Here is a 257,379-nt window from a genome sequence, read left to right on the forward strand (position 1 = left end):
TGAGTCTATCACTACAGGATGCTGGACAGATAAGCTGTAAAATTGGACAAATTAACTGTATAAGCCAGCAGGTTTGGCTTTTTCTACCATGTTCAACTAATGAAACTACAACTACTACAGCCTATAAGACTCAAAGGTAACCAAAAATAATGAATGATTCTGTATAACACTGTTTCATATTATCAATATTTTTTGGTACAGCAGCATGAGTTGCAAGAATTCACACTTCAGTGTCTGTTTTTCTGAAGGAGATGCATGTAGCCTGCTTAAGTCACGTAGTAAGAAAGTTGTGGTTTTAGTTCCTTCCTCTTTCTCAGGAAACCAAGCATTTGTTTGTATTTACATCACTTATGGTAAATCAAGATGTGAAACCCATAGTCACACCCACTTTTCACCACCACTCCTCTATCTCCTCTACTCGCTCTTCAAAAGGCTATTGACATCATACGGAGCAGCTCTTGGCTCTGCTGCCCGTGTTTGTGCTCTTAAACAACACAAGCACCCTGACACTTTGTTCATAACAGCCATGTCGATTGAACTTCAAAGTGGCCCTTCCTGGTGAGCACAAAGCTGATGGAGTCGATGACGGCCAGTTTATTTTCCGGGTAATATCATGCCGTGGTGGCTCATATTAGTGTTTTGATAGCAATACTTCTCAATTAATAATTTCTGTTCATCTGTTATTAATTAATACAAGGGTAATTAGCTGTTTCCTCCACGTTTTATTCTTGGTGAAATATTCAGACACCATGGGACACTAAAACACTCCTTTAAAATCCTCACTCATGTATTTCATTTATAATTAGCAGCTCCATTAATCATTATTGCTCACCCTCATTATTTAACCTCAGGGATACTTAAAAGGGGAAAATCCTGCTGTGAGGGCAATATACTATATCTAATTTGGTAAAATAAGGAATTCATTTTTTAAAGATTGTTTTGATGCTCCATCATTTGGTTTTTGATATTTGAGTCTGATACACTGGCACACCTATAAATCTTTCCACGTCTAGCTTGTATGATGTATGAGCCTATTTATTCTTTCTCAGTAACCACACAGATTGCTGCAACACTGTACATCTGAATCCTTGTTCTGTTTTGTGTGCTCTTCCACAAATATCGTCCTGTTGCATCAGCTTTGTCTGTCTTCATTCCCAGTGTCCCTCAGCTCTGAAAAACACCTCAGGGTTGAGGAGCTGCTGCCGCTGTTTAAGACTCGTTCTCACACCACTCAACTCGCCTGATGCTGCTGGGAAAATCCCACCTCTCAAAAAAAAAAATTTCAATGCACCTTTAACACGTGCCTGGAACCTCCATCTTTGTTTATTTTGTGCACTGAGAAGCACTCAAAACACACTGGGAATAATGAATCAGCCATGTTTATTGCCACAAGGTTCATCAGTGCCCCTTATTCCTTTCCTACTACAGCACTACTGCTGCTAATATACTGCAAATTCTCCTTCTACTAAAAAATATATTTTTTACTTTTCCTCAGGGCTGTGGTTATCATTGTCATATTCTCTGACTTTTATTTTCTCAGAGGGAGTTTATATCCTACATAAAACAAAAACAAACAAACAAAAAATGAACTACAAGAACAACTAACAAATGTTTTATAGGCTGGTTTCAGTATCTTAAATTTGCTTTTAGGCCAGCAAAAAATAAAGTATGTAGTATTTCCTCACCAAAATACTATTCCTGGCAGTGTGAATTTTAAAAAAGCACTTAGACCTTCATTTTGGGAAATATAATGAACAGGATATAACTGGACAGTTATATTTTCACAAAAGAGTAATTGAACAATATGAGACATTCAGATTTGGTCCGGGTTTGGTGGTGGTGGGACCTCCCTGCTTTATATCACACATTCAGCCCTATATATAAGATTTTCCTTTGGCGGTGGAGACAACCTTAATAGGCTCATGTGAAAAATCATATGCTGCCTCTGATATCATTTTAGAAGATGATAAAAAGTAAAATATGGAATGTGAAAATGTAAAATGGGACCCCATCTCTGTTTCTTTTTTGATTTGCTTCTCTTTTTCTTGCCAGGAGGGTGAATTGGCTCAGGCTAATTATTGAAGTGGGTTGTCCTTCAGAGATGAAATATTACCACACATTACAGTAGAAATTATACTCAAACAACATCTTAGAAAATCCCTTATGTCATACTGTAAAACCAGCTCTGACCAGCACTGAATTGCCTTGTCACTGAAATGTATGATATAAATAAACCTATCTTGCCTTTCTTTGGAATACACCAGCTTGCATAATACAATTTGATTGTCCAAATTTCTGTGTGGAATATGTGATGAACCGGTAGAAGGATTTCACACAGGAGCGTGGTTCCTGAAAAATGTTTGACTTCTTGTCACTAGTCTGGGGTGCAGAGTCATGTAGGAAGTTAAAAGAAGATCTTTAAAAAAGATTAATAGCAAAAGAGCAAAAGGAGACAGATATGGTAAAGGGGACATATATCTAATAAGGAGTTAGGTCAGGCGGTGACAAAATATACAAAACTCACAAATGGGAATCAAATGTTTAAAGACTAAGCTCAACTGAAAGTGCCTCAGAGTGATTTACATACATTAAGCAACATCAAAAGGACTCTTTGTACACCTCTGAGTCGTTATTACTTCAAAAGCTCCTTTCTCTCACTTTGTGAAATTAACCACGGCTACCTGCGCTTCATGCTTCACCTGTTCAAGAGAAAGTTGACCCCGCTGTTGTGATATTAGGCGGCAAATACAAAAAGGCCACTGACCTTTACGTCTCTAGGTGCAGCAGATTTGCTGTGGTGGGCTGTAGAATACAGAAATATCTCACCTCAGGAAGCCTCATCAGCCTCTTTTTTTTATTATTGTGTGCATGGCTATCTAAACAACAGGCCTCTGTTTGGATAACCATATAGCTGGCCCTGCTGCCCTCACCGTATGTTTGGAGGGAGGGATCGTTCTGACAACAGGTCATCTCTTTTGTCAAATGCCTTCCTTTTCCCTCCTTCTCATAATCAACAGGCGTCCATGTACAGTGGACACAGATAACTAAATATGATTTAATAACCTAGATCAGACAGGCTTGCACACACCATCCACGCCACTCATACTGCAAAAGAAGGCTAGTTGTTACCACGGAAACCGTGTTTGCATGGGAGATAGATTGCAGCAGTATCTCCCTCATTAACACTGGATGTTTAGATTATCATGTAAATAAGGGGACGTGCCAGTCGACAGCAGGTAGGAGCTGAGGGCTGGTGAACAGAGGAGATCAAATAAAACAGCTGAGCAATCACCACATGTGGGAGTGCCAAGAAACACACAGTGGAATAAGGTAAGCTGCAATTACTCCTTTTTTGAAGTAGTCTTCTACTATATTAGTCTTAAACTATATTAAACTTGGAAGCTTGTGGAGGTGGAGTGGAGGTGGAGTGCGCAATTGAGAAACCACTGCCTCAGAATAAGAGGAAGTCTTCAAGTTGCTTAAATATGTGTCACTTCTGTTTTTTCGTCACACTTAGGATCCGCGAAGAAATTCCTCTGTTGCTTTGTCACTGGACTATAAAAGTTGAGCCTATGTCAGACATTCTCACTTTTAATTGATGCAGCTTTTTACATAAAGGGTAAGGAACTTGCTTTTCTTATTACATTAAGGTCCTTTTAAAATTATTCTATCTTTGTATTTGTTTTATAGATTTTAATAATTTCCTTGCTTCATTATTTATTTTGTATTTTCTTTATAATAAAATGCAGGTATTAAATACAGACATTGTTTAGATTACAAGACCGTGTTGTGAAGTTGTGCCAGCTAAGGCTTTGAGACACTCATTTCCCTCTGTGTAGTCAAGTCATTATGGTTATGAGGGTCATCATTTTCACAACATGTCCAGTATTTGTGCATTTTGCAAGAACAGAGCCTGGGAGTTAATGATAAAGGCATCACTGTAATGTATTTACGACACAGAGGAAGCAATAACACAGTATTACAGTTTGTATAAAAATCCATGTCCCAGACTAAAACGCAGGCTCTTCATTAAGAGAAAATTCAGGCCTACGATAAACTATGAAAGAGGGATAAATAAAAAATAAAGCGAGAATGTAGAAAAGAAAAAAAAAAACAGATTACCTCTGGCTTCCTCCTGTGGTCTTTCAATTTGCAGGCTAACATTTAACTTATAAAAAAGTATAGCTGTGCATTCTTAAACCAAATGTCAAGAGGACAATAAGTTGAAATATACTAGACTGCGAAGTGTGGTAATCTCTTTCCGTTCTTGCCCATCAGCAGAGCTCACAGCCCTTGAGGAAACGATGAGTGTTGGTTTATCAGTGGGGACAGGAAAACCAGGCTGTCTCAACGGGTTTGTTCCAGGCTGCTGATCCAGTAAGAAACCTTCATCTCTTGTGGTTCGGACTGCCTGACAGATCAAAATTCCCTGCGCTGAAGTGTCTTCGGCCCCCCCACACCCCACACCGGAGTCAAGGACATAATGTGACACATCTTGATCCCTGGGTGACTGACTGACTTACATCCGAGGCCACGATGCAGGAGTGCCACACTGGTCTGTGTCTGTCTGTCTATATCTTTACCTTTGTGCTGGGATTCCCGGCCAATATCCTCGCCTTCTACACTTTTTGCATGAAAGTGAGGCAGAGACCCACACCGATCGACATCCTGCTCCTCAACCTGACCATCTCTGACCTCCTCTTTCTCCTCTTCCTGCCCTTCAAGATGCAAGAAGTGATGAACGGCATGGTCTGGGACATGCCCTATATCCTCTGCCCGCTGTCGGGCTTCATCTTCTACATGACCATCTACAACAGCACTTTCTTCCTCACCGCTGTCAGTGTGGAGCGCTACCTGGGTGTGGCTTTCCCCATCCAGCACAGCCTGAAGCGACGACCGGTATATGCTGTCGCTGCCAGCATCTTCTTCTGGATTTTCTCCATTATCCATCTGAGCATTGTGTTCATTGTGCCCTTTATTGGCTCTGAAAGGTCTCAAAACTCTCCAAATGACACATTAAGTCACAATGCCTCAGCTAGCCTTGCCTCAAATGTCGAACAAAGGCAGGTGTGTTATGAGAACTTCACAGAGGCTCAGCTGAGGGTCCTTTTGCCTGTGCGTCTGGAGCTCTGTGTGGTACTCTTCTGCATTCCTTTCCTGATTTGCAGTTTCTGCTACATCAACTTCATTAGGATTCTGTCCAAGCTGAATCATATTGACCGGCGCAGGCGCCTCCGGGCCATTGGCATGGCTCTAGGAACGCTACTGGTGTTTGCTTTATGTTTTGGCCCCTATAATGTCTCACACATTGTGGGTTATATTACATGGAAAAGCCCTGGCTGGAGAGACAAAGCCCTGCTGTGCAGTACCTTTAACGCTTGTCTAGACCCTCTTATTTTCTACTTCTCTTCCTCTGCTGTAAGAGGGAATGTGGGGAGGGTGATGGAAGGGGTTAAAAGTCGCCTACACAGGTGCATGTCCTGTCACATGCCCTGGGCCCTGTTGGGGGGAATTAACAAGACTACAAAAGATAAGGAGCACAAACAAGAGGAGATCAATGCTATCTGAGCTGACTGAAGTGGAGCTGTGGGCAACAGCCTTCACTAATTTGTTATTTCCTCATCCCTAGAAGCAGGAAATTAATGCCATGTTTATGTTTTTACACGTGAAAAAAAGGGCTTGGTCCACTGTATACAGCACAGCGTGTCTCTGTTTGACTTTCTCCTGGCGAACTTTCTGTTTGGAAATCAGATAAAGCCATAGAGACAGACTACTTTGAAGAGTCACATTCAAATGAACATTTCTTACACAACAGCAGGATTTCACAAGAGCTCCGTCAATGTAGTCAAGTGTTGTGGAACGTTTTTGGTAGAGAGAGACGCCAGCAAAAGCGAATATCTAAGTAACAGTGTTGGACGTCATATCTTAGCAATAAGAGATAAAGCTTTCCAACCAGCTTCAACAAGGAACAGGAAATGGTCTCTGTTTGTAACAACATGGTGTGTTGAATGATTAAAAAAAAACCAACTTGTAAAGTGTGAGATCTGAAAGAGGATGCAAGCATGTTGAAAATGGCAGTGCTTTTTACACCTTTAGAAACACATCTATATGGTTTGCTCTTTTGTCTGAACATATATTTGTATATATTTTGTATTTGTATATTTTGTATTATTGTATTCATGCTATAATTTGATATGTGTTTATTTATATATCTCATGTAATACAGAACACATGTCAATATTTAAACCATCTGATTTGCAAAAGTAGCATGTGTATGAATGCATTTTATATATGCGGGGGTTGTAATCACACATGACAAACCACAGAAACATTATTTTCATTTTATTTTCATAGATAATCAGCAGCTTCTTTTGAGTGTGCAGTAAATTTTATTATGTGTAGATAAGAGTTTATGCTGTGGAAAAGTGAGTGCCGAGAGAGAACGACAAAATAATGACTATGCTATTTTCATAAACAAATCATCTAATAATACATTCATGTAATATTTGACTAATGTATTATTTTGCATGGCAGCGGTCAGGTACTGCAAGTGTCACTCTGTGTGTTTGTTTGTGTGTGTGTCAGAGTGGAGAGAATGACAGATGCAATTTATACATTTTTAATATATATAACAACATTCATAAAAGCAGTATGAAATAAAAAAAAGGATAAAAAAGGATAAAGTGTGAATATTTTTCAAGTTTATTGAACACAAAAGGCCTCTTTTTGACATCAATTATGAGGTTATACTAGATACTGATGCTCTAAATTTAATGGTCATTACTACATGTATTATTTGGCACTCTTGGCAGCGTAAACAGGCCTAAATTAAAAATGAACTTCCTCCAACACGTGAATCAAGATCTCACCCCACACACAGCAAACATAAACAATGCTATCACACAAACAAGCGCTGGCATCAACTGTGATCCTGTTTTGTGAGGATTAGGCCCGTGCGGAGGTTGAGCTGATCACTGTATCTGTTTGACAGGTGGATCATGCATGAAGCATTCATTTTGACACACAGACCCGAGTGAATGCGCAGGCTACCAGCCACTGACACAATGAGCAAATCCAAAAACACGCTAGTCAGCATGCCGCAGTGATAAAGAGTTACAGAGATAAACAGCTTTGATGTGCGGGAAGGAATCGACGTTGCATCAGTGTTTGGAGGATAAAAAAAGACAAGCGGTGAGAGAATCTGAAAAGAACTTTCACAAATGTCAACTATGAGAGGAAGAGAGGAGAGAATGTACGTATACACGACATTTACTCATTCAGAACTATCTGGTAATTCAGGATTAATTCTCATTTTTCTGTGATGTATCTGGAGTTGAATTCATATGTTGTTTGTCAATGGTTGGCCTGGTGAGATGAGCCGCACTGAAGTCCCAGCAGTCCTTTTGTTGTTTTCTCTCCTATTTCATTTCGTGTTTCCTGGAAGACAATAATTGGTTGCTGCGTCAGTGTTGACTTTTTCCTAACAATGTGTGATAGGTCGCAGGGATAAGGCAATAAGAAAAACAGCCCTGTGTGAGTGTGTATACATGTGCATGTGTGTGTACATGATTTGTTTGCCAAAGGCAGAGGAGAATATTGTACTCACATGGCAGACATCATTTTCTCCGCATGCAGAAATGCGTGGTTGCTGTGAAGAGCAAGATCACATAAATTAAATATTGTGGGTTTTTTTTGTTTTTTTTTAATAACTTCCTGTAATTCTTGCTGAGAGGTTTACTCACTCACCTTCCAATAACAACAACATAGTCATTGCAGAGAGGAAACACATCTTGAGAATATTCAAGTATACAATCAGCTCGTTAGGGGAGGCATCTGGTGTGGAGAGAGAGAGAGAGAGAAAAAAGGCCAGGACTGATTAGCACTGACTTATCATGTTATTGAGCATGACAGAATTAAATCAGGAAGGTTGAACTGGCTTTGGTTTATGGACATTTGCCTCCTCCCTGGGAAGAGAGGTGTTTAAATATTGATTGGGAAAATCATTAATTTGTTCAAGTATGCAGTATTGCAGGCAATCTGTTGCCTTGGAATGATCGATGTCTGACCCACATTAACAGTCAAGTAGGGCAAACACTGAGCAAGCGTCTTGTGGTATGTGAGGCCCTGTTGTCCCTGAACTCTGTGTCAGTAGGAACTGAGTTATGTGGAAGGAAGTTGCCAATAGACTAGTAAAGTGGAAAAAGTGTTTTGGGTGTTTTCTTCCTGGCCTGTTCAATTTCTGCATAAACAGTGGTAGGTGAGTGGCAGTTGGAGACCTTGGATGGGGATTTTTTTTTTTTTTATTGCATTAATGAGGAGCAACAGCATCAGAAAATATTTGGTTGTGTGATAAAAATTCAAAAGTTACAAGTGTGTGTACATAAAAACCTTAAGCTGCTCAATCTTAATTTTCACAGTAACAATTGATCAAAAGACTTGGTGCATTACAAAGCATTTCAGTGTCTTTCAGCTCATTGTCTTGGTTTTCTGGCCCACAACTTTACTGTTCAGTCTCATTACTCTCACTGTCATTTCCAGATATGGCAGGCAGCTGTTTTCAGCAAAAAGCTCTGATAAACCAGCTCTACCTGCTCAGCACCAAATGGCAAAAAGACAAAATTAGCAACAAACTGGTGAACATACTGTAATGGAGCATTTGGCAGCTATCAAGAGCTAGATATCTCCCTCAGAAGCTGGTGGAGTCCAAAAGCAGGAGAGTAAATTTTTGGACTTACATTTTGGACAGAAACATGACGCCAAATGAATAGTAATGTTGCTCCGTATCTGCTGGATGTATAACTAGGGAACTGTTTCCTAACAAATTTGCCACAGCCACTTTATAAGGTGATAATATGTCAGTGTTACAGCTTGTTGAGTAGCCCCAAGCAGCCAAAAAGTCAGTTATTGCAGGTTTAAGAAGAAAATCAATTACAACTCCCAAAGAGTATTTTGGTAAGAAATGTTGAATCAAAGCGCTCAATTTTGTTGTATGAGCTGCAAAGGCCAGGCTGAAGATAAAGGTTATATTTTGTAAAAACCCGATAAGACACTCAGCAGTTTAAATCAGTTCACATTCAGATTCTGGGTCAATGTTAGATGATTTCAGCAGCTAGTGTTATTTTTTACATCAAATTGCAATGACAAGACCTCTAAATTTACTACAGCAGTGATTCAGACTTCTAACAGGCCTCCTCTGCATATCAAACGGTGGATATCATAATATTTAGAACCATCTGTCATACCAAACTGACAGAAAAAAAACCTCTCTGGTTTCTGCCATTTTTTTATGTTGAGGAACATTTAGAATATCATTTTGGGAGAACATAAAAATGGGATACAGTTCAACCAATGGGTCCTTCAAATGCACAACTCTATGTCTACATCAATGCATGCAATTTATTGTTCTCAGAAAAGGGCTTGAAAAAATTTAGTGATTCTCCTGATTTTTTGTTTTTTTACCCCAAGTGAAGGAGGCAGTCAGAGCCGTGGTCATGGCAGGATGGTCCTGCACCCCACAGGTGAAGGTGATCCCTGTGTCCAGGGACTGTTTCTGTGGGAGGACAAACACACTAAAGAGATACACTTCCCCGCTGTGGTTGTTCATCACCTGGAAACACTGTGGCTGGTGTAGAGGCATGGAGTTCACCAACCAACCTGAAGACAGCAGGACTCTGTCGGCTGGGCCGTCAGACAGGTTACCGTGAGGGTTGACGGCAGGAAGGGTGCAATTGGTGACTGACAGGTGATCAATGTTGGCTGCTGCGCTCTGGTAAGTCCAGGTGAGGGTGAGATTTCCAGGGTGGAATCCCCCAGTGAGACAGAGGAGAGCCCACCGATCAGTCTCCGGTTTCGGGGGAATCTGGAGGTATATTTTGGGAGCAGAAGGTGGTGCTTGCCGTGGAAGAGGGGGTAAAAAAACAAGTTAAAGGCATCAGATGAGATCATTCAGAGTGTAAAACTGGGTCATTGCAGCAGCACATAATCATATACAGCAAGGAAAAATAGGACAGACATATGATAAGAGCAAATGTGGTGGTGTTAGTCATCATGCAGCCATTTATTTAAAAACAAGGGCAAATTAAAGGGAAATGCTTTGATTTAAAAAAAAAATGTAAAAATACACAACTCAGTGTATGTATCCGAGACACGAAGAAAAATTATGTAAAATAGTAGATACACTATAAATTGAAGACATGCACTACATGACAAACAAAAATAAGTGTACTTAATTGCTACTCTGAATTATTCTGAAATCACTATCACTACTATTTCTCCTCCTGCTATTACTAATAAAAAAGCCATTACTATCAAATAAATGTTATAAAATATAATAGTAAAATAGATATATAATGGAATAAATGTGGAATAATACAATTAACCAAGGATAAAATGGGTAAAAACGTGCAATATCTGTTGTTATTTGGTGGAGGTAACATTGCATCCAGAGAAAATCAAAGGGAAGCTTTTCTTCTGCATGAAGGATTTCCACATAATAATTTGGCTATCCCTCCCTGCCTTGTTTTCTGGTGAGTTTCAATTCCCTGGGCAAGATCGATACAAGGCACTGCGCATGGTGCCGGGGTGATTATTTCTAGATCTGTCATGAAACTGCTCAAGCAAAAAGATGAACTCTGAGGGAATTTCACATGACTTGAATTTTTATAGATTGAGCCTGGCCGTTCCTTTTATGGTGATGCATGGTCCACACTGATGCTCGTATCGAACTGCCTCACACTAAACGCTGTGACTCTGGTGCACAAAAGATACAAATGAGACATAATTACCAGCATGGCAACATCACCCAAGCACAGCAACCCTAATGAATTGCGGGCATGTCCATTTCTGAAACGAGCAATTTGTTTCTCACCCAAGACGACCAGCTCGGTGCCGTTGCCCTGCTCTGGGTCTTTCTGCAGGACGTTGACCTCGCAGTAATACCGCCCAGAATCCTCCAGTGCTACCTCTGTGATCACCAGGGATGAGGTTTGATTCTTCTCCACAATGCTGTGCCTGGATGACTTTGGGATGAGCTGCTTTTCCGACTTCATTTTGAACCACTGAACCCCATACTTGAGGGATTCAACTTTGAAATGACAGGACAGAGTTGCCGTCTCACCCCGCATCACACTCAGAGCGGGAGGGTACTGTCTAACCCTCAGTCCCTCCAGGGTTGCTGTCAGGGCTAAAGACAGAGCCATTAATACAACGTGTCATACAACGAACTTTTAAAAAGTACATTCCAGACCTGCAGGTCAACTACAAATACTATAAATGTGTTCTTGCATGGGTAACAGCTGGGAGCGAGATTCGCCAGACAAAGACGATCACACAGAAAACTCAAACAACCAGAGGAACAAAACCGGCAGTCAATTTAGTATAATTTTACAACGCACTGAACACTTATTGAATGGCTCCCGATGTGATAAACTTCACAAATGCTATTTTTTAATATTTCAACAAAGACTAACACAGACATACTCTAATATGTCATAATATTTTCAACAGCCTTATAATAGTTGTTTGATTGCAGTGACTGCTTGTCCACTTAAGTGTGATGAAGTGATGATTCAGTGCGGTGATGAGATAAACAGATAAGATAAGCAAAACTCTTACCACTGGAGTGCAGACGACAATGACGACCCACCAATGTAAAAAATATGGCCCCAAAATAGACTTGCGACTTTCTATGTTCTGCTCTTATTTATCAAAAGGAGAGCAGCGGCGAGATTGTAGCTTTAATTCCTACATTTTCCCATAATGTACTGCTGTGATTGATTGCATCAACATTATATTATTATAACAACATATTGTACATTTTATAATGTTCTCTCCAAAGTGAGATAACAAGCATTTTAATATTTTGAAGAAAATACAAGCTAACCAGAGATCGTACAATACTGAAAAATGACCTGTGAGTAACAGTTTTTACAAAGCCAATTTGTGGCTTTGTAAAAACTGTTGCTTATTTTTTATTATTATGGCTGACTTGTATTCAGACTGACCTGGTACTTGGCATGTCAACAAAAGAAGCAAACACAGGTGGGGCAATTTTGCCATGCTGCTGTTGTTCTCCACTCCAAGCTTGAGTGGTGAAATAATTTCTCATGCACTCTTGAGTTTGAAACTTGCTGTGCGAAAAATGTGATGGTGTCAGCTTGTTTTTTTTTTTTTGTTTTGTTTGTACTCTATGGTTAGAGATGATGGTTGATTAATAGGTCATGCTTCAACAGAAACCTGAATCTCAGAGACTGTCAAGGTGAGAAAATTACATATGTCAGTGTCTTAGCAAACAATTAGGCCCTTGTTCTGCATGATGACGGAAACCACAGTTCAACGGGGAGAAACTGCTGCTGACATTGTTCCACAGGTCTTTCTACAGGTTTCTCTTTTACTGTACAGTATTACCGGAGCTCTTTGAATGATCATTCAGTTTTGAGAAATTACATATTACTGGTGAAATGAAACAAAGGTAATATTTTAGTAAAAAATTTCTTAACATTTCTGTTTACAGCCTTTTATCTGAGAAACAATTTTCAATAATTTAAAGGTTTAATAGAAATGTAACTTAAAACAAATCATAACTCTCTAGTAAAAACGAATAAACCTTTATACAATGAAATGCAAAGTAAACATGTTTATCGGATTAGCATATCACTGAAACTGTTGATATAGTACAAAGTTCTTGTTATGTAAATATGTATGTAATATTTTGCTGACTGGCCTAATGAGTTACAGTGTAATGAATTCCGATCTGTATCATATGAGGGGAAAACTTGTAGTGCTACAGTAGGTGTTATCATCATTATCACAGCAAGAAACAGAAGTTTAAAACCTTTGAAGAGTTTGTCTTGAAGGAAAAAAAAAAAAAGTCTCTGAACTGAACTGAATAATATCCACTCAGTGAAAACAGTGACTTAAAGGGACATGATGTAATGCATTACTTTGCCTTTTTTGGAGCCAAAGAACATAAAAAAACTAAGCTGACAGTGGCCTGAAGGAAACAATAAAGTCCCATTTTAAAACATTAATAAGAGAGCATACAAAAAATGAGTTTGACAGCCAAAAATTTGCAAACTTGGCGAAGTAATAATTACATAACTGGTATTTCTCAACAACCTTTTACTTTTCAGTCTCAAATTGTCCTTCAAAATGACAACACTTCCTCATTTTTGGTCATAATATAAGTTAAAGTCAGTGTTACCTTTTCAAATCATACATATCTCCTTTCTACTATGTACCAGCTTTATCTACTTATCAAATAGCATATTTAAAATATGTGTCTAGAGTTATTGAAGCCACCGGACACCTGAAGTGTCTTCAGTACATATGCATTCTTAAATATCTAATTGTCTTATTTCACATTGATCTCTTTTTTGGTGGGAAATCTACAAAACTTCCAATAAAGCTTTTGTCAAAACTACCATACAGAAACTATTGTTTAAATGTCATTTCACACAAATTTGAATAGAATACAACTTGATAGTTTTTCCTGTCATCCTTCCTGGACAGATTTAAACAAAGGGAACGCTGCTTAAATTATCTAATTACAATTGATTAAAGCAGATTAGCTCCGAAAAGCCATTATCGACTTGTTTGACAATTAACGTCTGAATATGTGGAACTGCGTTGAAGCTGAGGATAAGGAGACACAGATGTTTGTCATAGACAAGAGGAGCGCAAGTGGAGAGCTGCCTCCAGTGTGTATGGCCTCTAATTTCTAACTAGACCCCTGTAACTAGAAATGAACACTGACAACATAATGACAGCCAGTTTTAATCAAAACAGACCCTGACAAACTACTTAACAATTATTTCTTAATTAAATCAATTCTATCATGAATGATAACAATTGTAATAACATTTGTATCGTTTGTAACTCGTAAAGCAATTTGATATGAAATAGGTATTCTGACAGTGTCAAACTGAGCATGCAGATATTTAAAATAAAAATCTCTGAGACAAGTCCACAACCAGAGGCTGTTTACGCAGCAGGAAGGAAAAAGCAAGCTGAAGCAGCTCGCTTGACCTCGCCTCCTTTCTAACCACAGGGGCTAACAAAGAACCACGCTTTCAGCAACACAAACCACACACAATGAGTTCTGTTAAAAACAAAACTGATTTTTATTTTTTTTTATCTCCCTCCACTTGATATCATTTTTAACTTCACTTCATGGATTTTGAAAAAAAAAAAAAAAAAAAAAAAAAAAGACACACTCCAAAATAAAAGTCAAAGAAGACAAGTTCAGCAACTAAATGAATCAAAAAGAAGTACAATCATCGCTTCACAGCACTGAACATCTGTCAGGGTGGAAGACAAATGTTTTGTTCCTTTTGGTGATTTTTTTTTCTCTGTCTTGTGTGTTTACATTGATGAGATCTTGAAAAATGTAACAAATGCCTGTAATCCAGGTCGGCGTTATGAATGAACCAAACATCCCTGCCCTGTGCAGATCAGAGGATCACATGCACATGGATGCACATGTACTGTTAGATGCTGGAATGTAAGACCCCTTGAATTACTAATGTTCATTGTGGAGCTCAATACACACTTACACATAGACGCACACATACACACACAAGCACACCATTTATATCAGCGACATCAGAGTGGGCAAACGTGGAGTACTGAGGGGTGGGAGGGCAGAAATTTTACAGATAATCTCCACACACACACACACACACACACACACACACACACACACACACACACACATACTGACAATAAAAAAAGCAGTTGCAGGACAGGGAGAGGAAGGATGAAGGAAACTAAATGTGTGTGTGTGTGTGTGTGTGAGGAGAGAAAGAAAGAGGGAGAGAGCAAGAAGGAAAGAAGGCAAGAGAAATTGGTTCCACATTCGACACTAACCTAAGCCAACTCATTCCCTCAATTATACACGGTGAGTTCTCTTCTGGTAAAATTTGTTATTAGTTTCCAAATGAGACATTTTCCATTACTCTGCAATGTGGGATCCTGCAGTCAGTTCACTTTTATTGCCCTCTTGAGGCACACAGCACATGACCAGTCCCTATCATACATCCTGTCATGTATTCCAGCCTCAAGCGCACCTTACACGGTAATAAGACACTTGTAGCCTGCATTGGTGACTCCACCGCATCCCCAGCATCCCCTACCGTCTCATAACTGCAATATAAATCAGCACAAAAACACTAGTTGGTGCTGTCACTTGTGAAAGAAATCCGAGTTTCCCCTGTCAGCTCTCAGCACCACAACCAATATTTACCCCTTGGTTGATTGACAAGGAAAATGCCAGGCGTGGGCTGGTGATTCAGAGGGGCCAAGTAATGGGACTCTTTCTATGTTGGAGATGTGTGGTAGGCGTCTTAATGACTAGGGGAGATGTGGTGGGCGAAATGCTTCCATTGTGTTGCTTGGGCTGTGTGAGCATTGCTGTTGCTCAACTGGTGGAATGCAGCTCGCTGTTAATTAGCCAGACGCTCCTGTTCTTAGAGAGGTTAGTGATTGACAAGACACCATCTGTGGTCGCAGTGAGGAAGAGGGCGAGGCTGGCAGCTTTGTTGCCCAACATCTTTGCTGCAAGCTGCGGTTTTTAAATACATTATACATTACATTACATAATTAATGGAAGAACATAAAGTGTATCAGTAAGGTGTTGGGCCACCATGTGCTGCCAGAACAGCTTCAATGCACTTTGGCATTGACTCTACAAGTCTCTGGAACTCTTCTAAAGGGATGAAACACTATTCTTCCAAAAGATATTCCCTCATTTGGTGTTTTGATGATGGTGGTGGAGAGTGCTGTCTAACCTGTCTGTCCAAAATCTTCTAAAGGTTTTCAATTGGGTTGAGATCTGGTGACTGTGAAGGTCATAGCATATGATTCACATCATTTTCATACTCATCAAACCATTCAGTGACCCCTCGTGCCCTATGGAAGGGGGCATTGTCATCCAGGAAGAGACCACTCCCATCAGGATAGAAATGTTTCATCATAGGATAAAGGTGATCACTCAGAACAACTTTGTATTGATTTGCAGTGACCCTTCCCTCTAAGGGGACAAGTGGACCCAAACCATGCCAGCAAAATGCCCCCCACAGCATAAAAGAGGCACCCGATCCCCTCACTGTAGGGGTCAAGCATTCAGGCCTGTACTGTTCTCTTGGTGTACGCCACACATGCACTCACTCACTTGTCGAGAATATGGTGACTCATCTCACCATATCCCTTTTTTTTTATCTCTGTAGATCTGCGCCTATGTGTTTTGCACCACTGAACTCTCAAATGTGCTTTCATCTTTGTAATGATGGGTTTATGTACTGCAACCCTAGCATAACATCCCTCTCTATGTAATTGTCGACGGACTGTTCTTGCTGACTCAGTCTGATCACGTCATGCATTGACATTCTCAGTCACCTGGGGAAGAGTTGCTCTTCTGTTTTTCCTTAAATATCGCACTAACGCCCAAGCAACACGGTCATCAAATGTGCACTGTCGACCACGATTTCTGACCCTATTTACTGATGTCTTTCCCATAGATCTAAATGCAGATATCACTTTAGTTACTGTTCCTATTGAAACACCAGCCAGCTGAGCAGTCTTTGTGACTGAAGCTCCTGCCATCCGTACCCCAACAATGAACCCTCTTTCAAAGTCACTTAGATCTTTTCCTCTTGCCATCTTGATACAAAATTAGAATCAGCTGGGCCTGCTCAGCATTTTCATACATACCACAGAGCATGATTGGATGTTAATTGCTTAATTGTACCATGCAGTGCACCTGTGTGGAAGCATCTGCATTTGTTATGTTTCTTCACTCATTTATTCAGGTTTTTCCTTTAATTTGTCACCCATCTGTATATATAGAACACCTGAATGAATGATGCTTAAGGAAAATAAAAGTGTCTATCTATCTATCTATCTATCTATCTATCTATCTATCTATCTATCTATCTATCTATCTATCTATCTATCTATCTATCTATCTATCTATCTATCTATCTATCTATCTATCTATGTGATTAACAAAACTGATGTCATTCTGAACACCTGAAGCGTGCGTGTGAAGCATGTTTCGTCATCACCGTCCTGTCTAGCATGCTGTATAAGCTACTAATGCACTCATTAGCTGTGGTAATGGAAAAGTACTGGGCCTTAATAGACTTGCAACATTGACTTTACCCATGAGAACTGAATGAGCCTGTAGATAGTTGGTAAACAATGGATAATTAGGATAATATATGGGAATTAGACGTGCTTTGCTGTAAAGGATGCAAGCAGTGGATGTAGAACAATGATAATCATTCATATATAATCGTCACTCTGCGTGGCATATCCTTTTGGTATACTGACTCTGGTGCTGCAACATCTGCAGTTTCTAACATTGTTAAATTATAATCTTTAACATAATTTCTTACCATTGCACTGCGGTCTCATACCTTATCTTTGTGTATTTTACATACAAGCATAAGCCTCTAGATACACAGTATCAATAGCTGCTGACATCGGCAACTGCAAAATGATTCAGGTTACATCTCTGTCATCAATAGTAACATATAATGTAACGTTATGTAACAGCACCTTCCAAATTGCACATACAGTGTGAAAGCCCGGTGAGTTTATATGGTTAGCACTATATTATGTAGAGAAACAAGCAGCGAATACCAGCCTGAATTGAATTGAAAATAAAAGCAAATGATTAATTCTTCATTCCCTGGATCCGAACCATAGCTCTGAACACATAGTTTACTGAACTGATATTACAGCTTGCCCAAATAGTTTCAGAGAAGGGCTTAAAATCGATGCGCAATTAGGGGTGTCTTGTATCAGGCATGATGAATTATGCTCTCTGTTCTAAGGCTGGTCTATAGACACTTGATCAATTCAGCTTCTGGCGACCTGGTAAGGCAGGCTGGGGAGAAATTGCTCTATTCCAAAGCCATTCAGTCGAATGTATTGATTAACCATTGCATTCTGAATTGAAAGTCTGTCCAGGACCTGTTCTATGTAGCAAAGGTGTTGTAGGAAAGGCTCCAGCGAGAGCCTGCCATATATAAAACAAAGAAAGAACAGTAAGAAAGTACATTCAAACTGGGCTTACGCAGTCCTGGCTTTAAAGCACCTTAATAATTTCACTATTTCACTGCAACAGTTCAGAGACAATGTGCGGTATCTGTCCCTACACCCTAAAGAGCTTAATTACCTGACTCTTCTCAGCAAAGGCACAGTGCTCTGAAACTGTATTTCAGTATTTTACAAACCCTGTTCCTAAAATCCATTTCATACCACTGCGCTGATATGTTAACAATCAATAAAAAAATAAAAAAGTGCCATTCATTTACAACTATATCAATTCACCTCAATTTCCAGCTTTCACACATGCAAACCCATTAATTAAATCTCATCAGGAACAAGAAAACAAACAAAAATATAGCTATCAAAGTGCAAAAAGCAATGCACTGTAAACTGGCACAACGTGCTAGTTTTGTGAGATCCAAACAACTGTTTCATGACACCTTATTAACAAAGACTCTGTAAACAGATCATTGTAACCTTCAGCTGCATGAGCCAATCAACACTTTCTCATCAGGGTGCACCGGATGTAATTAGGGGCCGAGCAAATGTCTCGTTTATATCACTGTAAACTCACTGAACCCCGGCTGGGGTGTTATTTATACACTTGAAGTAGGCCAGACTGTGTTTGTGATCAAGGCTATGTTAATGCTATTCATATTACATAGTGCAACCATAAATAGTGTGTGTGGTACACCCTCCCCTGGGAAAGACCACAGTGCTCAAGTTTGGAAATGCAATATGAGTGCTTGTCTGTCTCCTTCCCCTAAATGGAGAGTTCACTGTCTGGTTAGTGTCATCCCATCTCCCTCTGGCCCTCAGCTTTTGGATTTGCATTGTCAGGGTATCCTCCCACAGGCCCACCGGACCAGTTGCTCTCTCAAAAGCATCCTCATCTACCCTCATGTATGTGCACTCAGGGGAACTGCTGCCTCCTTGCCCACACCCTCTTCAGTCCTCCTCTCTGGCACCAGAAGTGTGAGTCATTTACATACATCATGACCCGTGAAAACATGTTCTTTTGCTGCTTGTTTGTACAAATTCCCACATTCTGTTTATCACCACCCAACGATTTCAAGTCATATTGCCCGAGTTCCCCTTCATCTGGACCCTTTACCCATAAACCTGAACAAAACATACAATGTTAGCTGTTTTTTTTTTTTTTCAAAATCCACCCATACACGAACATTAACGTGCTTTTTTCAAACCCACATTGAGAAACATGACAGAATGTTTTTTGTCCGTGTTTTTTTTTGATCTTTTCTTCTGTTTTTTGTTCTTTTTCTTCATCAAGGACAGATTATGTACATACAGATGTTATATGCCACTGACAAATCCAGTGGGATGCTGACATGGAACAATGTACAGTATGTGAGTGTGAAACAGAGAAAAACAACATAAAAGACAGCGATACTGAGAGGATGAAAAAGTGAGACAGAAAAAAGAAGCACTGACCAAACGACCTGCTCTTGTGCTTGAAATGGAATCCGTCATTATTTTTGGAGCAACAAGATGCATGCACAAACAGTGTGTGTTCTGTAACACAGACAACCCGACTACATTGCAGAGGGCAAGACTTTTTGAGTACAACATGTAGTGTTTTAGATTAAGGGCCATTTAAACAGAGCTTCACAATCATTTCAGAGTACTGTACACAGTAAAAGTACAACAACAGACTTATTTGATATATCTTGTTAATGGCAATTTTTCAGATATTACACCACGGCTTTAACCATATCTGATACCTCTTGCACAGTAGAGTTAGGGGTTATTGCTGGTTTGAAACAAAATCAAACAAAACACATTCAGACAACTGATTCAATACTGAGTAACTCCCCTTTAAGGCTGCAGTAGTCAGGGTTCAGCTGGGATAAACTCATCTCTCCGTGCAGGCTTGTTGTGGCAAATTTGCATATAGTCGCTGCATGTGAGTGAAACAGTGTTTCAGCGGAGAAATGAGTGCCACTGTATTGAAATACGGGCTTACCTCCCACTGTTTGTGCTGTGTGGGGGAAGTGGCTGGATAATTGTGCCATGGGGGTTTTGTAGTGCCCATGCCTGCATGTCACAGGTACACATTGGAGGGAGTACTGGTGCACCGAGGCAAGGTTGTCCTTGAAGAGGATTCCTGTCAGTGGCAGGATTGAGCTTGATTTATGGGGGCCATCGCTGGCTGGCAGGAGGGACAGGTGGAGCCCGGGCTCCTTCACTTAGCCAGCCACAGGTAATGGCTAATTACATCTTTATCTGCCTGTGGCCCGGCCGGACAAGAACCGACTTATGCCCACGACCAGAGATTGACATGGTTCCAAATCATTTATCTAGCTGGTCGTAGAGAGACACTATGATAAGTGGACAAATATGCTGTATATGTGTGTGTAATGCAGTTCACAGCATGACAAAAAAGTCCAATACATAAACTGTTACAAATTATAAATTACATCATCATTCACTGCTTCTGGACTCGGATGACATAATCCCTCAGACTGTTTCAAATGTGTTTTTAAAAAGCTTGTCATGGCAAAATAGAGCACATCGAAAACTTTACATCTTTTTTTTGTTTGTTTTTTCGCTGTAGTTGTTCAATGTGTGTGACTTCTCAAGAGTTAAGTACAAAAATTATTTTCCCACGCACGGCTCATTACCATCAGATTTTGTTCACTTTTTTTTCTCACATGGAATTACTATTCATAGTTATTCAAATACTTATTAACATCATCATCATCGGTAGTATTATTAACACCAAAAAAGTAAAAGCAGGTAACCTTGCAGAGTAAAACAGACACAGTGCGGGGAGGGAGGGAGGGAAGGAGGGAGTGTAGGGAGTATGGACTCACAACAGGAACATCTCTAACCGGTACATGCTATCAACAAGCGACAAAGAGGATGGAGCTGCAGCTTTGAAACAGAAGATATTGTTGTCACTGGACAGTCTCTTGCTGCTTCAGAAGACTGGAGCATAGTTGAGGCAGGTGGGAGATGTCGTTCAGCGCCAGGCAACTTGAGGTCGCTGGCGTGGCCTCTGTACTGCATATATTTACACTGGGTAGGAAGAAGGGGGCTGGGGGGGGGTTGACACGGAGCAGAGAACACTATAGCGATGCGAACAGACAGAGCACGTTGAACAGAGGGGAGTGGGGGATAAAAAGGTTTGGGTAGTGAGGGGGTCTACATGCGCAACCTTGGTATAAATCCCCCCCAAATTACACAAGGGGGGAGTTAAGACGGATGCCGACACCACCCACCTTTTTTTTTTTATACATTTTGACATCATTCATAGCAGGTTCACTGCTACACGGTTAAAATTAAAAAGCCATACGTGTGTGTGTGAAGGTGTCTGTGTGTGTGTGTGATCAAAGGGTTCACATGGCCACCAGTTGGACAATTTTCAAAAGGTCACATGACCGCCAGTATCACATTATAACTATCATTTCATCCACCATAATACTGTGATTTATATGAATCATTTCCATAAGGCAAACATTGTAGGTCAGTCATTAGTCTATGTAGAATATTACATAAATGATCGTCCAGTTGTTAGCTATTCTCTCATTGTCTATTTTCTCATTGATCACTGACACAATAATCATTAATATACACTCTCTATCAACATCAGCCCAGTGGTAATAATGAGGGGGAAACAATGTGAGGGCGGAAGTACCAAGTCAGACAAATCTGCAAGGCATTCTGGGAGACTGAAAGAGAGAGACAGACTGTAAGTGTGTGTGTGAGAGAGAGGAGAAGAGATGATGATGATGATGATGATGATGAGTTGACCTCGAAATTGAATTGAGGGTGCTGGGGTTTTGGGGAGGGGATGGGGGTGATGTGGTCGTGTGTTTGATGCAATGATTCAATGGCTCCTGGAATAATGCATATTCTTTTTGTTCACAGTGATGGGTTCGTAATTAAAGAATTTCATTTCCTTCTTCCTTCCGCAGAGGGGGAGTGAGGGAGGGAGGGAGGGAGAGGGGGGGGCTTTCAGGGACGTTTAGGGACAATTCCAGTTGAAGCTCGATCTTTACACCTTCAGCAGAAGAATAGTGGAGAGGGAAACCCAAACACAGATGCCGACGCTCATCCCTGCTTGTAAACCGGTTCCTCGCCCCTGTATGGCCCCCGGTCCTGCACAAAGACAAAAGGACCAAAAAGAAGAGAGGAGGGAAAGAAAAGTTAAAAACACACAGAAAGCTACAAACACTGCCAGATGTAAATGGTCTCTGTTTGTGTAGCTTGTGTAATCATTTACAGATATCACAATTAATTACCTAAATGAATTCTTATACCTTGGTATAATTATTGCAAACAATTAAAAGTTAGCTTGTGTTTTGCGATAATGATAATGTTTCTTAAAGTTAGAACTACATTCTCCATAATCCAACAGCTCTATACCCAACCATCTGCAACTGTTCTCTATAGTGTTGTTTTTGGGGGTGGGCTTTCAATATCCACATTCATTTTTTATATGATGAAAATCATAATGACATATTTACTCTAGCTATCAAAATGTCCTTGTGTTGTTGTATTTGGGTTTATGTGGGTGTATTCTTTTTTTAAATTATTTTTTTTTAATTTAAATTGTGGTGTTTTTGGATTTCAGGATTTTATTGTTAGTTTTACGTTGAATGCATTGTGCTTCTTTATGTTTCTTTGTCCTTTAACAGCTGGGGATCATGTTGGAAATAAGTGTTTTCAGTTTAACATGTTATCCCTTGGATTTTATTTTTGTGTCTGTAATCCATAAATAAATCATATCGTATCTTATCACATCATATCAAAATGCATTTAGACCCCATTTAAGACAATTCTTTACTTAAAGATGACTATTATGTTTCTGTAGTTTTCTGTTATTTATACATTGTTATGATGTTGGATATCCATGTTTAACATGGTCAAAGTTCTATAACTTGAGGTTAACATATGTAGAAATGCTACCTGCCCTGAACGATTAATTTGCAACAGTTTTTTTCTATCTTGCCAACAAGCTGACGTCACCTCCTCACACATGCCCACAAACAGCCATCCATTCTGCAGCCTTTGTTGCCAAGGTTGTTGCTAAGGTTTTTCCATGTGATGTTTGCATCGTCCTCTCACATCTTTTGGAACGGTTTCTGGCTCTGATATTTTGACTTGTCACACTGTGAAACTAATAATGTTAATAATGGCTCTGTTCCATTTAAGTGTGCCAGAAAGCAAAGCCAGTGAGCCAGGATGCACAGTAACAGCATCCTGGCACTGAAACACCTAAATGGACTGCAGCCAATATTAATGTTATTAGTTACACTTGTGTTCAAAACATTAAAATATCCACCATGAGAAAGTTTTATTGAATTTCTTAATTCTGTAACAGGTTCATCTCAAGGTACAAAACCATGAAATGTGGGAGTTAACATATTATAGACCAAGGCTGACGTTTTTACTCGTCAAGCACAGGTGAAACTAATAACATTAATGATGGCTCTCTTCCCTTAAGGTGTGTCAGAAAGCCAAGCTCCAGAGCCCACATGCAAATACAGGCACCCTGGCACTGGAACACCTAAATGGAATACAGCCTGTTAATCAATTAATATTATTAGTTACACCTATGTTTGACACGTCAGGATTTTCCCTGTGTGCATGGTCTATTTAATTTCTTTATTAACGTGGTTGATCCCAAGTCACAAAGCCATTAAATGCTGGAGTGATGACCTGAGAATGGTTCTCCAGAAAGCAAAACAAAAATCAATATTATCTTATTCAATATTATCCAATATACCATCAAGAATATCTTATTTGGATATGGAAATTACATCATGCTCCAAAGGACAATTACAAGAAACCTTAATTAACCTTCTCTCTTCCTTTTTTTGTACCAGTGGGCCACTGGGCAGTTTTATGTATAATATAACAGTGTAGAGTAAAAGCTAATCCATGCTGCCAGTGGTCTCAGTAATGGGCTCATTGGTTGAGACAATAATGTGCCAATTTCGATGTGATTGTGGGTTGTTGATATTAAAGTGCTACATGTGGCAACTTTAAAATGGAGAACAGAGGGATACAAAAGCAGGGAAATGAAGTCAGGGGAGGCAATGACAGTGAGGGACAGTATATGAATAGAAATGCCACAAAAGTATCAGATTATGGTCCGATTTTCCGTGCCCGGTCCAGAACAGCAAGGGGGTTTGTTGTGTTCTAATGATGGCAGGAGGAGATTAGGAAGGAAAGAGGAGGCAGAAGGACAGATGATGGAGAGATAGGCTGACAGAAGTGGCAGCGGTGGTGGAAAATGAGAGCAGGAAGATGTATGGGTCTGACGGTAGAGTGAGTCATTGAAGGGAGACTGGCCGAGATAATGGGTAAAGGAATGAAAGAAGAAAGGGGATAGATGAAGGACTCACTTAAGATGGTAATGCCGAATGCACTAAAGGGGGGGGAGGGAGGGAGACGGGAAATGGAAGGGTAGGAAATCGCTCATTGGGGACGGTTAATGTGAATTGGGCTTGGAGAGAAATGACAACTTCTTGGGTAACGGGACAGAGCAGAGCAACCGTCTGTGTGTGCTTGCATGTGTGTGCATGCAGGAATGCGTACGGACGAGAGATGGAGGGTAAGAGCATGAACGAAAGAGAGAGAGAGATGGTAATATAGGCAAGCAAAGCTTTAATGGGGCGGAGAATAATGAAAATGGGGAGAAGGAGGGAGGAGAGGGCTGAGAAAATGCTGTGCTGTGGGCAGAGCAAAAATGAGAAGAGGGAAAAACAGTGTGTCATTGCGTCTGTATTGTTTTGTGTGTCTCGAATGTGCGTCTGTTCAAGCTCTTGCATGTTTGATTGATAGTTACACGAGACAAATGTCAGCGCATTTGTGTATTTTTGAAAGCCAGGGTTTGCATACATGCACACTGTGTCACTGTGTGCGTGCGGCTGCATGTTGTTCTGTGTGATAACTTACGAAAAAGCAGCATGCTGGCGTTGGAAGCCCCCAGACGGTTCGAGGCAAAGCAGGTGTAGTTGCCAAAGTGTTTCTCTGTCACATTGGTGAACAGCAACAGCGAGCGCGTCTTCTCGTTTTTGATCCTCAGGGTGTTGTCACTCTCTACCGGCCTGGGTGGTAGTGGTGGGGGAGCAGGAGTGAAGGAAGAAAGCGGGAAGAAAATGAGAAAAAGAGTGTGACAGAAAAAGAGATAACACAACATAACATCACACCTAGTGACTCAGCCCACATAAGAGGATTTTTCTCCGTCTCTCCAGAGACGACCACACAACATAGCTCCCCTGCACACATCGGCTGTGTCTCACCTTTTACTAATAGTGAAATCTAACAGTCCATAAATAACAGATACCTCCTGCTGGGGCCCATTACACTCTATTAACAGCTGTCTCTGGCTGGCAAAAGTTTGTCTAATTACTTCTGTGTCTTGATTTGCCTGATGCCAAATCAACTCTTCTACGCTCTCTGGGACCTTTTATAAACATGGAAGGACAGTTTACGTGTAGGTAGTAGAGAACAAATAGGTTTCCAACAAGCTAATATTTCACCATTCCAGAGATGGCAAAAACATGATTATCTCAAACCTATACTAATATCAGAGGCTAGGCGAATGGGTGGCTGCTGAGACTATGTCCATATAGCAAACTGGCTGAATCTGAAAATGCTGTGTATGTGTGAAAACTACAAGCTGTTTTGGATCATTTTTAGAAAGAGCTGTGTCCACATTGAAGTGCCAAAAGAATATGAAAAAATAGCTAAAACGTGTCTTAATTTTCTATTCATTTCTATTAAACATCCATAGCCAACATCTCCTGTAATAAGAAGAGGGACAGGTATAGCCTGGTTACTCTGCTGAGTCTCAGCTGGTTAAACCTCTGTCCTGTTCCCATCTTTCTGTTTCAGTTGTAAGACAACTGATGAGTATCAAACGGTGATTTGATTGCGGCTCATCAATGCTACCTGTTAATCTGGCAAACTGTTATTCCTGGGCTGCTGCACTGAGACATCGACCAATCAATACCAAGATCACAAAATAAAGACAAGTGCAGGTTAATGACAACACCTGTATTGTGTGATTGGCTATATTGACATTTAAAATGAGCACTCACAGAGTAGTTTAGAGGGAAAAGTCGTCCTCTTAAAGGGAACATATCATGCTTTTTGTGATTTACTGTCATTTATACACTATTATAATGTTGCATGTTAAACATGGTCAAGTCAAGTTCCAAAACTTGAGGTGAATGTATTAAAAATGCCACCTTTAAGTCAAAAGCCAGGGCTTCATCCTCCTCTGAACACTGTTTTTAAAGTTACCTCTACTTCCAATTCAAACTGATGAAGATTGTTCGTACGTGCCCACTGATGCCCTTTAGTCTTTATTCCTAAGGTTGTTTCATGGGCTTTTTGCATCATCCACTTGCATATTTCAGATCAGATTTGGTCTTGAACATGTATTTGAGGAGCTTATATTTCGAGTAAAGTACAAGAAAAAGAAGCAAAATCTGACTTCTATTGTTTGTCTATGTAGCCTCTGGAGCTAGCGTAAGTCTGCCAAAATGCAGCTTCTGGAAGCTAACCAATCAGAACAGAGTGGTCTCATCAAGACGGGGGCCTTAAAGAGACAGGAGCTAAAGAGACGGGAGCTAAAACGGCCTGTTTCAGACAGAGGCTGAACTGAGGAGCTGCATGTAGGACCAGTATAAGATAAATAAGGAGTCTTTTGAACTGTAAATCATGCAAACATCATGGATTCAAAAGCTCAGTTTTCAATGTCAACACTGTACACACTGATATGCAAGGCCAGTGTTTTTGGATTTATCCACTCTGTAGAGCATTTTCAAAATGCTCCATTTTGGGTGTAAAAAAACAGATGCTTAGTGTGGATCAAAGGCCACTGAGAGAAAAACACATCTAGCTGTTTTACTGTGGACATGGTCCAAGTATCCAATTAGCACTGAAGTCTTCAGTGGTCTCACCTGTGGTCATCCCTGTACCACTCGAAGGAGGCTGGTGGTACTGCCATGGCTTCGCAGCGCAAGATAGCTGTCTTACCCAAATGGGCTGGCATGTTCTTCATATCTGTGATCATGGGAGGGTCTGGCAAAAAAAAAAAAAACAAGGGGGGAAATGATGGCGAGAATTCAGCAATTAACTGCCTTCACTGAGAAGTGAATTCAAGTCAGCCCTGGTTTTGCTCCCAAGGTTGAAAAACCACCTGAGAGTACAAAATTAAGACGTATGAATTCATACATAATAATGTATCTACAGTATTTACATATATCATTAATACATCATTATACCATAACAAGGGAGGGTCAGCAGTGTGACTTGAATTATCACCACTGTTGCACAGAGAGGAGTACTTACAGTTGACTGTGACCTTGACCTTGCGCTGATCTGGTGGAGCTACTCCATTGTTGGTGATGCATTCATAGTCCTCGGCCTGCTGCCTCTTGATCTCCGTGATGTCCAGAAACTCCCCCTCACTCACCAACCCATCTAATGGCATAAGGTAGAGGTCAGAGGTCACTATATATCAAAACCAGGCAACTGATTTAAGGTTCACTACTTGAGATACTGGTGCAGGTGGACTGAAAAGACACAAATTCTTACAGATAACATGATTTAAGAGCATGAGGGACAGACTGATGCATATATCAGGTAACATGCATATTTTGGAATGGGTGAATGGGTGACAATCAATATCAGGGCTATTTTCTGAAATTGATGTATGCATATCAATACAAGATTACATATTAAATACACAAAATGATGTTTAATGCAATGAGCTGTGTTTCATATCAGACACAATTCAGAACATTTCTCATTGTGTTTATTTTAATCACAATTAGTTGCTTGGAGTCATTAATTTGGACAACAAAAATGATAAACTAAATTATTCTAAACTATAGCGAAGCCCTAATATAATATCTATAATCAATTAAAATTGATTCTATATGAATAATATTTGTTTCATGATCCAAATTAAGGGCCTCAGGCTGGTTTGTTTAGTAAAATAACGGGTCAATTGGTGAAGTTTTGTGTAGATGCAAAGTAAGTAAATATGATTCAACACCATTACTTTTTAAGTGTCTGGGGAAATACTAAGCTTTACTTCCAAGCAGTGGACACACCAGGAGGTGACAGCTTGTTCATCACATTACATTACATAGTGAGAAGAATATTTGATTGTTGCCTGATGTTGACAAACTCCCAGGTGCTCCCACAACTGAATTAGTCAGTCTCGCACTTTCCCTGCTTTTCCTCGGGCGACAAACAGCCACAGAATCTCTTCAGAGGGGAGAGTAGAAGGGACATTCTACAAGTTATTGCTCCTTCATGTGAGGGAATGGATGTTGAGGGTGTTATTGGATTGACAGCGGCGGAGAGAGAGAGAGAAAGAGAGCAGAGAGAGAAGAAGAATGAGAGTACACCCCCTCCTTCCTACAAGTCTTAGCAGCCAGCTGTCTCACAGCCTCCAAAACCATTAGGCTTTTTTTCCTCTCCTTTACCCCATTAAAGAAGTCAGACTGTGGAACACGACATAATATATAATCTCACCACTAACAAGGAAATCCAGCTCTTAAATTGCTGCTCACTTTTCCCTTTCTTCCCCCCCCCACCCCCCTCCCAAACACACACACAACCACTGTCAATCAGTGGACCTTTACTTCTCCTCACAAACACACAAATGGCTCCTTAGCACGTTTGTGAGCAACACACACACACACACACACGCACACACACAAAAAGACCCTAAACGCCACGATTATTCCTGTCAGAGATTAGCACGGCGGTTCTAATTGAAGATTATACTGGAGGATTATTAGTGCGGCTACTGAGCTGGAGACGATTATTTGCAGCTGCTGCAGCAGAGGCTGAGCAGCAAGCGACAGGCGCGGTGATGGCTGCTTTTGCCACCCTAGCGAGTGCAGGAAGGCGCTGGGTGATGGGTCGGGGTGGGTTGGGTGCAATGTTATTCACTCATTCCATTAGCCTAATAAATACAGCTCTCTTGTGACATCTCTGTCAAGCAGGCAGAGCACCCAACTTTGCCAAAGAGGAGAGGAGCTGTGGCGGCATAGAGGGGAAAAAGGGGAAAAAAGATAGAATCAGACAACTAGCACTGGAGGAATTACACACAAGGCTGTTACAGATGACTTCGAGGAAATAAAAAGGACAAAGAAAATAAAAAATGAGAACAATCGTGTGCTAGAGAACGCATTACAAACTCAGAGAGAAAGTGATAATTTATGAGAGATACTGTGCAAGAAACTGAAAGAGATACACAGATATAAAGATAGAGGGGAAAAGAGAGAAACAGCAACATAAAGAGGGAAACAGAGATGTTGAATTGGGTATTTGATGTGGTTGTTTTTTTTTTTATGGACTTTTCATCCATGGCACCTATGTGTGATGTAATATGACAGCGCAAAGAAGCAGCCCTCTCACCCTCCCTTTCTTTCCTTCCCTCTCCATCCCCTGAGATCTCTGGACCTGCATCGCACACCTCTCTCCACTTTGGTAGGAGATCATATCTGACTGCAGCCGGCCCCTGGCACTCCTACAATGGTCTGTAAAATACAGCTCCATCAACCACTTATGGCTTTTGAAGGAGCCTGACTCCTGACCACTAGAGATAGTTGGACTGCACCTGAGAAGAGAGGGGGGTGTGAATGAGAGGGGGAAAAGAAAGGATCAGGGGTTCTGACCTGCCCTACAGTGAAACTGTGCTCTATTTCCCCAGCAGCACTTTGAGCCTGACTAGATCATCAGGGCACTTGATTTCTTGGCTCCTCTTATCCATTTCCATTACACAAACTACCGTCAAGGCAGAGAGGTCTGACATCAGGTTAAAACAGAGAAGGATGGACAGGCTGAGACTGTGAAACATGTCATTTGGAAGAGTAAGGGACAGAAATGTGTTAGTTGAGCTAGTTGAGCTACAGCAGACTTTAAACCAAGTCCTGGTGCTCCTCACACATGCCTAAAATTACTCCACAGAAAAAAATAAAGCAGCCAACATTTGTTAAGGGATACGTTTGGTGATATTCAATATTTTTCTTATGTATAAATTTACATTACTCATTAGCACATCAAATCCACAGCTGGAAATACTCCCCAACAAATACTCCTGTTTGAGTAAAATCTGCTATAAACAACAGTGCCCAGCTGTTTTAGAAAACTGTTTAGCATTTTTTCAAAAATAAACTGTATGGGACTAATTTTTCAACATTTACTGTATGTCCTCAATGAACAAATGGGCTTGAGGCTGAGAGCCACAGGGTAAGGAAGTTGAAGAGAGGGACTAATGCACTGTTGGTTTCGGTCTTTTCATGGGATTTGTTGGCAATAACAAAAATACAGAATGTCGTCAGCCTTATCACTTAACATAAGTACATCACATAAACAAACGTTTTTGATTAGAACACCTCACATTTGTTTCTTAAAGAATTGTGAGCGATATATGAATGCTTTCACACTTGTTTTTTTAAATTTGAAAAATAAACTTTCCTTGGCAACACCTCCACCTGTTGACCGCATGCCTTCAGACTTTACCATCTTTCCCAATCACTGGATTTCCACACCCACCTGAACACCTGCTCCTCATTTACACATCAAACTACACCTGCCACTCAGTATATATACCTGCATACAAAGTCTAGTCCTCTGCCACGTCATCTATTGAGCTCTGTGGCTTCAAGCCTCTGTTCCTATCTACTGATTCATGATTCATAACTGTGTCTATTTTTTGCCTGCATGTCCCTTCTTTGGATTTGTTTGCATCTACTGACTACCTGTTACCAACCTCTGCCTTGAATCAAGACCAAGTGCACCTCATTTAACCTGCTACTCTACAACTCCCAAATCATTTAACCAATCTCAACCAAACCAACCATAAGCCTTTTCTTCTTTGGGTGCACTCCTCTTCCTCCCCACCACTTCATTCATTCATGCTAAGCCTGTGTGCCTTAACGGGTGTGTGTTTTAATGGATGGGATGTCAAATGATAAGGCTCTGATGCACTGGTGTATTTAACTGAATGAGACAGAATGCCTGTATGTCTCTGAGAGGGTCAACTGATGGATGCCACTGAGAGTGAATGGGTACGATAGATTGTATCTGTGCCTTGGTGAAGATGAAGCAGACAGCGCTTGCAAACAGTGCAGAGCAGCATGACTATCTGTATGTGAGCAGGGACTCTGTGGTACCAAGACTGTAGACAAGTTGCAAAGGTGTTTAAGACTGTTGGCAGGTCTCTGTCTTGCTGTCTTGCCGTCTGCAAGTTGCACCTCCTTCTATCTTGGTGTACACACACATTTTACACTGAACCTCCACATACACTCCTCATCTCCCCTCCCTGCAGTTTCTCTATGCACTCTCTGAGTAATGGGGACAGATGGCTGGCAGCTTCTTGCTGTTTCTTTGGGCTCGTCCACCCCCCTTTCTCCACCGCCCCTGGTCTCCTGCAACTGATGGCTTGGTTGCAGAGACTCCCACGGAATAGCAATGCGGCCCCTATCTCTTTCTCTGCAAGCTGAGGGGTTATGGGGAGAGAAGAGAGATGGGGTGGGGGGTGGGGGGTGGGGAGGGAGCGTTAGAGAGGGAGGATTACTGCTGACAGAGGAGAAATGCTGTGGGCTTGCAAGTGAGGACAACTGCACAGAGTTTGTGATGTGAGGTTATGTGTTTGTGTGCAAGACTGCAGGTGTGTGCGCATGCATGCTTTATGGTTACCTTTTCTCTATATTTTTGTGTATCTTTGGGTGTGTGTGATCATTAACAGGCTTGTCCCTGCCTGAGGTACTGTACTGTATAGGTTCACAAAAACTAACTGTGCTGGGAAGGACATTGCATTCACAGTAAGCTAAGTGGGGACATGCATAAGGGAGAGGAGGTGGAACAGGCCTTTGAGCAAGCCCAAAGCTGTCTGCAGGTACAGCAGTACAGTAGATTGTGCATTTATTGGCCTAACAGTATAATTACATTGTGTTCAGTAGTTGCTCACACTGACCTATTTATTATTGCTTGCCATGGTGCTGCATTTGATCTGTGTTGCTGTTGCTGCTGTTGTCAAGCTACAATTCAGCCAATAATGATGTGTAATAAAAGTGCTCACTCAAACGATATAAAACTTTGATGACACTGATGCAATGCCAACCTCACAAATAGATCATTATTTGACTGTCAAAACATTGGAAAAGTCTAAAAAAAAAATCATCCTCGCTCTGTCATATCTCCATATGAAACTTGCTGCGTGTCAGATTCTAAAGTTCAATCCAAGGTATTTTGAAATCTTCTGGCACACATGCCCCTGTTTCACACAACAAACTAAATTCACTGTAGTAATCAGACAGTCTTTTTCAATCAAGAAAGAGAACTACAGCGAGCGGATCACACCACATAAATAATATGCTAAGCTGTTTCTTAAAACCAGGACATTTTATATATCTAATTAGTGATCTTTTACTTGATGACTGGGTGTTACACACACAAAGAAATAAACTAACTAAAGTGACAGGAACAAAAAAACAATGCATTAGAAAACTACACAAGTCAAAAATGACAAGCATTTTTGACTTCAAAGCTAACAGTTACAGTAGTAAAATACACTTAGGAACATTAAGTCATGGCACAGTGGTTTACTAAGAGTACAGTGTTTTTCTTTATGTGCCAAAGAGATGACACAGCACCACCATTACAGTGCTAATAAACCCTAAAGCCATACAATCTCTAGAGGCTGTGTAATGGTTATTTGCCTGACTTTGGACATTAGTTGTGACAAAGATGGGAACAGATACACAATAAATGCTGTGCTGATGAAATCAAATGGATTTGACTTCATCTATCAAGTCATGCATCCTGACCACCCTGAACTAGTTCTGATTCAACACACTGGCGGAAGCTAAAAATAACTGATTTAACGCCAAAAGTGGCTGTTAGCATCAGTTGGCATCGTGATGCCGGTTGACAGGGTGGATGAAGACAGATGCTGATGATTACGGGTGGCGCGGTGGGGATAATTACGTATAATGGGTGGTTATTTGGGACAAAACATTGGGACATAGGGAAAATATGGGAGAATGAATTTAAGATGGGGACAGACTAAGCAGCTGGGTTTAAGGATGATGACACAGGAATGGGGGATAAAGACATAGACATGTGCTGAATGCTGATAAACCTTTAGGCTGAAAGGGAAAAAAGAAGACTTTAAGAGGCAGAACAGGGTTAGGGATGACTGTGAAGACAGGGAGATAAAGGTGAAGCTGTGAACAAGAAATCTCTGGATCTGAAGACAAGTAAACAAGAATGGGTAGCTTACATTTCTGGTCTTTCCAGGTGACGGTGGGCTCAGGCCGGCCCACTGCCAGACAATAGAGGTTTACATCTTCTCCCTCATTCACCGACACGTTTTTGGAGATGTTGACGATTCTGGCCGGCACTGAAAAACAAGATCATATTATTAAAATATGTCCTAAAAAATCCTCTTTTATGCAATTATTGATAAGGAATGGTCTTACAGCCTACTGAAGTGTTTGAAGGATGATGCAAATCCCCGCACCTAAGCCAGACAGGCAATCAGCTGATTAATGATCCGTGTCTGAGTGCTTACTGAACTGTGCAACAGTATGCTTGACCGTTTACTTAAAATGCACTGAATTCTAAATTGCTGTGAATGGGTATTAAAATCCCATTCTCCTGATATCAGTTCTAATTTGAACTTTAAAGAAAAGGACATTTGTAGAAGTAGGAGTCACAGAAATTTTTCCTTCTAGTTTTAAGTGAATGACCACCCCTGAATACTGTTTTGCCCCAAACTCGCAAAATGTTGGAGCACTATCTGTGTAGTTAATTTGATAACAAGATGGCCCTTGAATTTAAATGGCCCATTATCATTGTTTTTAATGAGCTTGGCCCTGAAATTGCTTTTTTGTGAGACATTTACCGAGGATCCTATTTTTCTCTATCTCGCTAAAGTTGAATACTCGCAACGATAAAGCACGGATTGGAGTGGCGGATGCATTGACTTGAGGGTGTAATTATTTTGTGTGATATCAAGCTATGGTTGAAATTGCAGATGACTTGGAATTAGGTATATACTGTATGGTCATCTGTGCCAAGCTTTGGACCCTGCAGACAGGAGTGTGAGCTGAGAGCTGTGAGCCAGGCGTTGTGTTCTCACTCCAGCAGAATGTTCCTAATATATCCTGTTAAAAGTTTTCAGTTTCATACTGCTGGTGATGTATATCTGCAATCTGCACTACACAGGCCAAAATATGCATGAAAACTGACAAATGCAGGGGGAATGGTCTGAGATCCATCCTCTGGGCAGTGTTGCACCAATACATCATGTCACTCAGGATCAGTCAAACTCTCATTCACTTAGCCGCTGACTTGATGACTGAGCCCCAGTAGTGGTCCTGCACTGTCAGTTATTTAGTCAGGCAGTTGGACAGCCCCTCTGTGTACCTCATCCTCTCAACACACCTCCTCATCCATCTACTCTGCCTAACTTCCTGTTTATAAAGACGAGTAACCCTCACAAACCGTGTGGAAATAACAAATGGGCCCAGACTCTGCCTTCTTATGGCACCGAGAGTTGCAACTCGACTTAATGGTTATCTGTCACCTGCGCTGCCTTAGCTTTACCTTTTCACTGCATGAATATGCCCACTAAGCTTTCAAGCAAGACATAATCAAGTAATTACATTTTGATGTAATCATAAATACCAACCTTTAAATACTAAAACATCATAAAAACATTAACTACAAAGTTGTATATCATAAATTTAAGCATACATTTAAGCGTAATTTACCAGAAAAGGAACACTGAAACGTAATCATAGAAAAGTTTAATTGCTTCCCCTGATGTCAAACCTCAATCACACCCAATAGACAGCACTACGCTCGGATGAATGACGAAATGCATAATTAAGCCATTTAGCGGATATTTTTATTCAAGGCAGCTTACAGTACCATGGGTGATTTTTTTTTTTTTTTGCAGAGGCAATCAAACTTACAGACTCTGGATATATCAGGGAAATGAGCCGAGGCTTAGAAGCAATAAACACTTTAAAGTCACTTATATTCTGTCTCAACTCTGTGGCTGACCTTGGACGATGAGGTAGACGTGGGCGATGCGGGGCTTGTTATTGGCTTGGAAGGTGCAGGTGTAGGGCCCCTCGTCGGTTACTTGCACCTTGTCGATGTGGATGGAGAAGTCGCTGTTGTTACTGTTGACCAGCGTCACACGCTTGTCCAGCGACCACTTGTCCGTCCCCGTGAACAAGATGTTAGAACGGTTCAGCCAGGCCTTGTGGGTCACCTCCTCATCGATCCGACATCTGTGAGAGGACAGGAAGTGATCAGCAGCTGAAAGTCTTGTTTCATCTTTATGTTTTGATTGTACTGAAGGTATCAATTCTAAGAGGTGCAACATTGTATAATGGCTCGGTCAAATAGTTCTGGTAAATATATATTTCATTGGAGTTGGTGGCAGCTGATACAGATATACTAATGGGTGATATATCAAAGGAAAAAAACATAAAGTGTGTTAGCACAGTGTTGGTGTGAGACACCATTCTGCCAAAAAACATTCCCTCTTTAGGTGTTTTGATGATGGTTGGGAGTGTTGTCTAACACGTCGGTCCAAAATCTGCAATAGGTGTACATTGACCATGAAGGTGATAGCATGATTCACAAGATTCTCTCTCCGTCCTGCCCTGTATGGAAGCGTCTGCATTTGGTGTTTCTCTACTCATTTATTCAGTTTTTTCCCTATAATTTGTCACCCATCTCTACTTCCTAAGGTGATACATACAATTCTACTCATTTGTACTGTATTATTCCTCAAGCATTGCGTGAGAAACAATCATAATTTGGCTACAAGATAACATCAAAAACTTTTAAGACAGTCCAAGATACTGTACATATAAAGCAAGCTTATATGTCTAGAAATGGCAACAATAAATGGCAACACGTGTGAAAATGAGGACAGATATTGAAAATAACATACAGTTGTGGTGATTAAAGCACAGTAAATCACTATTGCTATTCCAAAATGTGGTGACCTGCTCCAAAACGGGAAACCAAAAGTGTGACTTCAGTTCTTGGCTTGACCACTAGATGTCCTTACCCTGCTTCAACTTGGTGTGAGGACATGCCTCTGTAGTCCTCATGTTTAATTGATATGACCTGGATAAATATCACTGTTGAGGTAGATCTTAGATCACCTGCCAAGTCAGTGGCAATGACACCACAGTGCATATCAGCCACAGTACAGGTAAGCTTGGGAGTCTTTAACAAATAGTCAGGTTGATACATGATCTAAAGGATTCACAGTAGATCTTGAAAGGTAAGAGCAGTTTAGTGGACAAAAATAAAGAAAAAGAAAACCATTATTTTGATTAAGATCACATCTGTGGCTGGTGGGTTTAAATAAATCACACCATAAAAAATCATTATCTGTGTACAAATGCTCTATTAATCTATTTTTAAAATTAATCACTTCTGCGCTGATGTTGCTACAGGACTGCAAGCCCAGAGGAAATGAGCACCATAATAGCATCAAATGGGCCTCGTCTTAATGGCCCGCATCAAAGCCAACACAACAGTATTGTCTCATGCATAACACAAGTATTTGTGCCACTTGGGCAAAAGTGATTTTACATGAAAATGGAGTTTATTTATAAAGCTCTTCAGTATTTTGTTTATCAGCTATCGGCTGTCCAGTGCAGACTAAACTTAGACACACATCTGATTACAAAATGTGCCATTGTATCGCTACTAATGAAGTTATAAAGGCAGCACTGTGCCGTGAAATCCAACTCGGAGAATAATTTACAGAGTACTGCAGTTGTGGTTTAAAGCAGTGGTTTTCAATCAAGTCTCAATCAAACAAGACTGTGGGAATGTAAGATGGTTAACAAGCGAACAAAGCAGGAAAACATGATTGTGCTATACAAGATAACCACTATATTTTTATGTTTGACCTAATATGTGTTTTTTCTTGTGAATTACTGGATAATTTTACCTCTTCTGGAAAGTATTCTTGAAAGTATTTAAAAAATAATAATAACAATAACAATAATAAGAAAAAAATCAGCCTTTGGTTGAACTGGTCAAAACCAGTAGACTTAGGCAACTTGTGTGGAGGGGCCACAAGTAGACATAGTTTTGTTTTGAAGGGTTTTGTTCAGGGAGTTACCAAAAGTTTTTAATGTTCTGCCTGCTGGTAAACAAGAGGACATGGATCCACTGTTTAGAGAGATGCTTGTAATGTAACACTGCTATGCAGCTTTTCAGACAGAAAAAGGTGACACCAAAAACATAGATTTCACCACCCAATTGCTTTCAGATGAAGGTTTTAGGTGTTCAAAACACCCAAATGAAATCCATAGATTTGACTTTTCCAAGGCGTCAATAAAACAGCTTCAGGCTACACGTCTTGATGACATTATAGATCAGCATTCTGGTTCTTTGATTTCCAGCTTTGAGAGAGACTTGTTGATGTTAACAAATATTGACATAACTGTACTTGGCTTTGGAATAACATATTTGATTTTACTACAGGGCCCACTTTTCTTTCAAGTATTAAAAAGGGACTGAAAGAGATCTGGAGAGGTGTAGGCTTAAAAGTGATGAAAGTAATGTTGACTTGGATATATATTTTTTTTACACTGCAGAGTGTACTGCCAAGCCAGGTCACATCCACATGAGGGTAAAAAAGCAAGTTGGCTGTTTTTCTGCTTGGTTGTGAGCCGGGCAAAACCTGTGCATCATGTAATGTTACATCTAAGTTAAAAAAAAAAAAAGGTGGTTGCGGACAGACTGGATGGCTCCAGGGACATCTGACAGGTATTATTATTCAATTAGCTATAGGAAATATGCCACAATGTGGGATGCCTAATTGAAGTTATGTGACAGAAAATTGGCAATTAATCCGGCATGACAGGTGGAGGGGAAAAACAAACATGTTTTTCATGTAATTAGTAGGTGCAGGTGTAGGATCAAGAGTTACCTCAAAGTGACGCTTTCTCCTTCCAAAACTGTAATGTTGTCCGGCAGGTGTCCGAATTCTGCTCCGTGCACACTGGACCCTGCCAGGAAAAATGAGAGAAGAGACCGGTGAGCATCCAATAATGGAACCAGACGCTCCGCTGCTGTTCATCAATCTCAGGCCTGGTGCTTGAAGATCGAGCACCACACCAAATCGGGTTGGGCAGGGATGTACTCTGTATCCTGCTTACCTATTTCTGAAGGGAAAGTATTAAATATACTAAACAAAAGAGTCACAATGTCTGCACTGACCCCCATACTTGAATAATGATTTGGTTTTACCCTGCATTCTGGTGGGATGCGCGTTCATTGAACAGCACTGATAATGAGCCGAGGGAAGAGGATTCACGCGGAGCTGCCGGAGCGTGAAATGAAGGGACAGCAACGGTAACAGAAGGGATGCTCATCCTGCCTACCAATACATACACGCACACACCCACAGACACACACACCCACCCCACCCCTCCCACACACATGCATGCAGGTACACGCACACACACGGAACAGACGTACATGCTTACAAAAGCACAAACATATATTACAAACACACACGAGGCAGGCACACATCCTCAGGGCCATTAGCTGAAGAGGAAATACGGACTTGGCATCTGTGAGATGTGTGACACAGTCAGGTGAAAGAAAAAACTTCAAAACAGTTTGAAGTCATTTTTGTGAACTTGCCTGGACTGCAAACAAAGATAACCAAAGACCTTATATGCTGCCAGTGATATTGCCCACTGAGTCAGACTGCTCCCTGGTAAGACACCTGGCTCTGTCCATCTAAACTCTGCCAAATCACAGCATGACACCAGATACCTCAGCTTGTGCCCTCTCTCCATCTCCAACAATCTCGTTCTCCCTCTGCCTGTAAAATGACCTCAATATATCAATAGACTTTTGCTGCAGTCTAGCCTTGAGGTTTAATAAATGGTGACTTTATGAAACGAAGCCGCTGCAGTCAGGAGCTAAGAAGCACCTCAAGGTTTGTTAAATACGTGCACAGAGTCAGACACGTTAGGCATGCCGAATTGGAATCTGCTAAGAGATGAAACCCGAAATGACAGCAATGCAATGTGGATTTTAAATTAAATGAAGGTCTTGGTTTGATTACAAAGAATAATGAGAGAGGCTTGAAAATTATAATGCACATCATGGGCGCTAAAGGTTTCCAAACCTCATAGCAGAAAGTCCTGAGAAATGCCAACTACACTAAATAATAATTTATCATCTCTTAAATAACGGTGTGTTTGAGGATGATAGTTTGGTTTGGCAGATCTGTGTGGATATGCCATGGTAAATATAAGCTATATTCATGCTTGTGTATTCATATATTCATGTGTACATGATTATGTGTGCGCACCAGCGCGAAGACGTTGCTCATGGATGTGTACAAAAGAAATACAGTATCTGGTTGTCTGTTGCTCATGGGTGTGAATGTGTACGATTGTTTGCTGACATACCGGTGCAGAGCAAGAAAAGAGGACAATCTAATGACGTCTCAAAAGAAAACTGGCCCTGAAAATCTCCCGCTAAAAGCTGTAATCGCATTAATGGGTGCTGCTGCTGCCACTGCTTCTGTGCTATCTAGGCCGGCCAAGGATCCCAGAACTGGCTCCATCTCTCCCTCTCTAAAAGCCTTGGGGGAGGGGCGTAGCACATTAACCATTGTGTTCAATGTTCAAAAACTGTCAAGCTTTCGTTTATCTGCGGGTTTTTACTATGGAGTAATGTTGCATAGCGTGGCTGTGCTCATGCCTCCTGTCTTAGACTCAGACAGTCCTCAGCTCAAGCTCTCAGCTGTTCCCTTTCAAGTGCTCTGTTCTTTACACACTAGACTTTATTTAGGTTAATTCAATTCAATTCCAGGGCTTGGGGCTTGGAGACGGGTGTGACATGCTGTCATAAATACACACTACCCCACATACGCGTTTACAGACACACATGTTGAGAAAAGACTCTCTCTATCACATAATGTAACCATAGGGATACACACACAACACACACACGCACACACAGTTTGATTGAATGAATGATGTATGCATACGCTGAATGCTCCAAACAACATTGCGAAGGTTACAAACCAGTGGGGAGCTATTCCCATTTCCCTACTCAATTCCCATTTTCACAGCTCGATTGGCACCTCGCATTCTAAAACCTGTATCACCCTGCCTCGACTCCCATGCGTCACACAACATGATAACCAGGTCAACACATTCAGCCCACACTTCCTCTCACACACTGAACCACAGGGCCAATCACAGACGCGCTAGTCACACACTCATCAATGAGCCAATCCAGCAGGGATGAATAAAAGTTTGTCTGAGTTTATCACGACAACGAACACAACAAAGATTCACTTCACATTCCCAAAGGAAACACAAATGTAAGTGCATACAGACACACATAGGTAAACAATAGAAACAGGGGAAAACACGCATACACAAATATTGAGTGTTGTTTTGTTTGGTATAGGCTAAGGTGATCACCCAAAAATGATGTCGTGGAAATCAACAGCTTGTGAAAAACACAACACATCCTCATAATTAAATAACAGTACAGTAAAATTAGGCTAGCAAAAAACGACCTATAATTACATGTACGCCATCTAGCAGCCTTAGTAATGCACTCCAAAACGACTCACAGGCCTGTAATTGCCACTTTCCAAAACTGTTACAAATCACTGTTAAAAAGTAATTACGTTTTATGATTTGACAATGCTGTGGTTATGGTCTGGTTAGGTTTAGGCACAAAAAAACGCTTGGTTAGGGTTAGGGAAAGATCATAGTTTGGGTTTAAATGATGACTTGAAAAGTGGTTTATATTTTTTGCCATCAACTATCAAGCCATCCACCCAACCTGTCTCCTCCTAATAAGACAAAATCATCTCATCCAGTCACCTTATATTGACGTCATCTGAAATACGTCACTTCCGCTGGTCACAATTACTACTGCCACTGGATGGCGTAAACATAACTATGGGTTGTTTTTGTCGGCCTGAATTGTAGACCTATGCTGTCGTTTGTCTTGTGAGGATGGGCTGACAACAGATTTGGATCTGGATTTCCATCTGGATTTGAGAGGTGTTCTTAGGACATTGCGGGAGGTCACTCTGCCTTTTTTGCATGTAAGCAAAGCACTGCGAGAGAAGCAACTGGGTATCATTATTTGCTAGACAGCTGGATTGCTTTGTTTTGGCAACGAGATAATATTGCATTAATGCAGTCCAAGATGCATACAACCCAACCCCTCAGGAATGTCAAAGGAATGTTAAAGTTGATGACAATGAATGGAAACAATTGTGAAAACATGCACGGATATGGGAAAGGATTTTTTTTAATTTCAAAAACAAAAGACAAAACAAAACAAAATAAAATCCACTGTGTGTCTTGAATAAAGGCAGAAACTTTGAGGTAGATACAGACCAGAAAAAGTAAATTAATACAACTCACAATACAATCACAGTTTTCTTCTCATTGGTAATTTTTTTCTACTCTCTTGATGAGAATTGGATATTATTTGACAGCATCATCTGATATTGAGCACTATCTTTGGTTAAAATTCAATGAACGTATGCAATGTTGGATGCATTATGTATTGTGTAATCTCATTTTTCATGCTAGATGAGATTTTGATCCAAAATTACAGCATTCTACGTCAAGAGTATTGCACATTGACACATGAATTTCTGTTGTGCAAATGGAACTAAAGCAATCATAAAATACCATAATATATGGTGGTAAATGGTTATTGCTATTACAGATAAAGAGATGCATCTGCAGCATCTCATTTATGGGAGAGTGGGAGTGCTGGATGTAAAACAGCAAAATGTAAACATCATCTGGCTGAATGACAGCATGCGTCTCCCACCCTTTGATGTAATCCACATTATTTATCCTTTTCAGGCAATTAATTCAAATGTTACCAACCAAACACAACTGACATGATCAAACAGAACAATAATGAGTCCAGAGAGCAACCAGCGGTGTGCTGTTGCATGGCCAAAACAGAATCTTCAGATGTCACTTTCAATTTCTGGGCTACTTTTGGCTTTATTGATCTCTATCTGAAATTCTCCTTTTTCTCTGCTTCCTCCTGGGGCTTAGCATGCAGGCCGATGAACTGCACCCACCGGGAGGATTCAGGAGTCGTGCCCGCTGACACTCAAGAAGGGAGGGTGCTTGCCAATAAGGAAGCTTAAACCACCGGCTACCCCAGAGAGTCTAAATGTGGAAACACAAAAACAATAGGAATTCCAAAAAAACAGCCTTCTCGTTTTTACTGCTACAGTATTCTTCTTTAATAAAATAAAGGTGCATTTGTTTATGGGAGAGACATAACTGAGCTGCCTGTAAATACAAAAATGATAAATTACCATGCAGAACAGTGTTGGTGATGAACACTGCAATATATATCTGGACCCTGGTGCTGGTGTAGCCACCAGCATATTGTATTTCCCTGCTCACTGGTTTCACTTGTCTAGAGGAGATACAGTCTGTCCTGGCTACTGGTATCTCTTGTCCTTGCTATGACCTGCTCTTTTGGCACACAAACAGAACCCCCACCTCCCTACCATACATACATACACAGACACACACATACCTTCTCGTATGCTGTCCAAATCACTCCCCCCAGGTTTAGATTTGTCTGGAATTTTTAAGAGAATACAATTTTATGGATATGCCTGAGGGATTACACACAGGAAAGCACTGGCTACCATTCATTCGCCTATACTACTGGTCTTCCTTTGTTACTCAGTTCTGCTGTTATACACCCTGCTGCAAAAAAAAAAAAAAGAAATCTGTTTTACTCATCTGTGGATAACACTTTATCTATTGCTGGTCCATAGGTAGACAGTCACATAATTCTTTCCACTTGTGGCCCAGTGTTTTTGTCTCTATGCTCTCCTGCATTGTGTCTTTTGTCTGTAAAAGTGTTGCAAGCCTGCTTGCTCAGTACCCACGAGACATCTATTATGTGATTTGTATTCTCTTGACTTTTACATGCGCCTGTTTGTAATTGCACTTCCTACTGGCAGACACTTATGAGTAGAGCTCTATTGAGCTGTACAACTTTAGCCTGTGCAGACCTTGCAAGGCTGTCTTTGTACTGTTCATCTATTTTGCATTGCCCTTGACGATCAAATAAACACAGAGAGGAGGGAAAGCTACTTCTGAAAGCATGATTGGCGTCAAGACGGATAACGGCAGAGGCTATAATGAAACCCATAACAATAATCCGTTTTAACAGAGGCTGCCGTGGTTTTGAAATTGAAAGGAGAAGGAGAGAGGCATACCACAAGGTTGGAAGGAAGAGGTGAAAATAGATAGCCAGGGCGAGGTGAGATCCTGAAAAGAAAAGTCGTTGAGAATGAGGAAAAGCTGTAGTGGAATATGGAATTACAGCATGTAGTATAGCAGCAGTAGAAGCAGGAATACTGTAACAGTGGAGGTAGTTATACAGATGTAGTAGCACTAGACGGTGATAACAGCAACACTGGCATAAATAGTAGCAGTAAGAGAAGAAGTGATAGAGAACATCATTATGATTAGGACAGAGAAATGTGAAGATGCAGTCAGTAACGCTGGGGCAGAGTGCGAAGCAAAGGAAAGACACACCCGCATAATTAACACCGGCGTGCTGCAGCCAATTAAATATTTACAGAGGCACTTCCCTCTGACACCTTGATGATGAAGAGAGGCAGCCCAAGGATTATCAGATGCCGGGAGCCTCAGGCAGGAGACAAGGGGTTGGGGGTAGGGGATTAAACATTAACCGGCACAGATATCCCTTTCTTTTCCTCTTCTGATCCCATTAACTCTAGACAGCCCAAAACCAGCGCCATGTCCACCTCTCTGAATCTTGCCCCCCTCCTGCTTTTCTTCACTCCACTGCTAATTCAGCCTCTCTACTCCCTCTCGATAAGAAAATCTCGACTCCTCTCCTAACTCCTTCCACCCTCAGCACCACCTGTCAGGGACAGAGCAACGGGAGAGCAGGTAGAGAGTGATGGGCAGAGAGTGAGAAACCACCTGGATGCTTCGCTCAAACAACACAACAAGATGGATATGCAGGTCGCCTGCTTTTCACAATTGCAGGTGAGGCAAAATGGATGTCGGCAGGATTCCACTTGACAGGAAATCTAAGAAATGTCAGAGAAGTCACGGTGAATGAATTGTTTTGAATCTGTCTGGTAATGTCATTTTTTCCCCCTCTCAGACCAAAGATGTTTTTTCCCGTCAGAGGAATGTGGTGGAATGACTATAATGAGTGTTTATGTGACTATGGCTTATTTCGACATTTAACTGCTCTGGTGCACTCGTTCTGGGGTGTCAGGAGGAACGGTTGGACTTTCAGCTGCTTGTCATTCAAGATCACGTATTTTGCTGGTCTTACAGGGCCCCCATATTCAAACCATTCTGACACAAACAACATATAATGGCTGACACAGCTTGATCTCAGAAGCATGCCAAAATGATCAACACCAAAGATGTGACATCTGCCCCTTTTTTATTGTACACATGCTGCATCCACAATTTTGCCTCTGGTCACTCCATCCCTCCCTTCCGTCCAGCATCTCCTCCTCTCTCTCCCTCCGTCTTCCTTTGTCTCCCTCCCACCCACTAATCCCTCTTCACACATCAATCAATAGAGCACTGCAGAGTGCACAGAGCCATACAGTACTCAATGCAGCAGTTGTACAACTTCAATGGGCAGCCACAGATCTTTACCATTGAATCAAGCGTGGCCGGGGAGAAAAGCTGAACGCGCTAAAACCAGGGACGAGCCCCACTCTGGTTTCTTTTACCCCCCATTTTCCTTGGACTGACGCCTAAACCCCTTAGCACTCTTGAAATCAATACAGTAGTTAAACTGTTACTTCCTTTCCCAGTGAGTACACACACACACGCCCGCCTTACACAAGGCCCTGTAGACTTCCCTAAATACACCCTGTGCTCTGGTAATTTGACAGATTTGTGGGCAAGTGCAGTCACTGCTTTAAAAGAGTAGCTTAAAATACTGATTTACTTCAAGTAGCTAACACCTAACATCCTCTGGCAATAACATATTTTATAAGCAGCAAAAAGGAATAGATATGTGATATAACGGCAGGTTGATGTCTTCTATGGCACAGAACAAATCTGACTTGTAAATTCCCAGTTTAGTGTTATCATATAGTAAAAACATACAGTAAAGATACAATAGATGGATAGGCTGAAATATTATTGTCATTGTATTCATATCTATTTTACTGGACATTATGATAAAAATCTGTATTTTTTATTTTAATCTTTTGCTGGTACATTCCTTTGTTTCTTGATGCATTACTGCCACTGATGGTTGATTTGTGGATTTCCTCATTAGGAATTGGGAATGTGTATGAGGTCCTTGTGTCTGTAGAAGAAGATTGCAAAATAAAAACACAACAGACAACTACTCTTCAGCCGGTGGTCAAAAACCCTACATTACTTTTTCATAGGAACACAGTGCAATCCTGTCTGTAGGATATGGGGAATGAACAGCAGCCTCCTGTATTGATAATACATCTGTCACACTACTTCCTCCTTTCCTCCTGTTTGAGTTTTCCTTCTTCATAACTGCAGCACTTTTTACAGTGTTTCTCCAACACATTTTTCGGGTGTTCTCCAGGTGTATTAGTTTGTTTTCCAGGTTGGAAACCTTGTAAATGGTGATCTAAAAACTGGTTTGTACATGTTGGAAAAAAAAGTTTTGAAATGTTGAAACTTGAGTTTTGAAACTTTTGCAGGTGTACATTTGTACTTGTATTGCAGGCTGTTCTTTCAGAGCTGAGTTTACAACGCCAACTTTTCAGAGATCTGCCCACACAGTTGCCAGCTTGCGAGTCACGTTATTTCTGGCAGCGATGTCTCCCAGCTCTGGTCTGAAACTCTGAAACAGACAGTCTGAAAAAAAAAAAAAAAAAAAAAAAAGCCAGGATGCTGGAGGCAGCCCTGGCATTTTCTCTTAACCTATTGTTTGCTCTCTACTGAAGTACAGTCCAACCACCTGTCGTATTTACCGGATTAGGTGGGATTGGAGCACAAAAAAATGACATAAGCACAAACAAACAAATAAATAAATGGATTTTGGTAATGAGAAAGGACATAATTAAATTATGTCTTGGATTTCTTTTCTACATTTCCATAAATAGTCTTTTATTAAGACTATTTCTGTATTTATTTCTGTATTTATTTATGCATTTTTGCATTTATTCATTTATTTATTTGTGCATTTCTATAGTAATTTCTCTCTTGACTTAACTCTGCATCTCTTTGTTTATTTATTTCTGTATTTCTGTGTCACTATGTTAATTGAGTGAGTGGTCCTTACATCAGTCTAAAGCGAGATTGGTCAGCTGGGTGAACCAGACAGAAGCAAATGGTTCTTATCAACTCTGTATGACACAAGCTAGCTGTTCTAACCTTCTATTAACTACATGCACAGATTGTATATAAAGATGGACGATGCGTCTCCACTTCCTACTGCAGTGACACTGAAGCTGCCATAGTGCTTGTATGAAGGAATTTGCAACCAGAACTTGCAATAGAGTCGGGGAGCAGGATTCAGCAATATGATGACGATATTCATCCCATAGTTTTTGGACATTTCCTGACACGGGAGATTTTCTTGTCAGGACAGTTTTGCAAAATCACATAAAACATTTTGAAAAGTTAATGTTTAACACAACGAACTGTTCCACTGTTCAATAACCAATTTTGTTAGTTTGTAATCATGATTTGCTTGGAATCATTGATTTGGATGACAGAATTTTATAAAAGTGATAACACAACAATCTTATCACCAAGAGACAATGTGAAGTATACAAACCATGATACTGAATTATCACACAGCCTTATACTATAATGTTAAAAAAAAGAAAAGCAAAACCTTTTATAGTTAATAGTCAAAGTGTGAATATACTCTAGTGTTCCATATTTTCACAATTCATAGGAGCTCTGTCTGCTATGAAACTCTACAAATATTTCCAGCCACCCGGTTAAGCTTCCAACACAGTGGCGAGGCTTACCCTATAGTTTACACTTGAGCCACTAAGAGGCTACAATAAAAACAGCAATTACCAGGCGATAGTGACAGGAGACAAAGGAGTGTAATGGCATGGGAGCAGTTATTTTCGATAGGACTACTGGCTGTAAAGTGGAGTCAAAAAGAATGAGGCATCAAAAAGTCAGTTGAGTGTTTGGCAGTATGTGTGTGAAATGGATGACCAGGCAATAAAAGCTGCCAATGATGGTCATTTATGACACACTTGAAAAGTAGGACTAATGAGAAAAACAGTTTGACGAGAGATTGAGAATTACTGCCACTGTTGTTAATCTGGACATTAACTTACACTGAAAGAGCTGAAATCATGCAGTTTCTATCAAAGACAAAAGACGATGTGCTGAAAACGCATTCAGTGAATTTCGAACAAAGTCTCGATTCAATGTGGAGCCGAATAAAAGATCTCATTTAGGTTTTGATTAGATTTTTTTTTTGCATGCATAACGCTTTGCAGCACAACCACTGACTTAGCTTATTAATTTCCCCCCACCATTCATTTCATACTGATAATGACACATTTCTGTGGAAATTTGCAAAATATGTAATATACTCAAACAGAGTAATAAGACCAGTTAATTGTGATGACTGAATGGAGGGCAATTAGCCGCTGTCTGAAGCCGCCATGGTAATGAGCAATCTAAAATAAGTCATTCTTTGTCTGTGCCTTTTGCAAATAGCAAAACAAGTGGGAGCAACATTTTGGCTACAGGGGAGTAGCAACATTTTCACATCAACACACTTGAAGCTCAATGAATGCACAAATAAATTAGTGCACTACTGGAATGCGGTGGTTTCAAGTGCACCTGGGTTACATCTAAGCAAATGTGTTCATCCATGAATTCATGCATGTGTTTATTTCCTGGCATGTGTGAACGTTTTTGAGTGTGTATATCCATGTCAGTCTGCGTGCTTGTTTGTTGATATGTGTGGGCTGATGTGTTCAGGACCACTGGGCTGCTTGTCCAGGGTTCTCGCTACCTGCACCACAGGGGGTGGTAAGAGAGTGAGGATGAAAGGAGGAGATCCTGGCAGGGAGGGAAGGATGGAGGTGCAAGGTGCAAAGAGGAGGGAAAGAGTCAGGGGCAGGAAGGGAGAGAGGGTGTGGACCAGACCCCATGAGTAAGGTGCTGTCAGGATAATTCACAGCAGTGGTACTTGCTGCTATGAACAAAACAGAATTACCTGGGGGAACAGAAATCAGCTAACACCTGCTTAGGAGGGAGCTCCTGAGGGACGGAATAGGAAAAGAAGGAAAAAAGGAGGGAGGGGGGGCATGCTGCAGTGCACTAAGACACTGGCAAGTACAGATGAAGTAAGCATCAGTGTGTGTGTGTGTAAAAAAAGGGAGGGACAGTGAGAATGAATGTGCATATGTGTATTTGCAAGCTTGTGTAAATCTGTTTGCTGCGTGCGTGTTTGTGAATCTGTGTGTATGTGCGGGTGTTAAAGTGTGTGTTTTCGTGCATGTTTGCATACTTCCGTCTGTTTGTGTGCAGTTGGATTCCGCCTGGCTGTGCCCACAGCCATCCTTACAGCTGTGGATGGGGCTCATTTGCATTCTGAATCGGAGCAGCTCTTGCCATTGTTGCTCCACTGCTGTGACTCGGCACCGCTAGCTCCCGCACACATAGCCGCTGTGCCAGTTATGTTTGGCTACAGCTGTGCTGGAGAGCCTGTGGCAGACATTCAAACCACCACCACCAGCTCAGGCCTTGGTCTGCAAGTTGGAGTGAGTTTGCTTGACGTCATTTTCCTTTGTGAGCTACCTGGTTTGCTAGGCTAGTGTATTCTCCTTCACCAAATCTTGGAGCTTCCCTCTCTTCCTCTCTGCATCCGTGTCTCACACCAGATGGAAGCTGGATGACACCTCGGCTTGCTTTTGGCGCTGCCGGCGTGCTGCTGCTGCTCAATTGCAGAAAAGCCCCTACCCATTCCCTCGACAGCGTGATAGTCTTGCTCACATTCTCCCTGGTTGCTCTCTTCATCTTGTTGAGCAAAGAGGCCCTCTGAGTTAAAAATATACCCGACTTTGAAGACAAGTCTGCCTCCCTTTTTACCTTCCAACCCCTTCTTTCAGCCTGGGTGATGACATGCTTTTGGTATTTCTTTGGAGAGGCCAGTGCATTAGAAAGGAGCAATCGATAGAAAGCCCATTTAATCTTTGCGGCTGAGCACAACTGAGAGGGGTTCTGTGTATGACATGCACAAAAAATACTGAGAATCAAGAAAAGAGAGATGAGAGGAGAGGTAAAGGTGAATGAATGTGTCAGTCTGTTTGAGAAGGAAACAAGGATACCAGTTACTTGGGGCGAAGCTAAGCTGTGCGTTTATGTTGGCCCTGGTGGACTGTGCCACTGATGAATCTGCTGGCTCATGTTCCTGATGAAGCTGTTTTACTAAAGCCTCAGGCTATTGAGGAATATGAGGAAATCAGCGGCATAACTAAAGCTGTGACAGATGTAATGTGTAATTAAATACAATGCCAATGGCTAATTTGTCTTTCATTTATCGCTACACATCAGTTTCTTGTGCATTTTCTTATTGTGTTTTTTTTTTCAAAGAGGGTGTTGTGTGACTCCTTTTGTGGAGGTTATTAATCTTTCAGTGCACTGTTACAAACATAAACAAATTCCTAAGTCACCATAAGTTATTAGAGAGCCGTCTCCTTGGAGCTGTTTGAATTGGATTAATGCTCCTTCATGTGGAGCACTGAAAATGATCTCTGGCTTCCCTCTCCCTCATGTGTGAATGAGCTGCAAAAACAATTTTACTACTGTGCCACGAGCACACACAACCATGTGAGGACTGCAAACATTCCTTCTGCATATGCATATACCCACACACAAAAATAATAGTAGGTATTGCACACACATACAGCACATTATCACTTGCGATGTCACTTTGAAAACTGAAACTGCCCAGCAAAAAACCTGGAGAATCCTTTTTTTTTTTTTTTAAAAGTGCCTCACACTTTACAGCAAATAATACACTAAGGAACAAAGGGGCATCAAGACATAGCCATCTTCTTGGGACAAAAATTGAAATATTAATAATTAAACACACACAGCTGCCATGATATATTGTAAATACAGACTGAATAAATACTACAATACTAAAGACTAAATAAAAATGTGCTTGTATGGCAATGAATCGTGCTAAGGTGAAAGATGCACTCTATGGGATATTTCAGAAAAATACTAAAATATCATAAACTTTTTGAAATGTGAGTAAAGTGTACTCCTTTTAGTCTGCATACTAATGTAGCAAAGCTGTTTTCATACAGTCAGTTTAGAGTTAAACACACTAAAGACGATCAGGCAGCTTCTTTAATTTGCATGTCATTCATTATTACTATTCAGCAAGAGAGCGAGTGAATGTGTCATAGTGAGATTGCTTTTTAACATCATTTCTAACCTTTTTACAAGCTGTCTCATTATCTTTACTCACTCCATACTGCATAGGCACCGACTTCATCTGCAAATGACCCAACAAAACATTAGCCAGATGTTTATTCCCCACATTTGCACAAGAGTCTGGATTGAAGGATCAAAATCAACCCCCTGAGATGTAAGTTCACCTCCAGCAAGACATGATTGTGCCTGACTCGCTACATTCCAAGGCTCTTTAACAAAACCTTTTTGAACAAAGAGAGGATGATACTGAAAATCAGTTGAGGACAAGAACAAATAAACCCTTGGATTCTTTTACACTGTTATGTAAAGCAATTTATTATCAATCTGTGATGTTCAGTGTGTTCCAGAAGTTATTTTGTGGTGAAGAAGTTATTATTAATTATTAAAAGCTAGTGGGTTCATGTACTTCCTTGAACAGCACTTGCATTATGTTCTTCCAAGGCTATCCGTCAGCTGAGATATTGGTGTCTTAGTCTTGTCTAGACTGAATCGCTCCTTGTAAAATTGTTGAGTCTTGGTGCTAATTGGTAAGTCTAGAAGAGAGCTCCAGCCCTGTGTTTCTAATGAACTGACACCAAAATAGTTGATCTTGTACAGTATAGAGAGCTTAAATGCCCTGCTAACAAACTTCACTGAAATCCACTGGAAATATATTTGTGCAATGTCACATCATCGACATTTGACTGGTTATCTGAGTAAAAAACATCAAACCACACCATGGGCTGAGTGAATTTTAACGGCATTAAAATTTTATTTTCCTCAAGGAAGATTTAAGAAAAGGAGTCAGGAAGCTGAAGAAATAAAAAGAAAGAACAGTCGAAGCAACAGCTCATTTATGTTTTTCAACCTACTTTTCTGACCTCACAGCTGTAGTTGATGCTTTACCTCCTGCAGCAGTTGTCAGCCATATTTTTATGAGTAGAACTTTCTGAGTTTAAGTTCTTTATGCACTGAGCAGGACACGTCAGAGTGACTTCTGACACTTTAATAACTGTTTTTCCGTATGTCTCTCTATATAACTCTAAAATAATTTGCATGTTTTCTTTACTATGTGCCTATTAGTACGGCTGTCAATCTCCATGTTGGTTGCAGTAGTGTACACAGTTTATGTATGCATACATAGCAGAGCTTGCACATGTCTGTGATGTACTGAAATGTCACACATACAAACATAAAAATCAGAGGATTGACTGTTAAAACCTCCATAAATCTACATGCTGAAGGAGTGATTGTAGTTTGGGAAATACTCTGTATTTAGACTTTGAAAGATGGAGTCTTCTTTTTTTGCCTTTCCAAAACCAAAAATGCAAGCACAAAATTGTAAGGAATATATTAAACAATTGCAATTTTATCATGTCTGGCTAACTAGCTCCCTACCTGCAGTAACTGAGCATTACTCTCAAGGCCAAAGAGGATATCATTAACTAACTACATTAGTTTTTAGGTTAGAGTTTAAAGGTTACAGGCTACTTTTAAAGAGCCCTATTAATAACTAGCATATCCACTGTGTGGAAGTTGGTCCTGGTCCTGGATGATCTTAGACCCTTTTCACAAGATTCTGCTTTTTAAAACAAGTCAGCTGGAAACATTAAAAAGTCCTCCAGGACCTGATCTACTATGAATCCCCCATTCAAGGGAGAGTTGCACAATCCCCTATCCCAGGTTGTAGAGGTTGCAAAACAAGCCCATTCAATGAAGCGCATGATCTGCAGGCACTGTTATTCTCTCAATACACTACAATGTTTGTGCAAAGGGGAAACATGCCAGTTTGCAGAGATTTCACATATGAACCCATTCAATGCATTGCACTGATTCATAAAAAGGGTTTCTTTATGAGGTGATTTTGGCTTATTACAATCCAGTATTACGGCAGTTTTTGAAATAATCACGAAATGTAATCTATAGATTTTTTCGTTTCACTCAGCACAACTTTCAGACTAATGTATCTCCGCTGAAGTATCTTTCGTGTCAGTTGGGACTTGGGAGCACAGAAGCTGTATTGTTTTTTCTCAATTGTTATTCTTTTGTTCTTAACTGTTACATTACTCAACATTTAATCATGATATTTTTTATTTCATCATTTTACAGTACAGTCAATAGTACTGTACAGTCATTTAATGATATCCTCAACACAAAAACACAAATGTTATGGCCATCTGTTTTAATTGTTTCACCTTTGATTTTTTGTCGGTTTTTGATGGTGGTAGTGGCTATATTACCCATGAGCCTCATTAAAACATTACTATGGAGATGAAGATAGTCAAGATAAATAAGATTTTTGTGGGTAGCTGGTTCACTGAGTCCCCCCCCTTCACGGACATACACATACACACACACACACAGACTTCCTCAATTAATATTGAGCCACGTCATCCAATAAAGCACTCTGATGTCTGTGTGTGTGTGTGTGTCTGTGTGTGTGTGTGTGTGTGTGTGTGTGTGTGTGTATGTGTGTGTGTGAGTGAAGGGGGAGGATTAAATGAACCAGCTGAGCTGCACACAAAAAATCTTAATCAGTTAATATAAATTATAAAAAACTGAATAAATTATAAATAAATCAAGGGTACTAACCCTAACCTGCATTTGCACTAAACTGCATCAAATCTTGTACCATGGCCTGAACTTGTCACTTTCATATATTTCATCAAACTGGACTTTACATCGTGCATTGCTTCATAATTTAATAATTTATGCACATGTCACATTTAATTTTTGCTCTTGTGACCTTCACAGTGTTAATTTTGTTAATGAAAACTATGACTAAATATGTTCGTCAACGACCTTTTTTTCCATGACTAAGACGAGGTGGCACTGATGTCATTAAACACTGACTATGACTCTGTCAACATGCAATATTGTTGACAAAAGAGGACGAGACTAAAATGTAGTTTAAAAAATAAAAACTTCAAAAATCTCTCTTCATATATATTATATTTATTTATTTATTTATAATATTTATAATATTATAGGCTGTTTTTTTTTCTGAATATGAGCGGCAAATACAAGTGTTGGTTAAGTGGTCGGTTATGTATGTTGGGTGGGGATTTGCATAAATTAATAAGAAAATGCATAAATTAATAAGATGTTTAGAATGGTGTGTGGGTGTGAAACAATGACTAAATAAAAAATAGCCAACAAAATTAACACTGCCTTCATATATTTCATACACTTCATTTCTTTGTCTATAGCACAGTCCATATTCCCTTTGTACAGTCAATATTTCATTTCAAGTTTTATATCCCATTTCAAAACTATTACTATTCCATACTGTAAACGGATTTTAAAATTTCAATGTAATTTCAATATTACTTTATTTATTTCATTATTATTAATATTACCTTACTTTTGTCTATTTATATTCTTCTGCCAAGACACATTCTTTGTATGCATGCATCGGCTAATGAAACAGATTCTGATTGAATGGGCTACTGTATGTCATGCCTACATAAAATCCCAAAACCATGAACCATAAAGAAACAAAAAATCTCCAGCGTTGTGTAAATAGTAATAAATGCATGTGTCAGTATTTGATGACCTGGAAATGAGAATGGGTTGGTCTTTTCAGCCCTAACCGTATCCCTAACCCAAGCACTTCAGGCCTTACTCCAAGCCTGATGTAATGCTCTAGACTGTCAGCAGTATTGTAATTTCTGAAGGTTACTCATTTTAGTCACTGTTTCCAAAAAGACAAAACAAACTAAAAGCTTCAATTTATATACTGGGCGTTCCGAAACTAGGCCTGGGATGGCTTGCGTCCATGAAATGAGAAAATTAAAACTTTGTCATAGAGCTAAACCAAATACACTGTTGGAAAGGTCTCGGCCTGGAGAGTAACACATGTCAGTATGAAGATTCTACATGGCTCCTGCTTTGAAATACAGACCTTTGAACCTTGACTTTGGTGCATATTTGAAGGCTCACAATTCAGCAACAAAAGGGGCTGCAGACATGGGACTAACTGTTATAGAGAGCTCTTGACCTCAGCTGTCATGTCAGTATAGTCAACAACTGGGGGCGCTGTCAAGTATGGGTAAAATATGGTTAAAATCAATTTTCACCCATTTAACAATTACCATAGATATTCAAAATCAGAATACAGAAATGTGTTTACCGTCTACTTAAACTCCCCAGTGTACTCTACTCCCCAGTGTACTCTAAATTCAGCATTTACAACTTCCAACTCTAGAAAAAATACTTATTTTTAAAATATTTTTTAAAAACTACAATTCCGCACCATGCAGTTTGATACATATCAGCACCACAGACCAGTTTACAAAGTAGGGTTCTAAGTAGTGTCCTAAAAAGATATATCTACTGAATATATAAAATATCAAGTACAGCCAAAGTAGTAGTTACACTGCATCTAGATGACCCATTATTCACAAAAAGTAAAGATGTTGGTTTATTTCAGATATTTTATCTAGTATTCTAGATCTTGTGATTAAATGTTGAGTAATGTAGCGGTCCATTGAATGGGCCTCTACAACCTAGGTTATGGGATTGTACAAGTCAGTCCATAAGAATGTACAATTTTTATGCAATTCCTTTCCATTGAATGGAGGATTCATAGTAGATCGGGCGCGGTCAGAGTAGCTACCTAGCTGCAGCTAGTAATCTGCCAACACTAGTTCTCATTTCAGCCTTCAAAACTGAATGAGAAGCCTGATTTTGTGTAAAAAAAAAAAAAAAGAATTTTGAGTGGTAAACCAGCCACTGTTATCCCTGGAAACTGCATATAACTACCTCGCCACAACAGAAAGTCAGAAGAGTAGCAACAGCAGCTAAGGGAGGTAGGGTTTAATGAATGGCCAATTGCTTGATGATCCTCTCCCTTATTCTTCCTCCTTTTCAACTTCATTTCTATCCTCACGTCACCTCCTTTCTCCTTCCAAGGTCCAAACCTCTCATCGTATACTTTGCTCATCCTCTCCTCTCACATCCTAACCTCACCTGTCTCATCTTTTTCTATCCTTTTGCCATCTTCTTTCAACTCCCTTTCCCTCCTCTCCTCTTTCTCCCTCCCATTTTTCTTATCTTCTCACCCCCATGCTCATCTCCTTTTCCCCTGCAATGCCACAGCTGATCTTCTCCACCCTCTAATTCAGCAGCTTATCTGAGCATACAAGTTCCACAAAGCTCTATGATCCCTGTCACCTCGCAGCCCTCGTGGGAATCATGAGTCAGTGCGGCAGATAGATGACGGTGTAAGAACTGGTTGGGGGGGATGAAGGAAGGTGGGAGGTTGAGGAGGTGACAGAGAGAGATTGGGGGTGGGAGAAGTGCTGTCAGGGAATGCTAAGGATGTCAGACAATGAGGGGAGGAAAGGCAAATGGGATGAGTACAAAAATATTAGAAATCAAAAGGAAATGAAATAGAGACAAGAGCATCCTGTTAAATTGATTTATCCAGTCCATCTATCTGTGAGTTTTTGGGTTCAAATCGAGTTCAGGAACTTTACCACATTTAATAGGCTCTCCTATCCTTCCTGTCACCTCTTCAGATTGTGTCAAAGACAGCAGAGACAGTTTGAAATAATTGTTACAGAGGCAAGAAACAGAGCAGAGGTGGGTAATGGATATACATTTTAAAAATATGGGGAGAAAGAGCAGAAAGTGAGTGAGAGACACAACTCCCTAGATAAAGACAGAGACAGACAGATTGCCGTTGTTAGAGATTTAGTGCAGATGTGTCACACAAATCCTGATCTTTAGTCAGACTCTGACAGGCACAGAGAACATCTTGCTGCCACATGGAGCCCCCCTGTTAGTCCTCCTCCTCCTCTTCCTCATCATCTCCTCTTCTTTGGCTCCCCTCTCCCCCAGTCTCTCTCTGTTGTCACTTCCTCTCCGCCTCATTTCTCCATTTGCTTCACTCCATTCCTCCCGTTTTTAACTCTTTTGCTCTGCGTCATCTCTTCCTGCTCTCGTTTTCTCAGTGCACCTCAACCTTCTTGATTCTATTTTGACACTCTCAATCGTCTCTTTGCTTCTACATTCTTTTGAGGAGAGATGTTTCATTAAAAAGCTTCAAAAGTCAGTTTCTGCTGCCCTGTCCGCTCCTGCCCTCTTTGTCCCCTCTCTTACCTCCCTGTCTTTTTCTCTTCTTCTGCGTCACACTCCTGGTGGATTTTTGCTCCTCGTCTCCCTTGCCTCTCTCCACTAATGAATTTTGGGCACTTTGTAACCACAGATGGTGCAGCAGGCAGCCGCTGGCGGCAGGGCTCTGGCTTAACAAAGGGAGAGAGAAAAAAAGGCAGAGTGCTACAGCGATAGACCGTCTGCCATCACCCCTTTAAAAAGAAGATAGAATGCACCACATCGCAGAAAATGCCCTCACCTACACCTCACTTCCTTCCATGTTGCATGCACATACTGATGTGCACACTTCAGCCAGACAGCCAGGGTGAGCACACGTGTCACGAACTCTCTTTTAATGTATTTTTGCTCTTTTCAACACCGCTCTCTTACCACCCAACTTTTTTTTTTTTTTTTTTTCTCAGTGGCTCTCTGGTTAATTGCAAAGCCTTGTTTCATTCTGGCAGGCTTGAAACCTCCTTCCCTGCAAGGGAGCCTTGAGGCAAGGAAAATAACCCCAAAGTTATGTTTCTCTCCCCATCTTTTCAACCAGTACCACACCCTTATCTTTTTTCCCCATTTTTTATTCAACTCACACACCTTGCAGGATTCCATGCTTAATTCATTCTGCCCTTGGTCTTTGAGAGTCTAAAAAGGCATCAAAGTGCAGGTAGAGGCACCTGTAATGGAAGCATGCATAAGGTGATGGGGGAAGCAAGGTTTGGAACAATTATATGTTCAGTAAAACAACATCCAAGGTCTAACTGTAAACCTTTTATAAAGGACAATTCCAGTTTATTACAGCTTGAATATTATTTTTGTAATTTTTCATTCAATTCCACAGGAGAAGAAGCCCTTCAGAGAGGTTGTAAAAAAGCTAGCACCTTAGCAAGATTATCTAAACTAGGAGGTCATGATCTCTCCAAAGGGCCATGGGAATAAAAAAATGACATGATTTACTGGATAAAACAAGAAGACAAACATATGTTATGTTATGTTAAAACTGGATACTACACCTCTTCAAGCAAAGAAAACAAGTATTCATAATTTGGTGGGACTACTCACAACTTGTTGACAAGTGGTTTCATTTTTTGCTTCATTTTAGGGGGTCAGAATGTAAAAAAGTTGGGAACCACTGATCTAAACCATTTTGGAGGTAAAACCAAAAGTGAGCACACCTGAAATGTACAAATTTTGGTCTGCTAAAGTCCCCATTTCCACAATTCAAGATCTCAGTGATAAATGTTTGAATACATTGCTATAAGTAACAACTGATAAGACTCAATAAGCCAAAAATAATCCTTTATACATGAATTCCCTGCAGCCCGCTGACTGTGCTGAGCTCAGGTGCAATCTCGATTTGAGCATGTTTGGTTCCCTCTGCCCAACCCTTAGCTCCCACATCACTGTGTAAATGCAGAGAATACTGTAAATACAGGGACATCAGAGAGAAGATTGTGTACTCAGTGTATCTTGTGTGGAGGCGTTCCTATATGGTCAGCACAAACTGAGGTAACAGTGAATGATTTATGAATTCTGGGAGATTTAACATGCTCAAACGGCAGCAAACTATATCATTCTATGGTAACCTCTATAGAGTGCGATGTGTTGTACCAGTGGGCGTAAAGGTTGATTGTGCTAACTCAAGGGTGTCCCAGCTGTGGTGCCCTTGAGACTTTTACCTTTATACATTTTAAGGCCAAGAAATCCCTCCCCCCCGAAGCTTTATTCTCCCATTTTCTCTATCTCACCCTCCCTTTTCTCCTATCTCTCTTTCCTCTGTAAACAAACTGCCTCGTCATCATTATCATCTCCCTTGACAATGTTGGTTGCTTTCAGCGCCCCGGGTGAAAGCTCTTCTCCCAAGCAGAGATCAGAAGTTCAAGTCCTCTGTCTACTCCCAAATTTTTTTGGGCAACATCACCTTGCTGTGCTTTTGTGCTGTTGACATTTTAAACAAAGTACTTGTGATAAAAAGAGGGGGAAAAATTGCATAGATGCAGGGATTTTCTGGATATTCAGGGAAACAACGCAGAGATTTGATGTAGACTTGAAGTTATATCTTTATATAGGAGCTATTATATGCTGAAATGGCTGGATTGCATGCTGACACATGAACATATTATATAATAACTTATTTAATTTATTTTATAATTTTTATCTCACGTGTTCCTGCACTTTCACATCTTCATTTCTTCCAGGAATATAAGCATTTACTATTTTGCTTCTTTAAATTGTCATACCTCCAAACCTCAATAAACTAAACTAGTTGGCATCAAGGATAAATACTTCTCTCAGGCTATATGTGATTTTATATCCTGACAGTGTTATACATTATATTGTGATATATAGTAAAATTAAATTGAGAAAGCATTTACAGTTAAAGAAAGCGAGCAAGGAAGCCAAATTCATTTGTATGGCACTTTCCACAAAGTTATAAAGCGCTTTACATGAAGAAGACAGCAGGAAAGGGGAAGACAAAGAGAAGACAATATAGAAAATCAGGAGAAATAAGTATACGCAAAATAAAAGTTATAAAATCAAGAGAAAGCAAAAGGAGTCAAACGAGGTTTGAGATGTTTTTTAAACAATATGCACTGATTTGGCTTCTCTGAGATTTAAATAATGGAAATAACCAGGTGGGAATGCCTAATCCAGTGAATCAAATACCTGAAAAAAAAATTACTCACATGGATGCAACAGTTTTGTAAATCCAATATTTAAAAGATAGAGCTGCCTGGGTCTATAACTATTGTTTTCGTTATTGATTAACATGTCATTTTTTGATTGACAGATTAATCACTTAGGGGAAAATGGGTAATGGTAAAATGCCCATGACATCTTCCAGAGTATAGTCACTTTAAATTGATATAAAACAGAGAAAATCTGCAAATTCTCACATTTGAGAAGCTGAAACCAAAGAATGTTTGATATTGTTTTCTAGATAAATGATTAATTAAAATTAAATCAAAACTGCAATTACACAAAAAGCAGTGATGCTCATGGATTTGCAATATTGCACCAAAAGGCCAACAGGCTGTGATTTTAAGTGAATATCTACCTTCCAAGAAAGATTTTGGCAACATATCTTACTTGTTAACAAATATCCATCGTCTCAGGATATCTATGTTCATATCATCCAGTGCTAAACTGAACTTCGTCCACCATGAAAGCAGATGAGGACTGTACTGTGTCACACTCATCACTTGCTCATACAATCCTTGTCCCTCCTTCTATCTCTCTCCCAGAGGAATAAACAAACTGCTAAACAAGTTTGCTCCAACTTTTTTTTCTCCAATTTATCTCCCATCATTGCACTTCCCTTCTCTCTTTGTCCTTCTGTCGTTTTCTCATTCTCCATCATTCCCTGAGGTGGGCGGCGGTGCGGGGGAAACTGACAGCCATCATTGCATCGTTTGTCGACTTGGCTGCTAATCTGCATGGCGTTAATAATTGATTGAAGCCTGCAACCACAGATCTATGATGGACTCTCTCCCCCTCCATCTCTCTCTCTCTCATTCGTTCCATCTTTTCTCCTCCGCCTCTAAATATACTCCCACTTCACTTCCCCCATGCTATCAAAATGCATTTTTCTAGCATTTTTCTTCATTCTCCCTCTCTTGATGAATCTACTGAACCATCCTAATTCTTTTCTCACACTCTCAGTCACTCTCATACATACACAAACACGTTCTGTGCCTTCTTGTCCCTCACTGTGAAACCTTTACATCTCTGTTTCAGCTTTTCATCCACCTGTTCAGTTTTTTCAGATGAGCCTTTTCAAGTCTTTCAGCTGTTTCTGCTGTGTGAGGTGGCTTTATGTATCCCCTCTCCAACAAACAACAACTGAACAATGCTGTGTCAATGCCTTGCCACCTGTCCTACTGTAGGCAGCACTACATTAGACGCATACAGGGGTGCACACACACGCACACACACACACACGCACACACACATGCACACACACACACAAAAACACAATTTTTTACTTGACAACATAATCCTGCCATACTGCTGTCTGTGATTTATGAGACCCAGTTAAAAGGATGTGAGGGTTCTCTCTTGCCCCCACCTCTCTCTCTCTATCACACACACTCTCTCCTTTCTTTATATCTCCAAGGGGTGTGTGTATGTATGTGTGTGTGTGTATGTGTGTATGTTGTAAAGGAAGGGGTGCATCTATATGTAGCACAGGGCGAATCAAGTCACTCGGGTCTCCATGTGATTTCTAACCACAAGCTCTTGCACCAAAGCACTGCAGTGCTCATCACTCACCTGTCCAGTAAGCGTGTATACACACATACACAACACCACTGCAAATTGCATGTTCACTGAAAAAAACATAAGCACCCACCTACACACAAACAGAAACATGTAAAAATACACATATGCATGTACACACACCAGGCTACCTGCTGTCTCTTGTAAACAAAGGTTTTACTTATGGACTATAATCCTTAAAATTCTTAAGATTTTTATTATATCAATTTTAATAATATTTGTGGCAATAATCATGAAATGCATTTACACTCTGTAATTGCTTGTTTGGCGGAGTATGCCTCCCCTGCGCAGGGTTCGAATGGTGCACCAGGGACTCACAGGAAACTATGCATGCATGCATTGGATGAGATATAGGAGACAAAAAACAAAAAACAAACAAACAACAACAACAACAACAACAACAACAACAACGACAAAAAACGCCCCCCCCCAAAACAGCACATGCAGGTATTTCACAGAAAACTGTTGGAATCAGATGACATTGTTGACCACTGCCTTTCTGACATTAACTGCTCAAAGCATGGCTGCTTTTATTAAATTTTTTGATTTAAATGATTTTCTAGAAAAACAAGTACTGAGTGTTAGTGGAAATACTTGTTTGGTATTTCCACTAACTCTCAAGTATTGCACAGATGATGCTGTGCTTTCATGGTACCTATTCCTAAATATAATTATGTTTAAAAAATTACAAACTGACTAACACAAAGCAAACCTGGGGCAAAAACCCCCACTAAAGCATAGTATTGGTTAGTTTCTGAGGTTCTGGGTAAAATATAATTAAGCTGTCATGTGTCGTAACATAAACTGTATTTGATGAGATACTTAAAAGCAACAGGACATATACATAATTGGAGGAATTGGGGCTTGACAGGGGCCCCCAGTGCTTTTCTACCCTGGGGCCCACTAGCGGGTTAATCAGGCCCTGCTTACATACATGTTCTCTCAGGCTGCCGTCTTTCACAGCAGAAAAATCAGTCTCATCCCTCCATATAGATGCACTCAATGCATACATGTTTGGTCCACTCACACACACATCTCTACCCCGCAGACACATAAATTCATAATAACGTCTTAAGGCAGTCATCCATAGCAACGTAAACACATTTAGAGGAATCTTAGCAGCAGGAGACCCAGAGATGTGTGTTTGGATGTATGCGTGTGTTTTTGTGTGTATGTGTGTGTTGGAATGTACTGTGCATGGGGGCTTGGCTGTGGCCAGGGCTTTTGGCAGGCTGTTAGTCACGACGCTGTGACACCCCCAGCTCCCAGGCACTGCATGGGTCATTAAGGAGCAGCAGCACAGCCGGAGGATGACCACACACACACATGAGCTCACATAGACACACTGACACACATAAGCACACAAACATGCTCAAATGTGACATCATTGGTAAGAAGCAAACCCTCTCCTTTGCCACCAGGGTGGTTTAAAGGGACTGAATGATACGTAGATACATCACACAGGAGACACACACACACACCCATACTCCCACTACCTTCCACAGGGGGAGCCAGTGTGGTAGGAGCCAGCCAAATGGGAATCGTCAATTCAATTACTTAATTAAATCCCAAGCCCCAAAGGGCCCAGGAGACTCAGGAGGAGGTTAATTGAGTGGTTGGGATCCTCACTGCATCCCCAGCATTGCTCTGCATCCTAACCCTTGCCACTGCATGTTACTGAGGCCAAGCAGGACAGCATGGGGACATGGCCCAAGATATGATCTCCAGGCAAAGCAGAGTGGGAGAAGTGGATTAGAGTTGATTTCTGCTTCCATGGACTTAACTTTGAACCTGATGTCGGGTAGTAACAGGATAGATGTAGTTGTGAATAGATGGTGGCGCGATAGATCTCCATTTAGACCCCCAGAGAGTGGTTGTTTACCATGGCTAGGGGAAAAAGGCGTTTTTATGACCCTTTTTTGGACTTTAATTGTGCTGATCTATAGGTGTAATAAAAGACGTTGAGAAATAATCAGCATCCCAGGGAGTGTTGAATGGTTTCTCTGCCACCAAAGTGAGATGCTCTCCAGCCGGAGGGGAAAGTTGTTTCTGTTAAGGGCATTGAAGGAGGAAGGAAAAAGTTAAATGGCTTTTAATTAAATTTTAATCAAGAGATAATTTTCCCTTCCCCAAACCAGTTAGGAGGAAGAGATGGATAGAGCTGAGTAGATGGCGAACGAAGAAGTGCCATGGCGATGATGGATTGGATGTTTAAACCCTGCAGAGAACCCATCACTGGTGTCTTGTTAAAATTTAATCGATCAGTTGATTCTCAATGAAGCTGCCAGATCTTAAAAAAATGAAGCTGCTATAAAGGTGAAATTCCTCAATTTGGCTCGAGCTTACTCACTTGAGGATAGTCTTTATCCCTCTGTGAGAAGAACATCTCATGGGGAAATTTAGACCAGTTCATGAAACACCTGTAGTCAATACTGTTGCTTTAACATCAGGTCAAAGTGAAATAGGTCATTGTAGATATACTGTTTTGCTCTGAGACTGAATACAATTAATGTTGTAGTTCTTAAACGAACTCAGACATTAATGTTGATAATGCCACCACCTCCTGTACAGCAAACACCTTCGCTTTGCCACCAGAAATGACCCAACCTTTAAGCAAAGCCTGGTGCTCAATACAACTTTATTACTTTATTGACTTGACTGGCTTAGCAGTAGCAGTGCTGCACAGTAGACATTTCATCCTGAATGTCAGACTGCTGATGTCAAAGTTGCCCGGGAAGCTGGACCATCTTCATGAAAGCATAGAGCCATGTAATCATCTAAAACCCTGGACTCCTCATCACTTAGCTTGACTCTGCTCTTTATGAGATGCTTGGTGGGATGGGCAGACTGCATCATGGCCTGAAGCCTGACCACAACATTACATTCTCCTCACTGATGTGCTGCCATATAACAAAACACCACCGGTAATCACATTATCATATTCACGCAGCATCTGTATGACTTATAGAGGAGCAGTGACTAGCTGCAAGCTAGATGTTGCATTGGATTACATTTCAACTGAGTGTTTCCTGCCGTTACGGCTAGCTATTACTATTATCACTTTTCTTGCTAGGCAGGATAGGAGTGCAGTAGCACATAAAGTGAAAATGTCACGGGGGTTTTAGTGGATAGGAAGTGGTTTGGAGGGGGAGTGTGGTAAGAGGCTCCGGTGTGCAGAGTAGAGTGTGTTTCTGACATGGTGTGTGACGAGGGGCATCGCGCCGACCCCTGCTCATGAATAAGACATGGGCTGAGAGGGCCGCCGGGGCGCCCGTTGTCCATTTGCCATTTGCACGCTTGGCCAAAGCCATGGAGGACGACTGGTGAGGGAGTGCTGTATGGAGTCGCTCTAGGAATACGGCATAGAGATACAGAGTACACAGAGGAGACTGCTGCATGCAGCTGTGCCATTTGTGGATTGAGGTTTTGAGGTCTAATACACTACCATAATTAATGACTGGCTTGCTTGATTACATGGGCATGAACAGCATGTCAATTTGATTGTATATTTAAGGGAAAGCATCTGGGATTCTGATTTGTGTGGCTCTGGGTCTCCTCACTCTTCTGTATTGGCATCATATATGGAAACAATGCAAAATACTCTGTTGCTAGTCAGTATGTGTCAAGCATGTGACAACAGTCTGAGAGACACAATGAAAGTAGAGATACAGCTGCAGGAGGAAATATAGTAATGCAGTTGAATGCAGTGCTTACTTTGGATACAGATATTTGCCTTGATCATTTCCAAAGTTGGCCTTGAGCTCACAAATTGATGTCCTTTAAAGATTTCCAATAACAACCAGCATCTCACGGTCACAGCATTTGCAAGTTCAATATGAAGGAAGACTGCTGATAATTGCATGGAAATCTCTATGTTGAGTTAGCTTTTGAAATTAAAATAAAAACCAAATAATTATATTTCTTTCGCTCAGGCTGGCAAACATGAAATGGTTAATTGCTTTCATCCGAATCACATGCGACCCAACCCCCCATGGGAGGTCAAGCTAACATCGATCCACCACCCTCCCCCTGTCTTTCTTGTTTTTCTTTTTTTTCTCCTTTTCCACCCAACCAAGGCAGATGGGAATCAATAGAAAATCAAGGAAATGGCTGGAAAATAAGTTGGTCGTGAAATCTTCCAGACTGAACTTTTACTTCAAAAGGAAGCTCTGAAACAGGGGAAGATACGGACACACCAGTTACAATAACTTTTAAGCCTGGGCCTTAAGCTACATTTACACCAAATCCGGCAATGCATGAAAAGCGGCAGTCCTCTCATTCATTTGAACAGGGGCAGTGCATTTACACTGCGGGAGTGGAGACTGCATAGGGCTCAGCAAAAAACCGCAGGGACCTTCCGGCAAGAAGTTGAACCAGACTCAACTTTTGCCAAAACGTAACCTGATGTCATGTGGTGGCCATCACATACATGCAAGTACACATTCCTGGTGGACTATTTTGTAACGTGAATGCCTTATTTAACTGTTTACCTCATGATCATTGTGACAAAAGATAAAACAGTTGCCACTGTGAAACTTTCCAGAGTTGTACAATCTGGTCTGAGTTTTACAAACCTGCGCTGTGTTTTGGCTTCTGATATGTCCTTAAAGGGCACCTATTATACTCATTTCCAGCTCTATATTTTTATTTTTGGACTCCACTAGCGTAGCTTTGCATGATTCACAGTTCAAAAAAACCTTTATTTATCTTATACTGGCCCTTTATGCGGCCACTCAGTTCAGCCTCTGTCTCTTAACAGGCAGTCTTAGCTCCTGTCTCTTTAAGGCCCCCCTCCCATTCTGTTCTGATTGGCAAGCTTTCCAGAAGCCGTATCAGAGTTGTGTTGAGTTACTGCTGATACAAACCTAACATTTCCTGCTTTACTTCTTCAGCTTTTAAATGACTAAATAATGGGAGACTTTTATTGTGAAGAATTTAAAGGAAATGAAAGGTTCCTCACCAAATTAACAGAGCTTCATTAGCAGAGTTAAAAACCAGTCGACATAACAAGATATGGACATATTTGGGGCTATTTGTTTAACGGATCAGTTATAAAATAATGTAGGGATGAATAGTACAAGCAGGAACAACCACAGTGAGATATCTGATGAAGAGCTGTAGATGGCCAGCACACCTCCAACAGGTTAACAACTTATTTTACTTTGCTGTGCTGTGCAGTGGAAAAAAAACTCACAACGTGCCAGCTTGACTCAAGTCAAAGCTTAGCCTGACTTCCCCAAAACAATGGAAAAATGCCATATAGTTAGTGGAGAGGAGCAGTGAACTCACGAGTTGTGTGTGGAGCAGATGACCATATAAAGAAATCCATCACAAGCTGACGTCTGCTTGGGCTGAGAGTAGAAAAAAACATTGGAAACCTAGCATTCAGAGCAGTCAGAGGCCGGTGCTTTTTGCACACAGGGATTACTTCTACATATGTTTACCTCATTATTTGACACTTTGGCCACATTTAATATGAACATCTGACATTGTAATGTAAATGTAAATGTAAATGCATTAATCTGTAACTCCAACTGGACTTCCTTGATTGTATTTCATTGTCTCACTGGTACCTCAAACAGCATGCCCCCACCCTTAAAGCCCCCTATAATGTAGTGCCGGATTTGGTGTGAATGCAGCCTTATGGATGTAAAGCAGCAGATTTAGGTGAAGAGTCTGAATGAGGATGCTGGCTGCTCAGATAGAGGATAAGAGGTCAAAAATACTATGAATTGGACAAATAAGTGCTCTGCTGTTAATGCAACCTGACACCTGTACAGAAAGGCTAAGCCTTGCTCAACATGACTGTTTATGACAATGCTCAGGACAAAGGGGTATTAATGGGGTCTGAGGGTTTTCAACTGGCTGTTCAGACAGAAGGACAATGATGGAAACACACTGCTAGTTATGCTTTTTCTGTCTTTTTCTTGGATTGCTGATTGGAAAGTCTGTACAAACGTACTGTACAACAGTATGAAATCTGCCCGCTCTCCTTGAGGCTTGCTCAAATGTAAACACCTCTAACTGGTTGACACAGCCTTCAACCTCCAAGCCCATGGGTCTCCTCAAGCTTTTAATACACCTTTCAATTGAAAAATGTGTATTTCAGGAAGTAGCAGGATAGTTCATGGGAGCTGTTAACCACTGACCTTGTGGCTCACAGTGCCTGTTAGCAGAGTGACATGTCTAACCCAGCTACACTAGGCCAAACAAATTAGGCAATAAGCAAGACAAAGGACTGGTGGCACCTAGCTGAAGGCCCAAGCCACAACAGCTTCACTTGGCCATTCAATTTCCTATTGCTACCACGCCCACACTCCAGTGAAGAAGCTGGAGAAGCAGCTGGGGCCCCATACCAAAATATCTCTTATATAATGAAGTACTGAAGTGGAACAGAAGATTGTTTGTAGGAAAACCAAGGATTGATTGGGTCTGTCTAGACAAACTTACAGAAAAACAAACTCAGAAGTACCACAGTCCACACATCAGACAACCCAGAGTTCACCAAACCACCCAGCTTTTTAACCCATATGTACAAAAAAGAAAAACAAGTTTGTCTCAGTGTGCAAATAGTTGGCTAAAAAATGCAACTTAAGTCCTTCAGCTTATCTGGGACATATTGCTCCAGTGTAGTACAACATAAGAAGACATAAGACTAAATTACAGAGATACCCATTAGCAAGAGGTAGGCATTCATTATGTAACAGATACGTATTTAATGAGATCACACTAAATGGCTACTACACGCTTAAGGAAGAGGACTCAGAGTAGTAGAAACTGGGTGTTCATATCAGAGAGCCTTTAATTAGAGCTGCGTGGAAGACATCTAGGGGACCAGGGAGCTTGTTCAGCAGGGACTTGGCATGGACAGACTCGGGTGAGGCGGAAAGAGATGGAAAAATATCAAGAAACAATTGGGTAAAAATAGGAGGAAACTCGGGTGATAATTACAAGTTGGAGAAGGGTAAACTGCTGTTGGAGGATTGATGAAGTTGGTGGAGGTGTAAGACAATCAAAGTTCCTGCCCTGTACAAAGGAGAACTTTGGCACACTGTGTAATTAAAGGTGATAAAAGCAGACTCTTCTAAGTGCAGAATGTAATGGAAGATGGGAGTGGATGGGAATAGAGGCGGACAAAGGTGGGGGTGGGGACAGGTGGCAGGGTTGGTGATGTGGTGTGGTAATTGGTTGGCAGGAAGCTAAGCTGAGCCGATCTCTGTGCTCTGTGGCAGTTTGAGGTGTATGTGAGTGTGTGTGCGCTGCAAAGGGAGCGAGAATTGATCATCAGATTTGTTCATTCCCGTGGAAAGGCTGGAGGCAGGACAGGGTACCAAGGGTCAGAAGAATTGGGCTTGTCTAAGTCCGATCAAGGGAGAACAAAGGTAAACAAGGGAGACATGGAGCAGTAGAGAGAGAAAAAGTGGTAGAGGGAGTGTGGAGATGAAATGTAGGGAGGGAAACAAGCCAAAAGAACACAGGGAGAAAGAGAAACACTGACTCATGGGAGGATTAGGAGCCGAATGCAGTGGAGGAAAAATAAGAAAAACTCATTTACAGAGGCTGGTCAGAGACATCTTGAAAGTGTTGGAGTCGATCACAGAATTTCAAGTTAGCCAGCCAGATTCCAACTAACTCACTTCATACTGGTCCACTGAGAGTAAGACATCTATTTTGATTCAGGTGGCTCAGACAGCAGTAGCGCACTATGTAGTTGCCAAAATTGTATGTCCAAGTCTAACTCACTCCAGTCTTACCTGTCTAAATTATAACTCTAAATAGTGCAGTACCGCGTTGACATTTATTTTAACAGGAAAGGCAGGGAACTTGTCGAGATTCTTTAGTTTTTCTCAGAGGGGCCAAGGAATTGAAGTGCTGTAGCAAAGCTTTCTCTCTGATAAAGATTGAGGTGTAAGTCCATGATGAAAAATCCTTTTCTCTTTCTAAACCCTGGCTTTATGTCTCAGCAGTCCTTGTTCAATCCTCAATGCTTACATAAACTGTCAATGAGCAGAACTATCAAGTAATTCAAATGTTCTACCTTTGTTGCAAGTACAATGTTCATCAATCAATCAGTTTAATCTTCATAAATATCATCAGTTCACACCTACATAATCTACACTTTACCATAAGCCAGCTCACCTGTAAATCCATCAGGATCAAGTAGAGGGGAAATGCTGTGAATGAAATGTCTTTAAACATGTGTGTATGTCCTGCTTTAATGTGAAGACTTAATTTTCAAAAGTCATGTGGGCTGTAGGATTGTGCTTGGATATGCCAATCATAGTCATTTTGAAGTAGAGAAAGAGAGCTGGAGAGAGAACGACACCACAATAGAAAGAAGGGTAAGGAGACGACAAATGGAATTATTATAACTGAGGTTCAAGAACAAGACCACACCTGTCTCCCCAATTCAATCTGTCAACCTATATCAGTATGCCTAAACCCCTTCCTTTCAAATTTGTCTCAGTCTTCACAACCCTGCCTCCCCCACCCCTTTCGATGATGAAGCCGAAGCTCATCCAGCAGTGCCCCCATCCTCAGTTTTGATCCCAGATGCATCAAGACCCCCATTCATCCCCTCATACTCAACCCCTTTTATTCCTCCTCTGGACCCTCAATCATCCCACCACACATGACCCTCATCCAACCATCAAACCAAATTAACTATTTTGTGTATATTGTACAAATGGTGAGGTCTTGTTAGCGAATGAGAGGGAAAAGGAACAAAAATACAGGAAGGTGAAAGAAAGAGACACTGTCAGTGTATGCTGAGGCAACCAAGAGCAATGGAATGATAGAAAAGGAAAAGCTTAGATGTTTGTCGCAGTCACATTGCAAATCTCTCTAGAGAGGAAGTGAGGTGAAGGAGAGGAGAAAAAAAATTGAGGATGGCAATGAAGAGAGACATTAATATTGCACTAAGTCAAGCAAGACTTAGGTGTGAAAATGGCCTCCAGTTTGTTCGCCAGTGCTACTGCCAAGCTATCAGCCTGTCCCCTTCAGGCAAATTCTCCACAACACAAACAAACACTCATATTCAGGGAAAGAAAAAAAAAAAAACTTCTTGCGGCAGATAATCAAGCTGCAGTTGCATGGTGCTGCATTTGTAATGTGTTTTTCCATGCTTAGGGTTATAATTCAAGACTGAAGGATTCGCAAGCACTTACATAGCCTTGGTCACTCCGCTGTCAAGATTATAGGTGAGACATTGATAAATCTTCCATGAAACCTTCTCAAAAGTGAGCAGAATAATTCTATAAGCCTAGAGGGAGGAAGGAAAAGAATGAAAGAAAACAGACACACTGGAAGAAATGAGCCACAAGCTGTCTTGTTTCCAAGCCAAGCACCCTTGACCTACATGTCAGGCCAGAGCCACAAAGCCCCCCCCCCAAACAAACTGGGTTAGCTGAATAAGGAGTGCCAGCCAGGAAGAGGGGTAAACAGATAACACAAGAGAGATGGAATTTAAGGCTTGAAAGAAAGGAGGCGACAGAATAATTGGTCACTAAAGAGACCGGACACTGAATTTCCTAGCATCTCCCTTGCTGAAACCTGTTCCCATCCTGAAGCCACTCTCTTGAACCCCAACTCTTTAACACGCCCTCCGCCTCCCCCAGCCAACAAACCAGTCCTCCAACCATCCCCCTGCCCACCCCCTGGAGACTGCTCATACTTCCTGTAAGTTTCCACTTTTCAGTGCCAGAAACTGGAGCTAGTTGCCATAGAAACAGCCTTGTATAGGAGGGGAGGGGGAAAAAAATCTCTGCCGCATTGCTCGACTTGGATGAGTGTGTATGAGTGCATGTGTGCATGTGTGTGTGCATGCGTGTATGTGTGTGTTTTTCTGATACAGACCTTATGAATGACTGTGTAATCAGCCACTTGTAGAGATGGTATGCAATGTGTGTTTTGTATATGTGTGTTTTTGTGAAAGTCCAACAGAAAGACACAGGGGACAAAAATGTGTCCTTATTAATTATGTTACAATGTACACTGTCAAGTCAAACCTCTACAGTCCATCATGCTACTTTGTATGCTCTGTATGTCTGTGTGGTTATGCGCATCCATTGGCATGTGAATGTGTTTTACTGATCCAAATCCCTGCCCATTAATGTATAACATTAATGTAAATGAGACAGGATGTTGGATTGGTGACATCACTTAGACCTGCTGCACACATGGCAGGCCCATTACGCTCCACGGCATTTAAAGCCTCTCAACCAATCACAGGATTGTTATGGTGGAATTGAATCTGTTCAATTTGCTTCTGGATTCCAAAGACCTTAACAGTCTTTATTGTGGGCAGGCCCCTTCCCACCACTTCTTTGGCTCAGCCCCTCTGGTGACTGAGGTGACATTTTGTATTAGACCATCAGAGGAAGGTTACGGAGCCTTGGTCTGCGCCCCCCATTCTCATTCAGGCCCAGCCTCTGCCTCCCTCGCTTCTTCAGCCACTCAGCAGCCTGGCAGCCCCCGTCCTCTATTGATCCCACAATCTCATCAAGCACGTTTCCTTGAAGATGCAATTTCCACCACATCAACACACAGGGCCAGAGCACTTTGTTCTAGCCGCGCTCGCCATGTCATTGATCTAGTTCGCCGCTTGCTCACTGGCTCCCCATCCCCTCCTCCCCGTTCCGCCATCATTGCACTGCTGCCAGTATCACCTCCAGCTGCCAGCCGCCACCCCACACAAAACAGACACTCTCCACCCTCCGACGCCCCGTGAAATACACATCTCCACCCTCCCTCCACCTTGGCAAACGTCCACCTGCTGTTCACTTTCCTCCACTGCCTGCGCTTTTGACTGAATGAGGTTCAGAGGAGCAGTGAACCATAGTGCACCCACGGGCACGCACACACAATGCTTATAAACACACACAAAATGTACATGCAAACACACACCACACACAGAGACACACGCACACACACAAGGCATATGCCCCCCATCAAAACTGTGGCAGCAAAGGCCATAAGGGACTCAATGGGGAGGTTGATGGGTATCCTCACTCTCAAAAAAAACCTCAACTGAAAAACCGAGTCACATCCACTCAAACCTTTACACAAATAGCAGCTCTCATCCACTCTGGATACAAATTGTAGACAAAACCACCAACCTGAACATTCTGTATATATTTGCTTTATATTTCACCCTTATTCCCTCTTATCTGTCTTTGTTTCACACACATCAACACACTCTTTAGTATACCCACACAAATCTGCGCACAGAAATATCCACACATATACACAAATACACACACACCTCATCTGCTGGGCTTCAGCAGTGAGGTCATGGCGGTCTAAGTCCACACCTCGAGGCCTCCGAGACCTCATCCAATTCCTGCCTCCTCCTACTCCTTCTCCCATTTCTCCTCCTCCCCTCTTGCCCCTCTGTAATCCGCTTCTATTTTCCTTTATGTAATCTTGTCGCAAACGCGTTTCAGATATGACTAACACATCCTCCCGTCCATTCTCCTTTCCCTTTCTTCCACTCCTTTTTCGCCTTCTTTCTTTAATTACCGAGGCAATCATATTTACCAATTCCCCCGCTTGTTTATCCCTCCCCGCAACTGTTTGAATATTGAAATTGCAATATTTATTTGTGTTCTCGCTTCTCAATTCTTGGAGAAAACGGAAAATGTAAGACAGAATCGTGAGGGATTTAATTGAGTGGGTCAGTGGCTTTGGAATGAATTATTAAATAAGCAACAAACATCGCTGACACGCAGGCGGTGGCACTGGCAAAATTGTGATTAAAAACATCACACGCTTGTTCTGCCCCCTCACTCTACTCCTCGCTTTCCTTCCCTTCCACTTTGTCTCACCTCATCCCCTATATTGGATGTCAAAACGGTCTGTCACAGTTCTTTTTAGCAGGCAGACAAGACACAGACTTCGCTGCAAGTGGCCTTTGAGGCACTAATGTCAGCGTTTATTTTCTGGTGCCCACAATTATGTCGCTCGACATTTGATGACAGTGTCACCTTGATTGATGCCATGAAAACAGGGTGGGACAAACATGAAAGCAGGTGAGAACTCAAACAAATGCTGTATATTTTTAGGTATGCACCAGACATTTGGATGCACTCTATGTCTTTCTGATTTACCTGCTGCTGTTGGACGGCTCCTAACTGATGGCGCAAAACTCGGTACTAGACAACAGTGATCTAGCTTTTCTAACACACTGCATGTCTGCAGCTTTTATAGTCCCTGACAGAGTTTTTCCTGCAGAATAAAATACAGTGGGACCAATTATCACATCACTTTTCATACACTGGAAGAAAGGCAATATAGTGATAAATACCTGCTAAGGTTTGAAAGACATACAGTATACAGTAGTGGCTGCATAAACTGAGAGATGATCCCTTTAAAGGGTAAATAAGATGACTGTTGCTTTGATGAACTGAGTCTCAGAGAAGCAAGCTGCGTCCGGTCTCTAAATTGAGAATCATCGGCCATGATGCATGCGTAACCGGACCATCATCAAAGACTGTCACTGTTGACATATTTGACAATCAGCACAGAACCCCTCTGGAAGCCGGCCCTGATTACCCCATAGGGGGTAATGACATTTCTGAGTGTAATTAATCATGTGTTGAGCGCCACTTTCCCTGGTGGATGTAAATCATGTGAGACATACATACTAAGACGATTTCAAAAAAGACACAAGAAACGGCTGCTCTTCCCAGCTTGTGTTCCATTTACATCCAATTACCTGGTGGTGGGAGTGACACACACAAGTGGGCTCTGTTTCCAAGAATACATTGACCTTGTTTCTCCTTGCTTATGAAACAGAAATTAGAATGCCTCCACTGTCTGACCAATCCCTCCAAGTGTCTTGTTTCTGCGCTCCTCTTGGTTTTAATCAGTAAAAGGATGGGACTTGCTGGCCTGTCTGAGGTAATCAACATCAGGGGCCATAAAGCGATGCTAATTGAATGGTCTCCTCATTGTCATGCACAGGGGGTATCTCTCCTCACTCCCTTTCTCTCCCAATCCTTCTCTTTCCACTCTGACTCTCCCACCCCTTTTTCTCTTGTATGCCTCTCATACAAGTCCCTTGGAGACCCTCCATTGCTGGCGCTGGCTTTTCCCACCGACAGCTCTAAGAAAACAGGCCTTGTTTGAAGTGGATGGAGGAGATGCTGAGAGAGTTTAGCCCCTGTTTGGATCCCTATTTAGGGTGGGGTGAGGGGGGTGGGGGGGGGGGTGGGAGGGGGCCTGAGGAGAGGGAAGGAATTGGAGAAAATGGTGTAAACATTCTGAGAAGATCACCAGAGCAAGTGAGAACATGCACATGTGTGAGTGTTGGTTGGTATGTGTCAAACATACAACATTTGTCCGTGAAGTTTCCCATGATAGTGAGTGGGAAAAGACACCACTGCTATCACAAGAGTTCATATTGAATTTCACTTTTATTTCAAAGATTTATGAGTATGTCAACTGCGAAAATTGGTCATGTAAGGAATTTCACTTTAGTTCGACTGAAGCTGCTGAAACTATTGACTGTTTTAAGTGTTCTTCCCTCGCAATGGCCCCTCGCTCAGACCCACACTGTGAATATCCATAGAGACAAGCCAGGACCGTGACCGAGTACATTGACTAGAACAAAAGGCCACTGATTTCATATTCAGCTTTGCAGATGAAAGGAATTAGGGTTACATCACGTAGCAGGGTATGATGGCACATCAGTGACTCACATCGAAGCAAATATTGTGGGAGGATATGTTTTTGTTCCAGACATCATTCGACAAATTCATGTGGTTGCATAACGAGTCAGCTTAACCTGAACAAATGGCATTGCTCACACTTAGATCACTGCCTCTTCCACATATGGAGGCGATCCCCCATTGAGGCTCTTCCCTCCAGGCTACCATGGCAGAGGGATGTCATATGGGAAGGCATGCACGCCACTTCCAGAACCAGAGGCAGCATTCTCCAGCGACAAGTCTACAAAGCCGAACCATCGACACAGCACCTCCGGCGACAGAGCGGAAACCACACAGCAGAGAGGCTGCCTGCATGTGTGTCGCACAGCAGCTCAGCAGGCAGACCATAGCATGCTGCCGACAATTGATTTTCTTTTGTGTGTGCCCATTTTCACCTGGATATGCAACAAAACTGTAATCATCCCCACACTCTGCATCCTCCTCCCCGACAACTCCCCCTCATCACCACCCATCCTCCCACCCCCCAGGCAGCTGCTGCTCAGGCTGCCATCTGGAGAGAGGCTGACCACCGCTTATCAGCCCCTGGCTCATCACACAGCTGGCACAGTGGCACAAAGCGAGGGAGAGCGAGGAGAGAGACGGTGACGAAAGAGAGGAGGAGTTAATGAAAGATGGAGGGATGGTGAAAGAGCTGTGAGGCTGTGAAGAGATAAAGGAGGGACAGAGGAAGATGAAGAGTGACAGATGAAGAGAGAGGACAAAAAAACTATAGTGGAAGATGGAGGAGTAGTTAGACAATGTGACTGCCAAATCAGGAGATAAGCAAAGGGAATGCAAACCAAATGACAATAAAGGAAAATCAAAAGCGAACGTGTGTGAAAGGATAAAGAATACAATAAAAGAGAATCAGAGGAATCTCAGGGGCTGGGGTGGGCAGTTGGAGCTGAACCAATGTTCCTGTCCTTTATGCCTCATAAATTAGGGGCTATTGATCTGGAAAAGACAAACACACCTCCTCAGGTCTGGGGAGACAGCCGCTTGTTGCTTCCATTGATGACATGGTCGTTCAGTCACTCTTTCATTACAATCCATTCACCTCTCAAACGGAGAAGAGTGATCCACAACCTCCTCTGTTGGCCTCTTAGCATCCTGGCCAATGCCTCTAGAATACGGGAAGGGTGGGAGGCTCAAGGAATAGCCTCATGGGTCTCCTCTCCTCCCCTACCCGTAATGAGACTTTATGTTGCTGTGAGTCACTATGTCAGTCACCTCACCTAGTGGAGGCAGTGTGTCTGTCAGACAGCCAGTGTGAATCAGGGAGTGTGTCATGTGGGTTAAACGGTACACAGTCCACTGTATATCTCCCCATCAGCTGTCACAAAATGCCTGACACTGACGCAGATTAAATCAAAGCCCCTTGCTTTCCTTTTCTGCCTAAATACTCCGGCCTTGTTTATGAATCTGAGGGCTTCTCTTTGTCAGATAGCGGACGCTGCTTGGAGTTGTGATTTCCCTGGAGGCGGGGAAACCTGCCTCCTGGTTTGGCTCTGTTGTGTTCCTCCTCCTTGTTATCCAACACATATTTACATCAAGGCGCTGTTGGAGTGCTTGCATAGCACATCGAGACCCAGTTTCGCTCCTGCAGGATTTCTTGATGAGATCAGTGAGTAGGACTGGCGAGAAATGATGTGTTTCATATGCACAGCCAGTCTTATTTCCATGATTCAATGTCTAATTTGGCTCTAAATTGGTCCTCTAGTGCCGAGATCTCCTACTGGGCCTGCAGCTGTGGGAGCATGTTGAGCCTCCGTGGGCTAGAGCATCTCATAAGAGAAGGTTAGCCAGCACCAGGTGTGGTCCAACTGCCTCCTGAGACTCCAACTGGCTTGTTCATTTCCTCTCCACTCTCGGCCTTAATTATCAAATTCAACTGGTCATTTGGATAATAATTCACACAGGCTGGTTCATTCAGTTTTTACGTCTTGAAGACATGTCCAAATGAGCTGATAATTAAACAATACCTGAACTTGCATGCCCCCCAGAGGAGTGACATTATCTCTTCTCTTGGATATGATAGATCAGTGAGATGCTGGTTGTCGCTGCCGGAGCTGCCTCCTGTCTTGGAAGCGGGGAGTAAACCCACTTGGTGAGAGACAAGCATAGCAACCTGATTAAATCAGCAGATTTATTTTCTGTGTTGGTCCCCGTTGTCTCTTTGTTCCAGTTTGCTTCCTTTCCAGAGTGCTTCTGATGGGGAAGAGGGGAAACAAAAGGAGCAGCAGCAATAGCTTTCTTCTTCTTCCCTCTAAAGAGATTATAAGTGCTTGTGAAAAGACTTCAAGGAAAAGTGCATGGAATTGTCTTTTTTTACTTCATATCAGCCTGCAACCATAAGCTTGAGACGGCTTCCAGGGAGACAAAATGACTCCAGACATCTTGCCACACACAAAGTAGCAGTAGACAATGGACCAGCCTTGCTTTAAGCCTGTTCCCCCAGCCACCATAACCATCTGGATGGTCTAATAGCTTGTTAGAGTGTATCCAGTGGACCAGTCAGTGGGCTGGTGTAGTGAGTAGAGTTGGCTGGCAAAGGCTAAAGGTCAGAGTGTTGGACGGGGCTCGCCCGCTAGGCATCCACAGAGATGATTTACGGTGATCCCTTTAATTAGTCCGTTCAAGCGTGTTAATACTCCTGCCATCCAGACCAGAGCTGACTTATTACACATGCACTGGACAGGCAACACTGATGAACAGCAGGCTTGGATTTACGAGATGTGGGTGCTTCATTGTGATTCCTTCCTTATTCTTTCTGTATCCTAATTTTCTCCTCGCAGTTGAATATAACCAGAGACAGGCGACACCCCACTGCCAGGAATTAGCATTAGCGTGGGTCTAAAGCTCATCCATCAAAGCTGGTGTTTCGCGATGCTCCCTGCCTCTGATGGTACCTGTTTCCCAGATCAGTCTGCTAAACCTACACCGCTGTCCTAGCACTCTCCCTTGTGAATTACTTGTCCAATCCAAAGTGACTGCTCCAATTCCACATGTGATAAAAAAATTCTGGTTCTGTATCAATGTGTGAAATCTCTGAAAGTCAATTGTAGCATTTACTCCCCGTTCTCTCTGTCCCATGACACTCATTTCTGCTTGGTGAATGTTCTAATGAGTTTTTGGCACAGCTTGGGCTGATGCAGGAGGCGCTGGTATTGGAAGAGACTTTGATGCCAGGTGGTGAATTGCTCTGTGGAAAAAATACTTGGATATAGTTGTCCTCAAAAGAATCCTATCCAGCTGTATCAACAAATAAAATTTAATGACTTACTATTTTAGAGTTTTAATTAAATTTAGCTGTGAGACTACATTTAAAGAATAATCTTTGAGTGATACTGAGGTGGTTTACTTCTACCGAAAGCCAGGTGACAAGAAAAAGTATGTTTTTCTTTGAGTTTGGGAATCGAGATTTTGTCACTTGATATTCGGTGGGCATGATTTCCTGTCTTTGGATGATAAAACGTTTCAAAATTCTTAATTAAATCAAGCAAATTAGCAAAAACAGATTTTGCTTTTGAAACAGGGCAGGTCTCATGAAAAATCTTTTTTTTTTTGCAGTAGGAGCATACAATTACAGTATATACATGTGCTTCATGAGGTCAGTAATCATGAATCAATACTATGATGTAGGTAACTCTTACAGTGGATAATTACCACTTCTGTGTAATAATTAGCCATTTAAAAAAAAAGAGCGGGCACAGTGTTGGCCTGATAAGCACTGCCATAGTTATATGGATAATAGGGATTTCCCACACAGCAAAGAAATACATTTGCTTGGACATAAATCTTGACACAACAATCCTTTTTGTGTGCAGATGAACTCTTGTCAGAATGAGGGAAAAGGGGATATTGCTAATTATAGTTATTAAATGCATGCCTGTCAGTATCAGCTTGCGAGGAGTCAAACATGATGGGCTTACTGACTTATATAGAGAAACCACTTCATTTGCTAATTATCTGAACGGGCTTGGCCACTTATACAGCTTCCTGAAAGCATGAGTGTTGAAGCGAGAGGTTGTGTCCCTCACTGTCAAAAGAGGTCCTGAGCTGGCTTTTAGTGCTACCCTGCCGGGTCAAGTCACACTTGTGAACTTTTTAATGTCATTCAGAGAGGAATATCAATGCTCATCTCCATTTGATTGAGGCATAAAAATGCATGGTGGCCTGCCGCTCAGTGTGAGGATTTGAAAAAAAAAAAAACTGTCAACATGAGCGACAGCCAGCAAGCCAGAGCCGACGCATGATTGCACTCCACAAACCACCTTCTGGGGAAGGGGTCAAATGAGACTGAAATCCTGACAGGATTCTTAAAATTGGCAAGCTCATAACTCATAACTAAGTAAAATTTAAGGAAGACAACAAGGACTGTAGCTGAAAATAGCAGCTAATGACACAGGCCCTGGAGTTGTGTTGTGGAGGGAGTGACAGAATGATGTTAATGTGATGGGACATTTGATGGAATGAGAGTTAAAACAAAAAGCAAGTAGGAGGAAAAAGCCACTCAACCACCCCCCATCCCCCTTCCCCCCCGACCCCCACCCCATACCCTTCTCTATCTCTTTTTCTCTCTATTTCTCTCAGTGTCTTCTCATACACACAAACATACTGGCACACACACCATAAGCACATATTGGCCAAGTCAAGTAAAGCAGTCCCAGTTTTGCCCTGGGTGCTGCCCATCAGGGACAATTAAACCCAGTGATCTGTGACCCCCTTGCCACTCTGTGTCACTGGTTGCCTTTTCAGATATACAGAGAGACTCTTGGGTTCCCCCGACATTTACTGTGGGCTACAGTCAAATCAAGGAAATCGTAAATATCTGCAGTGACTCACACTGTTTTCTTTCCCTCACTTTCTCACTCATTGTCCTTTCACCTTCCATTAAGAGTCTTGCAAATTATTTTCAGTGTCACAAGTGTTCACCTCTTTTAATGCAAGAGCATAATTTAAAATGCAACAGAATAGAAAAGCATGTTTTTATTGAGCATATACAACTGCAATTAGTTGGCAGAAAGGAGCATGAGAGCTTTGAGAGGGTAAGAGGAGCGGAAACTCCCCACAATGCTGCTGGGTGACAGTGAAAAGGAAATTATGCCACAAATAGATCATCTCACAGTTGTAGTTGCTTTTATGTTGTTCCTTTTCTGTTGTCTATCAAGTCCATCAATCCACCATCACCCTAAACGCAGAACCCTGACATGCATGCGAATTGGCTAATTTGTTGCCTGCTCTTATTTCCCCCCAGACTCATTTGTGAGGCCTGGCGTCTGCCGAACATGAGCTGGATGCACACCAGCAGGTTCACAGTCAATTAAACAAAACACAATGCTACGGTGATGAATAGAAAGCAAATGGATTTGACAATAATTTGCGCCCTTGTAACACCATTTGTGAAACTTCGCCTCTGAAGCGATCTATGATGCTGTTATCACTACAGAGAGAAAGAGGCAGAAACAGAAAGAAAAGGAGAGATCCCATGGAGCCGCTAGCGTCAGCATTCAACTTGTATAACAGCCAGCTAGTTATGAAAAGCCTGGGCGCGTGTGGGTGTTCTGCTTTTAGTCAAGTGCAAACATTTTAGCCTTAAGAGGGAGATCTGCCAAAGTCCACTGCCAATATGAATGCACCATCAACACCCACGCCTTTTCTAGTAACTCAAGTACACACATCATACAGTACATACAAACAGAGAAAACACACACACCAAACAAGCTCTCCACATATATTTACTCATGCATAAATGCTTTCATGTACATTCTCACATGCCTCTACATTGTACGAACATGCGAACATCCAAATACACACACCAGGGTAATTAGTGTATTACATCACAGCTTACAGTACAGAGCCTAGAAGGCAACATAAAGCTCATCTAAGCTGAAATTTTTACCGCTGAGGCCCATTGCATCACCCCAAACCAGACAAACCCTGCATTAGATTATGTTACTTGAGAATCTAATGGTTGATTTCCTAATAAAAACTCCTGAACTTCATACTTTTTAATGAGTTCCTTCTTCATGTTCGACAAATTCTCATACTCACAACTAAATAAGTAATTTCTTGGTGCATTAAAAAACCCTATGACCTTTCCAAAAACTACTCATGATGTTTCTGATGTGCCACCCCTATTATTAAGCTATGCTTATGTTTAAGCAGTTAAAGCTACTTAGTTAGGAGGAGATCGACTTCATGGTTGAAAAAAAACTATCTTTGTTCACCAGACTATTCACCCAGTCCTCCCCCTAAGACTTTTTGTGGTGATATATCAATGTCATGCCACTCCTGTCTTTGTGACTGAACAGAAATATGTCATTTTAACAAATGTCATTTTTTTCTGGAGAGGATAGACAGTCTGCCATTTGAAAAACAAGCAATGCTTTTGTTTTTCGGATGAGGACAGTCTTAAAGGACAGGTCCATGAGCTGCACAGGCTTGGCGATCCTCAGGCTTTCATCACTCTATGTGAACTTCCTTGGATTGTAATGAAAAAATGAATGTTGGGGCTTAACCTGAAACATCACCTCTAAGATTTTTTAATAAAGTCTCCCGCTCTGAATGTCTCCTTGAGTCGTTCCAAGTCACAGCTCCAGGAGGCACCGTCAATCAACATAAATCTCTTTCAATCAGAAATGTCTGCAGCTCTCTTGCTCTCAGCTCGCCAGTTGTAGGAGGAAGACAGCAAGCACAGCAACAAGGAAAAATATTCTGCCTCTTGCCCCTAGACTTGTAAAATTATGTTTTTTTCTTCTGGGTACTCGGAGTGCCAGGAGTATGTTCACATTTTTGGGGAGCACCATGTGATAAACCTAATCCAGCAATTTGATGAGTCAGTTTAGATACACAAGGGCGCAGTGGAAATGTTCACATCATGCTCCGAGCCTTGTAGTTGACAACGCAATCATGCACAGGTCACTTGCAATATGTACGACAACGAAAGAAATTTCTACCATATTGCTCGGTAATGAGGGTGATGGTGATTCTGGGCTGTCATGTGTGCATTCTGCGGGTCCCCATCTGTAGCAGTGAAGGTCATTGCGACATGGCGACAGAACCAGCAAAACCTCTCACCCCGTCACAGTGATGAGCGGGCGATGCTGCTGGTTCCCATTACAGATCACCTCCTCACTGATTAATTAGGCTCATTCTGCTAATTGAAAGTCACCCCTCACCCACTGTTCCGCTGTGAGACTGAGGGCAGGCTGAGAGATTGCTTACCATCCCACTCTGGAATGGCGAGCCACTGAACTGCCACACTTTATTAAATCAACCAGCGACCACCATATTTTTCTCACAGCGTTTCCTCGTGTTCCCTCCCCTCCCTGTTTCTCATTGGTCCAGACGACGCCCCCTCTTTTAGTGTTTATGGAGGCCTCAGATGAATGACAGCCAACCCACACCGGCTGCCCTGGGAGCAATCGCCGTAATAAGCCAATTAACTAATTAAGACCTTGTTTGGAGGCCTAACGAGGAACACGGACACTCATTTGTGTAAATAAACAGGATTTTTTTGACTGCAGTTGGAGAGCTCAGATATGTGTGTTCTTCTGCAGAGGTCAATAAATGAAAAACAAAATAACGGAGAGTGTACACAGGTTTCTGCCAATAAACGCCTCTTCCTGTATGCATGAAGTGAAGAAGCAGAAACAGTGCAATATGGTGATTCATTTATTCTAATGATACTGCTGACATCAGCCAAGCAAAGGAGCGGATCAGATCTGTCTTATCACAGTAGGGAGAGGGGAAGCTCTTAGCCTTCTGACTGTCAACTCATTGGCAGCCGCCGTATCGTAATAGCATGGCTGAATACCAAACTGTAAACAGACGCGAGCTGAATTGTTACTGATTTTCCTGTCGTCCAGTATCAATCTACATCAGGAGACATGGCGCCCATTGATCTCGCAGCTTGGCACAGGCTTTGATGAAAATGCTCTATAAATTAGGACTGCATGATGGAAAACTGAATGTGTAATGTGCTCCCGCCTTGCTTATTGGACAGTGAATATGCAATGCATCAAATCAAAGGGTCTCTGTATTAATGCTCAAAGGCAAGAGCATCATCAGAGGATATAATGTTGAAGATCCGATTACAACTCTAAAAAAAATAAAAAGAAAAGAAAAAAATGGAACATATTGACTCACCTATCAGGGAAATGAGTTCTTTTAAACAGTCATACACGTTTCACACCTTTCTAATCGCAAAAAGATGAAATATTAGATATTCTAGGGCACATGTGCACAGTGCACACAGCAATTTGTTGGCTGTCCTTGTATCTTTCATGAAAAAGAAAATTTGCACTTTCTCTTTGAAATTTCTGATTGGTTAATATTTGAAGAGCTCTATCCCAATGTGTGTCCATTCTGAACATAAAAATAATTATCTGAAACTTCTGATTAAATATTTCTAAAATACCAAAGGTACCATGTATTACATTGTTATCTCCCACAAAACACCTTGATTTGTTCCCTTAATAAATCTGTGAGGGTAGGTGCTTTTTTTTTCCAATGACAGATATCTCTTTTTGTGGTGAGCTTATTCGCTGATTTTCTGAACTTTAATATTTTTGTAACTGGTACATACTGACTGGAATGATATGACACCTAGGGGTCACCAGGTAATTAAAGATGATGGGATCACATAATTGGCACATGACAGAACATATTCAGATTGAAATGTGTAACTGGTGGTGCAGAAATGATGTGCACTGTACAGGGCTCTCATTAAAATGTCTTCAGATAAGGGCAGACCCTTTTGAAGACAAGCATACAATGAGCAGTCCAGCCTGCCCCATAAAGCCAGAATACAGACATCAGGCTCAAGGCCTCAACATGTGTGTTATTAAGTGTCTTGTGTAAATCTTCATGCCACAGATTCAACCTTGGCAACCGCAGAGACTCTGATCAAGTCTGTGGCTAATCCCCTATGACTGAGCCTCCAATATGGGCTACAAACAGCAGGAGGGGAAGACAGAAAGAGATGGATGTGTGTGTGTGTCTGTGTTTGTGTACACAAAGCAATAGATGTGCAGAGGGAAGCAGAAAAGAGCAGATGCAAAGAGGAGAGTGTGAAAGATAGATGGGCAGGAGGTAGAAATATGAGAGATGGGGAGGGGAATTGGAAAATTGGATCTTAGGATAAAAAAAATGCTGAACAGCGGAGCAAACACAGAGAAAAGTCACATCTGATGTAGGGGAAGTGTTGTCAGGGGAGAAAGGGGTGAGACAGAAAATGGCAGGTATGATCACGAGGAAGGAAAGGGGACCAAAGAGTGCAGGAGTGACCTGTATTGTTGATAGCTGTGATAACGGAGAAGTGGGGAGGGAAGAAAAGAGCTGAGGGTTGACTTTTTTTTTTTTGTCTCCCTTTATTTTCTGCTGGGAGTCAGCAGGTTTGGGTGTGGACTGCGGGTGAGCGGATCGATGTGAGTTTCTACAGCCAGAATACTCTCCTCCATCTCTGACAACTGCCAGGATGGTGTGATAGACCAATGGGATGGAGGAGAAGGATGGAGGCAGCAAAAACAAGAAAATGAGAAAAAGGGAGGGGAAGAAGTTAGCGAAAGAATGATTGAGTACAAGGCCATTAAATTCCCTGCTACCAGTATTTATAAATACAGCATATTTTTTTATTTGTTAATATTTAAAAGGCAAGCTAACATTGGCTTTCTGCTCCACGTACTGCATCTGACAGGTTTATCTCACATGGGCTGCTTAATCCGCACACAGAGCTCTATAAGTAAAACATCACTCTTATGCAATACTGAATACTGAAAGTAAAGTAAGATCTGGCCTTGGACTGCTGCCCCATAAGTTAACAAGCTGTCTTAAGTGAGGAAGGGGAGGATCGTTGTACAAGGTTGAACATGCTCATCAGGGCTGAACATGCTCTTAAACACACACAAATAAAGGCACAGACACACACACACACACACACACACATAAACCCATACAATTCATTATCTCCATTCTGGCAGCTACTGTATGTGTGATGTTAATGTTAAGCCACAACTCTGTCATTCACAAGATAGCATTATGCTCTGGCTTAGGTGAGCCACTGAGAGATTTATGTTTGTCTTTATTTCCAGTACCACCTCACTCTAGGCCTTTCCTCACATGCAGTGTGATATACTGTCCAGTCAATAAAAGAGAAAAAAAAGTCATGAAAACAAAAGGCTGTGTTTTGGAGTAGAACCAGGTCATTCAAGCCTGCAAATGGGTTTTGAGCCACCTATTGAGGAGCCACAGTGTGAAGTAGCCCTTGCATCCACTCCACACTGGGGGACAGAGAGGAAGAGAAAGAAAAAAGGAAGTGTATAAGACAGCAAATAAGTCCCAAGATGAGGGAGTGTGTAACAGTGACAATGCCCTTCAGGAAGGTCCTTAACCTGGCCCACTCAGGCAGTACTAACTCGCTAATGTGCACTGTATGAAAAATGTAAGTGGCTTAAATTGCATTAGATTAAGGCAGCCATGAAGCGAATAAGTGACAGAATAAAACAATAAGTCTCAATGGGAGTAGCACCAGTGGAGAAAAAAAGCATGTGGCATGTCGCTTTAGTCCCCAGGCCCGCTGCTGCTGCCGGCTCCGTGCTGCCGACAGTCAATTGGACACGCGCCACAGCCAGGTGTAGGGGATTTTATGCTTGTTACCTTGTCCTCTGTGTGAATATTGAGTTAAATCACAATCCTATAACCTCAAATGTGGTCTAGCGACTTTGTTTTTTATTTATTTACTGTACCTCTACGGCAATTTATATCACAGTAGTGCCATGTGGCCACGACACACCTGAAAATGGATCAAAGTGCTGCATTGCATTTTTCTCCCCACCGCCTTTAGTTTTTCTGCAGCGCCAGTTAGAACTGTGCTTGGTATGTATATAACAGCAGCAAATCACAGCCAACATAGTTTTCTTTGTCCCCAGCTGTGTCCCTTGATCCCAAACTGCTATGCACCAAGTCCTAGAGTAAAGGAACCTTGAGTGTAAGTGTTGGTTTTGCTTTTCATCATGAGTATTTTATATGCCTCTTATCGACCCTGCACCCCTCACCTTAGTGTTACAGCTGCAGAAAGTAGTTCTGTTTCTAATTGGAAATAAAATAACTTTATTTAGTCATTTTCAAAGCAGTACTGGATTTTTTTTTGTTTTATTTTCTGGTGTACACACTTATAACTAACACTAGTACATTTTTTTATATGTCAGTGTTGTGTCTCTACACTACCTCTTTGTATCTGCACATGTTCTATAGAACAAGGACAACTGTGCAAGGGGGAACTACAGGACAAATTCACTATAGACAAATATTAGGGCTGTCAATCGATTAAAATATTTAATTGTGATTAATCGCATGACTATTCATAGTTAATCGTGATTAATTGCAAATTAATTCTTTTTTTATCTGTTCAAAATTTACCATAAAGGGACATTTTTCAAGTGTTATTACTCTTATCAACATGGGAGCGGGCAAGATAAGCTTGCTTCATGCAAATGTATGCATTTATTGTTGGAAATCAATTAACAACACAAAACAATGACAAAGATTGTAAGAAACCTCACAGGTAAAGCATTTAGCTTTTTAAAAATATGCTCAAATCATAACTTATGGCAAATTCAAACCCAACAGGAAACAGATGGGCACATTGGCCAACTAAATTTTCCATTACTTTAGTACTGATTAAAGATCACTCCCTGGATCTCTCACTTCAAAAGCAAATCACACAATGTAATCGGGTCTAACCTCACATGGGAAAAATGGCTCACAAAAACATCCACTTGTGTTATGGGATAAAAACAGGATAATAAAGAATAAAGCAAACACTAAATAAAGTGAGCAGGAAATAGTGGAAAGGGAGTATAAGAAAGAAAATTACTTTCACTCTTTGGTCACCATACAGGTTGTGTATCTTCCATAGGCTGGTGGCTCTCAATGGCAATTCAAATGCAATCGTTGGATGTAATCCGAATTATTTCATACAGACCTTCATCCTCCACAATGTTTACTGGCCTGCAAGCTGTAGTTACCCATTTAGCTATTGCTGTTGAAAGCCTGCTACTTGTAGGTTTGTCTATGGGTTTCCCTTGCACACTAACGAGGCTGCCTACATTAGCATTAGCTATGTGCCTCCCTAACAAATGGTATTTAAGACTAAGGGTGAACGCATGAGAATGGGGAGTTGGTAGGTGTGGCCTCCAGTACATTACATTCAGTGTCAACCAACAGTAAAACATGTGAAAGTAAAAATTCAATACTAAAAAATTATTTTTGTTCATGAAGTCAACTGTCTGTTATAAGGAGAAAAACATGACTGCGTTGTAATGCACAGTAATATGTAATATTATCATATTACATTAAATTCATTCTATTTTATTCATTTCATCAGTGCGGCGTCTCTCACATCTGTCTGCGTGATGCGCATGTCAGATCACTCCTTCTCCGTGACTGCCTGCAGCTAAACTTCCCCTGTCCTCATGACTGCAACTTCTGTTTCATTTTAAAAGCATTCAGGACTGTCACAGACATCTGGTCACCCTAGTAAGACTAGATGTACTCCAGTGGTAACTCAGTTCCCATCGACAGTAACTACAGATAACTTTGTCAGCAGACCCATCTGACAGGGCTTTGAGGCTAAACTTGCCATTCAAAATACCTTTTTCTTCATCCATCGTTCCTTGCTAGTTGCCATCTGACTTATAGCGCAGCCTTCTTTTTCTTCTTCTTGTTTTATGGCAGTTGGCATCCAGCTTATTGGTGCATAATCGCCACCTCCTGCTCCAGAGTGTGACTCAGACAATAGTCTTATAATCTAAATCCCCATAACAGAACCTCTGTTAATGGTATCAAAAAAATGAGTGGTGTTAAAATGAATTTGTGTTAACGTGTTATTATTGCGTTAACTTTGGCAGCCTTAATAACTATATGACATTTTAGTCTCAGCTGCTATTGTAATACAGTGAGAGTTCATCTGTGCAGTGGAGCATAAGGGCATTTTAAAAAAGATCAAACATATAAAATGTGCTGAGAGGGTTTTGGAGCATTCATGGGAATCCTGAGGATGCATGGGCCACACATGACATCATGTATGCACACAATTTCATAAAAGAATGATAACAGAATGACACTAAGCATTGAAATATACTTAACTGTGGTGTTTAATATGTAAACTGTATCATTCTTACTGACCTCTAACAGTGGTTAAGGAGATGTAAAAACATTTTAGAGGTCTGTAAATGACAAAAAATAATAAACTCAATTCTCAAAATAGACACTAGTAGGATAGTTAATTAGAGGACAGAACCAAAAGACAGGACAACCTTCCTTCTGGAGCAGTTGAAAACTGAAATATGATCAGCAGCTGAGTTAAGAAAATCCTAGCAAGTTGTAAATTCATTGTTTGTCTTTGTTGTTGGTCAATTATCTGACCACACCACTACAAGTTCTCATTTTGTGCTGTGGTGGGAAATTAAAAATCATTTTTTACCACATCTTAAAATACAAGAAATATTAGAATAAATTATGATGATATGATTTTAAGGGAAGAGAAATGTTGGCGAGATCAGCAGAGAACAAGGGAAATTCAGCTAAGTAGGCCAAGTATGGATACTCCTGCTCACCTTGGGGCTCTGTGTGTTTTGGTGGAAGCTAGTTAAACTGTGCAATGGAAGCCCCAGGCCTGCCAACGATCCCCTATCTACAGAAACAGAAACAAAGCTCTGCAATCATCATGCTTACTGTGGGTAACATGTAATTAGTGATGTAACAGGGTTATGAGTGATACCCTACAAATATATGGTGTATACAGTATATACTATGCAAAAAAAATCAATCGATGACTCTTAATTCTGAATAAACTGAATAATGTAACTAAAAATGAACAATGCAACCGTAATCATATTCCCATTGGGATGCCTGCTGCAGCGGTTGTTATTATCCTGTTTTATCTCAATATTTACTTTACTGATAACATTCTCTAAATATGTTATCACAGAGTGAAAATAATTGAACATAATGAGTCAATATGAAGAGAAGAATTGATTCATCAAATAGAATTTGGGTCGCATATCCTCCATTTGATCTACTACTAAAGTTTAAAGTCCTGGTCTATACTACAACAACACAATCAGCAAATTAGACAGAACACAATGAAACAGAATTGAGTATTGTCATTAATTTATTTCCAAGTGGAACAGCTTTGGCTTGGTTCATTGGCCAGTTCTCTTTGATGATCTGATGGTCTGAAATGATCCTTTCCTAATGATCCTCTCATAATGATACGGAAGGCAAAACTCATTACATATTGTCTCCTCCGGATGCAAAAATGTGATACATGCAGGGTTTATGTGTCAAGGATGCTGCTAGTTCAATGCTGAACTATGCTAATTTCAAAAAGTTTAGCATGATACCAACACTTCTCAGGAGAGGAAATTCACAATCTACTATCATGTGTTTCTGTGCCTCCCTTCATCTCTCACTTCTCATAGGCCCTTATAGTAATTATATTGTAATACTTTCCAGTCCTTTATTCTCCACCTGTCCACCAGAAGCCCTCGGACATTCCTAGTTACCTGATCTCCACACCCTGCACACCTGCTCCTCATGCTGCTTTCATGCCATATTGGAGTTATTGAAATTACACATGACTTGCAAATAGCATTCATGACAACTTCCAAGTCATAATTATGACTGGGAAACTTCCTGAAAATCTGGCAAATAGGGACGCCTCACGTCTGCCAAAGTCCGTTTCTCATTTTGATTAAACCCAAATGTAGTGGATATAGTGTTATGTTGTCAACGCACCATATTGTTAATTCTCACTCATGCCAACTCTGTATTCATACGAGCGTCTTGAGCTGTGTGTTGACAAGAAGTATCGCAAGTTGTAGACATGGGACTCTTTCCCATCCATCTCATCTGACATGAATTTGGCATCATCCCCACATCAACACACAACTGTCCCTCATCTATGCCCCTAAGTACACCCACAAACACTACTTCTCTATGGTCACAGTGTTCCTGCCCTTGTTCTACTGTTGCCAAAATGTTTTCTGAAACATTGTGCAAGTAAACATCATTATAATCTTAACACTGCACTCTGCACTGAACCCATCGAAATTGTTACACTCGACAAAAAGACTCATAAATGGTTGTTGCCTTCGGTGAAAAGGGCTGAGTATCGAGGCTCTAGACCTTTGAGTAAATGCCTGAAATATGTCTGTAGCATTGAGTTTTGAAAACACTAAAGTATTGAAAGTTTGCATCAACTTCTTAGCCAGATTCTTACTGTTATTTTACTTTACAGATTTATCTTGACCTGGCAATGTTGCACATTATAGAAGGTATTTTATTTATGCAAAACAATTGTAGCTGTCTGTCTTCACAGCCCACAAAGCACTATCTTCTGTGGCTTCAGTCTTCTGTCTACACAGGATGCCTTCAGGCACAGTATGGAGTATAGGTCAAGGCAGAGCTAAGAGCCCAATACATAATCACTGTAGTTACACTACAGAAGAAAACAGACTCTTAGAAGTCTTGGTGTTATATTTGATCAGGCTATGTACTTTGATCAACATACTAAATCGTTGACCTGTATATGTTTCTTCCATCGCCAAACTCATGTCTATTGTGTTGCAACCTGAGCTTGAGATGATTATTCACACTTTTATTTCATCCCAGTTGGACCACTGTAATTCCCTTTTCACCTGCCTCAGCAAGTCATCTTTGGACCATCTACAAATAGTAGAATGATGTTGCAAGACTCTTAACCAGGTCCAGCAGGACGACTCACATCAGGCACCTGTGTACATCTGTGACTTGCTCCATCCATATATCACCAGCAGGTCACTTAGGTCTTCTGACCAGGGCTTACTGGTTGTCCCTTGCTCTCGACTTAAAACAAAAAGTGATTGTGCCTTTGAAGTTGTGGCTTCTACACTGTGGAGACACTTCCACTAGTTTCTAATGTGTTTTGTTGCTTATGTTATGTTGTTTGTTTGCTTTTTACTGTTTAATAGTCTTATTTTTAACTATTTTACTCTCGGTTATGTGCGTATACAGTGAGAGAAACAGGGCTGATCCACGGCCTGTGTTAAGCTGACACAAGTACTGAAACTTTAAGTAGTTTGGCATTTGTTGATTAAATAAACAGAATGTTTAGATTCCTCAAACAAAATTATTCAAAAAGGTATTGTTCAGTTCTGGACCAAAACTCAGGTGTATTGCAGCAATACATAATAGAAAAAAAAAACAAAACATCAATCATTACCCCATGTTACCTCATGTCTAGACCGCAAGTGTAGCGTGAGCAGCAGCAGCAGCGAGTGCTCCCTCTGTGTGTCTACAATGGAGGCGTTCAGGTGCAATGTTAAACGTAGGTCATCTGCGTTTTGGAAGTTCCCAGAGCCCAACACACAATAATTGTAGTTATGCGCGTAAAAAACGGAGGAAAAAACACTTAAAGTGTAAATAAACACTTCAGGTCGCGGTAACACAGCTGAGACATGAGCCTGCACGACAGCTGCATAGATTAAAATGAGGGCGCACCAGTTGCGTGAGATGTGCGAGTAAAAAGTCAAATATTTCCTCTCAATAAAATATTCCTATGAGAGAACATCTGTGCTGATTAACTTCTAGTTACAATGTTACCTATCAGAATCACCCTGTATATTACAACATTTAAACCATGTATAAAAACACGCTACTCGCTTTCACTTCAGCAGTGCCACAAGCTGAGCATCTCTCAGCACTCATCTAATGATGGGGGTCAGTCAGCACTGCACAAAGAAGAGAAAAACTTGACAGATTGGCATTCATGTCATGAGTGGAGTTCAGATCATTTGCAAAGCCATCAACTGGATGTCCTTTCATATCCAAAGTCTCTGCTGTCCTATCACTCCTACACGCTGGGGATCTTAATGATGGCTCTCTTATTTGCAGTTATTTCAGGAAATTCAATGACTTACTTGCCAGGGTCATGAGCAAAATGAACAAGACAAGCATCTTTGAAGATTATGATAATGGAAACGGAGGGCAAAATTGGAATTGTTTTAAAATTCACCCGCACGTTCCACATCTTATTATCCTTCCACTTGGCAGCCACCCATTTTCAAAGGCGTGATAAAAATACACATTCGATACATTCACTGCCACTCTATGTAGCAGAGAATTTTATGGCCTGTAAAGTTTGGCATTTCAGAATGAGAAAAATAAACACTCTTCACAGCAAAAACTAAAAGATGGATGTCAGTCCATCCACAAAACAGTCATTAGGATTAACTCACTTATGCTCAACGCTACAGATGTCTATATTGAGATGAAAATTGAAACCTTCCATTCTTAGTGGGAGAATGACTATTCAGTGCTTGATACAGCACTAAACTAAAGACCAGATGGTACCAACTAAAACATTCTTTAAGAAGGAGGATGTTGTTTCAAAAGCCAAACTCATGCAAATCAGGTCCACAGTGAAGCTGTTGACTCATGCAATTTCACAGTGTTTACCAATAACAAATTGGAATGGAACATTAATAGTGCTTTCTGAGCAAAACCCTGGATAAGGCTAATTGTTCAGAGGAATGTGTTATTACAGCTGACCTCAGAACTGAAATGCTACATTAGCAAATTATGAAAGGCTTACTAGGTGCCCGGCATAAATTATGGCCATTGAAAAAAGGACGCATTGACCTCCGAAAATAGACACACATTAAGAAAACGTCCATTATGGCTTTTGATCTTTGAGAGCTAAACAAGTAGTGACTAAAATATATGCAATTACATTAGCTGGGCAGCCTCTGAGGCCACATGTTCAATAGTGTCACTGACAGTCTGCCTCACCACAAAATTATTCATCTTATTCTGCTCCTTTGGTTCATTCCTCCAGCCTCTAATTAGAATTACACAGACTTTTGACATTGTTTTTTTTAGAACACAAATATTTTCATGTAAGTGGAAATAGTTTAAACAACAAGGCACAGGGGTCTTTTGGGCTGTAGTGCTGAATCTGATTAAGTATTGCTGCATGTATCTGTATGACAACACTATATTTACAAAATGTTCCTTTTTCACAACCACCCACTGCTCCATCCTGTTTACCGTGGTGGACATCTGGAGTGCAGCAGTAGCTAAAGGAGTTTGGAAGGACACAGCAGGCTGCAGGGAAAGACAGGTAGTTGTGCGCTATGCAGGGGCGTGAGGCAACCAGGTGCTGTGAAGTGTGAGGCTTTGCCCTCCCAGCTGATGATCAAAGACAGGCATAACTGCCACTGATGACCGTGGCTGCTGGCCAGACCAAATGCACAATGTGGACTATGATGTCAGCAGAGCTATGCCGGCTAGAAAAATACTGTTATTGCTGGCATCAAACAACATAGTGGATCCACACAGAAACATAAACTGAATAATGTTTCATCAATTATCTATGAAATCCTTTTTCTGCTTTTACTAACCTTGAGTTCCCTCATTTAGTCGGGAATGACCAGACCACTATTTGGTATTTTAAAGAGAGTTTGGTGACTGGGGATTACTCAAGACGTTGCGGTGGAATTAGAAAGAATATGTCCCTCCAGTCAGCCAGCCAAGATAATGTTAATGATGTCTTGTGGGATCCTCCACTGGAAGGACTCTGGATCTAGATCCAGGGGGATCCACTGCAACTTCTGGCACCACTCTGGAGCTCACGATAACTCCTGCTATTAATTCTCTTCTAATAGAATTAAACTCTTGATAAAAGAACCTTTCTATAAGAAGATTATCTATCGTGTCAAGTTATGTGAGCATAGGTCTTCCTGGAGAACCTTTTCCCAGATGACAGTTACTGAGAGCACTTTGTCAGAGGAATCTTATAAAAGACGAAAAAAACAGTGCAACTGAATGGGAGATAGCTGTCAGTGTCCCAGTGCTCTGCTGTGAAAAAGTGGCCCTCATGGACCACAGACCATTCATTGAATCGATGGACTGAGCACTATCTGTAGTCCTAAATGACTTCACATAAAGAAACATTATATTACATCAGGCTATAACACAAAACAGACACTGCCTTGTAAGGCGAGGTCAGATTCAGTGCAATTCAAGTGCAAGAGCTTTACATAATGCATAAACCAAAATAAGGGAAAGTAAGCATAACAACTTAATACTGCATCTCTATGTATTGTTTTCGGCGCTGGGAACAGATCGTTGCCAGAAGAGGGTTCATATCCTTAAAGACTTTCAAATATTTATTTAGTGCCTAAAATCACAGCAAATCATAGACAATCAGTAGTAGTAGTATTTTAAGCTCAGGTTTTACTAGAAGCCAGTGTAGAGATTTGAGAAGTAGGTGAGAGTACTATATAATATCTTTGACCCTTACTTTCCATTATAGTAGTCAGCATTTCATGCACTTTTCATTTGACATACAGACATATTGACAGAAATGCCATATACTCTGTGCACAGCCTCCACTATGTGGTTACAATGCACCATGTCTTATAGCCATGCCTGGGTGTATTCCATTGTCATGGATGACATTCCCTATAGTAACAGCACTTAGAGATCAATGCATGCAGGGGCACCACCTGTGCTACCTGGAGCCCCACTAAAAGCCTCTGCGTCTCGTCTGAAGACAGAGCTGCCTTCCCTGGGGACTCACCTTACAGCAGAAAGCGGGAACCTCCCCCACTCCCACCGCCCCTCCCCCTGCATCATAGCTTCGGAAAGCTCCATCGTACAGTCATCCACTGCTGGGAAATCAACATGACTCCTCATAGCTACCCTGTCTTTTCTTTATTTTTTCACTTGTGTGGTTCGAGCAGGCCTAATTAACTTCCTGTAACAAAGGGCTCCACCGCTGTTGCTCCACAGCCTTATTGGCTAAGCTTGCGGCACAATAGTACGAGCTGAATGTCACGCTCTCCTTGGGCCGATCAATCCAGGCGATCAGATATCAGACACCTGAGGGATGGTTCTAGCCACAGATCACTCATGCGCAGTCTTATACAGGCACGCACGCAAACACAATAGAAACACACTGTCGGGCACATTGCAGGTACGCACACAATCGCACAGAATCAACACAAACACGAATTAAACTATGGTCAGGGCCAAGGACAAGAGCTCATCCACAGACACACATGCTGAGCCGAAAGCTTTTCTTCCCAAACATTTTGTCTTTCTCTTATTTCAGCCATATTATTATCTGCATGTCAGCTTGATGAGATGACTCCCACATTGATAAGACCCTCTGTTCAACGCAATTGCTGCTCTTGTCACATGCTCACCGACTGAAAATTGCATACCTTGCTCAAGGTCACAGACAGTGGTTTTCCCCCTCGGGGAGAGGGAGCCAGACGAGCAACTCCCTCTGTTCACATGTCTACGTCTTTCTAATTGCCTCTGTGAGAGGTTATGGCCTGTGGGGTAAAAGTGGTACAGACAACAACAACCATTTTGTATTTGCCTGTATTAGTCATTCAAAAAACAATCAGCGATGGTAAACATGCAGTTTGCCCTCCCTGGGAGTGTTGATGACAATCATTCTGTTAGTAGATCATCTGCCTCTAACCTAAAGGGATAACAACGACTCCCTTATGTAAACCTATGAAGGGATGTTGTTTACAAAGTGGGGATGAGCTACTGTATATACATTACTCACTAGGCTGTAGGATGTCGTTCACTGTGGAGAATGAATGCTTCATTCGTCTAAATAACACCATTGTCATCCTCCGTTCCATTGCTCCCATCCATCACTACTCAGTTTCAACCCAGTGGTTCTCTTTTTTCTGTTTTCCCAGCTCAATCAATACGGTCAGCAATAATACATGAGTCGAGTTTGCCGCCGTATCTGTATCTCACCTTTTTTTTTTGTCTCCCTCTCTGATTCTTTCTCATCCTCACTGTACAATGTACATCTGTCTTGCCAACCCTAGCCTCCTCATTATCCCACTCCGCCAATCCTTTCACCCTCCAAACTTTCATTTGCACTGCTCTCCACCAAGGCTGACAATACACTTCAGTGTTTCCGTCATCAACAAAGTCTTTCCCTTTGACACTACCGTGACTTCTCGCTTCCATTACAACAAATACTCCTATTATTCTCCCTATGTCTTTCTTTCTCCCCATTCTCCACTCTCTTTATTTTTCCTTTTCCACCAAGTCAGTTTTGTTCTCAATAAAATGTAGAGCGGTTGAATGGACCCCAGCCATTCTCTGTGGCATATTCATGACCCCTCTAAGCAGCAAAGGAAGGCAACAGTGGACAGGCTTCAATCTCCCACTGAGCTGCAGTGCTAATCCATCTGGGGAATCACATGAAACAGAACTGCCCTTATGTGTCATTTGTAAGGGAAAAAACAGAAGCATGACTAATACTCCTTGCAGATGTACTTCTTGTAGGAGACTCACTATCATTAAACGGTGTAGCTGACTGCAACTACAATTCCTCTGAGAGTTCCACCACAATCACAATGGATGACACATTTGTTGGACACTGCTGCACAAACACATTCAGGCTGGCTCTCAACACAGATATTAGGGTTAATTTGCTTGGGTTTTCAGGATAATTTGGCTGGTGAGTAACAAGCGCTCCAGTGACGCGGGCTGCTAAATCAATCCAATCTGAGCATGTACTCTCTTCTCACTGAACTGCCAACATATTGAGCCGCCTCCTTCCTTGATACTGGAGTAATCCAATCAAAATGCATCATGGGGATAGCATTATGTGCTCATTTGTGTAGCTGCAAAGCATTCCCTTTGAGGAAATATGCAGAAATCAATAACTCAAAACCCTGCCCTCACTCAGCTCGTCCCTTTAAAAAGTTCAAATTAGGTTTTCCGAGGAAATTAAATAAAAGTTTTGTTTTTGCTCTCACAGTTGAGAAAAAAGAATCCTTCTCGTCTTAAGTACAACAAAGTGAATAAAAAGGTCCTATCATTCAATCTGGGCTTGGTATTTTGTTACACAGTTAAATTGGGGAGAGAATGAAAAGAAAGAATATAGTCTTGGAGTGCCTGGGAGATGCATAATTTTTTGCTTTCTCTCGTTCCCTTTCTGAAGGGAAATGGGCTTAGGAATTCAATCAGCTTTAGAGAGCCAAAGCTGTATGTGATCCAGCTCCGCCTTGGTGTCTGTGTCCTGCGCACATGAGTGAAAAGAAAAGAAAACAACAACAAAAAAAAAAATCAAACAGAGAAAAAAAGAAGATATTCAACCAAACAGCAGCAGAGCGTAAACATAATGCAATGCCATTTCAAAAAAAGCCAGAGATGTTCTAGCCACATGCACCTAAATTACTCTTTCAGGGAATGGAAACAAAATTAAACCTACAAAACTTTTTTTTTTTTTTTTTTTACAAGACCATATCTTCTTGCCATCTGGCTCAAGCGCTTCAGTCTCTGTTACACCTTTATGCTGTTGGCTGAACACAAACGAGTGCTGTGGTATTGATCCAGTCGTATACCCCTTTTATTATCTCTTCTCCCATCCAAAGGCAGCTTTCCGCTTTGATAGCACCACTGTTGTAGAAAAGCATAAATTCTCAAGCCCATTTGATGTGAGGGGGCGGATAAATGGATGTGAAATCAGGCCATGAAAAGCCAACATGGCATGGTGGGGGAATTTTATCCTGAGCTCATTAGGAAAAGCATGTTTCTTTATTCCTGCTCTGTAATTGTGCACAATATGCTGATTGAATACTTTTTTCTCTCTGACTCCCACATTTTCATGAATGCTTTTTTAATTGAGAATTTTGTTTGGGCTTTAGTTCTGCAGATATTCTTTGGCACACTAGCCGTGGGAGAAATCAAGCCTGGCTTCAGCTTGTCAAACTAACAGTGGGCCATAGAGGAGGTGAGGAAGAGGGTCCTGAAGCCTCTCCGTGCTTTGTGACAATAGGGCAGCTGTGTGTCAGGGAGACCAGAGTAAATAGGGCTGTGTGGAGTCACAGAGCTGCCCTGATCAAAGGCGCCTCTCTCAGTTTGCTGTCACAGTTCCGAACGTCCTCTCTGTTGCTTCTCTGCCCAGCCTGCCTCACTGACTGACTGGCAGAGGCACTGGACTAATAGAAAAAAACATAAGACACAGCCTGCAACACGCTATTATATGTAGTCAGTTTGTGTGTAGGTCTGGAGGTGCAATGGGTTAGAATTCACAATCGCCGCTACCCCATGATGCCTTTAAGATCCACTGTAGTCTTTTAAGTTCAGAGAGAAAAAGCTGCACAGGTAAGATGGTCCTGCAGGGTAACAACACCTGCTGTTTCAGCCTGTCCTCACAAGAAAAATGAAACTATAGGTCTAAAATTCAGACCGACAAAAACCACTTTTGCTTACGTTTATGTCATCTTGTGTCCGTTGTAATCATGACCTGGGGAAGTAATGCTGTTCAGGTGACAACATAAGGTAACTTTCTTATCATGGGGAGGCAGGTAGGGGGGGTGGCTAGATAGTTAGCAAGATGGTAAAAAAGGCAAAAAGTGGCTGCTGTTCCACTGTTCACCTCCCGCTTCAAACCAAGTGTCCTCCCCTACGAAAATCGCTGCGACTCAGGCGTGTTTTTCCCTGCAGGAAGCAGCGTATTTCACCGATGTTTACATCTTAAGTGGCTGCGGCTCGGGTGTCCAAACCATGATCTTTCCCTAACCCTAACCAAGTGGTTTTTGTGCCTAAACCTAACCAGACCTTAACCACAGTGTTGTCACACCATAAAACATCATTATATTATAAAACGGTCCTGTGGGTCCTTCTTTTGTTCCCGATCCCTCCTCTAGAGGGCGCTGAAAACACTCATAGGTCGTTTTGGGAGTCATTGGAAATAGACCTATTCTGTCATTTTGGTATGAGGATGTGTTGGCTGTTTTCTTGTACCTCTACACATCCTCTATCTCTTCTCTCCTCCATGTCTGAGAAAACTGTACACGTGAAAGAAAGGCCTGAGGTGTGTTGTTCCAACAGGTATGCTAATAAGACTCACTAGAAGGAGGAATTTCTCTCTTAGCGTTCTTTCCTCATGGATGTGCCGAGCCTCAGGGGACTGCTGTGCATATATTACATTACTGCACATGGATTAGCATGAGTTTGTGGAAGGATATGTATGTTAGTGTGTGCCTTTGCATCCATATGTTTGCGCAGAAGCTCTTTGTTGCATACGCACAGAAACACATACCCAGAAAAGATGCTCTGAGGTCTTGATCTTCTACCTGCCCATGTTCTATCCCCTTCTTCTTCTCTGTGTATATTTTACCAGAGCTGCAGGCCATTTCCAATTAGGACAGCTACACTGCTCCCCCACTGCAGTTTGGGCCCAGTGTGCATATCTTGCCCGCTTTCCCACATGGTGGGATCGCAGTGAGGTGATGCGTGACTGCTCATGATTGAGCCCTCTTTAGCTAACAGGTGCTATCATCTTTGCAAACCTTTGCCGGCGCCTCACACTCATAGCCCCCACGAAAGGTGTAAAAGATGAACAAATGTATAAATTATCTGATCACAAAGAGAGGCGCAGCGTGAAATCCCAGACTGAATGAACATTGAAAGTGGGATTTTGGACTTCAGGATAAGAGCTAAAAAATGTGCTGAATTTCAGAGGCCGAGGTGGTTTCCTGGATTTGTGTAGGCAAACCCTGGTGATTTCCAGCTCTGTTGACCCAAACTGAATCAATCAAAAGACATAAAATCAACACAGAATTTTTGTGAATGAAGTATCCCAGCTTTTAAAAACAGCTGTCCTTGAATTAGGACCGGTGTTGGGAATGTTTGCTCTCAATACGCTCCTTAGAAACCCCCAGAAATAACCCAGAACCCTTCTCCATTTATCAGGATGACACGTCTATTGGTTTATAATTTGGAGAGAGGGGCTGCGTTCAATAAATCTTACAAGATGGCTGGCAAGAGCCTGGCTCTGTTACATGGACATGGTTTGAGCTCCCTCTCTCCATGTCCTCCTTCTTATCACTCTCTCCACTACTTGCTACAACATCCTCCTCCTCCAGGTTTTGCCTCCACTTCCCTCCCTCCAAATCACAGTCTTTGCACCTGTAACCCCTGGGTGAGAGATGATTACACCTTCTGAAGCAGAAATTGAACTGAGAGCTTGGCCCTGACCCCATTCGCACACCTCCACCTCCACCCACCTTGACTAACAAATGTGTAGAAACACCAGAACAACAACCACTTGATATACACCTGCAGAATTAAAAAGGACAGTAAATAGAAAGAATATTTTCTGTGTGAAAAAAAAACATCTAAATTAAACATCTTGTTGGTACATCTGAACAGACATGCACCTACCCTTTGTTCATTGATAAGCACAAGCAACACACCACTTCCCTCCTGCTCCCCAAACCCCATCACCCAAAGCTGTTTGGCACTAGCAGGACAGCAGACCAAAGGCTGCAATTTCTAATTCACTAAGCCTCGAGGCTAAATGACAGGTAGTCAATGGCCTGTTTCTCTGCATGCTATATCTCCTACGGAGTCGGCAACAAACTCATTTTCCCTACTAAAAAGAACCACAAAGACTTCCCAAGCCTCCCCATAGTTCTGCTGGCAAACTGAGAGAGAGGAGATGGAGAAAGAGAGAAGTAGGCATAAACAGCAAGGGGAGATTGAGGTTGAGGGCAAGAAGAAAAAAAATAGGGGAAAGATGTGATGGATTGAAAAGAAGGGGAATCATGGTTTGAAGTGAGATGAGATAGCGTCAAGGTTGGGGGAGGGGAGAGAGAATGGGTGGGGTGGGGTGGGGGTGCGAGGGGGGGGGCACTGAGAAAGCGACACACTTTCCGGGCTTATTTACACGTAGCTGCCAGTATGACAGGTAATTTGGGCAAATTCTCCACAGAGCCTGCAGCAGACGGCGGGGGGATAAAGACGAAAGGAGAGAGCAAAAGAGAGAAAAAAGGGAAGGGAGGAGAGCGGGAGGGGAACGAGGGAACAAGCACTGAGGGGGACGTGCGCAGACTACCTGACATGGCTTGAGTTGGGTCTGAGAGCAAGACGGCAAATGGGTTTCCAGATTCCAATCAGAGGAGAGGGCTGGGCTAGGAGGTGGGGGCAAAGAGATGGTTGGGAGGAGGAGGGTGAAACAGGGGCGGAAGTCCTCCTGTTGACAGAGTCTGATCATTTTATTTATCTGCAGCGAGGAAGAGATATCAAAAGCACTTTTTTTTAATTCAAATTCTCTTTTCCTGTTGAGACTGAAAGATCAAGCAGAAGGCAGGAACTGATGAGGCAAAAGAAAAGAGGGGAAAAAAATACATATCCAGATCTCCAAATTTATTCAAGCTCAGATTTATTCACTGGTTTGTCTATCTCGTACTTCGTGTGTGTTCACATGTGTGCCTGTGTGAAGGCAGGTGTGTGTGCAGGATTCAGCGTGCATGTGCGTGTTCCTCTCAGTACACTTCACATTGGGGCGAAGCAAGCCTGTTAGACTGTATTTATAGAAAGCTCTTGTTCAGCGCATAGCTGTCTATCAGTGCTGAGAGCCAATTAGAAAACACTTGTTAATGGTGCAAGTGCTACACATCCCACTACCGTGTGTGTGGGTGTGATGACTTTATTCTCCCTCGCAGTGACAGCAACGAAGGTGTGGACGACAGTAACAGAGATAACGATGAAGGAGATAACAAGGTGTTTGTCCCTGTGGGTGGAGGTCCCCTCAGGGGGCTGGGATGCACATTGCACTGGAGCCTCCGCTGGCTTCCACTTCCTGTGGTGACGCATGCTTTATGGGGAGTGGAGCCCTTACCCTGGGTTGACCTTTTCACCCAGCCTCCTTCTGTGATCAAAGCCTCGGGCATCACAGACGTGACCCATCCTTCTCGTCACACACATACAAGTGCTGATGCACCCATGAGTGCATGCTGCACACACATACATGAAAACTTGTGCACAACCACAGCTCTCCTGATATCAATCCTTCTTCCAGAATTTTGGATTCACTCAGATTCACACTGTGCACATGTACACGTGTGCATGACAGCGATGTACACACACTTGCACGATGTGCACGAACACATGCATGCACAAACACACTCTACACTGTCTATTCAAGCACCTGTTCAGTTCTTACACACCATCTGCACCCCAAACAGCTTCATACAGAGGAGTATGCTTGGTGTTATACACAGCAATCTCACAGTTTATGGCACAGTAAGAGGGGAAGAGCAACAGAGGTCCAGCATATAAGAATGAAGAGGGGCAAACTGAATGAAAAAGAAATGGGGAGCAGATGGGTTGAGAAAGGAACACCCAAAGGCATAGAAAGATGAGAAATTGAGGGAGAGAAAGATGGAAATGGGTTTAAGGAAGACATAAACTGACATACACAAAGCTACAACAAGAGGAACCTTGAGTCAAAAACAGAATAACAAAAAGGCATCAGGACAGATGGCCACATCTGGAGGTGGCTGCACAATCCAGACGAGGGTGGAAGGGCGGAGGAAGGGGTGAGAGTGAGATGGGGGGTGGTGGGTTGAAGAATGAGCACAATGAAATACAATCAAAGACAGCGAGAGAAAGGATTACCTCCTTTGCTTCAGTGGAGTATGTAATTGTGGTAAAAAACACTGTGACTTACTGCAACAACAAAACACAATTGTGCCGCAGAGAGCCGAGTCCGATGCTGGGAATTAGCAGTAGTGATAAAGATGGAGATAACAGTGAGAAGATGAGGAGGCTGATTATCAGTGTTGATGACAACAGTGTTGGTGGTTATCATAATGAAGGTAGTGAGGATCAAACGTGGTATAATGTCTTGATGATATGACAAAAAAAAGAGATGACTTGATTAAAATTGCTACTGATACCAGTGATGATAGTGGTTTTTTTGCTGGCACAATTTTAATCACAGAGACTCCAGATTCTACATTTTGTGCCATAATTCAGTATAACAGGAAGGCTGTTTTGCATCACATAATTCCCTTTTGGTTTTTTTTTTTTTTTTTTGCATTTTAAAACACAATCTCCCATATGACTTCATGAATATTCAACAACCAGTACTGCCCTGGGGTATCAACACTCGTGTCACTCACTTGCTTTTATTTTCAAATCTAGTATGACTGCTAACCCTCAAAATTAAATTAGGCCTACATGGCCATTTTATACGTACAGAAGCAAACTATTACTTTAAGCTTTTAAGCTTTTCCACCCTCTTTACCCTTAGTCGTTGAAGGTTCCACCCCAACTCTGGTCACCCATACTGATGAGCTGCCGACTATATATCCTGATGCTGAAGTAACCAGCATCCATAAAGCCAACCGCAGGTGTGAAAGAAGAGGAAGATGGAAATCGGTAATATAGATAAATATTTGCACATGTTTATTAATGAGTTCTGTCTGTGTGTGTCTAACCTAAGTGACAAAGAAGGGGTTGGATTTTTAAGGTAATGCCATCTAGTGGACAGGTTTAAATCAACTCCAGTGCTAAAGTGTATCAGAGGCTGATAAGAGGTAGTATCTCTCCTTTGGGATTACAGGAGGGTTATTACATTGTGTTGTCTGGATTGGGAATATCAAGTGTTGGGAGTGGACAGGAGAGGGTGGAACTGTATCTGTTATTGTTTGACAGTAGTTGTACAGTGTGTAGCAGCATGAATTATGATATATTTATTCTTTATTTGATCCCTATTCATGCTGCAAATCAAGTTGTATTGTATATAAACAAATTGGACAAATTGGAGGTGATATAGAGCGGGTACTGAAAACATTTAAAAGTGTTGTATTTGGTTCTGTTTGAGTAGAGATACATTTCCAAAGTCAACATGAGAAATAACTAGCCTACATTTTGAAACAAGATCTGGAGGTAATCACAGTTCAGGGTGTAACAAAAACAACTTCACTTTAATGGACCAAAAGAAATAAATTGATATTGTGTAAGACATCCAGTGCCTGATAAGTCATCTTCCCATCGGATTTAAGTTTCACCCTCTGTACTCCACATCAGCTCTCTGCTTACTCTGACTGTTTCCTTTCCAAAAAACGACACTGTAAACCCAATGTAGTCACTTCAAAATCACAAGTTATACTTATACTTGTGATCTAAGAAACGTTTACTATAGTTTACCTCACCCACAATTATTCCATCCATTTTTAAATATCTTTTGTCACTTTCTTTTTTGCTTTGTTTTTAATGTCTACTTTTTGCATCTGTCTTTTTCATTTTTGTGTAGCACATTCCATTGTCTCTTTTTTATGAAATGTGCTCCATAAATAAAGTGTTCTTGTTCTTGTTCTTGTTCTTGTTCTTATAATTATTATTATCATTATTGTATTGTATATTGCATATTGTAGGTTTAGGATACACATGTACCAATCTGATTATGTTATTTTGCCACTTTTAACTGGAAGCTCAGAATGGTGAGTAACGTACTTGAGTAAACAAAGCTTTGATTAACTGGTCTTTACTCTGACCCCGATCTTAGAAAAGCTCAGATATGCTTTACACAGGTAATGTGTGGCAAGGTCATTCGTCAACCTTGTGTAATTAACTGGGTGGCCTGAAAATGCACCTTTAGGATACCATTAACCCATGCTAGCCTAACAAGGCTGTGCAAACACAGGATAAATACACCGGCAAACACACATCTGTGGCTAGAGCGAGTGGGAGACCAGAGAGGAAAATCCATTTCATGAATATTGGATTTCATTATGAGGGTGAAAAAACAGCTTTGCTGTGGATCATTCTTTAATGACCTAAAGTCCACATGCATGAATCTTTTAGCAGTTGCTGTCTGTTTGATATGGGTGAGGGAATAAGAGAAAAAAGAGGGAGGAGAGCCATTTCCCCCAGTGGATTTTGAACGGACCAAGAGACGAGACTAGGGTTGAGCACCTGCATCATGGACTTAGACAATCTTTTTGGCAAACAGGTCATCCTGTTGCAGACATAAAAAGAGTCCAAGTGGGGTTTCATTTCTCAGACACATTTGATGCAGACTATCTTATTTATGGAAACCTGCAAAGGAGAAACAACAGATTCTGGCTCCAGACTTGAATGTTTTCTTTGTTTTCAATATGAGAGAAAAAGCTGAGAGCCTCTCCTCGCCTCCAAACTGATCCTCACTGATTGGCCAAGAGGTCAGACTGCTCACTTCAATCCTCTCCTCTCTCCAACCACTAGACTCCACCACTGTTCAGTTGGGTTTGTCTCTAACAATTTAGAAACAATTCACCTTTCTGGCTAGGGCTGAATTTACACAGACACAATTTTCTGAGCAAATGTGACACAACAGATGTGTGAATCTGATTTGTATGCAACTCAAATCTAACATCCTGATATTTTCTGTGTCTTATTTTAGAAATGGAAAGCTGTCATGTCAAATATATTTAGTCCTAAAATATTTTTACTTTTACTCCAACAATTCTCTTCCAATCAATGAGTGACTCAGAGATTATTGACATTCGAATGAGTAACTACAAGGAATGCTGTGGTGAGAAATGGCAATCAAGTTAACATGCCATGGAACATGATGCAAGTTAATATTAGTGAGCTCAGCACTGCCGAGTTGATCTGTCACCTTTAGTTATGTTGTTGCTCTGCTGCTCAAGTCTGGATTTTGTGGTTATATCAAAGTACATCTCTATTTAATGATACAACCCACACTATCTGAAAAAGGGATTACATGAGATCAAAAGGCTAGTATATGTGTAAGATCAAAAGCTCAAAGCTGATATTAATCACTTGTAATTAAAATAAATGCCACATTGGTATTACTTTATTAATTTTTTTTTCACAGTTTGCCAGAAAGCTAATGCTCCTCTGTTATGGAGCTACTTAAAATGAGCAGCTTCAACTGGAGATGCAGGTGGAGAAGCACAGGCATGAAACAAATGTGGCAACCAACCTGGCAGAGCTAATAAATAAAACAACCAACCACAGGCAGGCATAGCCCTCCATATGGTCTGCTTCTGTCTCAACCAACTCAATCTGGCTCATCCATCGTTTGTGAAAAGCACACTCCATCCCAGGAGGGGCCTTACCCTTTCCAGCCCAGCCAATTACTGCCTTTAATACAGCATTCTCCTCACCCTCCACTTCCTTACATGCAGGCGCCCTTACAGGTACCTTCTCCGCTTGACCATCTTAAAAACAGGATTCATCAAGACTTTATGAATGATGCATCCATTCAATATCACCCTAAAGTCACTGGTTTGCAATGTGGGCAAGGTGTAGGCAATATGCCACCTCCAATACAGGAGTCACTAGTGAAGCGATAAGGTTGTGATCCCTCACTGGCTTCCCATCAGTCAAAACTACAATCTGGTCAATGTCATATCCAGCCAAACTGGATTCACCGCAATCAAACCTCATCTTTGCAATGCTTGGCAAGTGATTTTCCTCTGTGCCATCCCGACATACCTATAGTGGAATAATAATGTTATAATATCAATAACTTAATGTCAAATATCAGTCACAAACTTTTGCATGAGAAAAGTATGGACTCGCAAACATTTTGCCAATTTTTAGCAAGTTTTATCAAAATCTGAGAAATTAGAAATATCATCTTTGCATTTAAAAATGTGGTGTTTATTGTGTGTGTTTATTGTGTAAGTGTCCGAATTAGGCCATTGATGTAATTTGTAAGGCTACCTCCTAATTCTATTAAGTGAAGTACCAAAAATTCAACTGTAAAAATGAATGCTTTCAAGTCAATTGTAGTTTTAGTATTAAATATTGTTGGGTGAACGGTTATGTGTGATGTAGCCTAATGCATTTGCCGTATTGTGACATATATTGATATCATAAAACTATTCATATTAATATTGTGATATTTATCACAGCCATATGAGTGACGTCAGCCTGTCACCATGGAGAGTATATACACAACATCTGCTGTTAAATACCTCTGACAGATTATTAGATAGTGTCTTCTTTTAACATGCATGGCATGAATTTAGTTGTTAATATCGGCGCACATTCCCATTAAACTTGCTGCAAGGGGAGTATGTTGCAGGGGGCATCACAGCAGGAGAGGCACAGCGTTTATTAGAAGTTGTGAAGATGTGGTGTTCCCCAGGTAATCAGGCCAACACAGATGGTTGACAACTGTGATGGTACATTTTTATCACATATGTCCATTTCCCTCTAGGCATTAAGTTGCCCCAGAAAAAAGCAAACAGATGGCCTTAGGTTGTGCGCTCATGTCTTTTAGTGTTTTAGGTGAGAGCAGGAAGTAGCAATGGGTGAGTGGGCACAGTCAGAAGGGCTGGTGCGTCCCTGGGTCTGAGCACTAAAGCATAACTTATAGAACACAAACTGGCTGGGTTTTACATTATAATAAATGCAGTCTTACTGTAATGCAATTCTATCCATTTCCGTGTTTGACTATGTAATTGCTGTCCTCTGAATTGAAATGTTGCAGTTTCAAAGACGCAGTATTTCAAAGCCGTTCAGTCTATATGGCTTGACAACTTATGTTGTGCCATCTTTGCTTTCACCCTGTACAGCACACTTGTATAAAAGAGAATCTCTGCTCATTTAGAAGTCCCTGCTTTAAGAAAAAAATCACTGTGCCACATCAAACTGTACTGTCAAAACCCTGACAACGAACGTCTATATATTTGAGAATAAAATCCTCGCTGTGATGTAGGGGAGCAAAAATGAGGAATTAAATGACAGGCAATGGCTAAAGTGCTTCTTAGTCAGTATATTATATGAAACATGTTTGCTCAAGTGCATCATATTCAGCTCTTCATACTTTCATTTAGTGACAATACCTGTTTTAATCAACTGCAATCCCTTACATGTACAGTATGATGTCATCTTTTTAATTGTCTGCAATAATTGAACCTTAAGGCAAGTCTATTCCCACCATCATAAGTCTTCACATTAATTCACCACACAAAACCAGTCTGGTAAAAAATCTAATTAAAGGAAAATCAATAGCACCAGCAGAATTCCTTCCAACATTTTTGGATTCATAAATGTTCTGTAGGGCTGAAGTAATATGCAATTTTTAGATGAAACTTTTCGCGCTGTAGTCGATCAGCTGCTATCTTTCTTTTCTCTCATCACAGAAAAAAGAAAATCTTAATAGAACCTCAATGTCAATAAGGCTTGATCGTGATGGATTTAAAAGAGGATCAATCACGCCAGTCTGATTGAGAAAACACCTGCATTGTCTGCCCCACATTTGTCATGTCTGATTTAGCTGCCTCCCTGTAGTATACAGATCAATTCTGATTACAGCTGTCAAACCTAAAATAACAAACAAAGGTAACTGTCGGTTTGATAAAGCAGATATTTACAATAAATAGGCCAACATGAAGCTTAATAACAAGTGTTGAATAGGGACATCAATCTTCTATGGTTCAGATATCATCCGATGTAAATCTTCAATATTGTGATTACTCTGACATCAGCCTGATAGAGATTTTGTTTTGTTGTTTTCTAAGACTACATTTTCTAACTTGAACATTCACATGTTTTAATTTGTATTGGTGGCCTCTCATCACATCATCATTCTGTGATTACATTTTAAATGCGCCATTTGAAAGCATCAGTTTTTTTTTTTAGTCTATCACAGCAGAAATGCATAATATCTTTGTTTTTGATGAATCAGTCAAACTCAGTGGAACCTAGATCAACAAATTCACTTCTATAATGTCAAGAATCCCAATAGCTCTGATAGTGACTCTAAATACAGCAGTTGCTGTCACGTATAGATATCAACTTGTCAGCAAAAATATGTTGTATTAGAGTACTGTTGCCCAACATTAAGCAGCTAATTGCCCTTTTCTGACACCTTCATTATTTCTTAATGGAATTGGAGGTCCGCTGGCCAGATAAAGGTCACATCGATACAGCCTGTACCCCCTTAATGGGGAGAGAGTGTGATGTTTTGCTGCTATGACAAAATGATTTCACATTTCTGGAGAGAGTGGTGCTAGAATACTTGTTTTTTATGTACTAAACTTATTTGAGGTTTACAGCCATGGGCAGTGCCAGGGTGGGTGTTTAAGCCCAGAATCTTTACTGTTAATCACGCATTGCATTTTTTTTTACTGAACCTAAATCATAGCTGCAGGAACCAGTGTGTTTTGAACAGAATGGTTGGAGTGTAGCACTGATAGAACAGTAAACAGAGCCCCTCACCTCGTGTAGTCTTGTTACACAGACCTTGTTGCTGTTTTTCGGAGTACCAGCAGGAGGAGTTCCCACTGACAAGGTTCATGAGCTGACAGTGAGCACATAAAATGAAGCAAGTAAAGCAAACGCAACACTGGACAGCTATATTCACTTAGAACTCTGTTGTAAAAGCTTTAGCAATTGTCCATCAAATTGTTGACTTTACCATAGTATTACAGTTGGCAGCACATTTTGTGTGTCTATATGCACTTGCAGACTGATCATAAGACATTAACACAATGTTAGAAAGCGAGTGCTAACGATGTAAGAGACGGTCCCTTGTTCCTGGTAATGATGATAATAAAGTGTTGTAGTCAGTGCGGGCAACAACACAGTTCCCTTGCCTGATCTGTGTTCAACCAGCCAACCACTTGACTTAACCCTCCCCTGGACCCCAGACAGCAATGAATGCTGAGAGGTTTGCAGGTGTACCTTGATAAATAAATAAATAGATAAATAATATGACAGCTGAACAGAACTGTTCGTTTATTAACTTCTGCACAGTGGCTTAAATATTTGTTTAAAGCTGGAAGGAGCATGTGCCTTATTTTATGGAAAGTTTGCCATTAAATCTGGCAGTTGGTAATTTTACAGACTATAATATGTGCCTTGGTGGGGGTTTTTATTGTTGAATTTATTGTTCCATAAGAAATGCCACATCAAATCAATAATGTAAAATGTCAGTCACATTATCAGGACAGGGCGAGTTTCTTGTACATTTTTTTTGGAATTATTGCATGTTTTCATTTGTTTCATATAAGGAAACGGCTGTTTTTTGACAGTTAATTGTGTGTTTGAAGTAATACTAATAATAATACTAATGATAATAATCATTTATTTATTAAGCACTTATTGATATTGCTTTATTTATTCACTGAAGAAAGATCACAGACTCATTCAAAGATTTCTGGGCTAAGAGGATCTCCACTGACCCAAGAACCTTCCCTGCTTTCAGCACTATATTTGATCAGTATATCAGCACACTTTCAATGACAGGAAATATCAGGTTCTGCCAATATTTTTACTGATATGTTTACATGTGTTCTAGTATTGCAATAACTGCTGCAACTTGGAGTATAAACAGGAGTTCAAGAAGGACGGGATGATGAGGAATTTTAATTGGAAATTTGACTTGCAGCTCTGGAATGGTATTACGCATTTGAATTAGTACAACTTGGACACATTCCTTCTTATTTAGTGCTGCTCTGCCAGAAGAATAAAGCAAAGAAGTAATTGACATATGTTTTTAACGTGCAGCATATCCTTGAAATGTCTAATGAAAAAGATTTTTGAGCAGATTTTGCAAATCACACTGGCACTCCAGGAATGATATTTGACAACAAATTAGATAGCACTATTCACCAACATCCCTCAATGAATAAAGGAACAAAATGCAATTGAAGCGCAATTTAAAAGCACAGCATATCCTTGAAATGTCTTAAATAATGCCCGCATTGAATATTGTGAACACAACCACCCCCATGCAGGTCCAAGCACTAATGGAATTTCACTCACTGCATTACAAAACTGGGAAGAGCTGCGCAGGCTTTTAGCGTTATCCAACCCCACATCTAATTAGTGAAATATCATAACACAATAACAAAGCAGTGTCTACTCCCAAACCCAATTATTGGTCTATTGCAGCACAATTGTTTGATGAAATCTCACCTAACATCCCAATTACCACAATATCAACATAATATCACAAATGTGATATTTTGTTCAAAAAATATCCCTATGATCTTTTGCTTCAAAATGTGTGCAGATATTTCCAACACCCAATACCCAGAGGAAATGGAGAAAGGAATCCAAATCTTTCAAGACACTGTGGAACATTTCCTGTAAGTCCCTTTTATGGGCTGTCACAGCCAAATCCTTGGTGAAATTCTGCCTAACTGAATCTTTACTGTCAGAATGTCGTGCTAATACGGACACTTTATTACAAGAAAATCCCATCGGCACCTTCACAGCTGGAGCTGGAGCCATGTGTCGGCCTCAAACGACAGGAGAATTGTGGCATATCTCTAAATCACAGCATAAGCTCTGAGTGGTGCGCCAAGTACTGCCTACCACTGGGCATCGGAATGGTTTGTTTTCCTAATTATGTGGCTTTCCAAATAGCAACACCGAAACTGGTATTTGATTGCTGTGTGTGCTGCCAATTTTAAGGAGTATCTAAATATAATATTTTATGTAACCTGTGGATTCCTGACAAGTTCCAAGCCACTTACCATGATGTGGGCACACTGCATGAGTGTCTTATTAGAGGTGTGCTGCCTCGCTGGAATGACTCCCTAACCAGTGGCATATCACATTAGCACCAGCTCCTTAATGCCGCAATATCACACAACAAGTGACCCTGAAACAATTTTACCACTCCCACTCACAGCAAAATCACCCAAACACAGTTTTCATTGGCAGGATAAACCTGCCATGTTTTTTATTCCACCTAATCATTTGCCTGCAAAATCAATCCATCTCGATCACTGCCTGTTGCGGGTCTTTGAATCCCTCCTCCCCTTCCTCCCTCACACCATCTGTCTCTCTCCCCTCGCTCCCTCCCAGCAGCCCTCCTTCAATCATTTTTTCATAACTCCTCCATCTCTCCGGCCTGTCCACCCTCATAAGCTTCCTCCCGTCTTTTCCCCCTGCTGCTTCTCGCTCTCTGCATAAAACATACATACTGCACACCACATACGCTGCGTGTAATGCATGTTTTGTGTGTGCAAATCCCATGTCAATGTGAGAACATATCAGCTGATGATTGGCGCATGGTGGCATTGAAGCTGACCACGCCTGATTCATGGCAACACGTTTCTCAGCTGCTGACTGGCTCATTATCATTTAGAACTACTCGCTGCACAAACTACACACCCACACGGTCTGTCGCTAACTCCTGACAGGAATTAGAATTATGTGAAAGTCAGGAAGAGAGAGATTCTTACAGTCACTATTATGTAGTGCCAAAGTCCGGGGGCCCAGCCTCTCATATGCCTTTTTTTGTTCCCATAGGAGACAATGTTGGTATGTGGTGCTCGTTAGCACACCCTGTGTCGCTTCTCCACCCCTCACTCATGCCTTCTCTCTCTGTCTATTAAAGCCTGGGACACAATTATCCCCATTCTCTGTCTCTCTCTTTCACCCTCCATCTCTTTCGCTCACTGTGAATGAAAGTCTGGAACACAATTACCCCTGTTCTCTCTCTCTCTCTCTCTCTTTCTTGCACTTTGTCCATCCCTCCCTCTCTTAATCTCTCCCTCCACCTCTTATGGCTTCAGGAGAAGTCTGTGAAGGGAGCAGCTGCTGAAATATTTATTGATCTGTTTTCCTCAGTTTTATTTATTTCCCTCTCTTCCCTCTTGCCCTCCCTTCCCCTCCACACAGACCCAGAAACACCTCCAGCACCACAAGATGTCAGAGGCGGCGGAGGGGCTGAAAATCCACAACACGAAACCATTATTTAGCATTTGTTGCACCCAGTAGTTTTACCTGTGTAAACAAAAAGAGAAGCACAAGGATGGGATGAAGGCAAATGTGTGAACAACAGCGGCATCAGCTACAGCGAGAACAGATGAGGCACAGATTGAGCCGTGAGACAGGTGGATTGTTTGGCATATTTTGACGCCGGCATCCGCTGCAGGGGGTTGTTGACAGGAAACACCAAGGTGCTGCTCTTTTTCTTTTTATGAGCGTAAAGGAAGTTGTACACAACTGCAGGCTATTGAAGTAGTAGTAGTCATGGCAACAATGCCTTAAGCAATTATAATTGCATTCAATGGTAACAGTGTTAGTACTGGACTAAATGGATTCACTGATGAATCTGACGTTATCTCTGCGTAATTAAAGGGCTTCCGTGCTATCGTATGTCCCGGGGTAAATATCAGCGCAGTTAAAGTGGAGTTTTGAGGTTACTCCAACGGCGAGCAATTCAGTAGTCATTTGAAGCTAATGTTTTTCTCCAGCCTTCTGTTGTTGCACAAATGATTAAACTTACACACACACACACACACGCGCGTGCGCACACACACACACACACACAAGGGAAGATCACACACATAAACACATGCACATGCTGAGACACAAAAAAACCACACACAAAAAGCTAAGTCCCATCGCTAGGCATGGCCTGCATTAGTGCCTAAGCCTTTTCCATTGATTTGCCGGCGAGTTCCTTGTCTTTTGGTAATGAGGACAGGGAGAGAAGCGGGACCCTCGTCCCTCCCGGCTCCCTTAGGACAAGCCGCCTGCACTAATCTGAATTGTGTTTCCAATGATGCTAACTCCCTGGCACAAAAAAAAGATTAGAAGGAAAAGGAATAGCGGGAGGAAAATCACACAGCGCTCTCTCTCCCCCTCGAACAGTATTCATTCCTCTTAAATGTGTAACATCTGCACATCACCCAACAAGAAAACATCTCTTTTTCTCCCTCCCTCTTTCTTTTCCCCTGCAGATAGCTCAATCTACAGTTTGGATTGAAGCCTTGAAAACCAAAGGGATGAAATTCGCACTCTGCTGAGGCTTGTTCAATTTTCTCCATATGAATGCTATTGAAAACAGATCAATGAGAGTTATTAATATCCACGCTGATGTATATATATGTAGGCTATATATATATATATATATATATATATATGTATATATATATATATATATATATATATATATATATATATATGTATGTATGTGTGTGTATGTATATATATGTGTATATATATATATATATATATATATATATATATATATGTCTCTTTGTGTCCCTGATGGCTCGGCTCCCTTGGCTTTCCATTGATTTACCGCTTGCACCTTTAGTGAAGTTCATCTTCCCAGTGGTCTAAGTAAAGGAGCTATTCCACAGTGTACATATGTATACATTTATTTCTATGTAAGAGTGCAGGCAGGTGTGTGTGTGTGTAGGTGTGAGCATGTGTGGGTAGTGGTTGATGTGAGTACATGAGCCGCCACTTATTCCTGCTTCTACAGCCACTCGGCTCCCTCTTGAATGATCCTTCCCCTGCACTAAATAAAACATAGCCTTTTCATTTGTTACATTGAGAACCCACAGCTTATATTCATATTCACACCTGGACCAACGCAGGTCTTTAAGCTGGGACTGGGACACAGGGAGGACGAGAGGAGGTTGTATCGAAGCGAATTACTACAGTAATTAAACACAGTATAACTACCTGTCCCGAGTTGAAAGCGGTCCCAGTTCCTTTCCATTACACTGAACTCCATATATTATAACTGTAATTATAATTGCAAACAAGTCTCGCTGTAATCATTATTTATGACACTGACACTATGTGTAATTGCCAACCCCGCGAACCAATATGAGAGGCCCAGTAAAGTGTTTATCAAAACCGACAGGAGAAATCTCAAAGGCGGCGAGATGGTGCTGCACCCGACTATCATCTGCAGCAACATTGAGGCTAACCTCAACCTAACCTCAAAGGATTTGAACCTGTGACCTCTGTCACCACTCTGGCCAGAGAGCTGCTAACACTACGCATTGTAGAGTTCAGCCTCAGCCTGCCAGGTCAAAGGGTCACCAGCTCAGGGGTTATTCATCTCTGTCTAGCTATTAATTGGAAATGCTGCAAAACCCACATAGTGAGGGCAGGATATTGAATACAACTTTATTCTCTGTTCTGGTCAATTGGTTATATTTTACTGTCTTTGATGTGGATCCTGAACACTTTGAAATCAGTCAAGTGGTTGCGGTGGTTGTGTGACACAATTCTTTTTTAAGGTTAAAGTCAGAGCTGTTTCACTTCTAAGTTAATCTGAAGAAGTCAGATAATTGAAGTGATTCTACAAAATCATAAGACTTGATGAGTCATCAGTGGGTAGTGTTTGACTCTTTCAGAATTTCTAGTATATTTTGAAATGTTTCTGCTGCTTAAAGCTTAAAATTGGAAAATCTGAGTGTGCTCACACTGTCAGCATTACCTAACATAGCTATGCCTACATGCACGTGTACTTATCCGTTCAAAATTGTTCATACAGCCAGCATGACAAATTGGGTTTCCATACTAAACCAAACTCAGCTACTGTCTTTTCCAGTCCTTGGTCAAAACACAGTTGTATTTTCATAAGGTAGTATCTTGGCTCCACTGTGTGTTAGGAATAGATTCTGTAGAAGATGTTGGATGAACTGCACCATAGGCCCCCAAAGGAGCAAAAGAAATTTTAAAAAGTGAGACCCTAGGGAAAATCATCCAGACCACAGACCCACTCGAGGGTAGTTAAACCTCCAACCCTTGTCCTTGAGGCTCTTGAGACAAAATCCAGGCCCTCTCACTCCAGTACTTCCAGATAAATTAAACTTGCCAAAATGGCAGCGCATTTCTAAGCCAAACATGGGAAACAACAGCACACAGAGACTGCAGATTTCAAAGGGAGGGAGAAAAAGCAGAAGCCCCTCCAGAATAGGAGCACAAGGCATCTGTTGATGCTGGCATCTCTCTTCTCTTCATCTCCAAGCCAAGACTGGTGATCCAGTCGAGGGTGTGTGTGTGTGTGTGTGTGTGTGTGCGTGTGTATGAGGGGGCAGGAAAGAAGAAGAGTTGGCTACATGCTAACATGTGCAATGTGCATTGACCCCACTTGGCCCCCATATGTTGCTGAAACAAGAAGGATTGCAGGTTTCAAAGCGACCCGCCTGTTTTCACCTGTGTTCCTGCCTTGTACACTTCCTCTTACCAGAACCTACATCTCAGCAGTGCATGCTGGTGATAAGACCCATCTGTTGGACTGTTTGAACACTAGTGACTAGTATACACTACAGCTTGCAAGTGTGATTTCCTACAGTAACTGCAATAATGGATATCTGTGAGGCAGAGGTCTGTTTCTCAAAGATCTGAATTTAGTATTCAAATTGTATTCTTTGATATGTAACCTTAAACGTCCTCTGCTGTGACCTATGTAGCACCGTAAGCAGAGGCAATTTCTCTTGTCATCTTCACTTTTCACTGAATCAATGATGGCATTATTCTCATTATCAGATCTTGCAGGTTTCTGTCATAACAGGAATCCTTTGAGCGCAGGGTAAATTGTTTAATTTCATGTGGAGGTGTGTGCGTGCGTGCGTGTGTGGGTCTGTGAATATATTCGCAGCCTTAATGTTTCATCACTGGTAAAACATTAAAACCTCACACTGTTTGGTCTTGTAGATGAAACAGGTTTTGATTAATTGCAGACAGCTTGTGTGCCAGAAATAAAGCATATAGATATTTTACTGTATGTATGAGTGGGTGCTTGGCCATCCTCCTTTCCAGAGTTACTGCTCTCAGAAATTTTAAGTAAAAAGGGTGAATAAATGAGGTAGAGAAAGGCATGATGGCATGCCAGGAGCTGGGCATCACACCTATGGAGTGGTTTGTGGATTCACACGCCAAACCAGTAGGAAACCTTTGAATAACCTAATGGTGTTTTGCAACACAGGAAAAGCTCCTTTTCAACCTGATTGGCATGCCATTGCACAGGTCTGAAACATGTTTTTGCTATCTGTTTCTGAGGGTGTGAAAGATAAAATGCCACTCTTCCATAATAAATATTTGTCATGCATAATGTGGAGTGGCTAAATGAGTGATAATAACTGTCAAGATGAAGAAATATCTTCAGATGAATTAAAATACTATAGAAGAAGTACAGTCATTCAAAGTAATTTCTCTCATAAATCTTTAACCAGGTAATAATAACTCACAGACAGTCTGCTTAACAGTGCAGGTGAAGTATTTTGGCAACCACACACCACATTGGTTGGACTCTCAGGAGCAGAGCTACAAAGGATTATTTCACTGCTGCATGATTTATCAAGCAGCGGACAGTGCCCTTTTAACAGTCATGTTCTTCCTTCATAATGCATGCTTTCACCTTAAAAGAGGGACATGTTGTGGACCTACAGCAACTCAGAGCAGAAGATGGGATGCTTCTCCAAGATGAATCTGATTCACATGTACTGCAATGTGCACAACTCACATCAATATCCAATTATTTTTCAACTGTGGCTCACATGATTGGTCACACCTTCATGCTGCAAAACCCACAGGTTACAAATTCAGAAGGCTGAAAGCTGCAATGAGAGTCAGAATGGTTGTAGGGTTGGTTTGTGTGGTGCCGAGACCATCGTGTTGGTGTGCTGTGTACGTCCTGCAGGGCTGTCCGTCTGCTCTCTGCCTGGTGTGGAGAAGGGACTTGCTGTGTCAAGCCAACCATGACCGGCTGGGCTCTCCTGCCCAAAAGGAGCTCAGAAGCAGGAGGATATAGCCCGTCTGCATCTGCAGGTTGTTAACCTCACATCTTATTGCACTGACACATCAATTATTGTTATTAAGGGCTGGAGTAATTTATTTATATACTGATTTCCCACAGGACAAAGGCAGGACTAATTGAGCCAGGTGTGTGTATTTGTGTGTGTGTGTGTGTGTGTGTGTGTGTCTGTGTTCATGCTAGATGGGCAGGGGGGAAATTAGAGTACATGGTGAGAATGCCGCACACAACTAATATATGTAGGAACATCCCATAGCATGGTGAGAATATTAGGGGATGTCATGAAAAATGCAAGAAGATTTTAAATATTCCCTGGTCAGCGTTCCCTGTGGACAACAACAACATAACAACACTGTCTGTTTATATTATTCATAATGGACGAGCAGATTAAAATGCCATCTGAATCTTCTGGTTGAGCAAGTTCTCTCGACACTTTAAAAGGGTTTTCAACTGGAGGAATTTTAGAGCAGATGAATTAAGTGTGTTTTTCCTCTTGGTTCAGTTGTGGAGAATATGTTTTAAGCTGGTGATAGGAAGAGGGAATTATGGTTTGACTAACCAGCCAGTGCAGGTTTGACCCCAACTGTCCATCCTTCACAATGTATCTGTCTTTGTCTCTCTCGACCTTGGTTTTGAAGAGAGAGAACAAAACACTGTCTTTCTCTCCAGGGTCTATCTGCATTGCTTCTACCCCTTACTTACATTAACCCCCACCACCACCCCACCCACAGATACCCCCCCCCTCCCGCCCCTCTGTGCAGTGGTGGTGCGTCGTGTGCGTGGGATACCGGGCCATTCATGTCACGTAAAGGAATGTTCACAGAAGACTGGGGGTGGGAGTCTATTTTATTTATTTATTTATTTATTTTTGCTCAGAGTAAACATGCATCACACGTTGCTTACACTGAACCACGAGGTTGGCTTGGAGATGAACCTGGCTCTGCACTCACACGCGCAAGCACACGCACACAGCCGCGCGCTCGTGCACGCACGCACGCACGCACGCACACAGACATACAGCATTTCTCCTTCTCTCTACATTTCTATCTATCTTGCAAATGGAAAGCCGGAGCGCAGAGGAACAGCAGACACGCGTGAATCACAGGCAGGTAGAACCCCCCCCCCCCCCCCCCCCTCCTCCTCCTCATCATTAGTATTCACCTCCACGATCCTTTTTTTAGAAAATGAAAGACAAAGATACATGCGTATAGGCGAAGCAGCACAGAACCACCAGGACATCGCTAAAGTAGCTCGTAAGAACTTACCTTTCGACAACAGAACCAGGATGAAAGCAGCCAACGCGTTCCGCAAGAGGGGGCAGCCCATGATGGAGTTCTGATTGATTTTCTGCTTGTTTTTGCAGCCAAAAGCCTGGTTAGCTATCCCTCCTTTATGATGTCGTTGCGGGGAATCTGTGTATAAAAAAACGAGCCAGCGTATTTCAACAGCAATAGTCCAACGCTTCTACATGTGACTGGACGAAAACATCAGTCTTATCCACTTGACTTTTCCTTTTAATGACCCCCGTCGGAGAGAGAGAGGCGGGGAGGGCTGTTTTTCTTCCCCTGTGTAGAATCTCTCAACCAGAAAAATGTCAGAGCAGGAAAAAAAAAGACAAATATCCCAGACACTTAGTTTGGCTCTCAGTGCCTTGAAGAAAAGAGATATGTTTTTGGAAAATGCATGGGAAGAGAAGATACAATTTTAACTGTCCAACGACTTGACATGAATATGTGTTTTGACAGAGAGCAGGATGGGGTCTGTGCGTCCTTTCCAGTCGCAAGTCGCCACTTCAGCCTTAATTAGCCTGCTCCCGTATGTCTCTGTTGGTATGCAGCGCGCCTCGTCGCTCCGCACTCAGCGCGTCGCAGGCAGCAGCAGCATCACTGAATGCGAGGCGCACAAGAAAGAGCATGATTGACAGTTCAAGGAGAGCCCCTTTCTCCCAATCACAAGCCCCAAGGAAGGAGGCGGGATTTACGATTGCACCCATATCCCACTCGGAGAGGCCGACCAAGGAGCATCAGCGGCCAATTGCAAGCGCGCAGTGGGCGGGCATAGCGCGAGGCGAAGCACGGCGCGGTGATAATGCAATGTGATTTATAGCCAGTTCGGTGTTGCTGCAGTACTCAGAGAAAACAGTCCACAGGGGGACAGGCAGGCATAATAACTACAGGGACAGAGGTGGGGGGTGAGTGAGGGGCAGGTGGAGCCATATGGGCTCTGGTGCGCGGCTGTTTTATACACTGAATGAAAACAAAACGAGGTCGAATGACAGGTTGCACGGCTGATGAGCAGATGTTATTCAATTGCTGAAAATGAATATTGTCAGACCAGAGGAGGTGAAACTTGTAAAGAGTGTGAAAAAAAACTGCCCACGTGTATAGGCTATAAGTTCTGGGTATACTGGGTGGACTGTCAGAGCAGATTGCAACAGCACTGCAGAAAAAAACACCATCTGATCACACTGCTGACTTAATGGCAGGCAACATAAACCCATTTAGGCAGACACTTTATATTAGTAGGCTACTAATGAGCCATTTATAAACGTGTTAGCCTCTTAGTCTCTGCGCAAAAGTGTGAGAAGCAGTTTCCTATAGTGAAGATCTAATTTTCTACAAAAGGCCATTCACATGTCGAGATAATCATTTTGCATGAAAGCTAGAAGCCGGAGACAGACACCAGACATGGCACAGGAAGTTGCAAGATGCCTTGAAAACTTGACTGCCAAATTTATGCACGCATGCATTCCTAACATTTGGCAGTTCATTACAGTCATATTGCATCATACATCAGTGGACCTTATAGTCAGAAACACACACAACATTCAGCTCCTGCAGTGCCCACTGGGTCCATTTTTTGCAATATTTACATTCTGTCTGTCTGAGATGTAATATGGGGCATTTATATATTAGCTGCTGTAGTGTTTCATTTTTGACTGATGCACTGGTTTCTTTATCCCCCTGAATAACCAATTAATGCTTTATTACTGCTGAGCTCATAAGTAATAAAGCATTGCTTGCTGATTTATGATATTCTGCCAAAGTTAGAATTAATACAGTGGGGGATAAACTGACTTCAAATCTTCCCCAGATGAAAGATAGAGGAAGATGATCGGGCAAGCACTAAGAAAACTCAGGACTGATTAATGAGTCAGCTAATCAAAGCCTAGCATTAGTTACTGACAGTGTGTGATTTGTTTGTAAATACTTATTATTCACTATTAATTAGATTTGACACAGTGGAGTGAATCAGAAACTAATCGTGTTTATGATGTTAACCACTGGCTCATTTGGCTGTTATTTTCAAATGTTACTTTTTGAATTTTAGCTTTCTGATGCGAAATTAATGATTTATGATTTATGGAACAGGAGATAGATAGAGCACAAAGCATCCTATAGCATTTGTATGAGGTGCTCCAGTCTTTCATCTTACTCCAATGTAAACCCTCCACATCATTAGTTAGCAGTTTGTGAAATTTCAATCATCACAAATAACTGTTAAAAAAATAATTATGTTTTATGGTGTGACAATGCTGTGTTTAAGGTCTAGTTAGGTTTAGGTACAAAAACTGCTTGGTTAAGGTTAGGGAAAGATCATAGTTTGGGTTAAAATGATCACTTTAGGCGTGGTTGGAGGCGGGAAAGTGAACAGTGGTCTCCTGCAGCAAGGTCCAGCTTCTTGCCATCTATTCATCCATTTATCACCTTATATAGACATCATCGGTCTCACGGCGTCTATTTCAGACATGGGAGTTCTATAGAAGTCTATCGGACTACGCTGCATGTTGAAAAATGATGCTAAGAGGTACCCAGTGCGTTAAAAAAGTGAGGCTGAGGGGCGTGACAAAGTATTTGACAAGTTGGGAGTGAGAATGGGCATGGGTATGCTGTTGCTCTAATCAGCATGTCCTCCTCCTCTTCTTTGTTTGGACATACAGTAGGCTATTGTCACTGAAATGCTGCAGGACAGTTATTGTACAGCTTCCGCATTAACATAGAAAGATTGCCTCTACATGACACTAAAAACTCTGATCTAAACAAGAGAAACAGAATATGCACTTGTGTAGCTTCATTAAGGGCCTTCATGATTGCAATCAGTTAGTCAGCTAGGTTTCCGTGTACTCAGGATATTATTTATAGACCTGTCACAAGTTTCCGTTTGTTTGTACACTATTGTTCCAAGTTATTTGATAAAAGTAGAAACACCTGAGAAAATGTTGACATAAATTTGCATTTTGACTCAGATTTTACAAAGCCAATTACCCTCATACCTCACCAGCTCCCATCATACTGTATGACATCCTGAGCACAGTGGAAGCAGGCATGCAGGAAGACTGAGACAGAAAAATATTTCTTAATTTTTGAAATACTGACATGCATAATTAAGGAAATCGTGTCGCACTTTGCATTGTAATTGAAAGTGAAGAACCTCTTCTCTTCTCTTCTCTTCTCTTCTCTTCTCTTCTCTTCTCTTCTCTTCTCTTCTCTTCTCTCTTCTCAGCTGTAGCAATATATCCTAGAAAGGCTTTTTTTCTAGGTGTATAAACAATGCTGCAGCGGGTACAAAGTGCTGTTTATTTATAAAGATGACAGGTCAGGAGCGGCTCTGTAGCTGAATGGTTACTGCACGTGCCACATAACTGCAACGTCTCTGGCTCGATTCCAGCCAGGGAATGTCATACCCATCCCTCTCCCCTTGTTTCCTGTCTGTCACTTCACTGTCAACTATACAATACAAGCAAGAAATGCCAAAAAAAATGATCTTAAAAAAAAAGAGGAAGATGACAGGTCACCATTTCCTTCCACTATGTGTGAAGCCAAAAATGAGCAGGCTTCAGACTCAGACTGTTGCCAGATAGTATTCTGTATGATTAAGTGCCAAGTCGAATAAATCAGAGCTTTCATAAAATCAGATTTTCTGAGTCATAAATGGGACTTGGATGTTGATGTGAACGCTATTTACAAGTTGGAAACTCGTAATTATGATAACTCCAATATGACATGAACACAGCATGAGCCCACTGAACCCAGCGCACTGTCAATCTCAGCCTACTCGGAGGAGCCAAACTTTTCATTTGGGGAAATTGCCCAAATGTTACAAAAAGTAGCCCAAATTATCATAACCCATCCAAAACAAATTTCCCCATACAATTAAATAAAAAGTAGCCCAATTGGACAGAAAAACACCCAATCTGGCAACACTGTTATCAGACTTCCAAGCTAGGGACCCCGAGCCTGTGAGCCAAAGGAATACATGTAGAGTTTCCAAGAGAGAGAAAATTACTTTGTTTGCTTCCACAAAAGTATAATAGAGGATATGATTCCTTTCACTGTGTTTTTAAGTCCTTTTCACTCAATATGTGAAGACAACACTATTATAATTTAGATGTGAAAAAGTAGGCTGTAAGTGAAATAAAACAATACAGTACAACTGGGCAAATATAAGTTTATCTTAAGGTTTTAGGAAAGATTTAGGAAGACAGTAGTGTCACACTAAAACAGCACAGGGGGATGAAAGGTTGCTGGAGGTCATTATGGTGAATATGCACATGTATATTTACCTTCAAACCCATTGAATCACACTTGACACATGAAAAGATTTATATTATGGGGAGTGTTTAATTGTGATCTTTTTTTTTTTTACCCATATCAAAATATTTGACTTGCCAAAGCATTACTAAACTTTTTCTTTACTAATCCATATATTCATTTTCCAATATTTGTCCACAGCACCAGGTGTTTTTTTGTATGTGCGTGTGTGTGTACACACAAAAGAAAAGCAGGAAAGGAAACAAGAAACATTGCCAGCTAGTGTCAATGCCATGTGAAAATAAAGCAGCACAAAATTCCCTGTTTAATATCTTTCAAAATCTCAAGATTCTGTTTTTTGAAATGTGTTACTTTGCTATCAGCTTTCCCCTAAAAATTTCCATAATTTGCCCAAATTTTGTGCTACAGATCATCTTTTCAGAGTGGGTGCCAGTTATTCCAACTGTTTCCATGTTGGAGCAACAAAGAGAAATTATTATGTACTGACAAGGTTTTCAATTGTCATCAGCATCAGAGCGCTGGAATAAACAGGAATGGACTAAGAGTCAGTGCACAATAGCCAGCTATTATCTCTTTATATCTTCTGATGGTTCAGTTTAGAGTCATCCTGGTTGTTAAGTTTGGTGCGATGTTTTTCAAATTTCCAGCAATTTATTTATTGATTTATTTTTTAATCTTAAAGCATTATTGTCTCAGTGTCTGGTTTGTCCCTGACGGCAACATTGCTGAGAGGAACATGAACAATCATATTAATCCTACATCAATGAGCATCAATGTGCAGGATTAGTATGAGCATTGATCTGGACTTGAGGGGTTCCTGGAGACTTGGAGGGCCCACAGAGGCTGAAAAGACAACCTACAGACTGATAGTGGACTTTTAATTTCCAACTATATGCTGGACAAAGGCACTTATTAGTGGCGTGGGCAAATAGAGAAAGAAGTACTTAAAAAAAATCATACTTAGAGATAGAGATAGTAAAGGTGAGTAGACAATAAGAGCAGAAAAGTACATGTTTAAGGTTAGAAATGAGACTGTGTGTGCTCGCTCAGCAATTTGAAATGTTGGCTGAAGGCGAAGCAATGCAAAAGACAAGTTGAGGCAAAAGGCTCTGTGGAGGGGAACGCGATGGTAATAGAAAGAAGTAATATATTGTAAGATGAGCCAGGGAAAACTCGGGCTTAGAGCTTTTGTTGAGAGCTTCTCCCAGGCCCTCTTACTCACAGAAGAGCAGCAGACTTTTTTATGTAGAGAAAGACCTCATCTTCTGTGAAGGCAATACTAATTAGAGTAGTCATCTTAAAGCTCTGACCTTTTGTAGATTTTCTGTTTTTAACTTCAGTCTTTAATTTCTTTTTAAGTGAAAGTTCTTATAGCTGCAGAAACCAGTTATTGTAACTCATTTGTGACTTAATAATCCCAGTCATTTGTGCAAAAATGTTACACTGTCACCCTCTCCGTGTTTCATGACTTAGGTGAGTGACCATTTTCTTGTAGTTCTTCTTGTACTGGGCTAACAAGCTTCACAGTGCTGCCATGGTGCAGTTAAAGCAAACTAGAATAAATCTTTAATTCCTTTTTTTGGCTTCCTCGAGTATGAGTTGAAATTTTAGAGTTGCTGCGTCTCAGGGTTTGTTCTTGTTGAGCAGAAAATGCATACTGGAGTGTGACTGACAGGCCACAATGCCAGTGAATGCATCAATACTCATCAGCGGGAGGAACAGTGAGGCTTGTTTGATGGCGTTTAACTGAGCCATATATTACAGTGAGCTATCTTGTTAGTTAGCTAATATATTTTATGTGTGCTTATGTATATGTAGGCTTTATGTATGCATACTTAAATGTGTAAGGGTATATGCCTGAGTCTATGCACCTATCGTTTTCAGTCAGAGTCACTGAGACACCTTGAGTGCCTGGGCTGAAATGACAGTAATTTCACACCCAATTAATAGAGTAGAGAGCAGACTCATATTATAATGTCTGATGTTGGCACCTTGACTGTAAGGACAAACACAGAAGGACACCTTGCTGAGCTTGTTTGGAGAGCGGGCCAGTTTATGCAAACATGTCTGACTTAGAGAGCGTCTGGATGGGGGAACCTGCCCCTGAAGTGTCTGCTGTAGAGCTACCAGTTGGGCTGAGATGCCCCACCAGCCTTTTTAGTATGATAATGTATGGAGATGCGGGCACGGGCACTTTTTCCCTCTTTCCCCTTGCTCCGTCTTTAAGCCCCCCGTATTAATTGGCATGGCAGAGGCGGCAGTCACTTCGTTGTAATCACTTTCCCTCGGAGAACCCCACTGAGAAAGATTGAAGGGGAGAGGGACGGAGGGAGAGCGAGCGAGAGCCTTTGGTCTCGAAAGGCTTGTCCTCTGAATTATGTTATCCCAAGAGGTGCAAGGAAGCAGACAGACGAGGGGGGGGGAAGCAAGAAAGGAAGATATGGAACAAGGAGAGAGAACTAGAGAGGAAATTGTGATGTGAGCTCCCTGTCTCCCAGAGAAATGAAGGACTATAGATGGAAGGAGAGAAGAACCGGATGGGAGATTCATGTAGGGGATTATGGATGGAGAAAGTTGTATTGGTGGGAAAAAGGTTAGGAGGATGGGTTAGGATGTTTGATCGACATGAGGAAGATGAGAAGGAAAAAGAAGGGAGTGGTAGGGCAAAGGAAGATGACTGGGGTTGTTTGACACTTAAAGTTCCACCTGGTGTAATCTAATTGGTTTTCATCCTCTGTAAACTTTCTCAACTGAGTGAAATAGTCAGGAGGAAACAGGCCTCACATTTCTAAATCTATTAACCATAACCTATTACAGTAATTTGGCTCATTTCCACTGCTATTAGGACCCTTGCTGTCAGCGCCTCCAAGTTGATGATTTTACATCCACTTTAAGCACACAATTGTTTTCACTGCTGATTGCTGCTGCTACAACATGCCACGCTTGTAAAGTACCTTGAAATTGAGGAACTGCATCTGAATCTGAAGAGGAGACTACAAAGAAAGCCTGCACAAGAGATGGAGGAAATGGAGAGATGTCAAAGAAAAAGGAGAGAGGAAAAAGTCCAAAGTAAAGAAAAAAAAACTGAAGGCTTCTTCCTATGGGGTTTAAAATCTAAATGTTGCACTCTATCTTGGTCAAGGCTACTAATTGCTTTAACCAAAGGATGAGTGTGTGGGTAAGTATATGTGGGCGCACACGGGCATATATATATAGATGTGTTTCCCCATAGGCGGAGAATGATGGATAGTAAATAAATGATGAAACACAGCAGAGGGAGAGTCACCTTTTAAGAAGCGAGTCCGAACGCGTCAGAGACTGCGGCCTTGAAGCCAGATCAAAGCCACAAGCCGAGCTGTAATAGATGATGGAATTTAATCATGTCTGCTGCCTAACTCTCTCTCTCTCTGTCTCTCTCTCTCTCTCTCTCTCTCTGTGTTTTATGGCTTTCAAAATGCAACTGCCATTTTCTGTTAATTTTAATCCACCACATCAAATTTTTTCCATCACTGCAACACTCTGACTTTCTAGATGCAAGTCACTGACATCGGGTATTGGAGTACAATGACACATAAAAACATCAGCATAATTACTTTATTAGCGCAGACTGATGTCGAGTTTGGCCGGTCATGTTTCATGTCACATCAGTGCCTTAGTTAGCGTCCGCTGGTTGCCTTCTGGCCATGAGGAGGCCTTTTGCTGCTGAGCTCTGTCGTTTTTCCTCCATTCCCGGCATAAGTGCTGTGTCTCACTCCACAAACCATCCCCTACTAATTAAAAAATTCTTAATGATAGTACTTCAAGAGTATTCCTTATGCCATTAATCATCCACATATCCCATAGATCTTGAAACAAATGGGCAGCAAAAAACAGAACTTTTCAATGGAGGCGGGGGGGGGAAATGGTTTGCTTCATTATCATCAAGAGTACTTTTGCATCCATTTGTATCCATAACTGTTGCACTTTAAGCAGCAACTCATTAATCGATGACGCGTTTGTAGGGATTATTGAACTCTGACTCAGCAAAAAGCCAGCGACAGAGGGGTCCACAAAAGCATTTTGGCTCAGATCAGTCCAGTCAGAATGTTTAGGAAAGACAGGAGACGCCATGAAACACTTTTGCTCTGAGCCTGAATTGGTAGTCTTGCATCCAGTGGAAATGTGGCATTGATGAATAACTGGTTTCTGGAGGTAGATATCTATCATGGATAACCATGCCAACTGCCATAGTTTTAAGCTTTGAGCATGTCTGCTTATGACTGGCTCACACATCATCTTAGCCACTTCCGAGTTCCCTAATGGATTCTCTGCCCCTGTCGTCCGTCTCTCTGCGTCTCTTTTGTCCTGTTTTTTATTTAACCACACTAAAGCGTATCGCTCCTTTTATCTGACTATCTTTGATTTTTTTTGTTTCCAGTTGTTGTCTCTGTCCTCCTTTTATTTCCCTCTCTGTCACCCATTACGACAGTCTTCCCTTCCCAGTCGCCTATTTGTCTGTTGCCTTCTTACTTTCTCTGCTTCCAACCTTCAGTTTCCGTCTCCCCAGCTTGATTCAGCAGTAATGAGTGAAGCTTAAGGTGGGGCTGGCCTGAGGTGAGCTGGAGAGAGGCAGGGAGGTTAATGAGGATAGCAACCTCGCTTTTTGCCTGAGGTGTAAAAAGAGAGTAAATGGATGAGTGAAGGAGGAAGAGAGCAAGGAACAGGGAGACAGACAGACAAACATACAGACGGTACAAACATTTGCAATAATAAATTTAGCTGATGCGTTCATGTCTAACAGCGTGACCATCAGGTCAAAAGTATGCACAAGAGTGAAGGTGGGCTTGTGCTAGAAGCAATGAATTGATTATTTTTTTTTAGAAATACATGTGAATATTTTTTTAAGATTTATAGCAATACATCAGCAGTTATAATCATTCATCATATATAATTCAAAAATGTGTTTATAATTTCAGTATGATAAACTATTTAGCCATCTGGGATCTTCAGAACGATTCCATCAATTTTTCCACCAAGGTTCCTATGGTTAAGAAAATTAAAAATCAAACAAGGACACACTGTCAAAGACATGAAGCAGCCACAGTTCAGCAGCTCTGCCAAGAGGACGTGATTGAATGATGCTGCCTCTTCTTCTGTGGATATTCTCACTCATTCAAACAACCCCTGGGGACAGATCATCTTTCTATGAGTCGGTAAATGAGAAAGGAAATGGACAGATGGATAAAAAAAGAATAAATAAATGACATTACATGAATTAATAAATGATGCAGAGCTTTGGATCTCAAAATACAGACTAAATCAACATCAAACTTAAATGAAAAAAATCACTAGAAGAATATAAACTTTTGAAAATTATACAGCTTGAATATGATATCTTTGAATGACATATTAAATGTCTGCACATGAGGTTTTCATGTCATTTTACAATTTTGACGGCCTGTCACTTCCTCCGGTGGAATCCAGTCACCTATGTGACATCTCTTTTTGTCATCTGTCCATCTTTCCCTCCTTCTCACTCCCTCCTTCCTCCCACGTCTGCCCTTGTCACTATTTCCTTTGTTTCACTCCCGAATCAATCTTTCTCATTTCGTCCAGAATTGATTTCGCCATCTCTTATCATTGACGCAATCCTGCAATCCGCTCTCCACTACCTCATCCAGTCCTATCCCGCTCCATCTTTTGCTCTTTTTCTCCTCCTCTATCTCATTCTCTATCTATCCTCCTCTGCGTTCCACTGCAACTCATTACAAATGTGGCTCCTTTGCTCTGTCCCCTTACTTGGTAACCTCCGCAGAGTTGTGGAACAATGTCTTTATTGGATGTGGCTGGCATTGCTAAGCGTTCTGTACTGCAGAATTGGTGCCATGCATAAGATATTATGTTGGCAGCTCACAGTGCTATACTGTACTGTGAAGATAGATTACCAGTCTCACAGGTTGTTTGTGTCAAAGTATACTGATGCACTGCATTTTTTTTACCTTCTTTCTTTTCAATTCACCATCACATCTATCATAAAAGTAAACATTTGAATACCTTGTATTTTAACAGCTGCAGTGCTATAATTAACATCTCTAAACGACATACAGTATGTTTGGATACGGAAGCAACAATATTTATTAATTCTCACTGCTTCATTAACATTCATGCAGATGTCTATATAATACAGATTGTAATTTTAGTTATACAAACACTTCCCAGAGACAGAGCTGCTCTGGCAGCAGGATAATCACATTTGTCGACTAGACAGAGCCAAACAGTGCCCCCAGGGACAGAGCTGAACTGTGGTGATTTTGGCAGAGTGGGCAAAGTTGCACGGTGTACATGCAAGTCATGTGATGCCCTGAGGTCTAAAGAGATTTCTTTCCATAAAACTGTTCCACAAAAAAGAACCAGCTATTAAACTATGACAACTATATCCTGGGCCACTTGTTCCAAAACAATTTTTAAAAGCCACCGAGAGCAATATGTGGATGATTTTGTTCTTTGTCAGATACCCAGGTACCTTACTGTAAAACAGGACATTTATTAAAGGATAATGTTGTGTAATTGATAAATGTTACTATATGTAACACTTCTGTAAAGTTCCACTGTGGAAATGAGTCAGTCTGGAAACAATTGCGATTGCATTAACATAACATAACTTAACATAGCATAACATCATCGAGTCAGCAAATGCTTAAAATTCAGTTTTCTACAGTTAAACCAACAAGCATATATGGATATACAGTATGTAGATGTTTGTATCTTGAGACTGAAATAATTTAAGATGTGAAAAGTAAAGTAAAGGAAATCTGTGACAAACAATTATGGGCCTAAAATAGAACCCTGAGGAACTAATACTAGAGTGGGAGACTCAATGGACAGGGACAACCTGCACGTTAAGGGTCACTTAACTGATGAAGACAGCGGAAAGTGTCGGTAGCATTTCTGTCCCCGTGCTACATTGTCTACTTGTGCTGAAGGCAATCAGTGAAGAAGCACAACACAACAGCCATTGAAAAATTAGTAAAACTTCTTTCACCTGTACATAATTTTGACAAATGATGAAAGATTTCTTAACATATGGGTCTGTCGCCTAGCAAAAGACTCCAACCAGCTCTGTTCAGGATGTCTGGCTGGAGAAATATCAATAATGAACAGAACACAAATCAGTGTCATTATGATAAATACACAACAAATGCAATTTTGATTAACCAGTCCCTACTGAAATGTGTCCATTATTAGATTTTCAAAAAACTTAATACTCATAAAACAGCATCACCAAACCTACAGCCAATGTTTATAACATTGTAATAACTTGTTTAGCAGAAAGTGGTTAGCCTTCAGTAAACACGCTAGCAGATTAGCTTGCTAGCAGTAGTGCTGACTCATCTACCATGGGCAGGCTGTAGTGGTCTGTCAAGAGTCTCCCATATAAAAGAAAACACTGTGCTATTACCAAAAACAAGATAAAGTTTGTAGTCCTGAAACTACCTGAAAATTGTACAATCATAACCAGTTAGGGAGAGTGTGTATGCAGAAATATCAACTCTTTCATCAGTCTTGGACAAAGCATAATTGGAAAATACTATTATAATGCTAAGCATTCAGTACCACAAAATTAAATATTTAACTCAAAGAGTTGAGTGAGCCATTACTATTAAAACTAGCCACACAAGCTCATTGTTATCTATGTAAAGAAAGCTAGAAAGCTGACCAGGCCTGAGAGATTAGTGTCTGTATCTGAAGGCCAAGCTCCCAAATGTGATCATGTCCCTGCAGCAGACATTTCAGATCAAATGTAATAAACAGGCAGAAGGTTGCAGAAAGACTGTATGATCCTTGAACATTGGAATAAAAGATGCATGAATGGAGAAAAAGAATGAATCTATTGTTCTGCCAAGAGCTCAGCAGGAACACATGGAGCAAGTTTCAAAGCAGAGGGACAACTTACTAAACATCTAAGTACCATATTGACTTATTTTCATGGCTTAATTTAAAATTCTCCTTTTAAAAATCTCTTTTGGAGTATGAATCTCATATAATATCTATAATATTCAGACAGTAGCTGTACATTACATGGCTATCTTTAAGTGGCCTGACAAAATTATATAAAAATATGTCTTGGCTCTGTTTAATCCAACCAAAGAGATGATTTGTGGTACTGGAAAATGTTAGTAGTCCTCAGACTCTAATCTACATACAACACAAAAGCATACATACTACACTTGTTTTGTACCATTAACTTCACTATTATATAACCAACAACCATACAAGTGTGGGAGAGGGCAGATATTGATTCCTCCAACTTAACCCTCCAACTATGTTAGAGAAGCAGTTAAATGGCCCTGCACACGAATGATTTGTGATTTCATTCTGTCTCTTTGATAGTTGTCTTTTAGTAAGCTGTTACAGCAGTTGCTTGGAAACATTTTCCCCCCCTGAAGGACTGCTGCATGGTAAAATGAAAGGGAATTTATGAGCAGTTTTTAGATTGACAAGCAGGGATGTATACGAAAATATATACGCTTATCATCACAGATCAACTTCTCGTCAGTTTGTATATAAAAAAAAAATTCTCACAAAACTGCTGCAGAAAAAGAGGCTACAGTCAGCTGTTTGTGCAGTGCAATTAGACAAGCATATACTGCTAGATTTATCCATTTCCTCTCAATGTTCCCCAACATCCGTACAATGTTTCGGTCTCTAATGTATTAGCAGAGACTTATAATCAATCTGTGCCATACTATGTTTTCTCAGAAGGTTTCTGCTGTGTTTGTAATGCTCAGAGAGAACGGAAGAGAGGAAAAAGAGAGATGGAATTGAGAGGTGAGGGGAGATACAGAGACGGAGTTTCAGAAATTCAATCATTTTTGTACACAGTTGAAGTATTAAGGGTTTCAAACATGATGGTGATAAGTCTACAGCACATTAAATTTATCCAAAAACAGATTCCGCACTCCTGAGACTTAACTCAGTGGCTTTTAAAATTGATTATTTTCAGCTATCCGAGTTGCTAAGTGGAAAGAAATGTACAATTAAATGTTTGATTGTTTATGGTGCTGCCATTCATTTCACTGTCTGTCTCTTAACCCATTTACCATGGTCCATCAATACACATTTAAACAGTCGTATACCGGAAATGCTATGCTGTTAATGTCACAGTTCTGGCATATTCACTTTGTGCTTGGACTGATTCCCAGTATAATCATTAATCAAAACAGGACTGTCATCAACATTTCTGTGTGATTATCACACACTACTGTAATTAACGTATTGATTGTAGACACTGCCAAGCTTCTACAATTTGTGTAAAAGAGTCAGAATATTGCCCACCCCACTGCTCTGCCCCTTCTTAATCCTCTAATACCCCTATAATATACCCCTTTTCTTATCCCCTAATTAAACACATCCTCCTATTTCCAAGCGCTGGGGAACATTCGTCAATACACTTTAAATCGAACGCTGTGGAACCTGTCCTGTCTGTATGAGAGTGCCAATCAATGACGCATCACCCAGCTTCTCTACTTGTCTGTCCCTATTGCTCTGCATCTCAATCACTCGGCCGATATCCATCTTTCTCTCAGCCCCTCCAGCCCTTTCTTCCATCTCTTTTGATGTCCCTCAATATCTCTCTGCTCGAAATATGCATTGATCATGTGTAATCAGATGCTGTGTCCCAAGTTTTAGGTTGTACTCTTAAAACTGTTATATCATCACTCAAATGATACAAAACAGTTGGAAAATGGATCCCCAGACTGGATGCTTTGTCTTGTTTGATAGAGTTGTCATGACAAGTCAGCAGCTGTTGTTACATAGTTCACTGACAATTCTGAAGAAAACAGATTTGCAACTCAGCGTGAATCTCATTATCATGCATTTGCAAACTTGCATCACCTTTAGGATAATCTATTATGGCATCATGACCATGGCAGTGTGCCACCTGTTTGGAGGAAGAGGCCACCGTGTCTGGAAACTGTGGCTTTAAAGGGTAAAGCTGGCATTTATTTTCATATGTTTAAGAAATCTCATGAAAAAACCTGAATCAACAATGAATTAGTCTGTCTCAATAGTTTTTGACTTATATTACCTGTCTGTGGCACTCAACCCCAATCCCATTCATTCCTACTGTATATGTAAATCTTTAAAAACAGATAATAATATATGTTTGCAGTTTTAGAAAAGGCAAAGTAATATCTGAAAACAGTTAGGCACAGTAGTTTTTAGCAAATGTTACTAAAAGAGTAAGCAGTGCATTTGATAGTGACTGTTCTCAACTGTGGATTAATACACATCTGGTGTGCAAGTGAATATTTACAGCAGTAGGATTGATTAAATCTCAATTTTAGTCACATTTTTACTAGTTTTTGGCCAACATATCTATGGTATACTGGAATGAGATTCAGCAGGCTTTATCTACACAAGCTATACTTACTTGTAAGATTAATTCTCTCATTTCATTAGATTTTTGTGACAAAAAGAAAAATATAGAATATTACCACACTCTACTTTTAATCTCTGGCACTGGGTTTCCCATGACAGGTTTACCAGGACAAATCCAACTTTGTTGTTAGTTACTCACCCCCTGATGTGCACAATCTTCATATTCATGAGGTTATGTTTGTGTTATGTATATATTCAGCTGACTGCAGTGCACATGAAAGTCTAATATCCAGTATCCTGGGAAAACAATCGAGAGTGCTCAAAAAATAAGACACATTGGTGCCTCATCAAGCAAAACAGAGGGTGAAACGTGATTGAGTCATTACTGTAGGCTAATTACGCACTTTACCCCAACTAAACATTGATATATTAATTAGACAAATAGCTCTACAACGTCGAAACACAGACTGACTGAGTACATGTCAAGTAGAATTTATCTTCCCTCTTTTTTTATTTATTTTGTCAGTGCTTTCAAGTGACCACTGGGATTCACAGCCTGATTCTTTGTGAAATGTGCTGTGCTTTGATCTACATCAAATGCGAACTAAACTTGGGGAGGGGAAAACCAAACGGTTTCTAACAGCACAAAGAGATACGACAGGAAAAAGCCTCTGCCGCAGCTATTCTTGCTACTGCAAAGATGAAAAAGGGGTTTTAGATTTTTCTTGATGTTGGATTCAGTCCGTGGTTGATTTATAGCAGGGTTTTGGGCAAAACTCCTGGTGCATAAACAACTCGTGAGAGTGCTGATCAATGTAAATTGGTGTGTAAATGGGCACTGTGACCTTTGGAAAACTCCTCCCTGGGAAAGTAGAGGCTGTTCACTGATCTTGTTCTGTGTCCTCTTTTTTTCCCCCCAGTGCTTTCAGAAAACTCCTGCCACAGCAGAAACGCTCCACAGCACTGTCTTCCAACTGACTGAATAATAGCGGAGAATCTGACTTCTCCAGGACTTCTGTGGGCCTTTGTCTTTGAAGCAACACGACACAGGGCCTTGACATTCTAAAAACGCTGCTTAGAATTTGACTGTACCCAAAAGAGGATGTGCTAAGCTCCACTGGTGAAAAGTGGCTCTGGCAGAAGGCGTCAGTGAATGATGGCCCTCATGTTCAGTCCCAAGCACTTAACGCTCGCTGTGAAAAGCCCCTCACGGTGAATGCAGGCAATGAATAAGCTGCCTTGAAATTTTTTTCTCTTAAGACTCTGCTGTTAGATATGTTCTTTTGAATGTATTGAGTTTATCACAGTAGTCTGCTGATTGCATTGTGACAGAAATCTCAAGACTGAAATGCTTAACTTCCAGGATATAATGATGCAAATTGCTCATCAAGCCCAAACAGAGGTGTATTGCATTTACAGTGCTGTTGAAAAAACATTGTTTTTTTCTATTTTAGTCTTGATTTCTCAATAAACACGACTGAGAAATATCTTTTAAAATATCTTGTATTTCTCAGTCCCAAGAACTTATCGTTTATCGTCTGTCTAATGCAATTCCTAACAACCATTAATCTCATGACATGTATCCGCCATTACCCAGAGTCCATCAGATAACTCCTGACATCCATTTTCTTCATTCCTGTCTCTCTTAGGCTTTACTTCTGGAAGATGGTTTGAGCTGCTAACTAATGCCCTGAAGGAACAACATGCACCTGTAACCCAAGACTGCAGCAGGTGTCGGATGCTGAGCCTGCTTAAGGAGGCCAAAAGTGCCCATTTCCCCGCAGTTAAGATTGACTCTGAGAGTGGAGTACTATAATTCTAGCTTCGGGCACCACTTCTGGGTGGCTGCTTCCAAAAGCTTAGCTTCAAGATGCACTGCTGGTCTTCCATCCAAGTGGGATGCATTTCTTTGCTAGGCCTAGTTCCCTGGTAATTCTGTCTTCTTTTCATGGAGAGCGTGTGTGCTCAGAGATGGCTGGTGAGTCATGCGGTGTTCAAGTTTTTGAATTTATTCGGTAGCAAATTATATGTTAAACCCATTTTAGCATCTATGGTGGGTTATTACTGAGAACTGAAAAATAAATAAAGACCAAGTGGACGGCGCATTCAAAGGATCTTCCATAAAATTCAACTTTTAAACATTTATAAATATTTCAGCAAAACCTAAATTTGAATTCTCCTCGCTTTTGTGCAATGGAAGGAACCTAAATTCATGGCCCTGAAAAACAGTAATATATGGGGTGCTAACCACAGCAGAAAAACAAACTTTTCTTTTTAATCATTTTAATTTTGACTAAAAAGTATATAAGCCAAAACAAACACCAACAATATACTGTATATACTGATATCTTAGCAATTTATTAAAAGCAATATAATATTAGCTCAACTTTAAGGCATCAAGAAAGTGGATTTATTATTAGTAATCAGCGCCACAAGTCTCATGCAAAAGCAATTTAATATTGCTTTATTGTCAGATTATCTCTGAAAGCAGCAAATCAAAATCCGGTGAGATCATTTAAAAGCACAACAGGAGAGCTCTGGGGAAGGTGGAAAGCAGAGCAAGTCATTTTGGAATAAGTGATCAGCTCATCAGGCTATTGGCAGACTGATTTATCTTAAGCTCAATAGGTTTGACTAAAGCTCAACAGTGACAACACAGGTGACACATATTAACACCTGTGCGAGAGTATTTCACCGTGATCTCGGCTTGATAATGAATAAAAGTGACCCGCGAGGCCATTGTGCATTCTCACCTAAACGTCACACCCTGTCAGCAATACCTGCTCTGCGTGATGACATATTGTGGCCTGCGGCGAAAGAGAAGAAAAGAAGTTAAATGAAAAAAGAAAAATAGGCAGACAAACATGAGTGGCAGAGGCCTCTGTAGTCGGAACAAAATGTCTCAGAGCGCAGTGATGGAGGTGAATAGAACTGAGAGGGAGACAGATTAAGCAGCATCTTTTATAGCCCAAACTCCCCAACACTTACATACTGTGGTTAAGAAGTGACTCATCAGACTGAACTCATTTTAAAACACACAGCTTTGTAGCACTTTTTGTTTTGATGCATGTGCATTATCTTGAAAATTAAGTTGATTAATCAAGTTATAATTTGTGTTATAATGGGAACTTGATATCCAAATTCACCTATAAAACACACAATTCAGATGGCACAATAAATGAATTAATGTATCTATGTATGCTGGACTCACACTGAGCTGGGATTGGTTTTAGTACCTTATTGCCGAGCCTCGTCCTCTTCACTGTGATTACAAAAGGAAGAAAGGTAGCATGGTAGGTTGTGAGTCCCTCAGCTACTATTCATTCTGCCAGTGGATAATAAATTGGTGCTCAAGAGGGGGTTATAAGGTGTTACATGCTGAAACAGAATATGTGTCATGTAAGTGCCCGGCTTTGCAGCTTGTCATCAAAAAGGCAAAAAAAAGGAAGGACAAATAAAATGGGAAATTGCTTGCATTACTTGAATGATAAAGCCTAGTACCTCTGTGCTCGAGTGCGTGTGATTTCTTGATGTTCTGCTCTGCTGAATGCACTTTTTCTTTTTATCAGCTAGCTTTTTTTCACCTCTTGAAAGGGAAGGTTTTGCTGATGACAGAATGATGCAGATTTAGTGACAATGGGCCTCATGCAAGAAGCACTCGTACGGACAGATTTTGTTCTTAAAGTACATGTACGAGTGATTTAAGAACATTTGTGGCATTCATCAATTTTCTCATAAGCCTATTCAGAGTTTTCTCTTAAGTATGAACAAAATTTACGAGTGGTCCAGACCTGTCGTACGTGTCATGAATAGATCATTTCTGCCTTTCTGCACTAAGGAGAAACACTTGCTTGACTTACAGTCATAATGTCCTAATCTGAAATAATTTTGAGTAAAAAAAATGTATATATAAGTAAAACAAACTTAATGCAAAATTTATATTCTGTTTATCATATTTTTCATCATCATGGCTGCCAATTTTTTTAAAAAGTTTTTTTGGATTTTATAATTTTTATGGATATATTTTGGTGCAGCAACTTCTACATTTCAGTAGTCGCTAGGAAACTTCTCACTCTGACAGCTTCCTCTGTGTCTCTGCAGGTCTCTGTCCAGTATTATCTTGTGTTGCAGCTCACAATGTAAGATCACCTGTAGAATACAATATTCTCCTCTAATATCTCAGCAACTGTCTCATCCCTTGACTGCCTCCCATCAAGGAGCACTTTGCTGTAGAAAGACACATCTAACTTAATGTCAAAACATTCCCTTTTATTTCTGTCACAGTCCAGAGCTGTTATGATGACATGTTAGCTGGATTCATATTTTCTGATTGTATTGGGTCTCCTACTGTCACTCCTAAATTTGTTAAGGGTTTCTTCCGGTGCACTGCTCCCCTGCTGTTCAAAACTAACGGGACAAAGCAATGAGGAAGGAGAAAGAAATAAGGAAGGAGAGTAGGCATTCGAAACTGCCAACAGCGGAGATTTGGTCGGCGACTCCTTCCATCTACGTTCTTAAAAACCTGCCCTCATTGAGCAACAAAGTGGATGTGGACATACACACTGTATTGTAGATCTGCGATCCAGTGTAGAAATTCTCAGCATGACGTTAAGACCTTTTCATTCGCCTGGAGAATTTTGGTGTATTCTGCTGTTTGGTGTATGCGCCTCCCGACAGTAAAGCATTACAAGCCTGTTTTGATTGGACAAATTGGGAAATCTTTCAGGAGGATTCACCAGATGAAATGACTGCAGTTACGAATAATTACATTAATTTTTGTGTAAAAATCTATCCAAACAGTAAATCATATGTGACAAGGAACAAAGAAAGTTATAAATACAAGGAAAGTTGCTTTCCAAAACAAAGTTTCTGGAGCATTCAAACAGACAGAAATAGAGCTGAAAATCAGATTGAGGAAAGCAAAATTGCCACACAGACAGATGCCTTTAAAGCCAATAACCCCAAAAAGGTATGGGATACCATGAAAACTATGACAGGAATGTCATCTCCAACTAAATCTATTGTGACGGACTATGAATTTTGTTTTGCCAATGACCTAAAGACTTTCTTTGCAATATTTGAATCACTAGATAATTCTGTGAAGTGCACCAAAACACTTAAAACTATTCTTCTAACTTCAGACAGAATTGTCATCACTTTCGAAGATGTCAGGAAAACATTTCAGTGTACAAATGGCAAGAAAGCTGCAGGGCAAGGTGAGTGCAGTGCTTTTCTTTCTGCAACTGAGCTGGCTCCGGTGTGGCAACCAATTTTTCAGGCTTCTATAGACACACACACTGCCTCTCTGTCATGGAAAACTTTGCACATACTGTAAAACCATTATCTAAAATTCCATGTCATGAAAAGAACATGAGGAATTAGACCAATAGCCTTTGCCTCAGTGATTATGAAAATCTATAAATACTGCTCCAATATCTCGTCAGTACAACAAAAAACAAACTTGATCCATATCAGTTTGCTTATAAGCAGGATTGTGGTACAGAAGAGGCTGTTGCCACTCTGGTTGATGTCATCTCTAAATATTTAGAAAAACCCAACACCTATGCTTTCAACACAATACAAGCAGACATTTTGGTGTCAAAAATGGTCCAGCGGGAACTGAATCCCTATTTGAATCATTGGTGTGCCTCTTTTCTTACTAACAGAGTCCAGATTGTAAAGGTGAACAAAACCCTTTTATCTGCCATCACAACCAATGTTGGGGCCCCCCAGGGTTGCATGAGTTCAGTCATGCTTGTCACTTTCTATACCAGTGATTGCCGTACAGATACACTAAATCAATATTTTCTAAAGTATTCTTTTGATACAGTTCTAATATCTCTGTTAAGTAACTCAAGCAGCCCTTGGCTGCACCAACATGGTGTGAACAAAGTGGTCGAGTGGAGTGATAATAATGCTCTTGAGATTAACACAAAGAAAACAGAAGAAATTGTATTTGGTTCACCATCTGACTCTCATAAAGTTCCTATTGTTATCCATAATTAAATAATCAAGCAGGTATTTTCATACAAATTCTTGGGTGTAATGATAGACCATCTGTTATCCTGGAAAGACCACATTGTATTTGTCTGCAAAAAGACAAAACAAAGAATTTATTTTCTCTGCTGCCTCTTTTGGGGCGAGTAGACAAATTCTTCTTTTGTTTTTTCATATCTTGGATTATGAGTGTTCTACAGTGTTGTAATACTACATGGTACAAATGTTTGTCCAATACTTTAAAGTAAAAACTGCTCCACCAAGTGAAAATCTGCTTAAAGATTGTAGAAATTCTATGAATCAGCCTATCATAATAACATATTAAGGCTGGCCAACAACATTGTCTCTGACCCCAACCATGTCGTACAGTGAATACAAATTTTTACCATCAAACCGGGGATACAGGGTTCCATGATTTAATAAGTTTAGACTGAAGCACTCTTTTGTACACCAGTCAATGCTAAAATTAAATAATGAGCTTAATCTCAGAGCAAATGTACATTGAATGGACTTGAATAGGCTTTTGTGATTGTAATGTTATGTTAAATCTATAAATCTTTGTTTCTTGTCTTAATTTTTGTCTTTTCTGTGATGTTTCAAATAGAGCTGCTGTGCTGCAAGAAAATTTTCAGACTTGATATGACAATAAAGTATTATCATCATCATCATTATTATCATCATCATCAGTTGCCTTCTGATTTCTGGAAAGCAGGACTTGAAGTTGTGCAGTGTTTTTACTCTTTGGGAACTTTCTGTGAAGGAAACTCACCCAAAAACCAAGTGGAACATGAAGCCATTCATGACAATTTTAGGGGTGTGAATTATGCTAATGATCACATCTCACAAATGCTCACCTCCTCATGAACAGATGACATTCATCAGGCTGAAACAAGCAATTTACAACAAGCTCAGGCAGTTAAGGGAGTTTGTTGAATCCCACATAGGAAATTTTCTTATTTTCTTATGGCTTTGTGCAGGAGCAAATAAAAGAGAAAAATAAGAACACATTCATGCATGAGGCCCAATGACTTTTGTACTGTAAGACTTGTAACCTACTGAACAGCTGTACACTGCCAAATGATGTGCTCCTGAGATTGCTTCGAGACCCTGATGACGTTTGCAGGATTTACATAGTTTTATTAATGCAAACTCCAAAAGTTTAATGCACCAATTTTTTCAAAGACCTTTAGCAGATAATGTTGAACATTTTTGATCCAAATGCAAATGTTGATATTCAAATACATATTCTAAGATAGATAGGTGTTATACAGTCTTACTTCCCTATACAAACTGCTGAAACCTATAACCAAAGCTGTAACCTGAGACCGTTCAAAAAGGAAAATTTCTTCCCACATGTTCCTCTGTAGGTAAATGTCTGTTATTTCCTTCAGTTTTTTTTCTGTCTCTTCTGCTTTCCCACACTGTCAAAATCCCTTCATTCACAATTCTGACATCACCATACCTGAACAATGATCTTTCTGCCCATTTTCCTGGAGCCAATCAGTCCTACATATTGCTGCAATTCTGCCGTTCTGTTTTTAAGACCTGCTATTGTGTAACCCACCTCCTCCCCATCACGACCATGACCTCCTTGATATCCAGGGATGGAGACTCGTCCACCAGCATCTAGATTCCAGAGGGATCCTGTCCTATCTCCTATCTTTATATGGGCTTATCAATATGAAGATACTATCACATCGATTGAGTGTAATCGCCAGAAATCTTTCTGACACAAATAAATATTGTTATAAACTTCAAATTGATCTCTCTCTTGAACTGATTTAGGTGCAGCAGAAACAAGTTGTACATACAACACACAATGGCGATATATCACATTATCACATTTTAAGTTGATACAATGAACTATTTACACATCAAGTGGACATGAAGCAACATTAGCATTTATTTTGCGTAAGTCCAATATACACTATTAGCTCTGTGCAGTCTCCACCAACTCCTACTGAAAATATCTGACTCTTTTCCTGCGAAATGCTCTGCTATGTTCATCAGTGGGTCAGTAACGTGGTCTGAAACTTGTTGATGGTCAGGTAGTGTAAAGTGGGTTCTTCGAGCTTTTTTTCTGATAACAGCTGCCTGCTGCACTAAAAACGATGCATTGAGAGTTTTTGGCCAAAACAACCACAACCAACCAAAACAACGAGCTGAGAGATGCTATAAAGCTCCGTCGAGCTGAGGGGAACTGTAGTGTTGGGTGATAATTCTCTGTGAGTTTGTCACTACAGACAACCCCTTTCATGTTGGGTCACATTACACCTAGTCATACATAAAAATATCGATCATAGCTGCTGTTCAAGTAATTAGATTTTATGTTCAGTCTGTCTCAGTAATTACTACGAATTTTGCAAAATGCTACTGAAGAGCGTGAAGAAGGTAGGGTTGGGGTGGAGAAGGTATATATATTCATATCAAATTGATATCCATGCCAGAGGGATGTCACTGTGTCACAGTGGGCAACAAAGTAGAAATTTCAAACAGGACTATTTTTTTTGCTGTGGGACATTGTTTCAGACATGATTAAATACTTGAATACTCATTTACAGCTAAAAAACAAAACCTCATCTAGTTACTCCTATAAAAGGAGTACACAGATTTCACATTATTTATTTTTATTTCACCTTCTCTATTACACTCACCTGTTTGGAAGCTCCAGTTTATCAGTTATGTCTACCTTCCTGAAAGCTGTAAGCCATTACAGCTCTGTGTCTCCCTGGTCAGTCCCTGCCAGTTTCCTGCCTCTAATCTGCCTTCTTCTTTCTTCCTCATCCTCTTTTCCCTCCTTATACCCTGCCGATCACCTACACACACACACACACACACACAAACACTAGCAAGCAAATACTTTCCTATCGTGACAGATGACACTGAAGGCAGGGGGTCTGCCGTGCCAGTCTCACTCCTCCAGCTTGGCATATGCCAGCCTCTGCACCACTGCAGCACTCACCTGCTTGACTCTCTGTTAATAGACCAGGCAGACAGAGCTCCAGCCCCTAACTACTTTGCACTAAACTGTTTGACTTTCACTCAGCGTCCCAGTGCTGTCCATTTCAGGGATTCAGTCGGCAGCCTCCGTCTTTGTCTCTGTCTGAGCGCATTTAGGGGAAGCAAGGAAGACACTTCCATTGATATGGCCTGCTAGTGCATCGCCAGACGTCAGGCAATTCTGTCACACCCCAGTGCTTCCTCTCAGTGCTGTATGGCATTAAAGTGCATGGGCACAGTCGTGCATATAGCCCAAGGCAGTATTGTGGACATCAACGGCAAAGGCTTGGACAAAAGTTAGATTTTCCTGGTATTGTAGTTCTATTGTAGAAACATGCAAAATGAGGAAGAATCTCAGTGACTATTAGTAGGAACTTCATTATCTAAAGAATTGCATCCTAATCTCTGCATTTTCTTGAAAATGTTTGCATGGGATAATGCAATTAAATCTGTAAAAAACATTTTTTAATCGCTAGTGGGTAGACAGTAGACACAAAAAAATCTCACAGCAACAAGTCTTAATAAACTATCAATTATTTATCACAGGGCTAATGTGTTAGCAAACAATTGCCAAACATTACTTACACACAGAAGAAACAGCGAAGCATGAGCATTCACTTGGAGTTCTCTTTCTCATCACCTGTTGAATGAAGTCCAATATTCACTGGCGCTTCCCCCCCCGGTTTAGTCCGCCAACTCCTGAGAAAAACATCTGGCTCTCTCTGGCTTCCTGGATGTGGCTGTGTTCACCAGCCACTCGGGTACTTTGGCTCTCCACCATTTAAAGCTGGGCAGGAAGCCGACAATCAGTTGTGAGTGTGCATGAGATCTCGGAGCGGTTGCCCACAGTTAAATATGTAGGGGATGGTGAGAGCTGGAGTGATTCAACATTATGAACCCACAAACGAAAACTGTGAGGTGAAAGTGGCTGAAAAAGCAAAGAGCTACATTGACAGAGTTTTTGTCTGTCAATAGAATATGCAACAGTTGCAACCCTCTCACATTAAATTGAGTAATTTAATTTCACGTTAAATATAAAAATTATAGCGTAACTGTAATACTTTGCGCTCTACAGCTTTTCGAGATTTTACTGTTTATCACAACTTGATTCAGCAAAGCAAAAATGCCTTCCTCCATTGATTCCAGCACTCGCTTTATGGCATGGGGAAGATTGAAACAGTAGACATGACAGATTCCCTATGGATTAAAACTACCATCGAGCACAACGATTACTATAAATCTTGATACGCCCCAGTAAAATTTGTCCCATGTGAATAGGACTTTCCCCCTCTTTCTATCCATCTTTGTTACATATTTCATTTTTCTCATTATGCATTCTGCATGACATTTATATCTCAGTTTGCAACATGCTCTTATTTTTTCTAGCAGTTTTTACACTACATGACTTCTCATTCTGTTTTTCGTCTAGTGCTAGAAACAGTAAAATCCAAGAATCAATTACTAAAAGTAAGAATCTATGTTTTTTCTAAAAAAAAAAAAAAAGAAAACGTATTGATCTCTTGCTGCAAATTCATTTTACTTAACATTCAACCTATAAATGCCTCTAGGTGATGTGTTTTGGCATCTGGTGAAGTCTTATGCTGGGGACATTTTCAAGTCATAGCTATTTAGAATAAATAGAGGAAGACAAGATGCAGAAGACAAAGAAAAGAGCACCCCATACAGAATCTTGAACTTAATTAACAGAAATCCCAGTTTATAAAAAATACATCATCACTGGCCGCAGTGATTGTATTGGAGCAATCTCTGATGTAAAAAAAAAGGGATACTCATGAGCACAATTGCAGCATTAGAACCTTTTATCAATCCCAAGTTGATTAACATACAAAAGCTAAAACTATACAACAACTAAATATAGATTCTAATGGTTTCTGATGCTGTTAAAAGTTGTGCTTATTTGTAAACACAACAGGCTTATATTTTCGAATATGAATATTTGAAAAACCCACAAAATGTTTACACATCTATAGGCCAAACTGCTACATGAATAAAGATACCTGCAGTTATACGCTCAAAAACTTAAGATTGTATATTGTCAAAAATGTACTCTGGGTCTTTGAAGTGATCTGTGTATTAAACAAGAAAAAACCACTCATCACCTAAGATGACCCCACATACATAGAAAAATGGGAATTTTGCAGATTAGCACTTATAACATCCTCCTTCCTCTCTCCCATCACTGCAGATCCAAACCACTGCCCCTCCCTGGGCGATCCTGGTTAGCTACTATCGCTGAGTTAATGGGCCTTGTCCGTCTCTTCTCTTTTCCTTTAGCTGGCTCTATAGACCCTGCTTGCATTCATTCCTGCTCCCACAACCCACTCCTCTCCCTGACCCAGCCGCACACATCCCCAGGACACACTCCAGTGGGCCCCCTGGCTCTGTTCATTTCATGCCCTTCACTCTGCAGGCCACAAATCTCTCTCTTTCATTCTTTTGCCATCCCTCCCTGTGTACACTATCTCGATCTGCTTGATGTACGCTGTACCATTTGCAGAACCTGTGATGTCAATTTCTGTCTGTTGGTGCTTTGTTTGTATCTCCTCCCTCCGCTCCTCCTTTCATATCAGTTCTTTTCTTCTTTCTTTCTTGTTCCGTCTGTTCCTCCCTCTCTCATCTCTCATTGCCTTCTCACTTCTTTCCTGTACAACCCCCTATCTGTTTACCCTTCCTCTTTCATTCCAAATTCCCCAAAGTGCTTTATTGGTGCAGTGTGCAATTCATTGCCAACACATTTTTCATGGTTGAGGTGTAGCACCACATTCGAATATAATATAGAATCTGTCAAGCAGAAACATTACAGGACATAAATATTTATTCTCTACTCTTCATTGCTGCTGCCTCCATCTTCATCTGTCCCTCCCTAAGATCCCCTCCCTCTCCCTCTCTCCCTCTCTCTTTATTTTCTCCATAATTTCTTTGACTGCTTTCGTTCCAAACTGCGCTGGGTAAGGTCCAAGCCTGTGCTTGCGTTCACCCGGTGAGGAAAAGGCCCTTGTTTATCAAAGAAAAACACTTCTGAAAAATTGATCCGCCATATCAAAGACCTCACCTCTTAATGAAAAAAAAATCCATTTCAGTGGTGCATGTCAGACCAAAAAACTATAAAGCTGATATGTTTTTGGCAGTCCCTGCGGGACTGGTAGAAACAGTACATTTAAAGAGATAAAAAAATAACGAAAAAAATAAGAAATGATGAAACACCAGGAGAATGCAATATCGCTCTAATTATCTCTTCTATTTCATCGTGGCCTTTGAGGGACGGCACCCCTTGCGGAGGATCTCAATGGAAATATAAATTATGTTCACAAACAATAAGACAGAATTGCTCTCCTTGATTACATTTTGCCCACTTGCTTCAATATTTTCCCAGGGAAAAATGAAAACACTTCATCGCAGACTAAACTAAAATTCAGTATTGAGATAATTTGCTCATTAAGGCAGAAACCCACAAACAAAGCGGCCTGAACAATTATAACAAAGTCCCACCAGCAAAAGGCTTTGTGTAGCTGGCGTAATTAGGATGCTCATACTTTATCTTGCTAGCTTTGTGTTAATGTTAAAGTAATTGACTTTTTATGATTTACCTGTTCTTTGATCCTATCTGTTGTACTTTGACAATCTCTCATTTTTCCCTCTCACTACTCGATGATTGCATTTACCCGTGTTGACAGCCATTCTACATTAATGTCTCGATCTTTAGAAGTCAAATAACTTTCTGTTGACTTTGCACCACCTATTAACCCTGACTGTCTATGCTAGTCTTATGCTGTAATTCTGACAAATCCAGGCGCACATCTGATCAGATGGTTGACACTTTGTGCAGTCAAGACTGGGCCCTGAGTGACAGGAAGGTACTACCTGGTAGGAATAAAAAACAATGAAGTAGAGAGTTGGTTCCCACAATGCCTAGAGCTCTGAATCAGCACTGGGACAAGCGAGACAGGGCATCAATCACAGTGCTAGTCTGTGTCAGCCTTTTCCTCTTCCCCATGTAGTTCTCTGCAGGATCAGTGCAGGTCCCACAAATGAATCAGTAGAGCGATAAAAGCCGAATGACAATAGGTTTTAGGTCATACAAGATGTTGCATTTTTGAGTGAAAGACTGGCTTATCACACTGGTTGGTTTGATAAGAAGAGGAAATATGATTTATGACGATGCATATGTGTTCACATATGCACGTTTTAGGTCATACAAGATGTTGCATTTTTGAGTGAAAGATTGGCTTATCATGCTGGTTGGTTTGATAAGAAGAGGAAATATGATTTATGATGATGTATATGTGTGCATATATGCACATGCTGTGTATAACTATTTACCTATGCTAATGCTTTAGTGGTGTTTGCACACAGAAGCATGAGTAACTGATTTCCTCCCCTATAAATATATGCGGCAGAGTTTCATTTTTTTCCACAGAGCATACACATTCGGGGCCCATCCATGTCAGCAGGATATATGAGGGTGAGAACGACAAGGTATTTATGATGTTGCTGGATGTATGTGTGTGAGCGTGAGAGAGAGTTCATCTGGATTAAGGAGGTTTTTGCTCTGATGCATCCGTGTTTGCCCGGGCGTTTCTCTTCTACCTGTCCTTGTTACATGACTGCTGCCTGTAGCTGGCACCACCTACAAGCCTGCGGTAATTAAAGTGTTTGATCTCCTTTCCCTCCCCGCCGAGACACACATTTCCAGACCGGCAAACACTTCGCTATTGCCACCGTGATCAATGACTGAAGGAGAAGCGAGAGCCACAAACTGACAGTGCAGAGATTGAACAAGGGGGTGTGGGGATGGCGAGGGAGGGTGGCAGGGTGGAGAGGGGAGGCAGAGGAAGCTAGCCAAGAGGAAGAGTGAGTAGGACAGGGGTGAAGTGAGGGCTGATGAAATAAGTTGAGGAATGTACAGGCTCTATGTTGTGCTGCACATTTGTAAAAACATCAGAATCTCATTATTGGTTGCTGCAATCCTTATATTACAAGAGGCTGCATTTTCCCAAGAGGACAGGTGGTTGAAACATAAATGATGTAGAGCAGAAAGAGCTGTGTACACATGCATTGCAATTTTTATTTCAACTGCATTAGTCAAAAAAAAGAAGCCATATGACTCGTAGGCCAAGCTTTAAGTATAGAGTTTAGCTAACACCTTTTGAAATAAAAAAAATGTTATGTGGTTTTATGTTACCCTTATGGGCCACAAAATTGAATCTTCTGAGCTATACTTGAGCTGCATCCACAAAGAGATGATCTAGTGACATTTATACAGTACACTCATGAGGCTCACATACGCACACTGACACTCAATACAAACACTCACAAGTACACACACACACAATTGTAAACACACACCCAGATATGATACGCACTCATGCTGTACATGTTCACACACCTAAACATGTGGGTGTAGAAAATAACAGCAATAGCCAAAAGCAAGTTTATTACAATGTAGAAAAAAAAAAAGATGTCAAGTATCATGAGGATAACAATGATGCCAGTAAACATCAGAAATTGCCTCTGTGCTGAAACATTGTATTCTGTTTTCTTGTAGCTACTGTTGGTGGCAAAATGGCTAAAAAGAAGTCCTTGGTCTTTGATTCTGGACAAAAACCTTGTAAGCCAGACACGTTGCTCACACCGCAAGTCACATTCTTCCTCCTCCTGCAGATAGAGACTGTAGGAATGAGGTGACTCTGACCACAAAGTGGAAAGTCCAATCATAGTTTTAGTGGATGATCTGAAGGGGGCGACTTAAGCCACAGGTGATGCAGAAGAGGGAATAACAATAGCAGTGACTAAGTAAGGCAGTGTTAGCTGGGCTGATTAAAATTGTCCCAAAAATGTCACATTAGCAGTAAATGTTTTTAACAGCTCCAGTGTGTTTAAAGCTTTGGGTTTTTCCTTTATCTCTAGATTTAGGTCCTAACCTTTAGCAGCCAGAGCCAAATCCTTTTCCTAAATATGATCAGCACTCATGCTGAGGTGAGGACCAGCTAAAATAACCTCAGCTTGGAGCAGCTTGATATCTTGAGGAATTACTTGGAACTTTTATGTAGCAAGGAGGGAAAGTAGGGGTGCACAGTGTTGATTTGGTGGATGGGTATATAACACTTCAGTTAGAGTCTTGTCACAGATCAACACTGAATGTTGTTTTTTGTAAATAAGACTCTTTTAAACCATGACAATAATCTTTCTCTAACCTTAACCATATCCTCACCGCACTGTGGCTGCTATGCTTGGATATTGTAGAAGTAAGTAATTTTAAAAAACAAAAAAACATTGTTACTGAACATTCAAAAATGCTGTCATCACTGTGCAACGTGCAATTTGAACATAAATACAACTGATTACAGTAGCTTTGTAAACATGATGGAAGCAGATGACAAGACATTGCTTGGCCCAGTGAATGGAAAATTTAATTTAAAAAACGTCCATGGAGCTATTGATAGGAGCACCGTTCTGTGCAATTTCTGCAGTAACAAATTTTCATACCATCGGAGTACTTCAAGCCTGAAATATGACCTTAACGCGAAGCACTTAGAAGTGAGCTGAGAGGTTAGACCTAGCACAGCCCCTGATGCTACCTTGAGCAACCTATCTTGTCAAGCCACACTTGAACAGGCGTTCAGATACAGACGGAGTAAGTCTTCCTGTGACAGATTAACCAACTCAGTCGCTAAATGGATTGCAATGGACTGCAATGGACTGCAGGCCAATTTCAGTGGTAGAGGACGGGGGTTAATGGAGGCTTTACAGATTGCGTCCTCTAACACAATTTATAAGCCGCCATAGAGAAATACAATTGTGTCTAAAATCCACCAGCTTTACGACACCAAAAAGAGAACAAAAGAGGATGTATTGGCGGAAGCCGAATATATTGCACTGACTGGGGATCATTGGACCTCGGCAAGCAATCACAATTACCTTGGTGTGACTGCCCACATCATTGGCAGTGAGTGGAAACTTCAGGCACTTGCATTAACCATGCTGAAGATGGTCACCAGGCACTTTGCTGATGTTTGTGCTGGACAGTTTCTGTCTGTGGTATCTATAGGCCTGGGGAGTTCAACATAAGGTCACTACAGTCAGAACAGACGGCGTTCAAAACATGGTAGCTTCAGTGAGAAAGCTTCCCTTCAAGTACATGCTTTGTATTGTTACAGAGAACCATCACTGTTTGCCTTGATGACAGCGTGTTTGGTGACGCATTGGCAAGGTGTCGCAAGATAGCGGGGCATTTTAAATACAACCCTGCCAATACGGAGGAAGCACACCAGCAGCAGACAGAACTTGGGCAACAGAGAGAGCACCTGATACACTATGTTTTAAACATGATCTCCATTATCTCTCATCTCCTAAAGAACCAGGAGGCTGTAAAGGCTAATCAAGGCTGACAGAAGCACAAGATAATTATGTTGACCATATCTGAGTGGGACACGCTGCAGAGACTCCCTCCTTGAACCATGCAGGTAAAAGCACCCATACACCCACATCAGGAACAGTTGTTTTATTAAAATGGGATTAACTTGTTACTGTCCTTTTTTCTTTTTTGCAAAGCTTTTTGAATTGACTGCGAATTGGTGCAATATAAATTAAATTGCTTTTCCTAAATTAAATGTACTGATGTACTGATATCACTCTAATATAATAAACTTACTGTATGCATCTCTTATCATCCACAGCAGATATGTCACTGAGCTCCTGGGGCTGAGACGTATGTCTCATGCTCTGTGGTGTTGCCTGCTCTCTGCCACCTGTAAAGAACCATGAAGGTCTTGGAGAGATGGAGAGGTTCAAGACTGCCTTTAAGAAGGACCTATCCAAACGGCAAGCTAACATCAATAATGGATAGCTCAAGATGGCTTCAGCACTCGACCCACGTTTCAAGGGCTTAAAGTATGTACCAAGAGGAGAGAGAGGGAAGAGGTGTGGACAAGCCTTGAGGCACTGCGGCAAGAAGAACCCAGCAGAGCTACTCCTCAGAGGAGCGAGCAAAGAAGAAGAGGGGCCTCCTGCTGATGGCTTCAGACTCAGATTCAGATAACAAAATGGGGCCTAACAGGGATCTGAGCCTCTTTAAAGCAGAGCCTAGCATCAGCATGGAAGAATGCCCACTGCAGTGGTGGTCAACTCATTCTGGGGCCCATCTACAGCTGTCTGCCCTGGCTCGCAAATATCTGGCCACACCTGCCGCTGATGTCCCTTGTGAGAGACTCTTCTCACTCCCAGGCAACATAGTTCAAAAGAAGAGGGCAACCTTGAGCTCTAATAATGTAAACAAGCTAGTTTGTCTTAGTGACTGGCTGAAGGAGAAGTAAGATGTATTATGAGGTCGATAGGTCCATTACTGTTAAGCTACACTACATGCTGATAAATGTATCTGTTATGGTCTGCTTTGCCACACAGATTTTTCCTTGGCTGGGTTTGTTTGCTATACAAGATATTGGAGAAATAAGAGGAGGTCACTGGGACTATTATTTGTAGATGGTCTATATGTTCAATGAAATTAAAAAATGTTGTGCCCTGGATTTGAAATTGCACTATATGTTAAACTGTTGGTCTGTGCTGCCTAAGTTTATTTTGGCACATAAGATATTGGAGAAATAGTATTAAGGTCAAAGGGACTGTTAGTCTATTGTTAGGTTATAATTGTGGCCTGAGATGTTCTGTATGTTCAGTGAAATTAAAATGTTATGGTTTGTGTCTTAAACTGCACCATATTTTACTGTTGGACAGTATGTTACCTAAGTAATTTTAGTTTAGTATTTTTTTTTCTTTTGGCATCTAAAATGTGACACATTGACAATCATTACAATGTCAAGGGTAATCATTGTTCATCATTGTTCTTGCTGAAACATTTCAGATTTTTCTTTTTATTTCCTCAAGTAAAACGCATGAGGTTGTATTTTTGATTGCTGTTGACCTTTGAAGTTTCTAATGTCTATTCATTGATTCACTCATCTACCAAAATCCATTTGAATTGAAATATTTTTAAATACTTCTCACAGCAAATATTGATATATGTGATTAATTTAGATTAATTAATCACAAAGCATGTAATTAACTAGATTAATTTTTAATCGCTTGACAGCTCGAGTTTTTATACTACTCATTTTTAGTAGGAAATGTGGTTAACAGAGAAGTAATTTTCCGTTTTTTTTTTTTTAATCATCATATTGAGAAAACATTTTATTAAACATGTTTGCCAAGTTGCACATGTTTATATAATGCTCAGTTTGTTTACCCCACAGTACCTGCCAGAAGCATTTTTTTATGGTTATATTTTTATTTTTAAGGTTATGGAAAGATCATAGTCTCAGGTTAACAGCAAAGAAACATATATGTATTCACAGATGCACACGCAATCATTATGAACCCTGTTATTCAACAAGGTTGGTAAGGATTTCTCTTATAAACACAGGAGGTTGGTCCTGGCTCTGTCTGTGGAAACCAAAGTGAGACCAATGCACTTAACTGTAGGTGGGCCAAGCAAACTGCATGTTGGCAGGCTCTGTCTCAGCAGTATGCTGATGGCGTTGATGTATTTCTCACATCTTTTATTGTTTGGCATGCACAAAAACACACACACACACACACAGAGAAAACACATAGGACACACAGAGGGCACAGGCAGACCTGCTCAGACCTAAGTCATGTACCTTGCTCCTAGACTCCCTGACATCTGTCTTCTCTCACCCACACACACACACATACATACTTTCCTCCCACCTCTGCCTCTGCCCTCATCCACCTCTTTCTCCCCTCTCCTCCGGCCAGCCAGCCAAGCAGCCCTCCCAAACCTACATTCCCATTCTCCACAACTCTGTGGCTGGCTGACCTTGGAGCAGTGAGGACGGATCACAGACAGACAGGCCGAGAGAAGGGGCCACTATTCATCTTATGTCGGCATGGCAGCCTGGCCAAACAAGCTTGGGGAAACAATCCCTAGCAAGGGAGAGCTGCAAGCATCACGGGCCTGAGTGGCACGATCCGTCAAATTACCTGAGCTTTCTGGACTGTGGCCCAGCCCCATATCGAGAGGCCGGCTGCAGGCTTATGGCTGAGCACACAAACATACACACACACACACACAGACTCCCCCACAGCAACATGGGATCACAGTATTTTCCATGACATTTATTTTTGGTAAATTTCTGGTCTCCTCTGTTGTTGATACCTTTATTCCTTTGACCTTGTCTCACCTAATGTACCTATGCTTCTTGTTTATGCTACTCATACAAAAATCTCAGCTGTATTCTTTTTTGGAAAGGTGCAGGGTTATAGCTCTACCCCATCCTCCTGCCCCCCACACCCCCCTCCACACACACACACACACACACACACACACACACACACCCTTTTTTAGCTAAAAGCAGCTAACCCCGTCTTCTGTCTCTGCCCATTTTCTCCCCATCTTGTGGCATGTACCATCCCAATCAGTACCATTGTAGCGTCCTTTTTTTCCCCTTTCCTTTGCTTCCTCACCCTCCTCTTCCCTTTCGTTTTGTTCTTTTCTCCTCTGCCGACTTCTGCCTCTTTCTGTGTTATTTGGTTCTTTTTTTAGAAAGAAGAACCCTGACACCTCTTCAGATCCACTGCTGTGTTTTTTTTCTTCTTACATGGTAATCAGTTTGCAAATCAGTGCAGTGTCAGGGAGAGTGTTGCCAAGTTGTTTGGATCACTCCGCCTTAATCTGCGAGACGGCGGAATCGTTGCGGACTGCGGAGCACGCTAGTCTAGAGTGGATTTATGTTTTAAGGGAGGCTCAGAAGGCGGAGAAGAAAGAGATATTACATTTGAGAAATGAAGTGCTCTATAAAAATACCCCAAGCACCCAGGATGCGACAGAATAAAGAGGCTCAGTCATAATGCTGTTCTTTATGATTCATTGATGAATTATATTTCACAAAGAACTAGTTGGATGGTTAGGAATCCATTTACTGCTGTCCCATGCTGGCTGATGATTCTCAATATTTAAAAATAGCAAAACTTTATAAATTTAAAAGAAAGGCTGAAATTAAAGTTTGATCAGTGACTGGTGGTATTCTCAGAATTCTAAGTAAAAATAATAATGTATGAAAACATATAGTAACAAATAGTCACTGGTAAATTGTCAGTAGCTTTGTTTTGTTCTGCTGTGATAAACAGCTAAAGGTCATAATGCTTCACTGAAACTCAGTTTTTCAGCTCCGGTAGAATAGAGGAAGTGGGTTTTATACAAGCTCCCCCCAGGGACCTATCTTACCACAAACTGTTTCAAGAGGAGATGAAAAAATGAAAAAGGCTCTGTGAGTGTGGTGGCTTTTCCTCATTGAGTTTGGTCAGTGTTCCAGTTTTGGCCTTGACAGCTTCAGTAATGCTTATCATTGACTGGAAGAGTGGTTGTTCAGGATGTGACGTGAGCTGCGGTGCATGGGCACACGGAGGATAGGTGTGATGGCAGTGGATTAACAAGGTACACTAACCAGAGCCAGGATTGGCACAATTCCTCAGACTGGGGGAACAGCTGGGTGTATCTCTGCTCCCTTTCCTAAAACTCTGTTCCTCTCCATTTAGCTCGTCATGCTGTGGCAAACACAGACAGAATGTTTTTCGAGGGGAAGTCACATTCAAGGACCGAAGGGACCCCCCCAGCTGTGCTGTACGGTGGCCGTTTGGCTCATGAAGTGCAATCATCTTTTCCCAGGCTTGGAAAAGCCTGGGTGTGGGTGGGGCATTTGGTTGCAACAGATGACAGGCACATACTGCACCACCTTGCAGGGCCAGGAGCAGGGATGGATGGATGGATGTTTGGGGAATGAGGTCTAGGTTTGCTGATTTATGCTCTGCCACTAGAGAGCTGAATCAGCAGGATAGGGAGATGCGTGTGTGTCTAATAAATAACTCCTCTTCAAGTCGGTGTTTTCGCCCAATGTCTTCCCAGAGGAGAGAAGAGGAACCTTTTGGAGGCCTCTGCCCCCTGTCTGGATCTTGTGTGATCATTTTTTGATGAGAACGTTCCCCTTAGGACTGAGAATGTCAAGGTAGCTGTTGTAACAAGTTTATTGATCCTTTAAATTGTCATGAAAGTGCTGAATCATCACATACACACACACACACACACACATATGCATAGAACAAAGCTTGGATTAAGTCACAGTAGCTGCTCAGGGAACAAACAGAAACACCCTCCTTGAAATCCCTCCGAGGTGACATGAAAAAACAAATAATGCTGTGTTGTTATCATTAACGTGTTGCTTTCAAGAGGTGCTTAGAAAATCCCTCTAAGGCCTTCTCTTAGGGAATCAGTTCTGAATTACATAAGAGGATGTAAGGAATTTGGGAGGTGTATGCATATGAGAGCACAGTGGAGCAAAGAAACCAGACAAGGGTTTTCTTAATTAGGGATGATTTTCCTCCAGCAGTAACTTCAAATGCACTTTCCTCCTCTCCTCTCCCCATAATGCTTCGGTCTGGAGCATCCTTGGAGAGCCTGCATCACAAGAGATGAGTTACGCAGATATTCAGCTGGCCACAAGTCAACACATGTACTATTTACCAAAATATATTCATGCGTCTTCATGTTGTTTACTGACCTATTTTCAGATAAAAGAATTTCCTTTTTTTCCCAGCTTCAGCTTCTTTTGAGAGAAACTCCCCATCATGTTTTGTTTTTCTTTCTTTCATACTCATCCAGACTTTTTTGGCGCTATCTGAACTGAACTGAAATGAAATTGCATTTTCGCCAGAAGAAAATAACATAGGGCAGTTTATGTAACAGGTAAGCAAGCCGAGGAATAAGGAGTGGGGTGCCTTGAGAGAGGACCTTGCCAACAGTGGGGAGGGGAGAGGGAGGCGGAACACTGGATCGATGGCAACCCACAGCTCATTTTTAAGTCCAGGAGGAAGTTATTTGTGCAAGAGCTGTGGCATTGGAGATGGGGGAGCAGTAGACACACACACACATTTGCCTACAGATGTGATGGTGTCAGCAGGAAACATAGCTCTCCGGGGACTCCAAATGGCCTGTTAATATCCGTCCCCACTGTACCACCACACGTGATCTTACAAATCACCAACCTCACAGCGCTCAACTCGCCATGCCTCTGTCGAGCATATACACAGAGGCTGCTAATCGGACCCATCCATTATATGAGGGCAGGCTTGTTTCAGGCCACCGGTCATTCATGGTGATGGATGTGAATGAAAGCTGAGGGAGAGACAGAGAAAGAGAGAGACCTGTACAGTGGGAGAGCAGATTAAGTAAGTCATCTACGGCATTAAAGTATTACATGAAAACGCACTGGAGCATGATCCCATAGCAATGTATATTCCATGTATTAGTTTGTTATATAAATCCTGGGCTAATTTGACCACTCAATTCTGGCCATGCCCTCACAGTTTAGGAATATGATTCTTTGCTACAGGTGTGATTCCATACAAGTCTTCACAATAGAGTATTAACATACACCAATTGACAATGCTTCTCTTTGGGGTGGGGCAGAAAAAGAACCTCATTATCTTTTTTTTTTAATCTTTCACAGTGATCTGAATTGGTTACATTTATGTAGTGACAAGAAACGTCATCCACTTTAGTGTCTCAGTGCACATCGGCTGGTAAGCAATGGAATATGTGTGAAAGCTGGAATGACAAATCTATGCTGTATGATTTTGTAGCACTGTTACATTGACTAGAGGCACACAGGGGAGCCTATACAGCTCCATAGTGGAGTGTGAGCCAGTAAAACAATGACAAGCCCTATCTATCCACCCCAGGGTGGCTCCTCCGAAGTCTGGCGTATTAAACTGAGCCCTGAGATAAAGCAGATTCTTGCACAGTTCAGCCATGGGGGGAGATGCGCCCACTCTCCTTATGCATTCCAGTCGTGTTCCATATTGTTTGATATAATCAGCGTGGACCAGGGGGTACTGCGCAGCACTCAAACACATAGCCCTCCCAAGGGTAATATAAGCCTGAGTAATACTGACATGATTTATGCAGATTTCAACACATGGCTATGTGCAATATTGCATGTGAAGGCACACAGTTTTTACATGTTTTGGGAAGCACTGAGATATTTAAAGGCAGTTGTGTGATGTGTGCATGTATAGTATGCACATACTTGTGTGTGTATACAGTGTGTATATGCTCACGATCCGAGAGAGGATATTGCTTGGGGGTATATTCGGCTTTGCCAAGACAAACTGCGTCAGCCCAAGCATGGCCATTGGACCACTTTGGCCCAATGGCCATGCTTCACCTCAGATGCATTACTTTACCCACACGAGTTGCTTCATTTCCCAATGCAGGCTGAAGTGAGAGCACACAATAGTTATGCAATGCACTGTATACATTTCCACAGTTTGGCTGGGACTCAAAAATCCTTGATATATTTAAAAAAAAAAAAAAAAAAAGTTCCATGTGTCTGAACCAAGATAGGACTTAACATACCAATGGGACTGCCAGAGTGTTTCAGTTTTCCAAAACACTGGACTTACTTTCAAAACCTCCGCAGACACCCCCCAACCCCCACAATTTGGCATACATGTATTGTGAGGATGAGGTAGAGCCTAAGCCATTGCAGTAGGCTGGAAGGCTGTGTTGAGTATTTGACAGCGAGGGACTGGAAGATTTGATAGGTAATGTAAATCATGGAATATGCCTCAGTGGAGAGGAGGGAGGGGGTTAGAGCGGAGTGATTCTATCAGGAACCAAATCCTCCAAATGCAGCTTTGAATAAGAATGAAACAGATAAAGCTTGGAGGAGCCATCATAGGAACTGTAATATTAGACAAACAGGAGATTTGCAATACTGTTTTCTGAAATATCACAAGACATTATCAGTGCCCACTGGCTAATGTATAGCTTTTGCCTGAATTTAGAGGATGGTGCACTTGCTTTTCCATCTACTTCAGCTAACAAGGTGTCTGTAGCAGTGTGTGGGTGGAGTATCAGGGCAGTGTAGGTGACTGTAGGTCTTATCAGTGTTGAGAGCAGGGTTAGAGAGGGGAGGCGATGTCTAAGGGTGCTGGAATCTACTGCTCAACTTTCTGCAACTGTCAGGAGGTTAATTCCATGAAATATCTGTGGAGAGCACTTGATAAACCATATGTCAATCTCTTTCAACTGATTTTTTTTCCCTCTTGAAACAGCCAAACAGATTTCCACAAAGTCTCTCACACTACATAGTGCTGCTGTATATTAGGGGAATATTAGGAGAATTGACAACCAAATAGGGAGAAACAACTATGCCTGTTTTAATTAACCAATCCAACTGTTGACCTGATCATTCATGTGTTCATCCAAACAAACAATCCATTTTGAATTTAATATAAGGTCATGTAATTGTTGTGGTAGAATGAGTCACTTTGGAGCTGTTTTTCTAAATTAAACACTAATAATAAAAGAAAAGAACAAATACGCAGCACTATGAGGGAGCATCAGTATTCTGCTGCTCTCCAACCAGAGGGGATGGGTGGGTGGGAGAGGAGAGGAGCTCCTATCACTCCCCTCCGCTAATTAAAACTAACGACTCCAGGTGCTGCACAGCGCCGGGCAGAGGAACGGCCGGGCGGCGTGTTTGTGTTGGTGGTTCGCCTTCATTACCACCTCCATCCATTCTCCTTAGGAGCCCACCGCAGTATCGACTCAGATCCCGACACACAATGTGCAATGCAAGAAAAAAGGGGTGATCTAAATGCAAATGCTATGGTGTGATGCATTATGCGAGGTGTGAGGAGAAGTGATATGGGCAGTAGGGAGAAGATCCTTTCTTTTAGTAAAGGTGGTGGAATCTCAATGATGGCCGCTGGTCAATAGCGGTATCAGCCTTCTAATGTTCTCCAAAAGCTTGGGAATAGGGGAGGTTGTTTCTCAGCAGCTAAGGAGTCGATTAACATGTTCTTTCCTCGGCCTTTGAGGAAGCCGGTGATCAATGGAAGACGGGAAGAGAGTGAGAGAGCAACTATGTCTGTTCCCATCCCTGTCTTTTTAAATCACACCAGGTCTCAATAGCCCTTGGGTCATCCCGGCATTCCTCTCACACACACACATACACATACACACACACACACACACACACACACACACACACACACACACACATACACACACACACACTGTGAAGTGTGGCTCTACCCGAAGGCTGCACTGCACAGATCCATAATTATGACAAATAGTTACCTTCTTGATACTGCCGGCAATATCACAAGTGTAAAATATGGCTAAATTTAATTCTGGAAAATGGATCTGAGTAAAAGGTAGTTTGAAGCAGATGATGGTTTTTCTGATGGGCACATTCAGCTGAAATATAAAAAAACGAGATTAGATTAAAAGATTTAAAATATGATTTTTGTGCACACTCACTGTACCATGATCTTATTGAAATTGTATCACTGTCTGTGTGACATAGAAAAAGAGAGGCTGTGTGTGTTTCCTGCCATCAAAGTATTGAGCTTTTTGCAACATCAAAGCGTTTCCCCTGTGTCAAAGATACTGTAGACACAGTGGCTACTGGCCAGTGATTAGTGTAAACAAACAGCTTTCTTGAGAATGATTATCCCTTTTTAAAGAACACATACAAACTTTTTAATTTCATAAAACTAATGGCATATCCAAGTGAATTTGTAAGGTTACATATGTCTAACTTTTACCAGAATGCTGCCCTAAAATCATCCCTGAGTTTGCTGAATGAGTTGTGATCTCTAAGATCAATACATGATGGATAATTGGCAACGCAGTGTACCAGATAATTAAATGATACACTGATATAACTTAATTACATCTGTAATGCAACAACATATCCATTCTGCTCAGAAGACAAAACACTGGAGTTAGTAGCTGGTTTCCATGACTGCAGTCAGTGGCTTTTTCATTGGTCCATGTCATTATATGTGTAAACATTATTTGTTTTTGAGAAGTAAAAAAAACGTCAAGCTCCGCTCTTACGTCTATCAGCAGGTCTCAACGAGGGGAATCACATCCACCTGCTACATGACGCACATTTCCTAATTTGGACATCACTCCCAGAGTTGGGGATGTTCCCCAGAGATAAAGCTGAGCTACTGACACACACAAAGTGCTCCCGAGTGACTCTCCATAACCTGTTGTTCCCCTTCTCCTTTCCACAAAGTTAGGTTGTAAAAAATAGGCAATATATGCTAAGTGCAAAGCCAGAATCACCTTTGAAGTTCTTCCTTATACGTTACACAGTGTGCTGTCTCTGTGTTATGGGTGTATAAATAGGTAGAGGTCTGTCTGCAATGAGGCGAAGAGAAATGTTTTAGCTCAGTAATCAGCTCAGTCATCTATGATCTGGGAGACTCTAGTTCGAGACCTGGTGTGTGGACTTCCTCCGTAAGGTAGTTTATTCATGAACACTTATTGTAACACTTTAATTTTCAAAAATTAAAAGTGTAATAAAAACAAAAACAGGATTTTTAAGCCTCTTTCCACTTTTATTTCCCTAAAAGTAATCACATAATATTTCTCAGCTTTACAAGTTGGTGAGGGCTGCCTGAGTGTGCCTTAAAACAACTGAGTGGTACACAATGGATTATGGGATATTGTGAAGGATACATTGGTTTTGTACTCTAAATTCAGTAAAACAAAGCTGCATTTCTTAGACACATTTTTTGCACCCTATCCTTTAGAATGGGATAAAATTGTTGAGAACCAAAGTGGAAGGCATACACAGTCCAAAAATTTCTACAGATGGTAGTAAATCAAAAACTCAGACTCACTAGACAAAAGATCTGCACATTGTTTTACTAGCTCTACTAATTTTACATAAAATTATCATGTTAAGGTCTGTCCAGTACACATCACAGGGCAGTGCATTACTTACGTGGTTGCAATCTGCGTAATTATAATAATTAATCTGTTTCCAGACTTAACCAGTTATGATGAGCGGTGCTAGACAACACATTGTAATAAATTCCTTGAGGAAAAAAATGTACCTTTATAAAGAGGCTATGATAAAAAAGTGACCCCTAAACCCCCCCTGTTAAAAATGCAGCATTGCCCTCTTTTTAAACTGCAATCAGACCAAAATCCACCTGGTGAAATCTATTTGTGTGGTGGGAGCAGGTAGGACAGGAAATAGCATGGGTAATGTTGTTTATAAATAAATAAATAAAAACTGCAGAAGCTTGCACATCTAGTGGGCTAACAACAACAGTCCACAAGCCAATCACAGCAGTCAACCTTCCTTCTCTTCTTTTATTATTTCGCTGTTGTGTTATAAAACAAGGATAAAAACACATAATATTCCCTGATTGAGAGGTCAATCCCACCTCCTCTCTCAAACTGGCTGAACATCGGAGAGCCTGGTGATTTTGTGTGTCAAAGTTCAATCAGATTGAACTATGTGAAGCTAAACAGGCAGGTCTGTTCGCAACAGGAAGTGCATTGCCTCTTCCACATGGACATGAATTGGACGTAAAATCTGGTCTGACTGCAGCATTAAGGGGGAGACATGATTCCAATGTGCTCTTTGTAAAGGATTCCACTTTCTTCATTTTTTCACACAGCTCTCCACAGTATGACTGTACTCACTGCTCAAGGCTGAAAAATGTTTTCTTAATTGTGGGTGGTTGTGGTGAAACAGTGCCAGAGAGATCTCGGAAAACAAAAAGTAAGTACTGTATCAGATCTCAGGAAAACATTTTGATGTCTTTTTGTGAAGTTTAATTGTCAGTGACAAGACAGTGTCTATACTGTTGCTGTACTGTGCAGTATACTATGACGATAAGTATATACTGCATAGTATTAGTATGTAGTATGGATTTGAGACACAGCTTGCGTGTATCCTCCTGTCATGTCATACCTGTTCAATTGAAGCCTTCAGTTAGTTTCCCTCCTCTGTAGGTCACCTGGCTGCCTTTGTGATCAACCACCTGCCTGCACAGCTGCTTCTCATTTGCTCATTAACTCCCCAGTATATAGTGAGGAATTGTTTTCCCCTGCGCTTTTGTCAGGTCATTTTGTGTAGTTGTCGTATGTGTTCTCTGAGCCATTCATGTCTGCCTGTTGATTTTTCAAATGTGTATGTGTGTTTGTTTGATTCTACCTGGCTCCTTGTTGCCCGATGTTTAACAAAGTCAACTGTCTCTGAACTCTTTGACCGTTGTCTGTACCCTGACTGGACCATTCACCATGTCTTCCTCCTGCACATAAAATGCCTCGAACACTCAATGAGGTAACTTTAATTTGAATGCAATCCAATAAACAAACTTGCCTGAAGTGGAATCACTAAGCTATCAAGGATGAGACAACACAGGGATCATTGCGCTTGTTATGCCTATAGCATTCATTCTGGTTGTGTCATTGAAAATTCTTATTGAAGTTGTATCTGCCCTCAAAAGTGTTGATTTTCTTTTGATGACTTTTTTTGTCCTACCTAGCATTAGATGGCCTTTGGCATATTAAAGGCTGAGGTCCTGGCTTTAACGCTCATAAATCAAAATGGACTTAAGCTATTGTAACCAAACTTAGTGCATGTGTTCAGATGCAAGGTCCAGGCTTCAATTTACAGTCCTGGGATATTCTGCCACTATGGGGCGCCACAGATACGAAAAGTTTATATCTCGTAATCGGCTGCACGGATTTGCACGAAATTCAGTTTGCATGATCTGGGCTCATGACTCAGTCAATGCATAAAATTTGGTAACGATTGCTTAAATTTCTAAACATTTCATATTCCAAACTTTAAAAAATTAAAATAAGTCACCTGTATGTCCTACAGAGCTGAAATTGTGTTCAGCACATCCACCCAATATATCTATATCTCCACAAGTCTTCATACAAATTCTACAAAAATTCAGACATTCTCTGGATACTAGATATCCAAAGATCAAATTGTGAGTCTGCAGCTGTATTCACTATGTTGCTGTAATTTACTGTATGCACAACATTTTCTTTTTTGCTCAGTGTTGGATTCAAAACCACCAAAATATTTGACAGTACACCCAAAACCAGCAGAAAGGTGTGTGATTTTTTTTTTTTTTTTTTTTTTGTCAGAATTTGTCCACCAACATTTTGACAGTTGTAAGCATTTAAAGTTTAAACAGACAAAAATACCCCAGTTTTGCACGTGTGATGTTGTTGCCTCAAATAGTGAGAAGGTGTGTGGAAACCATGTCTCTCCAGTGGTGCAGTCCGTAAGTCACCTGGGAATTCAAAGGTCCAGGGTTCAAATACCCAGGTGGCCAAGTCCCACTTGCCAACAATGTAGCAATTCATGCATGCAGTATGTTTCCAAGTGCTTATTGAGGTCATATTAAATTGAAGGTTACCTATTGTGACCCTGTGAAAATTTCTTTTTATTATTTTTCTCTGCTAAAAGTGTTTGTGCAGCAAAAACCATGAGACCTAGAAAGACCAAAATTGGCAGCTAGGTTGCAAATATTACCCACTACTCATGCACATATAATGACACTCATTGACCTCAAGGTGATGCTGTAACAAAGTCTACGTTTTCACAATTATCTTGAAAACGACTTTCATCATTTTAATCTTTCAAGTCTCTCAAGTGCTCTAAAAATGTTTCTCAATTTTCTCAAAATCCTATTTTTGGCAACTCGTCAGAAACTGCTGGTCCAATCATCCAACATAGACAGGATCATCTACAGACTTCAGTTGTTAAAGAAATTTTGATATATCAATCCATTTCAGTTATACAAGCCAATCCATTTTTATCAAAATAGCAACAAATGTAGTTGTGTGACACATGTCTTCACTGAAGGTCATAAGCTACATCAAATATTTCTGAAAGTAGAGTTATATATGCTCTGAACAGAGCATCAGCATATAGTATGGACCACAATGAATTACTTTAAAGATGAAGAGTTTTGCTTCTTGTCAGTCTGCTTGGACCCTGATCATTGGCACTTGCAGCTATATTTAGTATTATCATTTCACCATAGGCACTTAAATGAATTGGCATTTTAAAAGTTGTTTATTTCCAATGGAAATTGAAATTTGTCTGGCCATATAATAGGGTTCCTTATTTGATGTAATAGTAGGCAATATTTTAATGAGAACAATATATTTTTGGAAAAAATGTAATATCAATTCATGGAAGCTTTTAAACATTTCTTGGTAGAAAGAGCTTTTCTGCAGAAAAAATGCTCTGGCTTCAGGAAATGAGTATTTCACATTTATATCACAGTGATGACCATTTATCACCTACATTTTCAAAAGGATCTTACACATCAGAATATTTAACTGTTCCTATTTATACATATGCTCACAGACAGACCAAAAAATAAATAGTAAGGCCAAAAAATGTAAAGAAAATATTTAATATTCCCATGCGTCCACCATATTGAAAAGAGTGACAGCTGCATAGAAAATGCATAAGCAATGTCTGCTGTTGGATTATAATAAATGTTGAAGGATGTCAGCTGCAATCTTACTCTTGAATGTGTGTGACGGTGGTGATGACAAAACACGGACGACATGGCAATTTATAAAATGAGCATCCATCATTAGACATTGATTATCATGAAAATGATTGTCAAAACTGACTGATTGCACTGAATTCTCTCTGTATGCATTTATGTATCAGGCACGTGTGTGTGTGTGTGTGTGTGTGTGTGTGTGTGTTTGTGTGTGTGTTTGTGTGTGTGTGAATGAAAGCTTGCTGCCCACACTGGTCACAGCTTATCACAAATTATGAGCTTGTTTATTCTGGCGATGTCTTTGATGGTGTTGCTGTGAGCCCATCACTGCAGTGTTGCACAGTGCTCCCCAAAGATGGTTCTAAAAATTTGATTCTGTTTAAAGGTCTGGTAACATGGCATAAAAACAGGCATGTTTGTCAGCATGCCTGTTTTTATGCCATTTAATGTATAAATTCAGGTATGTCCATTTAAAACCTGCACTATACAATGGATGATGTTTATAATTTATCATTTTAAGTATGACAGAACTAAACTTAATATACTAAATGTATGGTGGTCAATGGCATTTATCTGTTAGTAAGCTTTAGTGGCATTTAGTTTTCAATAAATGTTAAAGGAGGTGAGTTGCAGGAAATCAAATTGCTGTATATACTTTATACAGATATCAAATTGAAAGAGAAACTTGAAATAAGGAGTGTAGAAACTGAATGGTTTGAGTATGCAAATGATGTGATTCATCATTTTGCAGACACCAGATCCCCACCCCCCAAGAGAGACAGAGAGATTTTGGACCGATGTGTTAAACATCATCATCAAAACAAGCACCAAATGAGGGAATATCTTTTGGAAGAACGGTGTTCATCCCTCCTGTACCAGTTCCACAGACTTTGAGAATCTGTGATAAGAGGGCTTGTGAGTGCAAAACACCTAACAAAGACACTTTAAGTTGACTTTTCCTCTAATTTGTCACTGTGATGACCCCTGGTGTTATCTTTGTTTTGCTGTGTGATTCACCTGCCTGTTTGCTCTTCTCTTGCAGGTGATCATTAGCGCAACTGGGAACACCCCCCAGGTGTTCCCAGGTTATTTAAGTCTGGGCTGCAGCACAGCTCATTCTCTGGCTGACTCTCTGGCACCCAGCCGCTGCTGCTCTAGTTCTTCCCCTCTTCCCCACAGACGCCTTTTTGATTTGGTTATGTTGCTTTAGTTCTTCATCTAGGCTTTTATGCACCATACAACAACCCCACACACACATCTTCCACTCACGCACATTACACTATTGATTATACTGACATCCATACCCCATATTTTAAATATTTAATTATTTGTATCTCTTGTTACTCCTGTATCATGGTGAGTCTCCTATTTTGTTAAAGCTAAAGAGACGGGTCCTAACAGTCACCCATTTTTATATATAGAAATAGATTAAAAACATTATGGAATGTGATTCTGCAAAGACATACAGTACATTTGAATGTCGTGGGCTTTTCGGAGCACTGTGGTGATTATGTGACTTCTCTATTTCGTTTTCACTTATTGTCTTTTGCAAAATGTTGTGCACTCCTTGTGAGGAATTGGTATTAGTCTAAAAGAAGAAAGTTGAAAACAGGTGTAATTTTTTTCCACAGTAAATATAGTCTGTAATGTTCTGCAAGGAAAAAAATATTTATTCACTGATGACATATTGAAAAGGAGGTTGCGTGTCAGTTATTCATGAGGGCAACCTTCAGTATAACCTTGCTGTTAAACCTGACAGTCCTTGAATGAAATAATTTTCAGTTGATAATACAGAGAGGGAATTCAGTGTCTGCTGCCCTTTTTTTTTTTTTTTTCGGTGAAAACACCACAGGAAATCTAAAACACAGTATGATTTCTTTTTCTCTGGCTTTTAACCTGATTCGCCAGGGTTTGATGGAAGATACCACGCTTACTGAGGTGGAGTAGAGAAGGCTACATCTTTGAGTAAACTGATTTTATTTTTTTCTCACCAGTGGTAGCTGCAATAACGGGCTAAGCAAGCACAAGGGCATATTGGTAATCTGAACATGCCAGTGCTTTCTTGAATTTTCCAATAACATGTTTCACACAAATACAAATACAAATACAGACAGGAAGTACACACACCAATGTAGCCAGACTTTTTATTTCTATTTTTACTTATTTTGCTACCAAATACTATTGAAAATAATAATCAAGTTGATCAGCTCAGAATATTGCCCTGCCCATCCTGTAAAATTGCTTCTGCTGACTACTCCAAAACATGAAATTAATAATTTCCTGGGCTCTAGATTTCTCCAGACAGAACTCTCATTGACCTTGTGAAGATCATCATACTCATTACACAATGCTGTGATTTAAAAATGAAAAATTAAAAAAAAAAAAAGCGCAAAACTTTAAATATGGAAAAAGGAGGAAAAGGATAAATAGCGACTTCATATAACTGAGAATGACATTTTAATATTTCGGGAGATGAATATCTGTTTAAGTTTGTCAGTGACAGAGAACAGGAAACAAAACAGATCTTATAAAAGTTACTCATACTGGTATTCATTTTGTGTTATGCATTGTGTTAACAATTTTAAGTGCCAATAAATTTTAATGTGATAATAAAGTGTAGGGTCTAAAAGTGCAGTTGCATCACCGACTGAGACCAAATCCAACAATATTTTCAGAATTGTGAAAGAATATTTACAATTCAAAGTGCCATAAATTGCCTTTTATTGCTTGATATCTTACTATAATTTATGTGACACATATTGCAAAGGTACAATATTTACCTTATTCCATAATGATCAAGACACTTGTGTTATTTGCCGTAAACCTACATCTATATCCAAATAGGGATAATTTAAGACTCATTGCTGTTCAATATTTCCTTTAGTAAAGAACACAAAACATTTTTGCATTTGCTTTAAATGTTCATTATTTATTCTAGAACAAATATTAATTCCATAGACTTAATTTAGATGAAGAAACCATCATGTCTGAATTATTTCTAGAAACAAATTTACATTCATTGAGCTTACAAAAAGACTTACAGGGTGAAAGTATGAAAAATAATAAATACAAAGAATAAAGAGTAGCCATTTTTTCATTATTTTCCAGTGCTGCTCAGTGAATCACACCTCCTTTAAAATATGTTACAAAAAAAAAGGTAAAGAATGTAGCTCAGGCAATGCATTGGAGAGAGAGGTCAAGAAGAGGTCATTCTTGGTGTGAGACAAAAAGCAAAGCAATAAATTAATATTTAGTGGTTGTTGTGCGAATCCTCAGAACCTGCAGCAGAAACCGCAGCCCCTGTTGCCCTTGCAGCAGTTGCAGCACCAGTGGCACAAGGAGAGGTGGCTCTGACGCTTCTGTCTGATGTGATTTGGCATCTGTGAGAGAGACAACAAGCATGAGCAAGGTGTTCATCACCAGCATTTCATCCTCTCCTTGTGTGGAGAGAGCACCAGGGTACTCCGTGGGGAAAACACATCCACTTACATTTTAATTTGCTCATGGTAATTGGCTTAATTCATTCAGTCAATTGAACATACCATCCACGATTCCATTGATATCTCTTGATGTGCCACAACTGGAGTGTCATTGCTCCCTGCCTCCTCCGGCTCTTGCACCTGTTAATGAATTATGCACATTTAAGAGCCACGTCTTAGCATCCTGACAAAACATTTATAGTTAATAAGCAAATGAAGTGAGTTTAAGTCAAATTCTTACCCCAGTGAATGGGAGTGCAGAGCTCTCCAGAATGCAAATAAAGGCAAGCACGAGTGTCACTGCAACTGCAATGCTGAATGCCTTCATTTTAGCGGGGGTTAAATGGTTTAGTTATTAAATCCTTTGAAGATTAGAGCTGATAGATCTTCTCTCTCATGGGTGTCAGGCCACCGAAGAGCACCACAATATCTTCAATTTATTCTTCAGCTCCAGTGATGGATGGCGATTGTTTGGGAAAGTGGATTTCTTCAGATCTTCCAGTGACCCCTGTCAGCTCTTTCTCAAGTCCTTCCGCTGTCTGATGGTTGAGCATACCGAGTGTGCTGGTATTTATACACACTTGGGCGAGTGTTGCTTCATCACTCTGGGAAGCCCTGCCCATTCCTGGCAGCAGTTACCTAACTCCACTGGGGAAGTTTTGACCTCCTCTTTTCACCCCTTCATAGTTCTGCAAAACTGAGGGAAATTCTCCGTTCTATTTTTGATTGTGGCCCCCACTGTCTGTTCAGCAATATCAAATCAACTATAAACTTTTAAATTAAATTACTTTCCGCAGACAGAACACATAATTCCACACATGAACAAGCTGCTGCTGCTGCTGCTGCTGCTGGAGACCATCAGTTTTACAATATACGAAGGCAATATGTTTTCTGAATATGTATTCCTTCATACTCGTAGAGATCCGTGGAAAAGAATATGACTTTTCCTGAAGAAAAAACGGGAGAGAGCTTTGGAGATTCCCACAGCAAAGGCCAAGGCTGCATTGGTCAATCTATTGCATGGCTGACTGAGCTGCACTTGTTTCGACCCACGAAATCCTTTACTAAGGAGAGGGAGCCACTTTGGAATATCCATTGCTGAGTCTAAAGGATGTAATTACAACCTCTCAAATGGAATAATTAGCCCCTCATTTTCAACACATTCAGTTTTTGCATAATACACAGGAACCTGCAGTTGAACCAAATTAAATCCTTTTGAGCAGCGGAAGAGTAGCCAGGATTAAAAACCCCTATTTGAGAGTCAAGGTGTCTCAATAAGCAGCAGTTATAGATGAATATAATGTAATCTGATGAGGTTTATTACTGTATGTGTGGATGGCAAAGAGTTGCATTGCTCCAGGAGATTTACCCTGCAACAAAACATATCATGACTTAATGTCCATGACAAGAAGAAGCACAGATTAGTTGTTGATAGATTCATAAATATTTTCAACAGTGTGAAAAGACAACAGTGTGGATTTAATGACGATGACATCATAATGAACCAAATTTTTAAAAACTGCCTGGAAAAATCACAACTCTAAAAATGTAGGATTATTTTTCACCTTATCACCAAAATAGTGACACCTTTAAGTTTAATTAACCTGTGTTTAAAAAAAAAACTACTCTAAAACATCAGGCTGTGAATGAATACAAAAATCAACAATGGTGGGAATGAAATAACAAAAAAAGCAAAATAGTACAAAAGGTATAAACTGATAAACTGGGCTGTGCACTCTGATAAAATCAGAGGCCATTTGAATTCTCATTACACCTTCAACGTCTTTCCAAATTGCCTGCGCTGACTCAATTAGTGAAACAACATGTCGCGGGACCCCTGCGTCAGTCTGTCTCGTTCACTGATAACCCTGCTGGCCCATGTGCTTGCTTTGGGTGACCACAACGTCAGTGTCAATAAATACAACCATGAATGGCACCACATCTGTTGGAATCTACCCATATTTTTCTAATACGAAGCAGGAACGTTATGTTATCTTTTATTTATGCATTTTTAAGTGTGTGCTTATCTGTGTGTATGACTAAGAGTATTGGAACCAGCACGCCATGTCCACTCATGATGAACACATGTCATTTTGTTTGCCATGTTTCACTGAGTATGACTCATCTCATGAGAAATCTGAATATGACACTGATTGACTCTGCAAAGACAAATATATTAGGCTATATACAGAATCTCTGTGAGTGTGTGAGGGTAAGAAATAAAGAAGATGACATAAAAAAAGAGTTAAAAAGAAAAAAGTAGAAAGCGTATAGATCTGGGTATTCCAATCATGCGTGTTTGGGTCTGTGTTTTCCTGAGTATACGTGTCTCTAAACAGCCACCGAGACTATCAGTAGGAATCTTCTGGCCAAACAAAGCTAGGCACCAGCACGGCGGGCAGACTCACTTCAGCAGGCGCCACTCTACCTTTTTCCCCTGGTCAAGGGCATTGTCCCTGTCTGTCACTGTTTCATCATCGTCCTCTTCTCTGGCCATTTCTCACCCCCTTTTCCCTCCTCCTCTCTGTCCCTACAACCTTTATATGGAGCTGCAAAACATTACTACACACATGAAACTTGACATCTATGTCAGCTTGTCTTCTACAGTCTTGTCTGGCAACACAGACTGTCGCCCGAGGTGTTTACATCTGTCCTGCAAACTGGGCTACAGAAGAACCAGTGTTGGTACATTCATGAACATGTCAATCTGTAAATAAATATGAGAATGTCTCATAGTCATGGTCTCTGACCATGTGCTGCTCCTGACAACTTTTGACAAAACCAATGTCACTCTTCAGACTGAGGGGGCAGTGTGGAGCTCAGGTTAATGGGTTGCTGCACTTTGTGAATGGTGACCGAGGAGAGGAATTCCCCAGCTTGTGAGGAATGACAGGCATGTTACAGTATGTCAGTGGAACTTCCAAAGTATAATTGATCAGTGTCAGCCTTTATTATATGCAAGAATAAGGCTAAAATAATATGAAGTAGATTAAATTATATTTATATAGCACCCTTTATAAGAAGAATGTAGCTGAAAGTGCTCTACAATAAAGACGGGCAAGAAAACAGAAACAAGACAATCAAATACAAATACAATACAAAATTATTACTAGGTAAAATATTAGTTGAAAGACAACTTAAATGTTTTTGGCTGTAACACTATGGGACACATGTCCCACAACAAAATTGGATTTCTTTGAAAAAAAAAAAAAAGACAAAAATTGGAAGAAAAAAAAGCCTCTTAGAGATTTTTATACAATTATTAACAAGATCTTAACTTTTTTGTAATAGGGTGGTGCACTAAATGTTGCAATCGCCTAAATCTGCTGACAGGCTTCACACATAAATGTCTTTTTATGATAAATGTAAATTTAGTTACTAAAATCAGAGTGTTTCACAATCTGAATCAGAGTGTTTCACAATCTGATTTTAGCTGCTTGAAAAAAGTGCTAAATCAGTTGTTTACTGTAAGCTGGTTGTTGTAAAAGGTTTCAACCATTTAATGTACTGAATAAGCCCCATTGAGTGAATTAAATGCATCCAAATCTGAACTGTCATATGTCTGACATTCCTTGTTGTGGTCAGAAAATCTTGAAAAACATACAATGATTGGAAATAGCGATATCAGGCACAGGACATTTTCATTGTTTATCCCCTGCAATATTATTCTTACTTGAGGATAAGTTTGATCAGTGCCTATGATACTGTAGAATCAGAGGCCAAGGCTCTCCTAGATCAGTGTTTTTTCATTTGATTTTAGATGCTTTGCATGATGCTTTTACTGCTTAAAAGGTAGTTAAATGATTGTGCTATATTGTCATAACCTGTTTTTGACTGTGGTGCAGTGTTAAACTGATAGTTGTACAGGGCATAAAGCATTCTGTGTACTACCAGGCTTTACTGAATGAATTACATGAGCTAAATGAATAAATTATATTCAAAAAACCATTTCAGAGAACATAACTGAACTGATTCTGAACTGTGAGTTGTCTGACGTTCCTTTTTGTTGTCAGGAAGCCTTTAAATAAATATACAATAATGATCGGAAACATTTTCAGTGTTTATCCCATGCAATATTATATTAAACATTCGTTTTAGACAGTACATTCCCGGCTGTTTCTTCTTATTTGTAGGTGCAATCCAATCTGTGAGCCCCAGAGCTTTAAGGTTGAGTCAAAGAGGTCTTTCAGCATTTGCAAAATAGATCTTCCTGTCAGTCTGATCAGTGCCTGATACTGCAGAGACCATTTTAGATCATTTCTATCCCCTTTTTCCTGACAGCAGCAGAATACATACCTTTGTGCTGATACTACTATTATAACCAAGACAGGTGCTGTGTAGTTATTAATGTAGGCCCAGGAAAGATGAGAGTCAGTGTGGTGCACAGGTATGAGAAGCATTATGTATGTCAGATGGAATAAGAATCTTTCTGTCAGACATTCTCAACAAATAACAACCTCTGAGAGAGAGAAGGACTGCGAAACAGGCTGAGGCAGTGGACAATATACGCTCCTGACAGGGCGCTCCTATAGCTCAGAAAGCACAAAGGTAAGACAAGCCTGCAGGACATGAAACTGTGGCTTTCCAGCAGAATTTGTTGGCCAGCATGAATTCAATGAAAATCAGTCAGCCGTGTGCTGCCTTTGGTGAACGTGCCTAAACACAAAAATTAAAACAGGACTTTTCCAATTCACATGAAGGATTTTACTGCAGGTGGCTTTGTCCACCCCCTCCAGGCAAATGTGGAAACAGACCAGTACTGACAAGACATAAACCAGAGTTTCAAACCCATTAAATATAATTTCAGCAATAACAATTTACTGCTCAAAGCGGAGACACGTTCCTCTTTCAATTAATTCATCAATTAATTGTAAGTGAATTATCTCCACTGAGAGGTGAAGTGGCATTCTCCAATACATGCTTCATATTACATTTGCTGGGAGAATATGCCTGTATGTCGTTTAGATTTCCTTTCCAAAGTGACTTCATTTAAAATCTGCATGGTTCTCTTCAGAGAGCTTTTACAGGTTTGAGGTGAAAGAGGCAGACAGACAGACAGAGAGTACATTTGTTCCAATCAGAGAGGAACTTAGGTTCAGAGATCAGCCACTTCAAACAAAGACAGGGACACACAGACGCCTGCCTGACTAGCTGTGTGTTAGAATGGCAGCTGACAAGCAGGTCACGAGACAAAACCGAGGCAAATTTAACACACAGTGTCAGTCTAATGAGTACTCATAGATAATGAGTCTTTAAGTTATAAATAGTCTTACTGTTTGGACGTGTACTGCATCCCATTCTGCAGTTTAAGATCATCCAAATCACGCCTGCACCTTCTTTAATAATCATGCTTAAATGCCTTAGACCTGTGATGTCAAACTCAATCTCACTGAGGGCTTAGATGCGCTTCTTATCCACCATTGATCTTTCTCACCCAAGGTGCCCTCCGTGTGTTTTAACTACTTACTGGTTTCAATTTTACTAGTCTGTTGATCAATCGATTTTTATGATCTAGAGAACACACAGGTACTTTTCCTAGGATGCACAATCCTTCAAATTTGTTATTTTAGTAACAGCAATGTATAAGAATAGTTTAGTCTGCATATGATTAGATTCTACACTAAAATACATAGTGATAAGCAACCATGCTGAGTGCCTGTGTTTGTTTAAGAATACCTAAACCCGAGATTTTTAGAGAATACTGACATACCTCTTCAGGAATATTACAAGAGTGAATAGTGCGAATTTTCAGTTGAATTAAACTAAGGACCACTGAAATGTGGCCATTTAGATTTATCATGTTGCTGTAGAGCCATCTACAGGTGACATCACCATAATTTTTTTTCAGAATCCCACTAAATGTGTGAACCTGCTCTGTAAATTTTTGGTCCCAATTACACAATGTTCGTACAAATTGTGGTAATCGATGTCAAATAGGCCAAACCTGTAAGAACTTTTGGGTGTTTTATTGGGAATTTCTAGACTCATTATCTTACGTAGAAAACTTGACAAAGACTAAATGAAGTGAGAGATTCCAAATGGGCGACAATAAATTTAGGCAGAAATGGGCGTGGCCTACTGAGATTTATCTAAAACCGTGGAATTCAGCAAAATAAAAATGTGTTTTTATATCCCACAGTACAGGAGTTGTGACCTAAAATGTAATGACAAAAAAATTCACTCAATATAACAGTTTTTCAGATATCCTGCTGACTAACAGACACTCATATACACATGCAGGACTGAAACATCACTTCCTCAGTAGAAGTAGTAAAACATTGATTTCTGTAGATGTCCAAGACCTGGGGAAGGACAATGAGCCACAACCAAGTCTATTAAGGCTATTAGCTAGTGAAATTTTATTTTCCACCATTTTCCTTAGAAAAGATGTCTTACAATCTAACCTGAGAACAGTGAGGCTGCTACAGAGAGAAAAAGGAGTCTTTTTTTTCTTCCTTTTGCCATTTCAAAAAAGAAATGCGACAAAAAAAAAAAAAGAATTAGCCACCAATGACCTTTCATTTGTGAACATCCATTTTCCAAAGCATTATTCATGTCTTCACATTCTCTGCTCTCCTCTTACTGAGTTGTAAAAAAAAAAAAAAAAAAAAAAAAAAAAAAAAAAAAATTTCTACAGCAAAACATCTATCACTCAACTTTGGCTAGGAGCCTCTTTTGATAGATCAGACACTTGCAGTATCCATATCAGGTTTGAATCTAGCAGTAGTAGCAGAAGAGCACTTCCAAAGCACAAGCTGTTAACTTACAGAGTCTCAGATATTAAAATGTGATAGTCTGCCTGATTTTGCCAGGGGTCTGAGTGTTGGTTTTGCTTTGCTGGATCCTGAGCTGTTGACACAGGGAGAAGCAATCGTGCTCGAATAAGTAGCTCCGAAGCTTGATGTCTTTCTTCCACTTGCACTCTCATCGCCCAGAGCAGAACAAAAATACTTCATGTATATTCATTCACAAAATCATCAACAATGTTAATATTGGCTTTTGCTGTTTGTACAACCAATTACTGTTTACTGTTTGTTCGCCTGAGTGGGTGGAGACATATGTGAGATCATTTCCAAGTTTCCCATTTTCCAACTATTCCGTCTTTTCATGGAGAACGAGTTGTGCTCGATTAAGAAGTGCAACACAGAATTACTGTGTACTCCTTTTTCCACAGTGAGCTGAGAGTCTTTGAGTGCCGCTCTCCAGGGTGCCTTCCCCCCCTTGTGCGTTGAGCTCCATTTGAAGTGTTGCAATACCAAAATAGAGCATACAGCTTGAAATGAAACGTGGGGATTATTCTTACACATAAGACACCGGTAAATCACATATGAACAAAAGATGAAAATAAAAACCCATAGTACCTATATATATGTATATATATATATATATATATAGTTTGGCAAAAGTTGGAATTTGCACCGCACTCCTCTCCAGTCCAGAATCATACGCACTGGGCTTGTCAATAGTCTACATGCTCCACATTTCATTTTGTTATTGAATAACTGAACAGTTAAAAGTGATTTTGTTGACTTTTTGAGTTATTTTCCTGGTTAAGCAAATGCCCAACAATTCAAGTATACCACTTTTTTTTTTTTTTTTTCCCAAATCAAGCTTAACTATTGCACACACTTCATAGTAATTATTATGACAAAGGGCCAGCGTAGAGTTAATGAGTTATTGATTGTTTACTCCTGGGATAAACTGCTCTAACAATCTGTAACATCTGAATTAAAACATGAGAAGTCATATTTACATAAATCATCCAGAACCAAAGGCCAGCACAGCTCCTTGTTTGTCTTTGGATCTAGGTAAGCTATGTGTGTCACATTATTTCTGCCTGTAGAATCATAATGTTTTTGCACACTTTGATGTTTTCTCACTTAAAATTCAATCTGCTTCTCTGGGGTATGTGAGATTCAATGTAACTGCTCTCCATCAAGGCTTCTGTCAGCAAGCAGACTAATAAATTAAAGCAGCTAAAAACAACATATTAATACCGAACTCAAAAACACAAACAGAATAAAGCATGAACTAAATCAAAATTAATAATCAAGGGGAAAACATACACTGACAGGGAACAAAATTAAATGACAAACATCATAGTCCATGAGTGAGGCTACATAAATACAAAACAAGGGAGGAGTTCAGCAGAGGTTCTCTCTCATGGCATATTTTCTTGGAGCACATTTCTACCAAGTTGTATCGGGTGGTTATCTCAATAGGATTGGAACAGTCAAGTACAGCCACAATTGGCCAGCGAAGGGTTCACGACCTGGGAATCCAGGGAATTCAGTAAAAAGAAAGTGATTCTTCACAAGTCCTTCATCTCGCCTTCTTTTCCACGGTGTCAGTTATGTGTCTGAGTGGTGTTGCTCCTCCCTGTTCTTTATGTCTCTTTCACTGCGGTGGTGTCTCTCCAACCATCTCAATGCCATGCTGCTGGAGTTGCGCTCGGAGCAAAGCATTCTCATTCTTCAGCTCCTCAATCTTAAGAACAAAGAACAGAAAAAAAAAAAATCTCATTATAAATCTCATTACCAACATCTTCATCCCCATGACAGCTAAATATAGATCCAGGTTTACAGACCAAACTTTTTCGTTTGAAGACCGGGAGTGCTGGCTGAATGTAATGTACACACAGGGCTATGCAATCCCTGGGATTAAAGAATACTGTATGCAGCCCTTTTCAAAAGACACCCCCTGTCCACAACCAACTGGATTATCAAATCTTGAGGTATGTCATCTCCGCTACATTTCCCTTGGGTGAATCCCGAATTCAATACCTCCCCACTGAGGGATTGAGGAAAGCATATTGAGCTTTGAGCATCAGAATAAGAATATATTGCTGAGTGCCTTGCAGGCCTGGGATTCAATGGAGCGACGTGGCAGCCTCAGAGCACCAAGATTTCACAATACTTTGAGTGCATTAGCATGCAGTTAGTTCTCACACAACCCCTGTGTATCTTATTCCCACAGTCTCTCAAAGCGATGATTTCAGGTAACACTTCTCGTTATATGAGTGCAAACTCTTTGATCCTCTTTGTCAGGCTGTGATGATCAGCTACACAGGCTGCAATCTCAAAGGGTTTGTTTTGGAGAAATGAAGATGCATATGGAGCTAGGTGGATTTCATGCTTCTGAGATTTAAGTGAAAGGATGTTGCAGTGCACTCTAAAGTGATCTATTGAATGCGGTGGCAATCTTCGCAGTCACATATGCAACCCACTATGGCTGCCTTATTATATGTGAGTTTATGTATCTCCTACACCCAACCACCTGAAAGGAAGACTCTGACATTAACATTCATATACCTTCTTTACCCATTATGCCAGCCCTGGAAACTTCACTTAGTGCCAATTGATAAAAATACCCAAAATATTTGCAGGCTAGAGCAAAGACCTAGCCTGCAAATATTCAAAAGCTTGCAGATATTCATACCTGCTGCCTGCACAACTCGTTGTCCACTTGTATCCTCTCCACTTCCTTCAGACTCTCCTGCAGTCGCTGGTTGCTTTGCCTGAGCTCACGGATGTAGTCGCAAGCTTTGGACAGGATGCCTCCTTTGCTCTAGAAGGAGACACACAGTTGGAAGGAGATGATTTAAAAAAAAACAGTAAAAAGATTATCAGCAGTGCAGAGTTGAGTAAGATTGCTTACTGCTCCAGTCTTGGTGCTGTCCATATTGCAGTCTGGGATGATCTTGGAGAGGGTCACAATCCAGTTGTTGATTTTGTCTCTTCGCCGCCTCTCAACTGATGGAATGTCATGAAATACCAACAGGTCAAAAAATATAATATATACAGTACATATATCAATGTGAGCATGCTAGCAACATGATTGGATGGGCATGAGGGGTGATTTTTAGTTTGAAAAACCAGATAAATTTTCTTCAACCTTATCAGCTCAGTGGCTGCAGCTACCAAACACTGCCAGACTTTGACAGCTCAACAACAACCTCTAGTGGCCAATTTGAAAACATACGTTATCTATTAACAGAGTATTTTGACAGGGCTTGGTGATTTTTCTTTCAACAAAAAAAATACTCTATTTAGGCACCGCGCTGCATTGTCACACTGTCTGATGAAATCAAAAGCCACAATCATAGCTAATTACCCACCTTCATTATGTTGCGCTCTTCTCCTTTCATCCCTCGGTGTTCGGGGTCCATCCATTTTCCTGCAGAAAGACAGAAAATAAAACACTTTTCATGCGCTATATCTCCCATCTCTGACTACCATACAATCGGGCACAAATCCAATCCAATCCCCTGAATTCACCTAATCCTGTGCCAATTAAAAGTCTTCTTCACTGTTATCTTTAAATTCATGCCTTTTTTTTTTATAATAACAGCCCATGCCTCCACCAAAGTGCTATAGAAAAAGGAGCCTCTCAAGCTGCGTAGTGCCTTTGGTAGAAATGATGAATGCACAGCCATATGAGGCCACATATGCAGTCCTGACACCTCTGATGGCCTGGAGCTGGCATGCTTTGACTGGAATACCAAGACCCATACAACCTTCTTATTCTTCCTGGCTGTCCTCTTCCCAGGTGTGGCCCAGAGGGAGCTCACTGTTTTATTATGCTGTAAAATTACAACACTGTAGAAAACCAGATGCTGTCTATTGGAGTCTGGGCGTACGGCTAATGACACAACTGTCTCTTGTCTCTTTGTCTTCCCTTAGGTATTCTGTTAATTAAGTCCCTCAGACGTGACAGGGAGACTTATCCAACCACCCACTACAGCAGGAACAGGCCAGTAACACACTCCCATCTAAATATTACATGGCCTATATCTCAACCATGTTTTCTAATGGTTCCTAAAGAAATAGACAATTAATCCTTCACTCACCCTATTTAAAAAGAATCAACATCCATGCAATAAATAGACACTGTTGAAAATAACGTCATTGCTAAACAAAATGTTGTTGTGAAACCTTTAGGTTTTAAATTAATTTAACAAATGTCCACTGGATCATTTTAGCTTATTCATGTCATGTAAAGTCATTCTCTTTCCTCGTCTGTCCCTCTGTGACACATCTTTATTCTACGGCGCTAAATTTGTGACCCATCAACATAACTCCACTGCTGATATCTTCGTTGGAGATAGTCAGCCAAGCCAAACTGCAGTCTCTCTTGTATCTCAACGCATCTTAATGGGATTTCAGCTGTATAATGGATTCAGCAGTACTCTTAGGCAGAGTGGGGAAAAAAAAATGTGGATGACTGTATGAATACGTAAATGTACAGTCCTAGAGGAATGTCTTTTAACACCCCCCCCCCACCCCTCTTTTCACAACTTATAGAGGCACATATCATCTAAAGGCCCCTGAGAGTTATTTTCCCATAGAAATCCAGAAAATTAGTGGAGCAAAACCCCAATGTCGAGGCGATTTATCTGTACAACTTGAAGCATAACTAAGTTTGTATGGTCCTGTATTGATCCTTGAAAGAGAAATGTGATTTTCACATCGTCTGCCCTCCCCTATCATTAGGCTTCAGTATTATACAGAGCCAAGGCCTGGACGATGAGTCAAATTCATCTATATTTAGAAAAAAAATAAATGTTCATTGAAATACAAGGAGCTGCAGCTTCTGTCAATGGGTGTTATGAACAATGTTGAGTTTTAGTGATCATTAAACACTTATGTACAAGAGATACTGTCAAACTAACATCGCATGGTTTTCATTAATTTGACTTGCCCCAATATCCCTGTCATAAACAAATTATGAAACTTTTACAAGATCATCAAATAATGTCCAAATAGCTTTACCACTAACTTATTAAAAAATAGACTAAAAGGAAACATAAAAACAAATAAACACACTTTGAATATGATAAAATAAAAGTGTGGAGAGAGCCATTTGTTTCCAGATGGAGAACAATGACCTAATTTCTAAGTCCTAATGGAAAAATATGGTTGCCACAAGCACAACTAACAACAATGGATCGGGGTCAGCACTGAAGAAACGCTACATCTGTGTCTCACACATCAAGAGCAAGGAGAATCACCGGGGACTTGTGGGAAGGGAGGGGTGGAGAGGAGAGGAGGGCAGAGGTTTGTGTGCTTCTTCTCCCTTCTTGTGATCTAATTTGATTAGTTCATTTGCTGCAAAAGGAGTGTAGGAGAAATGTGGAAGCTGTCCTCACCAGTTTAAACCTTCATGTTGCAGCACCTCGTTTTCATCTCTGCGAACGGCAGATAGGGTTGGAAGTTTTCATTCATTTTACTCACACGTCAACCATAATGTCACTGTTCATTACACTTAAATATAACTATGAGGTTTATGTCACAAATCATACATAATTCATGCAAGAAGAGATAAAGAGAAACAAACATATTGCAGACAGGCATTCTGAAAGATGAAAAAACATTTCACTCCACATTTCAAGACGCAGAAATGCAGACATACACAGCAACAAAGCTTATTCTTTACTTTTGACTGGAAAGCAGTCTGTTATAGGCTGTGAACATCAAGCAACACTGAAAAAACAGCAGCAGAGCTGCTGCCAAATTTAGGGCAGATCTAGAGCTCCCCATAATGCTGCCCACAACAAAGGAGCTTAAAGGGAAACTAAAGTATTTTTCAACCTAGGCCCTATTTTCCCATCATTTTGGGTCTAAGTGTCTAATGGGGACAACAATTTTTGAAATTGGTCCACTATTGAGCGAGACCACTTCAGCCAGCAGCCGCGAAACAGGATGCAATGTAATTTGTGCTTTTTGGTTAAACGGAGGTAAACGGGAAGTTATGTGCTCTCTACAACAACTGGCATCAATGTATTGTGTCTTTGTGTAAAACAACAACTGGTAGTCACTGAGGGTGAGTAAGTGTTCATCCTGAACCATCATGGTATGGACGTTACGGTTTGGTGCATGCAGTTGTACGAAGAATACGCTTCATAACCCGAACAATTACTGTCAAAATAGTTTGATAATCCACTTGGTCCGACGTGCAGAATAATAATTCTAGGGTGCGAGTTCCACCTGTAACATTTCGGCAGCGCACCACTTAGCTGTAGCATGCTCATGTACTGTATGTAGCCTATGCTAGCCAGTTTAGCCAAGATAGCCTAGTTACCCTATAGCATCACTGCTGTCAGAATGACAAACAAGAGACCCATAACACTGACCAAGTGCAACACTACTATTAACGTACACTTCGTTATCTCTGCAGTGAAACGATACCACTTCTCCCCGTCCCCCTCCCCTCTCTGTGGCGGTCGGCTTTTCATGCTGCCTTTGAGTGAAGTCATTCAGAACAACAATAAACACATTTGATTTCTGACGTGGTCAGACAGCACCAGTTCTGAGAGAGAAAAATGTAGTTAAAACGTATTAAAGTAAAAGTAGTGGTTTGGTCCCTCTGACTGATATTTTTTTATTTAACCTTTATTTAACCTTTATTTAACCAGGAAGTCCCTTGAGATTGAAATCTCTTTTCCAAGGGAGACCTGGCCAAGACAGCACAACAGTTAGGAAATATATACATCAAACACAAAAGGAAGATACTAAATCCAGCTCAATTAAGGTAGTTTCAGTTCTCAGTTACATGGACTTTTAACATAGCTTTAAAATTTTCCATATATTATATATATATATATATATATATATATATATATATATATATATATATATATATATATATATATATATATATATATATGACATCATTAGATTATTAATACTGAGACATCAGTGTGTAAGCAGCATGTTACTGTTGAAGCTGCAGGAGGTGGAGCTTGTTTGAACCACTTTATATACAGTTAGACCATAAATCAGCACAAAACAGCTGTCAGCAGGTGTCCTCCTCCTAGCAGGAAACACAAGGGTTGTTTTCCTTTTCCACTGCAGCAAAACTAAACTGTTTCTGTAATAGTTTTGGCCAATGAGCCATTGTTGGATGTTTACATTTTTCAAAATGAAAAAGCAAAATGTTATTTTCTACTATTCTTTTTTTTCTGTTGTGCCGAAATCGTACTGACCCCAAAACCAAGGTAACATACCAAACTGTGAATTTTGTGTACTGTTACACCCCAAGTAGTCACTGCATATTGAAGCAGTAGTTAAATGACTTTGATGCAGTCAGTTTCACGAGTTAAAGGTTAAGTGTAAGCCTGCTGGAAAATGGAGGAATATTCACTTAGGTCAGTGCTAACTCAATTTGACAATGGGTCATGTGCTCATTTTGGGTGACCACACAAGCAAATGGCTGTGCTTTGGCTTTTTCCCTAACATGAAGAAATCTTAGCTGCTTGACATTAAAAAACCTTGCATCCAACAGCAATATGGCTCATTTGTTAATGTGTTTCTGGCAGAAAAAGTGTAGGCTGAATCGAAAATAAAACATGTCGGAATTCCTTCTCTGAATAAATATCCTTAGTGAGCCAGAACCAGGCTGGTATCATGCAATTAAAACCATAAGTCAGTTTGTCTTTGCTCAGGTGAGCCTGCTGATTATCTTAATAACAGCAATCACCAGCATGTGGCTAACAGTTGGAGAGAGTCTGAGATAGATCCCTTTTGATGCATGATTATAATGATGCATGTGGTGAGTTTTAGAGATAAACAACATAAGAAGATTTTGGAGAAGGAGAAAACAGGCCAAACAGGATGTGATGGAGATCGTTGATATAAAAATCAACCTTCACAGCAAATTCAGAAGATTAATGAGGAAGACTCCCTAGCCAGAAACACAGTCTGCAGTAAAAGTTAAAGAGAACAACAACTACAGCAGCATTTCATGTTGCATGAATTGAGCCTCGTGGTAGTCGAGGTGATCAATATTAACAGATTACATTACATCCAATCTTGCTTGGATGTAAATTCACATCCTCCATGTCTCCCATGTCTCTGGCCTCCACCTGCATTAGCATTTAGACTTATGTGAATTCACCACGTTTTATTCACTTATTATAAGCTGATGTTCACTGAGATGTCGTGTATCTCGGGCTCTGACAGTTGGGGTTTCTTGACCTCAAAAGAAGTCAAGCTTCGTGCAGATTTGTTGGGGAGCGTCATAGGAGCAGAGCCACACTGCCAAACTCAAATGCGTGTTATTGTTGCTCTAAATAGTTAAAACCTCGATGAAAATGTACAACTGGAAGAACTCCAAATTTAATTAATAACTGTGAATGGTTCTGAACGCTGAACATTAAAAAGCAATCTGTTCCACTTTTACACAACAACCGAAATTCACTTTCAAACTTCAACTGAGCAATTCACAAACCTGTCTGCTACAATCACCAAACGGCCTATTTCAAGAGGCATTTACATGGAGAATAACAAGTGTTCTACAAGAACTGATCAGCAGTTAGTTTGTTTTCAGAAAAAGCTGTGCCTCAGACTGCAAAAATCAAATGTCTCCTTCCAAATAACAACTGATTGAGTTGATACTCACGCAGGATAGGACTGTGTGCGTGGGGCGATGGTTCGTGGCGTGCCTGTCTGAATGACATCAGGGGGGGTCATCATCACATAAAACTGACCTGTGGAAGGCATGGGAGACATCAGTCAGAAGGACAACGCGGCATGAAAAATACACCACATTAAGATATTTAGTGTAAAAACTCGTGACCGAATCCATTTGATCCAACATTAGACCACTGGAAGCCCTCACAGTCAAGACTCTCTTTCTCCCAGTCCTCATGACATTCACAAATAACTAAAATATAATTTCTGACAGAAAGATGCACATGCTCCACTGTAAGGCATGCAGGCACTGTTCTCTTTGGCACTGCAACAAAGTCTGTAGGATATAAACACCTCATCCTGTTCCTGCAGGTCAGCCAGATGGCTAACTTTGCCTGGCCAGACAAATAAAATAAAAATTAAAAAAAAAAAGAAAAAAAAAAAAAGTCAGCAACACCATTTACTGCCATTTTAAAGACAGAGACTATGTGTTAAGGTCCCTTCATATAAAAACCATCCAGAGTAACAACAGTAACAGGACGTGTAACTGACACAGCCAAAACACATGAAGGGGCTCTAGTATTTAACAAAAAAAGAATCAAATTTTATTATAAAAATACAATTTTCATTCCAAATAGCTTGTAGTTTTTTCCTATTTTAAAAAAAAAACCTATGCTCAGGGAGACTGCACTGTGAAAATTAGTTTTAATTGAATTAGTCATTTTAAAAAAGGGGGTGGGGGTGGGGGGCATTATTTGGTTAAAAAAATACAGTTTAAAAGTATAAAAACTAAAGTGATGAGGCTTCCTGATAACCCACGGAAAGGTCTAGCACGTCTCACCTCTGGAGTCTTGCCAGGATGTGGTTCATTGCCAGAGCCCCGTGCACTACTACCCCTCGCCTCACAGGTGATAGCAGCTTGTAAAGCACTCTCCACCTACACCCTGCAGTGCACTCCTTGGCCAGTGTGTCACGTCTACCCCAGGCTCACAGAGCTGATATACAGCAGCCAACTTCCTCCTGCAAGCCCCTGGTTTGAGCTCCATGTCCAAAATTAACTTTTTTTTTTTTTTTTACTCGCCTGCCAAGGGGACTGGTAAATGAAAACATCCACCAGCAAAGCCTATTTTTTAACCGTCCAAAATAATAAAATGCCTTTTTGTGTCACATATACATTCGTTTCAGTACATTTCATTAAAATATGGTATTAATAGCTATTTAATTAACGGTAACTAGCAGCAGTGACTGTTCAGCAGAGAGCTGTGATGTCAAGTGCGGTGGAGAGTCTTCTGAGATTTACTCGCCAAACAAAACAGTGCTTGGAGGGTGTTAATTTCGGATCCTGTTTGAGCTGTTACCCACAATAAAAGAAACCACATGGTCTTCTTCCCCTTCTGTGGCATCACTAGGCAGCCAGTCACAACACCCACCAAGAAAAAACAAAACAATACTTCTCTAATAAAATCAGCAGGGTCAGTCTGGTCTGTTGGCCAAGGATTTGGAGTTTTTTGACCACCTGCTACAGGAGATGATGTTGCGCAATACCCCTTTCTCAATGTTTTAGGATGCTCAACACACATCAGAAGCACTTCTCCCCACATCAATCTATCTTAACACATTTACACCAAACCAAAGGAGCTGAGGACCCAACACTGCAGAATTTTGTGGTTTTCTTCTACTGCGAGTCACATAATTTGACACCTGCAGTGCGTCATAGAAGTGATAACTGAAGTGTGTCAATTCGCATGGCTCGATGTCATTAAGCACATCTGACTTCCTTGGATGTGTGTCATGTGACGCAAGTACAGCACGAAATGCTGAGAGAGAGGCAGACAGTGTGTAGACGTGGTGCATTAGCCGGACAAGCTATGGGTCAGTAATGGATGAAATAAAGCAAAACCTCGCAAAAGCAGAGCTTTTCAAAAACCCCAGAGATTCAGGGAAGACTTCTTCATTTCGACCTTGCGTGACCCATGTTCGTGCCTGTACATTGTTATTAGAGTATGACTAAACTGAAACATTCTGCTGGGAGAGATGTTCCGGGTTTACCAGCCTCGTTCATCGTGCAAAAAGCGAATATGAGCTTAATATTGTGTAACAGGTAAGGCAGGTGGTTTATAACCAGGGTTTCCCCATACATTCATTTATTTGTGGCAGCCCGTCACAATATCAACATTGCCTGCCACATATTGATTTTCTATGTTTGGAGCTGCACACCCCTCAATCATGCACCTTTTAACATTGGTTTGTAGTCTGTCAGTAAAACCAAAGAAGAAGAAGAGGAGGGGTATATATATGTGCTTTTCATTTAGCTAACGTGTCTCCTCACTTCCCTCACTCGCGTCTCTTCCTTGTGTCTCAGCTGCTCCCAGCGAGGACAGGAAGACGGAGAAATTTTATTCAGCAAATGGGCCATCCTTGCTCAGTCCAGCATCATTTTGTAACAGTTTAAACTCAAAAGTTTTAACTTAAAGTTATTAAATGTACAATTAAGTAACACTTTAAACTGTTACTTAATTTTCTAGGCTAGAATGTACGCGAGAATCCATCTTGTCAGGCTTCAAGTTATGCGCTTGTGGCTGAACCACCAGTAGTTCGGACCAATAATCGTCCTAGAACTACTGGCAGCTATGGGCGTGGTTTAGGTGTGATGATAGCAAGAAGTTTGCTTATTTAGTTTGTCAAAGTCTGATGTCCTTTTCAGGCTGAGGATGATATTAAAGGAGACACGCAGCTGTGCAGTGTCATATTTTCCTGAAGGAGCTGAGATGTACTTGAAATGGAAAAGAAGAAAGGAGAAGCCTTTGTCTTATGAAGACGAATAATAAAGTTACACGAGTTAGTGTAACTTAGTATCAGTGGGATACACTGATAACTATGAGATGCTACAGTGCCATGTTGTGTGAAATATGTGCCGTGTTCTTGCCACTGAAGAAGTGAGAGAAATGCTTTATTGGGTCTTGTAAACTACATTTGTTTTGTGGCCACCACTGCTTTATTCTGTGTAGATAAATGTATTATATCATAGCAGAGAAAGCCTTGATGAATGTCCGAAGCAAGCATATATCTTTCTTTTATAGGGATTAAGTAAAATATAACATCAGATCGGATTGAGTTTCAAATTTGGCAGAACTATTGGTTCAGTAAGCCTGGGTCTTAAGTTGCTGGTACATGTTGCATTTGGATTTCAGTTTTTATGCCTGTGCAAAGAGAGCACAGACACCAACAGAAACACTAGGTGATGAAATACAACTTCTGCCTATAAGCACTGTCCAGACTAGAGCTGCCACGGTTACCGCTGTAATGCAATCATGTCACGCCCACCGCAAAGTCAAGCCTATCACCGCTTCACCGCTGAGTGAGCAGGTCAAGTGATGGGACAGAAGTTATTCTCTCAGGCTTGTTTTAAAGAATGATGTGCCTGCCGAATGCCAACCAATATTCCTGCTGCAAAGTCAGCCTCTTAATAACACTGCAATAAAGATAGACATTTAGACTATAGAGGCTATGAAGAATAGACCACTACAGGAGTAAATGCATATGAAAAGTTTACCGTATTGGTCCAATTATAAGATTTTTTTTTTTTCCCTGGAAATACATCTGAATAAGTGGGGTCCTTTTACATTCAGAGTCTTGACAATTACGTGTTCACAACATCAGATATTCTCTTTGAATGGAGAAAGTAACTTACTGGCATAAAATGGTGGTTGTTTGTAGCCTTAATGTTGCTAGGCTGGCAAGTGTCTTAAAGTCTATTTATAGTGAGCGTGTTAGAGTCAGTCAGCCCTAAAAGTGTTTCATTAGTCCAGTTTAACCTGCAGGAATTTCTGAAGGCTTGTGTAACGTGTTTTTCTGCCACAGAGGAAATATTCATGACGAGTGAAAACGAGTCCAAAACGTCTTCCAACGTCTCTGCTGCAGACACGGAATATGTCTGTCACAGATGATAAAAAGCTCAAAAAGACAAACAGGCAGTCGTATTAATGCTAACTGCTAGAGAAAATAATTTTTGACCGTTTCCACGAGTCTGGTAGGAAAGTCTGTGAGTATGTAGCTAAAGTGTAACTAAATTATTTTTTATGGCAGTTACCACAAAGGTTTGAATAGCTTTGCTAATTTGTGAAAAAAATCAATACCGCAGCAGCTCCAGTCCAGACACTTTCTCTCAAAAAACCCTCAGAGACCTGGGTTTCTGCTCCTCTAAAATCATCAGGCAACACTGACAATCTACCCCTTTAACTGCCAACCATCTGCAACAGTGTGTCTGCTAGATCAATCTAGATCTGGCTCTGTAATACAGACCAAGCAGAGGCTGGTTGTGTACAACAGAGCCAGAAGCCTACATCATTACTCTCCAGGTCAACCAAACCTTGACCACCCTCACTGAAAGCAGAAGACAGCAAACCTTCAGCCAATCATTTCCTGACGGACCTCTTCTGGATCGCTACCATAAAAACGACAAGGACAGCCAGACGACAACATATGGCGGTTCAGAGGAAGACAAGTCGAGTGGGAGGACATGTGACATGAAGTAAATAGTAAATATGATCAGCGTAGCTAATTTCATTTAGGCTTCTGATAATATTTGCCTTGTATAATTTACACACTGTAATAGGAAGCATAGTCTAACATTAGTGAAAATGTTTCAGGCGTATTACTGAGTGAGGCGTTTTGATATTGAGAAAAATATGTTGTTGAGTATATGACACAAAATCTTTCATTATTCAGAAGTGAGCAAAATCTTAATATAAAGCATCTACATCATCTCTTAAAAAAACCTCTGAGGCACCGCTGGATTTATGGAAATTTCTAGGGAAAGTCTGAACTTCAATGTCTACTTTCTTTCACATCAGCGAATGTTGTGATCACAGTTCAGTTGCAACTACTGAAAAAAAAAAAAGAGGGTTGTTGTTCTCTCAGTGCAGTATTCCTCAATACACTCCTGTTTGTCACAGAAAATAATGGCTGAATTTGCCCTGTAGCACTGTGGTAAGCTTCAACCAAAATTAAGTGTGAGAACTGACTCACCCCCTGCCTGTGTGAGTGTGGGGTCTGTGGCGGCCTGCAGAGACACAGTCCCGTCGCTCACTGCGGTCGCGGGGAAGTAAGCGAAGCGCGTCTCCCCTCCCACCGCCTCTCCTGCTGGGCTTCCTCCATTATTGAAAGGGTTTTGGATCACAGCCTGTGACAGATAAGAGACAGACAGGGGAAAGCTTCAGCAAGTAGCAATGGAGCAGTCACAGCAGGTAAAAGCACACCTGAGTCTCTGTCAGACTAAATACTGGTATCCCCTCTAGACCCCCAAGCAAGGATAAAGGATGACAGCTGGGATAAAGAGAGGGGAAAAGCAGCAGCAGTGATCTTGTTAGCAGAAATAACAGCAAGGTCAGTAAAGCCATCAGTATAATACGAATGAAAACCTATTTGCTGTGCTCTTGCCAGGAAATTGCATGTTTTTTGACCAAAAGGACAGTTTGAATTTGGCTGTGATTATTATGCACATTGCTACTGTACCTTACTCTAAAACAACTCTGCATTTTCAATCTATGAAAGCAGCTAAGTGCTAGGCAGACGTCATGTTCAGGCAGATGCTTCACTGTTTATACTGCTTTGCTAGTTTGACAAGCTGAAAGGAATTAACTACCCACGCAGCTTTACTCACAATCAAGGAATATGTCACTAAGTACAATGGTGTGTCTGTTTCACATGTTTATAATAATGTTTGGACAATATTAGAGCTTTATGGCATGAGCAACATCAGCCTGTGTCTGGAAATACTGTTGGAAATACTAAAATATTTCAAGACATGGCTGAAGCATCAGTTACCCTTTAAAAACAGTGAGTCCATACTACCAGTTGGTTCTCATTAATAAAAAGGGGGAGATTATGGTACCTGAGCCACAGCTTGAGGAGCCCCAGTGAAGGCGGCTGTAGAGACGACGCTCACTGCTCCTCCCCCATCATCTCTTCCCTCGAGGTGCTGGTCAGTCACCTGAACAACACGGTACGTCACCTGCATGGTGGAGAGAGACACACACACACAAGTAAAAAAGAGAGAATGAGTGAAAAACAACAACAACCGACCGACTTTTATGTAAGTTTCTACAATCCCGGTTGTACCACACACACACAAATCAAAACCTTACCTGACTTGTAGATTTGTTTATCATATCTAATGTTTCAGTTCAGCCAAGCCTTGTATCTGACACTCTAGTCCTAATTTCAGCAGTGCACCGATTTAACCATTCCACACAATATGCTTATGCTTCAGAATGTCCCTGATTCGATTTTAAAAACAAGTCAAGAAAATGAGCTTGTTTGTTCCAAGAATCAGTATTTGTATCCCCACATCATGTGACTCTCCTCCTGACTGACATGTGACAGCGGCCCCGTGCCAATCCTAGACCAGACTGAAATCACATGATCGCTCACACTAGCCCTGTTTACCCCAAATGAGCCACATGGATCACTGACTTAATTCCCTCCAGTGTAAATCATCCAAATAAGGATAAACCAACTTGAATGTCACACTACTTTTCACCAAATCACCATCTCATTGTCCGTCGCTGACCACAGCTGGAGTGAATACTGCATTAATGGAAAGCAAAGGAGACAATCTTGACAAAAATCACCAGTCAATCATTGAACCAGAAAAAAGATGAACGCACAATCATACCTTCAGGCAATTTAGAGCCTGTTATCCTCCTGACTTGTCTTTGGAAAAGGGGAGGGAGCCAAAGCATCCAGAGAAAACACATGGTAACATAACACGACCTTACACCTTACACAGAAAGGACTGTTTGTGAGAAGAATTCTGTTTTTTTCTCACTGTGAGGTGACAGCACCAACGCAAAACAGAATATGACAAAGCCCAAATCTCGATTAGCACTCCAAATAATGAACACACACACATGTGGTGAGAAATGTTGTTTACTGATTATCTCCCAATGTCACGTTGCACTATGCATGTGACCAAATCCTACCTACCACATTTATCAATATGTAATGTGGAGCTCTGTCAGTTAGCTAATTATATCTCTGCACAAACACCCCTTGGACATTTATTCAACCCCACATCCAAAGTAATTCTGGAGTGTAGGGTTTTCTGTTGTAAGTGCTGAATAGATGTAATCTTACCCTAAACCTCTAGGCCCATATGCCATTAGGGGCACTTAAAGGTGCAGTATGTGGAATTTAGTAGCATCTAGCGGAGGGGATTTGGCAGAAATGGAATATTCATAAATGTGTTTTAATTAGTGTATTATCACCTGAAAATAAGAACTGTGTTTTTGTTACCTTGGAAAGAGCCTTTTGTATCTAAGTGGGTAGTGGGTCCTCATCTACAGAGCCCGCCATGTTTCTACAGTAGCCCAGAATGGACAAACCAAACTCTAAAGAGGGCCTTTCACGTTTTTCGTGAGTTTCGCAGCCACTGCTAGATGCCACTAAATCCTACACACTGGTCCTTTAAGAATCTTTCTGAAACTGGTAGTAAAAAAACAATAATCATATATAGTGTGTCACAAATCCGTCCATGAATTCCTTACCTGCCCACCCTCAGTGCGGAACTGGTATTGTATGTTATGGTCACCAAATGCTGCAGCCTGCTGAACACTGGCGATTGTAACAGCTGTCTGCTCTTCTCCTGTTCCGTCTCAGGGGCAAAAGAAGAAAGAAAAGCCAGTTATGAGAAAAGGAAAACTCATAGAAGACAGCCACCAAGCCCTGACTTTAATATAAGCCGCTTCATGTACATGCTGCATTTTGTTAAACCTGTTATTTGCCAGCTAAAGCAATTTACATTTTCTATGACAGCCACCAGACATCAGCTGTTGGCTGTCATACAAAATATAAACACCACTGAAGTTCAAGTGCCAGATGTTGTCAGTGGAAGGTAGATTTTATTAACTCTTACCTTCAGATGCCTGGACGACCTCTTCTTCTTGCTTTTCTTGGCTGCAGACCAGAAGCACAAATAACTCAGTTAGTTAGTATTCTGGATAAAAAAGTCAAGGTGATTAATGACCCGTAACTTTTATTTTAGCAAACTTGTGCAAGAAGGCAATCGACCTACCCTTCACAACGTAAAACACACAGTGCTACTGTCCTCGGGTTACCTACAGAGGCTGACAGCTCAGTTGTTTGTGTTTTAATAGCTAGCTTAAGCTAACCTAGCTGGCATACTCTTATTAGCTAATTATGGTGATGTTTTTCACAGCTGGACGTGTCGCATAAGATACAAATAGGCAGCTATGCGGCTAAGCAAAGTCGTCCACTTCTCTTGCTAACTTATCTACTTTCTTTATATTGAATTCGTATTGACAAAAGTCTTTTTAGATCAGGCCTTTCGTTAGCGTTGTAAACTAGCTATCCGAATAGCATGTCGTAGCTAGCTTGTGTCAGCTAGCCATTTTGACAGACTCGGTTACCTTGCGCTGTCCAGACTCTGTTCAAGCATATCCATCAGGGTTAAAATAAAAAGTGATATTCGGTGTCACAGACGGAGATGGAAGTGCTGATCACGGGAACAAACACTCGGGTCATGTGAGAGAGACAGCCCAGGACACGTGAGGTACAGCTCGGTGTTGAAGTTAAAATGGAGGCCGCTGCCGCCGCTGGGTGATCCGAGGTGACTCTACTCGATCAGCTGTCGAGCTGGAGGATTTACAACACACCGGCGCGGCGACATAACAGTCAACACTTTCAACTGTTCCCCCCACCAATGACCAAAACACTGTGAATAATAACTGGCTGAATTCATATCAGCGATGCTGAACACCATATGAGGATGTTGGAAGGACAAAAACGGTCATAAACAGACCAATTAACATCAAAAACAAAAACAGTCTCATCTGTTTGTATCTTAACAGTAAAATAAATGCTGTAAAATGCATCTTTAATGTGACCCAGATGCATAGAAGTAAAATGTGGCTTAAAGGATAGCCTCACAATGTTTCAAGACTGACTTAAAATAATAGTCAGGTGCCCAAATGAACACTGAAACATGTTTTTCTTGCTGTATTTACTCCTGTTCATACCATTAAGAGATCCCTAAGGCGCTTTCAGTGTAACTGATTAACAAAATCCACAGACCTCCTTCCAAAAAATATGCAAAAATGCTCGTATGAGGCTTCAGCCCTCCAAATAAGTCAAATCAAGTAGGTATCTTTCAAAGTTACTGTCATTCTAGTGCTAAATTCCTTCTTATTGTTACTATCCTTCCACTGTTGAACAGGAAAACACTTTTGAGACACAAAGAGGGAAAAGACTTGAAGATATCCTCTTAATTCGACTAATTTGGACAGCAGAAGCCTCATATTATCTTCCACTGTCACATTGTAAGCGCATTTGGAGGGGATCTTATGAAGCCAGTATGAACAGAGGAATAATTACAATGAGGGAAACCTGTTTAATGTTCATATGGGACCTGAGTTTTGTTTTAAGACAGACTTAAAAAATTGTCACCCTGTTCTTTAAGAGAATGTGAAAAATGGTCACACAAGACCAATTAAAATTAAAAACAAAAACTGTTTACTTCATTAGTATCCTAAAAGTAATATAAATGTTGCAAAATGCATCTATAATGTAACAAAGGGATAATGATCTGGCTCAGAAATGAACAAGCATTATAGGCTATGAAACATTTGTAGTCTGTGATACATGTTTATTATTGATCCCCAGAGAATGAAGGGCTTACAAAATGCAATGTCTCCTATAAATTTCACATCATTTATGGTTATTTAATTATCATTTTATGAATGTCATTTGAGTTGTTTGTCAAACCCAGCAGCAAAACCCTCTTCTTATAGTTTAAAACTACTTATCAAAGCAAACAATGATCAAGTGAGATTTTTATTTTATCTGTTATGGAAAGGAGAGGAAAAGGTGTAATCACTTGCCCAGAATACACACAAAGGAACATTTGCAATGATATTTTGGTCTAGTTTGACAATCTTAAGTGAATGTTGTCATACTGTAGGTGGTTTAAAAAGCAGCTGACACAGGTCCACAGAAGATAAAGAAATCAGGCACAAGATATGAGCAAGAACAAGATGAACAGGATCAAGGAAAATTTTCCCTTAAATCATGGATCCATAGTTATTTATGCTTATGCTTGCACATTACTTACAAAACAATCTGAACATATCCTAATCCACATCTATACTTTTTGGATGCAGAGCCAGACAGCTATCCACAGTTAAAGCTGTCATTGAAGTGTGTCCCATCGGATCCCAACAACCATCTCTCTTGGTTTCAGCACATTTATAATGTATAAAAATGGGGAAAGGAATAAGCATCTGCAGGAGGTGGTTTTCTACCTACATCCCTCCAGATGTTATGAATATGGTTATATCATCGCTGGTTCTTCTAACCCACCTAGAGTATTGCTCTGGTGTTTGGTCCACAGCCTAAAAAGATGGACATAAAAAAGTTTCAGTTAGTTCAAAACAGAACTGCTAGACTAGCTCTGCACTGTTCATATCACACAAGTATTGACAAAATGCCCCCCATATTGTCCTGACTGCCTGTCATAACCAGACCTCAGCTAAGTAGTCAGTTGTTTATTTGGAAAACCATCTTCTCAGGTAAACCTTTTTGGCTCAGTGTAAATACACTAGCCAAAAACAATTACTAGTTGGGATCCTCTTTATACAATAGTAAACATAAATAAGCAATAAACAATTATACAAGAGACAATTAGATTGAAGATATTTATCAATATACAGCGTTTTTTTATTTTTTTCTATTTCTCTCTGATGTTAGAAGAAACTTTATCCTAAGAATAGCGGGACTTGATTCAAAGGTAAATCATTAAATCATAAAGGTGACCAAGTAATGGTTTTGTGTAAATTGACATGTATTATTTGAAGCTAAAGTGACATGACCCTCATTATGTCATTCTACTGTTTACTGTGAACTTTGCCCCACATAAGCGGAACGTTTCTTCTGTTGGTTTTGTTTTCGACACAGATCAGAGGAGCACCACAATAATTCACAGGTGATTTGTCGTAATTGATAGATTTTAAGCTGTTTAAACGATAAGGTAATCGACGATTAGGGATTTAAGGTTTATTTCCCAAAATTCTACATAAATTTTAGTCACTATTCATTCAAAGAGCCCGAAGCGCAGATGACTTCGTGTTGAAATTAACAACGACTCTAACCGCATCTCAGCCAATCAGCGTAGAGAGCGTTCATTTATCTTGCTTCTCATTGGCTTGAATGGTAGGCGGTCCCCTCAACATCCGCCACTGGAATCACCCTAAAATAATTCCGTCCTCTCCTCCTTTGCTGAAGGTTCATTGCGGTGACTGTGTCAAGTTAGCTGTGTGCAATAGTTCAACGCCTCTGCTATAATGTCTGGCCGTGTTCTCGTTGGAGTTAAGCGTGTCATTGACTACGCAGTTAAGGTAATATCCTTCGACTGTTTCAGCTGGGTCGCTTTCGTCTTGAAAGAAAATCCCCTCTGCTCACTCTCTTGACTTTCTGTGTTCTGCTAGCTAACGTTAGCCTGCTGCGGCCAGCTGGCTGTAGCACAGGACCACATATTGGACAGATAACCTGTCAGGTTGCAGCTAGTCACATTACAGAAGGCAGGATGATGAAAAGTTAAAGTGGTCCGTAAGCAACGCTGCAGACTATGACTACTTTCTAGTTACCTGAACAGCTGTCTGGTCGATGATTTCAAATTGTGTAACCTAACGTCTGGCAGCCCCTTTTGCATGTTCTTCTCTTAACCCAGGATCATTTTCACATTTTAAACGAGCCTGTAAGACCATGGCGTATGTTGCTGTCACACAATAATTGTAATCTCAAGGTGTCGCTTTCACTTCTAGCAGGGATACTGTTTCTCAACGATGAAGCACAACACCATAGTCAATATGTGTTTGCAGCTGTTTTTTGTGGCAGCAAGATCACTCCTGCCTCAGCTGCTCTCAGCAGGATCCGTACAGTATCAGTGCTCTATCCTGACTAGAGCTGCAACGATTTGTCGATTAATCAGTCAGCTGATTGAAAGAAAGTTAATCTGCAACTATTTTGTTAATGGAGTCCTTTGGTTCAAGCTTCTCAAATGTGACAATTTGCTGTTTTTCTTTGTCATATATAACAGAAAAGTTGGTTTGAACTGTTAGACAAAACAAGCAAACTGAAGAATAACCGTAGGCTCTTAGATATTGTGAATGCCACTTTTTACTGTACGATTACTTGATTCATCAAGAAGATAATCAGCAGATTAATAGATATTTTAAATAATTGTTAATTGCAGCTCTACTACTGACATATTCTGTTCCCAACATTATCAGACAGACTATCAAAATCTAATGTGTCAAGAGAAGCAACTTTTGTTTAACTTGTGGTTTGGAAAGTACATATTTTTGCTTATTATGTTTGTTTTTATGTCCAAGCTAATTGAATCTGGCTCGATTATTGCAAGAACAATTATTTTAAGGAATTTTCAAGAGGAATGCTGTATGTGTAGCATTATATGATGCAGATATTGTAGGCAATAGTTGTGCTTCCTCCTTTATAGCTCTTTACCGTTTCAGCTTGACGATGCCTCCGAGCACAAAGCCAGGTCCATAAAGAAATTGTTTTCCCATTTTGGTGTGGAAGAACACGACTGGCTCGCACAGAGCTCTGACCTCAACCCCCTCCAACACCTTTGTTATGAATTTGGACTGCGTGCCAGGCTTTATCATTCAACATTGGTGCCAGAGCTCACTAATGCACTTGTAGCTGAATGAGAGCAACTACTTCAGCCAGCAGTCTTCAAAATCCTGTGGAAAGCTTTTCAAGAGGAGTGGAGGCTGTTATAGAAACATATTGATACCCACATATACCTTTTGTTTAATCATGCATCATTAGACGTCTTTCCTTTTCACCTTAAGACACACTGCTGGCTCACTGCCTATGTCTCTGTCATCTTGTCTGACAGTTTGCCGTAGAATCTAGGCTGTCTGGATTGTTCATCATCCTGCACCTCCACGATGACTCTGTTTTGCCATCTTCTTTCTCCTCAGATTCGTGTGAAGCCTGATAACAGCGGTGTGGTGACGGATGGTGTTAAGCACTCAATGAACCCCTTCTGTGAGATCGCTGTGGAGGAGGCGGTCAAGCTGAAGGAGAAGAAGCTTATTAAGGAGGTTGTGGCTGTCAGCTGCGGGCCACAGCAAGCACAGGTGGGTAGATGGGACCAGTCTGTGCACACCTGCCTTGTTAACCAGTGCCCTGGAGAAGTACAGTGTATTGTGGCACGTTGCCTACTTCTTGAAGTGTTCTTTCTGGTGGTTCCAATCTTTTATAGTTAATTCTTGGTTTCAGCTTTATCTGCAATATTTTTTTAAGTGAAATTATGTTGCTATAAGTTACTATAATGTAGCAAATACCAATGTAAACCTCCATGGGATCTAATTTATTTAAATGTGTCGTTTTGCTTGTGTTGCAGATATCATTATTAAAATAAGGATAATTGGATTATTTTTCATTTCTACAATAATACATATATAACTTTAACTTTATATCACACATTTCATTTTAAATAAATAGCTGGAATTCCATGTGTATAAACTGAGGATATTTACAACATTCAGTCACATTTAACCAGCATTTCAGGTCCAGAATGTTTAATTAGTCATACTGTAATTGATCAGGGTGAACTTAAGAGGCATTAGAAAGTATTGTGCACCGATGTATTTAAAAGTAGTCATTGTTAGAGTCATCGATATTGAGATAAATGTGATATAAATGTTAGTTCATATAGCCCTACCATATTGTGTTGTAAACCTTTTGGGCTTGGTCACAAAGTATAATTGGAGAGCTGCGTTACCTAATGATTCCAGTTTCCCCCTAATACCAGTTCCTTTGGCCTGCATTTCTCTCTGACACAGGAGACCATCCGTACTGCCCTTGCCATGGGGGCAGACCGTGGCATCCATGTCGAAGTAACTGGGAAAGACTATGACACCCTCGGACCCCTGCAGGTCTCCAAGATCATGGCTGCTTTGGCCAAGAAGGAGGACGCTCAACTTGTCATCTTGGGCAAACAGGTGAAACATCAGGATTAATTTCTCTTAATATACTCATTTCAAATCAGATCACACTTTCTGATCTCATACTCTGATGAACAGTCAGGTCTTGCACTGCTGTGACCTCCATTTAATGTCTCTTCTGTTGCTTTCATAGGCCATCGATGATGACTGCAATCAGACTGGCCAGATGACCGCAGCCTTACTGGACTGGCCTCAGGTGAGCTCTACCATTAAATAGTCACCTGTCCCAAAAAAATATTCATTACTAGTATTAAGTAATTACTTTAAGTTAACATGACCACAGTTTATCCTTAACCAGCGTCAAATGTGTGACACAGCAGTGCTGATATCAGGCTATGTTCCTGTGTGCCTTATCAAGGTTAGCAGAGACTAGTTTGTGTCAGTAAGAACTACAGTGATCCTGCACATATCAGCAGAGCAGGTCAAAGGTGCTTGGGTAGTTGGGGTGAAGTTCCACTGGCTGGCCAATAGATGGAGCACTTTGACATGTTATCTTGCAGTCTGAGGCTCAGATTATCATGTAAATCCAGACATCTAACCATCTCATGTCCAATGTCACTACCATTTTCATATCTGTTCTATCATTTTCATGCCATTTTTACTCACATATTATTACTTCTGTTACTACTGTCCTTTTTTATAAACGATAGTTCATTCCTGTATTTACAGTTAAAGTGTTGTTAGATAAGCCAGCCAGCAGATGGTGCACACCGACTACCTCATGACCTGAAGTGACCGCACACTGTTTTTGTCTCCTCTTAACATTGCAGGTTCAGAAATGATGACGTGAGAAAATTAGCTCACAATTTCAGAGGAACTTCTTTGAAAAGAGTTACTTTTGTTCCTGTATTTAATTTTTTTTCAATTTGTGCTGTATCTTCTTGCTGCAGGGAACCTTTGCGTCAGAGGTATCACTGGAAGGAGACAAAATTAAAGTGGTGAGAGAAATTGATGGTGGCCTGGAGACTATTAAGATCAAGACACCAGCAGTGGTGACCGCAGACCTTCGACTTAACACACCCAGATATGCCACTCTCCCTAATATCATGGTAAGAAGCAGGAAATTGTGCTTGGAAACACAAGAGGCAAGAAAATCATATTGTCCCTTTCAGAAATTTTTTTGGAGTTGTATTCTGAAACAAACAAAAAAAAGGCATACAGCCAAGTTCAATAAATCTCGACAAGTGTTTGGTTCTATACAGGTCTTTTCATAATTGATTGGTACTTTTTAAAAACAAAGTCTCTCGAGTAAAACATGAAGTAGCATAGATGTTACTCATCTCCTGTGTTTCCCTTCTTTCAGAAAGCCAAGAAGAAGAAGATAGCTAACATGAAACCTGCAGACTTAGGGGTGGACCTGACTTCACGGTTGGAGGTGGTGAGAGTGGATGAGCCCCCACAGAGGCAGGCAGGAGTGAAGGTGGAGACAGTGGACGACCTGGTGGGCAAACTGAAGGAGTCAGGGAGGATATAAAGCCTGTAAGGGCATAAGCCAGGGAGCACAGGACTTAATAGAAGGGTAAGCATCAATGTACCTGCTTGGAACCATTAGACTTGGTCATCAACCAATTTACAATGATTTGTAAAGATTTTTATTATGATACTGGAGTTCTCCTTTACAGTCTTTGAATTCCAGTTCTCGGAAAAGGTTGGCGGCATGCCTATAAAAGCACACACGGGGGCGTTGTTATGCTGGCTTTATTTGACTCAGTGTAAAAAAGCAAAGGCGGCTTAGTGATGGATCTTCTTTACAGCTTTAATGCAAGATCTCTGTATAAAAGAGCCTAATGTCTTCCTGGAATTTTAGGGTCCTCCCTCGTATGTTTATAGGTAGGCAACAGGCTAAGATTTATTTTAACGAAAGGTTTATAGGAAACCTATAAATCAAAATGACATTATTCTGAACAAAGCTACACTTACACACTTGATACGCTCCAAGCTTCTGCATGCATGCGACAAAGTTGTCTCATGTGATGAATGATATGATTGTTTGCTTGGAATATTAATGTTATATCCTCTTTATCACCAACTTTTCATTGTTTTTTTTAAAAAAAACTAATTAATTGCTTTGACCAAGAGGATCATGTTTCTTGCGATGACAGAAGCAAAACTAATTTAAGATTTTAATTGGAACTCTTGTCTGTTATTGCATATCTTCATTCTCCTTTCTCATTGTAGGACTCTAATGAATAAATGGACTACATTACATAAGCATATCCAGAGGACCAGCTTATGTATCCGTCTAATCCCTCTGTTTGAGACTGTGACTCCTGAGGATATGCAGGGAGGTACTGACAGGAGAGGAGTACTGAGAAACACTGTCCTGCAGCAGACCCAGACAGCCCCAAAAGGATCATCTTGTCTTTTATGTGCATTTTAACTTACATAGAAGGTTCATCTGTATCATAGGCTACTAATCTACCATTAGATGACTTGATATGGATTACCCTACAGTCTTTATGCAATAATTAAACCCAGAAACCTCCAATCATTCATGCTGCTGTTTGTATTGCACTGTACATTAACGCCACCAGTACGATGCATTTCACCAACAGTCACTTGATTCAGCTGTTCTCATCTTGAAAATCTGTGGTCACACATGTTCAGGTGTGCAGTTTCTGTAAATGATATTTGTAAATATGGACCCAAACATGTTGAGATGACTATGTCCTTCAAGATTAATGCCATGTCTGCTGATGTAATTTGTATAGTTTGTGTGATTTCAAACTGGGTCTCAGGACTGCCTAGATTGTGTCTCTCAGTATGAGTAGGGGAAGATGATCTGAATTTTACCATAAGCGCCTCAATTCTCTGATTGTACAGAACATTACCATAACAATAAAACAGCCAGTCTTTTTCATATCCAAATCAACCTGTGACTGTTCTTTTGGCATTTTTTTTTATTGTTTGAATGCAGTGCTTGTCTCACAAAAACAGTTCCCCACAGATAGAGTTGAAGTTGGAAGTTAACAATTATGTCATTAAAACTCATTTTTTAACCACTCCACAGATTTCATGTTAACAAACTATAGTTTTGGCAAGTTGGTGAGGACATTAACTTTGTGCATGACATAAGCTATTTTTTACAACAATTGTTTACAGACAGATTATTTCATTTATATTACAATCTTTGTTTATTTCATTTCACTATATCACAATTCCAGTGATTCAGAAGTTTACGTACACTAAGTTGACTTTAAACAGCTTGGAAAATTCCAGAAAATGATGTCAATCATGACTTTAGAAGCTTCTGATAGGCTAATTGACATCATGTGAGTCAATTGGAGGTGTGCCTGTGGATGTATTTAAAGGCCTACCTTCAAACTCAGTGCCTCTTTGCTTTACATCATGGGAAGATCAAAAGAAATCAGCCAAGACCTCAGAAAAAAATTGTGGACCTCCAAAAGTCTGGTTCATCCCTGGGAGCAATTTCCGAACACCTGAAAGTACCACATTCATCTGCACAACTAATAGTACACAAGTATAAACACCATGGGACCATGCAGCTGTCATACCGCCCGGGAAGGAGATGTGTTCTGTCTCCTAGGGATGAACGTAGTTTGGCACGAAAAGTGCAAATCAATCCCAGAACAACAGCAAAGGACCTTGTGAAGATGCTGGAGGAAACAGGTACAAAAGTATCTATATCCACAGTAAAATGAGTCCTTTATCAACATAACCTGACCAGACCACTCGGCAAGGAAGAAGCCACTGCTCCAAAACTGCCATAAAAAAGCCAGACTACAGTTTGCAACTATAAATGGGGACAAATATCTTACTTTGAGAAATGTCCTCTGATCTGATGAAATAAAAATTGAAGTTTGGCCATAATGACCATTGTTATGTTTGGAGGAAAGAGGGAGGCTTGCCTGCTGAAGAGCACCATCCCAATCATGAAGCACTGGGGGGGAGGGCAGTATCATGTTGTGGGGATGCTTTGCTGCAGAAGGGACTGATGTACTTCACAAAATAGATGGGAATATGAGGAAGAACAATTATAAGGATACATTGAAGCAACGTCTGAAGAAATCAGCCAGGAAGTTAAAGCTTGGTTGCAAATGGGTCTTCCAAATGGGCAATGATCCCAAGCATTCTTCCAGAGTTGTGGCAAAATGGCTTTAGGACAACAAAATCAAGGTATTGGAATGGCCATCACAAAACCCTGACCTCAATCCAATAATCCAATGGGCAGAACTGAAACTGTGTGTGAGCAAGGAGGCATACAAACCTGACTCAGTTACACTAGTTCTGTTAGGAGGAATGGGCCAAATTTCCAGCAACGTATTGTGAGAAGCTTGTGAAATCTACTCGAAACCTTTGACCCAAGTTAAACAATTTAAAAGCAATGCTACCAAATACTAAGTGTATGTAAACTCTTGACTCACTGAGAATGTGATGAAAGAAATAAAAGCTGAAATAAATCATTCTCTCTACTATTATTCTGACATTTCACATTCTTAAAATAAAGTAGTGATTCTAACTGACCCATAGGGAATGTTTACCATAGTTAAATGTCAGGAATTGTGAAATACTGAGTTGCAATTTCAACTGTAATAGAGTCTGCAAAAAACAGTCTGCATTATAGTGCATATTATGGATTTTTGCCCATTTCAACATAACACAGTGCAATAAATATATTTGAACAGAAACCAGTTTCTGCACCATTATGTCATGTTGAGTCAATCAGCAAATACTCAAAATATAGCTTATGTGTCAGAAGACATATGCGGGTCATCTCACGGCATCAGGTTTTCCTCACTTTCCCACATCATTGTTTGTCATGTTGACTGGTTTGGTGAGGGTATCAGCAAGATAGAGCCTAGCACAGAGACACCATTATTAGATACCTAAATTTAAAAATGAAATCTTAATGGGCACTCATCACGTGCCCTATTCAAAGGAGATACATTATAAATCAAAGTAACATTGGATTCCTAACAAAACACAAGCACAGTAGATACTGTTATGTGTTATTAGATAAGAGGCGTGGCCTCACTTGCACAATCAAGGCTTTGACTCAGCACAGGTGAGCTACTCACTCGCCCTGCTGACAGCTCCCTCTGCACTGCACAGAGAGGTATACACAGGCAGCTCACACAGTCACTGCTGTCCAAGGACATTTCTTCATCAAAGTCTTCTAGTTCGTTAATGGTTCTCAGAGGTGGATACGCTTGAGTTTGTGCTTGGCTGTTTGTGGTGTTTTTATTTTCATGAAAATGAAGAGGCTAGATCAATCTGAGCGATTAAGTGCATTATTTCTGATGATTATTCTTATCTTTACTTCTCAAGGTAAGATTTGTATTCTTCACAGAGGGGGAAATGGGCATTGAAAAATACCCTTGCTTGTTCTCTTGAATCCCACTGAACTATATTCATAATATATTTGTTTAGATTTTTTAATAGGGGCAGGCATGCATAGGATATTCATTCCAATGTATGGCTTTATCCCTACACAAGCTCACCAAGCATTTAGAAAATAGAGAAATACATATTTCCTCTTTAAACTAATTACTTGGCTTTACACTTACAGGTGCTCACTGTGAATTGGTTGTTTCTCCGGCTGGTCCTGCATTGGTGAATGCTGTAGCTGGCACCAATGTGACTCTGACTGTGTCCTTCAGTGGTGCCCCTGACCCAGCAGTTACCTGGTTTATGGGTAATTTACCTGTCGTCACCTGGACTATTGGCTCCGATAGTCTCCCAGACATAGACAACACAAAAGTGCTGAGGATTGAGCAAGATGGATCTCTTACCTTTGTAAATGTGCCACTTAACTATACCAATGACTACACCATTGAAATGACAAAGTCCGGACTGGGTACAGCCACCACAAATTTCACTCTGAAAGTATTTGGTAAGTACCTGACTAGAGCTGTTGTTTTGACATGTGCTGCTGAAGTGGAATTGGGATTTACTTGCTGCATAAACTTGTTCATAATATTAACCAACATTTTCACTACATATTTTGTATATTCTTGTTCCACAATTTATATGACTGCATGCCATTTTTTTAAGGTTGCACTATTACAGCAAATGGAGAAGGAAAAAGAAAGAAAAACAAAGTCATGTAACACATGCAGCATTTTTGTGTCTAGTTGATTACCTTCTGTATTGAATACAGTCTGAGAACAAGATTATTGGATCTCTGCCAGCTCCAAGGGTGCTGTTGTGTTGTTGCCTCTGCATAGTAAATGTGGTTAAGTAAGCAATAATGTACTGCAGTAATCCTGCTGGTTTTAAGAAAGTTTACGACTGATTATTTAATCTAGATTCACCAGTATAATAACATTACAACAGTGCATTTGTACAGTATGCCATCCACCTGTTCCACCATTCACCTTTTCTTTCACAGAAAACATCCAGAATGTGACTCTGAGCACACAGCCTGCGTTTGCCAAAGAAGGAACTGACCGCTTCATTCTGCAATACAGCATGCTGCAAGGAGTGGTTGAGCAACAGATGTGGTTCTTCGATGGCAGAGAGATTAAAACCAACTCACACTACTCAGTGGAGCAAAGGAGCCTTGTCATCCTCAGGCCGAACCGAAGTGACTCAGGACGGTACACGCTGTCACTGACGAACCCTTTCAGCAATGTGACAACTCACATGAATGTCAATGTGCTGTGTAAGATTAATAACTGACTGAAATTCTTCTTTATCAAATCCATCTATCTAAAACATCTGTTTCTGATGGTGTCCCCTCATTTTCTCATAACTCTCCCCTCCATTCTTTGTGGTGTGTCATAGATGGACCAGATGAGCCCATACTTATAGCCAGTCCAGCTAAGCAGTTTTATGTATCAAATGATTCACTTAGCCTCTCCTGCCACGCTGATGGATTCCCCCGGCCGACTGCTGAGTGGGTCTTTGGTGGTCAGACCCTTTCTGATTCCCAAGGAGTTCTCAATCTGACCAATGTACGGACCAGTCAAGGAGGTGTTTATACCTGCACGCTGCTCAATGAGGAGACTGAAGAAAAGCGCCAAAAGAACATTATTTTAAACATTTATGGTACGTGAACATGAATATCATGTTTAAAGCATGTTTGCATGTGAAAGGATTTGACATTTTTGCAAATTTCTGAATTACCATGTATTGAGGAATTTTAGAAGAATAAGTACTAGGAATAGTACTAGGTTAACACGTAGACAAAAGCTAAAAGTAAGACTGCTTTCCCTAACCCTTAAAAAGTTGATATTTTGTGATTTGTAAATACAGGACTCTCACTCAACATTGTTCATGATTTGAAAATGCTGCTTGCTTCATAAACATTTTATGATGCATGATCAATTTTCATTGGACAGAAAAGCCACCAGGAAACCCAGTGTGCTCTGTGCAGTCGGTGAATAACAGCAACTTGCAGTACCACTGTCGGTGGTCAGGGGGAACCCCACAGGCCCAACTTTCTTTCCCAGCCTTAAGTAACACCAGCAATGATGCAGGAAGCTTCAACCTGACTGTCACCGCTTCGGACAACCTGAATGGGAAAACTGTCACCTGCATAGCAGACCACCCAGTCGAACAGAATAAGTGCCACATTACTGCAAGTAAGTTTCACTTTTTTTTTTTTTATGGATCATCTCTCCTGATGGATTGTAAATCCTATCCTTCAAAAAATTATGTTCTGCATCCGTGACTTTAAAGATGGCATCTAAAAATCACTAAATAGAACCTGATACCCTCTAGGTAGTCCAATGGAGTTCCTTCCAGCTGTGAGAACCACAGTTGACTCTGAGGGCAAAATAGTGGTCAGTATCCATTGTGTCAGTGAGGCCTCGCCTAAGGCTGTGGTGTCATGGTCCAAAGGCAGCGAAGATGTCATCAATGGGACGACAAACCAGATCAGCAACAACACCACTCAGCTCATGATTCGTCATTATAATGTCAGCATCTTTCTCCTCAGAAACTACACCTGCACCTGCCACAACCCACTGGGCAGCCAGAGAAGGGAAATACAATTACGAGGTATAGTATTACCTTTGGAAATACACACCTCCTGCCTGCTGCTATAGGTTTGTGGACTGCCTGTCACTATCCAGCAGGGAAGAAAAGTATGTTACTCAAGTTATGTGCAATTTCTAGGTACTTGTACTTCACTTGAATCTAATCATGTTGTGCAACTTCCACTCCACCACATTCTAGAGGAAATGATTTTACTTTTTTACATCACTACAATCATCTGACGGCTGAAGTTACTTGTTATTGTACAGCTTTACATAAAAAAACATATCAGTTCATTTAAAGGATACATGCTAGATCACATCACAAAATATTGAAAGACTTATTGTAACAATTGATTGTATTACTTTTTCCACCACTGCAATTCATTACGTAGTGTAGTGATTATTTGTGCTGTCTTTTAAATACTAAGGATTCAGTTGTTTCTAATTTGGACTACTAGCATTACCAGAGTGAAAGGAAACAATGGAGCCTCAGACAGAGAGCTAAGTAATACCTGAGGTTGCTCTTTCCCTTTAAACAAAGCTCTCCAGTCTTGTTATACATATCCCTCCCCCCTGGCCCCTCTTGATCTCCCCCTCGCTCACAATCCCTCTCTCTCCAGGACCGTCGATCTCAGATTCCAGTTTGTTCCTTAATCAAGATGGAACTGTTGTCACATTGACCTGGGAGGTCCCGCCTACCTCTGTTGTTACAGGTAAAGCAGTGATTAACTCTAGGAAGGCAGCTCCAGAGCAAACCCAATCTTCTTGTTTTGAATTTGCACATCTCAGTGAAACCACTCAGGAAGAATGCCAACACAGTGTTGAAAACAAAAACTCAACATAGAAGATAGGGGTGTAAATATTGTCTAATGTGTGAAGCCACTAGCAGGGCAATGCTGTGTTTTGGAAAAAAATGTTTTAAGGACAAATGTACAATGAAAAGCAAATGCCAGTTTTTGTTTTTACGTACAGTACATCAAATATCAACAAGAGTTTTCCATATCAAATAGCACATAAAAGTTGAGATTCTGGCATCTAGTTGGCTGATTGGTCATCAAACTGGCTTTAATTCAAGGGGACAGTAAACATTACTCACATGTGCCTTTACACAGGGTTTGACATCCAAATGAAAGGACCAGACCTCCTGAGTGGAAATCGTAATGGCAACCAAACTAAAGGCAACTCAAACAGATACCGCACCATCCAGAAGAAACCTGGCTCTGCCCGGAGTGCGGACATCTTTGTCCTTAATCCTAAATCAACATACTGGTTTCGGGTCATCCCCAGAGCACGTATGACTGAAGGAGAGCCATCAGAGGTCCAAAGAATTGGCCCAGGTATGGTAAAGTGTTTGTGATTGTGTGTGTATTAGAGTGGCACATTTCATATCACGAGTTCGATGATGATACTTCAGTAATAAAAATGATTGGTTACTGTGTGTTCTGGTGATAGGTGAGGGGCTAAGCGGCCCGGCCATCGCTGGCATTGCAGCTGGAATTCCCTGTAGCCTTCTCTTCCTGCTCCTGCTGTGCGGCTTAATCTACCTCTGCGTCTACTGCACCAAAAACAAAAGTAGGTGAAATATGCTTGTTTTGCACCAAAATCTGATTCAAAGATTTCAACATGGTGGCATGTAGTATTTTCTTTCTCGCTCTGCGATCAGATATTTTTTACTTTTTTTTCTGTGTTTTGCAGATCGGCAGACAAGATATCCAATGTCCAGAGCAGTGGAGAAGGTTAGAATCACTTCACTGGTCAACAGCATAAATGTAGCTTCAATGGCAACAGATTAGTAAATAGTTTTGGAGTGTAGAATATACACCATATTCTACATCAGATAGAGTATGTATTCATTAATTTGTGTGTTGCACAATGAATTCTGCATCTGTTATTTTGGTTGGTTTTTTCAGCTTCTCTTCTTCTCACTCCCAGTCAATAGCAACACAACCAGATGTAACTCCTCATAACCTGTTGACAGGAGGGCTGAAGTCTCCCCCTGATTACAATAGATTGCAGCAGGTAGTCTTTCTAATAAAATATCCAAGTCGAAAATTGTTTCTTTTGTCAGGTTACAGCAAATGATCTGGCTTGTTTCTGTTTTCTTTCAGACTCCATCTGAAAGGTCAGTGGCTCTCCCCACATTTGTCCCTCCACCGCCTGTCAGAGTTGCTACAACTGTCTAAATTCCCACGTTTGTCTTGAGATGTATTTTGATTTTGTATAGTGTGCTTTATTTTTTATGTGTTGTGTTTTAATGTATGAGATATTCTATATTTGTATTGTTATTCTAACTAAAATAAGGATCAGTGTTATTAACTATTTTCCGTGGAAATTGAGCTTTGTACCACTATTCTGTATAATCTGAAATTTTCAAAGTTTTAAATATCAAGGAAAAAATAATAATAAAAAATAATTTAAAACTATACTAATGTAATGTCCCCACATCACAGTATGTTATTGGAACATAATGTGCACTTGCACAAAAACTCCCTCTCTACGTTATGATCAACATATTGATCAGTGTAATTCATTTTCTATATTTCTATATTTTTAGGCATGCAATTAACCATTTAAACATTTATTTTATGAAATGTATTTAAAAAAATGTTGATGTTACTTACAAAAAAAAGTAAAATTGGAATCTCTTCATAAGTGATTAAATGAATTGGCAGATTAAGTGTCCTCATTTCCATTTGCTATTTTTTGCATGTTTTGTTAAATTGTAGTTTTGCCATGTTTTATTTGTCATCACTGATAGTGATTAAAAATACTACTTTTTTATACCAGTGGACATGGAGCATGACTTGAAAGAGATGTTTTGTTCCTTTACCTTTTCAGAAGATTATTATTTAGTTCAATCTCTGACACTAGCACATTTAGGACTACATACGAAATTGTTTGTTGTATAAGACAAAGTCACACCACTGGCCTGGCCTCACATGGAAAAAACAGAAGTGACAGTGCAGAAAACACCGGATCCAGTATCAACCAAAGGTTCAAAAAACCTCCAAGGTAATTTAGTTTCTTGATGTCATGACTGAATGTGAAGAATGTGGAAAACATGTTTATGCTTTAAATACATAACAATATCAGGCTTATAGTAGAGTAAGTACTAGCATACACTGTCAACATATTTTTATCTGTTTGCTTATGTTTATGCTTCCCCCATAGAACAGACTTTCCCAGAGGACCTCACTTCTCTGTCATCCAAGGTATTCTCTTCATTTTTAAGCTTTTCATGTGTTCAAACCACTTTGTGACAGTGATCTGCTGCTGTATGTGGATTCAGTAGTGGCTGTGAGTGGTTGGATAACAATATAAAGCATTTGTTATGATGCTGGATCTGTTTTGTTTTCCTCCAGAGACATATGCTGCTGTGCTAATCCTCATACTGTGTTTCTTATCATTACATCTCATCGTTCTATCGTATTTGCTTGAGCATGATTAGATGTTAATTGCTTAATTGTACCATGCAGTGCACCTGTGTGGAAGCATCTGCATGCAATATGTTTCTCCACTCATTTGTTCAGGTTTTTCCTTTAATTTGTCACCTGTCTTTATGCTACACTGTGGCCCTGGAGGAATGATATTTCACTCCTCTGTATGCCCTGCGCATATTGTGGATTGACAATAAAACTTGCCTTCCTGGATTGGCTTCCAAAGTATTTGTAATGTCACAAGTCATGCTTGTAGTCCCACCACTTAAAATTGGATTTTCAATGAGCACAGAGAAACTTTCCACTTTCAGCAGACAAACATGAAAACAGCCTTCTAGTGTCAAACTCTGCACATTCTCAAACATTCAACTGTAGGAACAAGAAGAAAAACATATTTTTGAGTGGAGGGGAACTGTAAGTACACAATTAAAGGACAGGTTCACAATTTTTCAAGTCTGTCTTAAAACAGTAGTCAGGTGCCCATATGAATATTGAAACAGGTTTTGTTCACTGTAATCATTCCTCCTGTTCATACTGACCATGAGAAGGTGCTTTCAGTGTAAGTGATGGGGGACAAAATTCATTTTGAGAAAAAATATATTTAAAAGTTTCAAAGATAATATGAGACTTCAGCTGTCTGAATTAGTCAAATAAAGTGCCAATAATGTGCCACAGCTACAATCCGTTTAGTAAAAAAATTCCCTCTTTGTGTCTCAACGGGGTTTTCCTGTTTAGCTGCAGTGGAAGGACAGTAACAAAAAGAGGGAATTTGGCACTAAAAAGACAGTAACTTTGAGAAATATCGACTTCAGTTGACTAACTTGGATGTCTGAATCTTCATATTAGTTTCAAACAAACTTTGAATACATTTTTGCACAGAAAGAAGAAGGAAGGTGATTTTGTTCCCCATCACTTACACTGAAATTGTGTCATGAAGGGATCTCGTAATAGCCAGTATGAACAGGAGGAATTATTACAGCAAGAAAAACATGATGACAATGTTAATTTGGTCACCTGACTGTTGTTTTAAGACAGACTTGAAAAACTATGAATCTATCCTTTAAGACCTTTTCAGGACAATAGAGGTTGAAAATCATTGGACAAATTTCAATGGTGATAATAAGAGCTGACTATACTATAGTCACGTTCTTTGTCTGCTTGCCTTTTCACCCCCTTGAATTTGATCTTCCTTTAGTTAACCACAAATTCTAAATGAACAGAAGTTATAAGGGTGTGTGCTGTAAAACATCTTTCAACATTTACAGCCACATCATCCAAATGTGGATGATGAAATGTGGATGCAACTAAAAATTCAGAACATTCGACTGAAACCTATTATCACTCACAAACTGACTGCTAGGTAATCTAATTACCACAGACATTGCACATTGACTAACCACAGACAACAACTAAATGTTAAAAAATGTTTTCTGATGATGTTCAAGTCATTTTTTTTACATTATTTGTAAAAATTGCCGCATTGCCGCAAAAAAAATTGTGATCACTTGAACAACACAAAATTTTGATGACTATGGCTTAAAATCTTTGAAACTGTATGTATGCTGAAATATGTTTAGTCAAAAATATGTATTAGGCCTTTAAGGCATTTCAGCTGCTTATACTTTAAAGAAGTAAACCTCATAAAATGAGGAAGGGCTAATCAAAAAAAGTGTGACATTGCAGACACAGTGTCTGTCTAGCCTGCACAGAAATGTTGATTTTGTGTGCAACATAATTTACCGCAGTTAAATTTATGTTACTCTACTTGTCTTTTTTTCTTTTATCTCAGGACTCACCAATGTCTGTCTGTATCCTACAGACAAGACAATAGTTCCATTTTTTGCAAATGTATGTGCCTGTGATGGCAAACCTCCAGTGAGATACTTCCTGTGTAATGACATGAAGGGTGGACCTCTCACAGCTCTGACTCAGAATGCACATAGCATCATGCAGACATTTTACACTGCAATCAACACCCCCACAGGCAGGGCCAACAGTTCAGAGTGTGAGTATACTCCCTAAATCAGTTTAATTTTAGATTTCATGTAATACTCACTGCCTGTCTCCACATTCAACCACTGACCCAAGAGACTGAAATTCACATGACAATTCAGTGTCTTAACTCAGATGTCCAGCTGCCTCTACCATGTGAGGTGCCATTGGGCACAACCAACACGCTGTGCAGGTGTTGCTGTCAGGATTTGTCCTTTGGCACAATTGTACTAAAATCCCTATAACCCTATATATCTCTCTTCCATTGAATAAAATCACATGATGTGTAATTCATTCAATGCATTGTGGTCCCAAATCATAATGAGCTTTGAATACTTTAGACTGAGTAACACTCTTTTCCAAACTCCTGACTGTGCTATAGTTTCCAGGGTTAATGCTGAGAGAGTGTGATTGCTAATTTGCGATTGTTCACACACTTACCATTCATGGAACAACCAATATAATTACCCAGTAACCAGCTCACATCATGGGAAGAGAGATCACCATCCACAGTCCTTTCAAGGTTGTTGCACTTCCATCTGGTAGCTGAGGGAACTACCAGATTTGGAATTTCTAACAGGGGTCTTACAATCTGGAATTCAATTCTCAGTAATTTTGTAAACTTTTCTTGAGATGTTTTTTTTTTTTTTTTTTTGTAATGTTAAGAAATTCCTCATCGTTAACTTTTAGAACCTTTCTATTTTTAACAATTTGTTGATCCTGGTTTACACAAATGAATGTGTGAATGTTGACTGTGGATATTTTGCTCCCGAAATAAAAAAAAAAAAGATACTTTTGGCTTTTGGCTTTGCCTGCACATCTTTTGTGATTGTATGAATATTCCTTTGTGTTTTAACCTCTTATAATAATAGTTTTTCTCTGACTTTTTATATTTTATCTTCTATTTCAACATTGTGCATATATACAAACAAGCAAAGAAACAAAGGAATAACCAGATGGTAAATGTAATAAATTACCTAATGCCTCTTTTCAAGGAATTTTGGATTTATGATCCATTAACCCCAATGTCCATCTCTTTCTCTTTGTGTTAGATGCCCAATGATCTTACCACACTTACCATGTTTGGTGGTAAATGAGGTCATCAGGTGTGAGGCTGTTGTCATCTGGACACCACTGGACACTCACAATGTAACTTTTGAATTAACCTGGAGGATCATGACATTAGTTCTAATTGAATCAAAGAGCAAAAATCAAAAGTGCTGTCTGCAACAATGTATTTGCACACTTTGACCTAAACAAGCTGCTTTTTAAAATAGTATTCATTTTGGCATTTTTAAATCTATGTCAGGTGATTTGTCTGTGACATCAGCATTCTATGAAAGAGTTGGATTTGCCTCAATACTAGTACTACACCCCATTTGTATTTCGGGAGGTTTTCACAATGAACAGTCATGTGTAGACATTAGCTGTACCTGAACAGACAGTATAGAGAATACACATCTACCATAATTGATTGTCCCTCAGCTGTGATGTAAAATTCATCATTTCCTTCTTATGAACACAGTGGTTACACAAATTAGGCGAGACTTCCCCAGAAGCTGTGTGGAAAGACAGTGCTCATTTTTTTTCTTAGTCATACAATATTTTGAAAGAATACTGAAACCCATTTTATGCCTGCAACTGCAGTGGAGATACACCTTTTAGCTGCACTGTGTTTTCTTAAATAATCTCTGTGTTCAAGGCAGTTTGTATATATGTTGGGATTGTCAAATAAACCTGATCACTCATGAGAAGCCCTTATGCAGATTTAATTAGGTTGCTAAACACAAATGACATCATTACTTACTTTGTGTTTTAACCTCTTACAATAATAGTTTTTCTCTGACTTTTTATATTTTATCTTCTATTTCAACATTGTGCATATATACAAACAAGCAAAGAAACAAAGGAATAACCAGATGGTAAATGTAATAAATTACCTAATGCCTCTTTTCGAGGAATTTTGGATTTATGATCCATTAACCCCAATGTCCATCTCTTTCTCTTTGTGTTAGATGCCCAATGATCTTACCACACTTACCATGTTTGGTGGTAAATGAGGTCATCAGGTGTGAGGCTGTTGTCATCTGGACACCACTGGACACTCACAATGTAACTTTTGAATTAACCTGGAGGATCATGACATTAGTTCTAATTGAATCAAAGAGCAAAAATCAAAAGTGCTGTCTGCAACAATGTATCTGCACACTTTGACCTAAACAAGCTGCTTTTTAAAATAGTATTCATTTTGGCATTTTTAAATCTATGTCAGGTGATTTGTCTGTGACATCAGCATTCTATGAAAGAGTTGGATTTGCCTCGATACTAGTACTACACCCCATTTGTATTTCGGGAGGTTTTCACAATGAACAGTCATGTGTAGACATTAGCTGTACCTGAACAGACAGTATTGAGAATACACAGCTACCATAATTGATTGTCCCTCAGCTGTGATGTAAAATTCATCATTTCCTTCTTATGAACACAGTGGTTACACAAATTAGGCGAGACTTCCCCAGAAGCTGTGTGGAAAGACAGTGCTCATTTTTTTTCTTAGTCATACAATATTTTGAAAGAATACTGAAACCCATTTTATGCCTGCAACTGCAGTGGAGATACACCTTTTAGTTGCACTGTGTTTTCTTAAATAATCTCTGTGTTCAAGGCAGTTTGTATATATGTTGGGATTGTCAAATAAACCTGATCACTCATGAGAAGCCCTTATGCAGATTTAATTAGGTTGCTAAACACAAATGACATCATTACTTACTTTGTGTTTTAACCTCTTACAATAATAGTTTTTCTCTGACTTTTTATATTTTATCTTCTATTTCAACATTGTGCATATATATAAACAAGCAAAGAAACAAAGGAATAACCAGATGGTAAATGTAATAAATTACCTAATGCCTCTTTTCAAGGAATTTTGGATTTATGATCCATTAACCCCAATGTCCATCTCTTTCTCTTTGTGTTAGATGCCCAATGATCTTACCACACTTACCATGTTTGGTGGTAAATGAGGTCATCAGGTGTGAGGCTGTTGTCATCTGGACACCACTGGACACTCACAATGTAACTTTTGAATTAACCTGGAGGATCATGACATTAGTTCTAATTGAATCAAAGAGCAAAAATCAAAAGTGCTGTCTGCAACAATGTATCTGCACACTTTGACCTAAACAAGCTGCTTTTTAAAATAGTATTCATTTTGGCATTTTTAAATCTATGTCAGGTGATTTGTCTGTGACATCAGCATTCTATGAAAGAGTTGGATTTGCCTCGATACTAGTACTACACCCCATTTGTATTTCGGGAGGTTTTCACAATGAACAGTCATGTGTAGACATTAGCTGTACCTGAACAGACAGTATAGAGAATACACATCTACCATAATTGATTGTCCCTCAGCTGTGATGTAAAATTCATCATTCCCTTCTTATGAACACAGTGGTTACACAAATTAGGCGAGACTTCCCCAGAAGCTGTGTGGAAAGACAGTGCTCATTTTTTTTCTTAGTCATACAATATTTTGAAAGAATACTGAAACCCATTTTATGCCTGCAACTGCAGTGGAGATACACCTTTTAGCTGCACTGTGTTTTCTTAAATAATCTCTGTGTTCAAGGCAGTTTGTATATATGTTGGGATTGTCAAATAAACCTGATCACTCATGAGAAGCCCTTATGCAGATTTAATTAGGTTGCTAAACACAAATGACATCATTACTTACTTACTGGACATTACAGTAACAAAGATCATCTGAGATGTAATCATGTGTGCACATATTTGATTTTTCTCTTTTTAGATAACCCACTGATATGGCAAATGTATCAGCAGCTGTGACTGTTCACAAGCCATGTGAATTAGGTTGATGCATGTCCTGTGGCTTGCAGTGTTAATACTGATATCATTTAGTGACATTGGGCAGCCTTTTACTGTCAGTGCAATGTTACCACAATGTCATTACATATTCAGGGTGAATATGTATAGTGCACGCTGCATGCAGTGTGTCATTTTATTAAGCAACTCTTTGGTCATGTGTCTGTTCTAAGCGTGTATCTGTCCCCATGACCACACCCCAGCCACACTGAAAGAAAATGTGCGCTTCAGCATGTTCCATTGACCACAGCAGTACTGCAAGCCTTTGCACATCCACAGTTCCAGAATGCCTAATAGAACAACAGACAAGGACTGCGGTGCACCGGCCTCGTATCCCAGACCCTCCCCCATCCCCAAACACCATCACCCCTCCCTACTCCCCTGACCCCCCAAATACACCCATGTAGTTCACTGTGAAAGAGTCACGTGGGTTTTGGCCCACCAGCTCAAGTGCGTTTGTTCTGTGCTGATTGTTTTAAAGGATTTTGCCTCCATCGACAGAAAAGTGGAGGGGATAACTTTTTGGAATTCAGCCTAGGGCTTCCTCTTTGACGTTTTGCTCACTCCTGGCTTGCACTCCCTCTCACTCTTTCCCTGAGGAAAGGCTGATACTTAAGAGGGTTGGTTTATCCTGAGGAATTCAGGTAAGATATCTTTTGTTAATGGCTGATGACACTTAGATGCTAGGAACGAGTAGGAGAAAAATAAAATAGAAAGCATATCATGGCATGCTAACCAATGACTGTATATCTCACAGGTGGGCCAAGAGGGCCTTCACCAAGTGATGGTGACAAGCTTTCAGGGGTTTAACTCTCACTGTTTAGACAACATGTGCTACATTTAAGTAACATGCATTGCTTTTACTTAATACATGATATATTTCTTGAGATTTCTTAATCCTGAGATTCAAGATTTCTCTGGTTTACTTCATATATACAGATACATTTATTGTGTTCAGACCTTCTTTACCCAAGAGTGTGGGTGGTGTATGCTGTCTCTGATAGCTTGGAGCAAAACTGACACAGCAGTTGACACAGCTGTGTCACTTGCCCTGCTGATTGTGTTGACCAGTTCATATCAATTTGTTGTGATACTTACTTAAAACAGATTATGCCTACAGCCGTTCATAGGAATAGTGTTTAACCTGTTGGGTTGTCTTGAAGGAGTCAGACTAATTCACAGAAAAATGATCACGTGCTTTAATCTGCTGTCATTGTTCTCATTTTAAAACTTTTGTTCAATATTCCTTACACCTCACACCTGTGCAATGCCCAGAAATTATTTATTATTCAGTTTTTTATACATATTTATTTATAGAGCTCTCGTTTTATATACTGCTTTTCTTTTTATTTATCTGTGTTTTTAACGGTACCATGCTCGTAATTTCATTCTGCTTTGCATCACTGATGTTTTGCTGAATGACAATAAAAGGATCTCTCAAAGCATTATGAGTTGTGTAGGAGTTGACTGTGGTGTTCTTAGGCTATTTTCTTATTTGGGTTTTGTGTGGTTGTACTAAAGATGTAGATTTGCAGTAGTGAGTATAAAAAATGTGTTCAAACAGAGAGAGCACATGTTGCTATGTGCTGGTTGTACTGTGGTTGGTATGAGTACTCTGTCCAGGTGAGCAGTGCTCATGAAGACTTCTGTGCTTTGTTGTTGCAGCTAACTGTGTAGTCAAGACAAAATATGCATACATGGATTGACTAACTCTAACATCCTCATGTATATAGGCAGCTTCTCACTGAATGAACAACTGATTATGTTGCTGCTATTAGAATAGTGTAGGCCCAATGTTTATATAACAAAAATAACTGTTCCTGGGGAATGGAGTGGTATAAATTTAACATGGTTAAGTAATGGTTAGCAAAGATGGTACATGCCAGAGAGCATGTTGGTTTTAGCCCCCTGTCCTCTTAAGTAAATCTGAAAGGGAAATATGAACTAATGTCTTCATGATGTCCTCACCATAGCTCTTAAATAAACCTCCATTTCTACCTGTTGTGTTGCCGGCTAATACCGCAGCACACTGACAAATTTTGGCAGCTCCTATATTTTTCCCTGGCCCTGCATCTACTCCTTCAGGCCATATCTGTTTCCTTAACCCATTTCCTACTGAATAAACACTAAAACTAAATTTACAAACCCTGTTATAGAAAATGACTACTTCATTACTACAAGCTCACTTGCACCACTGACTCCCATCTTCTTTTCTCTTTGCCCAGTGCATAAAGCCTTAACTGCTGTCATAGTGTCACTCATGATGTACAGCTTCATGGGAGGGGGCCTGTTTTGTGCCATTGTGGGGAACATCCTGTTGGTGGTCTCCACAGCTACAGACTACTGGATGCAGTATCGTCTGTCAGGCAGCTTTGCCCATCAGGGCCTGTGGAGGTACTGCATGTCTGGCAAGTGCTACATGCAGACTGACAGCATTGGTAAGTGGGACAATATCTTCTTGCACCCTTAAAAAGTTGTCTTGGGTCTCCCTGAGGTACAGCAATGCTAACCAGAGTCCAAGTCTACTTATCTGGTTGATTAACACTGATGATTATATGACTGTCCTTACTTTTGAGGTAGAGAAACAGGAACTTCTTGAGGAGACTTTGGATGAGTAGTGCATACTGGCACACTGGTGTGACAGAACTAATGGAAGAAAAAATACGAAACAGTAAAAGTACTGAAGAGTCAAAAAACAACAAAATTTTATTTCTTTTACTAGTTTAAGTAAAAGAATGTTGTGATTGATTATCAAAAGTCCTGATTCTGATCTGTCTCTCACAGAGTTTCAGTGTTTTAACCTGTAGGTATAGTATCTTCTTCCTCAATCCAACAGGGCCTAGCTGGTCTATAATTACAATAACTGTGTGGACAAGGGCTGTTCAGACTCACAGAACATTATTTTAAATTCTTGTCATGATTCAAAAGTTTCCAAAGTTGAACTATAGTACTGCATGCCATCCTGAATGATGGGTAAATGTGCATAAAATGATACACTTCCTAAAGCATTTGCCTTTGACATAATGCACAACCAAACCAAAAGTCAAACAAAAAAATGTTTGACTTTTTCACTTAGAGAATAAATATTATCAAGTGTTGGAACAAATAAACAATATACAGTAAATACACTGCTGTAATACAACCTGGAAAAATAAAAAAAAACAACCTTTTTATTGCTAAGGCATCTAATTTGGCAACTGGTCTAGTTTGCAATAGGCCTACCCACTCAATATAGGGATTGGTAGTTACTGCACTGCTTCATGTTTTGCATAAAAAATCTTGTTTGGCACAGTTGCTTTTGTTGTCAGATAAACAGTTGTGGTGTTAAATTTAGAGAAGTTCCTCTGAAATTAAGTGGGCAAAATGTTTTTAACATCATACAAAATGTAAATCAAAGCACCAGTATCTTAAAATTGTGCTTAAATACTGTAAATGCACATAATATCTATCTGTGCAACCCAACCAATTGATGACAGTTGGCTGTAGTCCAGCAGTGCACTGGAACAATATACATGAACAAGGACAAAGGTTATGTTGAATAAAATACCAGAGATCATTTTTAAAGGCTCAAATAAGATTTATTCATTTCTAGTGAGCTTGTCAAATGGCTAAGTTCATTTTGTATTGAAACCCTTCATATCAAATAAAGGTTTTATCATTTTTCATTCATCATCATGCACATATCTTCATAGCATGCTTTCCTTCTCTTGTTTTACTCCTTGTCAGCCTACTGGAATGCCACTCGTGCTTTCATGATCCTCTCTGCCATGTCGTGCTTTGCTGGCATCATCGCAGGAATCCTCTCCTTTGCCCACTTCTCGGCCTTTGAGAGGTTCAACCGCTCATTTGCTGCTGGGATCATGTTCTTTGTTTCAAGTGAGTCAAACAAGATTTGAATAAACCACATGGATACATTATTTTGTTTTGTTTTCTATGTCACACATGCTATGAATGATGTATTATTATTCAGTGAATTTGCATATCATGTAAATCTCAGAGGAAGTCTACTAGGCCTGCTAAAGAAACTCTATAACCTTTGCCTGAGGTGACCTTCACTATTACACATATTCATTTAAATATGTGTGTCTCTCTGTCTGCCATGCCAGCTCTCTTTGTTTTGCTTGCAATGGCCATTTACACTGGGGTGACAGTGAACTTCCTGGGCAAGCGCTTTGGTGACTGGCGCTTCTCTTGGTCCTACATACTAGGCTGGGTGGCACTGCTCATGACCTTCTTTGCAGGTTAGTTCATGAACATTAGTTTGGTAGATTTCAGTGTAACTATTGTATATTGCTGATGGTAGTTCTTAAATACAGTTTAATTTTTTTTTTAAACTTTATTTACAGTAATTCTTGAAGTTGGTGCCATTTGCTGTTTCACAAGATTTGAACTCATTAATATATATATATATATATATATATATATATATATATATATATATATATATATATATATATATATATATATATATATGGGTTTTTTTTTCAAACTCACACATCAGTAAGAATTATTTACACTGGAGAACTAAAAACAAAGAAAATAATTCAGTACAGTTGTTTATTATTGTGTTATTATCTTGTACTTTACATATTATATGTAGAGATCAGCTTTGAAGTAAACGCTATACCACTCTACAGTTTACCTATGCTTTGTTTTGCAGGTATATTCTACATGTGTGCCTACAGAATGCATGAGTGCAGAAGAGTGGCTGGCCCACGTTAAAATTAACAGGAAATAACATGTCAAGGATGCAAATTTCCATCCAAAAATAGAGGACATATATACAATAATAAAATTTGGAATTGCATATGCACCTAATGTGTCTTGTGGTTTTGTCGTAAGATGGTCTACAGTGGTTTGGGGGAGAAAGCAGCACAGTCCCTTTGAGCAAGTTTTAATCACCCTTAAAAGCATCTTTTGTTACCAATAACCAACAAACCTAGATGTGAAACATTGCTGTATAATTTAACTGTTGAATATGGCCATATACGGTCTTTAATACAGTATACAATACAATAAAAACATTGAAGCTGGGTATACTGTATAGTCTTGAAAACATGTTTTACTCTTAGCTAGAGCTTGTGCCTTGCTTATGTGATCCTGAATCAGGTAATCTACTGTTCCTGAAAACTGACTTTTCACCAGTGCAGCGGAAGGCAGAGGTGGAAAAGTAGAAGATTATGGGATCAATACAGGTGTTGAAGGTGCAAAGCAGCAGGGTGTAGTACCTCCATTTTGGGCTGTCACCCTGGAAGAATCCCAGTACATGTGAGATGTTATATGGCAACACACAAATGAGAAACACAGCTAGAGTCCCCAAGGCCATGCCGATGGCCTTCTGCTTCTGCATCCGGGATATCATAGGGCGGCTGTACAGGATCCAGATGCAGCTCAAGTAGCAGTAAATACAAATTAGGAGAGGTATAAGGCAGAGTACAAAGAAAAACTCCAAACGTGCTGGGAGGAGGATCTTCAACTGCTTCTCTGTAAAGTTCTCATAACACACACCGGTGTTGTTGCTGGACAGGGAAGGGTGGTGTTGGACGATGAAAGTGATGCTGCTGTGTGCTGCTGAGATAATCCAAATAATAGCGCTGATCACTATCGCATACACAGGTTTCTGCAGCTGATGATAGGTAACTGGAAAAGCTACAGCTATGTATCGAACTACACTCACTGCCATCAGCAACAAAGAGCTGGTGTAGATTGTGGAAAAGAAGATGAAGGAGGTGATGGAGCACAGGAAGTTGGGTAGATTCCACATCATGCCCGACGCCGCCTCATGCATCTTGAAAGGAAGGATGATCAAGAAGAGCAGATCAGAGACGACCAGATTGAGTAGCAGGATGTTTGTTGAATGTGGCTTGGAGTGGATCTTTACAGTGAAGGCATAGAGAGCCAGGAGGTTGGCTGGCAGGCCTATCAGGAAGGAAACTATGTAAACTGAGAGAATGACTTCGCTCTGCACCACCAGCTCCATTCTGACCCTAAACCAAAGCAAGTAAACAGACAACAAACAGAATTTAGGGACACAGGTGGTAGACCACTGCTCAAAAACATTGATTCTCTTAGTGAGAATGACATTTGACTTGATTAGTCATTGATGTCTATATGCATCATGTGGAAAATACCCTAATGAGAAACATTTACTTTGTTTCTGATGCTAAACAAACAGAGGTTATAAGAGAATATAATTTTTTTAAACATTTCAAACCACTTGATAGATCCAGAAATTAACACATGAATAACATAAATTACAGCCCTACCATCAAAAACATAAAAACAGAATTGCAAAAGGATACAAAAAAAGTACATCATTTATAACTATTAGGGAAAAAAGAGCAGTTGAGAAAAAGCTGATCTTCCATATATAAATAAAATTATGTGATAAAAATAGATGAAAATAGTTCAGTAATAGTAATGTTCTTTCAAGTCCATGATCAGAATCCCAAAAGAGATGAACCATTGTCACCTCTCAAAACAAGACACCATCTACAGCTTTAAAAATGAAAATAAAAGCATCATTCCAGATGTAGAATTTCAATAGCAAAATAGATGTGCAATATTAAGTTTGATTAATGTAAGGTAAATATATTAACTTACGTAGCTGAAGAAATTTTCAAAAATGTCAGAAAACCAACTCTGTGTTTGCCTGACTGTCCCTTTTACCAAAGACAACCTTTTTATAACTTGGGGGTTTAAATATGAACTGATAAAAAATGTTGCAACCCGGAAATAGTATTTCATATACACGGGTTCCTGTGACACAACAGTGCTCCTCCTTTTGTATAAGCAGCCAACAAACTATGGGCATTTTAGTGAAGGACCTCCTCCCACTAGATCTCTGCTGAAATAAACTATGAACATGATCAGATTTAGAATTTTAATCAGGCCATGAGCCTGCATTTATTTAAAGTAACACCTACACCACAAGCTTAGAGAATAAGTCATCATCCACACAGACATGCTAATTCCAAGTCCAATATGGCACTGCTACTAAAAAGTGACAAAAAGTCTGTCAAGTCTGACAAAACTGTTCCATTATATAAATAATGCACCAATACATTTGATGTAAGCCATGCAGTTAATTGGGGACTACTGTAAGGAGCCTACTACTGTGAGAGCAGCAGCAGCAGATGTCGTCTGATCAGCAGTTTAGATTCGTGTTGCAAGGCTTATCCTGTATGAAGTCATAAGTATAATTTCAATATTTTGAAATGACTGAGGAACAAAAGCAATAGTAAGAAAAAAAAACTTTGTGTGTGGCTTGAAAATGTTTGATGTGAACAGTATGAAGCACTGCAGAATTTCTTCTTCAGTCACTACTGCAGTCAGTACCTTATCCAGTGACTGTATTTTGCCTTCTCTTTGGAGGGTTGTGTTATTCTGGTGCTGTTAAGTTGGTCTATGCATTTCTTCCACAAAATCATTGTCATAAACACAGGAAAGGCTGTCCTCCTCTGCATTTCTCTCAGGTCTGCACAGGCTTGATTGGGTGTTGTCTTCTTGTGATCTAATATCAAAAGAGAGAGTGGAAAATTAGCCAATTAGGCGCCTTGTGTATTTCCCTGCAAATTAAATGGCTTTACACGGCCCATGTTGTTAATAACTATATTTAAGGTCTTAGAAGAGAGACAAAATTTAAAAAGGCTACTCATGTCATAATATTTTTTTTCCACTAATACTGAATATCATTTCAATACATAAGGCCAAGAACTTGTGCTGAGAATGAGATAGTAAATAGTTTTCTAGTGTTCCACATAAAGCTTGGTGGTTTTCAGTGAGTAAAAATGATAACAATAAAAGGATTAACCATCACTACACAACCGTGATTTGTGACAAGGTATGATGTGTACTAACCTGTTTCTGAAATAATTTCTGTAAATGAACATTGCACATCCAAGCAACAAAGCAATTCCCAGTAGCATTAAGTCATTGTTAAAGTCAACAACCACAGCAAAAAAGCTGAAAAAGGAAAATAGCTTTATTAGGAAAGATGATACACAAAAATACCGTCATTCTGCTCTTTGATGTGATCTAAAAACATCATCATACAGATTGTAGAGTAACTTACATGTTTTTGAGAAGTTGTCTAAGGACAGTTGTTTTGTGTCACTGCCCAGTGAGTTTGTGACTATGCAAGATACACTAGTCTGGCTTTGAGCTGGATCCGTTATTTTCCCAGAGACTATATTTTTCATATTTGTGGAGACGGCGGTGAAGAAGGAAGGGAGATTGTAATTACCATTAACAGTCAAGTATGTATTGGTATTAGGGGATTGACATTATCGTGTTTTGTGTGTGTGTGTGTGTGTGTGTGTGTGTGTGTGTGTGTGTGTGTGTGTGCACAGCTAAAGAGATGTAATTTATATGGGCTGCAGTTCAAATGACTCCTTTCTCCCTCTCTCCCTCTCAGACACTCACATACACACACTTGTGAGGTGTGTGTGCTTGGAGTGACAGAACAAGTGCCTATCTGTCACTCTGTCTATGTGTGTGTGAAAGAAGAGGACAAATGATTACCATGGCATTTTTGTCATTTGCTATGATTTCTGTGTCTTTTAAATACTGATTCATATGCCTTTGAAATACAGAGATAATAGTAAGTTTAAAGCCCCCTGATTAAATAGATGCCCATAAACACCCATACATGCACTTCTTCAAGCCATAACAACCTGCAGTGCTGCAAAGACACAGTGGGGCAAAAACCAAACACGGCACCCTAAACCATCAGTTTGTTTATGTAGCTGTAGTCATAGCTAAACTTATAAATACAGCCAGCTCTGGAGCTATGCATTACTTACCTGTGTCACACACAGACACACACACACAAACCTCTTAAGGCCACTTGGACCAGAGAAAAACAACTTCCACCTTACATGGAACACAGACTCTTTTATCTTGCCAAAGCCATAAATTCTAACCCACATTCCTGAGGACTTTGTGAAGCCTCCCTGCGAATCTGAGCCAAACTGGAATTTCATGTAAATGAAATGTCTAATCATTATGTAAGTTTTGTAATGTTAATTGTCATGTAAATACAAGAAGAGTGGTATAAGTTTCATAGTTGTGCAACTATCTACTAAGGAGATATTAAGCCTTGATTGTATTAACTATTATTAACTTTATACTACATGTAACAATACTACCCTCTAGTGACAAGAGTTAAATTCCCTTATGTTAAGAGTTAATGAATGTTTGGTAACTATGAATTTGTTTTGTAAAATCACCTAAGTGTTTAACTTTTGATCTATTAACCTCATAGACAATCATATTTAAGTAGTTAAATTAGATAAGTAGTTGAATAGAAAGAGTGAATTTTCTGAAGTAATAGGAATGTAAAGATATATTTTTCCACTTACAATTCATGAGAGAAAACTTGTTATTTAAGCAGCATGAAAAATATAATTAATGTGTATTAGATACTAGGGATGTACAGAGGGCCCAGTATTTGTATTTGTATCTGTATTTTTTGAGGCAGCAATATTATTTGTATTTGTATTCGTATTTGAATAAAAGTGGAAAGAGGCTTAAAAATCCTGTTTTTGTTTTTATTGCGCTTTTAATTTTAGAAAATGTCACTCATTAAAATCCATATTATATATTTTCAAACTCACACATCAGTAAGAATTATTTACACTAGAGAACTAAAAAAAAGACAATAACTCCATAAATTCCGTACAATCAATTGTAATTGTGCTATTATCTTGTACTTAACATAGTATATATAGAGATATAAATATATAAATTATGTTTCCACAAAGACATTTAATTCAGGACATCCTTTTCTGAGTTAAAGTCCAATTTGTTTTTGTGGGGAAGTGTCATTTCCATCAACAGCCCAGTATATAGAGGCATTAAGGGATGTATTTATGTGCTCACTATCTAACGTAATTTATTGCATACAATCTGTCTGTCATCCTCAGTTTGTTTCCTGTTTCTTTTGCAGGAAGCTACAGTAATTTCTTCATGCTTTCATTACAATTTCATCCTCTATAAAATGATCTGGAGAGATAATGACTTTATTTCAATATTAATAGGATACATCATCCCAGAAAACCCACAGGTTCACTGTATTTCTTGCTAGATCAGTTTTATCTAAACTGTTGTCTCTTGTAACATGGGAGCTGTAACCTATAGTGTGCATCCACAGCTACAGTTTGTTTTCCCTTGACTGAAGAATTTCCCTGTTTATAATCCAAACATGGATTATAAACAGAAGTTATATGGTAAATGGTTTCAAGTGAGAATTACCAGCTAGACATCAGTCCCAGTGAAGCTAACGTCTAAGCGACTGATAATGATTGGACAGCCAACCCCTGCTCCACCATTTCCAAAAGACCACTATTTACTTATTTTGGGACAAAACTAAACAAAGTAAGTTCACAGTGTTACCATGTTCATTTATACAAGAGTAGGTGCAAAGACTGGCCTGTACCGCGGCATACACTTGACGGATAATATGACGTCATATTACCCGTCATATTAGTTATGAGGCTAGAATTCAAGCTCATTGTTATGAGTTTAATTTGTCATATCTAAAGAACACCTTTACTTATTATTTATCTTTGCTAGTTGCGCCTAAAGTGAAAGAAACACATTATATAACTTTAACATCTGCATCATTTGAATGTGAACTGTGCTGTTTTTGCACCTTGGAAAAAGAATCATTAGAGCATTTTTTTTTTCATGTTCTGTGAGGAAACTATTTTGGAATGACATCCATGTCTGGTTATCTGTGAAGACTGATAGTGTCCCAGTGTTTGAGTTTCCCACATCACATTCTTTTTAGACAATCTGCCATCTAATCTGATTTGGTTAATATCATTATAATTTTGGGCAAATACCATATTCATACTTCAAAATGTAAAGGCATCAAACCCTCATTTACTTTGTTAAGGATTTATTTTGTATTATTTTAAATCACTTGAATGTGCAACACACAAGAACAAAATAACATCTAAACATATTAAGGCTATGTCTCAGTATTTATTATTTTAAAGGAGAGAATAAGGCTGATGGTAATAATTTGGCTGATTATCTATAAATTTTTAAATGGTTGGCAATACTATGCTAATGTATTACCCCTGTATTTGTATAAGGTTTTATTTTGTTTGTATTTTCTCGATTGTCTATCTTAGATTTGCATGTGCTGCGTGTGCTCACGGTGGTGTAATGTAATGTATTTGCATGTGTTCTTTGACCCCAACTTGAAACACATATGTTAACTGTTGTTTATTAAGTATTAAAAAACAAGTAAAATTAAAAAAATACCTGGGCATCACCATGGCTACCCCCAAACTTCAACAGACTAATGACAGGTGGAATAATGACTTGACGGTTATTAACATTTTCCTGAGACAGTTCACCATCACTTGGCACCCAGTTTTTATTTAAATGGGAAGTAAAGCATCTTTATTTTTTTACTACGGTATTATTTTGCTTCAAATCTGTGTCTATCTGCTCTCCACGTTTTGCAAATATTATGAATATTTGTGATTGGGTACACACGGCAACAGGTCTCTTGCTGTGTGTGCTTAATTTCAGTGTATTTATTTAGCTAGCTTTGTTATGTTAGCTGTGGTTTGGTGTCAGTGCTGTTGATTGCAGTCATGTCTATGGTAATCACAGATCACGAAAGATCTTGCGAGAGTGATTGTTTTAACCTAAACTACTGCTACGTTCTGAATTACATATGTCTACTTTTTTCTTTTAGTACATTCTGCCCTTACAAAGTATGTAGTGTTGCATACAGTATGCATACAATTGGGACATACTACCTCCATCTGTCATTACGGCTTCTGTTGTTGTACTGGCAATGTGCTGTCATTGGTCTGTGTACTCTTGGTGGCTCAGTTGATGTGCATATCTTCAGCTGCACAGAGGACTGTGGGTCAGAATATCCAGAAAAGCATGCATGCTGCATTTGACATACTATGTACTGGGACATACTAAATCTTTTTTTGGCATACTAAATAATATGGCAGTATGGGTATTGGAATAAACCCCATGACCTTTTCCTAACCCATAACCAAGTGTTAACCTGAGCAGAGCGTGTGCTTCGCTGAACTCCTGTGGCTTGCACGCATGTGGTGTCTGCAACAGTGTTGCTGCTGTGGCGCTGTTGCTGCCAGCCCTATCTTTCTGCATAGAGTTTAACTTTAATAATGGCCATCAATAATAAGGAAAGGAACTGGCTGGGCATTTTGTTTTTATGAGCACCCCACCCCACCACTTAATTATTGCCCTGTCCAAACTGCACAAACATCAGCCATGCTTAATTTGCATAAAATAATGCATTAACAATCACTCATGACTGCAGTTTAATTTTATGACTGTTACAGCACCAAATACATGTGCACTGTCCACACAGACAGCATTGCTGCTGTGGCACTGCTACCGCCAGCCCTATCTTTCTACATAGAATTTGACTTTGATAATGGCCATCAATAATGATTGAAGATAAATGTTTCATATCATTTTATTATAAATTTATTATAAATTTCATTTTTCTGTAGTTTAGACAGAAAAAGGTTAAGATGCGTATCTTAAGGTGTGAAAAATAAATAATTATATGTGAGGTGAAAGTGGCTTTCTTTCTGACAGGCATGGTGGGGTCTGGTTGGGGCTACTTCTGTGTCAGCCACATACATTCGTCACACAGGATGTTTTTCTTCAAAACTTGATAATATTGATTATTCTGCCAGTTAGACACTCGCTGTCACTGCTCCAAGAAAGTCCATCCAGATGACACCAATGTCCCCAAATGAGCCAAACACACTAACAAACTGACAAACTAACTGTCAGGAGGGAAACTTACCACAAATAAGGAAATAACAACACCAAATCTCCATCTGGAAGCAAGTAAAACAACAGGCAGACATCCTGATTTGAACTAATATGACAAAAAGTTGGCTGGTTCTGTGATGCACACGTGCCGCTCATGCAGGTTGTGTGTCCCAGGTGTTAGGCTACCATGAGAACATGTTTGTTGTGTGAGACATGCGACTAAAAACCAAGTCTGATACACTTGTGGTCTAGACATAGGGTAAAAACCTAACCAGACCTTAACCACAGCATTATCACATCATGAAACATAATTATTTTGTACAACATGCACAATGAAGAAACAAGATGTACAAATATTGTGAGTTAGACAAATAGATAAGACCATTGATTGCCTAGCTACTTTGTTATTTCTGTTCCTAAACTGTAGCTGTTCTCCAGATTTCAACTGAAGGACATGATCTTCCTCTGTCATTTTAACGTCCATTTTTTGGAAAGTTTAAGGACTTGTCAAAGTTGGCTTAAAAGTGAGATTGAAAGTCTAGTTTTGACCTTTGAAAGAGTACTTTACAAAACAATCTAACCATTTTAACCAAACTGTGTGAACTGTTGTACTGCTTCATCCCCAAACTTAGTTTTCCTTTAAAGTTGTTAGAATGATCTTTTTTTCCCTTTGTTTGACAGTATCATATAGGGCTGAATGATTTTGAAAAAATATCTAATTGTAATTATTTTGACTGATATTGCAATTGCGATATGATTTGCGATATTAGAGGGAATGGTAATTTTTACATCATTATTGTCATTTATGAATGTCCTTACTTCTGAAGTACAGAAACAGGAACTTCTTGAGGAGACTGTCATAGGATGAGTAGTGCATACTGGCACACTGGTATGATAAAAATAATAATGCTAAAATTTCACTTTTGTGCTGACAGAACCTATGTAACAAAAAAATAAAAGTTGAGAACAGACATACTACAAAGTAAAATTACTTAATAGTTAAAAAAAACAACATTCACTTCAATATAAATAAAAGAATATTATGTGTCTCAGTGTGTTAACCTATATGTACTGTATAGTATCTTCTTGAATCCAGCAGGGCCTAGTTGGTCGGTCCATAATTACAAACACTGTGTGGACAAAGGCTGTTCTGACTCACAGAACATTATTTTAAATTCTTGTCACGATTCAAAAGTTTCACAAATTAACCTATAGTACTGGATGTCATGCTGAATGATGGGTAAATGTACATAAAATTATACACTTCCTAAATTATTTGCCTTTGACATCATGCAAGGCATCTTGTGTTTGACCATTTCACTCAGAGAATAAATGTCATGAAGTCTTGGAACAAATACAAAATGTACAGTACATACAGCACACTGCTGTAATACAGCCTGAAATTTTTTTTTTATTGCTAAGGCAACTAATTTGGCAGTTGGTCCAGTTGGCAATAGGCCAAGCCACTCAGTATAGTGGTTGGTAGTTACTGCACTGCTTCATGTTTTGCATAGAAACTCTTGTTTGGCACAGTTGCTGTTGTTATCAGATAAGCAGAAGTGGTGTCAAATTTAGAGAAGTTCCTCTGAAATTAAGTGGACAAAATGTTTTTAACATCATACAAAATGTAAATCAAAGTACCAGTACCTTAAAATTGTGGTTAAATACTGTAAATGCACATAATATCTATCTGTGCAACCCGACCAGTTGATGACAATTGTCCAGCAGTGCACTGGAACAATATATATGTACGGGACAAAGGTTATGTTGAATAAAATACCAGAGGTCATTTTTAAAGGCTTAAATTAGATTGATTAATTTCTAGTGAGTTTGTAAAATGGGTAAGTTCATTTTGAATTGAAACTATTCAGATCAAATAAAGGTTTATCATTTTTCATTTATCATCATACAGGTGTTGAAGGTGCTAAGCAGCAGGGTGTAGTACCTCCATTTTGGGCTCTCACCCTGAAAGAAGCCCAGTACATGTGAGATGTTATATGGCAACACACAAATGAGAAACACAGCTAGAGTCCCCAAGGCCATGCCGATGGCTTTCTGCTTCTGCATCTGGTATATCCTGGGGCGACTGTACAGGATCAAGATGCAGCACAAGTAGCAGTAACTTGAAATTAGAAGTAGTATAAAGCAGAGCACAAAGAAAAACTCCAAACGTACTGGGAGGAGGACCTTCAACTGCTTCTCTGAAAAGTTCTCATAACACACACTGGTGTTGTTACTGGACAGGGAAGGGTGGTGTTGGGTAATGAAAGTGATGCTGCGATGTGCTGCTGAGATAATCCAAATAATAGCGCTGATCACTATCATGTACACAGGTTTCTGCAGCTGATGATAGGTGACTGGAAAAGCTACAGCTATGTATCGAACCACACTCACTGCCATCAGCAACAAAGAGCTGGTGTAGATTGTGGAAAAGAAGGTGAAGGAGGTGATGGAGCACAGGAAGTTGGGTAGATTCCACATCATGTCTGATGCCGCCTCATACATCTTGAGGGTAAGGATATCAAGAGGAGCAGATCAGAGATGATCAGATTGAGTAGCAGGATGTTTGTTGGATGTGGCTTGGAGTGGATCTCGATACTGAAGGTATAGAGAGCCAGGAGGTTGGCTGGCAGGCCTATCAAGAAATTATGTAAACTGAAAGAATGACCTCGATCCTCACCACTAACTCCATTATGACCCTAAACCAAAGCAAGTAACAACAAACAGAATTTAGGAAGTAAGAGACAGGTGGTAGACAAATGCTAAAAAAACATTGATTCTTTTCTATATTTACAACAGTGACAACAATCTGTGAGTTTTAGTGATAAGGTCATGGAAATAAGACAATAAATCCCACCCCGAGCCCATGTTTTACATACCAGCAGGGACATTAATTGCCATTTTAGTCAATTTAATGCTATATCACTGTCATTTTTATCTGATATCATAGCCCACCACGTGCAGTCTTGATGCTATCCCCACAAAATTTCTCAAAGAAGCTATCGACACAGTTGGCCCCAGTATTTTATCGATTATCAACAGTTCCCTCAAAAATTTATTTTTTCCTTCTATTTTTAAACATGCTGATTGGTTTTATTCTTACCTTTTAGAAAGAACCGTCTCAGTCACCACTGGTTATTTCACTTCTTCCACAGCCCACATTACCAGTGGTGTACCGCAAGGTTCGATTTTAGGTCCAATTTTATTTTCCATCTACATGCTTCCACTTGGCCAAATCATTCAACAATACAACGTTTCTTTTCATTGCTACGCAGACGACACACAGATATACCTTCCCCTGAGACCCAGTGACCCAAGAAAAAATGAAAAAATCATCCACACTTTCATTTTCTCTAGACTAGATTACTGCAACTCCCTCCTTTCCGGTATAACACAAAAATCCCTGTTCCACCTCCAACTAGTTCAGAACGCAGCAGCTAGGCTTCTTACTGGTTTTAACAGACAACATCACATCACCCCGATTCTGGCTTCTCTCCATTGGTTCCCTGTTCATTTTAGAATTGATTTTAAGATTTTACTGATCACTTTTAAAGCATGTCTGGGTCTGGCTCCAAGCTACATAACAGATATGCTGACCCCGTACGAGCCAGCCCGCAGCCTTAGATCCTCAGGTGGGGCCCTTCTGGCTGTTCCAAAGTCAAGGCTTAAATCTAAAGGTGACCGTGCTTTTTCCATCAGGGCCCCTCGACTTTGGAACAGCCTGCCTGAGGAGATAAGTCTCACAGAATCAGTAACTTCTTTTACATCACTTCTTAAAACCCATTTTTACAGACTTGCTTTTATGTAATGTTGTCTTTAGATCATCTTTCTTTTAAACTTCTTTTTCTAACTTTTGATCTTTCTTTTAAACTTTTTATCATCTCTTTATTGTCTTTCTTTGCCTTTGGCTGCCATCTTTTTAAGGTCAGATCTGTTATTGTCTTCTGGCTCATGTCTTTGCTTTGCATTGCACTGCTTTTGCTTTGTCTGTCAAAGCACTTTGTAAACTTTGTTTTTAAAAGGTGCTATATAAATAAAGTTATTATTATTATTATTAATATTCAATATTTAAATGTGTTTCTGAAAGTAATCTAATCACATAAGTGTTGCCTAACTTTATTTCCCTTTCACTATAGCATTAAACTTTATTTCAATGTAGATGGTTGATCCCAGGGCCATAAGAGCATAAAGTCATGCATTCTATTTTATAAGGCTTTCAAACTGAAGCCCTGGCGTCAAAGTTCTATTTTCCATCTGACTGATTAATTTTCTTCTGTTTGCCCTGAAGAACAGATACATATTACCAAGGGCATTTCATGCATTATCGGATATTGATATTGAAAAGGATATTGTAGCAGATTTATTCATCTGAAAATGGTGTGTCTGTATTGATACGGATGTCCAAGGGTGTTGTTTGTGTGTGTATGGAGAAACTAGTGCGTGTGTGTTTACAGCTAAAGAGATGTAATTTATATGGGCTGCAGGTCACATTACTCTTTTCTCCCCCCCCCCCCTCTCTCTCTCTCACACACACACACACACCTTGAAGGTGTGTCTACATGTGTGTGTGTGTGTGTGTGTCTATGTGTGTGTGAAAGAAGAGGGCGAATGATTCTCATGGCATTTTTTTATTTGCTCCGATTTATATGTCTTTTCAATACTGATTCATATGATTTGACATACAGAGATAAAAGTAAGTTCAAAGCCCCTTGATTACATAGATGCTCATACACACCCATACTCCTTACAGACATAAAATCTGCAGACAAATACCAAACAAGGCATCCTAAACCATAAATACAGCCATCTCTGGAGCTATGCATTTCTTACCTGTGACACACACACACACACACACACACACACACACACACACTCACCCACTTGCTCATTAATTTCTGTAAATAGATAAATGTTGTATTTATGCCTTATTGCTAGAGCAAAATAAGGTAATATGCTATTAGAAGGTAAAAAATTTGAAGGGTAATAGGACACTTTACATAGACTGCAAGTTAACAGGGCAGCATCTTTACTTTAATCTTATACTGCATAAAAAAATAATAATTCATAAATATCATTGTTGTTGCTGATCACTGACATATCCCAGACTGTGATACTAAAAAAAGAAAAGAAAACAAAATTCCACTTGTCTTTAGTATAATGAAAGTATTTGAATTTTTGTGTTTTTCATTTGTAAAAGATTAGTGGTATAATTACAAAAACTGGCATTTAACGGGTTGAAATTCTGAAAATTAATGAATATTTGGTAGTTATGATAAGGACTGAAGTTGGTTAAAAAATTAACTCAATGAAAGTGGAAAAATATGAATATATAATATTTTTATGGCAGTTTTGATGGGGACCTTTAAGGTCCCTAATATGCTGTAGTGATAGTATTTTAAAGTGAGGCACAATGGTTAATTTATTTCATACTTGATAGGAATTGTGTCCTCACGTTTATTTACCCTCTTGGCTTTGAGCATATGTATTCCGTTTTGAATTTGGATCCCTCAGCACATTTTGGCTGTAATATTTAAAAACAACAATTTTGATTTGTGTTCTTGTTGTCGTCCCACCATTACCCAGTTTGGTTCCTTATAATAATTGAAGACATGTCTCTATTGATGGGTCACCTTATCTAGACATGGTTATGAAAAAATACTCACCATGCCCTGAAAAGATTTTTTTTCACTCAATTAATGAGAGAAAACTTGTTATTTAAGCAGCATAAAAAATAATAATATAAAATAATAATTAATGCATATTAGACACATTAACAACAAGGGGTAAAAATAGTAATGCTAAAATTTCACGCTGACATAACCTATGTGACAAAAAAACAATAAGTTGAGAATGGACATACTACAAAGTAAAAGCACTCAAGAGTTAAAAAAAACGTCATTTTATGTAAGTATAAATCAAAAGAACATTATGTGATTGATTATTAAATGTCCTGATTCTGATCTGTACCTCAGAGAGTCTCAGTGTGTTAACCTGTACATACTGTATAGTATCTTCTCCAATTGAGCAAGGCCTAGTTGGTCCATAATTCCAGCCATATGTCATGCTGAATGACGGGTAAATGTACATAAAATTATGCACTTCTTAAAGTATTTGCCTTTGACATAATGCGCAACCAAATAGGCATCTTGCGTTTGACTATTTCGCTCAAAGAATAAATGTCATGAGATGTTGGAACAAATACAAAATACACAGTAAATACATGCTGTAATACACCCTGGAAAAACCTTTTTATTGGTAAGGCAAATAATTTGGTAGCTGGTCTAGTTGGCAATAGGCCTACTCACTCAATATAGTGGATGGTAGTTACTGCACTGCTTCGTGTTTTGCATGGAAAATCTTATTTGGCACAGTTGCTGTTCCTGTGAGATAAACAGAAGTGTCAAATTTAGAGAAGTTCCTCTGAAATTAAGTGGACAAAATGTTTTTAACATCATATAAAATGTAAATCAAAGCACCGGTACATTCAAATTGTGCTTAAATACTGTAAATGCACATAATTTCTAATTTCTAGTGACTTTGTTAAATGGCTAAGTACATTTTGAACTGAAACCCTTTAGATCAAATAAAGGTTTATCATTTTTCATTTATCAGCATGCACATATCTTCATAGCATGCTCTCTTTCTTTTGTTTTACTCCTTCTCAGCCTACTGGAATGCCACTCTTTAATGATCCTCTCTGCCATGTTGTGCTTTACTGGCATCATCACAGGAATCCTCTCCTTTGCCTACTTCTCGGCCTTTGAGAGGTTCAGCCGCTCATTTGCTGATAGGATCATGTTCTTTGTTCCAAGTGGGTCAAATAGGATTTGAATAAACCACGTGGATACATTATCCAAATTATGTTACAGTTTTGTGTTTAACATCACACATGCTATGAATGCAGTGAATTTGCATATCATGTAAATCTCAGAGAAAGTCCACTAGGTGTGACAAAAAAACTCGAAAGAAACTTTCTCTCTGTCTGCCATGCCAGCTCTCTTTGTTTTGCTTGCAATGACTTTTTACACTGGGGTGACAGTGAACTTCCTGGGCAAGCACTTTGGTGACTGGTGCTTCTCTTGGTCCTACACACTAGGCTGGGTGGCATTGTTCATAACCTTTGCAGATTAGTTCATTTTGGTTTGGTAGATTTCAGTGTAATTATTGTATGTTGCTGATGGTAGTTCTCATATGCATATTATACAATTATCGCAAACTGAGAAAAACTTTAAAATTGTTTAAAATTGTTGCAGCAGCTCTGTCTATTATTTATATACAAATCAATACAATGTTGTCTTGAAATTTTATTTACAGTAATTCTTCAAGTTGGTGCCGTTTGCTGTTTCACAAGATTTGAACTCACTAAAATCCCCAGTATATATTTTCAAATTCACACATCAATAAGAATTATGTAAACTAGAGAACTAATAAAAAGAAAACCATTCTGTACAATCATTTGTTATTGTGCTATTATCTTGTACTTTTCGTACCTGCTTTTTTTGCAAGTATATTTTACATGTTTGCCTACAGAATGCATAAGTGCAGAAGAGTGGCTGGTTAAAATAAACAGGAAATAATGTGTCAGGGGTTCAAATTCCCATTCCAAAATAGAGGATCTATATACAATAATACAATTTGGAATTGCATATGCACCTAATGTGTCTTGTGGTTTTGTCATAAGATGGTTTACAGTGGTTTGGGGTAGAAAGCAGCACAGTCCCTTTGACCAGGATTGAATCACCCTTAAGAGCATCTTTTTTTACACAATAGCCAGCAAACCTAGATGTGAAACATTGTTGTATAAATTAACTGTTAAATATGGCCATATACGGTCTTTAATACAGTATACAATACAATAAAAACATTGAAGCTGGGTATACTGTATAGTCTTGAAATCATGTTTTACTCTTTGCTAGAGCTTGTGCCTTGCTTATGTGATCTTTAAACAGTTACTCTACAATTCCTGAAAACTGACTTTTCACCAGTGCAGCGGAAGGCAGAGGTGGAAAAGTAGAAGATTATGGGATCAATACAGGTGTTGAAGGTGCAAAGCAGCAGGGTGTAGTACCTCCATTTTGGGCTCTCACCCTGAAAGAAGCCCAGTACATGTGAGATGTTATATGGCAACACACAAATGAGAAACACAGCTAGAGTCCCCAAGGCCATGCCGATGGCCTTCTGCTTCTGCATCTGGGATATCCTGGGCTGACTGTACAGGATCAAGATGCAGTTCAAGTAGCAGTAAATACAAATTAGGAGAGGTATAAGGCAGAGCACAAAGAACAACTCCAAACGTAATGGGAGGAGGACCTTCAACTGCTTCTCTGTAAAGTTCTCATAACACACACTGGTGCTGTTGCTGGACAGGGAAGGGTGGTGTTGGGTGATGAAAGTGATGCTGCAGTGTGCTGCTGAGATAATCCAAATAATAGCGCTGATCACTATCGCATACACAGGTTTTTTACGCTGATGATAGGTGATAGGAAAAGCTACTCCTATATAGCGAACTACACTTATTGCCATCAGCAGCAAGGAGCTGGTGTAGATTGTGGAAAAGAAGGTGAAGGAGGTGATGGAGCACAGGAAGTTGGGTAGTTTCCACATCATACCTGACGCTGCCTCATATATCTTTAAGGGAAGGATGATCAAGAAGAGCAGATCAGAGACGGTCAGATTGAGTAGCAGGATGTTTGTTGGATGTGGCTTGGAGTGGATCTTTACACTGAAGGCATAGAGAGCCAGGAGGTTGGCTGGCAGGCCTATCAGGAAGGAAATTACATAAACTGAGAGAATGACTTCACTCCTCACCACTGGCTCCATTATGACCCTAAGCCAAAGCAGGTAAACAAACAACAAACAGAATTTAGGAATAAGAGACACAGGTGGTAGACAACTGCTAAAAAAACATTGATTCTTTTCTATATTTACAACAGTGACAACAACCTTTGACCTGATTAGTCATTGATGTCTATATGCATCATGTGGAAACTACCCAAAGGAGAAACATTTACTTTGTTTCTGATACTAAACAAACAGAGGTTATAAGGGAATATAAAAAATTCCAAACATTTTAACATTTAAAACCACATAAGATAGTTCCAGAAATTAACATGTGAATAACATAAATTACAGCCCTACCACCAAAAACATAAAAACAGAATTGTAAAGGGAGAAGTATTAATTGACAAGTAATACAGTAGATAACTACACTGTTTATACCATTTATAACTACAAAAACAGCAAGAGAAAATAGAGCACTTGAGAAAAAGAAAATTTTCTGTGTTTTTGCACAGTTAATTACTCTGAATATTTTTTACAGTATAGTACTGTATATTAAGCCTAAAAACACAGTAATCATGATGATACTGTAGAAATAACAGTAGTGAACACACTACTGTAGAGAATCACAGTAACCATATGATACTGTAAAAAAAATCACAGTAACTATTTTAGTGCTGTAGAAAATCACAGTAACCATTATGTTACTGTAGAAAATCACAGTAACTATTTTAGTATTGTAGAAAATCACAGTAACCATATGTTACTGTAGAAAATCACAGTCTCAATCTCAGCCGCAACCCTCAAATTCATGGTGCAGATTAAATAATTTAAACTTTAGTTTGAAATAATTATTCTTTTCATATGAATTCAAATACTTCAAGATGACCTTGTTTGTTCATGCTTCTGCGGGCTGTTACTTTCAGGTTTTAAATTTGTCTCAACGTTTATCAGGTCATAACCTTTTATACAGTCTATGTCATGACAGGCTGTCAGTGAAGTTGTGAGCTGATTGGTTGAGCCAAAGAAAAACATCACATGATCTCAAATTTGAACAGCGTCACTGAGTCAGTCTGGGCGCTAAAGTAAATTACTTCACTGCAGCTGGTTTGGGATTTAACAGCTCTTCGGTTCACTACATTATCTTTTTTTTTTACTTTAAAGGATTTTCTTTTAAAGAGTACTCATGTTCTTGTCTGTTTTTGCTCGGTGTAAATTTGTCAGACGGTATCATAGATGGGCTTATATATATATATATATATATATATATATATATATATATATAGTTCAGTGATTTGTTTCTTGTTTTTTTAACTTGTAGTGGGCTTATTAAATGACATCAGTATTTTTTTTTCGCGAGGATTTGTTTAACTGTGGTTACAGATTTAAACAAGCTTTTTACATATTGTATTTTTAACGTTGTCATTGTAATATTTGCCAATGTTTGTAATATGTACATTTGAAAACTTTGTTATAGAATGATATTTAGAGGACAGAAAGTTGCATATGGTCCCTGCTTCTTTTATGGCAAACACTGAAAAGAAAACATTTATTTACTTCATTCTTATTTACTATATGCTTAGTTACTGTGTTAAGTTGATGTCCGAATATTTCCTGCTGTTGCTACTTCACATTAAAAGCTTCTCACTGATGTACCACTGTGTGGCTTTTATTATGAAGCATGTACAGGAAATGTACAAGAAACAGACTGCAGTATTGGTCAGTAGACATTGGTCTATGCAAAATGTTTTGTGCTGTTTGGTCAGCAGATCAGTTTTACATATTGCAAAGGAGAATTGGTAAAAGAGGAAACAGCTGAAGTGAACTCGCAGACGTAGAACTGCAGGCAACAGGCTCTTTTACTACAGTTTATGTCATTAAGGGTAAACAACTTCTTTTGTTCTGCTGTCCTGTTTGAGGGAAGACTTTTTGCACTGTGCATCACAGATATAATTGCAGCAGTGCACTATTCAGTGTGGGTATTTCTGCCATATGGAAGAAGGCCATTAGATTTCTGTAAACATGGTGCACAATCCCTGTGCACCACAGTTACGTACAGCTACTGTAAAGGTAGATAAAGTGCCATTAAATTACTGTTTCATTTTGCAATTGCTACTGTAAATAAAAACACAGTACACTTACTGTAATTTATTTTACAGTAAGTTTACTGTGTTTATAAACTTACTGTAAAATAAATTACAGTAAGTTCACTGTGTTTTTATTTACAGTAATTAACTGGCAGAAATTGACAAGTAACTTACTGTGAAATAAATTACAGTAAATAACTGGCAGCAACTGACAAATAACTTACTGTAAAATGAATTACAGTAAGTTACTTGCCAATTGCTGCCAGTTAATTACTGTAAAAATCACAGTAAGTTTTTACAGTGCATGTCTAAATAAAATTATGTGAATATATCTTCAATTTAACAAACAGTTCAATGGTCCACTTCTCAAAGACTGCACACAAAGAAGGTACTGGAGCACACGATTCACTTAAGCAATGTATTAAGGTGAAAACGATATTTTGACGCGCACTGTGTCTTCATCAGAGTCAAACAGTAATGGCATAGATTGAAAAAGTTACATACCCTCCTCCATACACAGAACAGTCTCTCATTGATCAATAAGGATGGGAGGTAATCAATCAATAAACCAATACATTGACAGCACTCATTCAAAATGTATTGGTTTATTGATTGATTACCTCCCATCCTTATTAACCTTCATAAATTGCTAAACGAATTGTGTGCTCCAGTATCTTCTTTGGGTGCAGTTTTTGAAGACATCAAATCAGTATCTTCATAGGTCTATCTAAACAATCTTGTCGATACCGATAACACCTCAGTTTGTAGCCCCCTTCTATTTTGTTTGAGTATGGATAAAAATAGTTAGGAATATGTTTTTTCATGTCCATGATAAGAATCCCAAGAGAAAAGAATCATTGTCAGCTCTCAAAACAAGACACCATCCTATGGCTTTAAAAATGAAAATGAAAATATCACTCCAGATGTAGAATTCAATAGCAAAATGGATCTGCAATGTTAAGTTGGCAAATGTAAGGTACACATATTTACTTACCTAGCTGAAGAAATTTTCAAAAATGTAAGAAAACCAACTCTGTTTGCGTGGCTGTGCCTTTTACCAAAGACAACCTTTTTATAACTTGTGAGTTTAAAGATGAGCTGTTGTAAGTCGGAAACAGAGAGTCATATTCAAGCTCTGTGTGACACAATAGTGCTCCACCCATTCAATAAGCAGAGAGCAAACACTAGTTTGTTAATATTAACTACTATATTAACTACTATATTAAACATTTTTTTCCACTCATTATTTGAGTTATTTCACTCAGACAATAAATGTCATGAAGTGTTCAGTACATGCACAGCTGTAATACAGCCTGGAAAAATAATTGTATTGCTAAGGCAAATAATTTGGCAGCTGGTCTAGTTTAGTTGGTCTAGTCTACAGCCTACTATAATAACCCATCGTAAAACACAAGAATAGACACATTATTCACGAATTGACCTGATATGATCATTAAGTGCATTTTTTTCTCTCAAGGAAGCTTACAAAGCAACATTTTTCAGATTCATTTAAAACTATATCCTACACAATCAAAAAGAGTCAACAGCAAAACCTTGAGGCAGCTCTAAAAGAGCTTGACTGGGGTGAAGTCCCCTCAAGTGGGAACATAGAGAGTCGCTGTGTGTTTCTTGCAACAATTTATGAAGTGATGGCATCCTTCACTAGAAGGGGAGCCAAAATAAAAGAAAGGGGAACACTCTGCCCTTGCTGAATGTTGAATGTAGAAAACTGATGAAAGATAGAGACCAACTGCTTAAAAAATCTTTGAAGTACGGTCTGATTACAGACTGACAAAAATTCACATCAATGAGAAACAAAGTAATACAGACTATAAGGCCAAAGCAAATTCTTTATGGAGTATACTGAAGGCACAAAAGGGAATATAAAAAAAGGCAAAATATCAATAAAGAATGATCCTAGCTACCAATCTCAATACTTTTTTTTCATGATGCCTATTTTTAAAATAGAAGAAATAACAGAACCAGAAGTGGCCCAGATTATCAGTGCACTGAAAAGCTCTAAAGCGAGGGATGCCTACAGGCTTGACACTAACTTTCTGAAATTACACAAAGATTCTCTGGTATGCCCAATTATTTGGTTAACAGTTATTCCTTCAGCATGGAAGGTGGCCACGGTTATCCCAATCTTTAAATCTGGGGAAAAAACAGACAGAGCTAACTATCGGTCAATCAGCATCCTCCCGGTTATATCTGAGGTCACTGAGAAGTGGGTGGAAAAGCTATTGACTGAACATCTCTCTAAAGGCTACACCCCATGCAATTTGGGTTCCGTGCCCATCATTCCACAGAATCAGCAAACTGTGTCTTTTTAGAAAAAAAAAATATTGGATAAGAGTTCCTATGTATGTGCTGTCTTTCTTGATTTAAAGAGGGCATTTATTACTCTTGACCACCAGATTCTTTTATGTAAATTAACACATTTTAATTTTTCTGAAGAAGCTATCCTGTAGGAAGCAATGTGTTTGTGTTGATGGCACCAAATCTCCTTACCTTGACTGTCCTGTAGGGGTCCCATGAGGCTCTATTCTTAGACCAATGCATGTCAAAATGTCAATATTCCAATGTATGCAGATGATGCAGTAATTTTTGCATGTGCAAAAGATATCTAGGAAGCCTAATTAATTCTTACAGTGACCCATGTCCAAGACTGGCTTACTAAATCATGTCTCAATTTCAACACCAAAAAATACTGTGTGTACGATGTTTACAAAACAACCAGTAAAAGTGACACATTCTAATGTGTTCTTGAGAGGAGAGGAACTTGACATTATAAATGAGTTCAAGTATCTTGGGGTCACATTGGACTCCACATTAATCTTTAAAAGTCATGTGAAAAAGGTGTCAAACACAGTAAAAATTTAATTTACAAAACTTTAAGGAAATCAGGCCATTTCTTTTTCCACTCAATTATTTTTTCACACAGAGTACTGTTTTACTAACTGGTCACTTACAGGTGTAACAACACTTAAACCAGTAGAATTACCCTTCAAGAAAGCTATAAAAAAACACTCTCATTCCATCATTGTAACATCCTGGAAAAAATATCATTTATTGAGTTTTGAGAACTTATGCTTGTTTTATGTGTAAGGCTTTGCATGGGCTTGCCCCACCTCCTTTAAATGACATCATTACATAGAGGGCTGACAGTGGCAATAACACCAAGGCCACCACTAGACAGGACTGTGTGGTGCCATTTTGACACACCACATTTGGATAAACTGAAATCAGTAAAGGGAAGTAAATGTTGGAATGGCCTACTACTTACAATAAGGGAGTGACCCACATATCCTACCTTTAAGTCTCATCTCAAACAGTGGCTCAAGGCAAAACAGAACTGTGATCATTTTTAACGGGACATGTGTACAATGTATTTTGCCTTTTTATGTTCTGTATGTGTATATTTGTGTTTGAGTGTTGTTACTTAAACTGTTTCTGTTTTTGTTACCTGCCTAGGGACTACGGATGTAAATTACCATTTTTTGCTAACTCTGGTATATTTACATCCTTTATCGTATACTGATGTTCATTAATGTGCTCCGTCCCTATCAAATAAACAAACAAATAAATAAATGTCTATATGCATCATGTAGAAACTACCCAAAGGAGAAACATTTACTTTGATTTTGATACTAAACGAACAAAGGTTATAAGGGAATATAAAGAAAAAAACATCTTAACATTTAATACCAGATAAATTAACATTTAAATAACGTAAATTACAGCCCTACCACCAAAAACATAAGAACAGAATTTCAAGAGAATTGGGAGAGGCATTAATGAAAATAAAAACATCACTCCAGATGTAGAATTTTAATAGTAAAACTGATCTGCAATATTAAGTTTGATAAATGTAAGGTAAACATATTTACTTACGTAACTGAAGAAATTTTCAAAAATGTAAGAAAAACAGCCTGGCGGTACCTTTTACCAAATACAACCTTTTTATAACGTATGAGTTCAAAGATGAGCGCAAACACTTTATTTTACAGGTCCGCAAATTTCATGGGAATTAGGCAAGTAATTTGGCAAGTAAATTAGCAAGTAATTTCCAACTAGTTTCTGTCTAACTTCTGCTAAGCAGACCACTAAACTGAAGTAGGCTGTTGCAACTTTATTTCCAAATTGTTTCTGCCTAACCTCTGCAGGCCAGTTAACTGAAGTAAAAGTACTTATGAGTTAAAAAAAACAACTGTCAGGATGGTGAGTGGAGCAGGTGTACCCAAACGCAAGAGACAGCAGGCAGGCAACAATGCAGAATATTTAATGAATTAATTCAAAAACCACAGGAACATAGGAAACTGACCATAACCACAAGAACAAATGCAGAACAAACACAGACGGCTCGACAGAGACTGAACTCAAAACCAGACCTTAAATACAAACCAAACTAACGAGGAGATTAGGTGCAGGTGGGAAGGATGGGTGGAGAACTCAGGAGAGGGGAGTGAACAGACAGGGAGCTGATTGGCTGGGGAAACACAAGGAGCAGGGCAGGGCTGATGAGGCTGATACAGGGCAGGTGCGGGGAAGACACAGAATAGGGCAGGACCAACGAGGGCAATGCAGGACAGGTGAGAGGAGGAGTACATGAACACATGGAGAAAACACAGGGAAACCAGAAAACCAAAAACGAAATACCCTACGATACAGGGAACCCAAAAAAACACAAAAAGTCCAAAAAACAAACAAAGTCAAGGCAGGATGTGACAACAACAACATTTTACTTAAGTATAAGTAAAAGAATATTACGTGATTGATTATCAAAAGTCCTGATTCTGATCTGTCTCACATAGTTTCAGAGTTAACCTGCATGTACTGTATAATATCTTCTTCAATCCAGCAGGGCCTAGTTGGTCCATAATTACAAACACTGTGTAGACAAGGGCTGTTCAGACTCACAGAATATTATTTTAAATTCTTGTCATGATTCAAAAGTTTCCTGATTTAAGTTTACAGATTAAATTATAGTACTGTATGTCATGCTGAATGATGGGTAATGTACATAAAATGGTACACTTCCTAAAGTATTGACATAATGCACAACCAAAAAGGCATCTTGTGTTTGACTATTTCACTCAGAGAATAAATGTCATGAAGTGTTGAAACAAACAAAAAATATACAGTACATACATACTAATTGGGCAGCTGATGTAGTTGGCAATAGGCCTACCCACTCACTATAGTGGTTGGTAGTTACTGCACTGTATCATGTTTTGCATAGAAAATCTTTTGGCATGCCTCTGTTTGGCATAGTTGCTGTTGTTGTCAGATGAAAAATTGTGGTGTCAAATTTAGAGAATTTGCTCCGAAATTAAGTGGACAAAATGTTTTTAACATCATCAAAAATGTAAATAAAAGTACCAATACCTTAAAATTGTGCTTAAATACTGTAATTGCACATAATTTCTGTCTGTGCAACCAGACCAGTTGATGACAGTTGGCTGTAGTCCAGCAGTGCACTGGAACAATGTACATGTACAAGGACAAAGGTTATGTTGAATAAAATGCCAGAGGTCGTTTTTAAAGGCTCAGTAGAATTAGATTTATTCATTTCTAGTGAGTTTGTTAAATGGCTGAATTCATTTTGAATTGAAACCATTTAGATCATATAAAGGTTTTATCATTTCTCAATTATCATCATGCACATATCTTCATAGCATGCTTTCTTTCTCTTGTTTTACTCCTTGTCAGCCCACTAGAATACCACTCATGCTTTCATGATCCTCTCTGCCATGTTGTGCTTTGCTGGCATCATCGCAGGAATCCTCTCCTTGGCCCACTTCTCAGCCTTTGAGAGGTTCAACCACTCATTTGCTGCTGGGATCATGTTCTTTGTTCCAAGTGGGTCAAATAGGATTTGAATAAACCACACTGATACGTTATCCACACTATGTAACAGTTTTGTTTTCTATGTCACACATGCTATGAATGATGTATTATTATTCAGTGAATTTGCATATCATGTAAATCTCAGAGGAAGTCCACTAGGCCTGCTAAAGAAACTCTGTAACCTTTGCCTGAGGTGATCTTCACTATTACACATATTCATTTAAATATGTGTGTCTCTCTGTCTGCCATGCCAGCTCTCTTTGTTTTGCTTGCAATGGGCATTTACACTGGGGTGACAGTGAACTTCCCGGGCAAGAACTTTGGTGACTGGTGCTTCTCTTGGTCCTACATACTAGGCTGAATGACACTGCTCATGACCTTCTTAGCGAGTTAGTTCATAAAAATTTGTTTGGTAGATTTCAGTGTAATTATTGTATCTTGCTGATGGTTGTTCTCACACACAATTATTGCAAACTGAGAATAAATTTAAAATTGTTTAAAATTGTTACAGCAGCTCTGTCTAATCTTTCTAAACAAATCAATAAACTGTTGTCAGATGAACAGTTTAATTTTTCATGAAATTCTATTCACAGAAATTCTTCAAGTTGTCAAAGGTGTCGTTTGATGTTTCACAAGAATTGAACTCATTAAAATCCCCATTATATATTTTCAAACTCACACATCAGTAAGAATTGTGTACACTAGAGACCTAAAAACAAATACACTTAATTGTACATAACATAGTATATGTACAGATGAGCTTTTACGTGAACACCATACTACTTTACAGCTTACCTATGCTTTGTTTTGCAGGTATATTTTACATGTTTGCCCACAGGATACATGAGTGCAGAACAGTGGCTGGCCCACGTTAAAATAAACAGGAAATAATTTGCCAAGGGTGCCAATTCCCATTCAAGAATAGAGGACACATATACATATTGCATATGCACTTAATGCATCTTGTGGTTTTATCATAAGATGTTCTACAGTGGTTTGGGGTAGAAAGCATTTAATTAACCGTTAAATATGGCTATATTGTATTGTATCTGTAATACAATGGCACACATCAGTAAGAATAATTTACACTGGAGAACTAAAAACAAAGAAAATAATTCAGTACAGTTGTTTATTATTGTGTTATTATCTTGTACTTTACATATTATATGTAGAGATCAGCTTTGAAGTAAACGCTATACCACTCTACAGTTTACCTATGCTTTGTTTTGCAGGTATATTCTACATGTGTGCCTACAGAATGCATGAGTGCAGAAGAGTGGCTGGCCCACGTTAAAATTAACAGAAAATAACATGTCAAGGATGCAAATTTCCATCCAAAAATAGAGGACATATATACAATAATAAAATTTGGAATTGCATATGCACCTAATGTGTCTTGTGGTTTTGTCGTAAGATGGTCTACAGTGGTTTGGGGGAGAAAGCAGCACAGTCCCTTTGAGCAAGTTTTAATCACCCTTAAAAGCATCTTTTGTTACCAATAACCAACAAACCTAGATGTGAAACATTGCTGTATAATTTAACTGTTGAATATGGCCATATACGGTCTTTAATACAGTATACAATACAATAAAAACATTGAAGCTGGGTATACTGTATAGTATTGATATCATGTTTTACTCTTAGCTAGAGATTGTGCCTTGCGTATGTGATCCTGAAACAAGTAATCTACAATTTCTGAAAACGGACTTTTTACCAGTGCAGCGGAAGGCAGAGGAGGAAAAGTAGAAGATTATGGGATCAATACAGGTGTTGAAGGTGCTAAGCAGCAGGGTGTAGTACCTCCATTTTGGGCTCTCACCCTGAAAGAAGCCCATTACATGTGAGATGTTATATGGCAACACACAAATGAGAAACACAGCTAGAGTCCCCAAGGCCATGCCGATGGCCTTCTGCTTCTGCATCTGGGATATTCTGGGTCGACTGTACAGGATGAAGATGCAGCTCAAGTAGCAGTAAATACAAATTAGGAGAGGTATAAGGCAGAGCACAAAGAAAAACTCCAAACGTACTGAGAGGAGGACCTTCAACTGCTTCTCTGTAAAGTTCTCATAACACACACTGGTGTTGTTGCTGGACAGGGAAGGGTGGTGTTGGGTGATGAAAGTGATGCTGCAGTGTGCTGCTGAGATAATCCAAATAATAGCGCTGATCACTATTGTATACACAGGTTTCTGCAGCTGACGATAGGTGATAGGAAAAGCTACAGCTATGTATCGAACCACACTCACTGCCATCAGCAACAAAGAGCTGGTGTAGATTGTGGAAAAGAAGATGAAGGAGGTGATGGAGCACAGGGAATTGGGTAGTTTCCACATCATGCCCGATGCCGCCTCATACATCTTGAGGGGAAGGATGATCAAGAAGAGCAGATCAGAGATGGTCAGATTGAGTAGCAGGATGTTTGTTGGATGTGGCTTGGAGTGGATCTTTACAGTGAAGGCATAGAGAGCCAGGAGGTTGGCTGGCAGGCCTATCAGGAAAGCAATTATGTAAACTGAGAGAATGACTTCACTCCTCACCACCAGCTCCATTCTGACCCTAAACCAAAGCAAGTAAACAAACAACAAACAGAATTTAGGAATTAAGAGACACAGGTTGTAGATAACTGCTAAAAGAACATTGATTATTTTATATTTTTACAACAGTGTCAGCGATCTTTGATCTGATTAGTCATTGATGTCTGTATACATCATGTGGAAACTACTTTGTTTCTGATACTAAATGAACATAGGTTACAAGGGAATATGTACAAAAAAAACAGTTTAACATCTAAAACCACCTAACATAATTCCAGAAATTAACATGTAAATAACATAAATTACAGCCCTACCACCAAAAACATAAAAACAGAATTGCAAGAGGATTGGGAGAAGTATTAATTGGCAAGTAATACAGTAGATAATAAGGACTAGACACTATACAGACTACACAACAACTCAGTTATTATTTTCCTTGGGTGCTGTATCAGTACCGTCTATAACTACAAGACAAAAAAGAGCAGTTGAGAAAAAGAAAATGCTGATTTTCCATCTATAAATAAAATTATATGAATATACCTTCAGTGTAGTCAAAGACATTTCTGATTTTAAAGAAGTCGAATCAGTATCTTCATAGGTTTATCTCAGCAATATTGTCCATACTGATAACATTTCAGTTTGTAATCCGCTTCTATTTTGTTTTGATAAAAATAGTTAGGAAAATGTTTTTTCATGTCTATGATCAGAATCCCAAAAGAAATGAACCACTGTCACCTCTCAAAGCAAGACACCATCTATGGCTTTAAAAATGAAAATAAAAAAATCACTCCAGATGTAGAATTTCAATAGTTTGATAAATGTAAGGTATACATATTTACTTACCTAACTGAAGTTACTGAAGTGAACTTACGTAGCTGAAGAAATTTTCAAAAATGTAAGAAAACCAACTCTGTGTTTGCCTGACTGTCCCTTTTACCAAAGACAACCTCTTTATAACCTGAGTTCAAAGATGAGATGATATAAAATATTGTAAGCCGGAAACGGGTCATATTCAAGCTCTGCAGCCAGCTAACAACAGTTTGTTAATATTAACTAAAATGCAAAACTGTGGCTCATATTGACTTCAGAGAATTTTCACCTAAATGTTGACTTTAATATTGGACATGTTAGTGAAGGACCTCCTCCCATTAGATCTCTGCTGGGAAAATCTATGAACATGATAAGTAGACTTGGAGTTTTAATCAGGCCATGAGCCTGCATTTACTTAAAGTAACACCTACGCCTCAAGCTTAAAGAAAAAGTCATCATTTCAAATAAACAAATTATGTTTCCACACAGGCATTCAATTTTTAGGACATCCTTTTCTGAGTTCAAGTCCAATATGGCACTGCTACTAAAAAGTGAGCAACATCACTTTGAACAGAAAATAGCAATACATAGCTCATAGCTTACATCTGCTTTGTGTTGCTTGGGGACAGCTTGAGTATTGGTTTCCTTCCTGTCATCACTTCTCATATAAGAATCAGTTAACAAGAAAAAATGTTTAAAACTGTCACTGGTGCTACTTTGTATGTTTTTTAGTACTGAACTAGCTATGTGCAAGTCTGACAGAACGGTTCCATTATAAAAATAATGCGCCAATACATTTGATGTAAGCCATGCACTTAATTGGGGACTACTGTAAGGAGCCTACCTTGTGAGAGCAGCAGCAGCAGATTTTGTCTGATCAGCAGTTTAGATAAACATCTGTTTTGCAAGGCATATCCTGTGGGAGGTCATATTTCTAAATAACCGAGGAACAAAAGCAACAACAGGAAAAACAAACTTCATGTGTGTGGCTGGAAAATTTCTCTTGTGAACAGTGTGAACCATTTCATATTTTTTTCTTCAGCCACTTTTACTGCAGTCAGCACCTTATCCAGTGACTGTATTTTGCCATCTCTTTGGAGGTTTGTGTTATTCTAGTACTGCTGAGTTGGTCTATGCATTTCTTCCACAGAATCATTGTCATAAACACAGGAAAGGCTGTCCTCCTCTGCATTTCTCTCAGGTCTGTGCAGGCTTGATTGAGTGTTGTCCTCTTGTGATCTAATATCAAAAGAGAGAGTTGAAAATTAGCAGAGAGCTAATTAGACGCCTTGTGTATCTCCTTGAATGTAGGCAAATTAAATCACTTCAGCGCATCAATATATGGCCCATGTTGTCAAAAACTATATTTAAGTTCTAAGAAGAGAGACAAAAATGAAAAGAGGCTACTTACATGTCGTAATCTTTATTTTTCACTACATACTGAATATCATTTCAACACATAATGCCAAGAATTTGTGCTGAGAATGAGAGATAAAATAATTGTCTTTATCTGTGTGGACTTTCATATCTTTGCTCTTGTTGTGCATAGTCCAATAAACTTTGTGGCCTTAAAAAAATATACAAACATGTTTTGAATTCAGCAAATTTGAATTGAATTATCGTCAACTATAAACACACAATTACAGCTTCAATGCCTTAAAAGGATACAAGTGTTCCACATAAATCTCAAATTTTGAAAAAGTTTTGTATCATAATTTGATGACACCCGTTCCTTCACTATTACAGCAGGGAGCACTAGGTCCTAGTCAAGGGTGTGAAGCCCCAAATCAGCAGGTGGGCCTGTCTTTAGACCCCAACCACAGACCACAAGTAGGGCTCTCTTTCCCCCATGGGTTGGGTTTTCCAGAGCTCTAGAACCCTGGAACCCAGACAGTCCACGAGGACAACCAGAGGAGTGCCTTCCCAGCGATACCATGATCTTTATTGCCAGTGTGTCATCATACTGTGGTCATTGAGACAATGACCATTTCAGCAGGGAGGGGTGTAACAGGGTAGACCTGTATTGGCCTGATTTTGATTATTGATTTATTTATTAGAAGCTATCCAATAAAACATTGTGATTTTTTTTAAACTACATGGTCTTTTGCCTTTTGCCCATTTCTTTATAAAATGGTTGGTCAATTCTGAACTGGGTGTTTTATACATTGCTTATGACCTTCTTTGCAGGTTAGTTCATAAAAATTAGTTTGGTAGGCGTAATTATTGTATCTTGCTGAAGGTAGTTCTCATATGCATATTACACAATTATTGCAAACTGAGAAAAACTTTGAAATTGTTTAAAATTGTTACAGCAGCTCTGTCTATTCCTTATAAATAAATACACTGTTGTCAGATGAACAGTTTAATTTTTCATGAAATTTTATTGACAGTAATTCTTCAAGTCGATGTCATTTGCTGTTCCACAAGATTTTAACTCATTAAAATCCCCAGTATATATTTTCGAACTCACACATCAGTAAGAATTGTGTACACTAGAGAACTAATAAAAAGAAAAAAATAATTCTGTATAGTCGTTTGTTATTGCGGTATTATCTTGTACTTAACATAGAATATGTAGAGATCAGCTTTGAGGTGAACAACATACCACTTTACAGTTTACCTATGCTTTGTTTTGCAGGTAAATTCTACACGTGTGCCTATAGAGTGCATGAGTGCAGAACAGTGGCTGGCTCACCAACAGGAAATAATGTGTCAAGGATGCAAATTCCCATTCAAAAATAAAAGGACTTATACAGAACAATAAGTTTTGGATTTGCATATGCACCTAATGTGTCTTGTGGTTTTGTCATAAGATGGTCTACAGTGATTTGGGGTAGAAAGCAGCACAGTCCCTTTGAGTAGGATTTAATCACCCATAAAAGCATTTTTGTTACCCAATAACCAGTAAACCTACATGTGAGACGCTGTATAAATTAACTGTTAAATATGGCAATAAGGTCTGTAATACAGTATACAATACAAAAAAAACATTGAAGTTGGGTATACTGTATAGTACTGAAATCATGTTTTACTCTTTGCCAGAGATTGTGCCCTCCGTATGTGATCCTGAAACAGTTACTCTACAATTCCCGAAAACTGACTTTTCACCAGTGCAGCGGAAGGCAGAGGAGGAAAAGTAGAAGATTATGGGATCAATACAGGTGTTGAAGGTGCTAAGCAGCAGGGTGTAGTACCTCCATTTTGGGCTCTCACCCTGAAAGAAGCCCAGTACATGTGAGATGTTATATGGCAACACACAAATGAGAAACACAGCTAGAGTCCCCAAGGCCATGCCGATGGCCTTCTGCTTCTGCATCCGGGATATCATAGGGCGGCTGTACAGGATCCAGATGCAGCTCAAGTAGCAGTAAATACAAATTAGGAGAGGTATAAGGCAGAGCACAAAGAAAAACTCCAAACGTACTGGGAGGAGGACCTTCAACTGCTTCTCTGTAAAGTTCTCATAACACACACTGGTGTTGTTGCTGGACAGGGAAGGGTGGTGTTGGGTGATGAAAGTGATGCTGCAGTGTGCTGCTGAGATAATCCAAATAATAGCGCTGATCACTATTGTATACATAGGTTTCTGCAGCTGACGATAGGTGATAGGAAAAGCTACAGCTATGTATCGAACCACACTCACTGCCATCAGCAACAAAGAGCTGGTGTAGATTGTGGAAAAGAAGGTGAAGGAGGTGATGGAGCACAGGAAATTGGGTAGTTTCCACATCATGCCCGATGCTGCCTCATGCATCTTGAGGGGAAGGATGATAAGGAAGAGCAGATCAGAGACGATCAGATTGAGTAGCAGGATGTTTGTTGGATGTGGCTTGGAGTGGATCTTTACACTGAAGGCATAGAGAGCCAGGAGGTTGGCTGGCAGGCCTATCAGGAAGGCAATTATGTAAACTGAGAGAATGACTTCACTCCTCACCACCAGTTCCATTCTGACCCTAAACCAAAGCAAGTAAACAAACAACAAACAGAATTTAGGGACACAGGTGGTAGACCACTGCTCAAAAACATTGATTCTTTTCTATATTTACAAAAGTGACAACAACCTTTGACCTGATTTAACATTTAAATTCACCTAACATAATTCCAGAAATTAACATGTAAATAACATAAATTACAGCCCTACCACCAAAAACCAAAAACATAAAAACAGAATTGCAAGAGGATTGGGAGAAGTATTAATTGACAAGTAATACAGTAGATAATAAGGACTAGACACTATACAGACTACACAACAACTATGTTATTATTTTTTATGGGTGCTGTATCAGTACCGTCTATAATTACAAGAGAAAAAAGAACAGTCAAGAAAAAGAAAATGCTTCCAAAATCTTCCATCTATAAATAAAATTATGTGAACATATCTCCAAAGCAGTCAAAGACATTTCTGATTTTAAAGTCAAATCAGCCCTCTTCTATTTTGTTTGAGTATGGATAAAAATAGTTAGGAAAATGTTTTTTTCATGTCCATGATCAGAATCTCAAGAGAAATGAACCATTGTCACCTCTCAAAACAAGATACCTTTAAAAATGAAAATAAAAACATCACTCCAGGTGTAGAATTTCAATAGCAAAATAGATATTGCAATGTTAAGTTTGATAAATGTAAGGTAAACATATTTACTTACTTAACTGAAGAAATTTTCAAAAATGTAAGAAAACCAACTGTGTTTGCCTGACTGTCCCTTTTACCAAAGACAACCTTTTAATAACTTGTGAGTTCAAATATGAGCTGACATAAAATGTTGTAAGCCGGAAACAATGAGTCATATTCAAGCTCTGTGTGACACACCAGTGCTCTTCTGTCAGCAGCCAGCTAACACCAGTTTGTTAATATTAACTAAAATGCAAAACTGTGGCTCATGTTGACTTTAGACACTCGCAGACATACTGACTTTATATATTATATATATACGATATACCCACTAGATCTCTGCTGGAATAAACTATGAACATGATTAGATTTGGAATTTTAATCAGGCCATGAGCCTGCATTTATTTAAAATAGTGCCTACACCACAAGCTTAGAGAATAAGTCATCATTCCAGATAAATAAAATAACACTCACCAGCCACTTTCTTAGGTGCACCTGTGCAATATAATGCAATACAATACAACAGCTCTGCCATAAATTCTATATTTACGAAGCTTATACATTTTTAGTTTTTGTTGACATTGTCAGAAAGGTGATAATTTTACTCAATGTTAATTATTCAGGTCATAGTTGGTGGTGCTGGTATACTAAAGTGCATTATATTAAATGGTGTTCCTAATATTTTGTCCACTTGATTAACATATATGAGGAGGGCAAAATATTATGAACATTTTTCAATATAATGCACTCCAGTACACCAGCACCACCCACTACAACCTCAATGACAATGTCAAGAAAAACTGAAAATGTATCATCTTTGTAAATGTAGAATTTATGGCAGAGCTATTGGATTGCATTAGGTTGCACAGGTGTACCTAATAAGGTGGCCAGTGAGTGAATGTTTCCACACAGACATTCAATTTTTAGGACATCCTCTTTCTGAGTTCAAGTCAAATATGGCTTTGCTACTAAAAAGTGAGCAACATCACTTTGAACAGAAAATAGCAATACATGGGTCATAGCTTAAATCCGCTTTGTGTTGCTTGGGGACAGCTTGAGTATTGGTTTCCTTCCTGTCATCACTTTTCACATAAGAATCAGTTAACAAGAAAAAATGTTTAAAACTGTCACTGGTGCTACTTTGTATGTATTTTAGTATTGAACTAGCTATGCGCAAGTCTGACAGAACTGTTCCATTATATAAATAATGCGCCAATACATTTGATGTAAGCCATGCACTTAATTGGCGACTACTGTAAAGAGCCTACCTTGTGAGAGCAGCAGCAGCAGATTTCGTCTGATCAGCAGTTTAGATAAACATCTGCTTTGCAAGACATATTCTGTGGGCGGTCATATTTCTAAATGACCGAAGAGCAAAAGCAACAACAGGAAAAAAACTTCACGTGTGGTCTCTTGTGAACAGTGTGAACCACTGCATAATTTTTTACATATTTTTTGTCACTTTTACTGCAGTCAGTACTAGAATAACACAACTCTTGCGCATTTCTTCCACAAAATCATTGTCATAAACACAGGAAAGGCTGTCCTCCTCTGCATTTCTCTCAGGTCAGCATGCGCTTGATTGAGCGTTGTCTTCTTGTGATCTAATAGCAAAAGAGAGAGTTGAAAATTAGCAGAGAGCCAATTAGGTACCTTGTGTATCTCCTTGAATGTAGGCAAATTAAATCACTTTCAACGTATCAATATATGGCCCATGTTGTCAAAAACTATATTTAAGTTCTAAGAAGAGCGACAAAAATGAAAAGAGGCTACTCCAATGTCATAACGTTTTTTTTTCACTACATATTGAATATCATTTCAACACATAATGCCAAGAATTTGTGCTGAGAATGAGAGATAAAATAATTTTCTTTATCTGTGTGGACTTCTGTATCTCTGGTCTTGTTGTGCATTGTCCAATAAACTTTGTGGCCTTAAAAAAATATACAAACATGTTTTGAATTCAGCAAATTTGAATTAAATTATCGTCAACTATAAACACACAATTACAGCTTCAATGCCTTAAAAGGATATCAGTGTTCCACACAAAGTCCGGCGGTTGTCAGTGGGTAAAAATAATAACAATAAAAGGATTAACCATCACAACACAACCATAATCTGTGACAAGGTATGACGTGTACTAACCTGTTTCTGAAATAATTTCTGTAAATGAACATTGCACATCCAAGCAACAAAGCAATTCCCAGTAGCATCAAAGTCAACAACCACAGCAAAGAAGCTGTAAAAGGAAAACAGCTTTATTAGGAAAGATGATACACAAAAATACTGTCACTGTTACTTTCCCAGAGACTATATTTTTCATTTCATTGGTGGAGACGGAGGTGACGGAGGATGGGAGAGTGTCATTGTCATCCACAGTCCAGTATATAGAGGCATTAGGGGATGCCTCAGCCCGGCAGACACACCTCAGAACCTCCCTCATCAGGTGGCAGGAGGACTCAGGTAGGATTATGGGGGGATCTAGAGAAATAGAAGTGAAACAGTCTCGCTACTTAACAAGTAATTAAACCTCTCTGGCCTCTTGGGTTTATGATTTTAAAAACTAATAAAGTAAAGTCAAAGATACACTGTCATCAAACTAAAAACATGAAATGTATCTTCCTAAAAAATGATTGAAGGCTATTAAGTCTTTACAGGGCTTTTCACCCAGTGGTATTTAGTGTCTCCCCATGTTTCCTGTCTGCTACTGAGTACAATCCAATAGAGGAAATAAAATATTTTTTTAAAAATTAAATTTTTATAATGGTATTTATGTTCTCACTATGTAACATAATTTATTGCATGCAATCTGTTTCTCTATCCTCCATTTGTTTGCTGTTTCTTCTGCTGCTACAGGAAACTACAGTAGTTTCTTTGTGCTTTCATTACAGTTCCATCTTTTCTGATCTTAAAATGATCTAGAGAGATAATGAGCCTATTTCAATATTATTAGAATACACCACCCCAGAAAACCTACTTCCTAGTTTCCACAGCTGTATTTCTTGCAAGATCAGTTTAATCTAAACTGTTGTCTCTTGTAGCATGGGAGCTGTAACATATAGTGTGCAACTACAGCTGCGGTTTGTTTTCCCTTGACTGAAGAATTTCACTGTATTCTGTGTTGCATTTTTGTTTAGGTTCACACTCTCAAACACTGATTATAAACAGAAGCTATACAGTCTTGTTTATAGGACAGAGCTTTGTTAGTGACAGCAGTTACGTCAAAAATAATTTAATTTCTTGCATACTAGACATGAATTGTGTCTTTGCTGTTATTTACCCTCCTGGCAGAGTAATACCAAATAATAATTTGGCTGATTATCTATAAATTCATAATAGGTTGGCAATATTGTGCTTATGTATTACCCCCTGTATATTTGCATTAGGTTTTCATTTTGTTTGTGTTTTCCCTTTTAGTTTATCTTAGATTTGCATGTGCTGCACATGCTCACGTGTTGGTGTTGTGTAATGTATTTGCATATGTTCTTTGACCCCAACTTGAGACGTATATGTTAAGCTGTTGTTAATAAAGTACTATATTAAGCAATTAGAATTAAAATAAAAAATTGACGGTTATTAATGTTTTCCTTAGATGGTTCACCATTACTTGGCACCCAGTTTTTATTAGAATGGGAGGTAAAGCGTATTTTTTAACTATGGTATTATTTTGCTTCACATCTGCGTCTATCTGCTTTCCATGTTTTGCCAACATTATGAATGTTTGTGGTTGGGTACACACAGCAACAGGTCTCTTGCTGTGTGTGCTTAATTTCATAGTGTAGATGTTATTGTGTTAGTTAGCTTAGTTATGTTATCTCTGGTTGGGTGTCAGTGCTCTTGATTATGGTCATGTCTAGATGGTTACCCATGAAACATCTCGTGAGCGTGATCATTTTAACCCAAACCATGATCTTTCCCTAACCTGTGTTTACCTGAGCAGAAGTGCTGCGGCTCACACATGTGTGGTGTCCACACACTGACAGCACTGCTGCTGTGGTGCTGCTAGTGCCAGCCCTATCTTTCTACATAGAGTTTGACTTGGATAATGGCCGTTAATAGTAAGGAAAGAAACTGAGCCCCCCCCTCTCGACTCAATTATTGCCCTATCCAACCCGCACAAACATTGGCCACGCCTTATTTATTTACAATAATGCATCAATAATCACTCATGACTGCAGTTTAATTTTATGACTGTTGCAGAACTAAATATTAGTCATATAATCATTATAAGCTGATAGTGAAGCATACATACACCATACAGAAAGAAAAAAACACACACACACATTAACAGATGAAAGTAAGCCTAATAAGTTCAAGTGCCATAAAGTCTAAATGGCCACTATAAAAGGGAGCACCATTGTCCAAAAACAAAACTCATACAACACTGGCAAGTGAAGCCTGCATGCATCCTTCTCTCCACTCACAACTCACAAGTGGCACAAGCATAAGAATATTGCACGAATCAATCAATAACCTCAGGTATTAAAGTCTGTTCCTACCTTTAAAACATCTTCCTCCTGGTTTTGCAGAAAAATGAAATGAAAAATGAAAAAAATTTGGCTTCAAACATGGATATATAAAGAGAACTGGATACAGCGTTGGATGCGGGACCCCATTCATTCCTATGAAAGTTGCAGCTCTTCTAGGCTTTTGAAATGTGATTGAACTGTTTGGATGAAATTCTGATAGTGAGACAAGTCATTTCGTGGGGGCTTTGACGCTCAAAAAAATGTGTCCACTGATTTACAGACGTCTCTTTCACAATGTTAGTCTATGGGAAAAAGTTGTTTTGGGCCTGTGGGCATCACGTGACGTTGTAATTACATAGTTTGGCCGCTATGTCAAATTTGCGTCAAAGCCTGGCGCTCTTCCTGTTTCCAGTTCACAGCTTCACTTTTTGGGAGCTGTCATGACGTTCATCATTATATACAGTCAATGGGACAGACTCACTTTTGGAGCAAGCCTCAAGTGGCCATACAAGGAACTGCAGTTTTTGGCGCTTTCACGTTAGCTTCATTTTTCAGCCCCAGAGGTTGTTGTTTGTACAAAACACAAGGACAGATGTTTCACTTCGCTCTAAATCCAAACACCACAAATGGACAAAAAAAAAAAAAAATATGCATGAGGCAGGAATTATTTTTTTCCTCCTTGTTTTTTTCCTTGTGGGCCCTTTCACGTCAATGGGTAAGCCGGTGCATTAAAATGGTGTTGATGCTGATTTCTCCTGGGAGGGCCAAATTCCTGGATGCCCACCCATAATGCCAGGTCTGGAATGTCTCATATCATTTCATTATAAAACTTTATTTATATTTAGTTTAGACAGAAAAAGGCTAAGAAGCGTGTGCTCAGTTGTGAAAAATAAATGATAATATGTGAGGTGAAAGCGGCTTTCTTACTGACAGACACGGTGGGATCTGGTTTGGACTACTTCTGTGTCAGCCACATACACTCCTCATGCAGGACAGGGTTTTTTATTGATTATATTGATTATTCCACCAGTTAAGCCCCGCTGTCACTGCTCCAAGTAAAGAAAATCCCTCTAGACGACCAAGTGTTCCCCAGATGAGCCAAATACACTCCCACAAACAAACCTCAAGACACGCTGCTCACGCAGGCTGTGTCCCAGGCATTAGGCTGCAATAACAGCATATCTGTTGATAAGATAGTTACAGTTTGATGATGGAATTGATGTGATTTGCTGTAGATTCTGGGTTGATCCACACATACATTTGAAGGTTGCAGATAGCACATTATCAATCATAAGGGTGCAGTTTCCCTCTGCAGCTTTACCCAGCACTGAGGTGCATCCTCTGAACTCGGTTTCCACAAAGTGTGGGCGAATATCCGTCATACACCACAGGATACTTTAGGTTATGGTACTAGTACCAGATGACCTGAGAATGAGGTTGTGTCTGACATGGTACCACAACACAGCGTCCTTCCACAGCAGTGATTGTTGTGGATAGAATTATTTTCCAGCATCTCACCTGCTGGAGCACTGAGATGCCTTTGTAGGGTGAGAGGAGGAGTAGGGTGAGGTGACAGGGGTATTATAACAGACAACAAGTGTTAGTTGTGGTTGTTCTGTTTTGTGACATTGTTTTTAGAAATGAATGAGAACATAAATACGTGATACACAACTTGACACACTGACGCACGGAGAGATATTACTGTGAAAACCACAAACTGAGTTTCCTGCAACCTACTGTAATCTATTATGAGTCATACACTTTTATGGATAGTATCAGAGCCTGACAACAGCTGTTGTATTTGTGTTGTACATACCATTTCCATTTTTTGAGGAAAGTATATTACACATATTACAGTATTACACGTGTTTGCACGTTGTAATGGCCCCTGCCTGACCTGTCTCAGGAGTGTTGATGCTGGTGTGGTAATGTGTTTATCATATT

At 40.0% G+C, this 257,379-nt stretch overlaps 11 protein-coding genes, 3 long non-coding RNA genes and 1 pseudogene across 19 annotated transcripts; 6 read left to right on the forward strand and 9 right to left on the reverse strand.

Annotated features, from left to right (window-relative positions):
• The first annotated feature begins 3,529 nt into the window (after window positions 1-3,529).
• LOC122988260 (free fatty acid receptor 2-like) lies at window positions 3,530-6,325 on the forward strand. The gene is made up of 2 exons (XM_044360484.1): window positions 3,530-3,619; window positions 4,282-6,325. The coding sequence occupies exon 2, from the start codon at window positions 4,537-4,539 to the stop codon at window positions 5,566-5,568; it is 1,032 nt and encodes a 343-aa protein (XP_044216419.1). The 5' UTR covers window positions 3,530-3,619; window positions 4,282-4,536; the 3' UTR covers window positions 5,569-6,325.
• Window positions 6,326-16,763: 10,438 nt separating this feature from the next.
• Window positions 16,764-118,862, reverse strand: iglon5 (IgLON family member 5). The gene is made up of 8 exons (XM_044360364.1): window positions 118,271-118,862; window positions 38,039-38,117; window positions 35,131-35,363; window positions 33,341-33,460; window positions 27,385-27,516; window positions 26,994-27,114; window positions 24,979-25,130; window positions 16,764-22,173 (listed from the first exon to the last, which is right to left on the reverse strand). Exons 1-8 carry the CDS (start codon window positions 118,329-118,331, stop codon window positions 22,070-22,072), a joined length of 1,002 nt encoding a protein of 333 aa, XP_044216299.1. The 5' UTR covers window positions 118,332-118,862; the 3' UTR covers window positions 16,764-22,069.
• A 13,576-nt stretch (window positions 118,863-132,438) lies between these two features.
• Window positions 132,439-135,212, forward strand: LOC122987746. Its single transcript, XR_006404582.1, has 3 exons — window positions 132,439-132,527; window positions 133,840-134,131; window positions 134,569-135,212. It is a non-coding gene; the product is annotated as an uncharacterized LOC122987746 (long non-coding RNA).
• Window positions 135,213-153,954: 18,742 nt separating this feature from the next.
• On the reverse strand, window positions 153,955-160,802 carry LOC122987641. The gene is made up of 3 exons (XR_006404537.1): window positions 160,738-160,802; window positions 154,507-155,120; window positions 153,955-154,403 (listed from the first exon to the last, which is right to left on the reverse strand). It is a non-coding gene; the product is annotated as an uncharacterized LOC122987641 (long non-coding RNA).
• A 219-nt stretch (window positions 160,803-161,021) lies between these two features.
• Window positions 161,022-164,704, forward strand: LOC122987642. Its single transcript, XR_006404538.1, has 3 exons — window positions 161,022-161,109; window positions 164,064-164,227; window positions 164,355-164,704. It is a non-coding gene; the product is annotated as an uncharacterized LOC122987642 (long non-coding RNA).
• Window positions 164,705-165,460: 756 nt separating this feature from the next.
• Window positions 165,461-167,335, reverse strand: LOC122987393 (hepcidin antimicrobial peptide). The gene is made up of 3 exons (XM_044359268.1): window positions 167,033-167,335; window positions 166,855-166,932; window positions 165,461-166,692 (listed from the first exon to the last, which is right to left on the reverse strand). Exons 1-3 carry the CDS (start codon window positions 167,117-167,119, stop codon window positions 166,585-166,587), a joined length of 273 nt encoding a protein of 90 aa, XP_044215203.1. The 5' UTR covers window positions 167,120-167,335; the 3' UTR covers window positions 165,461-166,584.
• A 5,791-nt stretch (window positions 167,336-173,126) lies between these two features.
• LOC122987378 (upstream stimulatory factor 2) lies at window positions 173,127-190,992 on the reverse strand. Of its 3 annotated transcripts, XM_044359241.1 has the most exons (11): window positions 190,631-190,992; window positions 190,117-190,157; window positions 189,749-189,855; window positions 188,095-188,214; window positions 187,230-187,383; window positions 182,191-182,278; window positions 178,940-178,978; window positions 176,909-176,967; window positions 176,449-176,543; window positions 176,230-176,358; window positions 173,127-175,278 (listed from the first exon to the last, which is right to left on the reverse strand). In XM_044359241.1, the coding sequence occupies exons 1-11, from the start codon at window positions 190,663-190,665 to the stop codon at window positions 175,189-175,191; spliced, it is 957 nt and encodes a 318-aa protein (XP_044215176.1). In that variant the 5' UTR covers window positions 190,666-190,992; the 3' UTR covers window positions 173,127-175,188. The 3 variants fall into 3 exon arrangements, with proteins under 3 accessions (XP_044215176.1, XP_044215177.1, XP_044215178.1); XM_044359242.1 differs by lacking the exon at window positions 178,940-178,978 and having other exon boundaries at window positions 190,631-190,990; XM_044359243.1 differs by lacking the exons at window positions 189,749-189,855; window positions 190,117-190,157; window positions 190,631-190,992 and adding an exon at window positions 188,348-188,524.
• A 2,474-nt stretch (window positions 190,993-193,466) lies between these two features.
• etfb (electron transfer flavoprotein subunit beta) lies at window positions 193,467-199,124 on the forward strand. 2 transcript variants are annotated; one of them, XM_044359815.1, is made up of 7 exons: window positions 193,468-193,612; window positions 195,224-195,382; window positions 196,091-196,249; window positions 196,386-196,448; window positions 197,143-197,301; window positions 197,556-197,771; window positions 198,431-199,124. In XM_044359815.1, exons 1-6 carry the CDS (start codon window positions 193,559-193,561, stop codon window positions 197,724-197,726), a joined length of 765 nt encoding a protein of 254 aa, XP_044215750.1. In that variant the 5' UTR covers window positions 193,468-193,558; the 3' UTR covers window positions 197,727-197,771; window positions 198,431-199,124. The 2 variants fall into 2 exon arrangements, with proteins under 2 accessions (XP_044215751.1, XP_044215750.1); XM_044359816.1 differs by lacking the exon at window positions 198,431-199,124 and having other exon boundaries at window positions 193,467-193,612; window positions 197,556-197,772.
• A 484-nt stretch (window positions 199,125-199,608) lies between these two features.
• Window positions 199,609-209,918, forward strand: vsig10l (V-set and immunoglobulin domain containing 10 like). 3 transcript variants are annotated; one of them, XM_044360481.1, is made up of 14 exons: window positions 199,609-199,882; window positions 201,783-202,106; window positions 202,605-202,877; window positions 203,000-203,263; window positions 203,557-203,799; window positions 203,939-204,217; window positions 204,816-204,908; window positions 205,308-205,532; window positions 205,648-205,767; window positions 205,891-205,931; window positions 206,128-206,214; window positions 206,304-206,317; window positions 207,367-207,407; window positions 209,422-209,918. In XM_044360481.1, the coding sequence occupies exons 1-14, from the start codon at window positions 199,753-199,755 to the stop codon at window positions 209,652-209,654; spliced, it is 2,367 nt and encodes a 788-aa protein (XP_044216416.1). In that variant the 5' UTR covers window positions 199,609-199,752; the 3' UTR covers window positions 209,655-209,918. The 3 variants fall into 3 exon arrangements, with proteins under 3 accessions (XP_044216416.1, XP_044216418.1, XP_044216417.1); XM_044360483.1 differs by having other exon boundaries at window positions 207,372-207,407; window positions 209,422-209,574; XM_044360482.1 differs by lacking the exon at window positions 199,609-199,882 and adding an exon at window positions 201,275-201,541.
• Window positions 209,919-213,961: 4,043 nt separating this feature from the next.
• On the forward strand, window positions 213,962-218,319 carry lim2.5 (lens intrinsic membrane protein 2.5). Its single transcript, XM_044359520.1, has 5 exons — window positions 213,962-214,150; window positions 215,732-215,944; window positions 217,233-217,382; window positions 217,613-217,747; window positions 218,167-218,319. Exons 2-5 carry the CDS (start codon window positions 215,767-215,769, stop codon window positions 218,226-218,228), a joined length of 525 nt encoding a protein of 174 aa, XP_044215455.1. The 5' UTR covers window positions 213,962-214,150; window positions 215,732-215,766; the 3' UTR covers window positions 218,229-218,319.
• Window positions 218,320-218,402: 83 nt separating this feature from the next.
• On the reverse strand, window positions 218,403-220,163 carry LOC122987578 (free fatty acid receptor 2-like). The gene is made up of 2 exons (XM_044359519.1): window positions 220,110-220,163; window positions 218,403-219,493 (listed from the first exon to the last, which is right to left on the reverse strand). Exon 2 carries the CDS (start codon window positions 219,484-219,486, stop codon window positions 218,575-218,577), a length of 912 nt encoding a protein of 303 aa, XP_044215454.1. The 5' UTR covers window positions 219,487-219,493; window positions 220,110-220,163; the 3' UTR covers window positions 218,403-218,574.
• An 8,019-nt stretch (window positions 220,164-228,182) lies between these two features.
• Window positions 228,183-228,987, reverse strand: LOC122987297 (annotated as a pseudogene).
• Window positions 228,988-234,236: 5,249 nt separating this feature from the next.
• On the reverse strand, window positions 234,237-235,115 carry LOC122987298 (free fatty acid receptor 2-like). Its single transcript, XM_044359091.1, has one exon. The coding sequence runs from the start codon at window positions 235,113-235,115 to the stop codon at window positions 234,237-234,239; it is 879 nt and encodes a 292-aa protein (XP_044215026.1).
• A 9,535-nt stretch (window positions 235,116-244,650) lies between these two features.
• LOC122987299 (free fatty acid receptor 2-like) lies at window positions 244,651-245,562 on the reverse strand. Its single transcript, XM_044359092.1, has one exon. The coding sequence runs from the start codon at window positions 245,560-245,562 to the stop codon at window positions 244,651-244,653; it is 912 nt and encodes a 303-aa protein (XP_044215027.1).
• A 3,400-nt stretch (window positions 245,563-248,962) lies between these two features.
• On the reverse strand, window positions 248,963-250,318 carry LOC122987498 (free fatty acid receptor 2-like). The gene has a single exon (XM_044359405.1). The coding sequence runs from the start codon at window positions 250,301-250,303 to the stop codon at window positions 249,386-249,388; it is 918 nt and encodes a 305-aa protein (XP_044215340.1). The 5' UTR covers window positions 250,304-250,318; the 3' UTR covers window positions 248,963-249,385.
• Between the last annotated feature and the right edge of the window lie 7,061 nt (window positions 250,319-257,379).

The sequence above is a fragment of the Thunnus albacares genome, chromosome 8 (assembly GCF_914725855.1).
Source record: "Thunnus albacares chromosome 8, fThuAlb1.1, whole genome shotgun sequence".
NCBI classification, from domain to species: Eukaryota; Metazoa; Chordata; class Actinopteri; order Scombriformes; family Scombridae; genus Thunnus; species Thunnus albacares.

Bases quoted from the DNA above. Each gene is read 5' to 3' on its own strand.
- LOC122988260 (XM_044360484.1), top strand. From the start codon at position 4,537: ATGCAGGAGTGCCACACTGGTCTGTGTCTGTCTGTCTATATCTTTACC.
- iglon5 (XM_044360364.1), bottom strand. From the start codon at position 118,331: ATGGGCTGCCCCCTCTTGCGGAACGCGTTGGCTGCTTTCATCCTGGTT. The intron at 38,118-118,270 runs GTAAGTTCTTAC...TTTTCCTGGCAG, and splicing joins CCTGGTTCTGTTGTCGAAAG to GGTCCAGTGTGCACGGAGCA. The intron at 35,364-38,038 runs GTAACTCTTGAT...GTCCTCTCACAG, and splicing joins GGAGAAAGCGTCACTTTGAG to ATGTCGGATCGATGAGGAGG.
- LOC122987393 (XM_044359268.1), bottom strand. From the start codon at position 167,119: ATGAAGGCATTCAGCATTGCAGTTGCAGTGACACTCGTGCTTGCCTTT. The intron at 166,933-167,032 runs GTAAGAATTTGA...ATTCATTAACAG, and splicing joins CTGCACTCCCATTCACTGGG to GTGCAAGAGCCGGAGGAGGC. The intron at 166,693-166,854 runs GTATGTTCAATT...TCTCTCTCACAG, and splicing joins TATCAATGGAATCGTGGATG to ATGCCAAATCACATCAGACA.
- LOC122987378 (XM_044359241.1), bottom strand. From the start codon at position 190,665: ATGGATATGCTTGAACAGAGTCTGGACAGCGCAAG. The intron at 182,279-187,229 runs GTGAGTCAGTTC...TGCCTTCCACAG, and splicing joins CACACTCACACAGGCAGGGG to GTCAGTTTTATGTGATGATG. The intron at 175,279-176,229 runs GTATGAATATCT...TTTGTTCTTAAG, and splicing joins ACGAGTTGTGCAGGCAGCAG to ATTGAGGAGCTGAAGAATGA.
- etfb (XM_044359816.1), top strand. From the start codon at position 193,559: ATGTCTGGCCGTGTTCTCGTTGGAGTTAAGCGTGTCATTGACTACGCA. The intron at 193,613-195,223 runs GTAATATCCTTC...CTTTCTCCTCAG, and splicing joins TCATTGACTACGCAGTTAAG to ATTCGTGTGAAGCCTGATAA. The intron at 196,250-196,385 runs GTGAAACATCAG...TTGCTTTCATAG, and splicing joins TTGTCATCTTGGGCAAACAG to GCCATCGATGATGACTGCAA.
- vsig10l (XM_044360481.1), top strand. From the start codon at position 199,753: ATGCAGCTGTCATACCGCCCGGGAAGGAGATGTGTTCTGTCTCCTAGG. The intron at 204,909-205,307 runs GTAAAGCAGTGA...GCCTTTACACAG, and splicing joins GCCTACCTCTGTTGTTACAG to GGTTTGACATCCAAATGAAA. The intron at 207,408-209,421 runs GTATTCTCTTCA...CTTTTATCTCAG, and splicing joins TCACTTCTCTGTCATCCAAG to GACTCACCAATGTCTGTCTG.
- lim2.5 (XM_044359520.1), top strand. From the start codon at position 215,767: ATGATGTACAGCTTCATGGGAGGGGGCCTGTTTTGTGCCATTGTGGGG. The intron at 215,945-217,232 runs GTAAGTGGGACA...ACTCCTTGTCAG, and splicing joins CATGCAGACTGACAGCATTG to CCTACTGGAATGCCACTCGT. The intron at 217,748-218,166 runs GTTAGTTCATGA...TTTGTTTTGCAG, and splicing joins GCTCATGACCTTCTTTGCAG to GTATATTCTACATGTGTGCC.
- LOC122987578 (XM_044359519.1), bottom strand. From the start codon at position 219,486: ATGGAGCTGGTGGTGCAGAGCGAAGTCATTCTCTCAGTTTACATAGTT.
- LOC122987298 (XM_044359091.1), bottom strand. From the start codon at position 235,115: ATGGAGCCAGTGGTGAGGAGTGAAGTCATTCTCTCAGTTTATGTAATT.
- LOC122987299 (XM_044359092.1), bottom strand. From the start codon at position 245,562: ATGGAGCTGGTGGTGAGGAGTGAAGTCATTCTCTCAGTTTACATAATT.
- LOC122987498 (XM_044359405.1), bottom strand. From the start codon at position 250,303: ATGGAACTGGTGGTGAGGAGTGAAGTCATTCTCTCAGTTTACATAATT.